Here is a 243,793-nt window from a genome sequence, read left to right as displayed (position 1 = left end):
TTTTCTTGGTGATAGATCCAAAACGCGTGCCGCGGACAAAACAAACATGCACCACGCCACATCGGTCTCCCTGCGCAAGCCACCAATGGTAACCGCTGAAGCACGCAGAAAAAATGCCTTCCGCAAACCGGGCGCTTCCGGTATGTTTCCCCTCCTCCTTTACAGGTTGTATTCACTGGCGAGGCGCGCATGCAGGCAACCATGTGAGTGCGCCGTCACTGGTGACATCGGGCTCCGCGGGATGGCGGTACTTGTCCGTGCTGAGCACATGATGTGTGTTGGACGTTTCAAACTCTACACCACCGAACGCAAAGTAATGCCAAGACTCCAATGTGAGTGCGATTAATAACATCTCTGTTGACGCCACCGTTGAGAATCGGGCTGAAACGGAGCAGACGACGCACGCCGGTGTTTTTTTTTTTTCTGCGGTTGCGGCCGCAGTGGCCCAAGTCGCGCCATGCCCGTGGCGCTTCGGCCATGTCTGTGGCCGTTTCCAGTGTTGACAAGTGAAGAAATTGAGAGCTAAACTTTTCAGTGAATACCGTCTATTTCCTTTCCCTCGTGCATGCGGCTGCACCCCACGCTAGCGTGCGAGCAGCAGGTGTTGAAGGCATTCTTCCTGCGTGGTTGAAGGCCATCGAAGCGACGCAACAACATCTCCTCCTTACCGAGCACGGCAGCGCCAGCAAGAAGGCATCATCATCATCGCATTGACCCCGTCAGGAGAAGCGCACTTGCAGGGCCACTTGCTGCGCAGCGTGTGGTATATCGGATGTGCCCGTTATCGACAGTTACTAGTACAACAGCGCAATACTTTTGCATGGGATTTCCAAGAAGACATTTATACTGTTCGATATTGGCGTCGAGGAGATACCGTGGCGCCACCTACGATTGACGTCACTTGTAGGGCGCCTTGTTACCCTGTCATCTGCTAAAACACATTTCCTGTGCTTATGCGACCACGTGTATTTTTGTTTTGTTGTTGTTGTGGCCACCGCGTGCCCCCTCCCCGTGGTTTTGATGAAAATTACACAAAAAAGTGGTCTACAGACCGAACAATCCGGCCAAGCAACCAGCGACTCGCTGGTTGCGGGCGACACCGCCGCGTCTAGGTAGTTGCTACGATCGCGATTCACGGCTCGTAGGCAGCCAGCTAACGCCAAGGACGATGCAAGTGATGCCAAGAAAAGTACGCTGTTAATTCATTATGAAATACTTACGACGTGACATGTACGAGACTGTGTGTGCAACGAAAATAGACCTTGCAACAACGACAGAAAAGTGCCGCTCAGTTGTGGTCTCACTGCGCGTACTGCGCGCATTGCATGGTAAATTAAAGGGACACTGAAGTGAATTTGTCAAGCTCCCGTTTTTGCTTGTACTGTGTAGACTGGCTCAAATTAGCACACTTTTCATCGTTTTTACGATTGACAAATCGGTAATTATTTTACAAAGCGCGAAAGAAGAAAAACTACCATGCGCGGTTTGCGGCGGCCGCACCAACTAAAGCTGTGACGTTAGGAGGAGCGGGCACCGTGATTGGACGATGCCCAAGGTGAGCAACCAAACAAGTTTCGGTTTCAGTTTCGGTTCTGTAAAACACAACCGGTGGCGTTGTTGGATGGGCATTCTCAATATCTCAGTAATCATCGTACCGCGCTTCTGCCATGTTGTCGGCTGTAAAATGCACAAGATAAGCCTCCCGGGACGGCTTGTAGTCGTAGCATTCACTAGCTGAGACCTACGCAGTGCATGAACGCCCTCCGCGTACCCGCAGACGCCCAAATGTCATGCGCTTTTCCCCCATATTTGGAGCTTGCCTCCTTCATGCCTGTATCGTAAAAAGCGTGTTCGCACCAGGCCAAGGGTCTGTTCATGCTGGCCTGTGCCCACTGCCTGCAAGCAGTCGGTGCTTATGGCAACAGCACGCCAACGAGAACTCGCTAGCGCGCCAGTGCCAGCCTGCGCGCGTTTTGTGAACTAGTTCGTGTAGCCATGAACGTTGCGGCCCAAAAAAAGGTGAACTTAATATAGAACATCGGCAGAGAACACAAAAGTTAAATTACAAAAAAAAAAGCACGTACCCGCGGGGATTCGAACTCGTGACTTGCAAAACATTTGCCGTGACCTACCCAGCGCCCCAGACAACTGAGCCACGGAGCGCGACGCGGAGGTCTTGCTAATATAGGGTATATATTGTACAACCGGTTTACACTTTTATTTAGTTTTGGCATTTCAAGCAGCTTAGGTGACTATTTGTTGTACTGCGATCGTGCAGTAAGCGTCGCCCGAGTTTCCACAGTAGCTCACGTCTTGCAAATGCATTTCGTAGACGGAAAAGCGTTCGCAGATGCGTAGTCGTGCTGCTGACCGCTGTGCTTGTTCGCCCAGCGCAAAAAAGTGCTTCCCGCGCCCTAGTTTTACGCTGTACGGTAAAAATATCAGTTGATTTTATTTGCTTAGTACCTATATTAACTTCGCTGACTCTTCTCCCGCCTTCAAGAGGCCTTATATTTTCCTACTGGCGTACCAGTCAGCGAAGCGTCGCATGTGCAGCGCTTGTGTGAAGCGACCTTGACTTGGAGCTAGATACAGTGTACAAACAAACCAAGTAGAGAAAGGCGCATTCTTCCATTCACAAACGTGTCCTGGCTTCGTTTCAACTAAGCGAACGAATTGCGACCAAGCAATTTTTTTTTAACCTCCTTGATTGCGACGACCCGCCGGCGGCCGGCGGACGAAACGCTGGGCCGACTGACTGACTCTGTCGGCCGGGGAGCCGTGCAGTAGCGCAGCCGTGGCGCAGCCAATTGCCAGCTCATCCCCTCCTGACGTCACACGAAAACGCCACAGAAAATGGGCGAGCGTAAAGAGAGGAGGACAGCGTTTTCGAATTAGTTTTTCTACTAAATAAAATCGCGTAAACGCGCCTAGAGTGGTCGAAACATGGCCTGGGGACTCCGGACTACAATTTGCGCTAGTAATCCCGCAATGTTTACATATCACTTCAGTGTCCCTTTAAAAAGTGGCGACAAGATGTTGCTGCCGCGACCTGCGTCGGTTCGAGCCGCTTTGTGTTCGAGGCGTGCGTGCGGAGTGTTTCTGCGAGCAGTAAACGCTTCATGATTTCCTGCTTTATTCATTTCTTGCGAACCACAAGCGAAATCAAAATTTAGCTCCGCGGTCGTCGTAGCCTAGTGTTGATCGGGGAAACGATCCGCCGTTTACGCTTACATCGGGTTCGGTCGCGTACACCACCATGTTCAAGTTGTTTGCGGGCAGCCTACCCCAGTTGATCCGGTTTTAAAGTCCCCATGAGGTCCAACTACGCTTCACGCACTGAGAATGAACTTCAAACGCCGAAAACCAACACGAAACTACACTTAGAAAGCGCGTCCTAAACGAAGTCTCACGCGCTGCAAGTCAACTACGCAGCAAGATAGGAACGGGGCTTATATATAAGTGACGTCAAAGCGATCGCAGTGCCGGCCTCTCCAGTGGTGGCCGTCGCGGACAATTGACAATAATTCGACGTATCTGTGTTCGACTGTATACACACACGAATAAATTGCATCTTTAAAAAAGAGAATGACGTAGCCTACTTATTAACCATCATTTTCTAATATTAGGGTATAGCCTATGCTCAGATAATTATGTTGCTGTCTGTGTTCACGTCGCTTTAAATGGCTTTGCGCTCTTTTTTGAGCCTAAAAAGGCTGCAGTCTTCAGTGACCCATTTCACGGAGTTTTAAAGCGAAGCTTTAGTGCCCTTTCTGATGCCGTTGAACGGCAATACGCCCCGCAGGAAAGCCAACTTTCTCTGACGATGATGATACATGATCGCGGATGAAGTGAAACAAAAAATTAAAGCAGTTCCACTCAGCATGAAAGCGGTCGGATGTGCCGGGTGGAGGGGGGGGTGCCGTTATCCGTTAATTGCTACCGCCCCCCGCGCTCTACCCCTCTGTCTCACTCCTCTCTTGAATTGAACTGAGGTTTTGTCCAAAGCAATTCAAATTTACCGCCTTCGCATGCTATGCGCTACAACGCACCCTACAACACCTAGACCTCAACAACAGTTAGCCCGAACAGTCTCCGCCCAAACCTCCAACGGCATCGCACAATCAGGCTTTCCAGCTAACTTCAGGGATGTCCTTGCCATCATTGTTTCTAATCAGCATGCAAACACTTTCAAGCTACCTACTCAGCCAAATGACTCCCACTTGGCCAAGGTGAACCCACCATGCTCCATATGCACACAGAAGTCTCAATGCAGCCACACCCACACGTCGACCTCGACTGCCCCCAAAATTAGCTGTGGACACCACAGGCAGGCCTTTGGCTGGATCACCACTTGGACTGCACACAATTTGACATTTAGATGTCCTTGCATTCTTTTTTTTAACACTTAAGCAAGCTACAGCAATTTAGCTCCAGTTCACAATTTGTTGATGTCGCACATTGCACCAGATAAAAATGCGTGGAATAGCAATACACCCTCACGCCCCTTGGCACTTGCTGTGTGAATAAACTGCTCTGAGCGGTAATCTGTATCCACAGTTAATCAAAACTGGCCAACACTTAATTAGACCACTTCTAGCTGGACTGCTGAAATACAAGAGTGAAGTGCTTGCACCAGCTATATGCCGACGCACTCCAATAGAGAACAGAGCCACCACAGCGGTAAATAAAGACTGGCACCCTCTTTATTGTCCCATTATCTGCCTACTTGGCGTGGCTGGACGACTGGCTCTGTCCCTGGGAGGCCGAGCGGCGGCGGCGGATCTTGTCCTGCCGCTTCTCCTTGGCCTCCTTGGCCCTCTGGGCCAGGAGGCGGGCATACTCGGCGGCATCTTCCTTGCGCTTCTGGGTGCGCCTCTTCTTCAGGGCCACCCGGCGCCGCTTGTGCTGCAGCATGGCCGGCGTGATCAGGCGCTGGATCTTGGGTGCCTTAGAGCGCGGCTTCTTGCCCTCCTTGGCGGCCAGTGGCCGGCGCACCACATACTGCCGCACATCGTCCTCCTTGGACAAGTTGTACAGCTTGCGGATCTTGCTGGCCCGCTTTGGCCCCAGGCGACGCGGCAGCGTGGTGTCGGTCAGGCCCGGGATCTCCTGCTCGCCCTTCTTCTTCACCACCAAGCTGATGACGCTCAGGTTGGAGTCAACAATGCAGCCACGAACAGACTTGCGCTTGCGCTCGCCTGTGCGGCGCGGCCGGTAGCAGGAGTGGCCTTTGGAGAGGAGCAGGCGCACTCGGCCGGCCGTCAGCACACCCTGCTTCATCGGGAAGCCCTGCTTGTCATTGCCGCCAGAGATGCGCACAACATAGCCCTGCAGAGACGGACACCAAAACAGAACTCGTGAGGCAGCAAACCAAGAAGTCCACGCACAACTTGCTGCTAATAGGCCTAGTTAGGGAAGCTGTTTAGTTGTAAATCTATGGTGGAACATGCCAGCTAAAACCAAACACACTACGAAAGGCCCAGTTAGGGAAGCTATTCACAGTTGTAAATCGATGATGGAACATGCCAACTAAAACCAAACACATTGGTATGGCACTGTAAGTCAATAAATGTGTATCCGAGACGTTTAACACGAGATTTTGGAGGTGCAATAAACTGCTGCCCTTCAAAAAACAGGCATTTCGGGATTCCTAAACTCGTTCCCTTAAGTGTGGTGGGAGTTTTTGCATCACTCCATAAGCAACACTATGCACTATGCTCCTTGTTTAGTGCTCATTCTAAGCTCAGACATAAGCCACAGAAAAGATCGTTTCTAGGCATCATGTAAGCTTATTAATTCACTTGCATGCAAGAAACTGCATAGTCGTGCTAGATGCTGTCCAAAGGCTATTTACTTGCTTTTCTCGACCGACTGATTTTCTAGTGCAACGCACACAAAAACCACACCGTGGCCTCAAAATAAACTGCCTGCTACAGGGCTTCATATTGAAAAGCCATGTGTTATTCAAGCGGTTACAAATCAGTGGTTTGGAAAGATAACCTAACCACAATTTGAAGTTAATCAGTCTGCATGAAACAGTTTTGCAGAATACATACACAGGTACTGGCCGTGTCATGACATTGACATGTAAATGTACTATGCAATCAAACACCTATCAAAGAAGCAAAAACCTAGGCAAAGAGCCAAAGAATGCTAATGTATAGCAGTAAAAAAGTTGCACCTTTCTAAACTTAAATTCAACTGCTTCATAGAGTTCAAAACACCGTACCACAGCAACACTTAAGAACACACTGAAGAGCAACATGTTGGCTTCTATCTGTGGAGTACTGTGCCACCAATGCCAATATATCACTCATGACAACAGCAACTGCTTATTAACCCTTTCGTGACCACGGGAAAACTGATTTTTAGGGGTCCAAGAAAACTTTTTTTCAGCTAAAAAAAAAAATGGTTAGGCACTTCTTACAGGAACACAAAATGCAGAACATTTAACAGCGTTTCTAATACCACCAAATCAAAATTGCTGTCAGGTTGTCGAAGAAAATGATAAAAAAGGAGTTGTGCATAACAAACCACCGGTAGTAGAAAAAATCAGAATACCAGTATGTAACGAATTCCTGGATTTAACTAAGTTTTTCAATTCCCCATTTCCACCTTCATTGAAGCCCATGCATTTGTGACCTCTATGTAACGAAGGAGTTGCAATGGTCAACCTGGAAGAAACTCGCTATGCTGATGAGTCATGGTTATTGCCCCCTTTTTCTGAAAAATCGCCTGGCGAAATGCACTAATTTAGCGAATTTCACCCGCACCACAATCTCTCGTGCGTTTCCACGCATGAGTGCAGTGTCAGTTAGGTGCTAGGCCTGCCTGTTCACGTGTAGTCGCGTATGTCCCCCGATATCTGTGGTATGGGTTTGTGGATGATTTATGATGCCTGAATACGAAAAGGACAAGCTCGCAATTTTAAATGCCGTCTCCGCCGGCAAGAAAGAAGGTCACTGCCCGGTGCAGTGTCCCAGCTCACATCCCTTCAACTATTTTGACTGCAGAAAAGAGAATGAAGTTTGCGAAAAAGCGCCCTTTCAGCATAAGGTTGGTTCTTGAAACGCGTTAAGGTACCAAAAAGTATAAAAAGCAAAAGCGATATTGAGTTGCATTTGTGAATCTGGGGGCCGCAGCAAGCGCAAATCACGCAGTTTTTCAGTGTGAAATATACCCTTGAACAAGGGTGAGTTCTGCATCACTGATACCTAGCATATTGGTTTGGTTTTTGCTTCATTCCCGCGAGCTTTAACTTGAAACCTGCATGCAACGAAAACCTGGATGTAAATTTTTGCCAACTTCGTTATATCCAGGTTTAACTGTAAACATTTTGTAGGGAAACATTTCAAAAGCACGCCCGAGAAAAAAAAGTCGACTTGTGCGGAACAGTTTGTCAGATATACTAAAAAAAGGTTAGCACGCGTCGTGCTCGTGCCACGCACTGAAACCCAACCTCCACTTCAAAATGCGCAACTTCAGGTGGTTCCCTGGAAAACACCTGAAGGTTTGACTTTATCAGAAGCACCAATTTGCCCCCACATAACGTAAAAACACCTTGTCAATAACTGACTGCATTTACGGCCAGCACGGTATTTGGGACAAGCACGAGACGCGGAAAACCATGCACGAAGTTGAAAATGAACTCCATGGGTCTGTCCGTGATGTTCACTGTCAGTTACCCCTCAAAAAAGTTGCGCTTTATTATCATCTTTTGACTCACTATTGTAGTCTTGCTTGCAGGAATGAGGTGCAATTTGCTAGAATTGTGTCCTGCAAACTTTGGCCGAGCAGCTGTTGCGCGATAAGAACAGCACTACAAGCCTCCTGCATTGCAGCGCCACCTAACATTTTTGAAATGAAACAGTACAAAACTACTCCATCCGAATAGTGACTTCAACTAAGAAGCAACACTAGACCCCCGGAGATGCCCTCGTATGGAAACGAAACTGGCAGGCAAACACAGCTGGCGGTGTGCAAGGCCAGTTTGAAGCACTCTCCTCATCGGAACAGATATCTGGCAACTAGATGTTATCTTTCGACTTGCATCAAAAGTTCTGATCGCAGAAATTGGGTTAGGGTTGGGTGAAATCAGCAGTGGCATGCTTTTTTAGAATATCAGCGCGGACGCTCAAGGCGTCGTGACAGGCAGGCTTGAAGTGCGTAGTGGCGCCAAATATGAATTTTGTGATGCAGAAACGAAACTGAAACTGTTCTAACTGTTTGCGAATGGTCCTGTGGTTAGTAGAACTCCAACACAACTTAAAACAACGTGTGCAAAGGCACTAAACTACCCAAAATCATGCCAGGCACTGCTTGACATTTTCAGTCAATTTCAGGGGTTATTACTGTCAGAGTGAAAACCTGACAATTGAAAATCATTTTCTGATGCACCATTCGTGCCCTGATAACAAAAACCAAACGCTGATGCAGAGTAATTACGAGCACATGCATTCTTCGTTGGTAGCAGTGTCACACGATGACAATGGCCCTTTTTTACACCCAGGGGATGCAAACGGACACCAAAAATTAAAACAAAATGGATTTTTAAAGGGCACTTTCTGAGCTAACTCGCAATGCCTGGAACGCTATGAAAAGAAGCTTCAAAGGTATCGTTCAAATTAAACGATTTTGAATAGGCACGGTCACAAAAGAGTTAAACTGCCATAAGCATAAAAACGGGCATTGCCACCCCATACATTTTCCCACACTACGATTTACGACAGCACCAATCCTGAATAGAATGTATGCACTGGGCTTCAACCACATGGTGGCACTACCAGCTCGCTTTCCTACGCGAGACATGGTTTAATCGACCAGATTTAGGGGAAATCCCCAAGGTGGAGTAAGTTTCGGTGAAGGAAAGTTTGACATCCACCTTCGTCCTGGAAATTCGTCCTGGACCAGGACGAATTTTTCTTTAACTGCGAAGTTTCTGAGAAAGCTGTATAGCTTTCCTTTGTAGCCGTATGGCTGCATTTAGGTGGATGTCAAACTTTCCTTCACAGAAACATGGTTTACGCTGTGGATTCGGCAAGAAACGTTCGTGTGGACGGTGTTTTTTCTGCGTGATTCGTGGGTTTGCGAATGCCTTGTCGTAAGGAATAGCCAGCATTGTTTTTGCTTCGAAATTCTGGACTGCGCTGTATACACCTCCTACCAGCACACACCCGAAGCAGGCCGCACAACAAAAGCAAGCGCGCCATTTTTTTTTTGCTGTTTCAAAGCGAAGGCTAGGGCAATGCTTGAAGACGGTCTGACTTCGTGCGGCGAATGCAATTGGACGGGATGCAGACAGCAGCGCAGGTAATGTGCTCAATTTCGCGCTATCTCCATGTCATCCTGGTGTACTGATTTCCTTATTGATGGCGTTGCCTCAAACGACCGCAGCTCGAGTTAGGAAAATTTCTCCACCCAAGGCTGGGACAATATTTGACGTGATCGTGGCATGTCAGACAAGGCGCTCTGGTGACAGTGTTCATGACCATCCTCCATCTGGGCTCCCAATAGAACTGAGCAAGCACAGTGCCTGGGTGGAAATGACTGCGAGGCAAGTACGTGATAAAATTAGGTGCAGGGGCGATGACAAATATTTCACTGATGATTTTCAAGTGTTTTCCTTTTAGTGTAGATGAAGCGGAAACTATAAGTAGAACAAGATCGTGAAACATGCTTCGAGTACTTCAAAAACAGCGCAGAAACAAGTGGCTAACAAGAGCGCTCTAGTTTGTCACTTCATACATCTTTGTTTCCACTCTGTTATCACAGAACGCACAGTTGTTAGAGTCGAACGCAACGAAAAAGTTGGATGCCCACAATTACCTGACAAGCGGCATTGCATGTACACGCGTTTATCTCAAAACACTAAGTAGCATAAGTTGAGGCTGGGTGCCTAGTCTGGTTCGTCTCATCCATAAATAATTGATTTGATTGATTGTGGGGTTTAACGCGCCGACGCAACGCAGGCGATGAGGCGCGCCGTAGTGGAGGGCTCCGGATTAATTTTGACCACCTGGGGATCTTTAACGTGCGCCGAAATCTCGAACACACGGGCGTTTTTGCTTTTCGCCTCCATCAGAAAAGCGGTCGTCGCGGCCGGGAATCGAACCCGTGACCTCGTGCTCAGCAGCGCAACGCCTTAGCCACTGAGCCACCGCGGCGGGTTCATCCATAAATAAAGTATACCGGCTAACTTAATTTGTGAATAGTTTTATGAATTCCTAATGTTTCAAGCGTGTGATGAGGTGCGAGGTAAAAGCTTTGATGTGCATCATCCCATGGCCCACCTAAAATGAAACGGGTGCAACAAATTTGGTCCTGATTAGCCCCACCATCGATAACTTGTGTGAATTCACTGAATGAAGTCAGCCCGTCAAGCCCTGCCCCAGCCTTCGCAGTGGGGTGCATGCTGGCGCACTATTTCCAGATGAAGTTTGCGTCGCCTATGCGAGTTTTGCCGGGCAGTGGCTGTCACAAGTCCCCACCGAAGCTGATAGCAGGCGTGCACAGAAATAAGATCCCAGAGTATAAACCACATTCACACAAAACAGCAACACCAACATTATGGCCAGAAGTCAATCTGCGTTATTTAGATTGCCCGTCACACTGCGCGGATTCATCACTGTCGCCTTTCTGCTTCATTTCAAGAGAACCGAGATAAACATTCTTATTTGGCAGCCAGCAGTGCTCACGACCTTTTTGAAAATGTTGCGAGAGCCATAGACCTAGCAATACACAAATACAAATTACTAGCTCGACTTTTTCGCACATGACAACTGCAGAATCTCTGCCCTGTACAGCCGCTCCTTCGGGCTGACCAAACTCCATTTTTGACGTAGCCTCTGTTCGCCAGCACAGCGGTTGCGCTCGTAACACCAGAGCACGGAGTCTAAAGAGCTGCTAGAGTGTGTTGAATAGATACAATGAGCACACGGAAAGATTTGATTTCCATTGATTTGACGTGCTCAACCACTTGGGAACAGTTTGTTTCTGGAAAACATCTATAGATGCTTCTCCAATAAGCTCTCGCCGATCCATTTTAAGACTTTACAAACCATGGAACCCAAAAGCGTACAGGGGCGTCGCCGCCTGTTTTGAATTTCTGGCATGTTCCATCTTACTACGGAACTGCTAGTCGCAAGAATTGTGTACTTAGATTCTCGGCTCCGTAATCCATCAATACATTGATTGTTGATTGAAGGGTTTAACGCGCCGACGCAACGCAGGCGATGAGGCACGCCTTAGTGGACGGCTCCGGATTAATTTTGACCACCTGGGGATCTTTAAAGTGCGCCGAAATCCCGTACACACGGGCGTTTTTTACTTTTCGCCTCCACCAGAAAAGCGGCCGCCGCGGCCGGGAATGGAACACGCGTCCTCGTGCTCAGCAGCACAACGCCTTAGCCACTGAGCCACCGCGGCGGGAAATTCATCGATACAGGCTAACTTGTTTAACCGCCGTCAGTGCATGGCTTTTGCTAACATCTTTTGACGCACGGCTACGCGTCACAACGTAGTAGAACCGAAATAAGAGAGCGGCTGTATTGATAGTCTTCTGACAATCCTTGACTATGACACTGTGCAGTCTGTTATGTCAGAACCTCGCCCCAACTCCCCATTTCAAGCGGCGACTGTATTAGCCTTTTGACAAGCCTTGACTTGCATAGTGCAGCCCGGAATGTCAAAACCTCGCCCCAACTACCCCACTTCAAACGTCAGTTTTCCTCAAGCTTTTTTTTTTTTTTTTTTGAAAACGACTTGCCAGTCACCGGTTCAGAAATGTCGCTGAGAAATAGAGGTATGTAAACTATGGGCATAGTGTTACAATTGCTCACTTGCTCACCTTCCACTCGTCGCCCAAGGAGTCGGCCTCGACTTCTTGGCCCATACGCTTCTCATAGAAGATGCGTACTTTCTTCTCATCATCAACTTCGATGAGCTTCTGGCAGCCGGTGGCTGGGTAGGAGATGTTCAGCTGCGCAGGAAAAAATAACGAGAGAATAAGGACACAGCCATCGCGAACTAATGAAAACGGCAAACAGACACTTTACCAAAACGTGGCGTTGTACAGTTTCAAGGCGTTATTTTTTCACAAGACATTTCAGTCAACACCAACAAAATGTACTTTCTTCCCATATTAACAGGCTGCCCTTACTAACAAATTTAACCGAATAAAACAACAGTTTACACCACTGGCATGCACACCGTCCAACTTTCCCCTGTCCGGCAATCCACACAATCGTCAACCTAAAAGCCTTAAATCGTAAACACCCAGCTACATCTTAGGCTACTAGGTTTCTGTCTCTGTACCGAGACCAATATTTTGAATCAAAACCATTTATTTCATAGAATAAAAACCGAAAATTTACCTTCATCTCGCTGAAATTCACGCCAACCGTGAACCCCACACGTAAAAAGGACTGTTACCTACCACTCATCTGCCAAACTCAGCTGAGAAAACACAGAGGACGCTACCAAACAGAATTTTTTTAACTCGAGGTTTTCTGAACTAAAAATTATTGAAATTATTAGATAGACCTAAAAACTCAAATATGGTATTTTGATTTAAAATTTTGTTCGTACTTATTAACAGTAACTAGTAAGAAATGCAAATTTAAAGAAGATTTTATGCTACTTCATGAGATGGGCGCAGTAAATTAATGGGCAATATGAAACGGTTATTTGCTTTTGAAGATTATGACACGCCGATTTAATGGCTCGAAACTTTGCAAGCGCAGTAGCAGATGTTTTTAGCAGGATGTTTTGGATGCCCTGGCGGACGCTGCAGTAACCGTAACTTGCAGACTTGTCTCCGATCGCTGTGTCCGTACTGTGCCAGCGCTATGTAGATTATTTATTTAAGGCCCTCTTGGTCCTGCGCGCTGTGAAGTGTGAATCAGTAATTTGTGACACAAGTTTATGAAATTAGCCGCAAAGTATCCTCCGCGGGCTTCATATCGTTGTCGCTGCTTGTTGATCGGTGATCCGACATCAGAGCCGTCGAAAGCGTCAGGAGTGCCTTGTGTTGCGCTGCTCTTGTTTGCTCTTCCTCTTTTGATGAGGGGCCTGGACGCGACTCGATATGTGTGCTCCAGTTGATAGCTGATGATCGACAAAGGGGCGACCGTGCTTTCCGGTGTGAGACGCGCGGACGCCCGAAGGTGTGGTCTGTGTCGGTGCCTAGCCGAGCGATGGGTTCGCGCTGAGGCTTATCGCCATATTGGCGGACAGCTCCTTTGAGATGCGGATTTAGCCGCCCGCGGTATGGAAGAGACCAAGATCATCTATCACATCGACGACGAGGACACTCCGTACCTCGTCAAGGTGCCTGTGCCTCCGGAACGCGTGACACTCGCGGACTTCAAAAATGTTCTCAACAGGCCCAACTACAAGTTCTTCTTCAAGTCTATGGACGATGATTTCGGGTAAGAGCGCGAATACACTGCGTTCGGACTTAAAGTGCGCGACTAAGTACGTGCCCCGCTCGTAGACGGTTTGAGTAAACCCCTCCCGGGCGAAGGCACGTGCCAGCGGCTCGCGTTTAGCCATTGTCATTCATCCATTGTGCCGGCGCATTGTGGTGACAGCAGAAAGGCGGGCGATTTCCTTTCGTTGAATACAGCGTTCATAATAACACTAAGTTGCTCGTAGTATTATTAATTACTGCGCGGACAGTGCAGTGCCGAACTGTATGGCGATCAATCCCGTAGCATTTAAATTTAAGTGGCGAGAATGTTACGCGATGAGTCGTGGTCACATAGGTTCCTAGTTCGCAAGCGTAATGTTGTGTTTAAACAACTGTAGAATCATGCGTATCGTAAGCTGCAGACGTAAGAAACTGCGCTTTGCGTAGTTTGGTTTGCCGAGACATCGAATGACGTCATTGCGTAGCAATGCCACGGCTTTTACGGCAACATCCGGAACCTAAAGTAAGGTCTGGGGTTGGAGAACCAGAGAACTGCGAAAATGGGATCCTTTCGTTTTGGCGCGCGCATAATGGTCGCGTGCATGTGAATCAATCCCAGCTGTGAACCAGCAAAAAAATTTTACGAAATTTTTTAGTCGCCTTCCGCAGTTATAACTGTCGCAAAGATTTGTAGTTGAATTGTTGTTCGCTATGCTGCCTAGTGGTATCTCTTCACCTGTCTTTAAAGTGGCCATAAAGACGAAATACAAGTTTGTTTTATTCGAAAGATTTGGTGTTTTAAAGTGCCCCAGCACTTGACCGGTAGTAAACGATGCTTTGTTCACTCAGAAAGTTAACATTATAAGCCAAACTTTTAATTATCCTGCTAAATCATGTGTTTTGTTACGTCAGTGATGATGTGTTGAGAGAATGTACCTAAAACAAAAGTTCGTATGTTGACTACAGCTGCTGCAAATGGCGAAACAGTCTTTTGTTGCCTTGTTTACCATTTGCCTTTATGGATGGCATGACGATACCGCTCTCTGCATTTGCTTTGTTTTTTGGCCCTGTTTTTTGCCTGGATTACTTTTGTTACGGTTGATAGTAATCGCTTGTGTAAGATTGGGTATGCTAGACAAACTGCACGTGAGTGGCGATGTAACTTATGCCAGTTGGCCAGTGGCATGTCAGGCAACCCCAACGTGCCCAACGGCTCTGCAGCTTTGGCCGGCATAGTGCGTGCTGCACGTGTTCATTCATAACCTCTGTTGTTTACCCCACCATTCTTGCTGCCATAAAAAGAATAGGCAATAAATTTAAGTGCAAATAGCTTGTTCTTCAAGCTTATAATCCCTGTTTAATTTGTGTTGGAATCACAACAAGCTGCCCATAATGCATTCAGTGCGGAAAAGTAGCTAAGGTGTCGCATTCCTATTCTCTGTTTTTGCTCAATTTGTAGCTTATTTTAGTGAAGTTTGCATTAAAGTGGTGTCAGTGTTATTCTAATGGGGGAATCATTCAAATGAACCAAACTTGCATTTTGTCTTCATGGCCTATTTAACTGTCTTCAATTTATGGCACTAAAATTAAAGAAATGTAGCTTGCTGGGCCAGTTGGTTCATGCTGAAGTTTTGGGAGAACCCCTGAAAAATACGACAGACACGAAATTAAAAAAAGGACAACACACATGCTGTCTTTGTCGTGTTTTTCACTGGTTTTCTCAAAACTTCACCAAAATTAAAGACAGAGAAATTTCCAACTAGGTCTTCAAATAACAATGACAGATATATTCTGGTTGCAGATGTAGTGACTTTGCATTTGCTCTGTTTTATGACCTTCATGTTATTTTTAGATCACCCTTGTTTGAAAAAGCTGCAAACATGGGCAGAGTTTTGTGTCGGCATGTCCTAGTGGTAGCGTATGCGGATAGGCAGCACAAAGCACAGTGATTGAACTTGCGAGATGAGATTGCTTTAGAACACACATAACATGACGATGAGCTTGCAGCATGCACTTTATTGCTGTGAAGCATAAGTTCTTTCGAGCATGCGGCAGTACGGTCCTGTAGTTTTGCCTTTTTGGTCGAATGAGCTTCGCTGCCAGAACAGCATTTCTAAAGAAGAAATGGTTACTTTTGCGGTTAGAAACAGTCTTTTCTTTCTTTTCTTTTTCTTGTTCCCACACTCTACATATGTTTTCTGCGTTTGCTTTCGGGGCAAACAGCAATAATTGCTGCCCTTGCAGAACTATTGCGATGTCATTGCATTTTTCCTCACACCTGTTAGATTGTCATGTAAATCTCAACTGTACCACTTTAAGCTGCTAGCTACAATCTTCCATTATAGCACATTGGTACAGGTATTATAAAACTGTACACGAGGTTCTAGGTTCAATTTCCAGCCTCTATAGAAATATTCCAGAAGAAGGTGAAGTACCGGAGCACCGTACCTTGTTTTATTAAGTTTGTACAGCGCTATTTAACCTGCAAGGTGTAAAGGGGCGTCGACAACATTTGGAGAATGCCTAAAGTTTGCCACGTTGTTTCCCCTCATTAGAGGAGATGACGCAGGCACGGATCAAACAGAGGAACATGGTATTTCTGCAGCCCTGATTGGTTCGTTTTGCTACGTGCCTTCTTACCATTGGCTGATGCCAACCGTAGCTTTATCAGCGCTGTACGAAGCTAATGAAACGATGTATAGTGCTTGTAGCGTCTGATGCGCCCGAAATACTGAACCTCAGCTACCTTACGTTGGTCCAAGGCATCACCTTAGAGGCATTACCTTTGACATCACCAGGAGCTTAGCAATTATTCAACCTGAGGTCCCACTCTTCTCTAGGCTATCTTTGAGAACCTTCCTCTTTACCACACTCGATTGGCTGGTGCATGGCACTGTCATTACTGGGGAGCATGTCAGCAAAATCTTGTGGCATCCAGCTTTTCAAACCAAACATTTTTCTCGGGACACTCATTTTCCCCACCATTGTCTTCTCCTAGCTGCATCAGAGACAAAAAGCTGAGAGGAATAGGGCCCCTGCTGTGAAGTCCACAGTCAATCAGCTGCATTTTATGGATTTGACGAGTTGCCAAGTTCCAGTACTGTGAAGTGTGCATAGTACAGGTGTTGCTACACGCTGCATTTAAAAGCACTGAATGCCAAGCTTTGAAATAGTACCACACTTAATTTAATTACAGGCTTTTTTTTTTTTTAAATTTGGCCAGTGCTCCAAACTTTTGTATCTTGATTTCTCCCTAGTATTTTGTTGCTGGTGTCAACAGATTCATTAAAGCCACACACAGTAGGCCGTAACTTGGCGCAAAGTTCTTAAAAATAGCACCGGTATCCATTTAAACAGCGCAGAGTTTATGCACGCCTAAGTGCAGAAATTTGCAACCGTATATTTGGCAGCATTGTAAAGCTGTTAATTTGAAGTGTGGCATGTTTTTGATAATTTAGTTTTTATTTCTTTGCCTCTTGCAGCGTGGTCAAAGAAGAAATTGTCGAGGATGACTGTCGATTGCCTTGTTTTAATGGCCGTGTGGTGTCGTGGGTAAGTTCAGTGTTCTGCTTCCCTAAAAAAATACTTTGTTAAGAGTTCCATGGGGGCTTGCTTCACATGTTGTTTTTCTGGTGGTGAAATTTGTACACGCCACCTAGATCTTCCTGGAACCACAGCAACACGTGTGGTGTAATCAATCACTCGCAAAATTAAATGCTCGTGTTACATCGATTGTTTTTTTTGTGTGTGTGTGTGTGTGTGTGTGTAAATTGTATGCACTTGCCAGAAAAGAAAAATGATAAAATGGTTTATTCTTTCCTGCGAAAGATGCAAAGTGCATGAAACACCAAACCGAATCATGCAGCTGAGCAAGCAAGCAACAGAAATCGTGGTGCACGGAGCTTTTGTACGTTGTTGACCAATCCCACACCAAAGTGTGCGGGATGTTTCGAAGGATTTGCGCACAAAAGAAGACTGGTGTTCAAGCTATGTAGTTGCAAAACATGCTGGGCTGAAAATTGCTTCTTATAATGGCTAGGCAGGTCCATAAATTGCGTATTGGGTTTATTTGCCAGCAGGATGGCCGAAAAGCCAAGGTAGCTGTTAGTTGCTTTGACCAATTCCAAGCATGGCAGTGAGACACAGAATAAAAGCAAACGTCAGACAGCCTTGTGGGCATTGTTTGTTCAAGTCAGTTTTTTCGCTGAATGTTGAAAAAATGCTGCCCTTTTAAACTTGGACACCTTCAGCCACGTTCTGGTCTTCATTCAAGTTATGGAGGCACAGAGTAAAGCCTGCCTGTGTTATTGCTGGCTCAATGTGCCATGACCTCATTTTGGCACCATATTACCCATTCACAACTGCACTCTGGCCTTGCAGCTTGTGGCAGCCGATGGAAGCAGCGTTGTATCCGAGGGAACGGAAACTCACCGACCACGACCGTTCCCGTAAGTGGCTTTGGTTATTGTGTCTTAGTGCTCAACAAGCACTTGAAGCTGGTATATATACTTGGAACATCTACTAGGCGAAGTGGTGGGCATATGGCGTCAGGTTTTCAAAGGAAACGGCGCTTGACTATGTTTTTAGTCACCATGCTTTGAAATGGGATTTTCATAGGTATCGTCTCATCAGTCATCTATCCCGGGCTTGCTGGCTGAAATATTTATCACCCTAAATGGCTGTTAGTGGATATGTTGTTGTTGACATGGGTTAGGAGCATTGTAATTATGCTTCAAAGCATTATAAATGCTAAGTTACCGAGGTTTTAATGTTTCTACTTGCTTCTTAGGGATGTTGCGGAGACCAGCTTTACAGAATCTGAGTCTGCCATCAGCTCTCACAAAGGTGAGGACATCATCCTAGAGTTTTTTTGTTGTTGTTTCTATTGACGGAGTTGCTTGGTGCTGTTCTCGAGTCACATAAATAAATGCAGGACCTGTCTATGGTTTTGTTTCTGGTTTAAATGTTTATCTTGAGCATTGCATGAATAAATGAATGTCAGGTTTGTGCTATTCAGTGAGCGTGTTCTAGATTCAAAAGTACATATAAAATCTTCGCTTTCAAATTTTTAATTAGTTTTGTCATTGGGTTGAATGCAGCCTAATAAGAGCCACGGTCTGCGCTCATCTAACCGTGGCTTCACTTTCTCTTGTACAGAGCACCACCACCACCACCAACGCGGGCCTGGCCGCCATAGAGACAAGGGTACGTAACAAAAGGCCTGACCCAGGACAGCATAATGCCTTGTGAATGCTTTTATGCGAACCCTGGTGATCAAGCGTCACTTGGTTACAAGTTAAAGCGTTCCCGCAGGACTCGGGCTTGCTTGATAACCCTGAACTGCTCGATTGAAATGTGAAGGGGGATAAGCTAAAAAAAAAATAAAGAAAACAGGCCGGGATTGGACTTGCCACAGCTAACAACTGTTTATTGTGGACAACTTAATGCACCCGTTCTTGTGCTGTCAGAAAAAGTGGCTTGGGGGAGTGGGGGCAAACATGACAAAGAAGAACATCGTCTGTCTTGATGTTTTAGAGAGAGCCAAAAATGTATTGGAACCGAGTGCTGTCTTTCATTTGGGTTCATTGTGAGAGTAATTATAGGTTCTTTGCTAGTCGCGGTGACACTGAGCGCTTTCTGATCTGGAAAGAAGACAAAAAGCACATGGAAACGCATCATTCACAAATGGGGGAGCAAACACTACAAAAATAAGCAGGAAAAAGATGCTTCTTTGTGTACAAACGGCGCGAAAAGGATATTTTGTATCAGCACAACTGCGTATCTGTACAGCGTCCTGGCTGTGCAGGTTGTTCTTCACAGCTTTTTTTTTTTTTTCGAAAGATTTCGTGTTTTATAGTGCTCCCAGCGCTTGGCCGTATTCACTGAGCAATTAATCAATTAGGTCAAAATTTTAATTCTCCCACCAGATTGTTTTTTTACGGGACGTCTGCCATGAACTCAAAAGGGCCGGTATTCAAACGAACTTCCAGTGTGGCATTAGGCTCTGCAGCCTTGTCTACCATTAGTCCTCCCAGATGGTGCTGCCATACTCAGCTGAGAACCATTGGCCGCTGTTGCTTTGTTTTTGACCATATTTGCGTCTGGCTCGTTTTTGTTACGCTAGAAAGTAATCGTTTCGTGAAACATGAGGTATGCTCGAAAAACGGTGCCACGTAAGACAACGTCACTTACACCAATCGGCCAGTGTCGTGTAAAGAAACTTCAAAGCGGCAAACTGCTGTGCAGCTAAAACAAGCATAGCGGGCCCAGTACCAACAGCAGTGCACATCGGCATTTCTATGCTTACGTTTATTTTCGTAACTTTCAATGCTTACCTCAACATTCTTACTGCTGCAAAATGAATATGCATTACATTTAGGTGCAAATAGCTCATTCGGCAAGCTTATAAGCCCTGGCTAATTTGCGCTTGCTTTTGGCGGTCTCAGCCAATCGCACAACTGTACATATGACATCATAGGTTCTGTTGCGGGAAATGAGCTAGTGGGTCGCAGGGCCATTCCCTTTTTTCATAATTATATAGCTTATTTGAGTGAAGTGTGCATTACAAGTGGTGTCAGTTTCGAATGAACCAAACTTGTGTTTTGTCTGCATGGCCTCTTTAAGCATGAGCTCTGTCCATGCAAATTGTTAACAGAAAACCCCGCTCGGAAGAAAAAACGCTTCCTGTGGTCAGAATTGAACTTTGGTCCCTTGCATTATCAAACCAGCGTCTATCCAATTGCGCTATCACTCCATTTGGGGCACACAGCATTTCCTTTGCGTTCGTAGTGCAAGCGTTCGCTTTGGACTTTGGCTGAGTTGAAGTGGACTTTGGCAGTTTAGATTTTGAACTTTAGGAGGGTGGATTGTGGATTTTGATTTACCTTAGTTTGCATGGAGAAAGCTTCGCTTTTTGACTGTCTTTCTCCTTAGAAAGGGGCGTACCTTAGAAAAGCCAAGTTAAAGCTATTGAAGACCACCAGCATTGCTGTTTCCTCAGTCTTTGCATCTCAGTTGCGAAGGTGGTCAATTTTTTTCTCCTTTTTTTTTGCATCCCCTTTGAGTTACATGCGCTGGGATATTAATCAAAGACAGCCCAACAACACTTTCCCGAGAGCAGTCTCTCCCCCCACGCTGCATCACCCTTATGCCGTCTCTTTTTTTCTGCAGGGGGTCGTTCCAACGGCCATGCAGCCGCCAAGCAGGGCAACGCTTCGGTGCTAACTGCGAGCGACATAGAGACCACCAGTTTCCTCGACTCTGAGGACGAAACCACCAGCCGGTGAGCTGGGGAAGTCAAGCGGGGAGGCATTATGTAAAACCGGGGTGCATCAGTTGGGGCACCAGGAAGTCGTCGCTGTCCTTTTTTTTGCCGTGTAGCACTGAGCTACGGCTACCAACTTTTTTTTTCACTGTCTGTTTTTCACTCGTGTTTGCTGGCCATAGTATAGGACACATTTCGCACGGCTCGTTGACAGCTTTGAAGTTTCATTTGCGAAGCAAGAAAGTGTCTAAATTTGCGTCATAAAAGACACCTGCTATGCATTGTGGACTTCGTTAAACTTCAGTAATGTAGCTTTATCTCAGTGAACATAGTTCGGAATGGGGAAATAGCACATTGGGAATTCGGCATTGCTACATATTCTCTTAGTAGTGGTAAAATTTGGCCAGCTGTGTTCAGGGAGTTCTGCTGTTCCACTGCACTTCATAACCAGAAGCAATGAGTTTGGTTGGCGGAAACAGTGGGGGAACCATTTGTTGTGACATTGTTACTTTATAGTGCACCCTTTGTACGTAGAAGCCGCTGTGTTTGTTCTGTTCTTGCCAGAATTTCGACCACAACTGAGGAGAGCAGCGTGTCACGCATCTACGCCAGGCATCGGCGCAGGCGGCGCAAGAAGATGCCTCCCATGAGCCGGGTGAGGACGCTGCAGCATGCTGTGAAAGACTACCGCTTAAAGGGACTCTGGAGGCAACTAGCAAGTTGGTTTTGAAAAAAAAAGCCTGACCCTCCCATTGCTGCTTTAGCATTGATTCGGTGTTGAAAGATGCCTTAATTGCTTAGAAATCGCTAATCAAACGCTGATCAAATGTGACGTAAACAGCAACTGCAGCTACTGTTTGCGTCACGATAAACTGGAAGCAAGCGTGGCAGCGGTGATGTATAGCAGTATGGAAGCGACCGAATACATGTGCCATGCGATTTGGTCAGTTTCAGTCAAATCAGTCGTGCTTTCTAGAACTCCCACTTCCTTTGCAGCTCCGGACCACCTAAGCAAAATGTTCCTTCATGGGACCTGTGATCAGCGTTGATGCTTTGTTGAAGAAAAAACATATTGCCCTTTTGAGGCCCCGCGAATGTTGGCGTCAAGCCAACCTCTCATGCGTAACTCGCACGCTTCCTCATAAGGCGGTACTGCCACCGCAAGCATGGTTGAGTGGCACCATCCAGCGGCAGCCAGAAAAAACGTTGCGCATGCCAGACATTTTAACCACTTCCGGTGCAAGTGTCGAAGTATAGCCAGTGGCAATGGCACCAGGCTTCACGTTTTCGCTATTTTCTACCTTATTTTAAAGAGCCCATGTGTACGAGATTTCGGCGCACGTTAAAGATCCCCAGGTGGTCAAAATTAATCCGGAGCCCTCCACTATGGCGCGCCTCATCGCCTGCGTTGTGTCGGCGCGTTAAACCCTACAATATATCAACATTATTTTAAAGAAAGCTATGTGTAAAAGTGGTATATTCATGTTCTCGGTGAGCTAATCTATCTGTACAGAGAAAGTTGTATTTTGATTTCAGTGTCCCTTTAAAGGGGCACTGACACAAAATTTTGAAGGCGAGATAACGTCGGAGATAGATAGGTGGGAACACATATACATCATCTGCAAAATATCAGCGGCGAATACAGCCTAGAACATATTTAAAATCAATTTTGAAGTGTGCGAAACGCAACCGAGCAGCCAGCAGAGGACCACGCGCAATTGTAAATAAACAACATCCAAACACGTCACGGGTTTGTGTTTGCCGCTTCCGCACTACCGGCGTTTTACGCGGGCTCGCCCGGCTCGCCGCTCCAATCGGAGGGCCGGAGGGCGGAGCTTCTGCTCTCGAGAACGAACGACCCGATCGTTGGCGGCGGAGGCGCCGTGATTTCGTCAGCTAATCGGGCAGCTGGCTGCGACCAAAGTTCTACAGCGATTCCAGGCACTCTGTTTCTATTACTGTTTATTACCATTGGATGCGAAAACGCACCGGAGGCACGAAAAGCCCACTGAGCTAGCCGCACGGTCGCTGTGCAGGCGGCGGCCACGGCCGCGAAGTGGCCCAGGCCGGCGCAGGTAGCTCGAGTGATAGCTTGTTACCGCTGCACGAAATTGTCCCCAAGTCCCGACCATAGTGGCTTACATGAGAAAGGAGTTAATGATGCGATGGCGGGTTGCATTAAAAATTGTCATCTGCACCGTTTACGAGAGCGGCACTCGAATATCCGCCGCAGTGCTGAGCCGAACACATCTGTAGGCGGACCTGTAGGCAGACCGGCCGGCTGCTCCCAGCGCGCGTCTTGCCACCCACCGTCTCGAGCGTCGCGCGTCGTTCTTTAGCCGCGGTAGCATTTGCACTCACAGCGCCTGCGTCACATCCACGGTCGCTTTTTAATTAAGCGCCTCACGAGATCAGTACGTGGGGGCATTCGCAGAAACTGCCGTCGATGCGGATTCGACAGTGCTACGGCGGCTCTGCTCTGTGATATCCCTCCGACGGTCACGTGGTCAGCTTTGTTCACACAAAATCCACAAAATCCATCGTTTCGCGGCACTCTCTGAAACCGGAACTGCGACTGGCCGCATTTAAAATCCATCTAATTAAACAACCGTCGCACGCTGAAGCAAATGAGGTTTCTACAGGTTATAAGTAGGTCACTAGCTACTTATCGCAACGAAAAAAACAAGATGCTAAATTTTTGTGTCAGTGCCCCTTTAATAGAGCCGAGTTGTGTCGCAGATGGCCTGAAATCATCTAATTGTCCATTGTGTTTGTCTTTTAGCATAGTGCCATGTTCGGTAGCCTCATTTTTAAAAACGACAATCACCGTTTGCTTCCTCTGGGGCGGAATTTTAAGTTTTTTGTCCATTTCGTGTCCATTTCGAGCGAGCCCTGATTGGCTGAGCGCAGGTGACTCGGATGTGATGCAGCACAAGCAAGGTGGGGCTTTGGTTTCTGTGCACATCGTTGTCAAAGGCCTCGTGACTGCAAATACGTCACAATTGAAATGGACGTGAGAGGGACATTTTTGGAACGGACACAATTCCAAATTGCACCTAGTTCTTTTGATAACAATTTTTGCCTGTGCTTGTGTATAACTTCCACTGATTGAAAGCTCTTATGTTCTTTTTGTGTACAGTCGAACCTCGATATAGCGAACACTGATATAGCGAAGTAAATACGCTTCATTTCAATGGCACCTATTCTTGTTATAACACCTGGAGAACCACACGATATCGGCTATAACGAAGAAATATTTGGCTGTTGCGAGACTCAAAACTCGACAGCTAGCATATTAAAAGCAAAATTAAAAAAAAAAGTGGGACAAAAACAACCATTTTTTTAGCAGCTTGAAAAACTGCAGAAGCAGTAAAGGCCCTTATTGCGTGTACACTGGGAAAAACTTCGTTCCGCTCAGACTGTGAAAAGCCATCAGGCGAAGGCCACATCCTCCTTCAAGTAAATAAGAAGGCCGGCCTGTTTTGCCGAACGAACTTTGTTCCGTTGTAATTTCACGATCTCACGTTCCAGTCTGTTTAGTTTGAAATGTTCTGTTGTAATTTCACGATCTCACATTCCAGTCTGTTTAGTTTGAAATTTTCCGTTGTAATTTCACGATCTCACATTCCAGTCTGTTTAGTTTGAAATGCCACAAGAAGACAGATGAGGATTAACTCGTTTATAGTGGGTTCGGAGCTTAGAACAATGCGTTTTTTTATCTAGGATTGTTGCGCAAGCCAGATTTCTGATTTATTAGAGCCAATTTTTACCTCTGCGGTTACAACGAATATCGGATATAACGAACTAATTAACTGCCCCGATAGTACTTCATTATAATGAGTTTCGAATGTATAGGCATCAAAATTCACATTCATGTAAGAATTATAGTTATGCAATTCCAGACGTGTTACATGGATGTATACATATCCTTATGTTGCAACAGGGTGGCTAGGAAATGCGTGCAGGAGCTGAGTGCCGTGCTTCAAGTGCCTGCTGAACACACAGAAAGAATGACAGCACTTGGTCATTGACCTGATGTTTGAGTTGCCAAAATAAAAATGAAATGCATCGCGTCGAGTGTGGAAACAAGTGAGGTGACCAGTGATTTATGACGGTCGGTCAGAATTGAGCACTTGTGCCCTTTTTTTCTTTACATGCATTGTCAAAGCATGTGAGGAGACATTCACCAGTGTTTACAGCCGCACAGGGATGCCCAAGCTGCAGTGTGGTCAGGTTCTTGGGAGATATATCGTGTTCCTTTATTAATGTTTCATTGGCTTTGTATTTTCACAGCCATTGGTTACAAACTAGACATAGTTCTGTCTGTAAAGTGGCTTGGTTAGAGACCTGTGCCTCTTAATGTGAGTGACGTCATTTCGGTGTTGTGTTCTTCTGCAGACCTCTTCCATCAGCAGCATCACGGACAGTACACTCTCCCTAAACATCATCACAGTCACACTCAACCTAGGTAAGCATGGGCTCTCTGGCACCTTGACGTTCATCTCCAGTGAGAATGTAATGGCTGAAGACCTGGCAGTGACACAGATTTTGTGGTGCTTAGGATGGTCTGAGAATTCTGTGGAAATTAAATCTCTGTGCTAAGCGTGGCGTTAACCCCCACTTTTTGCTGCTTGCCATGTAGGTTAACCCTTTCAGCGCTGAATTTTTTCTTTCTATTGAAAGAGATTTTTCTCTGTGTTTTCTTTGATATTTGTACCCTTTAAGCTTACAAGTAAAAAATTGAGCTTGTGGTGCGACTAATTAGCGAATCACAAGTGTGACATCTAACTAGGTCATCAGGCAATGAAATATAAAATTTACAGCAGAAAATTGCTTGTTTTCCTAAAATTTAGAAAGCAGTGAGCTCACATACAAAAAAATAGGGCTAGTAGAGCAAGTATTTTTGGATTTAAAGCCGTGTCATAAAACTAGGACTTTGGTCCCTGGGGCCACCCTGACGTCAGTTTGGCCTTCACTGCAATGCCTTCCTCTTTCTAGCGTTCAGTTTTACAAAAAAAAAACGAACAATAGCGATATTTATCGAAAGAGGCATCATTGAAGAGCTGTTTCCTAGAAAACTAGCTCTTTTGATTTTGTTCTCAAATTGCCAGAAGTCTTCTGGTTCATGTCGTAAATATACGACGCCAGGGCTGAAAGGGTGAAAAGTGTTAACTATGCATGCCATCTATTGACTTCCACTTTTTCTTAGGTCTGTACCATCACGTAAAGGTCTTTCTTTTTCCCGGTTTATATAATTCATTTACCCATTTATTTTTACCCGTTAAAGTGTCCGCTGCTCACAGTTGCACGCTGTTATGTAGTTGCATAATTTATTGCCTAACACTTGGGCTCTGTGCTTCCAGACACCGTCAACTTCCTCGGCATCAGCATAGTGGGCCAGTCGAACAAAGGTGGAGATGGAGGCATTTATGTGGGATCTATCATGAAAGGGTGAGTGCGGAAACATTGGCGTTGTTGGTTGGAAGCGATTTAGGGTGACCAAGTACAAAGAAACGTTTCAAAGACTACTTTTCTACATAACCAGGAACCAATGGCTAAAATTTGTCAACGCTTTTCTTTATTCGATCATGCAGATGTCTCGCGAACACCAAGTGATAACAGTTTATTGTAATTTTTAGAGCTTTTGGTTTTTTTGCTCTAAAAAGAAGGCAATGCAGACACATAGCATGATTAATAACAGTAATCCCAAAATAGCCATTCTTGGATGGCACATGAAGTGGGGCATTATGATCTCAGGATTTAAATTTCGTATTGACACGGTTTTATTGCTTGCACTTAACTTCATTTTTTACATTTTTTTAGTTATGGCATTTGATACATTATTTAGAGGATATCAAGTAAAGTTTGAATAATTACTGTCCATTATGTTCTCATTTGGGTCAGCTGACCCTGCAGTTTTCATTTTTGTGTTCCGTAGTCTGGTATTTACAATTTTTTTAAAACAAGGGAAGGATAGTTAACAGCTCGCTAACGTAAAATCTGCATACCCCATCAGGCCGCATGTATAACTTTTTTTTCCAGAGGTGCGGTTGCTCTGGACGGGCGCATTGAGCCAGGAGACATGATTCTCCAGGTGAACGACATCAACTTTGAGAACATGAGTAACGACGACGCTGTCCGGGTTCTCCGGGAGACTGTCCAGAAACCAGGGTACGTTGTTTTTCACAGAACTGAGCCTGGTGTGTGCATCTACACTCTTATGAGGGGGTAAATGCATGTGCTGAACAAATGTCAACTCGTATCTGTTCGGCAGGCTTATTCTTGGGCTTTCCTGCGTCATGTTAAGGGAAATGCGTCACGATGTCCAGCCCTGGTGAGAAGTTCCTGAGCTGCAGTTCTTGCTGCTGGTCTCGAATATGTAAAGGGCAACGGAAAAGTCGTCGTGAAATGCCTGGAAAACATCTTTTTCTTGGTTGCTGGGCAGGCGTGTAATAGTCGGGGGAGAAAATATACAGTCCTGTATTGTTTTTGGGACTTGGGTTGACAATTTCATTATTAGGGGAATGTTGTCTAGGTACGGTATGTGTGGTCCCTGAATCTGAATGCAGAAATCTCAATGCAGAAACTGTTGTAAAAAAAAAAAAACCTGCTTCAACGTCTTAAAATTATTTTTTTTCGCACACCATAAAGCAATGCCTACTGTGTTGCGGGCACTGCATCAGTGGATGTTGGGGAAAGAGAGATTGTGCCTAACAGTGCTGGAGGGGGGAATGGAGAGAGCCCCCTCATATTGGAGAGAGAATTCATAAAATGAGAACTCAGCTAAAAGGAGTCAGAGAGGGTAATCTTTGCTCACTCTTCTGTCCTCCACCTAAACAACTCCTTCCACGTTGTGCACGTCAGACATTGGGTTCAGTTGTAGAAGTTTTGTTTCAGCAATATGACGAAGTGGTTGTTAAGGCACATTCCCACCGGCGATTTGTCTCGTCGCGCGATGAGGCCTTGAGGTGGTGTTCGCACTTGCGATGAGCGATGATGCAACTGCGTTCAGCGCAGCTGCTTCCCGACTTGTACGACCTCGTTAATGCGTCAACCATTCGAAGTCAAAGAAAATGATGTTACGCGACAAAAGCAGGTAGAAATCAAACTAATACACATGCCACTAACCTGGAGCAATGCCGAAAGCATTTGCGGGTTGCGGGAGGAGCAGAAAATAACAAACTCACGAAGGCTCTTTTCAACATATTATTGCACGAAGAAATGCACACGCTTGCTTTTACGCCACAACACCCGCATCACGGCCCACAAATGTCGCTTCTTTTCACAGGCACGAAGTTCTGACGCCTCCGAACTCTACGCGTGTTTACCAGTCGCCGATAGACGAAGAGGCTGCAAGTCAACCTACCGTCTCGCTGTCCACCTAGCTCTATACGATGATTACTTGCTTTTACAATCCATACACGCTTCTCCACACTGATGAGTTCCACGCTATTCGTTGATTATAGTGCACGCGTACGCTGAAGCCACTGACCAAAGAACCGAGGCACAAGGGAAGTTGCTTGCCGGCCCGACTCGGCGGGTACAGCGATAGCGGGCCAAGCGGCCGAGCAAGCCAGCGGCGGTGGCGGCGGCAGCTCGTCCTCGCCCGCCCGCCCGCAGCGTTTGCATACCGGATGTAAAGAAACGTTTCGTTTCCGGCTACGTCAGCCTACTCCGCGGCCGTGATTGGCTTACCGGTTTTGCGGGGCCGTCGCGCGACGAGGAGAATTCGGTCCGAGAGTGATCTGCTCTGCCGTCGCAAAGCGATGAAAAGCGACGGCCAGCTCGTCGCTTTGCGACATCGCTTTTCGTCGCGCGACGAGGCGAATCGCCAGTGGGAATGTGCCTTTAAGCAAACCAGCCACGGCGGACGCTTTTGTGGTGAAGGCGACAAGCGAAAACAGCTGTGTGTTCGAGATTTGGGTGCACGTTAAAGATCCCCAGGTGGTCAAAATTAATCCAGAGCCATCCACTATGGCACGCCTCATCGCCTGTGTAGCGTCAGCGTGTTAAACCCCACAATCAATCAATCAATCAATCCATCAGTCAAATCAATTAAGTAAACCTGGGACTGACCGGTGGCTTTCCCGTCCTTTCCCTCGTTCACAGCCCGATCAAGCTGGTGGTGGCCAAGTGCTGGGACCCGAACCCCAAGGGCTACTTCACGATCCCGCGCACGGAGCCCGTGCGCCCCATCGACCCGGGGGCCTGGGTGGCCCACACAGAGGCGGCCCGGGGCTCGGCTGTGGGCCACTCGCGCCTCTCCCTGGCCCCGGGCCCCTCCCTGCGCCAGCCGCTGCTCTACGACGGGGGCGGGCCCTTGCGGCCACCCTCGGTCTCCACCCTTACCTCCACGTCTTCCTCGGTCACCTCGTCCGTGCCAGAGTCCGAGAGTGAGTGGGCAATGAGAACCCAGCTTTCTCCCTGTGTCTTGGGTCAGAATTCAGCTTATCAACTGGGGCTATGGATTAATTAATTTATTTATTTATTTTGTAAGGGTATGATGGTAAGTGGTGATATTTTGCAGTAATTTTGTACTATAGTTATTTTCCTTCTCAAAAATTTCAGGAAGCGTTCCTGGTCTCAGTTTTTGTCCTCCCTGCTCGCCTGGGCATGCCGGGGGGGCCCAGTAGCAGGGAATAGCTTTAGATGACTGTCAGTGACAGTGGTGGCGGAATTCGATTTCTAGGCCCTCAATGTACACATCCCTGCCATCTTACATGATAGTTAAGGCGATGCGTGTGCTGTTCTCCATTGTGCAATGATGGCCTTTGTTAGGGTCGTTAGAAAACCAGTTTATTGAGACATCTCCTTAGGAATATTTGAACTGCCGAGTCCCCGTGGTGACAATCACCCCTGCCTGGATGCCGTGGTGTTCGCAGGGCAGCTACAGGAGCCACCGCTGACAGTGGAGACAGACATGGAGACAATCGTGAAGGCCATGGCAGCACCCGATTCGGGCCTCGATGTGCGGGACCGCATGTGGCTCAAGATCACCATCCCACGGGCCTTCATTGGTGAGCGGTTGACAGGGGGAGAGCGTTGATTGACACTGGGCCACTGTGTACCCAGTGCCTATGAAGCTTTTGTGATGCTCGTGTAGAAGTGTTTGTTTATGCAGTGGGAACTGAGTACCCAGAGCTGAGCCTTCCTTGTCCCTCTATTTTTCCTATTTTCACAGACAACCGAAGCGCTCAAAAAATGTGTTTGGGCACACAAGCACTGTAAAACCTGGTTAAAACATGTTTCACCACTAAATTAATGGTCCACTTAGTTCCTTGAGCTGGCATTTCTGATGTAGTCGTACTCAGTGGCTGAGTCATGTTATTGCTTCCTGTTTTTTTTTTCCCCGGCAGGTACAGTTAATGAGCTTTTACTTGAATGGAAAGCGCTTAAACTTAGACTGTCATCACCTGATGACGTGGCCTCAGACTGAACATATCTCTGTACACCTGTATGCAACAGCAAAAAATGGTTGTTTAAATCGGAGTCATGGCGAAAAAACTTTCTTCTGCGTCTTCGGAGTTCTGGAAGCCAGGAGCCTTTATGTGCGCGCAATTTTATGTGAACCCACCAACTTTATGCAATCTTGCCCTGCCTGGTCCCTTGCAGGCGTCGACGTGGTGGACTGGCTGGCGACCCACGTGCAGGGTTTCCAGGACCGCAAGGAGGCCAAGAAGTTTGCCAACCAGCTGCTCAAGGCGGGCCTCATACGGCACACCGTCAACAAGCTCTCCTTCTCCGAGCAGTGCTACTACATCTTCGGGGACCTCTCCCTCGGTGGGTTCTTCTTCTTCCCCACATCGCCGTACGACTACCACCACCGTGTGACTTGTACCTACTGCCACTAGGGCCACTGAACACTGTTGTTGCTAGAGGGACGTGATCGTGTTGATATCCTGGGCTGGTGCTGTTAGAAGAATGCAACCGTACCAACTAGCTCGACTTTCGTTACTGTCTAGTCCTGCCAAGTATGCCAAACTTCACGTACAACCTTTCAGCACTGATGGCATCTGAAAGGTTGTCAGGCGATGACCGATCGCAGCAACCTTGCTCGTTTTATCAGTGAGCTATAGGTGGCAGGCGTGCAGTCTGGAGTGCATCGCCCCTTCCTTCCTTCCCCCACGCTGCGTGCAGACATGTGTTCCCTGCGGCTGCAAGAGGAGGAAGAGGAAGGGGGCGGGGTGGGAGGCCTGGTGCCCCCCTGGGGCTGCCTGGGGCCCCTCCTGCCGGCCGGCTACGTCTGCGGGGGGAGCACCGCTGCCCCCAGCGCTGTGGAGACACAGCTGGCCTCGTACGTCAACTACGCCCGCGAGGGGAGCACCCACTCCGGATCCGGTGAGCGGTACAGCTTTGTTGGGAGCTGGGCACACATCAGATCGCCACATAGCCAAGAACGATGCAGGGCTCTTTAGGAAGTAAAGTTTATTGGCACAAACTTGTTCTCCACAAAGGACTTAAAAGACACATAGGTGTTGAAGAAGCAGGCAACAGAGAGGCATTCACAGACAATTGTCGGCGAATTTAAGGCAGCAGTGTTTGCCCTGCGACCACTTATTTTTCAGCCCTATTCTTTCTGGAGTTATTGAATTAGATTGAGAATATTGTCAGTGAAAGAATGGTCTAGGCTAGTGACAACAGGGCAGAACCCTTTCCTTATCAAACAAGATTGCTTGGCGCGACATGGGGCAAAAAGAGCAAATGCGCACTCAGCTAGATAAAATTCAAATAGCCTGTTGCAGCCATACACTGGTAATGAAACGTAAACAAGACATGCTCACACCATTATTCTAAAGTAAAACTTGTTACACAAGCAGCAGTGCTTTACTGATGATTGAATAAACAGCCTCTGAATTGAGGGTTTTGAAGCCTGAAGAAAAGCACCACTCACGTTCATCTCGGCACATACATTGTCTGTGTTTGCTGTTGCTCTCAAACTCTTTGGAACCTCTCTGTCATAGTCAGACTACCCCGCCCTTTTGTAATTGAGGGCTGCACTTTTGTTAGCTGCGCGACATTGGGGCTCTTCGATATTCAGTCTCGTACTCACCACAGATAGTCTGCAGGTAGGCCCAGGGATTCCCCGTGCTATGCAAATGCATGTGAAAAACGAATGCCGGATTACTTGTCGGGGAGTTTGAGACAGATAATTGAAGAGCCCCGCTGTACATTTGGCAGTCTCGGGTGGCCGTGTTCTCAGAGTCGGTGTACGCGCGATGTGCGCAGGGGGCAGTGGTGGACCGCCTGCGGAGCCCGCCGCCCGCAGCGTGGACGGTGCCGAGGGGGCCCAGGAGCTGACCGGTAGTAGGCAGTCCTTCCGCATGGCCATGGGCAACCCCTGCGAGCTCTTTGTGGATGTCATGTGACCATGAACCGTGCATGAGCATGCCCTGCCGCCTAGACCCGGTTATGCCAGAGGCGCCCCGTTTGTGCCCACTGCGCGAGTGCCGTCTGACCAACCAGCGTGCCCCTTCCTTGGGCCGCCCGCATGAGATGTGTGTTGAGTGTGTGTTGCGAATGTCTTTCTCATCCTGCTTTGGAGTTCTTCCTGGTGCCTTTGAGCAGTCAAACTGCCACTGGTAGCAGGTGCGATGATGTCCGACTCATCGTTAACTTGTGGACAACAAATGACATCGAATACCTGTACTGAGAGAATCTAGAACCAAGTTAGCCGACAACAGGGCACAGCCCCTATCTAAGGAAGAAGCATTGGAAGAAGTTTGAGCAAACTGATGGCAAAATTTGTTGCTTTTACTGTTGGCCAGAGGAGGCTGAAGAAAAGCGTCGGTGATTGATACCGTTGCCTATTTAAGCGTGCAAAAGTTAAAAAAATGCTTCAGATGATGCTGGATGTTGCATAAAAGGTGAGGAGGAAGTAATCAGCAAGAGCTGCTGCATTTGTGTGCTCCTGCAGTACATCACTTTCTAAAGAAGTACTGACATGAATAACTCATTAGCATAGGAATGCTGGCTTTCTTTTCAAATGGTTGTCTCTTACCCCCTGGCATAAGACCCTCAAAAGACAACGAAACTGACCACAAGTTAAGGCTGAAAGTTGGGCTAGTTGGTTTTGACTTGACGCCGTATTAGCGGCAAAGAAGACGGGTACCAAGAAAGAAGCAGTTGAGGACTAGCGATCGTCCTGTCTGCTTATTTCTTGGTCCGTGTCTTTTTCGCTGCTAATATGTTGACCACAAGTGTCACTGCTGCTACCATAAATGCTGCCTGTTTTGGAGCAAGAGTTTGTCTGTGGATGTGTGGTTGTAGTTTCTGAAACAAGATTGGTGTTCTGATTCTGTTTGTTCATTTGTTTTGGCCGAGCCTGCGAGCGAGCTGAAATGAGCTCTTCAGATATCTTCAAATATTCCCGGTTAGGCACAACCGTGATGTTGTCCGTTTGCTGGCGTGCAGCAGAAATGCAGAGCTGTGCATGCCTGGAGCCACACAACGTATCAGAACCCTCGGCACTCGGCCATCGACTAACCTGCACCATTTGCACACGCCTTGCACACCACAGCAATTAAACTAAGTGCAAAATCAATGCCCCCAACCTTCGGCAACTGTTAGTTGTTGCTCGTCCCAGTGCCAAGCTGCCGCTGTGTACCAGACGCCTCGGCACCTAAGTGTGTGCTAACCCCCACCGTTTTCACTTTCCGTGCACACCACAACTATCAGATGACAGAGCACTACAAAAACAATACCCTGGCCTTTCGCCAATTGTCCGTGGGTACTTACAGTAGTGCCAGCCGTACAGATGTCCTACACATAGAGAGGTGCACACGAACAAAGAAAGCTGCACACTACGCAAGCTTTGTTTTGTGTGTGCGTTATACTAACGATAACCGCAGTTTTCCAGCTAGGCACTGAGCACCCTTGTACATACTGTAGCATCAGTTCAAAGCTTTATTGTTCACCGAACCTAACCTGTTCGTGTGCGCACGAGCGTGGGTAGTCGGTTGCATGCCCTGTGTTGGGTGATGAGGTCCCCGCATGACTGCCTGCCTGCCTGCCTGCATGTGGGAATGTTGCACGGTGTCCCGGTCCGCCCTAACAAGGTCCCTTGCCTGCTTTGCAGTGGAAGAGGACGGCTTGGAGTATCAATACTCAGACAAGGGCTTGGTCTAACAACGCCTTAGCCATCAGGATGGAGCCAGGGGCCGCACTAGACCATCACAGGACATCAGTCACGCCCAGTGACCGGCAGCCTTGCGGGGCTTTTGCCGCTCGTAACGCCCCAGTTGAAGAAGGGGCCATGGAGACAAAATACAACTTTGTTCAGTTTGAAAAGGCTGTAACTCACTCAGTGCTGTTACAGCCACGAAATACTTTTTTTTTTTTGTCCACTGAAAAATTGCAAGAAACATTGAAAAAATTTCTCAAGTTTCTGGCTGCAGTGACTTAATATGGGCAGGAGTGCCGTATTATGGGGCAGCACTGAAAACATAGTTTATCAGTGTGGTAATTTCACGTTAGCACTCAGATGATACAATCAAAAGGAAGTAAAGCCGCACTGCAATCGCCCGGTTATGCAATCAAAAGGAACTGAAGCCACACTGCAATCGCCCGGTTATGTTTTTAGCGGTGGCTTAGGCTAATGGCCGCCAGTTCCACGTACAAGTTTGTGTCGTCGTAGAGAAGTCGTCAGGACATGACTTGGGAGTTGCCACTGCTAGTTATGTTTCCTTTAATATCTCGGTTATTGATGTTTGCGATAAAATTAAAGTTGCTATTAGGACGAACCAAACTTGTATTTTGTCTTCATTGGTCTCTTTATCGCATGAGCACCTCTTCGTTTTTTTTATACATATATATACATATAATCCTGCTGACCACCGCCATTGGTCGAACAGATCACAAGTGGACGACAGTACTGCGCTCTGGCGAAACTATTCGCTCGTTGCGATGGTGCGTGTGTTCTGCTGGTGCTTAGCAGCAGCGAGCTATTGCCAGCGTCTTGCATTCGTCTGTGGCCGAATATGTGTGTATGTTTGTGGCAGCGACGCGGGGACATTCTGGCCGACGTAATACTACTGTCGCTGCGTTTCGTTTTGTTGAGCGATGTCTGGAGTGTTTTTGTGAGTGACTGCAGGCAGACATTTCTTAGCGTGGCTGTTCTCAATGAGTGATCTTGACGCTGTGCTTGTCACAAAACGTGAATAAAAGGTTGCTATACTGTACGTGTTGGTGTCATGAATTCAGAGGTTGGGCAGTTAGTCACTCGCTATGATATTGTTCATTGGGAAGCTATGCTGCTGTCAATCGGAATCGGTGTTGCTTGAAAGGAGGAATTGCAGATTACCCACTTACTGCACCACTATAGGACGTGGCAAGGGCCCTTTGAAATACTAGGGGTAGCAGCCAAGAAAGCATACTTGAGGTAGCCGTCAGTACACCACACCAATGCGGTGTTGTTGCAAAGAAATTATAAGTTCGGAGATGCCGATTGAACCTAGTTAAACGTAGGAGTTCCAGTGTGTGACCCTATGCTGCATAACAGTGCAGTTGTCGCGAGTTTTTTCTCTCAAGTGATGGAATATAGACTCTCCTAACAGCTTGATGCAGTGCGGCCGCCCTAAAGCACACGTACATACAGGACAGGCACAAACACGGAACAACTATGGTATTCGGTGATCACTCTGCCGAAGCTATGAATGAAGGATTTGTATGTTCCCGCAAGCGTAAAGCACTTGAAATTTCAGAATTATGTGCAGCATAGGCTTCGTGCCAATTAGAACCCCATCAGAAGCCCAGTATTCAAAGTGGTGCACTTGTCATCGAATAGCATGATTTTTTGCAGATGCTCACGGAAGGCAGGAAGTGAATTGTTTTGGGCAGCAAAGAAAATCCTTCATTTGTTTAAGCAGCAGTTTCAGAAACAAAGAGGAATCACTACCTGCGCACTAATTGCCTCACAGCAGTTGCAATACAGCATCTTGGAAATTTTCATGCTGGGTAGTATCTCTAATTATTGCACACAACCTTCAAAAGAGTGCCTTGTGCAGTTGCGATTGAGGTGTGGCTCCACAAATGTTGCCTTCCGCGAAGCTGGTAGATTAGCGTGTGCTCTTGAGCAAGCCAGCCGGCCTGACTTGGGCTGCCGTCGCACAGGGCCAATGAGACGTCTCCATGCAACTGAAGTTCATCACGGCATGCCGTTCTGCTACACGCTTTCATTCTTCTTTACATTGCTAGTCGTGTAGCTTCCATCTACTGAGCACCAATGGGTAACGTGAGACAGCCATCAGGTGTTCGAACTGTGGAAAGGTGAATGTTTTCACCAGTGTTGGCTTCAAGACCAGGGCTGCACCAGGCACCAACTTGCAGGTCCCCAGTGCTGCACCTGTTAAGGTAAGACTGTGATCTAGTGAGTACAGGTGGCAACTCCCACCACTTGTTTTTGTGGTAGAGAATAGCAAGGTATTGTTCCCATGAGGTGTATGTCTACTTAAATTGCCATCTATCATGCTGAATAAATCCTTCCAGTTGTCATGCATAGGCACCCAGTCTTTGTACGTATCAGCATATTTGGGTAGCAAAGGCTACTAACAGCATAAGGTGGGTGACCAAAAAAAAAAAAATGTGGTGCCTGTAGGTGCATTGTTGAACAGGGGTGGATACAGGTTTTTTCTGAGGTGAAGGGGTCAGCTTCTGTCAGTGATGATTATGATGATAAGGAGGAGGACAGTAGCCTTTTTTATTCAGCGAAATTTTTGATAACCAAAAATACAAGAAATAGAAAAAAATCGTCGACTACTTCTACCATCTCAGGGGTCATCTTGTTGGGAGTATCAAATACAAAATTTATGGGGGGGGGTCAGGACATTGGGACCCCCCCTCTGGATCCACCAATACTATTGAAAGCCCCCTACTGGTACTTTTAGACAATAGTTGCAGGTCACTTTAGCTCCCTTCCTACTGCCATGTACCATTGCCGCTGCCACGACCCATGGTTTCCAAAGCTCAGGGCTCTGATTTTGTCTGCATGTGTTGGAAACAAATTTTCTTTTTGGCGACGGTGGTGTTTAAAATGTGTGAGCTCTTTACAAGCATAAAACTTTATCCAATTCCACTGCGGTGTAAAACCATCCTGTCCGCTCAAGCACCAGATATGTACCGCAACACAGCGTAGCAAAATTGGCGTGTGAAATGGAGCTGATTTTCATTCCTTCTCTAACAACTTAACCTTTTTTTGGGCGGTAATCACAGTGGAGCGGAGCACTGTGATGTGTATGGTGGTGGTGATAGTTTTTGTGCGGGATCAGGCAGGGTTAGCGTGGCTGGATATGCCAGCGATTGCTCCGCCCGAACTTAACCTAACTAGTCAATAGTAGTGTTTTTTCACCACGAGTCTGCCACTTCTATGTCCTGAAGGGAGCTTAGTATCCAAGAAGGTAGTTTATCATCGAATGCCCCCTTGGGGAAGATGATGTGGTCCAGAGTGTCGTGTGGGGCTGCCAACTTTAGAATCGCTGAAAGCATTGCAGTGCGTCAACATCATCCTCTGGGCAACACATTACATAGTGGTGTACATCCTTTATCATTGCACATGACAAACACAGATGCGATCACACGAGGCCCACTTTATAAACATGCATGCTGTGGTCTTCGCTGAACTCGTTCGGATGCGGTACAGCAACGTTGCCTCCGATCTTGTAAGTCTCTCTGTGACGAAAGGCTGATGATAAGGATCTCCTAAGAATGTTCAACTACTGTCTGCCTGAAGTCGTTTCAGTGATCGACGGAAACGTTAACAGTCGGTGTAAATGACAGCACATTTTGTGCCATCTGATCAGTGGTCGATCATTGCCCTTGATGCCAACATGGGATGGAATCCATTAAAAGTGCACATTGAAACCCTTTCCATGGGGATGCCAGCTGCAAAAGTTTTAGTCCTGCTTTCGAATCTATCAGAATTACAACTTCCTGCAGCTTGTAGTTTTCTCAAAGCAGCCGTGATGGCAATGCCCTCAGTTTCGGCGGAGGACACTACATGATCCAGTCGTGCAGCCCAGGAAACCTGGGCATTAGGAAAGACATATGCCACTGCACTAACCCCTCTGTGCAGATTGACTGAGCCATCCGTAAAGATTTGAAGGTGATTGGGGTAAGAGTTCTCCAGGTGTTCAAGCACTAAAAATCTGGCTACTTCCACTGATGTGCTTCTCTTGACTCATGTGAGGAACATGTAGATGACACTGGAGGCTCTCGTAAGAGCATGGCGGCATTGAGGTGTGAATTTTCCCTAGCCACTGATGGCACAAAATTCTGAGTGTTAAGAGCAGTATGCGCATGAGAGGCCGTCCTTGTGCAAAGCCACCTTATTATTGCCCTTCCAGCCCTAATTTCCCCTAGATGCATTATCTGCATCAGTAACCTCTGCAAAACCATCAAGCGGGTTAGCAGACTGGTTCTCCAATATGCATGACCTTCTCGTTCGCCGCCCCCTGAGTCAGCCCTTTCCTGTGCAACGCTTCGAGGCACTCATACTGGAATTCTGAAAGGGTGATCCTCCTCAAATAGTTCACACGGGGAAGCAGAGCCAAAATAGTCATGTCCACTGCCCGTTGCCAATACAGTCTGCTGTCCATGGTAACACCAAGGAACCACACCTGAGTGTCTTGGCGGATAGACAGGCTGCTCAATGTTAAATTAATATGGGTGTACTGTCGCCGGTTCCCAGGGAAAAGAATAAAACAGGACTTCTCGGCTGAGAGCGTCAGTCCGGCGGAGGATAGATATTTCTGCATGGTGTGAACACTCCGTTGAGCCACCACAGCCAACCACTTATGTTGATATCTGGACAACCAGATGCAAACATTGCTAGCATAGACAGATACACGAGCTCGTTGTCGAACTTCTTGTTGTGCTCGAGATAGCCCAGCCATGGCCACTTTGAAAATAGGGGACAACACTACCTGGGGGTACCCCCCTACCGTAATGTATAGTTTGATCCCCATACATAATTTAGTGCAGCAATCGTGCCTTACCCACTCCACTGCGTGGCTAAGAGACAACGCCATTCAGCATGGTTCGGCACTAGTGCATGAAGGCTGAAACAGCTTCCTTTAAAAAAGCATGGTTCGGCACTAGTGCATGAAGGCTGAAACAGCTTCCTTTAAAAAAACATTGATAGTTTCCCATTGTTGACTGCAGTGTGGGGAACGCCTTGGGAAAGAAGGAAATAAATATAGCAAAATAGTAATACGTGACGTGTAAGTAAACTTTTTTCGCAAAGCCAAAACTTTGCTCGTGGGCTGGCGGTTGGCATCGCCGCACAGCTTTTGTCCCATCACAGAAGCCAACGGAAACATTCCGAAATGAAGTTTGTATGATGTTCGAGCTTCGCGCTCCCAACACTGCTCTACTAGCGCAGTCGTCTTTTTATTGCAAACATATGCTCCCAAACGCGCTCGAGCCGAGCACTATTTTACTGATGCTACAAACACCAGCAGGCGGCAGAGACGATTACACTCCATCCCCTTCATCTATCCATCTGCCTACCTATTTATTCATCCATACAACCAGTGATACCACGTGATACAACTTCGTTTTGTTTGTTGACGCCATGGGTTGACGCTTTCACTGCACATAGCCATAGCGAAACAAAGTATCTATGGCTCCAGCTTGTTGACCTTGATCTTAGACGCTCAGCAACCACATCACACGAGCGTAGGTTGCGCAACTCGACGGAGTTGCGCAAATCCTTCCTGTTCTGTGGCGCGGCATGTTCTAACGTGCCTGGCAGCACCGCCAGCCGCCGAAAGCTACGTGCCGCGCACTGACACCACGTGGGACCTGACCGTGCTTGACCGTCGCTGCAGTGGCGTGACAGTTAGTTTCGCTTTGCTAAAAGATCCTCCAGCAGCGTTTACCTCAACAAGCTACACTCTGCGAGTGACAGATATGGATGAGGCTGGACCAAGTCGGCGCCCGAGACGGCGCGCAGCGAGGGACAATGGAGAAAGCGACGCCGGAGAAGCGCCTCCGCGCCGCCAGCGCGTCGCAGCTCCCGCGGGCCCGCAGAAAAGCGAGAGTAGAAAGCGTGCCTCGGATGGAAACAGAGCCACAGCTTCGAAGAAATCGGCAGGTAAAGCGAAGCCGAATGCAAGCACGGCATCTAATGTAAGGCAGCGGAAAAGTAACCTGGTACAGTGCCTGAACAACAGCTTGCTCCGAGACAAGTTCGGTGACCAGCGCCTTGGCAAGGTATACCTACGCAATCGAGTTATTTTGCGCATCCTTACGCAATTATTTCGAGGAATAAAATCACCTGTGTAGCACTAGGAATGCTTGTATAAAAAGGCATGACACTGACCAATGTTAAAACAAAATTGATGTTCGGGATCCGTACGGATCCATCCTGCCTTTTTATACAGATGCCTTTACCTGACCAGGTGGTATTCCTTCGAACTCCCGACTAGTAGACATTTGTGTGCGTAGGCAATCCTTGTTTGTTTACGGGCCTTAGTAAATTTCATGCATGCTTTGTTTCCATGCAAAATCACATTAAGTGAAGTTAAAAAAAAACGAATAATGGGGCCCATGGAAAACGGTACAAATATTAACGAGCTTGCATGCTTTCGGAGTGCATACCTTCATTTAGTGTGCACATTTCTCAACGAGGTTAGGTCGATGCAAACTATTGCAGGATGGTACTGATCAGTCTGGAAAGTGGAGGGATATGAACGTAAAAGCCCTTGCAAATATTACCTAGTTCAATATGTTTTGTGCAGGCCGCTTTCAGTGTTTGTGTTAAGGCCACACTGCAAATCTAGCCTTGTGCGGCTTGTTGCGTTCATATATTCAGCTGAAAAGAAACCTGCTGGCCCGTGGAGTGTTGGGCTTTGAGCTTGACACTGGGCCCCGGCCGGAGTTCGAGCACTCGGCCCGGGTGACATGCCTCGAATGGCACCCTACCCGACCACAACTGCTTGCAGTCGGATCCAAGAACGGCGAGATTGTCCTCTGGAATGCCTGGGACTCGAAGAAGCAGGCTGCGACACCACCGGTAGGACACGTTTAAATTCTTGATACGGAGAAAAGTGATCCAACAGTTTAAAAACTGACTCTGACCGTGAATGTTTATAAAAACCAAAAAAGACATTTCCCGGCTCCCATACGGGAGCCGAAATGTTTTTTTCGGTTTTGATAAACATTCGTGGTCGGTGTCGGTTCTTAAACTGTTGTCATGCGTTTTCCCAACCAGATGGGCTTTTGTCCAACCCTTGATTTCATTTCAGAGAAGCGATTCACTCAAGTGTAGCTTTATGCCTACAATGGAAGGCAGTTCGAAAAATACGCTGCATGGGAAATAAGCATTGCGATGTTCCTAATAAAACAGCGAAGCAAGAGAACAACAAATTCAGTCAACATTTGTTTGAAAAATGCCCAAGCATGAACTCTGCACACCATGACAAAGTGGCAAAACGAGCTATTTTGTTCCACCTTATCTAAGCAACACTATTCGACACTCCTCTGCAGTTTTGTTTATAAATAGGGCGTCTAATGTGTAGCATTCGCCGTTCAACTGCAGTGCACAGGGGGAATACAAAGAATTGAGGAAATTGGCTTGGTGGTCAAATTGAAGGAAAGATGGTTGAAGCAATCACAATATTGGCCCAGGTGAAATAGAAACCATCTTCTGCAGAAGCGAAGCTGAACTGGATTGAATTTTCAAATTTGCTGATAATGGCAACAGCACATGTAGTGTATCACTCCACCAAAGCAGCGAACCCTTGACATCAACAAGTGCAACCTCTGAAACAAGATGGCGCTTATTGCGCAAGACCATCTGCTTTTCTCACCGAGTTTGAGTTTAGACATTTCCACTTGCAAGAACATAGTGTCTTCTTATTTTATTTTTTCTCAAAATATTCTTTGCGCCGTGCTGAGGAACTGTTGTTATGGTGATGAGGCTCAGGGCCAGCTTCTGTTGCTGTTTTTAACTTGTAGCCCAGTAAGTAAATTTTTTTCATCCTGCAGCCAACAATCAGCGCCTGAAACTGGTAGAAATAAAATTTATTCACTCACTCACTCTTGTTGAATTTGCTGACAAGTCAGATGTTAGACCCTTTTTCATGCATTTTACATTCCGTCTGCAGGCAGGTCTCATGCAGTCTCTTTTCGGCGAAATTCCCGCACTTTTGTAAACAGGTCTGGCGTGAGTGCATCCTCACAGCGAAGCATTTAACGTCGCCTTAACCTGCACCTTTCTTGTGTTCTTTGTGTTCCCTCTGCAGACGGGCAGTGGATCGGCTGTGGCTGCCATGAAGTTCCACCCCGAGAATGCGGGCCAAATGTACACAGCCACGCTGCTCAGCAAGGTCATGCTGCAGGATTTTGGAGGGGCTGAGCCAAAGGTGTTCTGGGACACAGATTCCCAGAAGTAAGTGTTGTGCTGTTCCGTTCAGAGCTGTGTTCAGTCAAACGGTCCTGTCTTGCTTTAGTGCCGTGCACTTCAGTGTGGAATAAAATTTCACTAGCAGGCAGTGCCATTATTATTACTCACCATCTCGTATAAGTGTGGCATCTTTAACTCTCTCCTTCTTAGTTCATACAGCTTTCATGCATGGAGGGTGCTGGTAGCCGATGCTCCATGAAATGCCACCTTAGAGACAATCAGTGCTTTAAACTGGATGCTGTTCGAAGACGTATGCACGGTGGTGAGGTTTGTCACCATCCCAAGCCAATGCAGTGCTACCTTTCGTAGTGCTACAGCTGCTAAGGAGAGAAGGGTGAAAGAGTGCATAGATATGTGCTCTTTTGGTAGGCGATAATGCGATAGGTAGTACATAATCGCATTCACAAAATTTTGCTGGTGTAGATTACCCAAACTGTGGTGTATAGAAGCTTATCTGCTCAATGGTGTCGGCAGAGGATGCTTCAGGACCACGTTTAAAAGAAGAGAGTAGGCAGGCCCAGGGTACCGATGTCTGCCACTTGCTTTACTACGCAATCGATATTGAGCCACCATGATCGTCTATTTCAGGGTGTGGTTCACATCTATGGACCTGCTGCCTGAGAAGAAATTGGTGCTGGCTGGAGACAACATGGGATGCGTGTACGCCTTCAGTAGCACCGGCCAAGTGGTAGGTACTGTGAGATGAAGTGGGAAGTGATTAAGGACTTAAAAGGCTCGAGGTTTTTCAAGGAGACCACGAAGTGGACATCCTCTTTTTGTCGTCTCAGCTGTTCATCCTCTCAGTTGCTTCAACAAGACAAGAACAGCTTTACACCTTCTTGCTTCCTTTTCAAGGCATGTTTAAAAAACAGTGCTCAATAGGAAAGGCTAATAAGAGAAACACATGTGGGTGGAAACAGACAAGGGGGGAGTGTGGGGTACTGTACGCTGGCTGGCTGCATTCGACTATGATAATAGTTAGCTCCATTCTTTCTCTCTGGAGTGAGATCTGTGAAACTGCACAAAATGAATGGTAGCAGCACTGAACGCACAGACATTTTTCTTACTGTGTAGTGGCTATCGCCAATAATTTCCGAACTCGTCAAATGAATGTTGTGTAAGCTTTCATTTTCATTCGCAAATAAAAGCTTCAGTATGACAGAACCATTATAGATGCATGAAATGCTGAGAAGCTGCATACTTGCAAGTGTTTTGTTGCCTGTATTTAAGTTTTGTTGTAACCTGCATATCTTTTATTCATTTTTTCTCTTTAAATTTTTGAGTACTTTCAGTGGTATGCACAAGCGTGTCTAGGAAAAGCAGATTGTTGCTTTGGAATGAAATTGTACATTGCCCCAGCTATGTACTACCTTTTCATTTATTTATACATTTCTGGCTGCACCGTGCTTCTAGCAAGCACATCTCATTCCTGGGAGGGGATCATGCTGTGAAAATCCTGGTAGCATGCCCGTGCCCTTGTGCGCGTTCTTTCAGCTGTGGCCGGAGCCACGTCGCCTTCACAAGGGCAAGGTAAAGTACCTGGAGTTTGTGGGCCGGGGTTCGGACCTCCTGGTGTCGGCATCGGTGGACCACACCGTTCGCATCTGGGACGTGCGCAAGTTGGATGGCCCCAAGAGCTTCCTCCTCGAGCTGCCCCATGACCAGGCGGTCAATTCCGGTGCGTACTCGGGTGGTTGTGTTCCATTTGCTCGTTCGGTCTGAATGGTGTGACTCTGGTGTGTTCACGTGGGCATTGGTGCTTGCATTCTTTGTACTCGTTTGGTTGGAAATAGTGCGACTCTGGTGTGCTCATGTATGCACTGGTAGTTGCGTTCTATATACTCGTTTGGTTGAAAACGATGCAACTCCGGTGCATTCACGTGTGCAGTGGTGGTTGCATTCAGTTTGCTCGTTCGGTCAAAATGGTGTGACTCCAGTGTATTCACATTTGCACTGGTGGTTGCATTCAGTTTGCTCATTCGGTCAAAATGGTGCGACTCCAGTGTATTCACATTTGCACTGGTGGTTGCATTCAGTTTGCTCATTCGGTCTAGACTGTGCAACTCTAGTGCATTCGCATGTGCACTGGTGGTTGCGTTCGGTTTGCTCGTTCGGTTGAAACGGTGTGGCTTGGCACATTCTACAGCGAATACACCCTCTGACTGTGCCATGGTGGCTTTTCAAATGTTCCAGTCTCTAGCCCTTTTGCTGAGTGGGTTACCGGAAATCTGATTTTGAAACAGTAATTAGGATTCCAGACTCGGGGCTTGTATTCCGAGTCCCTTCTCCACTCCATTTGCTCCCTCCACTCAGTTGAGGGGAGGAATCCGCAATGCTTATGCATGGGGCATTGATTTCAAGGACCGCCTCGACCGGAGGCTCGAGTGGAGGAAGGGCTCACAATACCAGGGTCAGTCTGTGGCCTGCCTTCCTCCATTTCGAGAATAGAGTTCGTACTTGGCTGGTTTCCAGCAACGTCCTTCAGTGTCACTCAGTTGGCAGAAACAGTGTGCGTCCTGCTGCTGTGTATAGCAAATGCACCCTCTGACTACCACAGTGGCTCTTTGAATGAGGTAGCATTTCTAGGATCAAGCCTTCTGGTGAATTCATTATCATAAACCTGCACCATACACAACGTAAACGTGGCTCGATACTTTATCTGAAATTCGGCTGCTCTGCATGGACTCCCTCTTCTAGTTCAGTAAATGGGATCATAATTAACATTTTTTCGCAGTTCCTGTCTGTGGATGAAATTGCTCTGGGAGAATGTAGCCCGAAAGCCTGTCTTTGATCCCGATCCTTTCTAGCCTGCGAGGGAGGGAAGGGCAAATTGAGGATGCTTTTAATCAGAAAGAGAGTTTCTTGAGCATTAGCAATCGCCCACATGCTTTTTGGGGAAGCCATTGGGAAATATGCCCCAGAAGGTCAAGGGCAAATAAAAAATCTGACTAATTTTGAACATATGTAGAATGAATGTGTAGCTGCTTGTGTAGCTGCTGATGTGTAGCTGGTGAATGTGTAGCTGGTGAATCAATGTGTAGCTGGTGTAGCTACTGACTGAGGGGTAAAAGCAAAGGACGGCAGGGAACGGGGTAGAGTGATGAGATTGAAAATTCGAGAACAAAGAACAGATTCTAGCAGTGGTGCACCTGCCCAAAAGGTTGTTACTCTTACCTACTCCCCTAAAGTGCTAAATGTGGACGTGTCAGTGGTGCCAACATGCTGAATGGCCCTTCAAATTTCATACTGACCTTGGCTTGTGTGTCGAGATCAGGGCTTGAATTTGTACCGTGGCATTGTTACTTGTGGAGAACCAAAATGGACGGGAAATGCAAATTCAGCATTCACCTTGGGTTGTTCCATGTTTTTAATCACCTGCTATTGCCTGTGGCTACATGCTGTGCCAACATTAGGTATTTCAGGTTACAAGGTGCTAAAACGTGCCATTAGCTCTGTTCTTCCACGTGTCGTGTCAAGGGGGCATCAAAGCAGCTACCTCCCATGTACCTCTGCAGCCTACGTGAGCCCGTCAGACCGAACTTCACTGCTAACCACGGACCAAAAGAACGAGCTGCGGGTGTACACGGGCCCCGTGTGGCAGAAGCCACTCGTGATCCCCCATCCTCACAGGCAATTCCAGCACGTCACACCCATCCAGGTACAGTACCCTGTCTGTCAGTAATTAGTACCTGTCTACTCTCTGGTTTAATGGTGGATAGTGCCAGCTGCAGTGTCAGGAACCGTGAAAATGCAGGAAACAAATCATCAGCTATGGCGGGAAATCCCAGTAGATTTGATAAGAACGAACCGAGGGATTCAAAACTCTGCTATCTGTGGTTCTGTATGTATAGAAAGTAGAAGTTGCGTAACCTTCAACTTTCTCCAATTTGCCCTTGTGTGGTGTAGCACACAGGGGCAAATGTCTAGTGCCTTACAAACCTAAGCTTTCTCCGCTCCTCCTAGTGGAGTTGATCATGCTCGATGGTATTTGATTGATTGATTGATTGATTTATTGATTGTGTGGTTTAACGCGTTGACGCTACTCAGGCGATGAGCCTTGCCGTAGTGGAGCGCTCCGGATTAATTTTGACCACCTGGGGATCTTTTATGTGCGCTGAGATGTTGAACACATTGGGCATTTTTGCGGCTCACCTCCATCAGAAAAGCGGCCTCTGTGGAACCACGTCCTCGTGCACAGCAACACAACGGCTTAGCCACTAAGCCACCGCAGCGGGTGGGTACATGTTTGAAGCCTCTTAATTGTTTTACGGATGCAGGCTAGCTGGCACCCTGTGGAGAACCTGGTGGTGGTGGGACGCTACCCGGACAAGAACTTCTGTGCCACCGACCAGACCAGGGGTATCGACGTCTTTGACGGTGGCACAGGGGAGCCCCTGGGGAAGGTACAGGGATCCATGGCTGTCCCAAACATTTGCTCGGTGAGTTCTAGCGCGAATGCTGGTGGCTGCTTCTCGACGTTTTACATCACACTGAGAACGTCGCTTAATTAAAGTTTGTTTGTTGCGTTCTGTGTAGCCGTCTTGTGTGCCATGGTAAAGGGGCCACGGGCCATGCAGACAAAATACAACTTTGTTTAGTTTGAAGTAAATAGAGTTTCGCTTAGCTCCATTCTAGTTACGAGAAACGCTTTTTCTGTTAAGAAAAAAAAAATGCGAGAAATATTGAAAAACTGCAAATTTCACACCACAGTGATGCAATATGTGCAGGAGTGACGTGATATGGGCCAGCAATAAAAACAAGAGTTATCAGTCTGTTACTTGCACATGCCAGTTTAAGGGATACGTCAAATGGAAAATATGTATAGGCCCCACCACAATCTTCCAGCGGTGTTCCTTGGCACTGGCTGAGGTCAGTGGCCACTAGTCGAAGAAGAAAAAAAAAAATTGGCCGCGTATCTGCTCTTTTCGTTGCAAATAGCGACGGAATGCAATAATTGACTGGCGCCCCTGCCAAGTAAATGCCTCTCTTCTCTTTCCCACTCATCTTCCATGCTGTTCCTCCCAAGATAGTATGCTAGAGGTTTGCTCGAGTCAATTTAAATTTATCGCGTTCCACTGCTCCAAGTCGGGTGTCTCTATGCCAGCGCTGCCGTATGGCGGAGACGCGCCTGAATTGAGGCACCCTACTACGTTTATAGAACCACGTCGCCCTACTTCGCGAGCGTTCCAAGCGGAACGTGGATCCAGTCTATTGGAACCTTTCATTGCTATTGCTGTTTGATTTCTTAAATGCCGCCAGGAGGTGGTGAGGGCAACATCAGGCGAGGGCTTTCTGTCATTGATGTAGTGTTTGATTCGCTATCGCAAAAACCAAACGTCCATGAATTTTTTAATAAAGGAACACTGCAAATGTCACTTATGTATTGATTTGCTGCCTTACATTTGCGTAATGTCTTGTTCTTGTTCAACAATGTTGACAAGTATGAACATTGACCCCGGACTTAGACGTTAAGATTTGGCTGTGAGTATATAAGACTCTTGCGCAGCATTTGTTTCGCTTTGGCCGAGTGGCTGAATTGAGTCACAGACAGACAGACAGACCAAAATTTCTGCATTTTAGTAGCCCAAGAAAGACTTTAAAAAAAAAAAAGGATTCTGTGACATCATAGAGAAATTGCCGAAGGTGGCTGGGGTGTCACGACCACATCACCTATTTTGTTTTATAGTTAGTATCCGCAAAAGTTCGCGATAAAATTACTATTGAGTGATTGTAGGGTTTAATGCGCCGACGCAACGCACGTGATGAGGCGTGCCGTACTGGAGGGCTTCGGATTAATTTTAACCTCCTGGGGATCTTCAACGTGCGGCGACATTTCGTACACACGGGCGTTTTTTGCTTTTCGCGTCCATCAGGAAAGCGGCCGCCGTGGCTGAGAATCGAACCCGCGTCCTCGTGCTCAGCAGCCTTAGCCACGATAAAATTACTACCATTGTTGTTGGGACAAAGCTGTCTTGAACCAAACATGTATTTTATCTTCATGTCCCCTTTAATTAGGCATGAAAGGACATCTTGGGCAGTACCAAACCAATCTTGCATGTGCATTTTTAAGTGCAGGCTTAGAAAAATAAAACGCACTTATCAGTAGTTTGGATTGAGCTCAGGCCCTACTGCGTCCGAAGCATCAATCGTAACTAGGTAATCGTGACTTAGTTGTGCTGGTAAAGAAAAAGAAAAGAAGAAAAAAAGTTACAACCGTGTCGAGAAAGAAAACAGCTCTTGGTGCACAAGTTTCTGTGATACATTTCCATTAACTAGCTAATCTCTCCATTGTATTCATAGAAAATACAGCTGTGGTGTTTATATAGCAATTTTATGGGTCATTATGGAAAAGAATGATTTGTCATAGCAGATTTTTCCACAATTGGATAGCATCGTAGGGTTGTCTGGTGCCCAAAAAATGAAAAACAAGCCTGGGGCAGATGCTATTGTATCAGCCCCAGGCGTGTCTACTTAATAGCTCGTCTATTCAACTCTTTTCTTTGTGGGGCAATGGTGCTGCTTCTCTTCATTAACGCATCAAAAACCGAGGCATTGTGGTGTGTGCTTATCGTATATAGCATGCACTCATTCCGCTGCTTCCTTTGCAGCTGACTCCTTTCAACTGCACTGGGGAAATACTGGCTGCAGGCACAGGTGAGTGATGCGAGGGAACATGTCACATTGTGCAGTAGGGACTCGTCAGGGCTTGCTTTTGTGAAAAGCAACGGTGTGTTTGCTGCATCTTCTAATTTGTGCCTGTCTATAATTATAGTTCATAGAAGCAATTTTGTTTTGATTTTTTGCCTTTACTTTACATGAACACTTTGCAGTGGTGCCTATTTTGTATTCAGCTTTAATGGGGCCATGCGGACAAAATGCAAGTTTTTTTATTCGAAAGATTTCGTGTTTTATAGTGCCCCAAGCGCTTGTCCGACAGCAAATGATGCCGTATTCAGTGAGGAATTAATCAATTTAGGTTAAAATTTTGATTCTCCCGCCAAACCGTGTGTTTTCGGGACGTCAGTAATGACGTCATAAGTGCGCATACTCAAATGAACTTCCACTACGTTATTCGGCTCTGCAGCCTTGCTTGCAGTCAGTCCTCCCAGATGGCGCTACCATACCCATACATGGACCGTCGTCTACCGTCGCTTTGTTTTTGACCATATTTGCACCTGGCTTGTTTTTGTTACTGCAGAAAGTAATCGTTTCGTGAAACCCGGGGTGTTCTCTACAAACAGGGTCACGTAAGACACCATCGCTTATGCCAATCGGCCCGTGTCGTGCAAGACAACTCCAAAGTGGCAGACTGCTGTGCAGCTAAAACAAGCATGGTGCGCCCAGTACTAACAGCAGCGTGCATCGGCCCTTAATTGCTTATGTGTATTTTCGTAACTTTCATTGTTTGCTGCACCATTCTTACTGCTCTAAAATGAATATGCATTACATTTAAACGCAGATAGCTCACTCGGAAAGCTTATAGACTGTGCCCAATTTGCGTTTGCTTTTTCCGGCCTCAGCCAATCGCACAGCTGGGCGCATATGACATCATAGGTTCTGTTGTGGGAAATGAGCTAGTGGTTTGCAAGGCCATTCCCTTTTTTCCTAATTATATAGCTTATTTGAGCAAAGTGTGTGTTAAAAATGGCGTCAGTATGATTCTAACGAGGCAATCTTTCGAACGAACCAAACGTGTTTTGTCTGCATGGCCCTTTTATTAAAGGGACAGGCAACTGATTTTTGTCGAGTATATTTTCTTCATTCCAAATTAAAGTGCACCACTTAAAACACTTCAGCCCAAAATATTTTTGCTGATAGCGCCGTAGAACTTTTGAAGTCGCAATTTTTAGGCCTACCAGCCATACATGTTCCGACAAAAGGAATGCTGGCAACCATGGAAGTGAGCCAACTGCGTGCGAGATTAAAGGAAGTAATTAAACTTGTCCCCGGCTAGAACAAGAATAATGTGCAGCCTTTCCTATCCCTTCATGCGGTCTTTGAATCACGCATTGAAATTGATGGAGTTGTTTGGACACGTAAGGTAGTGTCTCGTTTAGACACTACACGGCGCCACGTTTCAAACTTTCGAAATTTTCACGCAGAATTAAAATTATTTCCGCCTGTTTTAGAAATTCCTTGCGCTTATCCTAGTATATATAAAACGCTGGCTTTCATACGAGCTAGAGGACATGCACTCCACAAAAATCGGTTGTCTGTCCCTTCAAACACTGCACATGCCTGTTTGCTGACAAAAATGTGCGATTAAGGAGCATCGTGCGATAGCTGGTCTGCAGATTGGCAGTTGTGCTGTCGGTGACAGAGTGCACAGTTCATGACCGGTATTGTTCCACCACATGAGAACCGCGATTGTTTCCCTCGTCAATGTGGGCACCTGATTGTGGAGTGTGCGTAAAAACTCTTATCCTCACATTCGGTGTTCCTGCCAATTAATTCTGCCCACAGAGGAATCGCGCTTTCCTGTTTGTGTTGTGCGTTTCTTTGATTGTGGGGTTTAACGCGCCGACGCAACGCAGATGATGAGGTGCGCCGCAGTGGAGGGCTCCGGATTAATTTTGACCACCTGGGGATGTTTAACGTGCACCGAAATCTCATGCACACAGGCGTTTTTGCTTTTCGCCTCCATCAGAAGAGCGGCCGCCGTGGCTGGGAATCAAACCCGCGACCTCGTGCTCAGCAGTGCAACGCTTTAGCCACCGAGCCACGGCGGCGGGTTTGTGCGTTTCTTCGTCTCCATCCGTGTATCATAAGCCTAAGCAGCGCATTAATCTAACCTGAGAGGAATTATTTCTAAATTTTCTTTCCCTTTGTTCGCCTGACGTTGCCACTAGACTGTATGCAGATTTGCTTGTGGCAGCAGTCTCTTGTGGATACATTCCCTGGCAGATAGAGAATTGTGCCATTGCATCTTTTCAGGTTTCCACACGGTGCTTTTGCGGGGAACACCCGAAGAGTGAGCTTCATCTCATCCCCAAGAAAACCAACTCAGGGACGTTGCAGTGATTATCGTGCGTGCGGTGTAACGCTTCAAATGTAAACCCAAAACACACTGTATATATGTCATGTTTTTACCAACACTGAATTTGTGTCATTCCTTCTTGCAGAGAAAGCTTTGAGGTGGCACCATGGCAAACCTACAAACCGCATTATCTTTTATTGTCCGCCGTAGAAAAAAAAAAGGTGGGGGGCTGCCCAATGGTGCGGCAGCAATGCCTACAAAAGTCACTTTCAAAAGTCCTAAAGCCTAGTCCATCAAAAAGGCAGAAAATGACTGCACCATATACTGCCGAGTGTGTGTGGGGAGGGGAGGCTGCAGTACACTTTGATATGTTTCCCGTGCGCACAATCCTGGCCCATTGCTGTCCGACGGCACGCAGACCTGATCGTGGGGGCTCCGAGGCCCATCGCTGCTCCCGGCAAGAGTATTCTCGTGGCGCGCACTAGTGCAGCCCGGGCAGAAAGTCTGCCAGGACGACCGCCAGGATGTAGAAGAGGCCAAAGTAAATGTTAAGCCGTGCCGTTTGCCGCGGCAGGTTGGCTAGGCGTCCGTCGCGGAACTGTCGCTCGAGGTTGAATGCACTGGGCAGCGTGATGAGCGGCAGCAGCAGCCACCGCGCGCGGGCCGCCAGTAACGCAAACAGCAGGTACGGCACAAACAGGAGCAGCGCGTACAGCACGTGCGATCCCGTCGGTCCCAGCAGGAGGGCCAGGGTGACTGCGCCGACCTGGGCGTCCTGTTGCCGGTCGCGGGCGTTGTTGGCGTGCAGGATGGCCTCCGTGTTCATGGCCAGCGGCATTGCGTACCAGAGGGGCGCTGGGTCCATGCGGCCCGCTTGGGCGACAAACGAGTAGAGCACACAGACAGGGCCGAAGGTCACCAGCACCAGGAGGTCGCCGAGCGCGATGTACTTGAGCCCGAGTCCGCCCGTGTACAGGAAGGAGCTGGAGAGGCCGCCGAAGTAGACGAGCGCCAGGTGCTCCATGCGCGCCTCGGAGCACCCCGCGAGCAGGATGAAGCCGACGCAGCCGAAGGTGTACAGCAGAGCGCCCAGGTGGACCACCTCGTTGGGCGTGAGGCGCCGGTCCACCAGGGTGCGGTCGTCGCTGCTCGTGCGGCTGTCCACGCCGCGCATGTAGTCGAAGTACGTGTTCACCACGTTGCCCGCCGCGTGCACCGACAGGGCGGTCACGCAGCTGGCCACAAACACTAGTGGGCTGAAGTGGTGCACGACGCGGTAGGCGAGGGCGGCGCCTAGAGCGACGGGGGCCAGGGACGCGCTGAAGGACCACGGCCGCAGCGCCAGCAGGTAGGCCGACAGCCGGGACTTGCGGCCCTCTGCCGCCATGGCCCCCCCCACCCCTCCGCCGCTGGCAGCACCTGCGTTGCCACACGAGCCTTGACGTAAGTTGCCAAAACTCCACCCAGTGCAACAGCGCCTTAGCCACTAGGCAACCAGCGACGGGGAAGAATCTGTGCACAGCTTTACTGAGCAGCTAGTCTAGCAGACCCCTAGCTCTTATAGATTTTTCGGAAAATTCTTTGCGTTGCTAAGTGCATTAGTTCTCACTGGCATTAAAATGTCGTTTCTACATCGTGCCAAATATTATATGCTTCCCTGAAGCACATAATTAAAATACAAGCTGTAAAGTGATTCATAGTGGCTCTGATTGAGTCCTTGTGGAGCGCAACTATGGTGAAGGTACAACTTGGCCCAGACATGAAGCAGTGCCATAAAGCACTCCAGGGTAAACTGAGCACTGGGCCTGTTCAATTTTCTACTTCTGGCTGCCCGCAGGCAGCAAGAGTTAACAGCCGGTCATTTGGTTTTCTGAAGTAGCTCTATACATCATTTCTGGTGGCACCAGATTGCCTTCGTTTTTCCCCGTTTGAGCGATCTCTGGCTCCCCGCAGGCTGCCAGAACCGCCAAGAGGCTTGTGGTCTGACAGCCACCTGGCGCCAGTCTGGAAGCTAGCAGACGACCCTCTTAGCAAATGACAAAGGGAGATTGATTCGATTGACTCGTGCCGTGCGACCGTTGTCCGCATAACATTGAAAAGTTGTTTCTTTTGGGGATTTAAAAGTTTAACGGTGCTTTAACTGATGCGGAACCTAATGTTACAAGCACAACATTTCACTTACTAAAACGTTGTCTTTTCATACAGTACGTTTTTGTTGCAACATGGGGCCTTTTTTTTTTTTTTTTTTTTTTTTTTTTTTTTTTTTTTTTTGCGTCCGGAAAGTTTGATTAAAGAGGACAGCCTCCCGCTTCAGCTGATGCTCATTTTCGAATGAGTTTATGCGCTGGATTGTGTTAAACATGGCAAGTGTTTTTCAGCTCATCGACGAGGGCAGCGTTCCGGCGCTAAACAGAAACATACATGTTAATCATGCCGGCTGCCCGAGAAACAGCGTTGGAAAACGCATCAGAGAGACTTCAAATTTGGTTTGAGACGCACATTCTTTTTTTTTTTCAATTGACGCCAATAAGTACTGAGAAACAACCCAAGAAAAGACTCAAATGAAGCGGAAAGGGCGGGGTGTTCCAGAGAGAGAAAATAATGACGTCTTCTCAAGGACCGTGACTAGTTGTCACGGTCACAAGTTGTCACAAGTCGAAAAGGAAGGTATGTCCAGAGACGGCAAAGGGATGTAGAAGTAAGCCGGTGTCGCTGCGTCAAGCCCGCTTTCAGCTTCGGGAAGAGGCCCGCCCAGACAGAGCGCGCCGACGAAAAATAGACTACGAAAGGGGCGGTGCAACATTTTGTGAAGTGGATGGATTGTAGCAGACAACAGTTCAATGCCCATTGTGGCTGAGCTTGCCTGATTCTTAATTTTTCGGTTTCGAGTACACAACTTCCTGCCTGAGAGCAAACTTTTGGCAACCCGCAGGCTGCAAGAACGTCAGTAAATCGAGCAGGCCCACTGCTGGTAGACAGAAAATGGAGCATGCACACAGGCTCCGCCGCACTGCTTTTTTAAAAATAAAAGTGTTCGCCTCTTTCCTCACTTGTGGGTTCCTTGTCGGCGTCACTCATTTGAGCTTGATGGCTATGGTTGCATACTTCTTTCCTGTGTGCAGTTTGTGAAGAACGATATGAACCTGCAAATAATGAGAAAACATATTTCGCTCCAGTTTTTCACTGATGCAGAAGTCAAGTAAAAGGAGCACACTTGAAGAACTATTTAGCGATGTCTTCAGTAAGCCATCATACAAGGTGCACAATTTTCACTGTTTGTACACTTGTCCAGTGCATAATTTGCCTGGTCCACTGATTGAAACTGCTGTTGCAATTCAAGTTTCTGTGAAGAGTTTACACAGCGGCGCTCATCGCAATGAAAAGGAAATCGCGCCAAATTTCGTAATATTCTATTAAATCTGCGAAGCAGTGCAGTCCAGATTAATTCGGCCTCTTCAGCTGTAGCGACAACTACGGAGGCCTGAATTTCGCCTTGCTGCCCGACGTAGAAAATAACAAAGCATGCTGGCTGCTTACCGATACCCGCGAATGCAAGAATCCGCTCCTGCTTTATTTGTTAGAGGCAGCAAAACTGATAATTCGGTGTTATCTGTGCTACTTAAGCGGTCATTATCCCGCGTCTAGACTGGATCGGCACAGATAAATCGTTCGTTCAGGTTCAAGTTCGTCAGAAAAGTTACGGTGCGCCTGTGCCAAGCGATTCAGCACACGAGCGGACACACACAAACACTAGCGATTATGTTTGTGAGTAGGAAACCACGGCTTAGACACACGGTGCTGCCTTCGAAATCGCGCGGTGCTCTAAACCTGCGTGGATACGGGAGGCGTATCGTAGTTTCCCGCATCATCTCAACCCGGAACAAATCACGGGAAGGGCAGGTTAAAGGTTGAAGACCGCGAGAATCGGCCGCGTCATTCCCGTGATGCACGCGTCCAGCAGCCAGCAGAGGCCAAGGGCTTGCCTCTCGCGGAGCGCACGCGCTGTCCAGAGGAGCCCGCTGTCCGCGCCCACGCCAGCTTCACGATCAGCGACCTTTCGCGTGCGATGCGGTGTGTCCGTGCAGGTGTGTGCGCGCGCGGACTTGCATTCGTGACGTGACTAGCAGCCAGCAGCGCCGGTGCCGTGCACGTTGTTCAGGTGATCGATTATGCAGATGGGGCAGCGGCACATTTCGGTACGCCGACGTTGCGGCCGCGCGGACCTCAGCGGGTCTCCGCCGACGGGAGAGGCGCGGTTACCGGGGGACAAGTCCGAAAGGCTTACCTTGCAGCGCATAGCCGCTACCGGCAGTCAGTGCCTGTGTCGGCAGGACCCCTGTCGCGCTCGGGAGGTCCACCATTGGACGACCCTCAAAGTGCGTGCGCCGCTGCACATGAGTGGGCGCACTGCCGTACGCGTGGTCGCGCGCCGTCTGTGCGTTTCCTCAGGACGGCATTAGAAGTAAAAGCGGTCTTCGGGGTGGTGCTCGGGGTCGGCCTGCAACCGCGACGAGCTCTCCGCGGCTTCGACTTCCCGGCACAGGGCTATTTCGACGGAGGACGTCAGTTTCAAATTTTTACATTGTGACGTCACGAATCGACAGTGCATTTTAGTTCGCACAGAAAAGGAAGTAAGCGGATAGAGCCCTAAACTCAGTGTAATAAGCAATGTTGAAAACTAAATTCTTATTCCAACAAAGTGAACAGCCCCTTCTGCATATCAGCCGGCACTGAGGAGGCCAACGTGTCACTACGTGACTACGTCAGCTATGTGCTTGAACTTGAACTACTTGAACCACTTGAACCCTTGAACAAGTTGTGCGAGCAGCATGACATGCCAAGCGTGGTTTGGCAGAATATGTGCTAAGCATTTCACGTGCATTCAACCCGCTGTAACGCAGAATACTGCACACAGCCGTGCCATTCTTCTACCAGGCATCATCTTCCCTCGCGAAGTGCGATCTGCATCATAGAGATGGTCATAATATTCACTTTAGAAACGAAACAAAAAACAGTACCATGTTCAATTTTTATTGCATGAATGCTGTTTAAAGATGTTGATGTAAAAAAAGTTCTTGACGATTGTCACAAAAGGCCCGGGCAACCGTGCTGTAAACACAGCCATATCGGCCATATCCATCCAAAGCCAAGTCAATGTGGCTTCGCTTGCGCGCAGCGGGCACGTTGGATTAACGCAGAAAGTTCTCAAACGAGTGTATCTTTGGTTTCATTGTAGTCATTAATAATGGCGAATTGGAATCAGCTCCAGCAGCAGCTCAAACATCCAAACAATCCTGTGGTGTTCTTTGACATCACAATCGGTTCTACGGTACGTGTTTACTTCCGCACAGCTTGGGTTGGTACTGGTTGGTTAAATACAAGTTAACTTGACAATTTGTATTCACGAGTGCTACCCATAAATATCTGCAGTGCTCGTCCCTTCAAGGATGATGCTCTAGTTGTGCGCTTTTATTTCCACACCGTCCGAATTAAAACTGCTCCCATATACATGGTTTCAATGGCTTACACCACATCGTCAACGTTTCGCCCACATAGTTGCATGAAGTAAGCGTTGCATAACAGACCCCATGCCGGCGATGCTTGCAATCGCCGCAGATTCTTTCCAGTTTGAGGCCTACCACTTCAAACTGCGGAACTGATTTCTTACATTTGCAATTTTGTAGGAGGTTGGGCGGATGAAGATGGAACTGTTTGCCGATGTGGTGCCCAGGACAACTGAAAACTTCAGGTAATCTCGCGTCACAAAACCCTCGCCAAAGGCTCATGCACGTTGCTCTTGCAGGCAGTTCTGCACGGGAGAATTCAAGCGAGATGGCGTGCCCATTGGCTACAAAGGATCCACATTTCATCGGTAAGCTATAAGGGGGTCGTAAATTACAGCCGTTAGTTGAACACATTCGCATAACTTGCGCAGGGTTATCAAGGACTTCATGATTCAGGGTGGCGACTTTGTCAACGTAAGTGCCGACAACTATCGGTGTCGTGGGGCCGTAACCATTTGTTGCTTTCATTCAGGGTGATGGCATGGGGCTGACCAGCATCTATGGCGGAGCCTTCGCTGACGAGAACTTCAAAATGAAGCACGATGCAGCTGGCTTATTGTCCATGGTAAAACTCTTCACGCTGCATTCTCAGAGTAGTCACGTGATGTTGCCCTGGGCTTATTATGCTTGTCATCATCTCATGCAGGCAAACAGCGGCAAAGACACCAATGGATGCCAGTTCTTTATTACCTGTGCTCGGTGCGAGTTCCTTGACGGAAAGCATGTAGTATTCGGTAAGACCTAGTAGTGCTACTCTTCCCCCGGGCTTAAAGAGGCTGACGATTGGAAAATTTAACGCAGGTCGCATCCTGGATGGTTTACTGGTGATGCGGAAGATCGAGAATGTTCCCATCGGGCCTAACAACAAGCCGAAAATCCCAGTCATCATCTCTCAGTGCGGTGAAATGTAGACTCACTGGTGCAGAGGAAGATTTGTAAATACGAGTTCATTTCACAAAAATCGCCCACCCACACCACTGGAACACCCAAGCAACACGAATGGGGCAGCAGTAAATGATCTTTTTAAGTGTTTCAGTTATTTGTGGCTCTCTTAATCACTAATCATGTGACTGACTGACTTCTACGGTGCTTCATGTGCTTCAGCAGCATTTCAGACACTGCTGCCAGAACAACCATCAACTGCTGTAAGGCCCGTCTTCGACGGAAAATTAAAAAAAAAACGTAACAGGAGTGCTGAAGCAGGGCTAAATTTTATGACCACATATTAACAAAAAATCAACATGCAACAATGGCAGAATAGACATTCGGTGCTAGGCACAAAAACCATATTTCCCTTGTGGGGACATGCCGCGCTTGTCACTGGCCTGTGCAGCTTATTAAACTGTGTTTGCTTTTTCTATTACTAGCCATTAAAGCCCAGACTGCATTGGCTAGCCCAAAAGCGCCAGATTTTGCCGGGGTGCGTATATTCGCATAAGCATGTCAGCACCAAGTTGAAAGTGAAGAAATCTTGCATCTCCAGCGATTTCTTCATGGCAATGTTTTAGCCCAGTTACGTCAGAAGCACACTAACATTTTGGACTTCACACAAAATTACTGCATAATGAAGCAATTTTCGCAAGTCTCAACAGGCCAGAGTTTCGGTTCAATTGTTTCTAAAAAAAAAAATATTGCTGGTGCTCTGGTGCATTACAGTCCAACTGCCCTCAAAATTTCAACCTCTTCAAACCTTATTTTCGTACAGTCTGCCTGAAAATACTGCAAGATACAAAATATGACAGCCGAAATACGCGTATCTGTGGCACAAATGACCATCAAAAATCTGAGATTTTGAAACTGAAATCGAGACGAGCGCGGCCGTTACGGCCAGGCTGAAGTGATGCTCCTGCTAGCCCAGCAGGTGAGTGATTGGCTGCATGAGACTGGCCAGCTGTAGCGAACCTGTGGGGAACGCTTTTCTCTTGCCGCAGTCCTGGGAGAAGTGTGCCCAGCGGAGCTCGGCCGGTTCTCCTGGCTGGCCGCAAGGAAAAGTGCAGGCAAGGTGGCTAGCCGGCCACAGTGTCACTACAGTGGCTAGAATAGGAGTGTCACTTCCGCTTTATGGCAGTTTGCAGGATCCGCCAGCTGTTTACCTACCATAGCTTGGCTGGAGTGGGTCTCGTTCCCCCCATTTTTTTTGTTTTTTTATTACGGAGAACACGGAATTAATAAAGGAATAAAGGATCCGCCGGCAGGTGCACCGTCGCCTGAGACAGGGCTATTTGAAATGCTTGTAATTTATTAACCACGCATTTCACGGGCCTACCAGTCGTGTACTAGTTGGTTTGGTGGTACGTACTGTAAGTTCAAAGTGGATTTAGCCGAGGTGAAATTCGAGTGCAGTTGGTTGCCTCTCACTCCTGCTCACGTGTCTGATGTCTGTTTTGTGGGATGTCACCCACGCGTTTACTTTGTTCATTCCAAAATCCACAAAAATTGGGACACATGGAAAAAAATGGTACAAAATGAAAAAGATTCAGGCGTGCTTCCACGTTGCTGCATGAAATGGTGATGGATAGCTTCACTTGCAGGAGTGCCATTGCCTCTTAATCCGGGATTTATATTCTTGTTGTTCGTAGACTCCCTGCATGCCTTTGCTATCAGAACTGACCAGACAGTTGAAAAATGCACTTATATTGCATTGCAAGGATTGCAGTAACCAAAACATTTTGAAATTCTGCGGATTTGGAATGGTGTTACCGTGTCGTGCGACATGGCCCGCCACTGTCAGTGCTGCAGAGTTGTCTAGCGACATCATGAGTGCCACAGCAGTTTCAGACACTGTGGACTGCTGAAAAAAAAGGCAGCTGTTTCACCACTTGTCACTGCAGGCCATCCAGACTGTTGCAAATGGGGCAGTTAAATTTCTTGCGGTGGAGGGGCATCGACATTCCAGCTCTGCCAGTTGAAGCACAGTAGTGGCACGATAATGGCCTTGCAACTTCCATTCATAGCAATACAGTAAAACCTCATTACAAGAGACACTCAAGGGACCCAGGAAATGTCTCTTGTAAGAAATGTTGCTAACATGGGGAAACCGACCAAACTGTCTCCTTTAAAATGTCTCTTATAACCAAGTGTCTCTTGTAACGAAGTTTAACTGTAGCGTAGCATCACGTGCTGACTCGCCAAGGTAATGCTTTTCATTTTGAGTGGGGGGTTGGCAGCCTTTGCACACAAGTTTTTGTTTGAGCACAAAAGTTCCTACCTCTACCCTGCCTCCCTAGATTTAGCGGGTGTGAGATAAAGCTTCAGCAATGTCTCAATTGAGTTCTAACGTCTATAAACGGTGTTCGCAACCTGGTGTACAAAGAGTTTGACGTTACTTGGCAGCCTGTTGAGCCTACTGTAAAGTTCTGTAAGAAAGCCCCCCCCTGAAGTATCTCGCCCTCCCATCGTCCGTGGTGCTGTATGTATTTTAGCACTAACACAAAACATCGCCCATCCCTTGAAAATAGCGTTTCGGTGCCTTCGAAACCCTGTAGACCTCCCATTGAGACAAAGCATGATGGCCCATACTTGCTAATGTGGCCAATGTGTATTTGTGCCTATAACCCAAGTAAATAAATGACAAACCTTGGGTAGAGGTGGGGAAAGGATGATACAAGAGTTTTGTCCAAAAATGCCGCTTTTCTGCGCTGCACTGCAATGCAAGTCTCCACCAGCAATTATTTCAATCCTACTAATGGAGCCAGCTTGTGGTAAAAAGCAAAAATAAAGTAACTTTTACAATTTAGGCTTGGACCTACACCATCCTATCTTCATCGCGAGTCCACTCACCGTTCGAAGATCAGATGTTGTAATGTAGTAGCAAAAAGGGCGACACGGATGGCTTTTGGTGCAAGCGAGAGGGACGCTTATTACCTGGCAGCTATATGAAAGTAATCAGCATGGTACATGTGCCTTGCCCAACAGTATGATCTTATGGCTGCCCTTTTTCCCAGGTAGTGTTAGAGTAAAGAAGTTTGGTAACTGCTGGTGTGTTAATCGTTATTGGAATTAATGGTGCATAGGTACATGGTCACTGGTGTGAGTGAAAGGCAATTTTTCTTTTCTGTGCACAACGTGGGGGTGGAGTCACGCGACACAACTTGAAAATATGGTAGCCAGACTTTGAACAAATGAGAAGATACTTGCCTGGTTCAAGGGATAAAGGACGGAGAAGAAGTAGAACTTTCGACAAGCCCCTGGTAAAAAAAAATTCACTGATAGTGAGAAATTAAACATGGGTGTGCTGCTGAAGTGCTAAAGTGCAGCCACTTTGTCGCAGCTCTCCGGTACTCGACCATAAAGTTTGCCATTTCCACGTTTTTTTGCCTGCAATCGTAGTGTACTCGGGAACAAGTTAAGAATGGCAATAGCTCGTGTATGGCATCACTCCGCCGAAGCGACAGACCTGGATATCAATGGGCGTGTGCATTTTGAAAGATTGCTATGAATGTGTGATGTCGTCTGCCTTTTCTCACGTAGCTTGTTTGTCGTCGCTGCAGTAGTTTATAAGCATATCAAGTCCACAAAATCAGAATCAGAAAGCAGCTCGTGCCATGTTCAAGATATTCCCAGTAACCCACTACTTGCACCACACAAAGTAACATCCGGCTGCGGTGATGAGGCACAGCAGCAACTTCCGTTGCCGTTCTTAAATTGTACCCGAGTATAGTTTGGGGAGGTGTTCCCTCAAAACTTGACGGTTTACATAAGCCTTCACAAAGGGATCGCACACATAGGGATTATTATCCAGCCCTTGGGTGCTGGGTTTTTTCTCCTCCTTATAGGTAACGGCGCTTTGGTATAAGGATTCTTCATTTTGACCGTTAAAGGTAATGGAAAGCTCCAAAATTGGTACAAAGGCGCCGACTGTCCCCAGAAAACAAAAAGATGCTACTTACCCTCTAGAGATGGAACATCCAAATAACTTGAGTGTAAACAGCCCCTGACTAGAGCACGAAAGCTGTCCAATGCTTTTTTTTTCTAACCCAGGTGAATAGAGGGAGTTCCAAGGGGAAGTGCGATATGCACAACGACAAGGGGTGCGCAGGGGGAGGAGGCTCACTTAAATATTGCACTAAAGTTTCATGTACCCATCTCCATTAGAAAAGATGCATTTGTCCCTTCAGCACAGAAAGCTGCTCTGAAAAGTAATCTTGGCTGGTGTTCAGATCATTCTGAGCAATGTGCCCATACAAGAATTAGAAGCTGTTAAATGCAAATGGTGTGTGCTGAGAGGACGTACTGCAGAAAACAAGGAGCGAAGTAGTGTAGACAAGGATAAAACAGGTCCTTAATAAAAAAATTGCGTGCAGATGGCAAGAAATGGCACAAAAAACAGATGTTCCCTTCCACTTTTCTGTCTTATTGCAGAGTGACTGGCTTCACCAAAAATGTGCCTATAATTATTATGTCCCTCATTTGCCAGTCTGTAATAGTTGCAAATATTTCACAGGCAGTCCAGGACTGCTCTCGAAACAGAAATTCTAAGGGTGGGTGGGGGTGGAGGGGGGAAGAAGACGGAGCTGCTCTTGGACAGTTCTGGGCAGTCCGAAATGACAAATCAAGAAGACTTTACAAGTCTACTGCACTAGTCTGCAAGACAAACCAAAGCGAAAGGCAAATTGATGAAGATCTTGTATGCACAGGCCTTTCGTATTCTTCAGCAAGATTTGTTGACGGGCTAGTTGGACTGATACTCGAAAATTGATGGTAATTGCGCAAAAAGGACGACTCATACAAAAAAGACAACAAGATGAGCGCGTACTTTTTGTGCAATTATGATGGCTTTTCAACTTTCGTATTCTATCTCCTTGAGAAATACAGCCCCAACAACTGTAGGAAGGAACTATGACCACACGCATTGCAGCTCAATGTCCTAGCCAGTGTGTCAACTACAGCAGAAACTAAGTGCGGGAATGAGTTGTGGTGGAGTCGTTTCACGGGACGTGGTGCACAACATTGTGGTATGGCACAGCAACTAGGTAGCTTTTGCAGAAACGCGAGTGCTACGACGTCAGTGGTCTTCGGAAGGTGCCAAGCTCTGCTCTCGTGAGTAAAAAGTTGTCTGTGGTCTCTTTATTCAACACACCCGGCGCTTGTTGGCAAATCCTAATGTGGGGCGAGAAATCCTCCGATGGTCTGGGGTCTCCGAGAATCTTCCTCCGTTGTGGTCTGAGCCATGTTAACACTTGACCTGCGTGCATACACACACACGAGAAGGAGAGAGAGAGAGAGAGAAAAAGAGCTTTAGAAAAGAAAAAACTCCTATGGGTGCACAAATGTTTGATATTTCAAGTACAAATTGAATAATTTTTGTTATTTGATTCATATCTGCTACAAGAATTTAAATATTTCTGCGCCCAGTCTCAACTGACAGATTAGATCCTCAGCAGCCAGCAACACTGAGCAAGAGGCACCACCTTAAACTGAGTGAGAACAAAACAGTGCTTGACAGAGCTCTTAATTTACCCCTTTTTGCTGCGTTTGTTGACTACTGTTTACATCATGGGTGACTATCGGCAAGCACTGAGGTCACATGATAGTGCCACGTTGGCAGTGCTCTCGAATGGTTTGTAGCTTCTAGTGTCAAGGTTATGGTAATAGTAAAAGGAAAGGTTTAAGACAACACCTGGTGTTTATAGCTGCAAAAAAAGATTTATGCATCTTATGAAGCAAACTAAATTTCCACGTTTTGACTAAGGCGTCTGCTCCTGAACATGAACTCCCCAACACGCCTAGGCCCTAAACAAGGAGTTCCTGCTTTGAATGGGCGGATTCCATGTGAGAGTCAAGTAAGCGAGCTGAAATGAATCGAACAGCAACTAGCATGACAGAAAGAAAGCACACTGTCAACGACTCCACACAACAGCAAGCATAGGCTGACCGAGCCACTGCAGCTTTTCATGATGAGGAAAAGTGGCATCACAATCCAAAACCACGCATGCTATTCAGCGGCACAACGCACTGTGATAAACGAGGCTAGCGCAGCGCTCTCGTCAATGCCCACCTGTTGTGCCTCATGTGAGACTTGACTAGATGACCTGCTGCCAGGGCCGACAGCAGGGAGAGTTCTCCGGCCAGCACGGTGGCGCACACCACTCGTGCCAGGGTGCAGGCGTGGGCACCGGGCTCTTCGGCCGACGAGCCCCGCACCCCCAGGAGCTGTAATATACGCAAATTACAGTAGGCAAAGATGTGAAAACTACAATTACAATAATGCATGTAAGTTACACCAGCCAGTACTGAACTGAACGTGTTAATGGCGCAGTCTTGGCCTGATGTCATGCCTCTAGCACCAGAATTTTCAGGTTCAAAAGCAACAGCTTGAACCTTTCTGGCCTATGGCCAGCGATGTCGCCACAGGGTAGTTTGGGGGTTCCCTCCAAATTTTTTTTCTAGGTAGCGTATAGTGAGTGCTAGTGTTCCTCTTGGCGAAACTTTTCTCTTCCCCTTTATTGGTTGATTTGTAATGGCATCCTTTGAAGCAGGGTAATGACGTGTCATCTTAACAAGAAAAAACTAATATATCTATGTTTTATGCTCTTTCTTTAATACTAGTGCTGCTCTGAAGGCAGGCACAAAATACGTTTTTTTTTTTTTTTGCATGTGGTAGCTGCCTAGGCATTATTCCCCTCCCTGCTTTTCCTCCACCAGCATTCTAATCTTCTTTTAGTCCCCTCGACAGCCTTGAAGTCAACTCCCTCTGTTCTACCCTAAATCCTAGGGCTTCTGGAAGCTGAATAATAATACGTTCCCATAACACGTCCGCACCCCTCCCCTCAAAAAAAGAAAAAAGAAATCTGGCTACGACCTTGCTTGCTGTAACCCATGCACTTGCTTTGACCTTTGACCCCAGCCTGGTAGACAACACAGGCACGCACCTCGAGCATGGTGCCCTGTGGCTGCAGCACAGTGCCGCCACCCACAGTGCCGATCTCGATGGATGGCATGGTGCAGCTGATGTACAGATCCTGGCCCGTTGGACCGCACGTTTCCACCAGGGTCAGGCAGTTGGAACTGGTCACGTTCTGTGCTGGATCCTGGAATGCACGAGCATGTACACCATTTGCTTGGCCTTAGTGCCTGGGCTTTTAAATCAGGATCACACTCTCACACTAGAATGAACGGCAGCCCCATACTTGGCACACAATCAGTCGCTCTGGCAATGGAGGAGAAAGAGAGGACTCCACCCTCCACAGGTCACTCCTGTGCGAGCCCTTGCTTAAGGGCTTCCAAAGCCTCTATTACTCAGTGAAGTCCAATTCATGTTTTTCTTTGTAAAAGCTGGTGGCAATGAAACAAGTTCCCTGTGCTGATGGCGTTTTTAAATTTTTTTACTGCAACTTCTCTCCCCATTATGCTGACATCAGAGTTGCACAGAAACGCAAAGTGCACAGAGAAGCTAGTTAGTAAATTGCTGCAGCAGAATGGTGAGTTGGGCTAGTAGGTAACCCTTGAAAAAACGCGACACAAACAAAGGGAACACAGAATGAGCGCTTTTTTTTTGCTTTGTTCCCTTCATTTGTGTTACGTCTTTTCAAGTGTTGCGCCTTTTGAAGGTTTTGACATGCAGTAAACTGCTGCTTAGATGCAGTGAAAAGAAGACCAGCCGGCACATGCTGTGGCCCCTTTCTCGCAGAGTCCCCAATCCAATCTGCCTGTCCAGAAAGAGTCCCAACATATTTACAATTGGGAATTATTTATTGCAGAAGGTGTTTGATATGCTAGATCACCACCAAATGCAAAAATAATGAATCTATCTGCACCCAATCATTCACAGAATGTCACGGATGCTTCTCTCAGCTGCTCTTTGCCAAAATGAATAAGAACACCCATTACAACGTTAGGCGACTCTTCAGGAGCTTTAGTGCGCGGCAAGAGCTTGAAAGAATCAAGCTCTTTCAATCTTTAGTTATCGCCACAGAGTGGTAAAAACACAATCAGTCCTTTGCTTTCTTCCCACACTACTACAGCACCTCCCGTTTGAGGGGCATCTTCATCCTGGAGACTAGGAAAACTGGAGCAGTCCACTACTGCTTCACTTAATTTAGTGAAGTGTGAAATGACTAAATGACTAAATGTGAAACCCAGCATAGGGCACATATGAACGATGAATGTTGCTATGAAAGCAACAGGGACACAAGGTTCGGAAATTAAAGTCCGATACAATGAGATTTTGCTCCAATACACCATATTTTCCGGTGTATAAGTCGCGGTTTTATTCGGAAATTTTCGTTGGTGCGTCTTATTCATCAGTGCGACTTACGTATAGAACAAATCTGGTTAGTGGCGGCTCTGCGTGGTCCACGCTCAAAAAAGTGCGTGTGTGCTGCGTGATGTCAGCGCACGTTAAGAGACACAGCTCTGTGGTCTAAATGAATCCGAAGCCCACTGCTACGGCGTTAATCAATAGCCCATATGTCGCTTCGGGACGTTAAACCAAACAATTCGCAGCTTTTTCTAGACAAAAACATAATGATAATGGCCTGCGACAACCGCGCGCCCCCTTCTGCCACGCGGAGTAGCGAAAGTTCAGAATAAATTCAAAGTAACATCAAATTGGGTTGCAAAAACAAAACGCACCTTATAAATATTAGGTACACAGAGTTGTTTCTCTGAAGGAAGTAAATGTGCTGCTAATTTTTAAAATTACAGCTTGCTGATAAGTTTCAATTTCCGGGCCACTTCCGTTTGCGTCACTTCCGTCCGCCATTACACCTTTATTGCGCTGATTTACAAACACAGGACGCATGACGCACGCGACGTTTGGAGAGGTGGCCAAATGGGTCTCCGACTCTTGGGACTCCATTTCTACAAAAACAGTTGTAGCTGGGTTCATAAAGGCCGGACTGATTTCGTCCGCGAATGGTGATGATGTTGGCAAAGAAGACACCAGTGAGTCGTATGACGACAGCGATGTGCCGGCGGAACTCCCACTTTAAGTTGCTGAATTACTGTTAGCGAGTCAGAGGAAGAGGCTTCGCTGGTTTTGCCTAAACGGCGTCTGTAAGTACATGCCATCTGTGTGTATCAATAAACCATTTTTGAAAAGTCTGTCTACACTTTGGACGGTAGATGCACATGTCTAGCGTGTCTAGCTCGTTTCTAGCACTGCTTATGTGTTCAGAGGCGGCAAAGGTGCGACTTATAGACCAGAAAATACGGTAAATACAAGGAAAGAACAATGCACGGCTTCATTCGCCAGTACTTATGCTACAGCATAGTACACCGTGCTAGGACCACGATCAGCAAGCTCGTCAGGATGACTTAGTGGGCAGGCTGTAAATGCAATAAAATGGGTGTGTGCTTTGCTTTTTCATGCAAAATAGGGTAGCAGTGTTTCACCGATGTAAGCAACAAAACGAACGAAACACCCCTCGCCCCATTGCGCGCTCGCACCTGGCCTGTGGCGATGAAGATTGCAGTGACGATGTTGGCAGCCTGAGCGTTGAAGCCGCCCACGCTGCCTGCCATGGCCGAGCCCACCAGGTTCTTGCTGATGTTCACCTCGAGCAAGGCGTGCGCATTGGTCTTGAGGACCTGCACACCACGTTTGAGCCACAGGCAGAGTTCAAGGAGGTTCTCAATTGACAACGGTGCAGCAGATTCAGGTGCAGACTGCAGTTGTTTTGAACTTGTGGCAGATCAAAAGAATGCAGACCGCAACGTAACAAATGGTTTTCAAGTGCTTACAGATTGGCTAGGAAGCTAGTATGTATTTTGCAGCGAACCCATTTCCCCGTCTACATTCAGCGATTCAAAACTGATAGCAGTTTTACCCGCTGTTTTGAGGAAGAAGTGAAGCACATGCTGCAAGCCCCCCTCCAGCTTTCAATGGACAAAAGTAATGAGTTGAAGAATATACAAAGTTTGTTGAAGTCATTTGCAGTCTACACGTGACCCACAACGAAATGTGACCACAAGTCATGCACGTCTTTTTTGATTATCATGATTGTTGCAATGCGTCGTGAGTGAAACGTTGCGCATTTAGCCAATAATTGCATCATAGAGCGAAGTGAACCAATTTTTACAAATTTCTCATTTGTTTTGTTACAGATAATTGGTCCCGCAACTGTCTATAGCAGAAACAAGCCTCAGACACACCTCCCGCCCAAACATCGATAAAGATCATTCAAATCACAACGCTTCTATACAAGGCATTTCCGTAATGCCGACAACATATTGCAGCAGCAATAGAGATGACACTGAAATATCACCTTCACATAGCAAATCAGCAGTGAGGCCAACTTCACTGATCGCAGAAACAAGTGTGTGTATCGGGAAGCTAACCTAAACTAGTGCGGCAAAGAATCCAGTCATGCAGCGTCACTCACATCTCTCACGACCCGGGCTGGTATCGTGGTTTCGCAGACGACTGATTTTCCCCGGCCTTCGATCCTGCGCAGCAATGGTACACGGCATGTTAGTCCAAGTGCAGGTATAAAAATGAGGGCAATATGACGGAGAAATTGTTTGCTTTCTTCTATCACTCAGTTCGAAATGTTTGCTAGAGCCAAGAGGCAAGAAAAGAATCTCTCCAGAACCTTGCTCCCAGTTACACCAGTGGTCATTCTACCAACCAAACACATTTAAAGTGAATGTTTTTTGTGGCGACCTAGTAGAGTACACTGCTATCGTTCCACTTCCAATTTTTCAGCGTAACCTGCTTTACACACCGCTCCCACACACTTCCACTTCCGCAAATAAAAGTAGTACGCTCAACAACCATGCAAGGGTTTCGCATGTGAACAAATACTTCAACTCACTCCAGAGAGAATAGGTCCGGTGATGCAACTCTGCCTTGCACATGGACTTTATCACGCCACTCAACTCCCTTTCTTGCTGGTCCCACCCCACATATTCTTCCCTGCCACCTGCTGTCACAGGGCAGGTGCTATACAGGAATCAACTAATTGTTCCGTAAAGCCACCACTTTTAAAACTTTCTTTAAAAGTGCAGCAGCACATGACCGACTCTAAACATCAACTTAGTGCCAGCAGAAGCAAGTTAAGTGCAAGTAGTGCAAGCGAACTCACCAGTTGAGAGCAGTCGGCTTCTTGTCGGTGCAGTAGTTGCCGCTGACGCTGATCACCTCTAGTGCCGGAAACACTTCCTGTAGCCTCTGAAGGGCCACTTCCGCACCCTGCAGCAATGCACAGAGTTGCACGTTTTTGCACATTAGCAGACCTGCCAACCCAGCAACATGAAAATTTGGAAAACTGGGGGGGTTGGGTAGGAAGGGAGGGGGGGAGGTGTTTTTTAAAGGAGCCATGAAGACAAAACACAAGTTTGGTTCATTCAAAAGATTGCCTCATTAGAATCATACTGACACCACTTTTAACAAAAAATTTGCTAAAATAAGCTGTATAATTAGGAAAAAAGGGAAAGGCCATGCGACCCACTTGCTCATTTCCCGCAACAGAACCTATGATGTCATACGAGCCAGCTCTGCAATTGCCGGAGACCAGCAAAAGCAAACGGAAATAAGGCAGAACTTATAAGCTTGCCGAACGAGCTATTTGTGCTTAAATTTAGGCCACATTCTATCTAAAGCAGTAAGATTGGTGGGACCGACAGTGGAAGTTACGGAAGCACACGTAAACATAGAAGTACCGATGCGTACTGCTGTTGGTACTACGCGAACTATGCTTGGTTTAGCTGCACAGAACTGTGGGGCTTTGGGGTAGTTTTAGATGACACTGGGCGATTGACGCAAGCAACGGTGTCTTACGTGACCATATTTGTCGAACGAGCGCTCTGTTTCACGATACGATTATTTTCTCCGTGAACAAAAACAAGCCAGGGTCAAATATGGTCAAAAACAAACCAGAGGCAGAAAACAGCTTGCCACAGTTTGGTGGCACCATCTCGGTTCACTAACGGTAAACAAAGACTTTCCAATCGGCTCCAGAGTGGTCGGTTCCCGTGATGTCATTGCAGACCACAAAAACACACAATTTAGCGGGAAAATCAAAATTTTATTGTAAATTGATTAATTTCTCAGTGAATAAAGCATTATTTGCATCTGGACAAGCGCTGGGGGCACTATAAAAGATGAAATCTTTCGAATAAAACAAACTTTTACATATTTTGTTTTCATGACTCCTTTAAGTGTGTATCAGTTCTTGCATTATTAGAAACTCTACTCCTGGTTCTTGAAGTGGAGGGCGTCAAACGTTTTACTAGTGAAGAGACCTGGCAGTCGCAGACTTGGCAAGCTTCGAAAACTTTGTCAGGATAAATCTGCTGAAAAGAATGTCCGGTTTGGTGACACTTTACCGTTGGGAAGTCTTCTTAGAAAGCAAGGACCGAAATTCAGTTCTCGTTTTCTTAACCTTGCCAGAGTTCTTCAATGATTTGAAGCACTCTCATGGCGCTAAACATACTTCCACATTCAGCACTCCTGCGGGGAATGGCAAGTAGCTGCAGCATCACCTCTGCATTCTACCAAACTTCACTTGTTTGACTTTGTCCTGCACATCTTACTGTGGCACCTAGAATATGCTTAACCATTTGAGGGTCAAATTTTTTCGCCAAATGCGTCCCCCCAGGAAAGATTTCTTTTATTGCTGATTTAAATTCTACGGACAAATTTATATCGAGAAAAAATTATCAAAAATTTTTTTGGGTGACTGTAAAGTGACAAAAAAATCATTTGTGTTGTTACATACATGTGGTTTATTATGGCGTTACACAAGAAAAATTCTAAATAAAAACAAGAGAGTAGCAAGCCGGCACCTTTTGAGTGAATTAAAATCAGATAGACATCAGTTTCGCGGGCGCAAAAGCGGGAAGCGCCCGGAAAACTATAACGAAACCAGCCGCTGCGCGCCCGCCGGATGCGGGAGCGATAGACGGCGCACCGCTCATAAAATACAGAAAAAAAAAAAAAAAAAAAAAAAAAAAAAAAAAAAACGAGAAAAGAGTCTTATTAGTTTCGCAGGCGACCTTGGTCTGTGTCAGGCTGTCGCAGCAGAAATCACGAATGTACGCGCCTGATTAAAAAAACGAACTCTCTGCTGGGGCAGCCACTTTTTCGGGAGATTTGAGATAGAATTCGTACAATCGGGAGATGTAATCAAAATTCAAGAGTCTCCCGGATAGTTTAGGAGAGTTGGCAGGTATGCATTAGCTCCTGCACCCTGTGAGGTGGAGAGGGAGACACTGACCTTGGAGAGCATGTTCATGCCCATGGCGTCGCCCGTGACTGAGACAAAGCGGATGAAGAGATAGCGGGCCGCTATGCTCATGTGCAGCTTCTGGAGCCTGGCGAACCGGCTGGTCGCGTCAAAGGCCACCTTCAGCTGGGCAAAGTGATCCGGATTCTGCAGCCACCGCATCACCTCTCTGCGGATAGACACCACGCACTAATGAGAGATTATATCTCTGTTGAGAGACTGTTAATGTTAGCATGCCTAGCTTAGAGATATGACAGACTTTGCAGTAGCAGTTTCCTCGATTAACTGGGAAGTCGCAAAACGTAAAAGGTGCAGTATTAAGGCAGCTTCTGGATAAGTCTGAGTCTGAGCTCATTTCGCCAGAGTCTCAGCTCACTAAAAAAACTTCAAAGAGTAAAAGACTGCTAATTCGAACTCAGTTAATTTGAACTTGCAGTTAATTCGAACTGACGCCCTGGTCCCGGCACAGCCCTGTGTATATTTCAATGGGGGAAAACTACAAATAATTCGAATGCGTCAGTATCCAGAACGGTTCATTCAAACAGGGATCCCCTGGTTTCCATCACTCCTCGCAGGAGAAGTCGGCCCTGAGTGCTTACAATGTGTTGCAAATCCACATCAAACCAAATTTACTAGAGATGAAAAACAACCAAAAGAGAAAAACAACAGCGTAATGCGCGCTACGCTGCTATGAAAGCTGATTTTGCTTCCGCAAGGCACCACCGCGCCACCAGCGCTAGTGCTCCAGCACATGCCACTGCAGGTTTTTGTTGTGCCGCGGTCGCTGGTCTGGGCCTAAGGGCCGTATTCTGAGCCCCTCCTCCACTCCATTTGCTCCCTGCACTCGGCTAAGGGGAGGATTCCGCAATGCTTATGCATGGGGAAATTGCTTTCAAGGATCTCCCCCACCAGAGGCTCGAGTAGAAGAAGCATTCAGAATACCAGGGCAAGATTAGTAGTGCCTCGTTCGTGATAACAAGTCCAGAAGTGGCTGCTTTGTGTTCTGCCCATGCAGTGTGATGCGATGTCCATTCACCCTAGTGCCCATCCGCTAATTCGAACTTTGCTTATTTTAACAATTTTATGGTCCCCTTCGAGTTTGAATTAACAAGCTTTTACTGTAGGTACTAGGAGAGTACTGTGAGCAGTGCGTTTTATGCAATGGCTGTGTGTACGAGCATGTGGAGAAAGAAAAGCACTGACGCTGCCTGCTGTGCTGTTGGCAGTTTGACGACAGGTCCACGGGTCATGCCGTCCTGGACAACACTGCTAAAGGCACCGCCAGAGATCTGCAAGAACGGCAGTTCACCTACGTTAGCACCACTCTAGCTGAACAAGGGATGTATAACTCAGTGAATACGATTGAGGTATTTCATTTCATTTGCCATAGCAGCGGATAAAACAAATGCAGAGCACATCAAAGTACGTAACACCAATGCTTTGTGAACTTTGCTTTGGGTGGGGGGGAGTGCCGAATGCCTTAATTCCGCTTTTGGCAACACCTGTTAAAGGCATTTGTTTTAGTTTTTAAATGTTCTAAAAAGCTTTGCATTGATCAAAATTTGGCACTCGGGGCACTCAAAAAAAGAAAAAAGGTGTGCAACTCTGGACATGGGAAAAGCCTCCCTACAGCAAATGAAGTTCCCCAGTCTGAACTTGAGTGTGCAAATTCCAAATACATTAAAACTCTTGACTGAATAAACTTCATGTCCAGCAGCAACGTTTTTACTGCCGTGAAGTCTCCCACACGAAGTTGCTTCCAGCACACTACTAGTCGTTGAATCTGCACAGCTTCATGTTCTTCACTAGCAACAGTCTCGTAACATTTCTGTAGAAAGACATAAGTTGCGCCATACTGATAGCGTGTCGACAGATTTTTTCCACATTTTGAACGTACTTCAAAGAGAGATTGCAGACCTGCACCCACTTCCACTCCCAACTGAGATGGAAGTATTGGATGCCGTACTACTATGCTATGAGAAGCAGAATCTCTGTCCTGCCTCTTATTCTCGTTCTCACTATAAAGTGGGGACGAAAGTAATAAAAATGCATCACGGCGTAAGCATGCACGAATTGCTTCTTGTCTCCTCAGGAATATACATCATATTGCACGACAAAAAAGTGAGTTAACCTCAGGAGTAAGTACAAATTACGGTCTGGCATGAGAGACAGAGAGCAAACATTACTGGCCAGCTTTTGACCCAGTTCTACATCAATTAAAAGGCATCAGAATATGCTGTCCAATACCCCTAAATCAGAAACGACATCAGACGTGTAATTTGCAAGTTAGCTGCCAGAGCTAAGAAAATAAGAGATAAATGCTCCCTAAAAATAAGGAAAAAATAAATAAATATGGGAACAAACCTGCACAAGCTAAGCTATAGCAGGGTAATGCTAATGATAAAATAAATGAACAGGAATCTGAGGTTCCAAAGTCTTTTAAAAGTAAAGCCAATGAGTTACAAAAAAAAGGCTCCTGCTTCGGTCGGCGGAGAACAGCACAACCCAGAACCAGCACACACCCCACTCACCAGCAAAAGGAAGTCTGGTGCCTCATACCACATCCATCAAAAGCATCTCCCCATCGCCCCAATAAGTCCCTACCCCTTCACAGAAATATCCTGTCCCTGTCCATGAAACACATTTCTAGAGCACACAATGTCTAAACAAGGTCCCCTCTAACCACAGATCGAAGTTCCAATCACTGCTAGACTCACGGCAATAGCCCGGCACCCGCGGTTGGTGCTCGCCACGAGGCACCCCTCGGTGGTGGCCATGGGCACGTGGAAGAGGCGGCCGTCGAGCAGCAGGGGGCCGGCGATGCCCACGGGAACGGGCAGGAAGCCCACCACGTTCTCGCAGCAGGCCCCGAGCACCGTGGTGTAGTCGTAGCCGCGAAAGGGCAGCCCTTCCAGGGGCCCCGCCCCCTGCCGCTCCAGCAGCCGCCGCCGCAGGGAGACCCCCCGCAGGGCACTGCCCACGGCCTGCTCCAGGCGGTAGGGTGCCAGCCGCTGGGCTTCACACAGCCGCAGCACCTCTTCGTCCGTCAGGTACCGGGCGCCCTCCTGGAACAAGCAATGACCGTGAACTTCAATGACGCAAGGCCAACGAGGAGAAAGAGAGCCATAACATGGTTACCGTATAGTTCCGAGCAAATGCCCACCCCCGAAACATCGCCCAACCACCTTTAGAGGTGAAATATTTGATTTACTAAAAGACTCCAAGATCGCCCACCCCCTAAAATTGATGGCTTTAGCCACAATGAGTGAACAAAATCAACACGAATCATCTTGTCGTGTTAATGCGGTCACTTATTTGTCCTTCCCACACTTGAGTCGAAAGTTCGCCCATCTGGTATTTTTTCTTGATATCTCCGCAGTTTTGGTTGGCGGTGGGGCCACTTTGTTCTAGTTTTTCGCACTTGACTGGAAAGATCGCCCATCGCGTATTTTTCATTTGATATCTCTGTTCTTTGGGTGGGCGCTCTTTCGGAACTTCACGGTAAATAAAATTGCTGTAGGTACGTACTATTGAAATTGGCCAGTAAGAATCGAAGAAAAAAAAAAAGTGGAGGTGGCCGGTGCATAGGGCCAGGTTGTGATTATGCATGATATGAGACAAGCTGTAAAAAATTTAATCCCTGATTGGTACTTAAAAATGTGCTTCAAAGGAGTCATGAGATCATCGGATAAAAAGAACAATGGGTGAAGTGGGACATGTTGTATGAAGAGTTCGTGGAAGTGTCAAGCCGCTGGACTGTGCTAATGTATGAAAAATTAAAAATGCATCGTAGACGAAGCTGGTAAAGCTGCAGAGGCAAACTGAAATATTGGACACTAAATTTGTTTATTTGAGTACTGCCCATTCACCCTAATTCTCCACCAACTGTCGTAAAAATTCTCATTCACTGCCACATTCATGGCGATTGATAAATTAAAGAAACGAAATTATTGAATTTAAGTTGTCTCCTCCCCCATGCCCTATGTATCTATTGAAGAATGAAGCTTTATGATTCTAGTGCAATATGTACTAGCATATTTAACCCAATCTCTAGGCTGGCCTAAATTCATTGCTGATACCTGATACTGGAAAGCTCAAGAAAAGTGAAGGAAGGAAGAAAAATTACTTCTCCCAAGCTAAGTCGAAAAAAAAAAAAAAAGACAGCAGCAGCAAAACTCGAATGGAGTTTATTATTAAACGCGACGCTAGTCACGAACTAGTCCTGCTTGATTTGTAATGAATAGTCATCGTTAAACTCCTTGTCACTGTCCACAGACTGCAAACAAACATTTAAACTATGCCAAAGTGCTGCATGGCTTGAAGGTTGGTGATCACTGCACTGCCAGCACAACTTTTCACTTAAGGGCAATCGATGTCAGTGCTTGGTCAGTGATTACCCTTGTAGGCAGCTAATGAGCTTGCACTGCTGACACTATCGACACAGCACACGCACGCACGCACACACACAAACAAGATGCAGTCAAAATAGTATCCTGTTTTCTGTAATTCTGTTGGCTTCTACAGTGGATAGTCATGGCTAAGGGCTGTCCTTAGGCAAAGGGCTTTGAGCAGCATTATTAGCAAAGCATAATTTTCCCAGTTACAATTAATGGTCATCACATTTTGATATAAATAATTATTACTATTTACATATTTGCGTAGTGTATATACTTTTTGCTGCAATAGATGAGCTAAGCTCTCAAATCTCGAAGATTGAAAATGCCCATGTCTCGAAACCTCAGTGCATGTTAAAGATCCCGAGGTGGTTGAAATTAATCCGGAGCCCAGCATGTAAAGCACCTCCATGTTTCTTTTCTTTTTGAAGTTCTCAAATCTAAGCTGACCTATGAGTTTGTATAATGCTGATCTCGCATAATAAATAAAAAAAAGGAGCTATCCACTCAGATTCGAATAAAGACGGCAACTTCAATCCGCACCGGTCCCTGCAGCAGGGCAGCACACTCGTCAAGGCTGCGAGGTTCAGGCTCAGGGTCGTCCTCAGGGTTGTCCTCAGTCTGGCAGGCTTTGTCCACCATGTCCCAGCAGCAGTCGTCCGCACCCAGCACAAAGTCCACACGGGGCTCCGTCGGGCAGGCGGGCTGTGTGGAGGGAGTGCTGGGCCTGCTACCAGTGGACCCGTCAGCACCTGCAGTGCGCATTGGTTGCTCCACATCAAGCACATTCGCCGCTATTTTTCTGTTCTCACAAGAAATGGAATCAGAGGGACAATCGCACAAAAGTGCCGCAAACCTCAGCACCAGTTGGAGTTACTATTATTGGCGACAGTTTCTAGTCAAGGCACCTGTCCTTCGCTGCATACCTGCTGAGTCTCCCAGGCAGGGCTTCTCATCCCAGGAGTGGCCCTGCTGTGCGAGGTGCAGCTCCAGCTCTTCCCGGTTCTCGAAGAAGATGTACTTGACGGCCAGCGCTGAGGCCAGCACAAGCAGCACCAGCTGCTCGGGGCTCACCGCCAGCCACCTTGGGGAGGAGGAGATAATGAGAAAATGCAGCCATCTGATTCTCCGCCACCACTGCGATGCACATCCCCCAAAGTCCGCCCTCCAATTCCTTCGCTGTCTAACAGCCCAATCTTTACTCCCCGCACGACTATAAGCTATAGTGCAAGTCCAACATTGCTTCCTCCACTCCTTGGCTCAGGCTGTCAACTGCTTACAAGAAGCCTTAGTACGCTGCCATATACGGTGTAAAGTGGAATATAGGTCAAGATCTTTTACTGGAAGATTTGCCGAAAAGTCGCCCCTCAACCTGTATAGCGGTGACTGGCATGTTTCTAGTTATTTGGCAACCGGGCAGCCCATCGAGCCCATCCAAACCACAAAAGCACCATCACCACCACCATCAATCGGACGCACCGCCATTTTTGTTTAGTTGCTTTTCTCGCTGTCAGTGAATGTGTGCGTACTATTTTCTTCTTGCTCAAAACGAGTTTAGGCGCTTGGTGCCAGTTCACAGCAGCATTTAAACGAAAATTTGGAAGCTTTCCACGATGTGTCCGCCTTGCGCCAGTCCGGTGCCACCAAAAGAAGCGTACACTACTGGCGTTAGCTGAAGGGGAAGCTGTCCGTATGCAATGCTCAGAAGACCTCATTTCATGAGCGCTGCTCTGTGCACCTGTGCTGCTGTACAAAGTTGAAACTTCTGTGCGTGAGCGTCGTGCGAAGTCTCTACGGATGGATACCCCAAGGTGCTTGCTGGCTGTCCGCACAGATTGGATCTCCATGGGGTCTGCACCCATGTGTCCCTTGCTTTGCGCTCACTTCACAATGACATGGTCTTGTAAGTGTTTAAGTGCTGCATAAGCAATTCCCTGGACTGCACTGAGGATGACTTGCGGTGTGGGCAGCAGCCAACGAGAAGCAGTCGTTCCACAGCATTTGAGACAACCCTAACGAGTAATCTGAGACGAAACAAGTTATAGCCTCAATAAAACAATGTTGCGTACCTTTTTTTTTTTTTTTTTTGCATTTTTCGGCTACAAGGTAACGGGGCCGACCTATATTCTGGATCGACCCTGATCCCGCATTATACGGTACTGCAACAGCCCTGTCCTTTATGAACTCTCTGTGACACTGACATCCCCATGCTCATGAATCTGTCACTTGTGCCGAAAGGTGACACAGCTGCTGCTCTGTGCTAGGATGCACGTGTCCTAGCAGTGTCGTTCTCAACAAAATCGAAGGTGTTCTTGAATGCGTGTCAAAAGTTGCACAATCTCCACTGCCACTTGGACAGCTCCCTGTTGGCATGCAGTGACAACTCAGCACACTCGCGTGGTTTGTGATGGGGTAAGGTGGTTGGCCCACGCAGTGTGACATAATGCATCAATCTTAACATCTGTTATTAAGCATCTGCTAAGATGCTTAAAATGAACGGGAAGATCCCCACCAATTGGGTATCTTGATATTATCATCATTGTTTAAATTGTTTGAATTGTTGATATTATTATCATTGTTTAAATTGTTCAACCACGGCTGCATGTGTCTGCTGTCTTTTTCCATAACAACAGATACACCGTAAAAAAGAACACCTCTACAGCATAGCTCAAGCAGCAGCGTAACCATTCTCAAACGACAATGGAGCAAACAAAAATAGCACAAATTACAAGGCACAGGAAAACGAAGACACAAACAGAGACTGAATTCTTATTTTCATTTTATCTGCACTATGAGCTAGCTAGCACAGCATGGATAAGATATCTTTGCCTCAAGAGGATGCTGAATTCCTTGAGAGATAAGCAAGCAAGGAGGTGAGATATCTGGCACGCACCTTTGAAAGTATGTCCCCCAAGCGAGGGTGTCAGCCGCAACGGGGTCTGAGCTGTGTGTTCTTGGACTGCCTGCCATCCATCGGCTGTGTGTGTGCACCAGCATAAGTCCCGCCGACTGCAAGCAGAAACAGGAGCCCGATGGATTGAGGCCACGCGATATTGAATGTTAAATAAAAGAATAAAGACATTAGGAGGGAGGGAGAATATAAGCAGCACTCAGGTTCCCCGTGTTCTCACCATGATCATCTTGACCCTCTGGAGGACCGGGTTTGGCTTCTGCTCTTCCTCCTGTTGCAAGACCCGGGCTAGTGTGCTCAGCTGCCACACGGGGCGGCCTTCCTCACGGTCGCGTGACAGCTGCGAGCATGAAAAAGGGACACATGGGACAGCGATAAAGGGGTCTTGGCATTCAACGTCGATTATACCAAGCCACACATTACCAACCCCTGTTGCCAATTCATTGTTTGATTTCCTATTTTACCAGCAAAAAAAAGAAAGATAACACATCCCTTTATTGTTTTCACTTCATGCCATGATGGTAGAAAGAAGAATTTGATTTATGGATTGACTGGTGTATTGAGCAACCTCCCAATGAGGGGATGACCATAACAGTGGCTGGAATTGTTTGGAAACTTGCAAAAACTGCACCGTGTTCTCTTACCTCTAGGACTAAGGAGAGGCAAGCTGGGAAGAAAGTCATGAAAACAACATAGTTGACCAGCGCCGACATGCACGCAAAGCAGCAGAGTTCTTCTAACCGCTTCACACCTGCAGGGAAGCAAAAGAGGCCATTTTGGAACTCATTTGTAGTGCCATTGTGTGAGATGTGAACCACTTTGCAACAACAGGATTATGACAGTGTTAAGCATTAGAGAGGAATTTACGTTGCTGTTATTTGTTTACATACACCTCGACACACTGAGTAAATTGTTGCAAGTGTCGTTTATGTGCGATATAGCATGTGCACATTCAACGATCTGCGAGTTTGAGTAGAAAGGTGAGAACCCACATTTATGCCTGCTGCTGGGTAGTGACTAATCAGTAACATCAGAAAGAAAAGTTCCCTTCGACATTAATAACAATAGAATGCACTGAACTCAAGCATTATGGGGGGGGGGGAGGACTTTCCTCCCAAGGACTCATCAGGGGAACGTGAGCAGAGTTTATCTAGGGGTTGATGGCCCTTCGCTTCGACCTGCTGAAAAAGGCTGACTTTCACACCTCTAAACTGTATTCTTGGCTTTCCCACCATTTTCGCTCCGAACATGTGAAGTCACCAATTGGTTGATGGCAACATTCCTCCAGTACGTATCCCTCTCGTTACTGCGATCAGCACTCTCACTGAATGCCAGTGGTTGTGATGGCACAAGACCTGCAACCGACCACTATGGGGAGCACCCACCCACCTGACAGGGTGCCGACGCCAATGACGAGCGTCTCGACGATGGTGTCCAGGGTGATTGTGGGGCCCAGAACCGCCATGCCACGGGCTATGTTCTCCCGAACCTCCTCCTGCAAGAACCACCACACCGTTACGGGTTTTACACGAGACAACGGTGAATAGCTGATGGCTACAAATCACCATGTCGTACATGATTGGCAAATCTAGGAAACATGGGACACCTTCAGGTTGAAAGACCATTCAGGTAACCTATAATTGGTGTTCTTAGGCCAGTGTGACCAATTAAAACTAGGTCACCACATTCAAAGCACTGCTACAAGGGGTGAGTTTTAAACGAGTAGTAACACGAAATTTCAAAGCTGAGATAACTATGCAAAATGCTTCCTTTTTATCAGGAGATATCTCCCAGGATCAACAGTAATCGTTCAGTATAAGATATTTTAAATCAATTTTAATCTTTGCCTAAACAAGAAAGCCCAGAGCGGGCCGACATGACAGCTCTGCTCCTTGCCCCTAACGTCCGACGACGGAGGTCCCGTGACGCAGCCGACGCGCTGGCTGCGGTTAGCGTGCGCTGCTACGCTGTGTGTACACGTCATAGTTTTGGGACTGACGTCATGCTGCCCGGGCACGTGGGGATGGTGAAGACTATGGCCGGTGTGGGCACGCGCGGCCAGACCGGCAGCGGTGGCAGCGGTGCGACAAGAATGGTGACGTCACAGGCGCCTTCCTGTCATGGCGGCCTCTCAGCGTTTATTTTGTTGAAACCGAAACAGTTATGAATAAACGACGCCGTAAATGATTGTTTACGCTGCAATCGACCGTCTAATGTGCCATTCTATGATTGGTGGGCTCGTAGGTACCCATAGCAGCGAAAAAAACGTAACACGAAAATGTCGTGTCAGTAGGTACTCCATTAAACAAGCTCCTACACCAAAAAAGAGCAGGGATGAAGTTGGTTGCACGTTTTACTCACCTGTGAACTGGAGCTGAGGGCAAACTGTGCAAGAAGGCCAGCCTTGGACAAGTCAATGAGAAGCAGGAAGAAAGGCAGCGCCTCTCTGGAAATAAAACATCGGCAGTGGTCATGTCTGTATGTGGCAGGCCATTCTGACAAGCCAATTAAACAGGAACAGCTACACTCGCCAGTTTTCTTTTTCTTTTAAACTAGACACACACTTGGACAACTGCCTAAACAGCAAAGCATTTAGAAAACAAATCACCTGGAACGGTTTTGAAGTAGTGCAAGAAACTAGTCAGGTTTAAAATTTCGTAATTTGAGAAGAGATGGCAAAATGTTTCCTTATCGTAAAATAGCTGCCTGCGATGTTGCTTTTGTACAGTCATGTAGTATGTGTTATGTGACCAGGCATGCTAATTGCACATATTTTATTGAGCAGTTTTAACACAACAAAAATAAGCTGAGAAATTCCTTTAAACTGCTCAACACTAGTGCAGCAAAACCAACAGCAACCGTAAATGCAGCAAATTAGTTAAGGCAATAAATTTAAATAACGCGATGTAAATCTGCCATGTTGTAACAGGTTTCAACAATTCAGAATCACCCATCATAATTTAGATTGCCCCTAGCAGTTGGGCTTTCCCTCCCGAGCGTAGCTGCCCTCTCTCTTTCTCTCGTCCTCGCGTGCTTTCTTGTTCTTTTTTTCCCTGGAGACGCTCCTTCTTATGTGCATCATTTCACCGAACGGACGACGCGGAAAAGGTTTCAACAGGCGCACGCAATATCCATGCTTTCAGGAAAGGCAAGTTTCTGCCACAGTCACGCGCGCACGCAGTGCGCAATGCCTCCCTTTTTAGAGCACCGAGAGCGGCATTTACATCATCCTTTCCCCCACTTCTGTTTCCCCTTTCTGAGCTTCGCCATGGCGCCGGCCCCGCTTCCACATCGAGCCCCCACGAAGCGGTGGTCCACGCGACGTGTCCGCCCGAGAACGAGGACAAAAAACGACGCGCTCTCCGACGAAAAAGAGGAGGAATAAAGAACGAAAGAAGCGCGAGGAAGGAAAGCGTCCCTCGAGGAAACGATTTTGGAAGAAGAGCTGCCGCACCCTCGGGGTCACGCGGTACGCGGCGGCAGGCGAGTCCGCGCGACCTGCGTCCGCTCCGCTGCCAACTTGGTCGCCGCAGCCGACAGGCAGCGCACTGGCCGGGACGCAACCCGATGCTCTCGTGTAATTGCTCTAACTACCCATTTGTTCCGAAGACTATCCTAAGGCCTCGTGTCGGGTTCCACGAAGCGTCACGCGGATGATGTTGAACGCACCCTCCGCCCTCCTCTGGGCTGCAGTCAGCAGCTGCAGCACACATACCTAGCCCGACCACGGATGCGCGGATACGGACTTCTCTATCCGCCACAGTATAGTGCACTATAGTCAGAGTGTACCCAGACAGGCTGACAAGGAAATGAAATCACCCGTTTACCAGCTCCGCCACGGAAAATGCAGCACTACGTTCGCCTCTTGTATCGTATCCATCCAATGGGTCAAGGCCGACAGGCACTTGGGAGTTATGTCACAGAGGTTGTCACGAACACAAAGAGAGACGTAAACCACGTGCTGGCACGGTTCTCTTGTAGGTAATGTATATGCCTCGAAGCAATTGACTGCGGAAGATGACCGCGCACGCGCCACAACTAACCTTTTCCGGTAGGCGCCTCTCTTACACTTTCACAATCTAGCGCACACTGTCACTGCAGTATCGTCTTCCAAAAGGCTTTGTAAAAGGAGGGCCTTGGGAACGGGAGAATGTAACGCGCCATTTACTCACTTGAGTTCAGATAGGTCGCCTTCCAGAAGGTTCACCACGCTGCTGCTGAAGACGAAACTGGAGAAAATTGTGAAAATGGTCGCTATTCCTGGAACGAGACAAGTTTCATTATTGTTACTACAGTTGCTAAAATCATAATCGGAACTTTTATCCAACATATGTAGGCATTTGAGAGACTCGATCTTAATTGCTACTCACATAAATTGTCTATGTCTATACAGGGTCCGTTGACGGTTGGCCCACTCTTTTTTGAGCCAAGCATCGAAACATTGGCGCAATACTTGCTTTACAAGCAAGTTGTTCATGCAGTTATATGAGCGCAGGCTTGCGGACCGTGTTCCTTTGCTTCGTCCGTCGCCATAAACGTGAAAGCGAACCGCGCGCCATAGGTAGAGTGAACTAGAATATGAGGGAACTAGAACCTTATTTTAGTTCACTATACCATAGGGATACCTTAACCGGCGCAGTTCCAACGTCCTTGTAAACCACATGGCGCCCAGATCACAGCAGGAAGTATGTAATCATTCCACCAACGTTGCACGCGGCCCCAAATGGATGACGTCACAGAGCGCAGCGGAGGAAGCCGCGAAAAAACGGCAAGCACACCGCACCTATGAGGTACTTGGAGCCCAGCTTGTAGAGCACCCGAAACTGGTGGTAGACGTAGAGAAGGGCCATGCAACGCGTCACGGTCATCACGACGACGTCCATGCCCTTGTCCTCCTGCGGGAAAGCGAACGGGCCGGTTTGTTTACCTGGTACATTCAGATCGAGAGGCGATAGCTGTGACAACTGTCTTGAAAGGCCTTACAGACACCGTATAGAACCATTGATATCGTAGTCATTCCCCTTGATGTCAAAGTAAAAAGGTCCAGTAAAAGTAGTGAAATGGTGTCCCAAATGTAATTACTCCCAAGCTCCCTTGTTGGGACAACGGAGGTTAGGTTTTCCTTTTCTATTCCTATATATCACTCTCCATTGGAAGTGCACAATGTCCAATGGTTATCTCAAAGTGCCCAGGTGAGTTGCGGTTCGGACCTATCAGGGCAAAAGCTGCGAACAGAAGTCAAGTAGATGTAGTGGAAAGCTGGTTTACACCTGGTTCATTCGACCTGCGGCATAATTCTGAGTTTTGTACATTTCATGTCCATTTCAGAGTGTCCACTTCAAGCGAGCACTGATTGGTTGAGAGCAGACAACATGCATGTGACGCAGGCAAGACAGGCATGGCGGGGACATCGGTTCCTGTGCGCTGGTACAGGCCTCGCAAGGGCAACTACGTCACGTGTGGCAAAGGGCGCAAAAAGGACATTCTTGAAATAGACACAACTCGGAATTCTGAGTTAGCCCGTTTAAAAAATGTCCATTTCGCGTCCGTTTGAATGGAGCCGTAGTTTCCCTTGCGAGGCCTCTGACCAATGACGTGCATAGAAACCGGCCTTGCTTGTTCTGCGTCAAACCTGATCGTCTGCTTTTAGCCAACCAGGAATCACTACAAATAGACACTTTGAAACGGATGTGACATGGACAAAACTGAGATTTCCGCCCATGTTTACTGGCACCTTGCCTTTCCCCACTGCGTTTACACCTCTGCTCAAGGAAATGGGCGTTACACCGGTTAATCCGCATACGCACCGTATATGGGCTCCACAAGCAGACGTATTACGTACCTCTTTCATCTGGCACTGCGGCGACCACCCGCAGAGGCGACTGCTGGCCAGGAAGGCCGAGCCCATGGACAGCAGGCAGATGGTGAGCGTGAGGAAGCCCACGATCACCTCCCACGGGTGCGACGCGCACACGCGCCCGTGCGCGTAGAACAGCCGCGACAGCATCGCCCCGGGGCTGCACCGCTGGGCCCTGCATGCGCCAGGGGGCAGGAGCAGGGCATTGACGTGCTGCTGGGCGCCAAAGCTTCCGCCTGCTTCGTAGCATTATGCACCCGTTGGCCTCCCGGGACGTCACCGTTCTCGAAGGGCGACTCACGTGACGGAAGGGGTTAGGACGACAACGCTCTGAAGCAGCGCGGGGGGGAAATGCGGCCCGGGAAGCTGTTTAGTACGGCGGTCATTAACGCCTTTGTTGCTACGGCGTCGACGAAGGGTGGCTGTTACCTTGCGTTGCTATTTTGTGTCAGGTGGCTCCTCGCTGGACTTCGCGAAGGCAAACGCTTACTGTCATTTAGGAAAAGGGTAATACGCGAAGCAACACTCGTTGCACTGATACTACAAAGCGAAAGTCTGTTCTGGAGGAGCGACAGAGCCTCGTCTACACACTCAACTTGCAAAAGTGGATGTAGTTCGAGCAAATATGACCCATTGCCACGCCCGCTGTTGTGGGTTTTGTAAACCTCCCTCTGGGCGTCAGCCCAGCGACATGCGCTTCCACCGAACTAATAACGCCCCCCCCCCCCCCCCCCCCCAAAAAAAAAAAAGAGAACAAAACATCGTCATCACCAACAATAGCCTATTCATGTTCACTGCAGGACGAAGGCGCCTCTCCCAGTGGTTTCCAACCGCTCCTGTCATGCGCTGTTCGAGTCCATTATTTGCCCCCGAATTTCCTTATTCGTTCCTCCATCAGATTATTGACCTTCCCCTGCTAGACCCGTCCCTCGGTATCCACTGCTACCCTGGTGGTGCACCGGTTGCCGATTCGTCTAACTATGTGGGCAACCCAAGTCCATTTCTTTTGCTTTACTCGAACTATATGATATCCTCGACTCCAGTTTGCTCCCTGATCCAGGAAGCTCGTTTCCCTTCCCTTATCATTACCGCTATCATTCTTCCCTCCATGGCCCGCTGAGACGACCTAAGTTTGCTTTCTAGCTGTTTAGTGAGGCGCCAAGTTTCTGCTCAATATGTCATCACCGACAGGATGCATTGGTTGTTCATTCTTCTTTCGAGTGATGGAGGTATAGCTTACTTTTCATTACATAGAGCGTTTGCCGTACAGCCCATACCTATTCTGCCCCGAATTTCTCTCTCGTGATTGGGGTCAGCTCGGACAACCTGGGTCAACTCTGACAACCTGTTTAGATTTAGTCGTATTTATCTTTAGTCCCACGGCCTTGATTTCTGATTGCAGTTCCTCAAGCGTTTTTGCAGACGTCCCGCAGACTCATTTAGCAAGACTATGTCGTCTGCAAACATCAGATGGTTCAAGTATTCCCCATCTACACTTTCTTCAACCTTTCCTGCCCTTCAACCTTTCCTGTGTTCCCATCCCCCACACCCCCACACCAGCAGGCGTTTCGGTGTCCACCCTTAGGTGAGTCAAACTACGCCTGCTGGTGTACTTTCCTTCAAATTATTAGTAACAATAAATGCATTTATTTTCATGATATGACTGACCAACACGGTGTAAGAATATTCTTACACCGTGCTGACCAACAAGACATGGCGCCAAATAAAAATAAAAAAGAATGGCGGAACCAAATAATAAGAGCCAGCGCTACGGCACATCGCTTTTGTCATCGCTGTTCCCTAGCTTCAAACTATCTCCCAAATGCGCGAGCACGGTTCGACTAGAGTGAACTCTAGTTCGACACACAGGCGCATTGAAGTCCGCCTCAGCACTCCCGAACGACTGCTACGATCACACGAAACGTCAAAGGGAAGAACACGAGATGACTGCCAAAATCACATTTCTTTCCCGCCTTTCAGTAGGAACATTCTATCCGACGCCTTACCTCCGAACTCTTGATGCTGGCATGGTGAGAGACGAAAAGGCACGCGCTACAGTCTGCCAAGTGCGAAAAGCGACGCCGGCTGCAACCAATGCTCGACGGGCGACCTGATCGCGCGGAGCGACACGGCCCCCTTCGACGGCTACGAAGAAGGCGGTGGCTCAGAGGGGTCGCGAGATGTAGCCGAGAGAGTGCGAGCCGGTACAATTCTGGTGAAAGGTCGGGGAGTACATGGTGTATCTGGCGCCAGGCGACGCCGGTGGGAAACGTGCGAGACAGGAGGAGGAGAGAAGAAAGCCCTTTATTAGAAGAGAAAGCCGAGAGGTTTGCCGGACTCTCAACAGGCATGCTACTCGGCGGGGGAAAGGGGAAAGGTGGATCGCAGAAAAAAAGACGACGAAAAAAGCGAAACAAAATGAGAAAAAAAAAAAAAGCAGAGCGTTCAGTTTGTATGAGCAGTTTGATGAACATTACAGTATTATAAACAACTTCAGTGACGCCGATCTCAAGGTAATCAAACAACGCCACTAATGCATAGGAGGAATGCCAACAGGCGAGTACGGAAGGAGCAGGTCTCTTCGATTTGGCCTGCACTTTCTGCATGAGTTCAGAATGAGTTCAGCCAGTTCAGCGCAGGCGCCGCCACTGCAGAACCGGTCCTGCACTTTTGTCGTCTGCTTCTGCACCTCCTCCCTGGTGCAGGCGCCGCGCTCTGCACTCGAAAATCGAAGAGGCGAGTGCTGCACTACCAAGAATTTCCCTTGCATTTTCAGCATATTCTGCCTGTACAACAATTGCGAAGTTTTGCTTGTTATTTTTCTTTATTTGTCTTCTTCCGTTTCTTTGAATTACTCCCTCATTTTTTCCAAGAAAAAGTAAACAAAAAGTAAATTGAACTGCGCAGAACACACTTCAGCATGACATTTGTACCACACAATGCATTTCCACACAATGCCAAGAAAATCACACACCGCGTGCGACTACAGAAAACAAGTCAACGTAAATTGTCTGTGCCTTAGGGGAGGGGGATCTTCCTATTGTAACTTATACAATGCTTGAAACTTCCGTGACAAATTTTAATCCCGACCGCCGGAGTTTTAAGTTGTGTCCATTTCAGAAGCATCCGCTACGGGCGGGCGCTGATTGGCTGAAGGCGGGCGGACAAACGGATGTGACGCAAAACAAACAAGGCGGGGGGTTTTCACGCATACGTCGAGGCACGCGTAAAAGGAAATACATCATGGCTAGAAACGGACACTAAACGCACATTTTCGAAGCGCACACAACTCAGAATTCAGCCACTGCTGACCAGCATTACTGCTAACAGCGGCTCTTGAAACAGCCCCTAATTTAAAAGTACAGAGAAGCCATTTTCATGGAGTGCATGTCCTGTAGTTCATATGAAAGCCAGCGTTTTATATAGTGGAGTAACCACAAGGAATTCCTAAATAAGTAGGCGGAAATAATTTCAATTTGGCACTAAACTTTCTGAAATATATAGGTGGCGCAGGTACAGGAACAGCTCCGTCAGTTTCAATGTTTGATTCAAAAACCGCACAAATGAATAGGAAAGGCTGCATTTTATTATAGTGTTAGCTGGGAACAGGTTTTTAAAGGGGCCCTGCAGCACTTTTGTCAACTTTTTTTGAAATCTTAAATGCCAGCAGAACATAGTCACCCAACACACCCAGTACTTGTTAGGGTGTCGCAAAGTACCTCAACCAAAAATTACTGCTCTATGCCCATCAGATAACTTGGAAACTAGCCCAAATGATTTTGCTCTCTTTCCCGGTCTTGACGTTCTTCGACGGCTCGAATCACATCACTAAGTTCATGTAGCGGCTGTTGGACGGTTCTCCTTCTGTTGCAGCAATGAACGCTTCTCGATAGCAACTTTAAAAATAAGGCCACAAAAACAAAGCATAAACGGAGGCGAATCAGTTGCGACGAGCAAATCCCGCAGTGCCGCTCCCACTGTAGTTTTCGCAGTGCTTCCAGACGCGAAGGAAAGAGTGAAAGCGTTTATCGAAAATGTTGCAGGGTCCCTTTAAATATCTCTTTTCATGCCACGTACAGTTAAAAGTATGCTACTTCGCGCCTCATTTTCACTTTCAAACTCCGCTTTCGAACATTTTGGGGCCGTATGGGGGAAACTGTTTCGGTTCAAGGTGTTTTAAGTGATGACATTTCATTGGAATAGAATGCATATGCCCCACAAAAATCGGTTGTCTTGTCCCTTTAACAAAGGAAAGCAGTTTATTTGAAGGCACGGTAGCACAACACTCCATTGGAAAGAAGTAAAGGGGAGCATTCTCACTACTAGCAGCCGGTTTAGAGAGCAGAATAGTGAGATCTAGGGCTGCCTAAATGGCATCATTAAACGCCACACCGCATGTTTTTTTCTGGAAACCACTATGGATAACAATAATGTCAGCAATATTGCAGTAAACCCACGTTTTAACAAAGTCCCTGTGACAGGAAATCGACTTCGCTTTAAGCGGAACTTCTTCAGAATCGAGAATGACATGCTCCCATCGCAATGCGGTGGGGGACGCACAATACTTCGCGTAAAGCGAGAATTCGTATAAAGCGATTTCGTTATAACGAGGGTTTGCTGCACTTTCACTCCTTGCGTGGCTAACAAGACTGGCATCCACGACATGGAGCTCCCGACATGTAAAGACGCGAAGAAAGCGTAGCGGAAACTGGAGGGGCCTGTAATGTATCGAGCACTCGCAGAGCTTCACACACGCAGCATATTCGCTCGCTGCTGTAATTTCTCACTATCGCGCGAAACCGGGCGTCAGATTCACAGCACAGCGAAGGACCGGTTAAGCGCAGAAGCGATACCTGATACAGGCTCTAACGTATCCGCCTCCGATCTCTATCTCTCTCTCTCTCTCTCTTGTTACAGAGAGGCGACACCGCCAACAACGCATACTAGATGGCTACGCAGTAAACTACTCGAGATTCTTAAAGGGTCCATGAAGACAAAACACAACTTTGTTAAACTTGAAAGGAGTACCAAATTCAGTTCCATACCAACCACGAAAGACGTTTTTTTTTTAATTAAGAGAAATGGAAGAAATATTGAAAACTCAAATTTCGCGCTACAGTGACGTGTATGGGCTGTGTCGATGTAATATCGCTCAGGACTGAAAACATCGTGTGTTAACTGCCCGTTACAAATCGAGCGACACGACCAAACGGAACTAAAGCCCCATTAAAAACACCCATTGATGCTTCTTGGCGGTGGGTCGGCGACCGCCAATCGCGCAGACAAGACTTTGTGACGCCACAAAGAAATTGCCGGACTGTGGCTGGGGAGTCGCCACTGCATCATGTTTTCTTTAGCACCCCGATGATTTGTCTAAAGCTGGCGGTAAAATTGGTGTTACCGAAACAGAACCGTCTTTTTAACGAAACGAACTTGCATGTTGTCTTCATGGCCCCTTTAAAACGCTGTTAGCCCTGCTTTAGTATATTCCCCTATTCCGTCACTGCTGACGTCGTCATACAGTAGACTCCCTCCCGTTAAGACGAACTCAAAGGGACCGTAAAAAATTGTTCCTATTATCAGAAATTCGCCTTAAGCGGAGGTTTCTTTTTGCATTGTGGACATTAAAAGAGAGCAAAAATGTTGTTCGTCTTAACCACAGTGTTCGTCTTAACCGCGTTCGTCTTAACGGGAGTCCACTGCATTTGTTTTCGCAATACGGGTAGCATTCTGGTCCCGTTCGTAATACATTACTCAAGTTCTACTGCGCAGGAAATGGAATGCGGGCGAAAGAGAGTACGGACACGCACAGTACGGTCACCGTGTGTCTCCGTCCTCTCTTTTGACCATTTCCCCTTTTTGCGCGATCGTATTCGAGAAACTGTTCTTCGTTTCAGAACGCCTTTCGGAGCCGGAATGTGGTTCAGTGAGTTATCCTAAGAATAGTTCACTATATTGAACGAGGTTGCATATTGTCTCTGTGGCTACTCTATAAAATTAAAATTGCACCGTACACCTGAGCCGTAGAGCAGGCGTTAGCCTTAATTTAGGCCGTATACACTCGAGTGTTCATTTTACACATACGTCTGAAAACTAGCTGCCAGGGTGCCACAGACGTCACGGCGCACTGCAGCACAACGCACGCGCGCACATCAAGAAATCAATGTCGTGTGTGCTGTCATGAGGGCAGTAACATTGAAAGTATGTCGGTGATCAACGAACTTCCCGCAGCACTCAGCTCTATACACATCTTTTTTATTATTACAATTGCTGAGAACTCTTGCTGAGCACTTAATACTCCTGTGGACTATTTTCTACAGCGCTGCGCACTCCTCCCAGCTTTAGGCTTAGGCTTTATTTAGACTTGGCGCTGCGTCTCCTAATTGAAGCTGCCAAGCGGGTAAGGACAAAGTAAACACGCTATATGATGAACTACACGCTATATGATGAACTATTTCCAGGAATCAAAACCGCTCTTTAAAGATAAAGATTCAAATGAATTGAAGTGAGTTTATTTCTCAACCATGTTCCAGGAAGACCACGAAAAAAAAAAAGCCGTTGAAACAGCTTGAAGGGCCCTGGCCACTTTGAAACACGAAACTTTCTCCCAAGCAACATGAGTCAGAGTCCGAAAAACGAACTGCTTCGATTGTGTCTGAATGGCGCAGTCGGATAGACGTCAGCTGCATAACGCCAGGGACCGAAGTTCGATTCCTCGGGAAGCGTTTTTTTTTTTTTTTTTTCCCTTGGGGCGCCCGGTGAGCTTATCATCATCGTTTTGTGAAACCAATTGCGTTGGCTTTCCTGCAGTGCATTATGTAGCGACATCGAACGCCATCAATGACGCATAGAAAGCTTCGCTTTAATAAATAGCTCGTGCTGTCGGAAGCTTTGCTTTCACATTTCATTCTTCCAAGCACTTTCTCGGGGAAAAAGGTCAGCTGCTATTTTTTTTCTCTCCTATTCAGTCAGCTTCGATCAATAATTCGCGAAACATTTCGTTCGCGGTCATTTACAGCAATCACTGGCCCGGAATGTTCCCTGTAAGTTCGGAAGTCGAATCGGACAAATGTTGGGTCAACCGGTGTTCGATACGAAACTCGGATGAATATTCGCGTACTTTCACACAGAATAGACGAGTATACATCCTCAAAAAAGCTGCCCATTCTAAACTGAGGATTAAATTCCTCGCTTCGCAGACGCGATTAGAAAAAAAAACAGTGTAGATAGGTTTCACACTACCGGGTCAGTAGCCCGGAATATCCACTATAAGTTCGAAAGACGAATCAGACGAATTTTTGGTCAATCGGTGCGCGGATATGAAACTCGAATTAATGTACTTCGCGCGCGCTTTCAGTATCAGGAGATTGTTGCAAGCAAAGAATTCGGTGTGATAACTGTTGATGGGACGCTTCCGTGATAACCCATTTATAGATAGGTGGTTAGATTTGAAGGGAATAACTCGTTAAATGGAAGCACGCCCAGGTTTACGTAGGGGAGAGTAGAATGAGATTGTAGAGGACGTAATGGCTCGAAGGATATGAAGGGGTAGCGTATGAGTTGCCCCACAATGAAATGCACTTATACACGAACTGGATGTAGACGAGTATATACAAATTTTTGCGTTACAAGGAGCTGCACATTCTAAAATGATTGAATCGAATTCCTAGTTTCGCAGATATGATTAGAACAAAAGTGCTCACATATTTCACACTTAACAAAAAGGCGACGTTTCGCGCCCATGGGCACATGCGAGATAACGTGCACTGTTCAAACGAAACTTGCGCATGCAAACCCCTTTCAACTCCCGCAACACAATGACAATGTGAGCAACGATTTACGCATCGCGCAAGAATGCAGATGATTATTTCAGTTTGAGGAGAACGCAACACCACCACGCTTATCACAGCAAGAAAAAAAATCACAGCAGGCAGACGGAAAAGACGAACTAACTAGCATGCTCCGCGAGAATAATAAGATACAACCGGCCGGCCACGCGGCCAACTTACGAGCAAAGAAAGACAAAAGATGACACAAACGTTCACAGCACCAAAAAAGCGCCTCACTGCATGAACACGCGTTAGCGAATCGTCACAGGATTGCTGCAGTACTCCACGAGCGGTGCGGGTCTCGTTGCACGCAAGGTTGGGCAAGTTGTTCACTTCTTGGGATTTCGTCCATTTATTTGTTCGCCAGAGTCATGCTATCTTCTAAATGTCAGACTTGTCGGCGACGGATGGGAGCGGTTCGGCCCAGAAGATGTGTTTCCAGCAGTTGACAGAAGGTGCACCAGACTCGCGTTAGCGGCGTGCCCCGTTGCGTCTTTCCACATACGACGTGCCTTCACCCAATTCCATATATCTCGTTCACAGACCACTGATGGCGTTGTACGCGTGGACTAAGGGACACACACATACTGAAGCTCAAGTGCGCTCCCCGTTTGTGGTTTACGACGACCACCCGGCTGCCAATCTGAAGTAAGGCAGAACGGCAAAGTCGCCTCGGAATCCTTCTCGTAACCTGCCTTAATCGTAGGTATCAAATGAACAAGTTGTTCCGGCGTGCCGTAGTCGTTCCACGCTGTAGGATCTTCCTAACCAATGTAGCGTCCTTTCCAGAAAGATAGCTGGGGCGAGGAAAGCTTCGAAATTACAGTTTGCACGCCGGTTGTCGCGCGGGCGGGAGACTGAAGTGTCCGTGGCTTCCTGTCCACACTTACCAGCGCTGAATGCTTCAAGTTCAACCCATTCTTTAAACAGCCGTCTTAACGGTCATCCGCTGAGAGCCTGCGCTCATCACCGGTTCGAAGTTTTGGATGCGGCTCATATTGATCACCCCTCCGTCGATGCGGACAAGCTTCAGGTGAAGACTTTCGTGCGACGGAAGCGCAGCTGCCAATTTCTTTTCCATGCACTTCACCGTGAGCTGCCCCCATTCCCTAACGGCGCGCACGTCCACATCGACCGGTCTTCCCGCCCTGGCGTTCTCCACTTGGCGACTTAGGCTAGGGTACGCGGCAACCATGGCTGTGCTTAGTTTCTGCAGTTTTCGCGGTCGCGCCGACGTGAACTTCTCGCGCAGCGCACGCGACAGATCTTCCAGCGCAGCGCTCCCGGGGTACGGCGAAAAGTTCGGGTCGATGGTCCTCTCCAAGTTTTCGTGCGTGCCGAGCATCAGGCGGTCGCACTCCTCGTCTCCGCTGGAAAGGATTCCCAGGGTTACGTGGGTTCTGTAGTCCCGATTGGCCGTGTACCCAATCATCAAGTCCCAGCCGGTGCCGCTCAGGGTGGTGCCCACCAGGCTTTCGCTGATGTCGCCCTCGAACCCGCGCAGCTTCAGCATCTCGCTCATGTTCCACATCCACGCGCGGCCGGCGGCGTGCGCCTTCTGCTTGAAGTCCCAGAGCAGTTCGTTCGCCTTCTTGCACTCCACTTCGGCGGCAAGGTGGGACGGGTAGACGTTGCCCAGAAGGAACCAGTTCTGCGTGACTGTCACGTGTGTGCCGGCGATCCTCTCGTTGACCCGGTCCAGGTCGTCCTTGAGCACTTCCTTCAGGTGGCGGTAGAAGGAACTGAGCAGGTCGTTCGGCAGCGACGCCGGGTCGTACTCCTCGTCGTGGAACCTCATGAACACTTGGAACACCGTCACGTGCATCGCCTCGTCTCGCGTCTTCAGGAGAAACACGTCCTCGCAGTTGTCTCTCATTCGGTGCACGATTTGGTCCGGCTCTATCAACGCAATGAAGCCGAACCCGGGCCGAGTCAATCGCACGTCCATGCCGTCGAAAGAGACCGAGTTCCACGGCTCCTTTTCCATTTCGTTCTCCAGCAGCCAACAACAACCGGTCTTTTCAGGGCGAGGTCAGCCCGTATACTGCCACGATGATAACTCGCCGTCAGGACTTTCGGCAGTGTCCATTCATCGTACACGTCAGAGTGGCGTGACGCGTACAGGCGGGCGAGCTGCCTTTGTTCGGATATCGGCTCGGAAAGCCCGCGGCGCAGAAACGGTTTCAGCCGGTGACGTCAGAAGGGATTTCCCCTTGCGAGATGAACGGCTGATTCAGTTGTCGGGCGCGTTCATTCGGTCAGTGGCAGCAGCGTCTGCAGCGTCTCGGACGTGTTCGAGCGCGTTGCGGAGACGGTCACGATGACGTCGACCTCTGAGGATTGGCTGGAGTGCGTTGTCCCAGGCGAGGGTCCTTATTCCAATTTCTGACGTCGTTTGCTGTGCCTCGCGTGAAACATACACCACCGACGAGCAGGGTTCTGTTAGGAAAAGAAGCGGGAAAATGGCAAGTTGTCGCCACTCGGCACGCAATTTTAATGCGTAGCATTCTTTGCCGAGTACCCCCCACAGCCAGGACAGTGTAACACCCTGCATTTCCACAAAAATGCAGATATCGCGAAAGTTCCACCTGTAATCGCCATAATGGCGTAAACGGAGATAACTACTACAAAATTTTGAAACTACAAAATGACAAAAATAAAAAAATACGAAAAATGGAGGCACGTATAACGCCCTGCATTTCCGCAATAACGCAGATTTCGCGAAAGTTTCACCTCTAATCGTTATAATAGCATAAATGTAAATAATTGGTCGAACGAAATTTTGAAAAACTACAAGAATAAGAAAAATATAAAATAATTACGGGAAATGGTCAACCGTGTAACGCCCTGCATTTCCACAATAATGCAGATTTCGCGAAAGTTCCAAATGTAATCGTTATAATAACGTAAATGGGTTAATTTTTTTAATTGCGATAGTATGCCGGGGATAATTGGTCAGACGACATTTTGAAAAACTAAAAAATAACAAAAATATAAAATAATTACGGAAACTGGCGAACCGTGTAACGCTCTGCATTTTCACAATAATGCAGATTTCGCGAACGTTCCACTTATAATGGTTATAATAACGTGAATGGAGATAATAATTGGTGGGGCAGGATTCAGAAAAACCAAATATTTGGCTGCAAAAAACTTCTGCAGAATTTTTTTTTTCGAACGGTGGCGTCACCCAGAGCATGACGCCTGGATTACCTGAAAGACGATCGCGCGTATCATTTTCGGAGCTGCCATTGTTTCTGAGTGCTCGTAAAATTTCAATAGGTGCTGCAAGACGCGATGAAACGAGTGCTCGTAAAATTTCCCTAGGCGCTGCAACACGCGATGAAACATATCATAAAGTTGGCTTTCTCTGGCACAGAAAATGACGCCCGAACACGCGGGACGGTCGCGTTTTACAGTGCACAGCTGATCGGTGGGTGGAAAAATATACTTTTATCGTAGTAGCATTGAGCGCGGAAACGGCCAGAAATAAATCACGCGCTGCATTTGCAGCAAACAACCATCGCACAGCATTAAATAATCTTTATTTAGGATTTGTCTGTAAAACGTTTTTATTGAGTCGTCATGGGGTTCAGTTTGACTACCATACCTGCCGATCGACGATTGTTGCTCCACTCATGCATTCAATCCTACTGCATTCGTGTTCATACGCATTAAAAGTGGTGGGCACTGGGGTTGGACGCAGGATCAATTATTACAGCTCAATGCAGTGCATATCAACGTACGAATATTCAACTGGCGGGGGCAAAATAATTAGCAAAAGCTGCACCCAGTAGAGAATACCACTTCACTGAAGGTCGGCGATTAGATTACGCGATGGAAATCCAAAGCCGCGCGACGCTAGCGCGATTACGTGGCAGAGAGATATACGAGACGCACCTTATTATCGTTTCTCTTTCTATTTTTGTTGGACTGATAGAAAAGGGGCCGTATGCAATACTATTCCAGTTTGCACATTCTGCGGAAATGTACGCGTATAAAACGCTACTGCAAATAAATCGAGGATAAATCGATTGTAACGTGGTTCGGAATGGCAGCATGAGGATGGGACGTGACCACGGTGTAAGAATATTCGTACACCGTAAACGTGACTATGCAAAAAAAAAAAAAAAAAAAGAGAAGCCGGAGAGGAGCAACGCATACCAAGGTGCAGTTTTGCCGCACAAGCAAATAATAATAAGAGCCGAGAAGTACTGTACGTCGCCTTGCTTGGCCAGCAAAGATAATCTCTCTCTCTCTCTCTCTCTCTCTCTCTCTCTCTCTCAATCTCAATCTCAATCTCAATCTTTCAACTGGCAGCCAGTCGACCAAGGGCTCCATAACAGTATTCCCGCAGCGTGGAGAAGATGCAAGTGCTGAACGCGGTTTTGAACGTTTCGTCTGCATTAGCGGTTCCATGTATACACACTCTAGGGGGCGTCCATTGAAATGCCTTTTCACACGTCAAAACAATGAGCAGCCGGGACGACCCCGTATTCTTGCTTCAGTGATTTTCAAACTTTCAGAAATACACGTAAGCGTCGCAAGGCACGGTCAAACGTCAGTTCACAACTAAAAAGCAGACAAGGCTGGTTACGGTGGTGGTTATACTGCGCGTTTGCTCATCGACCGCCGCGTACTTCAGCATCTTACCCTGGTGCGTATTTAAAACTTCGTTAATGCCGCATCCTATTTCGCCTTCGCAAAAACTTTTCGTACTTGGGCACAAAGACTTGCATAAAATATAGTACACGCAGGGAAAAAAAAAAAAAAAGGAAGATGCTTACGCTTCGCCTTCCTTCAAGCGTGGTCCCGTTCGCATCGCACGAAAACGTCCCGCCCCTGACCGCACCCCATCTGTTGGGGCAGCGCCTTGCGAGCTCGGGGGTCCGAATTCACGAGCTCGGTACTCACCACCGAATTGTTCCCCTTCTGGAACAACGCCGCAACTTCTTTCTGGAGGCTGCCATTTTATCAATTATAGGGCTGCGCTAGCGGCCCTATAATTGGCGCAGTGACGGGAAGATGTAACTGCGCATGCGCAGCACAGCTCAGAACATGTCCTGGTCTTAGAAATGATTAACGGATGAAAAGGTTTACAGGCTAGCGCAAAGGTAACACACTCGGCTCCTGCTCTGAAGACCCAGGTTCGAATCCCACACGGATTCAAACGGGTTTGTGTTTGTTTTCTACGACGACGTCGGCGGTTATGCTACGGGCGCGCGCGCGTGTGTGTGTGTGGACAGAAATAAGGGCATGCAGTCAAGAAAGCCAAGGAAAGCAAAGGGGAGAATAGCCTTGAAACAGATACAGTTTTTTGAAAGAAAAAAAGTGGAGGAAAATACGCCCGCCGGGTGGAATCCGGACTCACGACCTCCAGAATACGCGTCTGGCGCGATGACCACTGCGCTACCCGGCGGGCGGGGCTGTGTCCTCTCCACTTTCTCGGGTATTTAATTGCTTCCTACGCTAGGGAGTGGTAGCCGGTGCCACTATATATATATATATATATATATATATATATATATATATATATATATATATATATATATATATATATATATATATATATATATATATATATATATGCGCGCGTGCGTGCGTGTGTGTGTGTGTGTGCGCGCGCATTCCAACCAACTGCAAGCTCACCTTATCGCTGAACGGGGAGGCGCATGCATAGTTGGTGGAAGTAGCGAACACCACTTCCGTCGGTGACTCTTCCGCCGATTGCGAGTTACTTTATGGAGACCTCCACACAGATCACGGAACGGCACACGGACACTGCGAGAAACGTGGTTTCGTCGCCGAACGCACCGCAGACCCGGAATGAGCGCATGGTCAGGGAACGCTAAGCGCACGGGTTGTTTACATACAACTTTGCAGCTCACTTGGAGAGCGCGCTGTAGTCGCGGCAAAACCGGCTATCGCCGCGGACAGCCAGACGTCTGGCGATAACAGAAGCGGCCGACTAGAAGAATCGGTCTACCTGTCACCAGCTGTTTTTTTTTTTTTTTTTTTCCCTCATTGTTATGATTCCTGTCAGTTGGGATAAGCAGTAGCTTTGACGTACGCCTGCAAAAAGTCGCTCTCAATATTTTGTTAGCTGCAAGCTTTTGCAGTACCAGCTTCGAAGGATTCAGGCCGCCCTCCTAGCTGCACACGCGCGCGCCTTCTAATCTACCTCAACTCCGGCGCCGAACGCATCCCGTCAGCACCATGGACGGTCGCTCGCGAAGAGGTGCGGACCTCCCATCCAGACACATTGAGAGCTACGGTGGCGCCTGCCCGGCCCGACGATTCACGCTGAAAAAAAAATCGCTTTCCTTGTCTAGGGAATTCGCCCGAGCGAGTAAAAAGCCTATCAGCAGTCAATAGCTACCACAGACCTGCTAATCTAAAAAACAAAAAGCCGCTACAATGGGGGGGGGCGCTGCGAGCTGCCGAGCGGTGCGAACGTGTGTCACATCGGCTCCGCAGTTTTTCGATGATTGCAACGGTTTTTCACCTTCTGCCCCGATAATTCCTTCACCAAGGGTTTCGCGAAGTGACAAGGATTACGAGGATACCTGCTTTTAAGGTAGGAATTCGTTGTTCTGGACTTTAGAAACGCTTTTCTTCACCAACCGAGGCGAGCGGGAGCTAAGCCTAACTGTTAGGCCTAGCAGCCGAAGCCGCGCTCCAGCAGCGGCGGCGGCGGAGTGGCCCGACATATGGCAGCCTCGACGAGCCACGTCACTGCTACGTCAAGCATGATGCAAGTGGAGGTAGAAGGGGAGGATATATCCCCCGACCAAGTCAGCGAGGCACTTGGCTGGAGCGTCTCTGGAAAGCAAAAGGTACGCATGCAAGCCCCAAGCCTGCCCGACGGCCCGCAACAGTCGAGACCCAACGGAGCCACGCGCCCGGGACGATCTCGCGAAAAGGTAATCAAAAACGCCAGAATGCCTGCGCTGCCGCGCGAAGACTTCAAGATTGTGCTGAGACCCCGCGGGGGCATTGACATAAGCAAGACGGGACAAGTGGAGGTCGGCCGAGCGGTGTGCGAGGCCGCGAGAATCACCCGGGAAGAAAGCGCAAGGGACGTAATTTGTCCCAATTACCAACAGAACATCATTGTCGTGAGCACGGCAACGAGGCAAAACGTCGACAGGTACGTGCGTATTAACAAGATCGTAATAGGCGGAAACGCCTACGAAGTCAGTGCCTACGAGACGGTTCCACACGGAATGGTGAAGGGGGTGATAAGAGGCATACCCCTAGAAGACACGGTCAAGGTGATCAACGAAAACGTGGTCAACGAGTTCAACCCAACGGCGGTCGAGGCTAACCGGATCAGCAACACCAGATCGGTGGTGATCGCTTTCTACAGTAACAAGGTACCCAACTACGTCAGGTACGGCCAAAATTTGATGAGGTGTTCGTTATACAGGAAGCAGATAGATGTGTGTTATCGGTGCGGCAGAGTGGGACACCGCATGGACGTGTGCCCCAACCCCAACGATCGCATCTGCAGAGGATGTGGATCTCACAACCCACCCGAGGGACATCCGTGTACACCCAAGTGTAGTTTGTGCGGTGGTGAGCACTTGACCGGTGACAAAGTGTGTCGTGGGCGTTACAAGATTCCGTACGTGGTGCGCAGACGCCAGTGGGAACGACGACAAGCGGAGATCGAGCAACGCCCGTCCAAACCATCGGGAAGATCGTCGAGCCGCGAAAGGGCACCGAGTCTGCGGCACCGCTCTCTGTCCCGCGACAGGGGGCGGAGACGCAGTTGCACTCCGAGCCAGTCGAGGACCCCGGACGCAGCTGGTGCGAGAAGACGCTCTCGCTCCAAGACGAGGAGAGACGCAAGCTCAAGCGGCCGCTCCTCGAGCGAAGGAGTCACCTGGGCCAGCACGGTCAAGGGAGGAGGACAGACGAAGCCCCAAGGCAAGCCGGTCGGCAACCAAACCAACGATGATACAAACACGCTAAAGCAGGAGAACGCCCTCCTAAGGCAAAACATGCAGAAACTCGTGGCCGAGAACGCTAGCATGATGTCGGCTATCCAGAAACTTATGGCGGAAATCGAATCATTGAAACAGCGGGTCACTGCAAACGCAGCGAATACAGTCGAAATGACGGAGCAGCCGGTACCGGTGGTTGAAGACGAAGAGGACATTTCGGACAATGCTCCAGTCAACGATAGACCGGCGCCCAAAAAGAGAGCGGTCACCGAATCCTCCTTCAAGCAGCAGACCCGGGCCGCCATCCGGGAACTGCGGGCCGCAGTCCAAGAGAACAAGACGGAGATCCAAAACCTCAAGGCGGAAGTTAGAGCGGAGTTTCAGAACGTTAGTGTCGAGATCCAGAGCGTCAGAGCCGAGATCCAGAGCGTCAGAGCGGAAGTCAAGGAATCGCTCAAGGTGATGCACGATACCATCATGGCGACACTGACCGAATTCTTCCAACAGATCAGAGCGCCGGGCACCCAAGGAAACCAACCCAACGGACAACTGACATGGCCACCGACCCACCAAAATTAACGGTCTGGCAGTGGAACTGTCGAGGGTTTAGAAACAAGAAAGCGTCGGTGCAACAGTTCATCAAGTCTAGACGAAAGACTCCGGACGTCATAATCCTGCAAGAGTTGATGGACGACGCCCCGACCCTCCCCGGCTACAAGTCCCACGTGAACCCGTTTGTAGGGGCTCGAGGCGTCTGCACGCTAGTCAAGAAGGGCATCTCTTTCGTCCAACACGATCTGAATAGTACCAAGATAGAACACACCTTCGTCGAAATTATTCCTGCCAAGAACAGGAAGGGCAGCATTTTCATCCTCAACGTGTATAGCAGACCCGCGAACAGACTTCAACGATTCAAAACACTCCTACACAAGGCCTGCAAGATTGCGGATCGACAGAGGCTCCTGATCGGCGGTGACTTCAACGCACCGGACCCGGCGTGGGGGTACACCCATAGCGGAATCAAGGGGCGACACCTGGCTCAGGACGCACAAGACCTCGACCTCACGTTGATCACGGACCCTGCATACCCGACGAGGACGGGAAACTCGGTATCGAAGGACACCACACCCGATCTCACTTTGGTAAAGAACCTCGGCTCGCAGTCGGCGAACTGGCGCAACACCGGCACGGATCTGGGGAGCGACCACATGATCATTGAAATCGAGGTCCCACTGCCAGGCAAGCATCAGGAAGAAAAACGCAAGGTACGGTGGACGGATTGGAACGATTTCAGAAAGATAAGGGACTCGCGGGGCGACGAGGAGATCACGGACATTGAATCGTGGTGCCGAGGTCTGAATGACAGCGTCGCAGCGGCTACCAAGGAGATTGAGACGGACTTGGAGGTGAGCAGGATGGACAGCAGGCTGGCACACATGATCGAGGCCAAGAACGCGTTGCTGGCGAGGTGGAAGAGGCAACGCCTCAACCGCAGGCTCCGCAAAAAGATCGCGGAACTAAATCGCGCCATCGAAGAACACTGCAAGGAGCTATGCCACCAGCAGTGGCATGAGCTCTGCAACACCGTCGACGGGCAGATGCAGAACGGCAAGGCGTGGAACATCCTGAGGCACCTTCTGGACGAGTCAAAGACCAAGAGTCACCAGAGAGATCGGCTCGCCATGCTTCTACACAAGGCGACGACGGATCAAGGGGAAGACGCCATCAAGAAACGACTTATAGACAAATATCTACCGCAGGCGAACACCACGCTACACGGCCCGTACACCGGCGCGGTTAACGAAGACCTCGACCGAGACATTAGCATCGAGGAAGTCCGGACGGCTTTACACGACCTCAACAGCAAGTCGGCGCCAGGTCCCGATCGAATTACGAACAGAGCCCTCAGAAATCTGGACGATCGATCCATACAGGCCCTCGCGGGATACTACAACCAGTGCTGGAAGACGGGGAAGCTCCCTCCTCAATGGAAGAAAGCTAGGATGATTCTAATACCGAAGCCCGGCAAGCCCCCGGACCCGGACAACCTAAGACCGATCTCGCTGACATCTTGCGTCGGCAAGGTCCTCGAACATGTAGTCCACAACCGGTGGCAGAAGTACCTAGAGAAGACGGACGCCTTCCCTCACACGATCATAGGCTTCAGACAGAGCCTGAGCACCCAAGACGCTATGCTACAGATCAAGCACCAGGTGATTGACGGCAAGACGAGCGGAAACAAAGCCATCCTGGGGCTTGATCTACAAAGCGCATTTGATCAAGTCGAGCACGCCGCAATCCTCAGGCAAGTGTCCGGGCTCAACCTAGGCGAACGGAGCTACAACTACATCAGGGACTTCCTGACAGACAGAAGAGCCGAGTTGGTGGCGGGGGACCTCAAGGTCGGAGAAAGGAGCATGGGGCACAGGGGCACCCCACAGGGGTCGGTCATCTCCCCAATGCTCTTCAACTTAGTCATGATTGGCGTGGCCAAAAGACTCGAGAAACTTAAAGACGTCGAGCACACGATCTATGCCGACGACATCACCCTCTGGGTGTGTCGCGGCAGCGACGGACACATCGAGTCGACGCTCCAGAACGCAGTCGAGGAAATCGAGGACTACCTCAAGGACACGGGCCTCAGATGCTCGCCGAAAAAGTCAGAGCTACTAGTGTACCATCCGGTGAGAACACGCAAGAGCAAGTCGAGCAGAGAGTGCGACAAGATCACGATCCGGACCAAGGACGGCACCATCATACCCTCGGTGCCCAAGATAAGGATACTCGGTATGGTCATAGAAGCGAACGGAAGAAACGGAGACACGGTGAACCGACTCGTGAACAAGGCAGCCAACGCCACCAGGCTGCTCAAGCGCGTGACCTCGAGACACGGCGGCATGAGGGAAGACAACCTCATCCGACTAATACAAGCTTTCGTGGTGTGCCACGTAGCGTACGTGGCAGCTTTTCATCACTGGCACGCGTGCGAGAAGAAAAAGATTGACATCCTGATATGCAGGGCTCACAAGATTGCGCTCGGCCTGCCGGAAACGGCGAGCACCGACAGACTGTTGCAGTTGGGCGTACACAACACGCTCGAGGAAATCATCGAGGCGCAGAGAGTGTCTCAGCTGGAGAGACTGTCGAAGACCAAGGCCGGACGCACCATCCTCGAGAAGCTGAACATTGGGTACCACCAACAACAAGGACGCAAGACCTCGCTTAAGGAAGAGATTCGCCGCGACCTGCGAGTGGATCCAATACCCAGAAACGTACATCCAGAGCACAACAAGGGCCGACGTCAAGCAAGAGCCAAGGCCCTCGTCGACAAGTGCGGCGAGGACCCAAAAGCCCGCTTCGTCGACGCCGCGGAATGCGCGGGCGGACGCCGTTACGTGGCGGTCGCGGTCGACGGCACGGGCAACACGAGATCGGCGGCGAGCGTGAAATGCGACCAGGCTGAAGAAGCCGAGGAGGTGGCCATTGCCTTGGCGATAATCGACGAGGGATGCACCGCGGTCCTCAGCGACTCGCGTCAAGCAGTGCGAAATTTCGCCAAGGGCGAAGTTTCACCGACGGCTGCTCGCATCCTGGAGCGAGCCCATATTCGAGCCAAAAAACGCATCATCTGGTTCCCGGCGCACGAGGGCAAAGTGTCGGAGAGCAAGATCAATCGGAACGAGTCGGCCCATGCCGCGGCGCGCGCGCTATCCCTCCGCGCCGACGGCGACGACGAGGCCTCGCGACTCTGGTATAGCGCCAAAGACAGACTAGTCGGATACAACGAGATCACGAAGGCGTACCGCCTGGCTCGAAGGAATCTCCCTCCACCCAGCGAAAAGCTGGACAGAGCCCAGGCGGTTACATTCCGACAACTGCAAACGAGGACCGTTCCGACGCCGCACATGATGCACAGGATGTATCCCGATGCCTACCCAGACAGCAAGTGCAAGGTCTGCCGAAGGGAGACGGCCACGCTAACGCACATGCTGTGGGACTGCAAGACACACCCGGACGAAGCTAACTCAGGACTCCTACCGCCGCGGCTAGAAGCGGCGCTGGCATCATACAACCAAGAAGACCAACTCTGGGCCGTCCAGCAGGTCCGAGAGGCAATGGCGAGGCAAGCCCCGGAGGACCCCGATGGGGGACCGTAAAGGGACGGCCCAGCCGTCCCCTCGAGGATGATGTAGGCCCGATCGACGAGCGCTAGCGTCTTGACGTCAGCGTTAGTTCTGCAGGCTTAATAAAAGTTTATTCAATCCAATCCAATCCGCTACAATGGCTCACGTCAAAAAGATAAACCATTGTAGCTGTCAAGGGTATTGTGGCCAAGGAAAATGCGAGCGAAGATTTTGCGAAGCCCCAAAATTGAGATAGCCAGAATTCCAGCTAACAAAGACGTAATGCGCCATAGAAGTGGGGTATTGGCGTTGCCGTTTATGGCCAATCCCCGACGTGGATACGGATCATGCGTGCGTGAGTGTGCAGTGGGTGCCCAGACACTCGCTCACGTTTCCCTCTGCGGTAACGTCTAACCAACGTAACACTCTTAAAAAAAAAGTCGTGGCACTTACTAACAGAACACTAACCAGTTACTTGTCGCAGTATAAACGAGGTACTTAGCGCCTTTACTAACTGGTCATGCATAACCCTGCAAAAAGCTACGCGTGACAATGTGAATCTACTGAGCGCGCAGACTACATACACACATTCAACACACACATATCACACGTAGACAACCAACAAATAAATTGACGAAGAATACCAAATGAATGCACGAGCAGAGCGAGTATAACTCAGTTAAAGGCGCAACCACATGCGACGTTTTGGTCGCGTTTGGAGACCGTCCGCGGCGACGTGCGTTCAGCGCGCGCCACCAAATACACAGCAGCGCGCTCGGAGCGCCGGTGTCTGCGCATCCCAGATTTTCGGTCCGTTTTCGGCGTCTGCGCTGGATGTTGCTACCCTCAATTTCCGGTCCCCCTCCGCAATCAACATGGCGGCTCTTTATTTGGCGGCTCTTTAGCACTTTATTTAATAGAGCATCAATTTAACGTGTTTTGTTTGTTGAAGTTTTGATTATTCTTTAGTTTATTAGGAATGACTCAAACAGAACGATGCTGCCTTTACCAAAGTAGGTCTGGCAACTTGGATCGGAGAAGCGCTCTTTGCGCGCCTCTTGTGGTTGCTTGCCCTCTCCAACGCCCGTTTCGCGTCGGCGCCAGGCGCCGCAGACGGCCGCAAGACGCGACCAAAACGTTGCATGTGGTTTCGCCTTAACGTAGACATACACCTGCTCTTTTTTGCTTTTATAGCCAGCAGAGGAAAGTCATCTGATAGAGTCGGTGGCCCTGTCGAAAAAATCAAATATTTTAGCGATAACTTTAGAATTATGCATTTTAATAAGAGCATATACAAGTGAGCACGTGGATTTGCAAAAACTTCTTAATCGTAATTTGGAGTCGGGAAAGTGCTGTACTTATTATGTTCAATTATTCATAGAATTTTGCATTATCAGTGAATGTTACTATCTAACTAACGGTTCCACACTTAGTGGCAGGACCTACGTGCACATGGGCAGATGCGCGGAAATAACCTGTATAGTGTACACCATTGCTGATCTCCAGGAACAGCACTGTTTCGGCTGCTCCAGCGATTTCGCCCTGCGCGAATAGTGCTCGCCGTGCTTTTGTTATACGCTTTCTGCTAAAAACTTCAGCCGATATCGATTCCGTATTACCTAATAAACCTTCCGTAACTCCTCTTTAACTTTTTAAGTAACTCCGGGCACGAATTGCAAAGCATGCTTTCCGCACTGGGCGAACAGAGTAGAACCGTGGGCCCGAAAATTAATATGCAGAAAACTAAAGTAATGATCAATAACCTCGGGACAGCACAGCAGTTTGAGATAGATGGCGAGGCAGTGGAAGTGGTAAGCGAATATATATACTTAGGCCAAGTTGTGACCCCAGATCCCAACCATGAGGCAGAGATAATTAGAAGGATCAGAATGGGGTGGGGTGCATATGGCAGACATTCTCAGATAATGAATAGCAGCCTACCATTGTCGCTGAAGAAGAAAGTGTATGACAGCTGCATCTTACCGGTACTCACCTACGGGGCAGAAACTTGGAGGCTCACTAAGAGGGTTCAACTTAAATTGAGAACGACTCAGCGGGCAATGGAGCGGAAAATGATAGGTGTAACATTAAGGGCCAAGAAGAGAGCGGAGTGGGTCAGGGAGCAAACTGGTGTTAAAGACATATTAGTAGAAATTAAGAAGAAGAAATGGACGTGGGCAGGGCATGTAATGCGAAGGCAAGATAACCGCTGGTCATTAAGGGTAACAGAGTGGATCCCTAGAGAAGGCAAGCGTTGCAGGGGGCGGCAGAAAGTTAGATGGGCAGATGAGATCAAGAAGTTTGCGGGGATAAATTAGTCACAGTTGGCACAGGACCGAGGTAATTGGAGAATAATGGGAGAGGCCTTTGCCCTGCAGTGGGCGTAGATAGGCTGGTGATGATGATGATGATGATTATGATGAACTCCTCTTTTACTCTTAAATGAGCTCATATTTTCTACAAACGCTGCTGGTCGCACACAAATGTGCAGTTTGCAACTCCGGGAAACGAACTGTCACGAAAGCGAACGGCCGAAGTGTCTTAAGTTGTATGAACTTCATGTTCCTTACTATGTTAATAACACTCTAGGAACTAACAGAACAGAGCCGCATTCATTAAAGCACGAATGTTGTCGGGGGGCGCACGCAGTTTCCGCTTCACGTTCGATTCCCGACGACCGTTCGGGCGATTGGTATTGTCGGAGTCTTCGGATAGCGAGCCAGTCACACCACGCGGACTTTCGATCGGTCGACGTGCACGTGCCGCCGTCGGCGTCGTGTGACAAAGCGCTCTGCGAACACGGAAGTCGGCGTCGCCTACGTGCTGTCGTCGTGTGGGCCTGGCCAACGCGGCTTAACGAGAAGCGTGGTAATAGAGTAAAAAAGATAAATATTGACGAACACGATAGCGTTAAGCGTGCTACAGGAAACGCTAATTAACCAAAGGCGCCACCGCGACCCGTCGACGCTGAGCACACGACACTTCACTGAAAGCGCGCGAAAAAAGCCGTCCAACTGCAAGATTTCTGCTTCATGACGTACGTGGGAGAATCGATGACGTACGTGCGGAAAGATGGTAGAGCCCAAAACAACGCATGAAAGGGTGGGAACCAGGCAACAAACTTCGAGACAAATGTCTGAGCTTTCCACTGCACGTAAAAAAAAAAAAAAATGTTATGCTTGGCACTGCTGACGTTGACCACCTAACCTAACGACTGCACTAGTTCATTTAGTGTGCCCTGAACGCCTTTCATGGCCTCTTTAAGGCCCAACCACATGCAGCGTATTTTCGGCGTCGCGCGAGCGTCAGCGTCGTTCGGCGTCGACGAGCGTCAGCGCGCGCGCCAAAATGCATGGCGACGCGGGCTGACGCTCGGGCTACGCCGATATCTACGCTCGCCAGATATCGGCGCGAGCGGCGGAAGCGGCGCTGGTGCCAGTTTCCGGTTGTGCCAGTCCGACTCGCTGTTTTAATGGTGGCCGGCATGCCGAACATCGACGCTGGGGCATTAATAACTGCAGTCGCAGCCCGCCCCGCTCTATGGCGGGCTAAACACAAAGATAACAAGAACAAACCCCGCAAACAGACGTTGTGGGATGAAGCGGCAGCAGCCGTGGCGCCTGGTGTTGCGGACGGAGGTAAGGCATTTGTCACCTGCGCTGCAGCCTGTGCGCATAGTTATTGTAACAAGTCGTCATTGTTTTCGTGCGTTTGTGCCGCAGAAACCGTGCAGAAAAAATGGAAGTCCCTGCGCGACAAATACCGGCGACTGTTCAATCTCGAGCTGGACGCCGAAAGAAGCGTCGAGCGCGCACGCCGGCGCGTGATTTCGCCGGTCCCATGCGGTTACTAGCCCTCTCCTGCGGGCCCGCGCGTTGACGCCGAACGACGCTGACGCTCGCGCGACGCCGAAAATACGCTGCATGTGGTTGGCCCTTAAAGCCCCGCGGCAGAGCATGAATGACGCCAGCCGTGCTTCGGTACACGTACGCACATCCTTCAGAGAACGCGTCGCTGCATTCGTAGCTTCACCATATATACATACGAACACCACAATGTTTTCGCCCTTGTGGCCCCATGGAGTGTAAAGTTCAATCGAGACGGAGCAACGAGTCGCCCTTGGCCCACCAGCCGGCGAAGCACTACGGAGAGCGTCCTCTTAAAGATCGCTGACGGCCGGGCCGCAGTGCCGGCGTTCACGGTCCCCTTTTCCGACCGAGAAGACGGGTGGAGGGGGGGCGGTGCACGCCGCGCGCAGCCGAGCAGACACACTGCCCTGGTTTTCACCCACGTGAAATCGACAGCCACCAGGATGTGACGAGAAGCGCGCGAGAAGCTGCGCGGGCCAATTGCGCAAGGGCTCCTCCAGAATTCGGCGCCACGGCTGCCCGATCGCGGCGCCTAAGGCCACAACGTCGCTGCTATTTTCGGGAGCCGGGAAAAAGGCTGGCCCGCAGTGCCTCGAGAGCAGCAGCAGCAGCAGCAGCAGGGCTGTCGATTTCCATGTTTACGCGTGTACCTTTCTCCGAGTACCGTGTCACCGCCAACGAGGCGGAACAATCGCGAGGGCAGCGGGCGCTCCTCTTGACGCCTCTGTCGGTGCAGTGCGTATACGCACGACGGGCGGCCGCCAACCAAGACGCCAATGTTTGCGTATACGCTTGCTTCTGTGTCGCCGTGCGGAGCGCTGACCCTGCATGTACGCAGCTTCGGAAGTACAGGAACGGCTGATGGCCTGTCCGAGCCTCTCGAAGGCTTTGGGTGCGGCTGCCACCGCCGGAAAGGAAGCTTGCACTGCGACCACTGTCCTTTTCCACTACGATTACCGCGGCGAATGATCCCGGCACACAGGCATCTTACAAGGCGTCTTGTATCGGATTGTTATACACCCTGATGCGATTCATGGTCAAAGGAAACAACACCCTACACCCTCACGGTTGCTGACACCCGTTGGCAACCGTGTCATCCTCACCATAACCTTGTAAACGAATTCGCCAAGCTGTTGAAGTTTTTATCACGTCAACTTAGTGCCACATTCGGCCAAACTTGTGACCTCGGTTCTAGGAAAACACCTTTAAGGGAACCGGGAGAACAATACCGGGTTTGGCTTTATTCCAGAAATTGGGCAGTTTAAGACTTCCCTACAATTTTCTTCGACGAGAAACGATCCTTCGGACTTAAAAAGGCGGATTTCAAATTTCTCGCCTCCGAACGTTTATTGCGTGCCAAAATTTTTTTGTAGCCGACAAAACAGGACAGTCAGCACGCTGACAGCACGTCGAGGGACGAAGCCAAACCTATATAGTGAAGCTCTCACCTATGCAATGGCGTGACTGCGGGAACCGTGCTTGGTTCAGACATTAATTCTGAAGCGCATGTTTCCATCTGAGTAGAACTGAACTAGATTCAAACTGAACGTTAAATGTTCAAGCCCACCTCCAACACATTGAAGCAGTTCTTGGGGGCGACTGGTAACAGCAGCCCCTTCACCCAGCAACGCAGAAGCCTTTATAGAAGGGCAAATAAAGACGTTTCTCTCTCAGAAAACGCCTCGCTCTCAGAAAAAACTTCTCTCTCAGAAAAACCCACAAAACGCCTCGCTCCTCGTACCGTCCGTCTGACCTTCAAGCTCAGCCAAGGTCAGGCCAGCGCCTCGTGCGGTTGCGCAGTGAAAGCGTCCAATCGCTCGCTCGTTCAAAGGGAAGGATGAGAGGGGGCGATTAGGAAAAGTAAGGGCACGCCGTCAGAAAATGATACAAGGAGGCGCTGGCTGCATCGAAGTTCTCTGCGCGCTCGGGCATACAGCGCCGACTTTTCCGAGCAGCCTGTGTGTTTTTGTGTTGCCGTGCAATTGTAATTGCACGGCAAGCTGTGAACGGCAAGTTTCGCAGGCTGTGTCCATCTCGCATTGTTTCCAAGAAGTTATAAGTCACGGACGCGGAATGTTAACTGCCAAGGCGCATGCCGAGAACGAATATTATGAAACAGTCAAGGCGGTAGTTTAAAATCAACGCCCCCATGCAAAGGGAACGCCTCTAATCATTATCGTCACACGCAGCGCTCACGTCCTGTCGGTAACCACCTTAGCGAAGACTAGAGCGCCCCTCCCTAATGGCGGTACCGTTAAGGATTCGGTGGGAATCTTTCGGCACGTGCATCACCATCATCATCAGCCTATCTACGACCACTGCAGGGAGAAGGCCTCTCCCATGGACCTCCATTTATACCGGTCCTGTGCTAAGTGCGACAAATTTATCCCCGATGCATGCACGGCGCGTGCAACGCGATCCCAAAGTGTCGAACACGCGTTATGTAACCGGCATCGACCCAGCCGCCTTTCAAGGGCATGCATGGAAGTCACGGTGAGGCCGCTAGACGTAGTCATCGGCGATCTCAAGCCGCTACGGTTTCGACAAGAGTCTAGCCTTGGTTGCCGCAGATGGGAGTGTCTCCGCACGGTTTACGCATGAAATGGAAAAAGGCAACGCACAACAGCATTTTCCACTCCCATAAACATTTACCGCCTTTCCTTCTCTTATACCCCTTTCCAGAGGGCCCTGCAGGCGGCGCCCTCACCACTCTGCGTCATATCCTGTGGGGATGTCCTAAATGCCCGTGACCTCCAATTACTTGTTAAGAGCAGTGGGACGAGGGGCTAAGGCGCTGAGACCTAGAGGTCCTAATGACCGGCGTAGCCAGAACACCGGGACACTCGTTTACGCGTCTCTCTACAGAGTTTTGTGCTTCAAATTGTTATCTAGGAGGCGTTTGTAGATCGCAGCCGGAGAGGAAACTCCTCAATTGGACGAGACCTGTTCCAAATCGGCACCAGAGTCCCAAGACGCTCGCCGCCGAGTCTGTACACAAAGCAGCCGCGTCGGCGGATTGCCTCGAAAGCGTGTCATCCTTATTTCATATTTGCCGCGCTTTCGATGCGCTTTTTCAAAGAAAGTGCTACGAGTTGTGCCGCGCCTCCGTCAGATGGCGCCACGGGTCCCGCGACCGAGAGAAGACCCAGTGAAACGTCCCCCTCGCGAGGGGCACGTGCCAAATGCAGAGCATTTCCGGGGGCGCACGACGTTAAGTAGTTTGCGTTACGTTAATGTTGTTGCACTTGTGGCAACTGCTGACGAGAGAGCGCTCGTCAGCAGTAATTTGAATGAGTCAACGATATAAGGCGCGTCCGTAGCGTCCCATTCTGTGTCGGCTTTGTGGCGCAGTGGGTAGAGCACCATGTACATTGCGTTCCGCCCGCAGGGTCGAGGGATCGAAACCGGGCGCCGGATAGTATTTTTTTTATATAGTAGGGAGGGGTGCGGTGCGAACTACGGACGTCAACGCGGGTGACATCGTGAGTTACTGAAATGCGCTGCATTTAAAATCCCGAACTACAAAGTGCGAATTGCGGCACAGCGATCTATTGGCAACTGCTGACGAGAGAGCGCTCGTCAGCAGTAATTTGAACGAGTCAACGATATAAGGCGCGTCCGTAGCGTCCCATTCTGTGTCGGCTTTGTGGCGCAGTGGGTAGAGCACCATGTACATTGCGTTCCGGCCGCAGGGTCGAGGGATCGAAACCGGGCGCCGGATAGTATTTTTTTTATATATAGTAGGGAGGGGTGTGGTGCGGACTACGGACGTCAACGCGGGTGACATCGTGAGTTACTGAAATGCTCTGCATTTAAAATCCCGAAAGTGCGAATTGCGGCACAGCGATCTATTTTCGCAGCTGCGATAAACTACCGAATGTTTGGGACGACCAAACATTTCGGGCGCTGCTGCATGCGTCGCGGACCGGCCGGACCAATAGGAACAGAACTATAGATGGGTGTTATGTTTTTTTTTTTCCCGTGACGTTCAGGCATGCAACTTCAGGCATCAGACTTGTACGAAATGTAAGGTTTCTCTCCCTCCCCCCCCCCCTTTTTTTTTTACAAGCACAAAAACTCCACCCGTGACAGACGTGATTAGGTGAGCAAACACAGTGCTCTAGAAAAACGAAAATCGCACCGTTGGCAGGAATGCATTGCGAATTTCGCAAGTGCGGATAACCACTCCTCCGAATCCGCAAAAGAAAAAGGCACCACGTAGTGCGGGTTCGACGCGTTAGTAGATTTGCTACTTCCGCTGTTTCTGGTTCCCACCTAGCTCACGCGGCAGCACAAACGTTTTTCTATTTCTTTAATTTCACTTTAATTGATCTAACGCCTCTACATTCCACTGGGAGTTTCGCTCTGATTTTAGCAATGGAGCGAACGCAAAGATGCAGAAAGAAGGAATGAAGTAACGGCGCTGATTACCGAGTAAAATGATCGAGAGAACGATAAGAGAGGCCGAATATTCTAAATGACCCATCCTCCAGACTGTCCACCCCCCTCAAGAAAAGAAAAGTAATGAAAAATGTCGTTTGTAGAAACCTACGCCACAGCACAAAGTCCTGTGAGGAAGCCTGGAACTTTTCAAAGACGGTATAGACAGCAGATGTATGGCCCACGAGGGGCGCAACGAGTACTAATGCATTCGCGAACACCGGGCGTAACGTGAAAAGGCACTCTCGCTCTAAGTGAAATGGACGCGTACTTTCAACCAACAGGCAAATATCGTGATGCCGGCAACGAATGGGGCAGAGAGATTATTATACAAAGAACGGGCGTAGAAAACGACTGTTCGAACAGCAAAGTGACAAGTCCCGAAGACAGTATACGCCACACAAGCAACTGCAACACAACAGATGTACGGAAGGACAAACGAACTCCTCTTCTAGCTGCTTTACATATAGAATTACGCATACAATGAACTGACTACAGCAGCTCAATAAAGCGCAACGGTTTCGTCGCGGTTTGTATGTCAGAACCTTCATTCCCGGGACCAGACGCTGGTGCCTTTTATTGCGAAAAGTGACTGTTTGCAGCGGAACGACTGAAAGCAGAGACAAAAGTGGAATGATAGGGGTTTCCTGGCAGCCGGAGTGATCAGTTTTCTCTGCAGCATTTGTATTACTAAGTGTATAAACGCCTTGGTTGGCGTATTTGCATTTCCCTCCAGTTTCACCCTACCAGACAGACTCTTGTCAAAGACGTTCATATTCAAGTGTCATTCCTGTATCCGCGACGAATTGTACCGCGAGGAGATGACACACTATTGAAAGGTACGGCCGCGTGCGGACCAAAGCGATTAAAGTTACCAGAGTCCAATCTCTAATACACCAGAGATAAAAAGATACCGGATCTAGTCCAATCTCCAATGATTCAACGAGTAGCCTTCGCTACACGTTTGCTTCCGAGTCCTACAACTGGGCCGCTGCTCCCACACAGATGTCTCACCATATAAGCGCGCGGCTGTGGTCGCTATGATCTCAAAGCACCCATTCGGGCAATCTTGTTGAAAGCTACAGCCGGATACGGCGCCGCCCGCGTACCAGAGCGATAAAAGTGGTACAATCGCTAATCGTTCAATGTGTCGCCTGCGCTACGTTTGTGTCTTAGTCCTACGACCGTGTTTAACTGCGACAGCAGGCGCTAACCCAGATGACTCATCATATAAGCGCGAGACTGTGATCACTATTACCCCAGAACACTTGTTCGGGACATGTTCAATGCTGTTGCACATAACGTTCGGCGAACTGAAGAAGATGCCTAAACAACTGCAAGAAGTTGCGTTGCAAAGTGCGAAGGAACGCGGTAGCGAGGGAAGAGGCAGAACATTTGTGCCCGAGAGAAACGAACACTGAGAACAAAATATAACTGTACGAATTTTAAGTGCGTGGGCTTGGTCAAAAGGTCTGTGTCACGAAAGCGAAAGGCATGAGGCAGCGCACCGCAACAGGTTTCAGGAGCGAATTCTAAACTTGCACCGAGTGCGAGAGGGCAGCGCGGTGAGTGAGGAGGTCCGCAGCGCCCAATTTGGCCGAGTAAGGTTAGATCAAATTAAAGCGGCCTTGCGTAACGGCCAGTTTCCTACATACGTCACAAGAAACAACTCTGCAACGTAACTTCCACGTCTTGCCCGTCTTCGAACGTCCCGAGGGCTCGTGAACGTTGTGAAGCGCACGCACAGGCCTGCGAAGTGGCAGCCGTGATTGCCAGGTCGACAAGTTCAACACCATGTTCCATCCGCTATCTTCTTCTCTCATGCCCGTTTTGCAGCCGCAGCTTCTCTTTATATTGCGGAGACACAGCGCCATGTCTATAGAAACTAATAAAAAATAAAATATACAGAACATACCCGCCCACCCAAGCAAGCGAACGCGGTGAACGCCAGCGGTGGAGAACACGGTATGCTCCAGGCGCTCTTCAGCCTAACGGTCCTCCAGGACACCATGGTACTCTCACGGTCAAGGATTGCTATGGCCCCCACACGGCCGCAACGAAATCCAAACGTGTCGCCAAACGGCAGCTGGGAGTTATCCGTCGGCCACGCGTCCTAGCGACACACGGGTCCCCATGGCCGATGACAGCGCCGAAGCCTTAGGGGCCGAAGAAGGACTCGTCGCACGCACGTGGACCTAGTACAGGGGGGCGGTGAAAGCGAGAGGGGTCCCACCTGGCACAGTGGCGTAGAGCGCGGCGCACGGCGGCCAGGGCGGCCTCTTGGAGTTTGTGCACCACGGCGTCGCGTCGCTGCGGCGTCGGCGTCGATGGCAGCGGCGCGTCGCCCATGGCGCCTGGCTCCTCGGGAGGGACACGGGTCAGCCGAGGCTCATGGCGCCCGGACGGCGGCGAGGGAACTGGTCGGCGCGGAAGGAAGACCAGCGCTTTCGCCTCCAAAGAAAATGGGGGCCCCCTTCCGCGTCACGGACCACCGAGGGAAGAGGGGGGCCGCGGCGACCACCGCGCGGACTGCGACGCCTGTCGCGGAAGCGGCACAAACAGTGGCGCGCGCGCGCTCCGTGTGAACGACCCCGTTTCCCGGTCGGCCGCCGATCTAGGCCACGGCGCGGCGGCCCTGACATTGGCCCGAGGGTCTCTGGGTCAGCCCGGGACCGCCTTCCTGCAGACGAACATGGCCGACGACGAAACGGGCCCCTTCCCCCCGATCACGCCACTCGCCGAACCGGCAGCGGAGAGCATTCCCCCCTCCGCCCGCAGGCCAACGCGCTCGTCGGCGGCGGCAAGCTAGCGGATCGCCATCAGCGAGCCTCTGCCAGCCCCAACAAGACCGTGAGAGATCGCCGAGCGACTCCCTCCCAGCGGGCGTGATGCACCTGATCAGCAGGACACGCGCTCCCACGAGACAGACTTCGGTAGAAAACGCCTCTGCAAGACACGCTCACGGGGACCGACCACGATCTCCTGTTCTCGCGGCTGGACGGCAAGGACCGCGCAGGTCGTGTCGCGTAAACGCGTAGTGGTAAGACGCGGTCGTGTCTGTTCTCGCGTGTTGTGCCTGCCTTCAAGGCGCGCAGCAGGTGTGCGGAAAAAATTGGCGCCTTCCCTCTCGCGTAGATGAACAGCCTACTGTAACTTCACAGAACTTGCAAAGGATCTGCGTCGAGAATGGCAACTCATTCTCACCGGGCGGAAATCCGTCGCTCAGTTTGGGCCAGTCAACGCCATGATTCGCAAGCGTCAACTGCCCTCCTGTACGCGGAAAGCAATCAGGCTACCACAACACTACGATTTGACACCGCTTATAAGCGGGTCCAAGATTGCAACTTATCCCTCTCGCAGTGGCGTGCGGCGCCATTCACGATGAAGCCCTTGATTTCTTCATTTTCATCGCATGGTTTCCATTCGAGAGCCTTGGCGGGTCACCGCGGCCGTGCAGCCCTTGACAGCCAGCTTTGCGAGGTGCGACATTTTAGACGTGCATCTCTTGTTGGACATCTTGTTGGACAGCACAAGGAAAACAAAGCAGCTGACAGCACAAGCGTGAAAAAGAAAAACGACGGACGGCAGATGGAAGCTTCAAATAAACAGCTAACCTTGCAGTGAGGATGAGCGACCCGAAGTGCCGGTGAACGGCCGTTTACCGTACCGACCGTACAAATGCGGGGTAAACAACCAGACACGCGCAAGGAATAACGCAGAAGGAAGAGATAACGCGTCACGTTGCACATAATTATTACCGTTCGCCTGCACCGCCCTGCGTCGGGTGCATCCCGTGACATTCCGCCTAGCTTCACTCAATTCCGGGGCTTGGAGTCACGAAACGTGAGATATACTGGATTCCAATCGCTTCGCAGTAATGGATTCCAACTCCTAACTTCAGTACTGGTATTTACTTCTTCCAGGAGAAGTACTTCACGTGCATTAAAACAAACAAAAAGTCGAGTACAGCTTCAAGGGACAATCACGAATCACTACCGTTTAGTTTCGCACAAACACGAACGATAGTCCTGGTTTCACTGCGCCGCGGAGCCGTCGGCAAAAGCACCCTTACCAGATGGGAAAGGGGGCACGATACAAGCGTGCGCGCACCGGAGCAACGAAAATCAACAACCCGTCGTCATCCAACAACACTGCTCTCCGCAAGGGCACCCGGGCAAAGAGATTTTTCGTTCGCGCATGGTATTACCGGCCGCCGCCGAAAACCGCTGGCCCGGCGACGGTTTCCCTTCCAGGCGTCGAGGAAGTGGGCCCGCTAAGGCACCTCGGTTACAGTGAGTCGGCGCGCACACACAAAGGCAAATGTATACGGCACAATAGTCGGCATATTCCGAGCGCTCTTAGAGCGCCCACCCGCTATCTTGCCAACCCGTCGCTTCCTCCTTGCGCAAATCCATCTGCCTCCACGGACTGCCGACTCAGCGCTGCGCACTGCACAGGCGGGCTCACAGGAGTGCTCAGTCAGAGGGGGAAGGAATCCAGGATATACCGCGTGCCTTTCCTTTCCTTTACAGCAGAGCTCACCGCGCATGCGCTTTAAAGCGGCCGAGAAAGGCCGTCGTGAGACGGATGCGCGCCTTCCTCGACCGGGAGCGAACGTCCGCTCTACAGGTCATGACGTCATCACTCCAGAGAAACCGCCCCAAAATGGCGACCGCACGACTAACCTAATTCCTGCCGGGCGAGGAAAATAACGCGACGTTGGCTGGAAAGGCGAGTCTTGGAGGTAATTTTCGGCTGTCGTAATAACACCGACCCAGCAGACCAGCAGAAATAAACGTTCTGTGCACGTTCAGCGTGTTAAAAAAAAAAAAAAAAAAAAAAGAGAGAACGACCAATATCTTGGTTTCACCGTGTTTTATATACCTCCGCCTTTCCCTGTTTAGTTTCGACGCGTAACAGTTTGGGTTTTTCCCGTTTGTCGTTAATTGACTATACGCCTCGAGCGCGGCCTGTAGGGGCGCCACTGAAATCCCCCTAGCGGCCCGTTTCGAAAGCAGGCGCGGGAGTCCGCGCCCCGCTCCCCAGTGCCGCCGCTACTTTTGCGGTTTTTGCGGCACGTTCACGACTGAGATTTACCGTTTGTGGGCGTTTGAAATTCATGTTTGTGTGGAGCAGTCACTCTGTTCGCAAATGGGGTGTGTTTACGAGAGTGCAAATGTTTCCGACGCGATCTTAGTGTGGTATTTTCGGTCTGTATAAGCGCCAGGTGTGTGTCAGAGGCCAGCGTCGCGGAATCGGCGTATGATGGAGCCGATTGTAGTTACACTCACCTGAATTTACTAGCCGTGTCTCCGTAACCACCGGTTCCTGAGATGTTCATGCTACAGCTATACACTACGATTTAAATCGGTTTTGTGCGCTTACATAATCAGCGGAGCACTCATACGTGACAGCACACCAGTTACGTTTGCCAATATTATACCTCAGATATTGATCACCACCATTTACAAGCCAGTGTGTGTTAAATTCGGGAATATTCAGCAAACGTACGATGGACAATGCATAATTATACTCGGGGATCAGCACACGACAGAGTCGTCTTGTCGTGAGGTGGGCGCCCGCAGACCTTCATCTGCTACATATATCCCCTGCGAGCAGCGCGGAGACGGGCTTACAATATAATCCGCGTGCGCGACTAATTGCTTCTTCGAAATATCGTCATATGGCACAGGGAGCCTGCAGAACAAACCAGAAACTGAAATCAGAGGGCCTTATCACATACCATACTCTTCCAACCACACATTTCATCGCTTGTTGAACAGCCTACCCTGTATACTTCCAAAAATGCGTCCGCCGTACGATCAGCTCTTCGTTGAAGTATAAAAACAAAAGGAAAGTGAACGCGAGATTTATGTGTGGGATTACTAAAACGTTCATTGCTTGATTCCGCTCCGCATTTGTACACGGCGTCCCCCTCCCCGCCCCCCCCCCCCCCAACCGATTTCTCGCGAAATAGCAGTGCATTTCGCGTATAGTTGGTCTAGTGAAACCTAGACGAACGTCTTTAGCATGCCAGAAGCTGCACTGTTTTTTTTTTAATTTCCGTTACAGCTATTATGTTTCTAAATTCCGCATTGGCACAGCATTTATTTTTCTGTGGTTTCATTTCCTTGGTTCTTGCTATATGGCGTGTGTGGACACATATTTAACGACGCACAGGCTTGGAATATACTTTACATTTTCGCATGGTTTATATTCTTATAAAAGGCATCAGTTATTGTCCGGGATTGGGTAATCACATCCCCGAAACATATTTTTCTGCGGCGTATATATGCGAAACGAAGCCGCATTCGTTGTCCACGCTGCAAAATGAAGCCAACCTCTCATTGTGCCAGTATCAGGTCTAAACAAGGCGTCAGTAGAATTCATTTGTGCCTAATGTTTTGGAGGTGACATGGGTGATATGTTGCTGCCGTCGCCGACGCCCAGAGAGCGGCGACGAAGCGCGCAGAACCGCGTCCCCGGGTAGCTCTTGCAGGCGATCGCGTACTCTACGAAGACGCAGCTGCTTTTTAAACGTACTCTTTGCCTATAGTCGTCACCATAAAAAGTTTTTTTTAGGGCGCGGTAAGGCGAAAAGAAGCGAAATAGAACCAAAACACTGCACGAGCCCCTATCAGTCACACAGCGCAAACCCCGTCAACGCCGCGGAGAAGCGGCGGCAGGCGGCGCAGCGATCGCGAAGCTCGAGGCGTATACCGCAAGCGTAACGGTTCACAAGCACACGCAATGAAAACGCTCGAATTTTATTGCTGCCGCTAGCTCTATCCTCTCGCTTGTGCATCGGAGCGGATCCGGTGGCAGATGTTTACACTATAACCGTTACGGCGATTTGTTCCTCAGCGCCCAGCAACAAACGGCCCGAAGTGAAGAGCTGACCACCGCAAAGAACACGCACAGATCACCAGGCAGTCGCACGGCAAACAAGACCAGACGCAAATACCTCGACAAACAAATAAAAAAAGGAAAAGTTGGCACGCGCTGCGCAACGCATATATGCTTACGTAGATAGCGATAACAGCTCGCGGTTTTCTACAAGTGGCGCCGATGCCTAGACACCAATGCCACTGGTAATCATCTTCGCGGCCATTGACCTTACCCTTTTCTTCTTGGGCTGAGGCGCGTTACGAGTTGTCGGACCGATACCGACACTTCGACGCAACAGCGCCACAACGAGACTTGTTGGGTTAGCAGGTTACCGTTTTAAACCATGGCGAAAAGCGCGAAAGATGGCAACCACAAGAATTCGAAAGAAAGCAAGTACGAGCGCTACTCCCAATTTTTAACGAAACAAAACAAAATGGAGATACACACATTGTTTTTTAGCGTCTGCGCATACAGCCCAACGGGTGCGCAACTTGGAGGAGGTCGCCAAGGTATTTGATCTCGTCATTATATATCGACCGACAGACGTGTCACCGATGCATTGAGTTCCCTAGCTCCCCCCCCCCCCCCCCCCCCCCCCAAGTTCTCGGAGCTATACAGTTAAAACCAGATCTAACGAAGTCACCGGGAACCGCAAATTATTTCGTTAAATAGAGAACTTCGTAAAATCGGTACTACTATCATTTTCCAAGCTGTTGATTCCCCAAATTTGACATCTAAAGGGAGGCGCGTACCAGCAGCTACCATGACACCGTATAATTAATTGCGGCGGTCGTTAATTCCGTTAATTTAGCAATGCGCTAAAAGTCCGCGGTGAAAATAATAAGCCAGCCGGGGCTTGCCCTGAAGCCCTCGCACCTCAGCAGATGCGCGGAACACGGCGCTTTTAAATGCGGAGCATTTCAGTAACTCGCGATGTCACCCGCGTTGACGTCCGTAGTCGTAGTCCGCACCCCTCCCCCTACACTATATAGAAAAAAATACTATCCGGCGCCTGGTTTCGATCCCTCGACCCTGCGGGCGGAACGCAATGTACATGGTGCTCTACCCACTGCGCCACAAAGCCGACACAGAATGGGAGGCTACGAACGCGCCTTATATCCTTGACTCATTCAAACTACGTCAAGAAGCTGCTGATACAACGCATTCACTACCACCAACTCCCCAAACACTAAACGTTAACGCAATACACCCACCCCCTATGCGACGCAATTACTCGAGTCCCCCTCGCGGGGAGATGGGCCCAATTTTTGTTGCACCACTTCCCCGCTAAGCGGAATATCTTTAAACCGCGTGAACAGGGCTTCTTGGAACTTCTCGTGCGGGGTGTTCTTGCGGTTCTTTTTTCTTTGACGCAATTCCAGACGAAGTGGCATGAACGGTGGCTGTTACGCTAGTATCGTGCAGAACTGGGTGAGAGGAATGCCGGACGCACACCCAGGACGAAGTGTATTTACAACATATCGGAGGCGTTGGATGACCACTCAAAGGAAATAACGGTAAATCACACAAAAATGTTCACAAGGAGAGTTCTGTTACCTCCCCGCGGCACTGGCTAGCGCTAGGCCCGCGAAACAGTTGCGTTAAGCACGGCTCACGTGCCTTGCTGGGGCACAGTGGTCGTCGAGGTTGAGGTCGCAGAGCTTGGCCGGTTGTTTCACGGACAGGACACCAGCGAACTGGTGCGAGACGCTCCGAACACTCCCGAGACCAAGCAGACCAGACCCGGAAGTCGTGGCCAGGACTCAGCAAACCGGCGGTCCGAGCAGGAGCATGGGGCCGCTGACGCACCACAAACGTCTGTCTCACAGCAGCAGGAACCCTGGCTCGAGCCGGAACGGGACGACGCGGAAGTTCCCTGTGATCACTCGTGCCCGAGCGGGTAGCCACACCCAGGCGGCAGCTCGCCTTGGTGACCGATGGCGACGGTATCGTAACGGAAGGCACGTCGGCCGGACGTCTGACGTGGGAATGCCCGATCCAACCGTGCCCTGCCTCGGTCGCCCTGCGCTTCCCTGGTTCGAAGCTCTTGCTCGCACCACGCCTTCGTCTTCTTCTTCTCGGTGGTGTCTTTTCCCAGCGGCCGCTTGGTGTCTCGTGCGATGTGAAATCTTCTTTCACTGTTTTCACCGCGCCCCCTCCTAGCCACTCATCACAGTGGCGTCCTTTCCGCTGAGCTCATCAAGCAGAGCTCTGTAAAAATGTCCCCCTAGATGCCCCCCGCCCCCCCCCCCCCTTTTTTTTTGTGGCGCAGCGCAATAACATTCGTGGCGTTCTGATGATGATGATTGTGCTTAATTGCGCAAGGGCTTCCAGGCCAAAGAGCGCCAAAACAAGGGTGTGTTAATGTCGCAGGTGAGTTATATGCTGCATGCTTTTGTTAAAAGTTGGTTGTGTAAAATTGGTGTATAGGGCCAATGATTGTCAGTTGGTAAAAAGTGAATAAAACTAGTTGTGAGAGTTTAAAAAGATGCCGGGCTAGAAATCAGGGTGCCTCGGGAAGAGTATATGCCTAGGACAAAAAGGACGAGGCCCCTGAGTGTCACGGAAAAGTACCTCAGCAGTGTCCTCATTACTGACGGACAAGCTGGGGTCATGTGCGATAAGAACTTTTCATGAAAAAATCAACTTCGGCCAAGTAGTCTAAGACTTTTTTGCGATTGATTATTCCTTCATCAGAGAGAAAGTGTATGTGTTGTGTGTATATACTAGCGAAGTGTCTTTGAGTGTCTCGAGTGACTTGTATACGTTCAATTAGGATACGGAGTACAGAAAGTTCTCCTCCACATTTGCCACATGTCGGTCGTGGTGTTCCATTTAAGAGGTATCCATGTGTGCCATGTGTGTGCCCTATCCTTAAACGACACAGAGCAACTTCTAGAGACCTGTGTAGTCTTTCGGTTATGTGTCTACCTATTTGTGGTTTAACTGCATGGAGTTTGTTCTCTGTTTGCGTGTCCCAGTGTTTCTTCCAGCGTTCCCGGAGTTTTCTTTTAATGAGCGATTTCAGGTCACAGTAAGGCACTGACATTATGTCCACATTTCTACGAAGAGCAGCGACAGCTGCCTCCTTATCAGCAGCCTCCTTTCCTGCTATTCTACAATGACCAGGGACCCAGCAGACAGTAATTTTGAGCGCCATCGAATATGCTGCCATGATAGCGTTTACGAGCGAATTGAAGACTGCGTTATTATGCGGCTTCGCTAACGACAGGGCTGTCACCACACTGAGAGAATCAGTGTATATGACCGAGCAAACTATTCTGTTTTGTATAATGTGTTCTATTGCCAGTGCAATGGCTTGGGATTCACCAGAGAAAATGCTGCTGTGAGGATTTAGAATTTTTGAAGCGCAGATGTACGGTCCAAGTACGGCACATGACACTGCAGAATTTGTTTTGGGCGCGTCTGTATAGAACTCTGCACATTGATATTTATGCTGACGACTTAATAAGTGCTGTTGAATCAAGGCACTAGGTGCTTTGTTTTTGTTCATACTTGCAAAATACATGTCGCATGCTACAACAGGCGATAGCTTTATAACATCAGCTAAAGAGGTTTTGTACGTGTCTTTGAAGGAAATGTCCAAGTTGGAGGCTACAGTATTTACTGTTATTGCATAGGGCTGCGGAAGTGACGGCCGCTTAACGAACAAAGATACAGTGGATGTGTCATGAATTAAGATGTTGGATGGGTGCTTTATGACTGAGGTTGTTTTTACAGCATATAACAAGGAGGTGTAAGCACGCTGGTTTTCCAATGACCACACGTCAGATTCTACATACAAACTTTCTGTCAGCTCGTACGAAAAACACCCGTCACCAACCGCAGGCCTAAATGATAGACAGGGTCCAGTAGTTTCAGAGCAGCTTTTGGGGCTGACTGCGATACACTAGTCTACCATAGTCAAGCCTCGATCTTACGAGGCCGTTGAAAATTTTCAATAAGCATGCTCTGTCCGTGCCATACGACTGACGGGACAGAATCTTTAGAATATTTAGTGCTTTCGTGCATTTTATTCGTTATTGTTTTATGTGAGGAATAAAGGATAATTTTTCATTCAGCAGCACCCCCAAAAATTTGTGGTCTTTTGCTATCGGGATGGACTTCCCTTCAAGAGTCACACATGGGTCTGCCCGCATGCCTCGTAGCTTAGTAAAAAGTACGCAGCTGCTTTTGTCACAGTTAAATTTAAAACCGTTCGCATTTGTCCACCTTGAGGGGCTGTTCACTCCAAGTTGTAGTTCCCTCTCACAAATTGCCATATTGCAAGATTTAAAACTAATCCGAACATCATCCACATATATAGAGTAAAAGAGAGTTAGGGTTGATGGCGTATTGCGCGCGGAGTTTGGGGTGATGGCATAGTGGCTATTATTGTAATACAAAAACGTGAAATATACGCTCGAGAGCTATCAATTAAGAAACAAAAAATAAAACAAGTGTCCGAAAACAATTAAAATGCGGGAAAGACACGTCAACATGTGCATGCATGCTCTTGCAAGTAACACACAGCTGCGACAACGCTGCACGAAACTAGCTGCAAATCATTTGAACGGCTGAACGACTGAAACTGTCCCCCTTCCTCCGTGATGCGACGTTCAGCCACAGCGCACTTTTCGCCGTAGTGAGACTCTGCGCCGTGTTGCGACGCTCAGCCGTAATGCACTCTTCGCCGTAACGCGACTGTCCACCGTAGTGGGACGATGCCTGGCTTCACCGGGGTAAGGTGTGTTCGTCTTCCTCACAAAAGTATCTCGGGACGTGGGCTCGAGAGCGGCACACAAAGGAGTCGAGAAAGCATTTCTTTCATTGATGCTACTTAACTTACAGGCTGAAGAGGTCCAAGAACGGGACGGACATAGGCTACGGTTGCGCGCATTTTTGTTCTGCCCGTCCAAAGAACGCTTTGCGGCAAAGCCAACTTTATCGCGAATGCTCAGCAGGAAACAGCTGCAAGTGCATGCGCCTTCCTTAGGGATGATCGCCGTCAACGCTCACGCTCAAAAGAAATAAAATTTGGTCGCGTATATCTCGCACCTGAATGGCATCTCACCTCTATGTCGGGCGCTGAAAATCTTCGCTGATCATCCGCATTCACAGAGTGGAATTGATTTTTCTACCTGTATCACCCGCGCATGAAGCTATCCGGGGACTTAGAGGAGAGCGACAGCCGAACTAGAGTGAACTAGAATTTATTATCGTTCACTCTAGCCGAACAGCGCCCTTTCGCTCAGTTGGCGAGTCCTGCCGGCCGGCGCCGCTCCCGCACACTCCGCTCCAAGTGGCTCTGCGAATGCCCAGGCGTTGCCTAGCAACGGAGGCGCGCTCGCCTCTTTTTCTATGTGTTTTATTTACGAGGCGCGGCGCGTGCTTGGTGCCGCATTTTTATTACATACATTCCGGCCACAGAAACGTGGATACTGCTTTCCCCTTCAACGGGGGGACACATAAGGCAAGCAAAACGCTAATTATCGCCGCTCCACGCCCATAAAATGCAGTTATTCGCTCCCAATGCCTATTGCCCGACACGAAACCTCGGCTTCTGGTTGGGCCCGTGCACGCGCGACTTAAAATACAGTAAACCATCGTTATCACAAAGTCCTTAGGCTTCGCTATAAGCGATATTTTATTAAAAGCGGAGATCATTTTCTTGCGATGAAACACTGCGAACAAAGACAGCTTTACAGTGAGCCGAACAGTGAGCCTAAATGCGCCGACAGCGTAACGAATGAACGTACACACAGAAATGAGCGAACATACAGAACCTAGCGCCAGTTTCTTAGTTACAAAAAAAAGAGGCGGGGGGGAGGGGTTACCGATGGACATTAAGGCCACTAGGCCATGGTCACTGAAATGACCTGCAAGTACACGGAACGTACTTATTGTGGGGTACAGAATCAAATTTCCCGCGTCGACTGCAAATACAAAACAGCGCGGTTATAAGACTTTCGTGCCCCGCGACGAAATCGATCACATCCGTAGAGTCCCGCTTTATGTCTTCTGGTCACGCTAGTAATCGTGTCGGCACACGTGACGTTGGGCTGTACTGAACTCCTTATCTGCTCTACAAGAAAAGCACACCAGTAAAGTCTCTGGGGAAGGGGACGGGTGGAGGGGGGGGGGGGGGGGAGCTTAGGCGGGAAAAGTTCCGGGAGAGGTAGGGCATGATGGAAAAATTATACGGCGGGCTGAGGAGACGGAGTCGGGCGCGCCCACGCACTCGTCGGTGTCACTAAATTACTGTACATGTAAGAAAAATATGCTCGTTTTGCAGAGTGATTGATGCAACATACGCATGACCTAGAGAAGTCGGCGATACCGACACGCCTAGCACCTTCTTGTTCCTCAATAACGATCGAGAGGGAAAGCAATAACGAACATAATTTGAGCTCAGTCTTGTCAGTCCGTTTTCATTCCTCTTCGTGTTTGATTATTCAATCCACGCAGATTTGCACGTCGATAATGATTGTCTCAAAATTAGTCGAACCTCTCGACCGCTGGAGAGATAGCGCGTGCATTTTTGCAGGAATCAAAGCCTGCAAATTATTAACGCACCGTGCTGTGCATTAAGGTTGAAAGATAAAAACACTTCCACGCCCCGAGACGACCCCGTGAAATATATAATGCCAGCTCCAAAGCAAAAGGGAAGCGAAGCTGCTACAATACCAAATAAAACAGTATTACAGCATTAATTACAAATCTTCTTTGAGTTAAAACTTAAAATATCCCTTATCTTTGGACGTATGTGGACGGGGGGAAGGGGGGGGGGGGTCGGTCACAAACACGATTGTTTCTGACTCGGGATTTAGCCTTTTTCCGTACCAATTACCTCAATGAAGCTTCGAAGGACTGCATTTGTATCCCTGCAGGCAAACACTGAGCTGCGCGTTCCACGGCGGCTTTGTATATGCGGCCGATAGGCTCACTAGCGGTGGTGGCGTCATGGTATGTGTACATGTGTTAAAACTGCGACTGATTTTTATATTCCGCCTGCAGAGGTAAAACTTCCCACTGTCACGTAGTCGTTCGAGCAGTCCAACGTCACAATCTGTTTCGAGACAGCTGCGATAAAGCACGCGCTAGAGCCGTCGTACCATCCCGTCGACGCTCAAGTACGCTGACAGCGGACGGGAATTCTTAGTTGTTCGCGATTAATCATGACAACAAAATGAAACTTGTCCTAATGGAAAAAAAAAAAATAAAAATCGTGAGCAATTCCACTCTGTCAAGGTGAATGACCGGCGCACCTTTTTAGCGCATGACATGAGCTAATTTTTATTCTCTTGAGCGTTGGCGGCGGTCATCCCTAACAAACACCCATACATACACGCACATACTTTCACATTCCCTCTACCGAACTTCAAAATGGTGCCCACTAATAACTAATCCACTTAAAATGCATATCTACATGACGAGACGTATAAGATTGAGGCCTAAGTAATGTTTCGGTCTTGCAAATGGTGCCCATCATTCACTAAGCTACGCAATACGCATATTCAAGTGATGAGACGTGTAAGCTTGAGGTCCAAAATATGTTTTGAATGGCGTGCGACCTCAGTGGTGACCGCGTGCAAGCAGCATACTGAGGGACGTCCGGTTGCCAACGGCTCGCGCTTCAAAGACACGTGCAGACTCAAATTGTCCTGCTCTCGGACACCAAATAACAAGGAACCCTAGCCATATAACGTTCGCTTAATGTAGCCCTCTTAGCGGCTAACCGTGCCATGGTTCCTTTTTTATTTATTTTCCCAAGATATTAACATTAGATTGAGAGCTACAAAGCAAAGCGCTTCGGCGCGCGAACGTTGTGCCGCGATTTAGCTAGCCATTCGGGGGTAGGGATATACATAGGGTTATTCGTTTTCGGGTTTTATATATATATATATATCTATATATATATTCAAAATCGGGGGGGGGGGGGTAAAAATTGGGTGCTATTGTTCAAACTGATATTCGGGGAGAAATCGGGTGTTTCGGTGAACCCATTCCGAAATTCGGGTTTTTTTCCGGTGAAATCGATAGATGTACAAATTTAATTTTGTTTTAATACACTCTGTCGATTTTAAAGGGTATCCCGAGCTTGTAAACGCTAACGCGTTAGAATTGGCGTTTATAAGCCGGAAATCGGGGGGGGACTTGAGGCTTCTCTTTAAAATGCTCTCCGAAATTTGGCATTTGTTTGAAAATGAATAAATAACGACAGTAAAAATAGCATTGATAACTTCTAGCAAATGAAACATCTTATTTACGAAAATCTGGTCATCGATTGTTCCCTCATCCTCGTTTACATGCATTATTGCGATCTGCTTGCGGAACTTGTCGGTCTTCATTCGAGGCCCGTCTGATCGCTGAACGTGTCTCAACTGGGAGAAGGTTCTCTCCACAACACAGCTTCCATTAGCTAGGCACAACAATGTCAGAATATAGTATTTGCCAGCCTGAAGTTGCGGTTGGCAGAGTCATTACAATACTCAGTGATTTCGGAAGGTGTGTTTGTGCCCTTGCTTCCAGCGAGCTTGAGAACGGAGGAAAGTCAGATCGCTCCTTTGAAAAGGTCCATTCGGGGACAGATCGGGTGTAACCGGAATCTTTTGAAACATGTCCGCGGTGTAAGAATCGAGTTTTACCCGAAACGAACAACCGTAGATACACAGCGTCTCTGTAAACTGAACCCGGGAAAATATTTCGGGGAGGTTGCGTTACGTCCCTGGTTGGCAGAATCCTCACACAGCGCGGTGGCCAAGCCGCACCGCTCGGTAATAAACGGGGTCTGTGCTCCGTTCGCGTTTGAACGCCTCATCGGAAACCCCGGGGAACAACGGCAATCGAGAGCCGGAAGACGAGCGAAGTGGTTCATGCAAACGAGCCCCGATTACTTGCCGACCAGCTGGAAGACCGGAAGCGCGGCGAACGAGGTGGGGAGCGAGAGGGGCCGGCGACGTCCACACTGCGCAGTCCAGCGCGCACGGCAGGTTCCGTTGGTCGAGGAAGCACTTCCGCCCTCGGGAAACGGGTCCGCGGGCGAAAGTGGGCCGCCGACACCGTCGCGACAGGCCGTTTAGCGCTGACCTCCGACGCACTCAGAATGTATCGGCGCCGCCAAACTCGTGCGCAGTGTGTACACAAACACGCGCGCTCGCTCCTCTATAGGGACACGGAGGCCACAAGAAAAGGCGCACTTAAGTCCTAACCACGATGCAAGAAAATACAGTGGACTCCCGTTAAGACGGACTCGGTTAAGAACAACACTATGGTTAAGACGAACAACATTTTAGATGCGAAGCATCTCTCGCTCGCGGGGATGTCCCGCGTCCGTGCCCCGTCCGCAGCGCCTCTGATGATGATTGTGGCAGGATGCCCCTAGGGATTGCCAACCAAAGAATCCATCACGAGATAGCTTCGCGTTCAACCACCGTCGTCATCTTCCCGTACGGGAACCGCTGAAGAAGAAGAAGGAGAAGAAGACAAAGCTGCGAACAGGAGGGCGTGTACGTTCCTCTAAGCCGGTGCACCAACGTCAACAACCTTTACCTCACCAACGCTGACGGAGACTGCCTATTCGGCACAGAGACGACAACATCGACAAGAACATGGGACGGTTTCGGCGTCTCGAGAACCACCGCCTACTCACCGTAACACAACAGTACTTGCGTGCCTTTGCCACCGGTCTGGACCCGGACGCGGAATTCCCTCTGGCGCAACTCAACACCGGATCACTCAACATAACGGCAACACAATGGAACCACACGGAGCCCCAATGATGCTTCTCATCCTCATCAGGGTTCCCCACGGGAAGATGGTGTAATTCTTTTTGCCCTCTTGTAACATCCCCAATGCAAAAAACCTCCGCACAAGACGAATTTCTGATAATACGAACAATTTTTGCGATCCCTTCGAGTTCGTTTTAAGGGGAGTCTACTGTACTGTCCTAACGGGAATCGCTGGTCCCGTGAGCGTCTTAATTGGAGGCACCCTGCATACCGAGTGACTGCTGGCCCTTCGTCCATCGCTGCGGGCTACGCTGAATCTGCTCTGGCGGCCACGGACCATTGCAACTTTTACCCATAGCAAGCCGTGTATATATAAAGTTTCATCGCTTTAGATTGCAGCACGCACTGCAATGCCGACAACTTCAACCCGAATAACATCCGTTATTAAACCACACTAGCAGTTGAAGACATGACAACGGGCCGCTCTCCCGCATCGGTGCCTTTCGCACATGGATCAGACCGGCTAGGAGCACGACCTCAGGCTACGACAATGTTCTCGAACAGATTTCAATGGGTCAACGCGTACACATGCTGAGTGTTTGTACCAGGAAGTTAACAGCCCAAATCGCGATGTCATTCCGGTATAGCTCGAAAGGTCTGCTAATATACTTGAGATGTGAAGGTTAACAACGCAACCGCAGCCTTGGGACACAGAAGTAACTGAGGGGTCTGCATAACAGCCGCAGCTTCCTAAATTAGACGCCAGCCCCACAAGGCGACAGCGATCCTGGAGGCGATCTTGGACTTTCTCGAGCGACCTAGACCAGTGAAGGGCTTTACCTGAGCCGGCTGAGAAAAAGTCCACAACGGCAAGATTGGTGCCAGGGACGAAGGCCATGAGGTCATGAGTGTCACCATCAAATAGGGCGTGAAAATCTTAAACTTCTGGGCATAACGGCTCCTTCGAGCAAGTTCATCCACGGTAAAAACGAGGGCCCATGTTTGCAAGATGGTAAGCAGAATATAAATCTCATCGCCTTCTTTCGTTCTGCCAGCAAGCAAGGTATAACCGCACGCTGCTGAGAAAGCTATCGCCCGTTGAGGCGTGTCGCCCTATTGTACTTCGTAAGCAGCAGATAAACTAAGCATTCCGCGGAAAAAGTGAGAGAGGAGGAGTACGGGTACATCAAAACAAGGGGAAAGACACCAATACACTATCAATGTACGACTGTATGCGCTAACACGCACATGTTCGTCAACCACCGAACCTGGGACCCCGGCGATTACGGTCAGTTGTCTATTCGAACTGCATGATCATCAGACGACCGCCCCACGTCGACGTCATGGACACTGACAGTTACCGACGCAAAGAGCTACCATAATGCACGAATTAACGCGTGATGCTCCGCAAAGGATCAGGCGGCGGTGACTGACCTGCATCGGAGGGCGCGGTAGAAAGCCAGGAGTCGGAGGAACATCCGAAGCCTTCGTGCGACCATTACCGAACCTTCGGGGACGCACCCGCAAAGTGGAACCTATTGGCCGCCTCACCGCTGCTTACGTCACCTCCCTGGTTTCTGACCACGTCGTACACCAGGCGGTCACAGCCGCACTGTCAATCGTAAGCAGGAACGAGGAAAGGCCGCCAGCAATGGACCCACGGGATGCTCACCATCTCAGGCAAACGAGCCCCCCCCCCCTCCCACTATACAAAACAAACAGAAAACATCGCCTGGTTTAAAAAAACACCCGGGCGTGCCTTTTCCGCCTTCCTGGTGCGTTTGCCCCGTTCAAACAAAGGAGTCGGAAAAGGTCCCCGCGAGTAACGGTACAACCTTGATGCTTTTCTCGGAAGTCTGTACCCTACAGCCGCGAAGGCGTCTTCCATGGTCGCCAACAAGAATCGCGAGCGCTTCGCTGTTCCTCAGCGATGTTGGATATGTTGGGTGGATAGGTTTGGCGGCAATGGCCACTGTCTCCGACCATGGCCTCAGGTGAGAGCTGCAATAACTGATGTCCACGAGCCGAGTTCCAGAGTTGGGAAAATGCTGTCCGGGTGAGACCCGCGGCGGAAGTTACAGCACAGGGGCTTCCCGCTGTCGTCAAAGAGAAAAGAGCATGGTCGCAAGCGTAGATTACTAACGTACGCCCACGAAGATTATTCGGACAAACTACTTGATTAGAATCCTATCCACTGGAACTGAGATCTATCAGATGGGAACGGATGCAATGGCGCACGACTCCAGGGGAAAGGATTTTTCATGTCAAGGGCACTTCGCCTTGTGAAGTTGATCTTGCTAATCGGCAAGCATGCATTACTCACAAAGATGCATAACAACCGCGTCCTTTACGTCTTCCTCAAGCATACTTGGAACCGTTTCAGGCTGGGTCATCGCTCGTCGGAGGACTATGTCACCGTAATGAAAAATAGCGCGTGGGGCCACGCCCGCTTAGTGGCCTGGTGCTCGCCGAGCTACGTTCATTATCTCAACCTCAGATGTCTATTATGAATGCTCGAGACTTTCTGCTGCGTGTTGCGATGCCCTTTGGTAGTCGGACAGTCCATGCGCGTCTTAGCTTGCTCACTATACTTGAGCGCGGAGAGGATGATGGCCCTATCCCCCTCGTCCGGCCTTCACCGCCGTTCCTCGAGGAGAGAAGGGACACGCCGATGCAGCGTTGACGCTGCTTGGCAGTATATTTCCACGCATGATGTGATCCACGTGCTTTCCTGTGCAACGTCGCAGCGTATTTATAAATAGATGCTTGTTTTCCTGTGACTGGTCCTTGTAGTACAGTATGTACGTCCAGGACGTGCTCGGAGACAATTAAGGCATCCACTTTGTGCCAATAGTGCTATTATTCTTTATTCAGCAAGGTCCGCCGTGAGGTACGTATACAATGTCGTGCGATGTTGAAGAACCATCTCCCCCCGTCTCTCTCTCTCTCACCCTTAGAGAAACGGAAGCCTTTGTTACGCCAAAAGAGACAATCAGAGATGCCGACAAAGCGAGCAGCAGTGCCCAAACTTGCAATTTTCGCGAGCCATTGAAAATATTGCGTAAATTCAAACGTTAATAAATGGAGAACATGGTTGATAAGACTCACTTTGCCTGACCGAAGTCTCCAAAAAAGAGGCAAGCGCCAGGAAAAGCGTAAACGGCATCACAAGCTATATCTTCAAACTGTGTCAAGTGCTTAACGAAACCGTAGTACTGGCGCCGCCACCGTGCATTACAAGCCCGGGACATTTCGCTCAATTTGGAATTTGTTAGACAAGCTAAAAAAGCGAACGAATTCCCCGTGCGGCGCAGTAAATTCCACGAAGGGCGAAAAATCACGCGCAGCGGAATGCACTTACGAAACAAATGGAGCTCTGCGAGAACAATAGCAATACTTTATTTCAACCCAGGGGGGAGGGGGGGGGGGGGGGGCTGGTGTGCAGGAAAGGCCAATGGGCCACACCGAGGGGCCCAGAACACGATTACCAAAAACAAAAGTAAGATCGACCTAAAGATTTCCACACCCAACTTCGTTCCCACACACAGCAGAAAAAAGCCGCCCGCCCGCATCTTCCCACGGGGGGAACTCGAGTAAATGCGTCGCATAGGGGTGGTTGTATTGCGTGAAAGTTGCGTAACTGGGTAGTTTGTGGTTACCGTTTGGATGTGGGGAGGGTTTGGAAAGACGCGCATGCGCGCACTTCCGTACACAAGCGCGCGACCTTTCCACGCCCCCCACAATTTCCACGCTGTTGTCACGCAGCTGTCACGCCGCTAGCACGCCGCTAGCACGCCGCTATCACGTGTACACCTGCCGCTGTTGCTGCTGAGCGCGACGGAGCGCACGGGGTAACTACTGCGCATGCGCGCGCAGACGCGTTCCCCCCCCCCCCCCCCCCCCCCGCACCGCCGCAGCTGTTGTTGAGAGCGACGAGGGTACGGGGGAGAGGCGCGCACCTGCGCCTCGACGTGACGTCATGAGCTGCGGACGCCTATGGACGGAGGAGTTGGCGAGCCTAAGAAATGCTCCGCATTTAAAAGTAGCAGAGGATCCCTAAGCGTATTCTCGTTGTAAGATGAGAAAGCAAAAGCGTACGGGCGACAGAACTTCGGAAGATGATTCCATAGCGCCAACAGTCCTGACACCCGGGCGTTTTCCAGTTCCGCCTCCATCTGAAAAGCAGCAACCACGGCCGGTATCGAACCCGCGTCCTTGGACTTTAGCAGGACAACGTCTCAGCCATTGGGCCACGCGGTGGGTCCGGGTGGGCGTTTTCGGCAGCCTAGCCAAGTAACGCTTTCGGCGACCGTCGCAGCACGTTCGGGGGCCACCTTGTACGATGTGGAGCTTCAAGCATAACGCATGCCTCAATCGTTCCACCACTTTTTATCCGCATCTTATATGCGCACTGCGCGAACGGACTTCCGTGCTAAGACCTCTTCAGAACTGCGTATTTTTCGGAATGAATTGCAGCTGTCCAACGAACACGCGGTAACTGCGGATTCTTACAGGTATGCGCCATACGAAAGGTACCCAAATGGTGGCCTCTGGTCAAAGCTTGCGGCAAAACGAGAGGAGACATACCTACAAGCGTGTGGTCGTCGCTGTGGAACTTCACGGAAATGCCAAGTAAGAAGTTCCCGGCATAGCACTGAGGCAGTGCGGTTGAATAGGAGGGGCGAGGGATTCAAAATCGGAATAATGTTTCTAAAGTAACGTCATCTGCTTACACTGGATAGCGCATTCCCGGAGTCCACACACCTTCCGAAGCGGAATTCGCAGGGTTGTTTAACAGCAGTTATCACGGATGTGTGGGTGTGAGCGTGGTTCAAACACGCAGATCATGCTTCCAGGAAAAAAAATATTTAAGCTATGTCGCAAGCATATGTAGTCAAATACAAGTTAGTGTGCACGGCCCGGCCTTACTGCAAGCCTTCAGTTCCCTCTCTTTGTTTCCAGTTGCTCTTAGCGCTGTTAACACGGAAGTTCCGAATTTATGCTTAAAACACGCGCTATGACATTCTCAAATGACGCTTCTCTCTCTCTTTTTTTTCCCCTTTTGCTGAATGCCACTAAACGTTGCGTGTGATGGCCATTCTTTTACGTTTCGTTTCTCTCTTTTTTTTTCCATTTGTACACGTTCGAAACGAAGCTACGTTGGCAGGAAATAGAACTCGCGTGCGTAGCAGAGGAATGCTTTAGTCATGACTGCGCCACTAAATGTGCCAACTCACCCAAAGTTTCATTCTTGTGAGGTTAAGTGGCCGTGCGGGTTCCAGAGAAAGACAGTTCGAATTTCGCGCTTAGTCTGCGTTTTCGCTGCCCGCGAAGGATAAAAGCGTGGCGGGGGACCGGAATCGATGGCGTGACTGCACGCACGCACACGAAAAGCGAAGCACACTTTTCTGACAGTGCGCAAAGATTCGACGCTGATAAAGGGAAACATGCCTAACGACGGCGATGCTTGAACGCGAAACTTTCTTGTTGAGGGATTCCTCCGTTGTCGTTTGAGTTTCGACTTTAAATCGCCGGCGGTTTGGACTTCAGTTTCCTCTATAGAGACGCTATCAGTGAGACATAGGCAGCTTCGCTTTAAAAACGAAAACCTAAAGCAGGCTTCACCTGTGAAAGAGTATATTTGAGGCAGAGTACGCTTTACAGGTGGTAATTGGCTTTCCCGCAGCGGGTTTTTAGGAGGATTACAGACGCCATCAGTGAGACATATATAGAGAGCTTCACTTTAATATTAGCCCGAAAAAAAGCTCGCTGATTACGCGAACTAAGAAAAACCGCTAGCTATAAACACTAAAAAAAAATTACCAAGTACACGGTCACTCAAACGCATACAAACGGTATTTTTTTACTGTAACCTAACCCACTCCCCCCCCCCCCCCCCCCCTGAAAAAAGATGTGCATTAAACACGATGGCCTATACGAAGGCTCGAAAATATATACACTTCTGTTGTCACTTTTTTTCCGAATGTTGTAAAAGGTCGCACATAAAAGGGTAAGTTCCGAAGTGAATAAACGTGTGGCCGAGATGGTCTTTATCTGATGTGTGTTATATGTGTAGTCTTCGTTTAGCATGCATTCATGCTGCGACAATGTGTCGAGCCCCGGCCCCGTGGACAGTCTTCTTTTGCTCCAATAAAACGGTTCAAACAAAGGTCCAGTGATATTTTTATAGGTAGTGTGGCATAATTAGTGAACTCTTCACTTGCGTTCCAGTGGAAAACCTAAAAGTGTAGACCGCTCGTTCGTCATATCGAGACGACGCCCAGGGCAAAAGTAGACCCGAAATAGACGGACAAGGAAGAGCACGCGGCAACAAACGTCCTTGACCTCAAACACCGTTTGCTAAAGAAAGCAGCGTCCCCAAAGTTCAAGGCGGTGGATCAAGTTTGGAGGTGCCTCGGCTGCAGTACGAACGAGTCGGCGAAATTTATTTGCAAAAGAAAATGGCTCCTTTATTAACAACAGAAAAAAGTGTGCGTGCGTATGTGTGTGTGTGTGTGTGTGTGTGTGTGTGTGTGTGTGTGTGTGTGTGTGTGTGTGTGCGTGTGTGTGTGTGTGTGTGTGCGTGTGTGTGTGTGTGTGCGTGTGTGTGTGTGTGTGTGTGTGCGTGTGTGTGTGTGTGTGTGTGTGTGTGTGTGTGTGTGCGCGCGCGCGTGCGTGCGTGCGTGCGTGCGTGAGTGCGTGCGTGCGCGTGCGGGGGGGGGTACTGCCTGTGTAAGTGACTTTTCTGCTTCATATAGCAGGCGGAAGAGGACGACTGCTCTGCTGCTCTAGTGCGATGATGTTTCACAGAGTGATTTACGAAGCATTGTGTCCGTGTTTTAGGGGCGAAGCCCCTTAGGGGCTCGGGCTTTTGGCGTCTCATGTCGTCGTCGTAACCATCGTCTCATGTAGTCACGGTACTAAAACACCGGAAAACTCGTTTAATTGATTGTAGGGTTTAACGCGCCTACGCAACGAAGGCGATGAGGCGCGCCGTTGTGGAGGGCTCCGGATTAATTTTGACCGCCTCGGGATCTTTAACGTGCGTCGAATCCTCGTGCACACGGGCGTTTTTTTTTTGCTTTTCGCCCTGGGTTTACGCCTAGTTTACTAGTTTACGCCTCGCACTAGAACGTAACGCGTACTGAAAAACACCGGGAGACTCGTTTACGCCTCGCGCTAGAGAGCTTCGTGCTTCAAAGACAAGAGACTTTTACAGCAAAGTTGTATACCTCTACCCTCAATGGTTTCATCTTCGTGGGCACTAACGCCGAGGCCCCAACGAATACACTTATAGACTGCATGCTTCGCCCCTCCCCAGGTTTCACGTTAGTGGAGATGGCCCGGGATTTATTTATTTATTTATTTATTTTTACATTCAAGCTGAAATTTTCAGTCAACACGAACAAACTCACCCTGTCACAAGCACTATGCTACGCCTGCGCGGCTATGTATTCGTATTCAGGGCGCCTAACCCCACCACCGGTAACCCTCGCGGCGGTGGAATAACGAATTGCAAGGTCTCTGAGGAGCTCACCGAATATTCGCCGTTACATTTCTTACGAGGCCTTTCAACGAAACGACGTTTTTTTCAGGTCCATTTCAGACTGCAGACACGCACCAGCATCGGACGCCCACATCAGGAGCTAGGAACTCGCGACCTGGGATCATCAGTGCATTGATATAGCTACTGAGCAAAGGCGGCGGGCGCAGGCGACGTGCATGATGCGCGAGGCGGATGCCGCAGTTACATACGTGCGCTCGGCGATAAACAGGAAAAACATGCTTTTACTGCTTCAGTAGTTCGATTTCCTTTTCGCGTGCGCCTTCGTTTACGCCGCATCGTTTCCTTTTTCTCCTCCCTCCAAAATCACAACGATTGCCTCGTACAAATGGATCTAAATAATCGAAATAGGACGTGGGATAACAGAGACTACGATGTTGCGAATCCTGCAGCAGCCCTTTCGTCCGAGCTGTGGTCGGTTCCACGGCGGTTAAGGGACGCGACGTGACGCAAGGCGCAAAAAAAAGGGGGGCCCCAGCATTATTTTTCCTCTCGTGCGACAAGGAAAAGCGGCTCCCCCAGAGCGGAGGAGGAGCAGCAGCGCGCTTGTTTACTCGCCGCCGCGTTTGCCCTGGAAACAAAACTCGCGCCAAAGTTAAACAAGGCCAACCGAGAGCGCCTCGCAGCGGCTAGCGCGGAGGGAAGTTTTTTTTTTTTTTTTTCGCCGAAAAGACGCCACGGCGCCCCTGGCATTGCGAAGTTTTGAGGGCGCACGCTGGTTTGCCAGAAGCGATGCATTTGTCCGTGCAGAGACGTGCGCCTTCGCACGATTCGTCCGGTCACATCATGTCCCAGCGCACGCGCGAAAAATAATTAGCCATGGTTGAACGCGGTCAACCAAAGTTTGCCGAGCGATACCTCGGTTTTCGCGGTGAAACAGAGACGCTGTAGGCGCGAACGCGCGTGAACTTGTATACAGCCAGCGCCTCCTTGTATCACTTTATGACGACACGCCCTCTTACTCTTTCCCCCTATATTCCCTTCTTCGCACCCCTCCCCATTGGAACGAACGAGCGACTATAGGAAGCTTTCACTGTGCTACCGCACGAGGCACTGGCTTGACCTTGGCTGAGCTTGAAGGTCAGACGGACGCTACGAAGAACGAGGCGTTTTCTGGGTTTGTAACTGGAGTAAGACAGCTTTCACTTTAAAAATTCAGATAGACAATTAAGACTGCTTACGCGTGAGAAAGCGAAAGCCTTTCTCTGGTGCCACTATAAGCAGACGCTGTAGGATACACTCACGCGTGCTCTGCAGGCATATTGAGGACGCGGGAAACAGTTCACCCTCTTAATGCGAGCACTACTCACACAAAAACTGCTTTCCCCGTGAGATGCGACGCCAGCGCTGCAAGCACTGAGCGAGCTTTTTTTTTTTTTGGCGTGCTAATTTAGCGTCGTGGTGACGCTCTCGGCTCCTACAAGCCCGTGTTCGATTCCCGATGAAATCTAATGTGCCAAATTTTCATTGCAATGCAATTGATATATACGTCATCAAGATTAATCCCCACAGGCACCTTTGCACAAATTACGACGTTTATGTGTTTTTTTCTCTTTACAGTTGCGACCATTTTCTGTACAGGACAACAACAACAACGGTTTTCCGCACAATTCGCGTTAAAAAAAGCCACCAAACTTCATCCATTCTACTGAGACCTCTGGCGCTGAGGTCCAGCTCGACGGTGCCCTTTCACACTTCCTTCGATAGGTCCCTTCTTTCCCCAAACATGTATGCAACTTCAACGCCTTCACGTCGCGGTCATCACGTGGCCAAACCATGATGGACTTCTTTCTTCTCCAACGTCAGTGACCAGTCCCTCAAATGCTGCCGTTCTGAACACGACTACCGCTTGACATTTCGCGTATCAACCTTAGACTCATCACCGTTCGGCCATTGTACCACTTTAAAACCTGGACTTATTACCTTACTAGATAAAGTCTAAAATGAGTATGCCATGTTCTGAGCTTTTCCTAACGATTTATGTGCACCCTTTAACCAGAACAGCGCGTTCGAAAGTGCCGCTCTTCTCTCATATTCCCCGATGAGCTGACGTCTGCCATGAGCACACGATGGTAAGCTCGCAGCACTAAATTTGGCGGATTGCTAACCTGTACAACCAGTGCGCGAACAAACAAAATGTGAAGTTAGTGATAAGCAATATTTTCAAGGCTGAAGCATGAAAACTCCGAGCGAACTGCCCCAACTACTGCCGCCGATTACAGAACTGAACACTCCTATCATGGACTGCATGAATCGTACTCCGCAACACAGCCACAACTAGGATTTCCAAAAACTGCCTTGAGTGTCCCTTTAAGGGCCGGCGTGTTTCGATTGTATACAGTCCCGCTGTATGCCCTCAGAGTCTTGTGTACTTGACCTTCCAGCTCTTTGTTACAAAGTGCTTGTGAAGCCTCTTCCACGCACTTTCACAGAGCCTGCGCCTTAAACGTACTGCTAAATGCACAAGGTCTTTTTTTTTTTTTTTTAGGAATACGGGCAGAATATGGTATCAATGACGCTGCGGTCCTGCTCTGACAGACGTGCAGCCATTTAGCACGGCAGCTAACCGGTTATCATTTATTAAAAAAAAATAGAAACTAATTTCCGCTATCCCATTCATTTAAGAACTACCCCAACGTGCTTTCTTCCTATTTGTAAAGCCAATGTAACGGTTCCACCCTCGCTGACTCAACGGTACAAAGGCCACCGAGTCAGCATTTAAACTAAACACGTCGGCCATCAAAGCCTCTCAATAGGAGGGCGAAGTGTAAAAGCTGCCCAGCGGGACTAAACAACATTAACACTCACAGCAGCGCGGATGACTCAAGACTGTACCCTCCAACAGCCAGACGACTACGAGCGACTGGGCCACGCATATATCAGTAGTGCACAGCTGAGTTATAAACTTGTTTACATTCGTCGGGCGATTGTTACGCAGGGGGAAGCCTCCCTCCTCCAGCCCCGTCCTTAGCTGCAAGATTGCGACCATCCTATCATGCGAGGCCAAGACTTCGCAAGGCTATTGTTGACTCAATGGGTCCGCAGCCTAAAACAAACAAACGATATGAAAGCCTCCGCTCGGCGTACCATTTGTACACCGACGCTGCTGACCCTGTTTTCGCAATTAATTCCGATAATTAATCACGCAAGTCCTTGGGATTTTTTTTTGTCTTCGCTCGCTCACGACGGGAAAAAAAGTGGCGCCGGCGGCGGCCCCGTATGACGTCACCGCACGTGTCGGCGCAATGCCAGTCTGCGGGGACGCTTCGCACAACAAAAAGCCGACCTCGAGGAACAGTGGACGCCGACCAGTGGCCGAGAAAACGGCGGAGTAAGCGCAGCACGCATATCCAAACCGCCTGCTCCATATGCAACTGCGCGATGACTTGTGGAGGACTAGTGGAGGTCGCGACTCATTGCGGCTAAATGCTTTGCCCACGACAAAAGCGGCGCTTGCACGCATCGGAGCCCCGGAGGGGGGCTTTCATAAAGTTAAATTAGATCCTTCTGGCAAGTCAATGAGGAGCGGCGCCCGTTTCGTCGGACGACGTCACCGCTCATGTAAGCGTCGTCCTCGGCACTACGGTCGCGAAGACACTGGGGACACGAGGAAAGTGTATTCCTCCTACGCACGTTCAGACGATCTCCCCCTCCGGTCGAATGACCTCGCACACGCTGCAGGTTTCGATAATGCTACTTGTATACGCTAGAACAGTGGCCGGGTGGATCGTCATATCTGCGCACAAGTTTCCCCAGACGTGGCTCCTAATGAGCGACCTAATGAGGCGGCCTAACGAGCGTAGAACGAGTTTCCACAATCCTGCCTTCAAATCAAAGCACTGAGGCTGCATACATTCCAACTCTGCGAGCTTAGCTTAAGGACCGGAAGATGCATACGTGTTCCCAAACAACTTTTCACCGGGGTATCTACCGAACCATCATATTGTACACTCCCTGAATGCTTCTAAGGTTTTCCCTGGAATCTCGTTAGACAATTGTCTGACTAACTCGCAATCGAAGCGTTTCTTTTTTTAAACAACTCGATGCCTATTACGATTTAAATAGCTCGATGCCTATTACGATTCAGCCATCATTGACCCGCGCCTGCAATGGTTGTCAAGGAATTTGTCCTAATAGCACTTTTCAAGCGAACTATGCCGGGTCGCAGAACCGAGCAAATACGATTTTACTCAAACATGGGAGGACATTGTGCAAAGTACGACATTAATTATGCTCAAATATACTCATCACTTCTTGGCCTAAGTAGATATATTCGCTTACCACTTCCACTGCCTCGTCACCTATTTCAAATCGCTGGGCTGCCCCGACGTTATTGACGATTACTTTAGTTTTCTGCATATTAATTGTCAGGCCCACGGTTCTACTCTGCTTGTCCAGTGCGGTAACCATGCTTTGCAATTCGTCCCCCGAGTTACTTAGCAAGGCAACGAGCAAATCTGGATTACTGAGGTATTCTACATTAACTCTTACGCCCACCTGTTCCCAAATCAATGTTCTGAATACTTCTTGTAAACGTGCTGTGAATAACATTGCAGAGATTGTGTCTTCTTGTCTGACGCCCTTTCTTATAGGTACTTTACTGCTCTCCTTTGTAGGACGACGGTATAGCTGTGGACCCATTGTAGATATCCTCTAGTACTATTACGTAATGCTCGAGTACACCCTGATTCCGCAATACCTGAATGACTGCTGAGGTTTCGACAGAGTCAAATGCTTTCTCATAATCTATGAAGACTATATATATATATATATATATATATATATATATATATATATATATATATATATATATATATATATATATATATATATATATATATATATATATATATATATATATATATATATATATATATATATATATATATGGGTCGATTATACTCCACGCATTTCTGTATCACCTGATTGATCATATGAATATGGTCCATTGCTGAATAGCCTTCACGAAACCGTGCTTGTTCATTAGGTTGACTGAAATATAAGGTGGCAGAAATTCTGTTAGCGATTATCTTGGAAAGTACCTTGTAAACGACTGACAGTAAGCTGATCGGCCGGTAATTTTTCACGTCCTTCCAAGATTCCGGTACACTCGCGGTCATGTATACTATACAGGATCACCAGTTTTTCTAGTACAATTTGCTCGCCATCCTTCAAGACGTCTGCTGTAATCTGATCCTCACCAGGTGCTTTGCCCCTTGAATTTCTTTCAAAGCCTTCTTTACTGGCGGGATGTGTATCTCCTCTGAACTACTTCCTCGTAAGGTATTATCCTGGATGGCGCGGCTACTGTACAGATCTCTATAGAACTCCTCGGCTACTATAACTATTTTATCCCTATTTGTGATGACACTGCCTTGCTTGTCTTTAGGCGCATACATCTGATTTTTCCCCATGCCTAGTCGCCTCTTCACTACTTTCAGGCTGCCTCCGTTCTTTACAGCATGCTCAACCTTCTCCATATTATAATTCCGCGTGCCAGCTGCCTTACGATTATTAATTAATTTCCAAAGCTCCGCTAGTTCTATTATGTCAGCTGGAGGGGATATTGTCAGCTCACCTGCGGGGCAAAAACTTGGAGGCCCACTAAGAGGGTTGAACCTAAATTGAGGACGACTCAACGAGCAATGGAACGGAAGATGATAGGTGTAACATTAAGGGACGAGAACAGAGCGGAGTTGGTCAGGGAACAAACGCGTGTTAAGTACATATAAGTAGAAATTAAGAAGAAATGGGGGTGGGCAGGGCATTTAATGCGAAGGCAAGATACAGTTGGTCATTGAGGGTAACAGAGTGGATTCGTGGTGGATCCCTATAGAGAAGGCAGGCGTGGCAGGGGGCGCCAGAAAGTTAGACGGGCAGATGAGATCAAGAAGTTTACGGGGATAAATTGGTCGCAGTTGGCACAGGACCGGGATAATTGGAGATCCATGGGAGAGGCCTTCGTCCTGCAGTGGGCGTATATATGATGATGATGATGATGATGACACATATGCAGAGATGTTATTTCCCAAATTTGCTCTACTGGTCGCAGTATTTGGTGTCACAAGTGGGTATATGGTGGTAAGGCAGAGAGGCACGGGAAATTTATTCTACCATTAAGCAAACTGGAGATGGTCTGCAAAACCCGCCTTATGAGAAATTTCTCTTCAAGCAACGCAGAAGACTGAGTTGATCAAGAGTGATAGATTCTCTCGCTGAGAAAACGAATATACCACTGTTCCGTGCAGCCCTAAAATAAAAGGCTGCATCCACTCGACGAGAGAGAGAGAGAGAGAGAGGGGGGGGGGGGGGGTTATGAGCTACAGGATGGTCCGATCACCCCATGGAAATCGTCACTTTTCGTTACCTCGCATGCGTGAATTTTGTTGACTTTATTCAATTGGCTGTTCAGCATGACATTGCCTCGTGTGGGATGAAAATCCGAAAAAAAAAAAAAAAAAACAGCGACCGTACGGCTCCACACCTTGGCGCGATGCGCACTTGTTCGTACACCAGGGTTAATGCACAACCAAAAACTGGATCCTTGCGGTCATGCGACCACCGTACACGCACACGGTGCGCTAAAGATAACGCGTCCATTTAGGCTAGTACGTGTTCAGTGTAAATGTCTGCGCACTTGAGGGCATGCCATTGAGAAGAAAATGCGTGGTGGAGTTCACAGAGTCTTCCCCTAGCAACAAAACGCACGACGCGGTTCGCTTGTGTACACAATGCACGTTTCTATGACTGCACCGGACGCCGCTGCAGAAAGCCGGGCATTGTATACACAGCTCCAAAAAAAGTGGCGGCGCTTTAACGTCCAGGGGAAAAAAAGTGATGACCGAATATAGAGCTCAGCCATTACACTGACGACTTCTGGCCGGCCCATTCTCGCAGAGATAGACGCGTGATAGGGTGCTTGACGTCCACAAAGGGCTACTTCCGCAGACGAGCTGGTGGAGGAAGACGTCGCTATAAGAGAGCACCGAGAGCGAGATAAAGAAAACTGTGCCGAGATAATGATCCAGACCATGCACGGCACGCGTGGCAGAAACGGCCGGCCCTCTTGTCACGGAAACGGGGGCATCGTCACGAAATCTGGAAGATATCTGGCGGCGGCACTATAATCTATTTGCGGCTGACCGTTTGCTATTACCGCTTCAGCCGAAGAGAGAAAGAAAAGCACGCGTAATGAAGAGGCAGTCCAGGATGGAAAGCGCCTGAATCTGCCGGCAGCTTGCGTAAGACGCCCCATACAAAAAGATCAGTTTTCCCGCTGCAGCAGACGGTAGTGCCGTGTTCGGGCTAAATTTAGGCCCACTGCAAGATAGTAACAGCCTCATGCCCAAAGTGCAGTGCTATGTTTAATGCGCGCCCGGTATAATAGCCTCAACGGGTTACGCGGAAGAAATGCCGGGTAGCGGCAGTTCTATCTTCCGGCGAACGTGTGTAGCTATTACGTACGGGCTCTTGCTAAACTGCATACCCGGACGTATCAGCACAGTCACTCTTCTTATCGGTGGTTTCGTTTACCATGAATGTTATCCGGCCGACATATCAAGTCCCCATTATGGAACAAAACGACTCGTGCTGATCAGTTTCATTTCATATCCCCTTCCCCTATCTAGGCGTACAGATAAGACTTCACTGCGAAAGGAAAACGTTGATAAAACACCCCACGCAGGGTAAAAAAAAAATAAAAATAATCGGCAAGCTAATTTACAGCTGAAAGACAGTCTGACATAGTGCCGTAACAAACCACATTTCATACGGAGTGGAGTTTTCTCTTATTTTCTGCGTTCCCAGTTTCGTTGGCAGATCCCGGCAAAGGTTGGGTTAAGTACCGTCTAAATAACAAATTCATAACTGAATATATCGCCATAATGAACCACAATTCATGCATACATAACAGGATTTTCTTTCTTTTCTTACTTTCTGTATTTTTTTTACTGCGCTATATTTCTGGCTTCATTGAAAGTCTAGACGGATCACTGGAGTGGTTGAATTAGGTGCCGTCTAAGCGCAAATTTTAAGTGAAAGAAAGTCTGACATATTACTGTGGTGAATTCATACGTAACGGAGATTTTCATTTTTTACTCGTGTCTTCTCTGGTCTCATTGAAAGTTTTTTTTTTTTTTTTTGGGGGGGGGTGACTGTAGACGTTCGAATAGGCGCCATCTAAATAACAAACTCATATCAGAGAAGCGCCCGTTTTTAACGCGTGCCGAAATATGACGAGCATGCAATTTTCTTTCGCATTCACCTAAAAAGATCGTTTGTCGTTGGAAGACACCAAAATCAAAAAAAAAAAAAGGGAGGGGGGAGGGGGGGGGAGAGAGAGAGAGAGAGACCCGGTCATGGCACGTGGTATGGGAGAGACCCGGTCATGGCATGGCAACGAACCAATGAATGAAAAAGATAACTGAAATTTTTCGGTTCAAACCACAAGCACAATAAAGGACTAGGAGAAAAATATTGGGAAAAAATGTAAAGCCCTCGCTGCTAGCTGCAAACTAAATTCCAATTCCAGCGACAACTGGGGCGTAAACTCTTGAAAACGTGCTGTTATGTGCTTCCAATAACGTCGGAATGTACCTGCCCTGAGGCGATGTTCTGATTGCAAAAGACAACGCCGACAACTCTCTTTGTAGAAACTGTTTTTACCAAAGAAATGAAACGGTTTCATCGGGAAAATCTTTTCCTGTCATTGTGCTTGCCTTCGTTACAGCCTTCGTTACATGCACTAGCAGGATTTCTTTTCCTAATTGATTGATTGATTGATTGATTGATTGATTGATTGATTGATTGATTGATTGATTGATTGATTGATTGATTGATTGATTGATTGATTGTGGGGTTTAACGCTCCGACGCTTCACGGGCGATGAGGCGCGCCGTAGTGGAGAACTCCGGATTAATTTGGACCTACTGGGGATCTTTAACGTGCGCCGAAATGTCGAACACACGGGCTTTTTTGCTTTTCGCCTCCATCAGAAGATTTCTTTTACCGCGGACTCAGGGAAATGCGTAGAGCGCGGGTAGTCTCCCACCGACGGAGTCACTGTGATCAAACTGTCGTGTTATCTCAGAAAACTCTGGCGAAAGCACAGCGTATCTGACGCATCTGCTTCAAGCGTCACCTCCAGTGACGTCACAAGGTGGCCCAGCCATTTGGGCCACAAGTGTTCTCTTCCGTCGTTCTATACCGCATTGAAAAATTCCCCGTGCACTCGTCTGGTCACGTGGTTTCAAGGCTATAGACGCCAGCGATTATCAAACACTTCTACACGTACTGCTACGCGTGTTTGCGTCTCTTTCTTCGCTTTCGTATCCTCATCATTTGACGCTTCAACAGGCAGATTGGCCGCATTTCACGCTACAGCTTCCCCACAGCCAGCGTGCACCCGTTTTACTCACGTGTCGCCACGTGACCTGTCACGGCGCACGCATCAGGCCAATTTTTATATCCTGGAAGAGTGCCGGGATAGCGTTGTGGTTAGCGCACCTGATGACAGCTGCTCTGGCTACCCGAGTTCAAATCCCACAGAAGCCCTATTCACTTTCTTTAAACAGCGGCGGTCAATTCGGTACCATTCGTGTAGTGCCTACAACGACGACGAGACCTTCGGGAGGGGGTTAAATGTACCACTCGTGTGTGTTCGAAGAAAAGGGGGTTGTACATTCATCAACGTCTACGCCTGACAGCTGAGCTCCGCTGGAACGTTCTTGGTGCTGGGTGGTTGGCTTTGACAGCGCGCGCTGCGGCCTTGGTGCGTGCGTGCGTGCACGGCCAAACGTCTCGTGGCACACGGCCATCCACTTTCGCCGGCACGCGCCATTTCAAGGGCAAGGGCGCGAACTGTAAGCGGCCGTTGCAGCTGCTCTAATGGGGCATAGCATTGCCGCGTTACAGAGACCTTTTCATTCTTCAACCACTGATAACAACCTGGCGTATTCTTGAGTGGGCCGCGCATGCCCAGTTAGATGGTTCTGTCGACTGCGCCACTGAGATCGGCACTGGCACAGCCCAATGGTAAAACGGTTGCTCCCGGAACAAGTAAGTCGGAAAGGTCTATGTTTCGCGAACTAGGATGTCCCCGAAACGTACAAGTAAACATAAAATACGCGCGAAAAGCGACTATTTCGTTACAAGAGCTCTAAAATGAACCCGGTAACTTGGCGTATTATTCGAGGGTTATTTTTTTTAATACTTTTTGTCCACACGAGTGACCACCAGAATATGAATTTTTCTGTTGAAATGTAGCATGATCGCCTCTGCTTCACGGTGTGCGTGATTTGTGCTGTTTGTGGTGTGCTTCCCTGAGGAACATCACCCGTCCAATTTCCGCATAAGCGAAGTTAAGCAGTTTACGGAAAACGCACGTTACGAGTCACTTCCTTCTCTTCCTATCATTTGCACACACAAAAATATTTCTGCATCTCTGCTTGCCTCCACATTTAATTTTGCCGTGAATATTGTATGTAGTTTTAATGCAGCCGGTAAAAACAATGCGCCTGCAAATGAACGATACCTAAATACGGATCGTTCATGTTGCTTAAGTAGTACTTATATGCATGCAGTAAGAGAAAGTATTTCAAAGGTATTCGCAACCAATTACTAAGCTGGACGCAAGTATGCGAGAATAACTGAATGCAAATCGAATAATTTGTTACTCGATTCGGACTCGATTCTGTTTTGATACTCGATATCCTCGAACTTTTGGTCTTGGCCGAATATTCGGGCGTTCTAAAAATATTCCTGGAAATATAGACGTGGGCTCGGCTGCTACGATAGCAAATTAAACGAAAAACGTATCAAAAACGGTGTCGAAACGAGCCAAGGTAGAACACCAGAAAGTAAACAACAACAACAAAAAAACCCTAAGCCATCTCCACTAACGCGAAACCTGGGGAGGGGCGAAGCACGCGGGTATTCTTGGCGCCTTGACATTTTTGCCAACGGAGATGAAACCGTTGGGGGGAGGGGAGGGGAGGGGTATACAACTTAGCTGTAAAAGCCTCTTGTCTTTGAAGTACGAAGCTCTCAGCGCGAGGTGTGAACGAGTGTCCCGGTGTTTTTTTATGTGCGCGTTACGAAGAGCTCCAGCGCGAGGCGTAAACGAATGTCTTGCTGTTTCTTTTAGTACACGTTACGTTCTAGCGCGAGGCATAAACGAGTTTCCCGGTGTTTTAGTACCATGACTACATGAGACGACGATTACGACGACGACAGGAGACGCCAAAAGCCCCCCACAGGGGCCTCGCCCCTAAAAGGAGCTCGAGTACAATGCCCTCCACTCTCAACAGTAACGAAGGGTTTTCACAGGTGGCGCGCAAGCTGATTGCGAACTAAGGCTCCTAAAATGGGCCTTAAAAAACGAAGGGAGGGCGAAGAGCGTGAGGAGCAGGAGGGAATGGCGGAGACGGCAAAGACCAATGCACTATAGGCATTGGGCGCTACAAGGGTTGTCGTCTCTCGACAGCATTTGCAGCCATTTTTAAAGACGGTAGTCTTTTTTTGGGCTTATACTTGAGCGCGAAATTTTTGGTCTGTCTGTCTGCCCCTCGATTCGGCCACCCTGCCAAAGTGAAATAGATCGTGCACAGTAGGTTTATATACCCAAAGCCAAATCTAAACGGCTTAGTCCGTTGGTGTTCAAACTTGTCAACGTTAAGTGATATTCGGATGGTTGATTTAACGAAAAGTGGCTCCAGAAAAATACAAAAGCGATCGCCCGCGGTTTCCCTAGCGGTATTCTGGAAGATAAAACGGCAACGGCAACGAAAGGTTCCACTAGATAGTTTTCACGTTACGCTTGGAACGCACGTGGAATAAATAGGGTGCCTCGGTTCATGCGCGTCTCCGCCGTTCGGCAGCGCTGGCATCGAGACATTCAACGTGGAGCAGTATAACGCGGTAAATTTAAACTGACTCAAGCAAACCGCTAGCGTGTTTATCTTGGGGGGAGCGAGACGGAAGAGGAACAGCTTGAGGAGTGAGCGGGAAAGAGAAGGGAGAAATTTACTTACCAAAGCGCCAGGCGACTATCGTCTTTCGTCGACATTTGCAACGAAGTGAGCAGATACGCGGCCATTTTTTTTTTTTTCACGCAGTTTGCTACTACTATTACGCAGTCCGGAAATGCCTATATTTGTAAATAGCTTTTGAGAATATAACAAACCGGTGGAAGTACGCTGCACACGAAAGAAAAATCGGAACACAAGGACAGCCACTGACCTTTCAACATTCCGCGTTAGAGAAAATTCCCTTAACTCCTTTTTCATTCGAAATGGCGCAACCGCAGGTGGAACACCCCTCGCCTCCTTTCTCGTTCAACACCCTACATCACCCCAAAAACATTGACGATTTAGGGAAGCTTTTTTCCCCTTTTCTTTTTCTTTATCAAAAATGACATTTTGTGTTCGTTTGTTCGTTGTAAATGCATTTCATCTATTCAGAAATATAATATAGCAAGAAATTCGGTATTCTGCTCAAAGTTCGAAGGCTTTTATTTTTTTCCTGAGTGCCCGCACCTGATACAACCTGAAAATATCACTATTCGAACACTCCTCGTTAACAGCCATCGACCGGGGCACAGCAGTTTTACATAACGTTACATGTGCGCTGTAATTGATACCAATTCAGCGACCTATTCCTTGCGTACAGTTACGAAACACTATATCTCTGTCACGAAGACAACGGCGATTGCATCAGCTAGGACCTTTCTGCCGCCCGGATGAACGTCTTATGTTACGTTTAGAACGACTTACGCAACAGGCATATTGTAGGCGACAGACGCAAGAAAGGGCGTTTCACGTAATTCGGTTGGATGAAGCGTCAGACGACGTCAATGTTGCAACACATTACGACAGTTGCGACAACAGCGTGAACAGGGCTTTCCGTGCAGTTAAAACCGGTAGCGTTGTTGAGGAAAAGGTGAGGGGGGGGGGGGGGATTAAACTGCGGCCGTTCTAACTTGTATTGAATAAGGAAGTCCCAAAGTCTCAAAGAAACAGATCAAACGCAAAGCGCTTTTTTAAAATTATTATTATTGCTGCTGTTGGTGGTGGTCAACGCACAGGCGTGGACAGGGATTTACGGGCAGTTAAAGCCGGCAATGCATTGAAGGGGGGGGGGGGGAGGAATAACTGCGGCCGTTCTGATTCTTGTGGTGAATATGCAAGTATCAAAGAAACAGATCAAACACAAAGCGTTTATTATTATTATTATTATTACTGGCCAACGCACAGACTCGCCGGCTGGAATGCAACACGGCGATCAACACGAAGGAGTGACGATGCAGCAAGCTAGACCGGTGCTGACTATCAAAATGTCCTCGCTGTAAACGTGCTTGCCGAAATGTCCTTTCCTTGCAACCGGGTTAGCAGCGCTCCCGTTCCTTCTGGAACACTGTCTCTCACCATGACTGGAAGAACGCTGCGACAAGCCCATCGTGATTTCATATTTGCGGGCGGGAATGGCCCCGCGGCACTATTTCGTGATTGCTAAAATGACTGCGACAGCGGAGAAAAAACACTTCGCGGTCAAAGCGACGGCAAACAATGGCGCGATCCAAAGGGCGCCAAAATATTCAGCTATAACGAATCACTACGAATGAATAGCGCCGAATTTTGCTCGGAATCGCTTTTTTGCATAAAATCGACCCGTCGCGCCAGTTTGAAAACATCATATCGACAACGATATAGTTTCCCTTCTAACCATCCTCAGTGGCTAAGGCGTTGTGCTGCTGAGCACGAAGACGCGGGTTCGATTTCCGGCTGCGGCGGCCGCTTTTCTGATGGAGGAGAAAAACAAAAACGCCCATGTCACTTCTTTCTCCGTGGCCCATGTGTACGAGAGTTCGGCGCACGTTCAAGATCCCCACGTGGTCAGAATTAATCCGGAGCCCTCCACTACGGCGCGCCTCATCACCTGCGTTGCGTCGGCGCTTTAAACCATACAATCAATCAATCAATCGATCAATCAAATCCGTTCTACCTAGCCTAAAAGGACATCGTTTCTTTACGGCGGTTCGGAGATAATTTACAATGTAGCGAGATTTCTTCAAGGGCGATGTCAGTCAGCAATGGGTCTCCTCGATGTACCAGCCCTGGACGGTACGCGGGCAGTCCGAGGACTGCCCTCGGACCGGAAGACTCATAGGAACACATTGGAAAAACGAGCGCCGGATCGCGTCTCGGGCAGTCCGCGGACGATCCGGGACTGATACTCGAGGAGGCCCAATGTTATGTCTGACTTATTCGCTGCGCTGGATAAGATAACACGAGCTGAGTGCGCGAAAAGCGAGAGAAAATAAGGTGCAACACAGTGAATAGTTTCGCGGTTGCTGCCACCACCAGTAGGAAAGGAAAAGTTTCCGCTCAGAAATCTCCAGGAAAAAAAGGGGGGAAAAAAGGAAAGAAGGAACGCATGTCTTTCCGGGGTAACCCTTCCGCTTAGGTACAATGTTTACACCTACCAATTGTTCACGTCACACACACGCTCGCGTTACTGTTCGGGCAGTACCGCGCAACCTAAGCGAAATCAGGCTTCAACAGCGACGACCTGACACACAACAGTGCTATCAAAACATTTCATTTTCCCGCACCTGGACTAAAAAGCACAGCTTCTAAAACGCACAGGTTAGCAGAGACAGCTGGCAGCTCTCTCTCTTCAAACGAAACCATACTACCCGGTGGCGTAAATCCAGAAGAATCACAAGGGGGGGTCACATCTTGCCATGGCGGTCATTCACGCCTCACGTAATTGCACTGTGCTGCATGCAGGCGTCAAAAACGATGAAATATTTCGTGCAATATGAGTAACTTGCAGGGTGTCTCCCCCCCCACCCCCCCCTTCTTGACTTACGTCACTGATCAGCGCCTCTTTGCTCCCCCCCCCCCCCCCCCCCCTATTTTTTTACGACAGCTGGGCGTCAGAACCTGAAAGGCTCACAAAAATCTGAAAAATAACATGCTTTTTCAGGCACGCGTGACACTCGTGAAGCCAATATTTCGGCAGTTACGCGAAACTAGAGAAATTTAGCTGTGGCTTCAGCGCGCAGCTTTTCCTAATCAGTGCACCCTGTTTTAGAACGGCGCGTTTGCTCTAGTTTTAGTAAAACATCAACGAGCACATTACTGCTATTTTTGAAGCAGCCACGAAACGTCCAAAACAGAAGGCCTACAAGTCGTAATCAGTTTTCTTTTTTTCTTTTTTTTCCTTGCGTGGGTGTTATCTAATAATTCTACACGCTGTGCTAATAATCCGCACAGCTGCTCAGCGCTGCGATTAATCGTTTTCAGCCAACAAACCGACTAAAGCAAAATTACTCATCCTGCGAAGCAGTTCACCGGAACTTAATGCGCTTCGTACGCAGCTAAGGATGACACACTCATCACTCCACTTAATTATAGCTGAGAAACCACGACTTACCAAGGTTTGTCCGGAAGTCTTTTGAACTGTGCCCTTCAAGTGTAGCGAAGAGCTGCCCTCCCACGTCGATTGTTTTTTGCACAAACAGTCGGAAGTGAAATGCTTATGTTCGTTCCGGTCCACAAGGCACATCACGAACAGCAGTGGGGCGCTTCGCTGCTACGACGATTGGTCCGAAGCAACATGCTGTCTAGAAATGAGCCACCGAAGCCAATTCACAGGGTTCGTTAGCCAATTAAAGAAGAGTTGCCCAATTAAAGATGAACTTGATCGTCTCAATCTCGACGCTACAGACACCAGTCAAATAACGGAGCGGCGATTACAGCCGCTCCAACCGGACAATCCAGCCAACGAAGGTAGCACGGGGAGGTAGCAGAAACTGTAGAGGAGGAGGCCCGCGATGCGGCGGCAGGTAGGTCAAAGCTTAGCAAGCACCGCTACCACAATTTTCTTTGAATGTAAATAGATGGCGCTATGTGTCTTTAAACAATTCTAACAAGTACAACATCACATAATAAAACTGCCTATAAATCATTAAAAACCCTTTTAATTTATTTTTTTGTTTGCTTTAAATATTATTCACAATACATTATTTGCTTGTTTTTGAGCAGAATTTGTGACGTAGTCACTTACGCGTTGCCGTCGAAATAGCCCACTTCTTATTCTGTAAGCAGTATAGCAAAATATGCAGAACGGCGGATCGTGACAGCATGGACGTTGTTTGCTTGTACTGCGATTTGTTAAGTCGGAGGGCTTGCTCGCTAGCGGCGTGACATCTGACGAGTAGACCAGCTTGAAAAGCTCTAAACCATGTTGACGACAGTGTTTGCGGCTGCTTGCTGGCTAAGTGTCTCCGCTGCCACCGAGACCGAGACATCGCCTTCGATGACGCCCCGAGTGAAAGAGCCCGTGGCAGCCCCGGCTCTGAACACCACCAGGCGGAACAGCACAACCACCTTGTTTGGGATTGCAAACATGGAGCAAACAAACGGTGTCGTTCTGCGGGCTTTCTACGTGATCGTGGGCGTGATGATGATCATCCTCGTCTATTTCGTCGTCCGGATAGTGAGGTAGGTGTATGGCTTCGGTGTTTACAGCCGATGCCGGACGTGGTATCTCTGAGCTGATAGCAGTTACTTGGAGCCTGATGTTACGCGGTTGCGATGGCAGCTTACATGAGCCACGAAAACGACACCGACGCTCTTTAGATCCGTTCTTAGAAGCGTGGCATCGCGTTGCCCACAGCGGGCTAGCAGGCGCACGAGCGTAAGGGTGGCCACCTTTCCCTCTAGCCGTGCCCACTGCGTGGGCAAGCTCTTTTTACAAATAAAACTATAAATATAGCAACGACACAGTGGGCCAGAGATCTCGCCGGCAGTGTACATCGTTTCAAGTCTACATATAGCATGTTTTAAGCTCGGACCTTGTACATCGTTTCAAGTCTACATATAGCATATTTTAGGCTCTGACCTATGTAAGGTACTTCCTCTCTGCAGCTTAGCATGCTGGCTGTGCTCTCTCCTGAAAAAAAAAGGGGGGAGGGGGGTTTCAGGGGCACCTTATGTTCTCAAAGTGTTGCCAAAACCGCCATATGTGATAGGAACTTTGTTGACACATTCCCCAGTGTTGTGGGCACCACCCAAGACAATAGCGTCCCGTATCTAAGGGTAGTCAGTGTAGTATCAAGAACAGTACATTATGACTGAAAGTTGGATCAGCGCATAAAACCATTTCAGACGGGTTCCCAGCACTGTGGTATGGGGACACGTGAGCAGACTACAACACTTACCTCAAATGCAAGCACATTGTCCTATTAGAGAGGGGTTTGTGCTATTAGGAAAGGGCACTGAATGATGGATAACATTTTGTTTAAACTGAATGATTGCACCTTTGACAGTTCTTTCAACTTTTTCGATGACAAGCAGTGCTTTGTACGCTTGGGGATGCATAATGAAAGCTGGCATTTCTCTTTGTTGTTTGCCTACCCTGACATAAACGACCGTGTCACAGTCACCAAAGCTGGGTGACTTGCAACGGACGGCCGTACGGCACTGACCCAGCTGACCGCGCCCTGTGCAGCGTTGTTATAACTTAGAAGGGCTAGGGAGTACAATTAACATTAAAAAGGGCAGGTACGGATACGGTGTGGATTTACAGAAGTCCTGGCACCTCCCCACCTCTACCAAACTTCGACGGGATGTACACTGAGTGGAAAAGTTCACCATCTTAAAATGAAAAAAAAAAGGGGGGGGGTTTATGCTCCGAAGGTTCACCCGCACACACGATCTTCTGACCGATGCTCTCAAGAAAGTTGTTCCCTCTCTTCTCATGTGTTGCAAACTCGTGTGGGATACAGCTTGAAATGATTCAGAGGTGTCAGAAGCTGGGAAAATTAACTGAATTACTAGAAATACGCTTTTTGAGGCACTAAAGCACCAAAGCGGGCGACTTCTAGCACAGGCACTGCTGCCCCTCACAAGCGGAGTGCAGCAGACGACAGCGGCGCGAGTCCCTAAGCCGACGTCAGAGCCAGGGGGCGCCACTCAAACATGCTTGCAATAGGCAGGTGAGATAGTGACAACATGCAGCTGCATGCTGTGTAACACACGTTCGCTTCCCATTTTGGTACTCTAGCTGCATTTTATCGTTTATTGGATATGCAGCAAATAAAAAAGAGGTGAGCTTTATTGAAACCAGCAGTCTTCATAAGCTTTGTGCAGTAAGAGCTCGTTAATTCGAACTCGGTTAATTCGAACTTCCGGTTAATTTAAACTCGCCCCCTGGTCCCGGCAGAGCCCTGTATATTTCAGTGGGGGGAAACTCCCGATAATTCGAACGCGTTGGTATCCAAAACTGTTAATTCTAACTGAGATCCCCTGGTTTCCATCACTCCTCGCAGAAGAAGTCGGCCCAGAGTGATTACAATGTGTTGCAAATCCAAACCAAACCAAATTTACTAGAGACGCAAAGCAACGAAACCGAAAAACAACAGTGTGGCATGCGCTAGGCTCCTTCAGCAGCTAATCTCGGCTCTACAGTGGGAAGCATTTACAAAAATACCTGCCACAAACATGTAGTAGCACCTAATTCGCGATAACAAGTCCAGAGGTGGATTCGTTGTGTTCTGCTCACGCAGTGTGATGCGATTTCCATTCATTCTAGCGCCCGCCCACCCACCCGCTAATGCGAACTCCGCTTAATTCGAACAATCTTATGGTCCCCTTCGAGTTCGAATTAACGAGCTTTTACGGTACTTCCTTTTCTTGCTTGGCCCGGTGAGGCACCAACACCGTTCATACTCTTTTTTCGCCGTTATAAAAAACAGACTTGCCTTCTTATCTCTTTCTTTCACTTTCGACAGTAACCCTCCTTTTCTTTCGCTGTCACACACACGTGCACGCACACCATGACAACAACACTATATAAAATAATTATTTAATGCTAATACTTATCACATTAACATAATCCTTACAGGAAGAGGTAACAGCATTGGCAAAGGGTGCTTCAAAACCCTGAAAGGATCTTTGAAAATTTTTTGTTTTGCGGTATTCAAAACTGTGTACCCTTGATATGCAAGCTACAGCCTAGCTGTCTTGTTGCAAAAGATTGGCAAATAGGTAAAAAATGCAGTCACAATTTCTCCTGTTGTTTCTTTTAAAGACGATAGTCTTCCTTGGGCTACTTAAACACAGAAATTTTGGTCTGTCTGTATGTCTGTCTGTCCGGCCGTCAGTCTGTAACTCCATTCAGCGACCCGGCCAAAGTAAAATGTTTACTGCGCATTAGTCTTATATACTCACAGCCAAATGTAAACGTCTAAGCCCGGTTTATATGTTCATACTTGTCAACTTTGTTGAACAAGAACAAGACATTACGCAAATATAAGACAGGAAATTAGTACACAAGGGATATTTACAGTGTTCCTTTATTAAGAAATTCTTGGATGCTTGGTTTTTCGATAGCAAATGATATTCTACATCTACTGCAGAACAACGCGTACCGCCTGCTGTTGCCCGCGCCACCTCCGGGCGGCATATGAGAAATCATGCGGCAACAGCAAAGAAAGGTTCCACTAGCTAGGTTTCACGTTCTGCTTCGAACGCACGTGGAGCACGGCAACACGGTTCTATAAACCTTGAAGTCGGCCGCCTCAATTCACACGCGTCTCCGCCGTACTGCAGCGCTGGCATCGAAGAACTGCGCCTGTAGCAGTGGAACGCGGTAAATTCAAATCTCCTTGGGCAAACCTTTAGTGTGTTTACCTTGGGATGAGCACGACGGAACAGGAACAGCATTATAGGTGAGCAGGAAAGCGAATGGGGGCATTTCCTTTTGCAAATGTCTACAAAGACTATCGTCTTTTGACAACATTTGCAACAAAAGGAGCAGATACGCGGCCAATTTTTTTAAGTAGCGACTCACGCCGTGAAAGTCGTCAATCAAAGCTTTGTCCTGTCTGCACAACATGACAGCGCGGGACGGACTTGCAAAGTGGCAGCTACAATGTCGGCCATGGTGAAACCCTCATGCAACTAAACAGGCGATGTCTGACCTCTGATGCGACCAATTCAAATCCTACCCGACGTTTTTTTTTTTTTTTTTTTCCCTTTCTGTTTAGTCGGATATGATGAAAAATAGATACCAAAACAAATTGCCAGAAAACACAAGTGCCAGCATTAAAACTGCATGCAAGCAGTCGAAGTGCAACTACAATGGTTGCCACACAACTAAAGTTGTGCCACCAGCCACAGGCAATCAGAACAGTTAATAAAAAGTGCGTTATTACTATGCAATAAATGAGGAGCACGTTCGACTCGTGCATGTTCTTAACTTGATGCAGTGCTGTTGTGCTGCTGCCCATTGGCTTCGCTAGATTGCTTAAAGGAGCCATGAAGAGAAAATACAACTTTGTTTAATTTGAAAGAACTAGGATTCAGTATCTCACTCAGCTCCATTACAGCCCCAAAAGATGTTTTTTTAACGAAAAAAAAGCAAGAAGTATTTAAAAACTTTCAAATTTTGCGCCACAGTGACGTGTTATGAGCCAGCATGACGTCACACGGGCCAACAATAAAACATAATTTTCAGTGCGTTAACTGCACGTTAGCATTCAAGTGATGCGGTCAAATGAAACTAGAGGCCCCATTACAGACGTCGAGTCATGTGTCATCGCGACAGGTCACTTAGGCGGCCGCCAATCGCGCAAACAAGGTTCCGTGACGTCATAGAAAAGTTGCGGGAAATTGGCTAGGGGGTCGCGACTGCTTCACACGTTTTCTTTAATATCTCCGTTATTTGTTCGAAGATTGCGATGATAATCGTATCATTGTTATTGGGACTAAGCAGTCTTTCTAATAAGCCCAACTTGTATTTTGTCTTCATGGCTCCTTTAAGATGTCCGGAAAACACTAGCATTTCAACGACGTCTCGTAAAGGTTGGAAGTAAAGTTGCCAGTTCCACTTATTATAAGTGGATTTGGGCCTATTTTTTCGCTGAGTCGCTTGTAAATTCTTAGTCACTTGCCACGTTTTTTGGGCTTGCTAGCGTTTTTTTTTTCAGAAAATTTTATTGCAGCGCCCAGAACGTGCATTTGTCATCAAAAACATGGCTTGAATTGCCACAATTCGCCATTGTCGTCGCCAATGTCGTCGTCATCATCATCATCATCATCAGGTTTCTTGTGGGTTGTGGCTACATCCGTGCCTCGTTGTCGTGGCCTTCCTTGTCCTTCTCCATGTCTTGCACACAGTCGTCGTCGCCGTAGTGCGTTGCCATGGCTTCAAAGTGGCCAAAATATGGGAAAAAGTATTGTAAAGAGTGGGAAAAGGAAATGCACCTCAAAGCCTGGTCACGTCGAGTCACTGGAGATGATAAAAAGCTGCATGCAAGTATTGCAAGTGTGAGATCCGCACTCATCATGCCGGCCTCCTTCAGCACATGGCTGCCAAAAAACATGTAAAAAACTCTCGGCTACTTTCTAGTGCACGTTTGACTACCACGGGCTTCACCACATCACCGCCTTGAAAGATGACACCAGAGTTGGAGCTCAAGCTTGCTTGTTATTCAGCGTGTCATGCTGCTCTAAACTCCGTTTTATCATCTCGGCGAACTGGTACAGTCGTACACAGTCGTAAATCTTTACCAAATGAAATGAGGAGCACTAATAACAAACGTTTTTGCCCCCTGTCTGCTCGAGGACCTTGTGAAGGATATAGGGTCACCTCAGCATTCATTATTGATTGATGAGAGCACGAACGTAGCAACGAAAAAGCAGTTGGCTGTCGTGGTTCACGATTTCAGCACATTATTAAACAAATTGTTGACTACGTTCCTTGGACTGTTCACGATCGAGGGTTGAAAAGCGCCCAGCAGACTGCACAAGGCCTTCTCGATTTCTTGACCGAGGTCGGTCTGGATTTCACAAGGTGTCTTGGAATTGGAACCGACGGTTGCAACGTTATGGTTGGTAAGAAAATTCTGTGTGCACACACTTGTGCCAAAAGAACAAGGACCTCATTCAGGTCAAGTGCATGTGTCACTCCATTCATCTATGGGCACGCAAGGCAGCGAAAGTGCTTCCACGGAGTCTAGAATTCCTGGTTGGGCGCTCGTACAGTCGGTTTTCACACAGTTCACTCCGACTTCATGAGTACAGCAAGATGTATGAACTGGTAAACAACGGCAAAGACCCATTAAAGTTTATCCAGCTGTCAGGAAGGCGGTGGCTCTCAATCTCGAGCTGCTATAAATGTATCTTAGAACAATGGGATGAACACAAGCTTCACTTCACCATGGGCCAGGACAAGTACCATTGCTATGACGCTGAGATCCTGTCAACAAGTTGTACTTGGTGTTTCTGAACCCAGTGGTGCAGGAGTTCTCAAAGGGTCAACAAGCTGTTCCAACTTGGAAGTGGAAATCAAATGCAACTGCTTCATTGCCCTCAGAACTTTTTTTGATCACTGATTTCCAGAGTGCTCATCCCTTCACACATGCCAGCTGCCGGAGAGAGGCTTCTGGAAGTCAACCTGGACGATAATGCCATCCACCTTCCACTTTCTGTTGTGGATTTTGGGGTCTTTTCAACATGGAAGTTGAAGAATCTAAATTAAGCGCTGAGTAGGAAAGGGACTTTAAGCTCAGATGCCGGGATTTCATTTTTGAGGCTGCAAGGCAAGCGCAGCTTAGGCTTCCTCATAAGACCCAGCTTCGGAATTCCATGAAATCATTTTTGCCTGAATGCACACTGAGTCAAGCAAAACTGCCGCTTCAAGATTTACTGCTCCTCAAACTGTTCAAGGGAGATATAGGTCTTCTGGACTCCCAGTATTGGCAGCTGTGCTTCCTTCCCTGGAAAACTGTGACCAAAAATGACATCACTTCTTTTTGGGTAGAAGTCCTGCATTTCACTGATGCGAGCAGCTTCAGGAAATTATCAGAGTTTGCTCTGTCGTTGTTGGCTATGCCCCTGAGCAACGCCGATATCGAGCATGTATTCTCACACATGAACTTGGTGAAATTGCGTCTCCGAAATAGGATGAGCAATGAAAAGCTGAGTGCCATCCTGCACGTTTGCTACGGCCTTAGGCTTCGAGGAGTCTGCTGCTGGGACTTCCAACCGACAGTTCCGCGGAACTGGACACTGCCATGAATTTTCCTGATCTGTCAGATGCCAGTAATGATGACTGTGTAGTGCGAGAAAAAATACCATTCAATCGTTACAGGTCAATTTTCATTATGCAAAATGAATAAAATGAATGTTGTTTGTTCACCTTCCATTCACATTCATAATATTTTTTCATACTACGAAGCAATTTTGAAGAATTAGAATATTTCTTGAACTTACGCTTATTTTGGGTTTATTCGCAAGAGCGCCGCTGCTTTTGTTGGGCTTCTTTTGGGGTGACTATTTGCTTGTTTGCACGGCGGCATCTGGCAACTGTGGTGGTAAGCCATGACTTGGTAGAATATTTGTATTCAGGTTATCAAAATGTTCTTAAAGTAGAGAAAATTAAGGAAAGGCAGGCATGTGTTCTCTTTACGACCTGCTGCTGCCACGAGTGCATTGATTGCACTGTAATGTGCCTACATAGGCCTACCTGTTTTCACAGTGGGCCCCTGAAAGGGTACTGACACTAATTTTTTGCGTGCTTTTTTTTCTTTTGCTGCCATTGGTACCCTTCATTGTAATATTTGTAAAATGGCAGATTATAAGGCAAATCACAGTATTAACAATTTTTCACAGCCCCATTTATTCCTTTCAGTTTCGGTTTTCATTAAACCAGCTCCATTCAACAGCACATATAAGAATAGACCCTAATGGGATAGCTCAAGGTCCTATCATCGTCTTAATTGCTGCAATGAGAAAATGGCTCACATAAATGGCGGAGACATGGGATTTATCGATTGTTTACCTCTGACAAAGTGCCTACTGCACATCCGTGACGACTTTACAGCAGAAGTCTAGTGCTCTGGTATATTTAAAAGGCTCAAAAGAAGAGAAAGCACCAGGCTTTATTTGCGTCCACATTTTCAACCATCACAGTGGTGTCACACTGGTTTACCATGCAGTTTGAGGGTGTTTCAGTCATCAGCACCTCGATTCCCACCAGCTCCACAATGAATGTTGACTGTGTGTTCACTCACGTGAAGTTTATACAGGTCAAGCCTACTCTCACTGTTGAGAATGGCGCCATGCGGACTTAACAGTATTTCATCTCCTTCACTGACACCAAATCCAGGAGAGAGAGTGGCCCGATAGTTTCCCACACGTTTGGCAACTGTGTCCAGAAGGGACCCAATGGCGGCGTCTGTCGTCAAGCCATTCGTGAAGGTGATTGCTGTGGCGGAGGATGCTATGACAAACACAGCACTTCTCGACACAATATGCAAAAAAAAAAAAACATGACCACTTCTTAGCGGGGAAATAGTATTCAGAGCATGGCTTAGACTTGCTGGACTTTAACCTGTTCAAGTGTTAAGTACGTTTTTTATTCAGCCTGATGTTGAGTTAGCTGTGAAGCTTCCCAGCCTTCTGCTGCTTGCATAACAAGCTTTCCTCTCGCGCAGGTCGAGATACCGGCGAAGCAAAACCCGGCGGTACGGCATCATCGCCACTCACAGCGCTGAGCTGGAGATGCAGCCACTGGACCGCGCGGATGACGAGGAAGAGGAGACGACTCTGTTCGAGGCCGGCAAGCGCTGAACTCTGGCCATCCCGTGTGCCTCTTCTGTTGGACATATTTATTTCCGTTTTCTAACCAAGGCCCAAAGAAGGGTTCAAGAAGCACCTCGCTAGCAACTCACCGGGTTCTGCGTCTAGTCTTCGTGGACTCACGGTTTTTCTGTATTACAAGTGGTCCACACATCTGATTTTGTTGCACTCTTTATCCTGCGGATAGTGAGAAAACTCCAGTCTTCTTCTGGCCTACTCTGCTTTTCATTACCTTCATTTTTGTTTCCTTTTCCTAACGTTGCTGTGACTTACCCATTGTAACATGACTTGTCAACTGTCACAAGTGTTGCGGGTTTTACTGAGATGCACTGGTGACAGGTGCGATTTGCAGCTGTCATAGGGAACCTTTTCCTCTTTTTTTTTTATCCCGCCATTGTGTCTGGCTACAACACGTTGCTGTTGGGAAGTTTTGCCGCTGAACAAAGGCTGTGTGTGTTTTATGTTTCAGGGGTGTTCAAGAGAAACTGCAGTGGGAGTTTGGTAGCATATCAGTGGCACAAGTTGATGTTGCCAGCACAGACATGCAATCCATTGCAAACTACAAGCCTTGTGCATTTGCAAGACATATTATATTCTGCAGAGGCTTAACACGGATGCTGTCACTTTTTCAGTGTGGGAGAGGACAGTTTGACACTTGTGCACAATCATTATAGTTTACTTCCAGGTTGTAGGTTCTCTTTGTTTTCTGATTAAGGCAGTTGACACGAGAAGAACTTTCAATCACTGTTATTTCTGAGTGCATGTCATGTTACCCAAGTCGCGTCAGCCAATGCTTAGCATGTTGCTAGGCCGCACTGAGACTTCTTGGCAGCTGATTAGAAACATTTCTTAATAAAAAAATAATTTCAAAATATTTTCCGCATTGCTCAGCCAGGAGCATCAGTTTCATGCTTATTACTTTTTGTGTTCCTGGAGCTGCAATTGGCAGCAGCACTTTATACCCCTTGTGTGTTGCCTCTGTGAAGGTGAAAAGCAGATCACAGGCATCGTGTCAGTGTTTTTTTTTTGTCTATACACGTGCAGGCTTACCTTTACATGAATGTGCTAGCCCTTTTCAGTCTTCAGCGACTGAAGCTACAGACTTGTGCAAATCCTGTGCCACATAAATTGTGCAGGTAAATTTTCCTTTTGCAAAATGTTTTGCTCATAAAAAATTATCACAATGAAGTGCTTTAAATTATGTCACAGTCTTGAAGTGTACATCAAATTTAACAATGCCGTAAATGACCTTTTTGCGCACAACGCATAGATTATGCGACTAGGAACAATATTCAGTTTAGGGTGTGTTTGTGTACGTCGATTTAGCTTCTTCGTATGAAAACTGACCTTGGGTGGCAACCCGAACCATCATTTTTGAAGTTTATGAGCTTACACTAGAAAGGTCTTCAAGATGCACGAATAGGATGTGACTATCATGTTGAAGATCTTAAAGTGTGGACAACATATCTAGAGCCAAAACCGCAAGAACATAGTGGGTGGCAACTGGTCGCATTGAAAGCGGGGTCATTTGTGCCTTTCAGGGACAGGTGGTGGCATTAAAAGGCAGGACTCTTTGTTCCGGCCTTTACCAGCAATTGCTGGCTTTTGGGCATGTGATCAAGTGGCATTCTAAAAGTGTATAGACAGTCCCTAACCCTATTGTTTGTTGTGTCCCATGCGGTGGCATCTTTTTATTTCCTTCATTCATATTTGACCTTTGTAATCATCAATGCCTTTGTTGGCAAATCAAAAAATTTTAATAGAAGCCCACATCATAGAGGTTCTTAACCTGAAGGATCACAGAACACCAGAACTGTTTCCACTGAAAAAATTTTGGCTGTTGACATTATGTGTTTCTAGTAAGCAAGAACTTTGAACAAGCAATAGCGTCATCCGCTGACAGTGTTTTGACCCTGCTTGTCCCTGGGGCTCTGTTTTACTTGAACTATCTTTAATTTTACCATCATTTAAAAAGTTGTGTGCTGACACACAGCGAGAGCCAAGCGGAAATGAATGTTTTAAGTCTGCGTTAAATTCTGAAGAAGTTTGATAGTTCTCATAGTAAAAAAAGACGTCCCCAGCTAAAACTTTCGTCGAACACAAACTTTGTTGACACCAAGTCCAGTAATGTTATACATAGCGTGAAGAAAACTTGAAACATGAATGAGTGCATCTTATGGTAAGTGTGAGTGATGAACTGCAGAAATGTATAGTTATTGGCAGCCAGGTTTGTATAAAAATGCCGTTCACCTCATTTCAGTGCGCTTAGTGCCTTTGCTGTACTGCGCGATGGGGAAACTTCCCAGCATGTCAGCAGATGCATCTTGGCATTTAGGATAATTAGCACAGGGCCACAGCCAAGGACACTACAAACCAGTGCTTCCATTAAGGAAACAGTGTAGTGGATGTAGCACGGCTGATCTTTGTGTCCCAAAGAGTGCTTCTTGATTAGTTGTCGCCAAGTTGCGCGTCTGTGGGCGGTAATATCTGTGGGTAGTTTGTGAATGGGGAATTCAAGAATACGTGTAAGTTGATTCACGTCATAATCTCTGCTGGCAGAGTGGACTTGTATAATACCTGAAAAGCTGCTTGGCTGGTCCTGGCCACGTTTGAGGTTTTCTCCTCAAAAGTAGTAGTTTTTCCCCTTACAGTACTGGCACCTAAATCTCGCACAATTTTTGTACACACATGCAGTGTACCTTGCGTTACAGCCAGAGCTGCAGGTTTGCATGTCAAGCCGCTGGAATGTTTGAATTGTTGAAAAACTTTCTGCGTTAAGATTTCTGTTTGAGTGACAGGGATGTTTTCCGTTTTCGCACAAATAAAAGAATTGTTTTGACAAGTCTTTTTCTTTGAGTGTTGGCAAGTTTTAACAAAGTGATACGTGGTTGGCATCGGCTAGAGCTGTGGCTCATGTGAAAAGATGGGGTAATTTTGTTATTGTGGAAAAGTCAGACTGATGGCATTGTTATGCCACTGATTCATGATCACTGTTGTGAAAATCTGCTATGCCCCTATGTAAAATGTATTCCCAGCAATAGAGGTTGGAGGAGGTAAGGCTAAATCAGTTTTAATGATGTTAATTGTTGTTCCCCACATAAGGACAACCTTGCCCTAAACAAGCCCTGAAATTTGAACGACGACACGCCTACACTGAGTGCAACGTCATGTCTGAGGCTGTTTTTGGTTAAAGGGTCCATGAAGAAAAAATACGTTTGTTTTATTCGAAATATTTCGGGTTTTATAGGCCCCCCAGCACTTGTCCGGATGCAGATGATGCTTTATTCACTGAGAAATACATTAATTTAAGTTAAAATTTTTATTTTCCCACTAAATTGTGCGTTTTCGTGGTCTGCAATGACATCACAGGAACTGACCTCTCTGCAGCTGATTGGGAAGCCTTGTTTACCGTTAGTTAACCTAGATGGCACCACCATACTGCAGCAAGCCATTTTCTGTCTTTGATTTGTTTTTGACCGTATTTAAACCTGGCTTGTTTTTGTTCATGGAGAAACTAATCGTTTCGTGAAACAAAGTGCTCGTTCGACAAATATGGTCACGTAAGACACCGTTGCTTGCGTCAATCGGCCAGTGTCGTCTGTTACAACCCCAAAAGCCCCGCAGTCCTATGCCCTATGCAGCTAAACCAAGCATAGTGCGCAGTACCAACAGCAGTACGCATCGGCACTTCTATGTTTACGTGTGCTTTCGTAACTTCTGCTGTTTGTCCCACCATTCTTACTGCTTTAAAAAGAATGTGCCCTAAATTTAAGTGCAGATAGCTCGTTCGGCAAGGTTATAAGCTCTGCCTAATTTGCAATTGCTTCTGCCGGCCTCTGCCAATCGCAGAGCTGGCTGGTATGACATCATAGGTTCTGTTGCGGGAAATGAGCTAGTGGGTCGCATGGCCGTTCCCTTTTTCCCTAATTATATAGCTTATTTGAGCGAAGTGTGTGTTAATAGTGGTGTCAGTATGATTCTAACGAGGCAATCTTTTGAATGAACCAAACTTGTGTTTTGTATTCATGGCCCCTTTAAGGGTCTTTTGCCCCTCGAATTCCATCAATCAAATGTCTCTTGGACCGAATGCATTATAGAGGCTAGGGTCATACCCTGTGTTACATGATATAACACAGGCTATGACCCTACAGTCTGCATGCCACACCACTTGAAATATTTTGGCCATGCAAATAAAAAAAAACAGCACTAATATTTTATATAGTTTGGGGTGGGGTGCCTAATATTTTGCACTGGTACCTATAACCACGAAGAAAATTACCCAGTACTAACCAGTGTTGCACATTTTCATTTGGTGCACCTACTTTGTGTTACTGGCACCTTCAATTTAATACCACATTGCCTATCTGTACTAACACTATATATTATAACTACTCATGACTATCTATGACCTCATTAGTTAGGCAATATACTCCCCCTCTGAAACCTTAGTGTGACCCTTCATTGTAAGCTGAGCCTTTTCTTTGTTCAAGGGGCCATGATTCCGTAGTGTTAACTTTGACTCAAACTTCAAATAAATAAAGATTCAGGCCTGTTTTGCAAAGTGAACCTTGTTTTGTTGTAATTGCACGTACTCGTGTTCCGGCTCATTCAGCTTGAAATGCACCAAGGAGGAAGGTAAGGGTTACCTTGTTTACAGTGGCTGGGAAACGCGAAAAAGGCATTTTTTATTGAGTATTTTTGCGCGAACTAGGTTGTCGATTTTTACAGATGCTTTTTACCTCTACTTTTATAACGAATATCGGATATAACGAACTAATTTGCTGTCTCGATACTGCTTCGTTATAACGAGGTTCGACTGTATTCTGAAAAATCATAATGAGGTACCGCACGTTGTCATGGCAGCCATCTATCATCTATCAGCCATCTATATAACCCCCATGTATTATTTTCACCCGCCGCGATGGCTCAGTGGCTAAGGCGTTGCCCTGCTGAGCACGAGGTCGCGGGTTTAATTCCCGGCCGCGGCGGCCGCTTTTCTGATGGAGGCGAAAAGCAAAAACGCCCGTGTGTACGGATTTCGGCGCACGATAAAGATCCCCAGGTGGTCAAAATTAGTCCGGAGCCCTCCACTACGGCTCGCCTCATCGCCTGCGTTGCGTCGGCGCGTTAAACCCCACAATCAATCAACCAACCCATGCATTATTTTCAGATATTAATAAATTGATTGATTGATTGATTGATTGATTGATTGATTGATTGATTGATTGATTGATTGATTGATTGATTGATTGATTGAAAGTAGTGGGACCGATGGCGTCCTGTCAAAACACAATTCGTTTCCCCACAGACTGGTTGGCCGACGGAGAAGCTCATAAAAAAATAAAACTAGGTCCTAGGGCCTTAAAAAATTTGCTCCTGAAAAGGTGTCTTCCCAGCAACGCGCTTTTGTTCAGAGGTGAAGACGACTTTCGAGATATCGGTGTAAGCTTGGGCTTTATAAGCTAGCTTTCCCACATTGCCTATTCTGCAATTAAGCATGGTCATCTACGGAAGGAGTATGATTACAGAAAACGGCTCTAACTCTTGGGTTATTCAAAGTATCCCGAAACAAACATGCGTGGAACCGGGCTTCTATTGTTTTTAAACGGTCAGTCGAAAATCACGAGAAAGAACGGTTCTGGTTAAGACTATACATGCATACATCACGAAGAAGGAGTAAAACGGTATACCTTTATCTCATAAATCACGTATCGGTGTACATCTAGATCGTTCGTAGATGCGTTTAGTTAGTGCACGAAAAATCGTCGCTTTCGCGCTTCTGTCAACTTTCGTTAGGAAGGACTCGCCGATTTTTGACGAGGGCGCATGCGCGATATATAGCTTGGCAAGTTTGCGGTGGTGAGTAGATGTGAGGAAAAAGTGTTGTTTTATATGTTATATTTCAATATTTCACGTACGCGAAGTAAAAGTTCTATTGAAGTCTAGCGAGCGTCCTGCTTCTTCTTCGTCGTCCTAGTTTTTTTTTTTCGCTAATTAGATGCAGTGAGTAACTAACAAACTAGCTCAACTTGCTGCCTTAAACATATCTGGATACACAGCGCCTACGTGAAAGCGTTTACTTGTAATTAGCGGAAACGGAACGGTTCTAGGTAAGACAAAACGCGCGTTGAGTAAAATAGTGTACCTTTATGTCATAAACCACGTATCGGTATACATTTAGATAATTCATTGCCTTTTGAGTGGAAGGTGGCCAAGGTGATTCCAGTCTTTAAACCCGGTTGTATTGTATCACCTAGCAACTATCGCCCGATATCGCTCACCAGCATCCCCTGTAAAGTTTTTGAACACATCATTTACTCTAACCTTGTCCGATTTCTTGAATATAATTCTTTCTTTCATCCCGCTCAATATCGATTTCGTAAACACCATTCCTGCGAAACGCAACTCTTATCATTCACCCAGAAAATTCATGTTATTCTTAACGAGACTGCATATTTTTGAAACTTCGTAACCTAAACCTCGACAGTAGTTTACTCAAATGGATATATATAGAATGTTTTGTTATTAACCGGCACCGATTTGTTTCAGCTAACAATTTTAACTCTTCCCCTGCAATAGTAACGTCCGGAGTCCCACAGGGTATAGTTTTAGGCCCATTTATTTTTGATATATGATAACGACTTGCCTAATTGTGTCTCATCCCCTATTCATCTGTTTGCTGATGATTGGGTTGTGTTTCGTGGAATTAAAAATGGCGCCAATGTGACTACCTTGCAGGCAGATCTAGATAGTATAGCTACCTGGTGTGATAACTGGCGAATGGAGCTAAATTCAAGGCAATGAGGATAACTCGTTCTTCAACGCTAACTCCCATGTGCTCTCTAAAAGGGCTACCGTTCGAACCAGTCGCGTCATATAAATATCTAGGAGTTCATATCACTGCTAATTTGAAGTGGGATATGCTCATCTATCACATTACCTCTAATGCTAACTGTACCTTGGGCTTTATAAGACGCAACTTCTCCCAAGTCCCATCATGGCATCATGTACAAAACGCTTATTAAGTCAAAGCGTGAATATGCCACTTCAATCTGGGATCCTGACCCGGCTTTTTTTATTCATAAACTCGAAATAATTCACAACAATTGTACCAGTTTCATTCTTTGCAGCTGCACTATAGAGCTGCCTGCGTAAGTTCTACGAAATCAACACTTGACTTACAAACCTCTCCGTACAAAACTTTCTCGCCTCTGTCTCTTCCACAAAATTTACCATCACCCACTCTTGAAAAAGAGTTCATTCATCCATTAATTCTTTCATGCCCCGTTTACGTGTCTGAACGACTGTACCATGCGCACTGAGTTGCTGTCCCTTCATGTCACCTCGTTCTTACGCTGCTTCATTTCTTCCACGGACTTTGACTGGAACCCCTTTCCCGCCACCACAGCTGCTACAGATAACGCGAATAAATTCCGGTCTGTTATCACCAGTGAAATTGAAACCCCTGGCCTTGTATATAATGTTTTGTTGCCAATTACCCCTGTTGTATTTTTTGGACTAGCACTGTATAAATCATGTTCGATGTTGAATGTTATTGTTTTTGAGCCTCCTCGAAATTTATATGTATTTTTCACTGCTCACCGTTTTTTATTATGTTTGTAGTTACCACTCCCCTCTATAATGCTTCGGCCCTGTATAGTGCTTGTAAATAAATAAATAAATTCGTAGATGCGCGTTTACTTAGTGCGCGAAAAATCGTCGCATGGGTTTGTTCTTAGTTTGCGATTTGGGTCTTTGGAGGTTTGACGATCGATTTGACGCACTTTCAGCAATGGTGACGCACTTTTAGCGAAGCTTTTGAGTCTTCACGCACTTTGACGCAGTTTTGATGTGGGAAAGAGATGCTAGAGTTTTATAAGTATGTTTATGTTATACCTGAATAAAAGGTGTGCGCACAGAAAACGAGCATGAGTTTACCCAACGCAGTTGTATTCTGTGATTGGTTTTCTGCAGCCATTATTGAAAATTAGCTACCGTTAAATTTAAAGCTGTTTGTGTCGGTACTTCTTTCTTGTGACACGGAAAGGTTCAGCTCTGTTTCTGCGCTCGCACACCTGTTCAAAATATACCGCGATCCCTCCATTATTGCACCTAGTAAACTTTCTGGTACAACACGTTTGTGTTCAATAGCGATTTACTTAAAAATAATTGCTTCACCGGCGAACAATCAGAACCGTATTACGTTGTCTATAACAATAACGAGATCGGTCATAGATAAACAGCAATGGGCGATCGAGGGCGGTTTTTAACGTTACGTTTATAGTAAGCCGAGCATAACGAATTCCTGCAGTGAAGGAGCCCATAGCCTGTCAACAATTCATTCATCATGTCACGAAGCAGACCTCTGTTGACAAGATCAATTTACGGAATGCTGCTGATGCGACCTGTACTACAGTTCCGATTTGTACAACTTCGCTTATGACCAGCTCTGACCACGCTGAACAGATATATCTGGCCACCCGTGGCAGGGCTGCAGGCTAGCCTAGACTGATGAAGCTTATCCCTCCGTATGACGGCTCCACAAACGCCACGTGTTCTATTATAGTTGCTACATTATATGGGGCGAAAACCCCGCGTCGTTCACATCAGATTGATGGACAAGTCCAGGCGCCGCGCGTCATTTTACTGTCTCTCAGTACTGCTACTGGAAAGTGTATACCAATACTGAGACACAGAACACTCACACGCATTTGTCAATCCGCTGATAAAAGCTCTGACGAAGTGGTAACTGAAGACTCCAGCTTTTTTTCAGGCTCAAAAAAGCACGACAAGTAATATAAAGCGAGGTGAACATACAAGGCAATCCCTAACTTTAAAAATGATAGTTCGTAGGCTACCGTCCTTCTCTTTAAAAAAAATACCATTTATTCCTGTGTGTATATTTAAATGTATTTTGTGTGTACATGGCGTTCACAGCCAAAAGTTAGAAGAATGAAATAAAAAAATAGAGATGACGCAACCGCCGCTGGTGCTTCTATACCGCTTGTCCTCATATATAGTCAGGACTTCAAGAAATAAATGGAAAGTATTAAAGTAAGCCGTGCACGTCTGCGCCAACAATGATGCAGTAAGCTTTTAGCCACAGTAAAATTTTGAGTGAACAGTAGGGGAAACTCAAAAGAAACCTCAAAACTGGTAATGGCCCTATTGATGACATTTTGGGGAGCAGTGGGGGGGTGGGGGGTGGCAGAGGCAGCATCGCCAAAGGAGGGGGGGGGGGGTGGGGGTGCTCCCCCCGTCCCTTGGGAAATTCTCCCTGTAGTCGTAAGCAATGGTGCCACGGTTTTTTCGATCTCTGTCACCCTGATCTCTGCGTCAGGCGCTGCTCTGCTGCTTAGGGCCGTTGAATTTTCGCGGGCACCCTCTTTCGACGCAGTTATTCGCAGAATGGTGTCGCCCTCTCTGGGGCGTTAAAAGAGTTCGGCGCACGGCGCAACGTAACGTTGGCACGGCGCGCCCGCCCGATTCATCCGGTCTAGACTGGACCAAGTGGACCAAACTGCACGTTTCTTTCCTTTATTTATCACCAACATCAGCCTGCATACGCCCGCTATAGTGAACTATTATTCTAGTTCACTGTACGCCCACTTCAAAGCAAAGGCCTCTCCCATAGATCTCCAACTATCCCGGTCCTGTGCTAACTGCGATCAATTTATCCCCGCAAACTTCTTGGTCTCAACTGCTCACCTAACTTTCTGCCGCCCCCCTGCCGCGCTTGCCTTCTCTAGGGATCCACTCTAATGACCAACGGTTATCTTGCCTCCGCATTACATGCCCTGCCCACACCCATTTCTTCTTAATTTCTACTAGTACGTCCTTAACACGCGTTTGTTCCCTGATCCACTCCGCTCTCTTCTTGTCCCTCAACGTTACACCTATCACCTTCCGTTCCATTGCTCGCTGATTCGTCCTCAATTTAAGTTGAACCCTTTTAGTGAGCCTCCAAGTTTCTGCCCATAGATTAATTACCGGTAAGATGCAGCTGTTATACACTTTCCTTTTCAGGGACAATGGTAGGCTGCCATTCATTATCTGAGAATGCCTGCCGAATGCACTCCACACCAACCCCATTTCTTTATTCACGGTGCCTTTTGATTGGAAGGCGGCTGGCATGAGGCAATCTTGCGTGAGCGGTACGCGGTATTCCACTTGCTACGACCACTCAACTAAGCTGTAAACAGCATGCCTTAACCACCCATTCAAGACGGTACAGACGGTCTGTTGTGTACATACCCTTTAAAGCTTTTTGTATTGCACCAGAACACGGCACATGATTCAATTGTGTCGGCCAGTCAACTCCCAGTGATCAGTGCGGTCACATACCCACGCAGTGGCGGTCTGGGTGGGCAACCAGTGCGGTCGCACAGGGCACCAGTGAGCAGGGATTTATACCCCCCCCCCCCCCCAACACTCTCCAGATAGGGTTACCAACCGTCCCCGATTTTTTGGGACTGTCCCGACTTTTCATACAATGTCCCGAGTCCCGCGCCGCCCCTGTCGGGACAGCTATGTGTCCCAGATTTGTTCCGGACCATCCAGTTAGAAATGTTTTGGGGACTGATGCCCGCTCAACAATGCGCGTCATCTCCAGAACGCAAAGTTAGCACGAACTTGTCCAGGCAGAGCTTCAGGTAATGCTGAACTTCCGTGTGAAGTGCGGCAACATTTACGAGTACATTCTCCAGCAAGAGCAAGTTGCGAGCAGTATTTAGCCAGCTGAAGTACCACTTCAAGAGGCCGCAACAATAAAGAAACAATAAATTTGTCTGGAAGATACCGCCATACAGAAAACTGATTTCGTTGCCTCCCTATGTTAGGGTACGCTTCAACCCCCCGTCCGCCACGTCCCGACTTCCTTCATTGAAGAGTTGGTAACCCTACCCCCAGAAGTATTTCGACACCCCACCAAAAAAATTCCACAACCACGAGCGCCCCCCCCCCCCCCCCACCCAGGAATGTATGCACTTCCCCCCAACAGACCCCCCCCCCCCCCCTTCCCTAAGAGGATTTAGACACCCCCCAAAAACCTAAATTGTGGATAAACCCCTGCCTGTGAGAAGGGGGCACCTTCCTGATTGAACGCCGCCTCCGTGTCCTCTCCACTCGGCCCCATACCTGCCTTCCGTGCATCATCCATGCTCGCCGATTCAAGCATCATCCATGCTGTTTATTCAAGCAGCCATCACTACCGCGGCGAAACCAGTAACGCCTTCCTCTTTTAACGCGCACGCAGCGACATCCCATTTCAGCAGTCACCAAAAAAGGTGCGCGCAAACACATTGTCGGGAAATACTGGGCATGTATAACAATCGGCGCCATCGCCGCTGACGATAACCAAGGAGAAAGCGCACACGTGATTACAACTACACAAAATCACCGCAAATCGTAAAGGGTGGTTTACTAGCCACGGGAGTGATGACTGCTTGAAGGAACAACGACCGAAGGAGGTGAGAGTGCATAAACTAGCTAGGTCCTAGGCGCGCCGAAAAATGCCGCGCGGGGGCGTTATCGTCTTTATCGGCCAAAGCTTGCGCGAGTATACCTTCAAATTGCACGCGACTGTGCGGTGTTAGCTGGTGTTAGTGGCTCAAAAAGATATCCCGAAGGTAACTGGTTCTCACGGCAGGCATTCACCTAAGGCGGCTGCCATACTCAACTTTGCTGTTTGTTGAGTAAGCGTCCATAAGCGTCCATAAATGAACGAATGGCGATGCGGTCCACTGTTGCAGAGTTAGCGTTTGAGGAGTTTGTGGCTGTGGACGACGACGTCCCAACGTGCGAAACGCTAACCTTGGAAGAAATCGCGGCGGAATCACGCCACGAAGCAGCGCCGGCGCTGAGCGAAGGCTCCGGCAAAGATGGCGGCGACAACGGGAAGGAACAAGGGGCGTCTCCGGAGGCCACGCATGCTCAGGCCATAGTCGGCTTGGAAACGGTGCGGGGTTACTTTCACGCGGAAAACAATACGAGCACGGACAAAAGTTTGCAATGGCTAGAAAAGGAACTCTTGCTCTCAAAGGGCCGCAGCATGCGCCAGCAGACGTTGGCAGACATGTACAAGTAAAAAAAAAAAAAAAAGGCTCCAATCCACGCTGTGAAGGTGGTTGGACTGCGAAGCTGTAAACGATACCCACTACGATTACCCATGCGGCGTTACTTGAAATAACACACGGGGCTCTACAAAGAGTGAAACCAGAGATTCTGCCAGCCATTGCCCGGGATTCGCGGGGCTGGCGTCCCGAACGCAGCAGTGTCGGTAGAAAGGAAACGGAGGGGAGCGCATTTCGAAGGAGGAGGAGGAGGAGGGTGGCACGCGCGGCTATGGCGTCATCTCTCTCACTGCCTCCCCCTCACTCTTATTTTATCTGTGGCCTCCAAAAAGCGTCCTCCACATCCCCAGGCGCTGAATCCAAACCACCGTCTGTCTACCCGTCTCCACGTGTGGGCGTAGCTTAGTCGGCAATACGATGTGCTCTCGCTCTGCTTCTCTTCGTGCCCAGGTTCGTCCCTGGCGGTGCCAGTAGTTTGCTTGTGTAGCCTTGGTGTAGCCAATGGTAACCTGGCAGTTTTCTGCTGACGCGGACACGAAACTTTTCTTAGCTTTTTAGAGGTATACTGGCAGTTAAAAGACCATTAAATGCTCTTGTTTATCTCTCGGTTATTTTTTTTTTACTGCGCTCATACGTTTTCCCGAATAGTACGTCTCTCCCCCGCGTTGTTTTTTAAAGGGACAGACAACCGATTTTTGTCGCGTATATGTTCTCTAGCTCATATGAAAGCCAGTGTTTTATTAGCCCGGTAACCACAAGCAATTTTTAAACAAACTGGCGGAAATAATTTTAATTTGGCACCAAACTTCCTGAAATCGGAAGGGTGGCGGTTCGTAGTGTCGAAACTTGACACTACCATATGCGTCCCTGTCACGTGACCTCCAAACCTAGCAGCTGCTGTAACCGCTGAAACGTTTATTTACGTATTGAAAACATTTTAATACAAGTATTTGTACAAGCTTAAATAGTATATGTATTTCTAAACATTACTTTGTGAAAATTCTAAAGACACGCCGCCCGCCGCCGCTAGGTTGCTCTCAGTGTGTCTAACTGAGCCACCATGCCCAGAATCAACGGCAGCGTTCAGTAAACAGACCCAGCGAAGGAGCTGTGACGATTCTGTCTGAGTCAGGGGCGTTTGTTATGCCAAAATATTTGATTTCAGTCTCCAAATATGCCAACGGTAGCCTAAAAAAAAAAAAGAAAAACGTCCGTCGCGCCCAGGGAGAATCGAACTTCCCGCCTCCACAACGTGAAGCCAGATTCTACCTATCGTCTATCCCAACAGATGGCGCATTCGTGCAAAATAGATCCTTGCATTTAAAAAATACATAAAGAAACAGGAAAGCCTTAGATTCAAACTTTTTTAGCTGGGAACAAGTTTTTAAATATCGTTTTTTATTTCGCATACAGACAAAAGTATGTTGCCGAGCTACTCTATGTCATGGTTGCCAGCATTAGTTTTGGGAGGGACACATACGGTTCGTAGATCAAACAATTCGATTTAAAAAGTTCTAGAGCGTTATCAGCAAAACCGTTTCTCGTCAAGGTGCTTTAAGTGATGCCCTTTCATTTGGGATAGAGAATATATACTCGACAAAAATCGGTTGTCTGTCCCTTTAAACGTATCAACGAGGGTTTATTGTATTAATGTCCTCCACAAAAACTGTTTAGCGCTGCTTGCTATCGGTAACCATCGCGCACGACGGCTTTCATCGGCACACAACGACGCCGTTTTTTTTTTTTTGTTCCGTCATCCTCCATCACAACATTCAGTGTTTTCCCAAACGCAGGTAATGAGCCGTCCATTTGTTCTTATTCCCAACGAGAGGATGGTTGCCGTGGACGGTAATTGTATTGACTTGAAATGCTTGCAGTGCTTTTAAGATGCAAGCGCTCGCGAGCTGCTTGTGACAACGCCAGCGATACCATGACGCGGTGAACTTGCGTTTTCGTCCAGGCGAGCGCCGCCCGCCGCACAAAGACGCTTCGTCATCTCTATCTAGACAGCCAGTCGCCTTCGCTCGCAGACGATACTTCAGCTGCAGCGCCTCTGAGACGCTTGGAGTACTCTCGTTCCCGTGATTGGATTTCGGGTTGTCTGCGTAGAAAACGTCTCTTAGATCGCTAGGAATACTATCTTTTGGGGCGTGCGAGTTGTGCGGAAATGTGCATTAGCGACAGACACGTGATTCAGGCTGTTTTTTGTGGACTAAACGACGACTGATACCGGCCGGCGGTGCTGCGCAATTTCCGTCTGTATTCACTGCCCCTGAACTTCGATGATAAGGAATTACCTGCTGTTTGGAGCCTTTAAAAAGTGACAACTGGTCAGGTTTGCTATTTCCACATTAGACGTCGGTTGTCAAGTTCGCCACAACGAAACTTTTCCGCTTCGTAGGCTGCAGTGCGCGTATGGTCTGACTGACAGTGCGTGTCAGTCAGAGTGACGATGGAGGAGGCCGCAGGCGAGGAGCGACTGAGAGGACACCTTCTGGGACTTGTGCGTTGACTACCGATGATGATGGTACAAGGAGTTTACTGCGGAAGTTATGCGCCGCCGCCTGGCTCGAATGATGCATCAGCATGGAACCAAGATTGCCGGTAAGCTTACTATTTAAACCGTCATTTTCCCCTGAATGGAAACAGTGAATAATCCACTAGCAACACAGCGCGAAAGAAGACCAGCAACGAGACTAAGACTACACTGTTTGTTTGTAGTCTTCGTCTCGTCCCTGGTCTTTTTTCGCGCGGTGTTGCTCATGGATTACCAACTAGCCGGTACCCTCACACTTTTAAATAATCCACTTATGGGAAATTAATAACAACCACAATACTCGCGGCAAACGGGCTAGGGAAATAGCGAGGTTTTTCTGCCTGCCCTTTGTGCAACTTGTGGCGCTGTGTGTTCCGTGACTGCGTTTGTGAGTTACCCTACATATATCAGCGAATAGCACTGTCAGCACTTCGTATGTTTTTGTTACGGCAGCAGAGCCCTCGGAATTTTCGGCGATTCGAAAACCGGTTCACAAACTCTTGACGAAACTCCTACATATACAGATATATGCAACATATATACATCGTGAACTGCTAGCTCTAACACCGGTGACACCAAGACATGGTGAAGTTTGGCTTTGAGTAGCACGTCATTGCGCTAGACACGCGGTCGCTTTGCGTGCAGCTCCATTCTTAACAGCAGCTCTTCGTGAACGCTCCTGCACGAAGGCTTTTAAGGACGGTTATCTTCCTTGTGCTGTCTGTCTGTCTGTCTGTCTGTCTGTGCGAGCGAGGGAAAGTGGTAAGCTTGGGCGTGAGTGAGTGCCTGAGAAAAATATATTTCTTTAATAAATGTGAGTGAGTGGCGTCCACTTTCGCTGAGGCATGGGAAGTAGAGGAATTTCTGTTGAGAAGCTAATTTCATAAAAATTAAAACAAAAGGGACCTTATGCTTCTAAGGCTTCTTCAATCTTTTCAAAGTGACATAATTAACCTCTACATCGACGTTAAATTCTTAACTAGAGCGGTTTTACGGCACCGAGCGCTATACCGGACGTACGCGGCGGCGGTGCATGGAAGCAATATGGGAAGGACAAAAAAGATTTTTTGTTTATTATTTTTCTTTTTATTTTCTGTAACGTTCACAATCATAATTATCTGCGTTGCTTGAGCTAATCATCGTTTTTTTCAGGCCTCGTCATTTCATTTTGTGCACGTAGAGATAGCTACATGAAACTTGAATTTTGCGCGGTCACGGCCGGACTAGACTCTCCTCCCGCGCTCGGGAGGAGGAGAGTCGAGTCCGGCCGTGGCGCGGTTCAGTCATCTCAGTCAAGCACCGAGCGATGGCGCTTGCAGTCTGCGACTGGGCCCAAGCGCCCAAGTTCAGTGTGTATGGAGCACGACGTGGTTTGGAGGGCAAGATTGTGACCATTAATCATGTTGTGCTGCTGATTTAGAAATAGTTTGTTTATTCTCCTCTTGGTTTTTTCATTTCTAAAGCCGTTCACCGTACAACTGCGGGACTCCTTTTAAATGGATGAAAAAATCCGCAGGGACCAAAGCGCTTCTTACAAGCTTTTCTTTCCCCCATGGCTTCTTACGAGTTCTGAATGCGAAAACATCAGTGGGAGTGTTCTTTCGTGTTCTTCGCTGCGAGGATCAGTTTTTTTTTTAGATGCGACGATGAGAGCATCTCTTGTCGGCGGCCCTGTCCTTCCTGCGTGCGTCCGTCGTCGTCGTCGGCGTCCGCACTCTCCTCCGCTCACCCGCTCTCCTCTCCGATAGCGAACACTCTCTCGCGAGGGTAGAGTGTACTAAAACTTCTAGTACACTCTAGCTAGAGTGAACTAGAATATTGGAAGAGTGGCAAAAGCAAGGGCATTTTCAATGGGAGGCAGTGAGGCCGAAAAACTGGAAATCCGCAAGGGGCGCTGCCATCGATTACTAGAGGGTAAATAGTGTAGTGGGTACAGTCACCGCCTGCCACTCGTTGTCCCTGGGTTCGAATCCTGGCGTGTGGCCATTTTTTTTTTCTTTTTTCGAAACCCAGGAACAGGAATAAAAGCATATGCTCTGTGCTAAACACCGACTGATTTAATGCTTGTGTTGATTATTGGCGGCGAAAAATCTGCTGAAATTCACAGAATTGTCTATTAATGCCTAGCGTTCTTGTGCTAGTTGTGTTGAGTGTGAGTTCTTTGTAGCCAAATACGAGTATGAGTAGCGAAAGTCGTTGGTTTATTTTATTATTTTTAAGTTTTTTTTTTCTCGATTAATGCAAATTTTAGTATTATAGTGATGAAGCGCCTTATAGGTGTCTGATAATACCTTTTTCCGAAGGTGCAAGGCGTACTGCAGAGTTGGAGCGATTACGCTATTTTTATTAGCATTTCTGATGTTCTTTTGCGGGCTTTTTAGTTTATTATTCGGTTGTGGGAGGAAAGGTATAAGGTGCATATTTTTGATTTTGTGAGATAATGTTTGTGAAAATTTTATTTTTATTTTTTTATATTTTATTTTTTGAAATGCTGCCCGACAAATTATCCCCATTTACGCTATTGTAACCATTAAAGCTGTTTTTTTTCGACAAATTTGTATTTTTGTGGAAATGCCGGGGGTTACTTGGTCCTGGCTGCGGAGGTACTCAGCAAAGAATGCTATTACATTTTGGGCATTGAGAGTCGCATAGTCTTGCTCTCGGCCAAGTGGTTTAGTGGGGCGTAAGCAGATACGACGGTTGTGCGCTTTCCCCAATTGCCAATGCCTCTATTCCCCTACCAAAGGCGTCTACTTGTAAGAGATATGGAGTATTTGACTGAACTGTTTTCGCTTTCGCTTTCGCAGCTTTCGCTTCTCAAAGTTGCGCTCGGAAGAAAATTCATCCTCGAGACCTCATATGACAAGCTCTCATTCGAGATAGCCTACATTTTCTGTGGCATTCCCAATCTGCCCTCCTTCTCGCGTTGAAACAAAAATGAAGTGGAGGGAAAGGAACACTGGGCCGCGCAGCCTTTTTCGCGGCAATGGTGGCTCAGGGCACACGCACGTTCAGGCTTTTGAGCTCTTGTGACATCCCATAGCAGGCAAGAGCATTTTTTTCTTCAAGGACAAATACACACAAAGCATGATGAGCTCTACCTAATGGAGGAATAGTTTTGCAGGGGTGACGGGTCACTCTGTTTCCCGAAATTTTTGGTTTTCTCGGGGGTGGATGTAAGAATAGCACGCCCATCCATATGACGACCGAGACTTCTTTTTTTAAAATCGATGCAACAAAAGAGAGCTTAGACTCCTACTTCCACCAAAATTTGATCCGCCATCCTACAAAACGTTTTTGTTAGCGGCGCCAAGATATCTGCGCGAAGGAGCGCCAATGAACGAATCCGTGTTAAGAAATATGACTTGAAAAGCACATCCACTGCATAGCGAAGTTTTTAATCTAAGGTTTAAATTGATTTCATTGATAGTTTCATGTTTTAATATATATGTCTAAAATTATTTCTTATTTTCTGAATCATCTTTAACCGCCCCAAGTTCTCTAAGGTTGCTTCGCGATCTGCTTCCACCTTCCGGTTACAAATGCATTCGATCAGTCTCCTACACGTTACACCGCTGCTTGTTTCCTTAGGCCATTGCCGGGTTCAAGCACGTGTTTCAGGAAGCTTCGCGCTTCAATTCATTTGGAGCCTCTGAAATAGGCGCACAGCCATGAACTTCTCGCTTTTTTTGACGCCTCGCGCATTAGAAACATGCGCATAAAGTTGGCTTTGCCGCATGGCGTCTTGATGTGAGGGCATCGAGAGAGAGAGAGGGGAAATATGAAGAGGAGGGGGGGGGGGCGGAAATTCATAGGGCCGCCGCGACATGCAGTGCCCGCGACGAAGGGCACCGAGAAATGTATGAAAGCGTAACGTAATACAGCTACGCTATGAAAAAGGACATATTTAGGCATCTTGTCCGTGCGCCCCATGCGTATGCAAAAAAAAAACAGTTTTCCCACACCGAGATTCGAACCCATGAATGCTGATTGGAAGGCGGACACTCTATCCACTACACTAAGTCCCGTCCAGTATTCCGCAGCAGCGCCCCTAGCGGATTTCCGTATTTCTGGCTTCAATTTCCCTGTGCCGCTTCTAGTTCACTGTACTCTAGCGAGGGGCATTGGATTGGATTCGATTGGCTTGGCTTGGATTGGATCGGATTTGGATTGGATTGGATTAAAGTAGATTGTGTTGCGTCATAGCCGCGGCAGACGCACTGGCGCCGGCGCGTGCCCAGGTGAGAGCGAACACTCTCTCTCAACATCTGCGGGTGTGCGGCCCGGCGCGCTCTCACTCCGCCGGTGGGCGGCGCTGCGCGCGGTGCTGCGCATGTGCAGTACTCTCTCTCTCCGCGGTCTCCTCTCCTTCGGGCGCGCTGCGCATATAACCGGCGTGCCGCTCTCCGGCGGCCTTTCGGTCGACGGTTGCTCTCCGTTGCGCTTGAACCCCCCTCAGCGTCGCATCACACCAGGGTTTCCGCGAGGGGAGGTGGGCGTAATTTTTTGTGCGGGCTGTGTTTTCGAGTTTTAGCATTAATTTGGTATAGTTTATGTTTGAGTTTCTACGTTCGCATGTTGGCTGCAGGCAGCAATCATTGGACGATATAGCCGATAATCCTACAGCCGCGTGAAGCGCTCTGGCTAGCTGGTGACTGCTGCATCGCTGGATGAGGCCACTGCGATGCTTGGTTGATGATGTGTCGTTGCTGTTGGACGTCCAGCGGCGCTTCAGTGCCACCGCACTCTCCGCGTTTCACGTGGCTCTGCGCACGCCCAGGCGTCACCTAGCAGCGCTGTTTTATAAATGGAAACCACGCGCTATGGAACGCTTCGCAGTCACGTAGGTTTCGAAGCCGTGCTTCCGTAGCCGCCGACACCGGAATTTCAGCTCAAAGGGCGGTTTGAGGGTACACGTTAATATAATTTAGGCGCCGGCATGATGCCACGCAGTTAGCCTTCGCAAGCCAACAAACTTTATTGGAGCCCTGTTCTCTCTTACACACTCCTCGGTGCCTTCATATCTCCATTAGCTATCATTGATCGACAGAGACTGAAGCATATCTTCCAAACAACACCAGGCCCTTGGATCCTCACCAGAGACTTTAATGCCCGCCACCCGCTTTGGGGAAGCTCCAAAATGAACCTTAGGCGTTACTGAGGAGGACGCCGAAGTCCCTGGTTAGGGATTCCGTAAGGGAAAAATCAACAAAGTAAAGTTTATGGTTCTTAAATCACTGTCCCACGTTCCAGTCATAGTTTCAGCTCACCTCTTAGATCTGTGTCCGGGCACACGTAGTACGGGCCTCTTCTACTTTCGTAGAAGAGGCCCGGCCCGTGTAACGGCTTCATGTTAAAATACACGGATCGTTACGAACGCTGCGAGGGAGTCCAATGTACGCATGCGGGTCTTTGGTCGAAACAGTGCGTCATTGCCGCAAGGGGAGACAAAACTGACCCAGAATTTGCCGGCATTAAGCAAACAAAAGGATTCAATATTAGCTTTCCGCCTGCGGCGAGAAAGTGACGCCGGTGTCTCGCCCAGGCAATATCTGCATAACAACTCAATCACGTGGGCTTCAGCCGTTCAACTCCCCGCACGCTTTCGTCATTGTGCACGACAATCAAAGCGATCGAGTGCATAAAAACAAGACTTGCCAAGGAACCCGATTTTTTTAACTCTTCGGCACACATTGCGCGATGGTAGTTTAGAAAAAGGAAGCAACTTTAGTAAAAAAAACGTAAACTTGGCCCACTGGGAACAAATTCCGGAATGCGAGCATATGTGCATAAGCTTTCACGCCTGCCTGTGCCGATCTTTTATTCACGCCGCCGGTCAGATATGGCACATCGCGTTGACTCAAGTTTAAGAAACGGTGCCATGAACTGAGCCTACACGATGGGGAAGCCCCATTGCCAGTGGGGCGCTATAACCTCACGTGGCTGATTTACAGTGCCCCTATAGATTACGTTGGCTGCATCGACAACAGTGTGCATGCGCAGGTGCTACGTTTCCGTACTGCGCATGCGCTGTCTTGCTGGTGAAGTCCGGTGACGTTTGATCACGCAGTTGTGTAAGGCAGTGGTTCTCAGCCATGACTGCCCCGGGGACCCCTTTTGGGCTTGCAAAAGCGATGGGGGACCGTGCACGACAGAGCATATGTTAATCGGTGTCCATGATGCCAAACAATTTGCACTTGCAGCTTACGTCACCCACACACTTATCCAATGCCCGGCTTTTCTGCTTGACGTTAATGAAGATGCGTGTCATAATGTTAAACAATTTGCTCTTGAATTCAAAAGTCTTCCACGCACCTATATGTTGCCTGTTTTCCCTTCTCACAGCTGGCGTGACGTGAAAAAAGCAGATGTTAAAATATGTGCTACGTGGAGAAGCTAAATGTACATGTGATGCGGCGAAGCCACCTTTTGCAGTGCAAGCAAGTGCTGGCAAAATCGAGAAAAGAAGGGTTGGGGAAAAAGGTTTTGAGGGATGCCTCGCGGACCCCTGAAATGCTCTTGCGGACCTCCTGGGGTCCACGGACCCCCATTTGAGAACCACTGCTGTAAGGCATTAACACCGTAGTGCAAAAGGTGACAACATCCATAATTTCTAGTTCCTCAAACCATGCGCCACACGTGGAATCTACCTTAAAGGTACGCCCGCCCTATCAGTTGCTTCCGCGTTCTATCTCTGATGACTATCCCTAAACATACAAGGATAGAATAATTTTCGTTTGTTCTACATCAATTTTTAGAAGAACCTCTCACATCGCATAGGCCCGTAGCGCTGATGTTTGCTTCACAAGCAGCAGCACCATTTTCTATATATATGGGCGATTCCACGAGAGAACGAACATGCGTGTACACGACCATTTTTTGTTCATTCTTGTTTTTTTATTATATATGCGCGCAATATGGAAACCCCCGAAAATCAAGTTTGTTTTCTCCTGAGGTGCGTAGTTCGGGAGAAAAAAATGTTTGAATGTGCCCGGAGCGCCGCGCTGATTTCGGCAACTGCAGATTTTTCCAAGTTTGCGTCTCTGTGTGCGTCAAGGAGTACAAGGGGTGTGTATAAAATGTTTTGGGCCATAAACTAGACCAGAATGCTAATCCGTGTAGCGCAAAATCAGCGTCCTGCACCGAACAAAAAATTCAAAAAAAAATCGTGAGATCGGCCCAGACGATAATTTGTTAGTGTTTTTGACGCCCCCTATCTACATTTCTTCTTTTCTTAAAAACTTGTAAGTCGGCCATTTTATTGACCATACATATCTGAACGCATAAACAAAAGATGGTGTTTGTAGAAAATTTAGAAGTACTAAAAAAAATTGAATAACTTCGGCTCTTTTTCAGAAATTGCGCAAATTCAAAACTCAATATAAAAAAAACCCCATACTCGATTTTCTTCAAAATTGCGAAAATAAGACTCCTTTACTTGGACAACAAAACTGTGGAAAAACATGTTGCATCATTTTGTTGAGAACAAAGTTATAAGGGGCCAAACTTGGGGCTCGCGCGACGCGTCTTGGCGCGCCGCGGTAAGTTCTGGCCGCTGTTGCCGGACGTTGCGCGGGTGTACACGGGCGGTAATTCATATTCCACTGCCACATGCCGGCACGGTCAATCTCTTTCCAGTATTCCCAAACGAAAAAAACTATTCTGGAGATTCTTCTGTTTTTTTTTTTTTTTTTCCCGCCTGTTTCCCTCATGTGTTCTTTAACGAGCTAACTTTCTGGCCGATATCAGCTCGAAAGCGCTCCTTTGCGGCGCCAGTGTTTTGCGGGATGCAAAACAAAAAAAAGAACAAAGGTTCCTCCGATGCGCAGGCAACCGAAACAGATGGCGCTCGGGCAGTTACAAGGGAGGGAATGGATTGACCTTCAGACCCTAATCAGTTCCCCACCACGACGGGTGCATTTCCGCTGGTGGTGCATGGTGCGCTGGCGTCAGTACAGGGTATCACACCGGTTTCTTTGAGGCAAACATGAGAGAACGACCTTAAAAATAACTAACCAGGAAACAAACACCTGCACCACGGCTTACGAGGCCGTAGGAGGCTTTTCGGAGACGCCACGTGCACGCGAACCTATTTTACTGGAATGAGAATCAGGTGCGGTCGGGTACCTGGCTTCTTGACGTATTATTAAATTCCGGTCTGTTGTCATATTATTGCCGTATATCTATTGTTTAGTCACATATCACAAAGGCGAAGCGTACATTACAGTATTAATAGCGATTTTGATACGCTTGCGTACGAAAATTGCAGTAAGGGGAGGCTACTGCCCCGTCCTTTTCTGTCCTACAACTCACTGGTTGAGGGGTCTCAACGGATGCTTCCCTTTGCTTTACTCTTGCCATATTTTTGTTTGCTTTTGACTCCTCCCCTTAAAAGGTTTTTTTTTTCTTTTTTTTTCATGGGTGGATGCTTTCGTTTGTGCCTAAGTGTTTGCACGTGCATTTGTGCGCGTGTTTGCTTGCTCGACTACCCGCACACTCTTATCCTGATAGATGTGGCAGGGGAAGCCTAGCGGATGTTGTTCTGAAAAAAAAAGTGTGACCCGTTCACCCACCCACAGTTCATTCCCGCCCAAGTCTTGCACTCACCCCAGCATGAAGTGTGCGTCTGCGTTTATTGTGCGAATGCCGACCTGTCTGCTTTGGCCCTGCAAAATGTTACAGGGGTTGACCGAAGAATGAGCAACTTAAAGGAGCTTTTTGTCTTTGCACCTCACCATCGACGCAGTGTTTCTTGGGCGCGTGCCGGCAATTCCCAATGGCCGACAACCTTACCATGTCCGCTTTGGGCGTTTCGGACGAAGAAGACGTCACATACGCTGTATGGGAAATTGGTTTTCTGATAAAAAAGAGTCTACCGCCAGCTGCATTCGTGAAGGAGCTAGGCAAATGGGTCACCAAGTGGATTTCCCATGACTTTATTAGGCGGACCCAGGCCATTGCCATAAACGAAGCGAAAAGATGCGAACGGCGATCAAGCATTGTACTGCACTTCGACTTCTCTGAAAATTGGACAGTTATTCTGCCAAATGAAGTGCAGTCGTACCACTGGCACAAAACACAGGTTTCACTGTTTACGTGCGTTGTAACTACAAGAAAATCAGTTCAGAGCTTCGCAGTAGTTAGCGAACACATGCAACACGATACCGCACGTGCATGCTATGCGCTCGCTCCACAAGGTGCACGAATGCCTGGAAGAAAGTGCCCCTGTGTACAGCTACGTTGTTTACGTTAGTGACGGTGCAGCCAGCCATTTCAAGAAGAAATATCAGCTGTACGAACGTTCCAGAGCAAACTACACGTCTGCGAAGTGGCTGTGCTTGACTGTATGAGCGCCCGAGGAAGCTGTGGTGCAGATATTATAAATATTTTACTTGAGTTGTATTCCCACCCGTATGCCTTTTGCTGTGTTCCTGACTGTAAATAATTAATCACGATAGTCTGACAGCCAATTTCCAAACTTGTGTCTTTTTGCTTGAATAAATATTCTTGTGAAAAAACTGAAATCCCTTCAGTAATTTACTCGTGCTGTGACCGAAGCGCCATAATAATAGAAAATTTCGACCACTCCTACCACTTCTACCCGATATAACTACCGGAAAAACTTTTCCTGTTGTTTCGAATCCTTCTTTCCTTTCCCTATAAGAAGAGTGGCGTTCGCAAAGGAGCGCTTTCGAGCTGGTATCGGCCAGAAAGTTAGCTCGTTAAAGAACACATTAGGGAAACAGGCGGGAAAAAAAAAAACAGAAGAATCTCCAGAATAGTTTTTTTCGTTTGGGAATACTGGAAAGAGATTGACCGTGCCGGCATGTGGCAGTGTAATATGAATTACCGCCCGTGTACACCCGCGGAACGTCCGGCAACTGCGGCCAGAACTTACCGCGGCGCGCAAAGACGCGTCGCGCGAGCCCCAAATTTGGCCCCTTATAACTTTGTTCTCAACAAAATGATGCAACATGTTTTTCCACAGTTTTGTTGTCCAAGTAAACAAGTCTTATTTTCGCAATTTTGAAGAAAATCGAGTATGGGGTTTTTTTTATATTGAGTTTTGAATTTGCGCAATTTCTGAAAAAGAGCCGAAGTTATTCAATTTTTTTTAGTACTTATAAATTTTCTACAAACACCATCTTTTGTTTATGCGTTCAGATATGTATGGCCAATAAAATGGCCGACTTACAAGTTTTTCAGAAAAGAAGAAATGTAGATAGGGGGCGTCAAAAACACTAACAAATTATCGTCTGGGCCGATTTCACGATTTTTTTTATAATTTTTTGTTCGCTGCAGGACGCTGATTTTGCGTTACACAGATTAGCATTCTGGTCTAGTTTATGGGCCAAAACATTTTATACACACCCCTTGTACTCCTTGACGTACACAGAGACGCAAACTTGGAAAAATCTGCAGTTGCCGAAATCAGCGCGGCGCTCCGGGCACATTCAAACATTTTTTTCTCCCGAACTACGCACCTCAGGAGAAAACAAACTTGATTTTCGGGGGTTTCCATATTGCGCGCATATATAATAAAAAAAACAAGAATGAACAAAAAATGGTCGTGTACACGCATGTTCGTTCTCTCGTGGAATCGCCCATATCCTGGTGGTTCGGGGCGTCATTCCTATTGTGAAAGATATTATGCTCCTCCCGGCCTCTGTTAGTAACATTCAATTCACGTAAGGCACCTCCCGGCGCCCTGCTCCAGATATCAACAGCCATGACTATCTCGAGTCAAGCGCCGGGCGCACACGCAAAGAGGACACCTAAAGGGTAACGTCACGATAACAAAAACCGAGACGAACGAACAGCTTTAACTGGTTCAGATGACAAGATGTTAGTAGCCGATATTGTAGCCGACAAATCAGGTTGTAGATAAAAAATTGCCGCTGTATCTGATTTAAACATATGTCAGTGATTGCACTTCACGGAGCCAGTAAATGGCCACGGCTCCTGACATCCCTCGAGGTGGTAACATGCATTTACTATTTGGTCCCATATACACATATATTTTTCTACTTAAGTTGGAGTTAATCACGGCTGTTCTAGTATTATTTCGCGATAGTTCAATAATTGAAGAAAGCGCTCTGAAGAGCATGTAGTTCTAACCACCAGTTCAGGCCGAGCGATCCGAAGCATCAAAATCCCGTGCCATCTTTCACTAACGTGAAACCAGGAAAGGCGCTAATCATTCCACCGGCGCTTCAACGGCGCGCGCTAATTGAGCACCGCTGAAGCGCCGGTGGGAGGAACAATACGCGCCCGCTGAGTCGGTGGCGCCCTCTCTTGCGTTGAACCGGATTTAAGGAATTTGCATGCCTCATCTGCCCCAGTTTTAGTAGTGGCAGGGGTCATCGCGAGCGCAGTGATTACCCGCGTCTCACGCTGGGGGCTCGTCCTCAGTGATCAACGATCGAGGCCCCGGCACCAGGTAAAGATGCCTTTTCCTGCTTCGACCGACCACTCGACCCGATCCCGCCTAGCGTCGAGAGCCGGTGGGTATTTGAGTGTAACGCAATTACAACCCGTCTAGCTTCTGCTTGTGCTTGACGATTGCTGAAGCGGACAGGGAGCGTTCCACAAATCTTTAAATCATATTAATTTATTTTGAACCGGTTTGATCCATTATACACTTTTCTTTTAGTATGCCTAGCGATCTAGCGCGAGGCGTTGGAAAACGAGTTGCCCGGTGTTTCAGTACAATGACTACACGAGACGACGACGACAGGAGACGCCGACAGCCCGAGCCCCTAAAAGACAAGGAGGAACGGAGGCATTCATAACGGCTGTCTTTCCTTACGCATTGTCTCAGTGTAAACCCTGTAAACCGCCGGCACGGTACGCCGCAGGGAGTTGCGGATACAGTTAAACCTGGTTGTAACGAACCTCTATGTAACGAATTCCTGGATATAGCGAAGTCTTTCAAATCCCCATTTCCAGCCCATTTAAGCCCGTGTGTTTTCGACCTCTATGTAACGAAATGTAACCTTGATGTAACCAAGTCGGCGAGCTGCTTGGTCATTGTTTTTTGCACTTTTACTCAAAAATCGACCGGAGCCATAAACTAATTTAGCGAATACTAACACTGGCGTCAGGAGCCAGCAGCAATGAAAACATCTGGAATCGCCTAAACATGAAATTCGTCATGATGATTCTTATGATGGACGGAGACGGAGGGGCTAGCACCAACCCGCGCAGCGACTTCTTGTTTTGCTTGTGCAGTGTGACACCACACCAACTAGCAAGAGTAACTACCCTTCACGTTTGTTTTTTCGCCCGGACCGCAAGCTTCCGTGCGTTTCCACGTAGAAGTACGGTTTCGGTTCCAAACTGAAGTTTTGTGGTGCTAAGCCGTCTTGTCGGAGTGTAATCGCGCTTCTCTACTTCTGTCTGTGGTGTAGCATCGTCGGTGATGAGTGCTGTGGCTAGAAAACGAAAAGCTGTGTCTTTTCAAGAAAAGCGCGCAATTTTAAATACCGTCACCGTTGGCGAGAACAAAGAATGTTGCCGCCGCCTGGTTGCATGCACCCTCTCGACAATCTTGAGTGTGGTAGAGAGCATCAAGTTTGCAAAAATGCGCCCTTTCAGCAAACGTTGGGTTCTTGCAACGCGTTAAGGCGCTGAAAAGCGTCAAAAGGCAAAAGTGATACTTAAGTTACGTTTGTTCATACGCGGTAAGTGACTTTGTTTCTTTGGAGCACCGCGTAGGGCCTAAGTTTGTGCGACAGCAAAAAGCGCAGCTCCCGCAGTTTTTCGATGTGAAATAAATCCGTGTAGGGTGGGTTCAGCTTGACTGATGAATGAATGACGAATTACTTTATTTTCTCGTAAAGCTTACAAAAACAGTACGACGGACGATTTGGGAAAAAGTTGCTCGCAGGCAACTTGACCTGCCCAAAAGCCCGGTAGACACACAGGGCAGCAAGACAGCGGGACGAGAAAAAAAAAAAAAGAAAGATAAACAGGAAAAAAAAAGAGAAGAGGAGTAAAAATAAAAATTCAAACAAGAAATCACCAGTACAATGTAATCAAAACAAATCGACATCTTTGTCGCCACAGAAATAAAATACAAACAAGAATAACCAGTATATTGTAGTTAAAAAAATTACACCTTTGTCACCACATAGCAACAGGAAAAACGTGGGAGAAATAAGATTTCAAAAAAATACCTAGGAAGAAATACAATCACAGACGAAGTATACATTACTGCTGAAGGTAAAATGCCAGTAGGTTTGATTGGGATCCAGGATTTACGTTTTGATCAATAAGAAAATTTAAGAAGGTTGGTAATGTGTGGCGCAGCATTTGTACTCCATAGTTAGTTCTTGATTGGGGTATTTGCCAGAAATCAGGAGGTCGTGTGTTGTAGCAAACATTATGACGCCCCAGAGAAGCTATATTACAAATATAGTTTAGATTATTCTTTTGTTCCCCATTGTACAGTAATACCAAACGATAAAAAAATAAGTGTACAAGTTTTAATAACCTGAGCTCACTGAAAAGCTGTTCTGTAGGAAAATCGTACGGCTTATTGCTAATTATTCGAATTGCTTTTGTCTGAAGTAGGAAGATGCCTAGCATTTTGTCTTCGTTTCTGCTTCATTCCCGCGAGCCTTAACTCGAAACCTGCATGTAACGAAAACCTGGATGTAACGAAAAATTGCCAACTTTTGTCAACTTCGTTACATCCAGGTTGAACTGTATCTGGTTAAGAAATCGCGTTCTGCTTTATCGATGCCCTAGCGTGCGCTGCAGGTAGCTACATAGGAAAAGTGCTGCGCTCCCACTGCCCTGTGTCCGGTGCAGGGGTCCTATATAGCATGCGCGATACACACCAGGACCCCTTTGTTAGCGTATTAAACGTTCTGTTGACCCCGATCAAAACAGCAATTACAGAAAACCACCCGCATATCGTACCATCCACAGTATTTGTTTTTTAACGAAGCCACCGATGGTCCTCTGCTACGTTAACGTTTCAGCACAGAAAATACATCGCTGAAGAGGAGATGTTGTGGCACTGTTGCTAGAGGGAAAGCAGGAAAATTTTTTAACGCGCCAAAGCTTCACAGGCGATGAGGAATGCCGTAGCGGGGGCTCCGGATTAATTTTGACCACCTGGGTATATTTAATGTCCGATAGCTAGACAAGCCACTTTATCTCCCCAATCCAATTCACTTCATCACTGCTGTTTTAATTTAGGTGTGTGACATTCAGCAGCTCTGTGTTCAGAGGTCCAATTTAAAATAAGCAACTTGTGAAAAACTAACAGCACAATTTAAACCATTCATACAAACAACGATGTAATTTATAGCATACAGACAAATGTATGAAGAGTAGCTGCGGCAAAACAAGGTAGTGTGCATGATGTCCTTACCACGTAAAGAGCACCACATGTTGGGCATCAGTCCTCAGCTTGCATAACTTGCATCAGCCCAGCTTTGGCAGATGACACTAATTCTGTCACTACCTGTTTACATGACTGTTCACACAACTAGATACAATTCATTATATATGAAATCACTAAAATTACTGGTATACAAATACCTGTATACAACAAGGTATACAAATTGCTGAAAGTAACACGTGAGGTACTAACAAAACAAATACAATTTCAAGCTTATTAGAAACTGCATACAATACTTGATGCAAAACTGAATACAATTTTACAAATAACTGAACATCATTTGGAATGTACATTCATTCATTTCGCCTCGTAGAGCTACGCTGACGAGTGAAACCTACGCTGCCTTTTGTCCGCTGTGCAGACTAGCTGTTTATACGCTGCGTATACCTTATTTACTGTAACGCCCTGCTTCTTATCTCAAGAGACGCGATGCGACGACGCGCTTATCTCCACCTCTCCGGCATAGCTCACATTCAAGCTGCCTGCGCGAGGGTTAGCTCGCGTCCTACTTGAGTCAATGGTTCGGCGACATTGCAACATCGCGACAGCGACAATGTACACCAGCCAGAAAATTCGTAATCATCCACATTAACTAGAGACTTCTCACCTTGAAGCAGTCCGGTTGTTCCAGCGTGGCAGCGGTCGAACGAATTCCGAAACTATGCCGTTGACGTAGTTCGCAGCTATGGCGTCCGCAAGCTTCCCGAAAGGCGCGGGAGGCGCGGAACAATTTTCGTTGGGCCCTCTGCGCATGCGTGGGTTCTGCGCTCGGCACAGCGGCACCCGCTTGGTGCTGCGGTCACGTTGCACCGATAAAAAAAGTAGCGTCAAGAGATTGATAAAAATGTTGCCGAAATAAAGTGAAAATGCTGGTTACGTTCTTTTTGCCTTTGGTAATGAGTGCTAATAATTGTATGAGGCAGAAATAAGGTGCCGCACGGACCGAACGTCTGTCTTCTGTGTATATAGCAAGGGTACCGTAAGCGGGAAGGAGTGGTTTCGCAATCGCAGTACGTATTACCTAGGCACGTTCACGGCACCAGTGGCGTACAGTTTGCTGTAATTTTACGGTTTTTTCTAGTTCGACGACGAATTAGCGGATAATTTCTTGAGCCGTTATGACGTGCGCTGGCGACCAACCTTTTGCGTTAGACTGCAAAGCCAGCGTCGATATCCTGGATGGGCTTCGTGCAGGGATGCGTACGCATGGCTGACGTATTAGGGCGAGGCAACCAGTACGTCGTGCATCGTCGACTGGGAGGTCCCCAACCCAACAAGGTACGGCCTATGAGTACGCTCTTCGGAAGTATTTTTTTTTTGCTACGCATTTATTACAGTAGCCGTGGCTTAAAATCTGGTTACAACTGATCACACTCGCTTCTGGCAGGCTAGACAACGCCACGGGCCAATCGTCATTGCCGACGTCTTTCACGCTCAATTTCGAAGGGAAGAACAGCTGAATTTTGTCATTGTATGTTCTCTTGGCCGAAGCGATGAACATAGCTTCCTTACATTGATTTGCGCTCTGATTTTTTGACCACGATTTGAAGCGCCCGTGGAAAAACATTTTTTAGCTCGACTGGCCGACTGCGGTATAACACTAAACGACCATGCCATCCGCATTTCCCTCCACGTTCAAATTAGTGTATTTTTCCGTAAGTAAGATTAAACAAATGTCAGACTAATGTGAGATGTAATTCTAATTCACAAAAAAATAACGCTTCAAAGTATAGCCCAAGCTAAAAGAGTGAAACATGCGTGTCATGCTTTTAACATGTTCACAGATGAATGTTGATTTTAAGCGACAGCGTGTAGGACAGGATGGCAAAAGAAGCATAAACATTTGTGCTTGTGAGAAACTAAACAATTTTATTGGATCGAAGCTGCAGCTCAATGCTAGCGGGTATAACCCAATACAACATGGAGGAGAATGGAAGGGGGAGAATAACTTAAAAAAAGTGATTTTTTTAAAACGCACAGCGAACGATAACAGGCATTGAGGTAAGGTACCAATTCCACAGATTAAGAACACTAATAAAATCTTTACTGCACTGTACCATGCAAAACCCTTCCAAAATATCACGCGCCTCTTCCTCCCAACAGCTGCCTCAGTGCGGCATTTTTAAAACGGAGTGAAGCTACATCTATAACAATACGAAGAAGGTAGCTGCCGATAGTCACTCTAAGCATATTAGTGGGCTGGCGCAGACGGTCATTTATGCAATGGCCAGTCTGGCCTCTGAACCATTTCTTCAAATCAGTGGAATGCTATACACAAACTCGGGACTTGCACTGAAAAAAGTGCCGGCCGCGGATCTTTTCGCAAGTTATCCTGTCGGAAGAAGCTTGTGAGTTTGTTTTGGGGCCTCGAAGACAACTCCAGAGCCTGATCTTCCCACTATTTTTTTAATGTACTGCGCAACCTTTTACCTTATGTACAGAAGGAATGGCTGTCGTGCAGTGCTTGCGCACAGCAGGGGACTGCCGAGTAGCTTTGTTGAGAGTTTTCATATTTCTTTTCTATCTGAAACGTATGGCTCCCATTTCAATTTCTTTGTGGCACCAGTCAAGAGGCTTTTTCCTGCTTGGGCCCCTGTATTGCGAACCATCGGTATCGCAAAACTGCTTTGGTACCAGTTTACCGCATAAGTTGCTACCATTCTGCAGCATCAACAGCAGACTTTACGAAACAATAGAGATAGACAAAGAGACAGAGAACTTTATTGCACACGATTTGCTTCCAGATCGAGGAAGTTCGGTACATTAGTCATTGGAAGGTGCTTTGTAGCTGAGCCATGAAGCTGCGGCACTGGCGTGCGGCGATGAAGTCGGCTTCCTGTCCAAGGCAAATTTATGTGCTGCATAAGTGTGGAGGTCGCTTACGGGTCACCATTGACCTGTTGGAGGTACTACATAGGAAAAACGCCAAGGTGCGCCATCAATGGCAGCGAGAGCCCAAAACCACACGTAGCAGCTCCGAGCCCGGGGAACTCTTGACTGAGCATTGCAAGAAATCAAAATTCCAACCACAGCTTGAAAGGACAGCCATTTTGGCGTAGTTTTACATTGGGACAGTAAGCTAAGTAACTGAAGCTCCCATTGCGGTGCCTGGCTGTGATGGCACATCCGTCCAACGAAGACCGGCAGTACAACGAATACGGCACAACGAATACCCGCATTGAGGAATTCGCACTGCCGTTTAGACTGCCTGCGAACGCTGCAGCATTCATACTCAGAAAGGACGTTGGGGAAGCCTGTTTTGTACCTAAAAACACTTCTTAGCTTTTGGACAAGGTCCTTTTGCTTGGCCTGCACACATCGAGGTTTCGTGATCGCAATTGCGTGTCCGATCGACAAGCGAAAGCAAGCTATTCAGCGTCTACCTCTTTCATATAGGTACTTCAAGAGTAGTCTACGCAGCTGTTCATAATTGGGACCTTTATTATACGTCGTTTATTATACCCCCCATTAAAAACTCCACACCGCATCGCGCGACTCGTTTCTCTGGAGACCAGGGCTGACTGACTGAATAAGCTTTTATATACCCGAGGGAAGGATTATAGGATCACATGGGGGCATTGGGTACGGGGCCCCAATGGCTGCTGCGGTCAAATTTTAGCCAGGATAATTAGGTAATTTTGCAGCCTGTAAATCAAATTGTGGCCTTCCATGATCATATAGGATGAATCGTGAGCCCTCTTGATGTCTGACCCTGCACGCGCCCATTTATGCCGGGATCCACCAAGATCTGACTGACGTCATATCCGTTACGGAAATGACATCGCCAGAACACGCGGTAAACGCCAGGATTCGAGCCGGGTGCTCCGTCGCTGCAACGGGAGGTGCCAAGCGCCTTACCGACTCCGCTAAGAGCTCAAGCGCAGACACCAGTATGAACATGCCATATGTCTTCCCTATAACCTCCTCTATTTCGATGGTGCAGCCGTCTAAGAAAGGTGAAGCGAAGTAGTGCATCACGATGCTAATGAGCACCGACAGTAGGCGCCAGCGGAACTCCTCGCAACGCAACCGTCTGCCGCACACTTCACGGAGCAGGGACGCAGTGGTCGCACATTTGCGAAAGCCACCCGCCAGCAGGTTGTCGCTCGCGAAGCACACTCACAAGACACCCCCCGGAAATCGTGATCTTTCGCTGCAGCGGACCGTGAGTTCACCAAACGATTCGCTGGCAACAGTTCGATTTCGTTCGCATGGTTTGCGAGCGCGCGTCGTTTCATTCGGGTTTACGCAGTGCTCCGGTGCGTGCAATCCAGTGTCTAATGTTGATGCGTCTTACGGTGCCACACCGACGAAATATAAATAGCGATGTGCAAGTTCATATCGATGCAGAATCTTGTGAACCGATATTGTGAAGGAACTTGTCACTTTCGTGCTTCTCCGATGCCTATGAAAGAGGGATCAACCACGTTTTTTTATTGTACTGCATTGTGCTTTGAGCAACGCCGCCCGGTTGTACAGCCAGCATACCGTGAAATCGTGACCTTCTCTTACCTGTGTTTGTACTGGCTGCTGACCTGAGACTCTGCGCCACAGGGGAGGCGTTAGTACGGAAGTTTGAGACCAAAACGTTTGACGAGAAGAGAAGCTTGATCGAAATTACCAGTCACTGAACGGAAACTATTTACAATAATTTGTTTTTATAGCGTAGGTATACTAGGCGAGGTTTCTAGCTTTCCTCGATGCGGTCGTATCAAAGGCTTTTACAGCACCATCCGTGTGTCTGAACCGCTAAGCATTCCAGGGAGCGAAGTTTGCGGATGTGTGCGTTTCTGAGCCTTTTTTTTTTTGTCTAATTCGGTGCTTTCTTACTTATAGGCGGCTGAATGTTCAGAGGCTCCTCGTGCCTTTGAAGCCCGATGCGTTCTATTGGGAGGCGTGATTTTGCGAATCCCTCCAGTGCGAATTTACCTCAACCAGCATCAGATGTGGAATACCTCAGCTTACGTTTTATTTGCATTGCGCCGGTCTTACCCCCTCGGGGCTTTGTGAGGCTGGTGGCGAAAGAGAAACAATCGATCACTTTTTTTTCCATTGCCGCGGTTTTTTTTTTCGTTCATTAGGAAATGTTATCTAGCCGCACCAATTCAACGCCTTGGCCTTCCTCTGTCAATGCCTGTGCTCCATTCGCTCGGGGCCACATCCCTGGGGGGTTTTGTCACAGAGCGGTGGTTGCAGCTGTTCGCGGGTATATTTTAGAGACCAGGCGCCTGTCCTGTTAACACGTTCAAAAATTTGTTTCTCGCCTATATCTGCTAAAAATTACATCAATCTCCGATTCTTCTCCAGTTCTATTATATAATTCTGTAACCGTTTTCTTAATTGAATTCCACAAGCTGTCTTTATAGTGCTATGAGGTGGGCGTGTTAGATCCAAAAAGTTACCCCGTTTCTTGGCCAATCCCCCACGTGGGTATGTGTAATGAGTAAAGGAACAACAACAACAACAACAAAATGGGCGAGCGTTGCACATCACGCGCACTTGCATGGCTGTAGCAAAAGGAAACAAGCGGCGCGGTGCAACAAGCAGAAAATAGATCCAAGGATTTCGAAAGCTAAGGCGGAAGCGGATAGCAAAGCAAATCGTGTTAATCCACAAATGGACTATTTCTGGAATTGTTTCGTTAGCAAATGCCTAACTTGGGCAACCCTAACGAACAATAAAGCGATGTCTAAAATTTGTCGAATTACCCGGATAGATCACAGTCCATGCATAATAGCAGTATAGTAGTAGTAGAAACTTTATTTTGAGCTCGAAACTACGGTGCCTTCAGACACCGAACGGGGCGGTTCCCTTGTCTCGGAACCCGTATGCAGCCAGCAACTCCTGGCCCCTGGCCGCCAGTGCAAGCTGGGTCGGCCCATACCTCCCCCCTCCAACCCCACTTCACGAGCGACGTTCCACAGTCCATAACAAGTAGGCTGCGTTCTTGTATCTGATGTTCTTGTTACTAGTACTAACAGTTGCAAAATTCCCGCCAAAGGGTTTCCACAGACGTGTTCCTCTGGCTCGTTGCTGACGTTTTCTTTTTGATATCACGATGCTCACTTCGCACATGAACAAACGAAATTGATATTTAAGGTAAATTTTACCCATTCCCTAATTTGTAAGGATGAGTGAGGATGCTAAAGCATGAATCTCCGCTGTGTAGCCATGACTGTAGCCAGCGAACGATACATGATTTGTGCTCACACGATCACTGGAGAAATAAAATTAATTGGCTGATTGAAGGGATTAACGCCCCGTCTCAAGGCAGGGGACGAGGTGCGCCGTAGTGGAGGCCTCCGGATTAATTTTGACAACCTGGGGATCTTTAATGTGCGCCGAAGTCTCGCACACACGGGCGTTTTTGCTTTTCGCCTCCATCAGAAAAGCGGCCGCCGCGGCCTTGAATCGAACCCGCGTCCTCGTCTTCAGCAGCACAACGCCCTAGCCAGTGTGCCACCACGGCGGGTTGAGAAATGAAATCTCCAGACTATTATTCGTACGCGAGGAATAGATTACACTCAAATAAGTGCAGGACACAAATAGGTATACTACATATGAATTTACTTCACGGGTGGTTCAAGCCAACTCTTCTCAAAAGCAAAATTACTAACGCAATTTTTAGTAGTACAGAGTGGAGATGTGCACAGTCGAATACTTGTTTTTACGTTGTGTTCATTTTTTCCCTCAGCCCCTGCTGTATTTGCTGGAAATCTAGACGCCGTAAACGTTGGAACTTTGCACGCAGTACACGTTTCCCTCTTTTGTGATCCTTGTTCATTCGAGAAGCAGCACTGAGCGCTCACACTTGGAAAAAGAAAGCGACTTATGCTAAAGCACACGAAAAGTCAGTCCAATAATATTGAAAGCCATGATGTACTTCCATTAACTTTTTTATTCGCGATAGACTAATTAAAAAGATGGGATAAATGTGTCAAAGCAAATGGAAATACGCAAATGATTCAGCTTGAATTTTCTAATGACACTTTTGCGGACATCGGAAAAGTTGAACGAGCCATTATTCAGAATAGAACAAACCTAGTTTTACTAAGGCACAAACAAAGCGCAAAAATACCTCCGAAAATACTCGATGCATTATAGATACACACGCGAGCACCAAGTCTAAAATGGGCATTCAAGATATATAGATATACAGACATTTCGTCCATTTCTGTGTGGTTCAGTTCAGTCCCGCATGGCCGTTGTGTACGCTTACACAACAGCACCGTTCAAAATATAAGCACAGCCCGTAAACAGGTCATTGGGCATTCGGTTGGTGGACTCAGTCATGAAATACTACAAGCAAGCGCGTTAGCGTCGGTGGTGCTTGCCACGGTCTTGTGATAGGCGGCGACCGCCTTTATCCTCTGCGTGCCCGACAGTTGAGCGCTCGGTGGGGGGCATTTGTTCTCCCAGTCCTCGCACTCTACGTCGAATAGAGCCAGGCCAATCTTGAAATCGGCGAAGTATTGTTTCACGACTTTGCAGTACTGAAAGAAATGATTGCAAAGGTGAAAAACTTCGTACCGCTGACAACTGCGCAGTCTAACATTTCTGGCTATTTTGGCGCCTGCGCGTTAAGCTTGCGAGCCGAATGCAACATTTTAAAGCAACGCTTTCCAGCTCTACCAGCCAACCGTTCTTTCGTGGCGTGCGGAGCAACAAACTACCAACGCGGCGGAGGCGGCGGCGGCGGGGAGGGCGCGGGAGGGTTGCACTCACGCAGCACACTGTACACAGCGCGCCGAATTTACCCTGCTTCCATCTCGCGGAAGTGGCTGCTCGCCGGCGGCGGCGTCGGCGGTTCGGCTTTGTCGTCTGCTTTGGGCCTGTTTTGGCTCAGCTTCGTGTCCATTGCGCGCGGCATTTTCACGGCTTGATTAACTTGTTCGACAGCACCTCCAGGGTAACCCGCCCCAGACGGAATTAAGTGATCGTACGACAAACAAACGTTAAGGATTAATTTTCAGGGTAGGAAAACGCAATGTAGAAACAACCTACAGACATCTGGCCGCTAGAGAACCGTTACCTATTGCGCACCGCTTGCCACCAAATACCGATTCCGTTGTGTTTAAAGAGGTATTAAAAAGACGAAAGTAGCAACTGGTTCTGATAAAAAGCGATTATAAAAGTTCCCTCAGCTTTCTGTATATTCTCAAACTTGCTAAACTAACTAGTTTAAATCGGTATAAATGTTAATCACTAAGCTGACATGCCGAATTGTTTCGGTGTCCGCGCTTGCGCCGCGGGGTGGTGTGGCCCCAAGCTAGCACATCCGCTGTCTCACCCTTCGGAAGACTCCTCTCCGTTTCCTTTCTCCCTGCTCAAAGCCTGGCTACAGCGCCGACGGTTGCCGCTCTATCCCGGACGCGGCCGACGCTGCGTTCGGGACGCCACCCCCGCAAATCCCAGGTAACCGCTGGCAGAATCTCTGGTTTCACTCTTTGTAGAGTCACGTGTGTGAATTCAAGTCACGTCGCATTAGAATTGTTGTGGGCGTCGTATAAAGCTTTGCTTTCCAACCACCTTCACCGCCTGGATTGGAGCCATTTTTTTTGTCATGCGGACATGCGCCATCCTCATGATTGACCAAGTCCACAAGCCTTTTTAATGTGTTGTTAACTCCTTCGAGTGTATAACTCAACGCCGAACGGCGGTCTCCGTCGCGTCGCGTGCTGAAGTCAAACCGGTTTTGCCCAGAAACTCTCCCCTTTCCACGTGGCTCCCTACATGCGCACGTGGTTAATATCTTCATGTTTTGTTTCTTTATGTGCTATCTTATCGCGTCGCAGCCAATGATCAATCTCCAGTATGCACGTGTGGGTGGCCAACGACGGGGAAAGACGGACTGCGGCCGCTCCAGCTAACGGATGCAGAGATTTAGGATGATCAGGCGGTTGATGAGTTGTAGTCTTCGCTAGTAGTACAATTGGGGTTATGTCGACGATTTGGGGTAACAAACTAAATTCCGTTGACCCTCGCACCCCGTTTCCATTTTTGTTCCACTTGTCGCCGCCCCTCCGCTAGTTGCACCCCCCTCATTACCCCTTCCATCCCTCTTCTCTTCTTGCACTACTTTCCCTCTCGTCGCCGTTTCATTCCCCCGTCCACTGTCTTCCAGCACCCTTTAACTTTCTCAAACCTTATGTAGCCACTCGACTCTGTCCTTTTTGCCATTTAATGAAAGTGTAAACAGGAGGATGTTTTAGCTTAGAAGTCTGAACAAAGACAGACATTTTATAAAGTAGGGGGAAGCAGGCGACTAACGCCCAAAAAATTGGCTCCAATACACGCTGTGAAGGTGGTTGGAAAGCATACCTTTAAACGACACCCACAAGAATTGCCCATGCGACGTCACTTGAATTGGCACTAGAAAGAGTGAACCCAGAGATACTGCCAGCCGTTATCTGGAATTCGCGGGGGCGGAACGCAGCAGCAGCGTCGGCCACGGCCGGACTAGAGCGGCGGACGCCGCCGCTGTAGCCCAGCCGTGAGTCGGGAGAAGGAAGACGGAGAGGAGCGTCTTTCGAAGGGTGAGACTGCGGAACCTGCCATCCTGATGTACTAGCTTGGGGCTACACCACCGCGCGACACAAGCGCACACACCGAAACAATTCGGTATGCGAGCTTAGGGATTCTCATTGATAACGATTTAAAATAGTTAGTTTAGTAAGTTTGAGAATTGCAAGAAAGCTCGGAGAAATTTTTTAATCGCTATTTATATGACCCAGTTGCTACTTTCGCCTTTTGTGATACCACTTAAACTACAATAGAATTGGTATTCACCAATTCACAAAACGGAGTCGCATTCGTGGCAAGCGGTGCGCGAAATGTAGTGTTTCCCTTGTGGCCAGATGTCTGTATGCGGTTTGTACACTTTTTTTCCCGTCCTGAAAACCAATCTTTAACGTATGTTTGCCGTACGAATACTTAATACGTCGGGTGCGGGTTACGCTGGAGATGCTGTCGAACAAGTTGATCAAGGCGTGAAAATGCAGCGCGCAATGGACACGAAGATGCGCCAAAACAGGCCCAAAACAACCGTCGCTAAAGCAGACCAGACAGCCGTACCGCCGACGCCGCCGCCGGAGAGCAGGCACTTCCGCGCGAGGAACGCTGACTAAATTCGCCGCGTCATCTACAGTGTGCTCCGGGAGTGAAGACCTCCGCCTTACGTCCTCTCGCCGCCGACTCCGCCGCGTTGGGAGTTTGTTGTACCACATCCCACGAAAGAACCACTGTTGGCTGGTGGAGCTAGAAAGCTGTTTTTTCCAAAAGCATAAATTAGGATCTGGCAGTTACGCAAGCGTCTAGGCGCGATTACCTTTAACAAAGCCAATTTCTTATTCCCCCCAACATGTGTATTCTTCAGTGGGTGAGTCGGTGGGGATCACGTTTTTAACAGATAAAACGTCGCCTCAGCTTTGACCTGTACCGCTGCCGAAAATTGATCATTCTCGTTACTTTCTTGGCTGCCCGGAGAAAACGGTTACTAATACTGTGAAGTCGCGCTGAAATAAACAATGCTTCTTTTTGAAGAAATAGCCCATCCTACTGCGCTGTAGTTAGTCTGCATAACGCTACGGAAAATCTTTAGGCGACGCGTTAAGACAGCATATCATAAAACAACAGGAACGTAGGCTTACTTTTTCGGATATGGTGTCGTTGGTGTCGAATGTCGCTATTTCCTTGTCTTTGATTGAGTATCCTGTCAGCTGTTTGGGATGTTTGGCTGGGTTTTCGTAGATGGAAGAGGGGCCACTGCAGAACTGAAAGAGCAAGCAAACAAATTTGCGCGTGTCGGAGAGACATCCTGGAGGCAGAAACAGCAACTGGTTCAGTTTCAACACCAACTACGTTCCTTTGACGAGTAGTTCAAAAAAGCGCACCGTTCGAACTTCGGGGTTTTGTGGCATACAGTAACTTCCTGGGTTCAAGCCGGGCAATGCTACCGGTTTGGTTCTTCAGGTCGAGTGATCTTAACACGAAAGTGTTTTATGCCGGGGTACACCAAGATCTCACTGACATCGCGGAAATGACGTTGCCAGGAAAAGTGCAATTGACGCCGTGGCACCCGGATTCAGCCCCACGAGCTCTCTCGCCTCTCGCCGCAACGGGAGGCACGAGGCGCTTTGCCAACTACGCAATGACCTCTGACGTCAACAGCTCTACGAACGCGCCTTATATCCTTACCTATGACTGATTTAGATGGTGCTGGCGCATACGAGAGGCGAAGCGAAGTAGTGCATCACGGCGCTAATGAGCGCCGACAGTTGGCGCCACAATGCAAGCACCTTCGTGTACGGGAGACGCACGTGAGTTCTGTGCACCCTCCGCAGTGGCGCTGTTCCATGACCATTATGTGTTTCAAGCTGCTCTTTCTGTGCATGTCATTCTTGGTTTTGTTGTCCCCGAAGAAACCGGTTATTTTTCAGTCTCTTGCGTGTCGGCGTCACATCGTCTGGGAATCAGGCTCGCTAACCCTTCTCACAGGAAGGAGGTTCCTTCAAAATTCAACTGGTCCGATGAAATGCCTTTTACTTTCGTGTTTTACCGATCCCTATGCAACAGGCATCAACCACAATTTTTTTTACAACAGTAAGCGGAAAAAGTGGCCGCGGAAGACGCGCGTTCAAAGCTCCACAGTCGAGCTCCGGCTAGTGCAAGATGAAAGCAAGGACAAAAGTTATAGCCGTTCCACTCAATGTGGAAGCTGTCGGAGGTGCAGAGCAGTGATTCGCCATAATGGGCTGCAGCGCCGTTATCCGCTGACTGCTGCCACCCAATGCATTTCAAATTTCCCACCTTCGCAGTGCTCGCGCGCCCCCTTGCCTTAAACTGCGCCAGTGGGAGTTCTGTTCTTTTTGAGCTTGTTATATGTTGGTGTGCTGGAGCTGTTTTACGTCATTTCAAGCACGTAATTTTTTTCTTGCGGGGCTGAAGCCTTTTGCGTAATTTCGAACGCGCCTTTTTTTACTTGCGCAGCTGCAGCCTTTCTGCGGTATTTCGAACGCGTTTTTTTTTCTTGCACGGCTGGAGCCTTTCTGCGTCATTTCGAACGCGCCATTTCTTTCTCGCACGGCGGGTGTTATCGTTTAGTATCGTAAAGCCAACCCAACGAGCGTTCCTAATTAAATGAACACGGGGGCTGTCGGGGAGCAATCGGCAAACAGTAACACAGATTTTGCCTCATATGTACCTGCAGTTTTCTTTGCGCTAAACGACACAGAGATGTATGACAAGCGCCAGCGGTTCACGAGGTTTGAACGGTTATGTCTATTTAAACCACGTAGTTTTCGAAGCCTCAGCGTGATTTCCTGACCCCGGTACACAAGGCTGTACTTGGGTCCGTTATCTCGCTGCGCCGCCTGCTTCCGGCAGTCGCATCTACCGTTAGCGAGCTAAGACGACAAGTCGAGCCCATAAAGGGCCCTGCACCCAAAACAACAGAACTCCCGCTCATGCTGTTCCAGGCAAAGGGCGCCCTTGTACTTCGAAGGCGGGAAATTTGAAATGTGTTGGAGAATCCTCTGTTCAATTCATTAACAGAAAGAGTGAGACAGGGAGAGTGGTGGTAGCAATGAGCGGATAACGGGGCCACAGCCCATTGTGGCGAATCGCTCATCTGCACTTCCGACAGCTTTCACGTTGAATGGAACAGCTCTAATTTTTTCCCACTTCAGGGGGTGCAAAGGCTTCCCAACTCCACACTTGTACTGAGATTTTTTCTGCCTTAAAGCTGTGGGGATCCTGACGCCCAGGCCATTGCGCGATCACTGGGTTTGTGCCATCACGCGGCGCTTTTCCCCTCTCTCCTCCGAAATTCCGGCTCGTCTTGGCGCCTCTGTGTAGAGCCGAGCCGTCTCTCAAACTCTTGCGTGAGGTGAAGCCTGCAGAGACCGTTGCGGCGATAAAACACTGTCACGCAGCGGGCGCTCCGCCCTGGTAGCGGAGCTAACCTCACCTCATTGGTCCGTTTGAACGAGGCCCGAACCCGACTCTCGCTTGGACGCGAACGCGCGCCCTGCGCGGGGGTCCGTTCGGGGAGACGCTTCCAGGACGCCGAAGGCGTTGGCCGAAGGTATGTGACGCTTTCTTTACCAGCCGGCGGCAACTCTGTTGCGCCGGCGAAAGCCCACCAGCCCTTCCGGCTGCGGCCCGTGCCTAAGGCTGCTCCTGTCGCCCCTACGCTTGCATATAGTAAGGCCGTACCTACCACTCGACGAACACGCCGTGCGGTACGCGCCTGTGAGCGAATGGGCCCCGTCTCCCTCGCTGCTGCGAGCCGATCCGGCCAGCACGGCGATGCGCGCGCGCACAACGTGCGCGCATCCCGGAATTTGCCCTGACAGAAGAGCCCACTGGCTCTGCGCCGACGAAACGTGCGCACTTGCGCGTGGCGCCCCATCGCCCCTTTCACCTAACGGGAAGTACGTACCTGTACTGTAAATTGTGTAATTGGTACTGTAAAATATGTGATTAGAACGTCAGTGTAAAATAAACGTCTTCCCTCCGTACCCTGGGCATATTCCTTTGTCGCCCCCTTCTCCACCTGCCCAACAGAGGCGGTGTTAAGTTGGCGCGACGGCGTTTCAGTATCGTGAGCGTGCTCAACTGGCTCGAACCCACGGTGGTTCCTCGCAGTGTGCATGAATGCCTGCCTTGTGCAAAGCTAGGGTTATGCATATTGCGAGGTAGAGAGACCACAAAGCATAGGCGCTTTTGTATTGTTACTCTTAAATTTGGTTACTTCACGACACGTTCACAGTGTTTTTAGCGTAAGGCGGCTATGGAAATAACGACTTCTAAATGATATCGGTGTAATTCGTGGTTTAAAACGCATCCTGGTGTCACGAGATGAAATCAAAATTAGGAAGGATTCCACTCTGTGCAGGCCGAAGACCAGCGACGCTTCCTAATACGCACATCACTCACATGGCTTGAAAGTGTACGAGTATTTGTTTTTTTTTCTTCATCATTTGTTAATGTTGGTTTCTATTGGAGTAACAACTCCAATGACCACTACAAGCATCGAACGTGGTTCAACGCGAAAAGCAGAGTCAGGCACAAACGAAAAAAAAAAAACAATAAAAAAAAACAACTCCCTGAGTTAGAAGGACGATTGGTCACACTGCGCACAATAGTATATTTAGCGAATACGCATGCGCAGGAGGTTCCTTCGCCCTCGCTGTTGAAAGCTGGCTCGGACTTGTCGAGATCGCTGGAGAGATCCCACCCTTTCCTAAGGGAGCATGTTGCGTTGTTCACCGCCGCCGCGTTCGAACGCGGAAATGGTAGCATAAAATCTACTCATCGCAACTGACTCCTCACAATATGTACTGGCAGAGAGCGGACGGGAGTTCTGTGAAGTTTCAAAATTCACAGTGGAAAATCCAATTATGACAAGTATGTTAAACTCAGAGTAATGTTAGAGTCGTCCTTGCGGCTGTCATATAATTGTTTTGGGGAAGGTTTTTATAAAACAAGAATTATAGCCTTTTGCTGCTAAGCACTCGTGATAAAGATCTTTTGCAAACGCGCAAGAACTATGCCAGAAACCGTGCTCCTATAAAGCTTTGCTTTTATAACTTCGGCAGAATTACTACTTGAAAATCAATCGTCGTAGTGTGCGTTGGAAAGGCTGAGCTATTTGCGAAACATTAGTTTGACGCGTTAATACGTATGGTTAAGTGTTTGAGTGAAACGCCATCGTACCGTGAGGCTATAAAGTCCCTGCATACGGTGCTGAATGTGTAATAGCCCTTAAAATATGCACAAGCAGTTGCGACCCGGTCGGGTAATGTGTGTATGTATACATCTTTACAGACGCGATTAGCATTGCTTCACCACGTCTACACGTTTATCCCACGACAATGATCGTGAACAATGTTCTAGAACACCTCCGCGCCACTGCAAGAAAAACTCCTACAGAAACGGAAATATCGACAGCCAAGGACGCTCCGGCAGCCCTAAAATACCCTGGGGGTATACCATTTCTGAAACCAGGAAAGAGACTCTGCGAGGCTGGAAACCGGAACGCTTTCTCACTTTTACCATGCGTCACCAAACAGAGCGGATGAAGAGGTGACTAGACGTAATTACCACTCAAAGAAAGAAGTCGACTGTTTCTACCCTTAACCATCGGCGTGCATGCAGAGTTAGGGACCATACTACTGCTTTCTGGTTATGGGGACGCTCCAGTAGAAAATGAATCAAAAGCAAAACACATTATGGGTTCTGTGGACCTCAGCGGAGCATTGGACACCACTCCTTAGTCGGCTGTGCTCGTGCGCTCGTCTTGTGGAAGCCTACCCCGAAAAACACTCAATTTTTGTATTATTTCGGAATAAATACTTCTTCACATTGTTCGTAAGTAACAATAGGTCGCAATGCTTTATATTGCCTTAGGCGCGATGAGCAGTCTTTCAACGTGTCTGTGTCACCATCCAGCGACATATTTAGCGGAAGAATTAAACTTTTGGCTTAAATTGTGTAATGTCTCAATGAATGAGCACATTCGCTGTCAGACAAGCGCGGTGGGAACTATAAAACACTTAATATTTTGAATAAACCATACTTGTATTTTGTCTTCAGCTTAATACAGGCGTGACCGCGTGCCCACGAAGGTTGGTTGATAGGGATTTTTTACCGCCTGCGACCGATCATTGCGTGCACATGGCCTTGCACTTACAACTGCTTGGCTGTTAGACTATAACAGCGCCAAGACCTTGACACAATAAAGAAGCTACGTACACAAGCGCTTATTCACAACGGTTTACTTCATAAGAAGGGGTGGATGTGTAGATCAAAAAGGCTAGCCCGGCTTATGAGTGGAGAAACAAATGAAAACACAAAAAACTATAGAATAAAACCAATGCTGAAAGGTGCGGCTTTAAAGATAAACGAAGCATCCTTTTTGTTCAAGTAGGTGATTTCTTTCTCCAAAAGCGAACCGACGGAGTAGTGACAAACGAGGTCCCTCAACTGTGAATGACGAACACACCTCTCATATTTTACGCGTATGCTGGTCCTTGACAGTTCGGATTTCGAACAAGCCAGAGAGCAGGCTGGGATCAGGAAGCGTTACTCAACCATGGATCGCATTGATGTTGTCAATCGAGTGGTAGAAAAATCCGCTGGATACACTACACCACTTTACATGGCATTTATGGACTATAAGAAAGTCTTTCACTCAGTGAGAACCACAGCCATGCCAAAAGCATTAAATTAACAGGGAATAGAAGAGACCTAAGATTTGTAGAGGACATATACAGGGTGATCAACGTTAAGTCGACAGGTTTTTTTTTAATGGGCTCTTAGATTTACGCGAAGACGACCTCTACAGTAGGGTTATGCGCCCAGGGGGACGCTTATGCGCCCAGGGGGACACATAAATAGAAGGTAAATATTGATTTCAGAGGATTGATTAACAAAAATTGATTAATTTAGTGGCTACAGTAACGAGACATGTTTGTATTGGAAAGTTAGGCACAATCATGTTTCTACGCAGTTTCAATTGGAAGAATTCTTCTAGCGCATCCGCAGTCCGAGATATCAAACCGCGAAGTTTAATTGCCGTTCGCATGATTACGCATGCAAGACAGCCTGCACCAGCGCAAAGCTCCCCTTTTCAGTGACGTGCCTGCTGTGTACGGTGTTTAGTTCGACAAAGGGGTGGAGGCACAGGAAAAAGTGATAACTGGCACCCATTCATTCTCGGCTGGCGTTATCGCAATCTGCAGCACTCGGAACCGCTATCGAAACACAGAACAAAAGGGAGGAGCTATGCGTCGGTCTTGACTTCTAGCATGCGTAATCATGCGAACGGAAATTGAACTTCGACGTTTGATATCTGGGACTACGGATGCGCTAAAAGAATTCTGCCAATTGAAACTGCGTAGATAGACTGTTGCGTCCAACGTTCTAATACAAACATGCCTTGTCACTACAGCCACTAAAAAGTTAATTAATCAGTTTTAGTTAATTAAGCCACCTACATTAACAATTACCTCCTAATTATAGGTCCCCCTGGGCGCATAACCTCACTGTAGAGGTGGTCTTCACGTAAATCTTAGGGCCTATTTTTAAATAAACCTGTCGACTTAACTTTGATCACCCTGTATAAGGGATGTACAGGCAGGATAGCACTTCACAAGAAAAGCGGTAATTTCCCCATCCAAAAGGGAGTAAGGCAGGGAGACACTATCTCGCCAAAACTGTACACAGCATGTCTGGAGGGGGTATTCAGAAAAATTGACTGAGAAAAAAACAGGTGTAGGAGTAAACGGAGAGTACTTGAGTCATTTGAGATTTGCAGACGACATAGTACTGCTGAGTGAGAATGCAGAACACCTACAAAAACGCTTGAAGATGTACTAACTGATTGATTGTAGGGTTTAATGCGCCGACGCAACGCAGGCGATGAGGCGCGCCGTAGTGGAGGGCTCCGGATTAATTTTGACCACCTGGGGATCTTTAACGTGCACCGAAATCTCGTACACACGGGCGTTTTTGCTTTTCGCCTCCATCAGAAAAGCGGCCGCCGCGGCCGGGAATCGAACCCGCGACCTCGTGCTCAGCAGCGCAACGCCTTAGCCACTGAGCCACCGCGGCGGGTAAGATGTACTAACAAAAAGCTTGGCTGTGGGACCGAAAATATATATGAATAAATCTAAAGTAATGAATAAGCATGCCGCGAGCGCCCTCTTCAGCTTAGGAGGCGAAGCGCTAGAAGAAGTACGAGAATATAACTATATCGAACAGATGGTTAGTGCTGACCCCAACCACGAGAGATAAATGCGGTGCGGAATAGGTATGGGTTGGGGAGCAATCGGCAAGCACTCTCAAATAATGAAAAGTAAGCTACCTCTATCACTCAAACGACAACTTACATACAACCAGTCCACACTACCTGTGATGACATACACAGCAGAAATCGGCATCTTACTAAATCGAAAGCAAATTTAGTTCGGCTCAACAGGGCCTATAACGAATAATGATGGGAGTAACACTTTACCCTTTCGGCCCTGAATTTTTTATTTTACGGAAAAGAATATTTCCTGTGTTTTCCTAAATTTTAGGGTCCCATAAGCCCCAGAACCAAAAATAGAGGTGGAAGTGCGTGTAATTACAGATTTATTAATGAGACGAATAATTAGCACATCTGGCAATTAAAACTTCTATATCGAGCAGAGACATCATATTTTTCTATACTTTATGACTACATGAACCTACAACCAAGAAATCAGCTTCGTAATGCACGTACTTTAGATTTACAAGCATGGGACTAAAACTCGCGCCGCTATTTTTTTTTTCACTTTCAATGTCGTAATTTCGTCTTCACCTGAGGTTCTTCTTCTTCGTAGCGTGCAGCTCCACCAAAATAAAACAACGGTGATATCTTTTGCAATAGCATCAATGAAGAACAACCCCCCCCCCCCCAAAAAAAAAAAAAAGAAAAAAAAAAGAAAAAAGAACTAGAAGTTTTGGTTTCGTTCTCTGTGCGCTGGAAGTTTTATGTGTTACCTTCAATTGACACCACCAGGTCAGAAAGGGTTAGGGACAGGAAACGAGCTTCCTGGATCAGGAAATAAACTCTAGTAAATGAGATTGTTACGTGGCGGCAGCACAGACGACACGAACCATGGCGATGAATGATGAATGATGTATTTAAAGCTTATGTACATGGCGGCCAAGCCCGAGCACGTGCAGGTAGCCCGGCCTCCCCATATCTTCGTCGTTGTAGGCTGGGATAACAGAGTCAGGCTGCGTTGCCCTCTTCATCTTCTCGTGACATGGCCCCCTGGTTTAAAGGAACCGTCTCGGTAAACGCCGCCGCGGTAGGCAATGTGGGGAGGACGAAAGATGAGATGACAATGTACAATGAATTCCCTGCCACCACATATTACGATGATGGTGTGGGCGATGCCTAGTCCCGCGGCACGACCTGTCAAGGCACCGACTAACGTCTAAGGTATCCGTAACCACGTCGGACTATTGGGCTGGGGACGTCGTCATCGTCTGGTCACTTCATCGGGTCATGGCGGTTCTGGATCGGTTCGTCACGGGTTGGGGATACGGGGCGGGGTAGAGACTCTGAACCCCGCATGCACCAAGAATGAGGCGCTGAGGAAGACAGCCCCCGATAGGGAGATGACGCCTGTCCACCAACGTACCAGTCGTCGGATTCTGGGCGCGGCGCGTGACTTGGGGCCACTGCTTATGACAAGCAGGGTAGCGGCAACGCGCACCGTGCCCACGACCACTATGGCAAACGACAACGTCACACCAGGTCAGTTCATGTTTCATCAGCCTCGAAAGCCTCCCACTTTTCATGGAGACATCTTCGAAGACCCGGAGGTCTGGTTGGAGCTTCATGAACGGGTTGCGAGATTCAGCGGATGGGACCAAGGGTGGAACCTCTTCGATGTGTACTTCTCTCTCAATAAATACGCAACGACGTGGTTAGAAAACAATGAAACTGAATGGTCAACCTGGGATGAATTTCAGGGCGGGTTTGTAGCTGCCCATGAGCGGAATGATCGCAAGGAAAAGGCAGAAGCTGCACTACACTCTAAGAACCAGTTTCCAAACGAGAGTGTGACCATGGATTACGAAGACATGTCCCGCTTTTTCAGGAGTGATGACCCAAACATGGCTGAGGACAAGAAGCTCCGTGACCTTATGGGAGGCGTTAAACAGGAGCTGTTCGCCGAGCTAGTGCGCAATCAGCCGCGTACCGTTCTTCAGTTTAATGAAGTGTGGACCATGAAAAGGACGCTGGAGCAGCGCTCCAGACAGTACGACCGCAGTCAGAGCTGCGCGCCGGTGGACGTACTCTCTGCTGCCTTGGCCACCAGCCTAGACGCCTTGCGTGAGCTGATTCGTTCAGTAGGTCGGGAAGAACTTCGTCGACCGCAACTACCACCGGCTTCGCCGACGTATTCCTCGCTGTCCCAAGTCGTTCGGGAGGAAGTGCGGCATTGGTTCGGGAACCAGTTGAACTCGATATACTGGCATCTCGCAGCTCTGCTACATACGCCGCCGCTCGCCAGCAAACCGGTCCGTGCGCCACTCCAAACGTCGCCACCGCAGCGCCTGCCGCCACCTATGCCGTCTGGTGACGGCACCGTGACTCCTCGCCAGCCGGGATATCGACGCGCCCCGGTGACATTCGAAAGACGGACTTGTGGCGTGCACCGGATAGCCGGTCACTGTGTTTTCATTGTGGTGAAGCCGGCCATCTCTACAGGTCATGTCCGTACCGCCGCGCTGGTCTCGGCGGATGCCATCCCAACGCATCCTGCCCGCGAAAAGGTGAACGGCCACCTGAAATTCAGGAATACCTGCTTGCACAGCACAATTTGTCGACGTCTAGCCGTGAGGAAACAAGGCCGTCGTCGTCACTTTATCGTTACCGGTCGCCAAGCCCTCGTCGCCCCTCCAGCTCATTCCGGTGCCGCTCGCAGAGCCCGTGCCGGGAAAACTGAGACCACCGGCCTCTGGAGGTGGGGCCGCTGAAGAGGAAGCCGGTGAATATCCTCCACGGTGCTCTCGATGACGTACCGTAGAACCGACGAAAAAAGAAAGTAACAGTAAACGAGACACATCCGATCTTGCCGTTACTATCGACGGTTATGACGTTACTGCGCTAGTGGACACAGGTGCCGACTACTCGGTTATCAGCAGCAACCTCACACACAGCAACGTCACACCAGGTCAGCTTATGTTTCATAAGCACCGAAAGCCTCTCACTTTTCGTGGAGACATTTTTGAAGATCCGGAGGACTGGTTGGAGCTTTATGAATGGGTTGCGAGATTCAACGGATGGTACCACGCACTGGAACGGACCCCACATTCGCACTGCGGGTGATCATCTGATCGCGCCTACAGGTCAATGCACACCTAGGGTCGGCATCCGTGACTACTCCTACGTCGCTGACTTCATAGTACTCCCAGAGTGTTGCAGATATGTAATACTAGGTATCGACTTCGTACAAGCAAATGGCGCCGTCACTGACCTGGAAGCATCTACGGTGACATTCTCGACAGCAGGAGCCATCGCTACAAATGACGCAGAAGGAGGGGGGGGGGGGGGGGTGGAGTACGCGTCCTGAGCGTAGTCGACGACAACGTCGGCGTGCCACCCCGAAGTAGTGTCGTCGCCTTCGTGAATAGGGGCCATGCCCGAAAGTTGCGAACAATTAGTGGAAGGCAATACGAACTTGCTTTTAGAAAAGGAAATCTGTGTTGCAAGGAGCGTTGTTCACCTGTGTGTTGGCTACACAAATGGCGTACTCACAAACTTTGGAAACGGGCTCCAACACGTCGCAAAAGGAACCGACATCGCCTCGCTCCACGAGTTTGTTCAGTTGACAGAACTGCATGCAGCGGCGATAGACCTGACTGATGTATCGGTTCTGAAAGACGTCGTGGGATTAATAAACATCAACCCAGACCTCGTGCCTGAACAGAAAAAGCAGCCGACAGACCTCCTCGGGAAATTTCGCGAGTGCTTTTCCACTACTTCAAAGGTCGGACAAACCCCTGTTGCCTAACACCGCATAATTGTAGACGAAGCAACAAAGCCAGTATATGCCAACACCCATACCACGTATCCTACAAGGAGCGTGAAACCATCCAGAATCAAGTAAAAGAAATGCTACAAGACGATGACGGTTACAGTGTCTTTGTGGTCGGTATAATATGTACTGATCGCCATGTCCGAAATTTTAGAAATTTTTGTCTGTCTGTATGTCAGTCTGTATGCCTGTGGCTCTATTCAGCCACCCGGCTAAAGTGAAACAGGACGTGCGCAATAGCCTTTATACCCACAGCGAAATCTAAACATATACTGAGTCCGTTGTTAATGTTCATTTGTCAACATTGTTGAACAGAAACAAGACATTAGCAAATATAAGGCTGAAAATCAATACATGAGCAATATTTGCAGTGTTCTTGTGTTAAAAAATTGAGGGATGCTTGGTTTTTGCTACAGCAAATGAAATACTACATCAACTGCAGAAAACTGCCGCCTGCTGTTGCCCGCGCTGCCTGGCGGCATTTAAAAAAATCAAACGGCAACACAAGCGAAAGGTTCCACTAGATAGGTTCCACGTTCCACTTTTAACGCTCGGGGAGTAGGGCAACGTAGTTCTATAACGCTGTAGTAGGGTGCCTTGATTCACGCGTGTATCCGCAGTATGACAGCGCTGGCATCGAGACACCCGACTTGGAGCAGTGGAACGCGGTAAAGTTAAATTGACTTGAGCAAACGTGTAGCGTGTTATCTCGGGAAGAGCGAGACGGGAGAGGAACAGCATGAGAGGAGAGCGGGAAAGAGAAGGGAGGCATTCACTTGCCAGGGGCGCGAGTCGACTATCGTCTTTCGTTGACATTTGCAACAAAAGGAGCAGATACGCGGCCATTTTTTTCCTGTGAGATAAGCGGGAACTCACCTCTGAGGTAGGACTCGGGGGCCGATTGATGTCCTCGCACGAGCTACCAATAGATGCCTTAGCACGGCGATCAATGCCCCCAGCTTCGTAGAATCGTGTGCACAGGGACACAGACATGGCCAAGGATGGAAAGTCCAAGTACTGGAGGAGCTGTTTGTGCATCATCTCCATGAGTTTTTTCTAAGTAAGAAGAGCGAATACGAGGCATTATTAAGCCTAATTTTGCTTAAAATGATGTTTGTAAGCCGGTCGAAAAGCGGCCGTGCCTTATGCGAATAAGCACTGCCTTATGCGATTGAACACTTGTATGCCCTTAGCGACACGGCTGTCGTTCGCAAAAGAAAAAAAAACAAACAAACAAATGACGGGAACAATAAATACTTCCGAAGAACGTAGGGAAGTTTAGCGCTTTCGTGGATAGTACAGTGAAACCTCGATATATCGAACAGCGCGGTGCCCGCGAAATAGTTCGATATAACCAGAATTCGATATATAAAATCACGTAAAAAACGCGTCAAAAACTGGTACAAATCAATAAATGAACGAATTGTGCAGTAAATACTCACTTGGTGCTTCAAAGTATTTATTCTTTCGGCTTAAAGTACTGCAGCAGGGTAGCCTGGCGTGTTATACACGACTTCCTCAACGTAGTCCAAACGATCCACAAGCTACAGGTCGGTGCCTTCTAAAGCGCTTCAGTAGCGCTGCGGTAGGGCCAAAACCGCTGAAGCCTCGGTCGAAGTCGGTAGCGGGGCACTATCCCCGCTTGGGGGTACAACCTCGGCAGCACCTTCGTTTGTGCGCTCAGTAGTAACCTCCGCTAGGATCTCCATATCCGTCAACTCCGCCGTCGTTCCGGTGCTGCCGTCACCGCCAACAAAGTCATCAATGCACATGCTTCGTGGCTCAGCACCAAAAAAGCGCTCCAGCTGGCCCCAGGTTTCTTCAAGCTCGCATTCTTCTTTTGCACCGTATAATTCTGCTTCGGCGCAACCGATGCGCAGCAGTGGGGAACGCCCATCGTGCCACCGCTATCCTCGAGGGTACTGCGGGATAGCTCGCCGCCTGTCAACAGAGCGCGAGCGGTCTGGGCAGTCTGGGGTGGCGGAGTTCGATATACCCATTTCATGTCCGTCCCCGTTCGAAATAAAAATTTAAAAATGCATGTGATTATCCGCGTGATGTCGAAAGTGTTCGATATAGGCATTAATTCGATATACCCGTGTTCGATATATCGAATTTTGACTGTACGACCATTCTGTCGCGGAGGCAAAGTGGAAGTTCTTGTATATAGGCAGTAACACGCAACATAGTTTTACAGGTAAAGGGAGAGGCGCAATTTAATTAGTTAATTATCAGTCTTAATCTGCAGGTGACTTGCTCTCTAAATTTTATTATCTCTTTAGTTGCACAAAATACGGTGCCCAATGGCCTAGTTATTCTGAAATAAATACCAAAAATATTAAGCCATTTAACGCTGTGAAGGTGAATGACAACACACGGCCTTCCTATCTGCACGACTGAGGACGAGTGAAATTCAAAATAAAGGACGGCAGCTCGTCGCGACCGAACCGCCGCCCAGATCAGCGGGTTGAAATTGGACACGCCATCGTTTTCAATGGCCACAAAAACAGGGTTGGGGCGAATGTAGACTGCCCCACCGAAGAGCCGGAGGAAACTGGACACGGAAGCGCTTGGAGCGACAACAGAGAGGGCGGGGCAAACGCCAACATAAACGACTCTTGTCACAAGGCGGCAAACCTTTGAGAAAAATGACTAAGGCGCAAGCCTTATGCGCCCCTTGCGGCGAAAATGCCGGCGTTGTGAACAAAAGAATATAGTGTGCGAAACTCCCCGTCCGTAATTCAACGTGCATGCGTAGGACGCCGCATTTGAACCGAAGGATGCCAAAAGAAATAAAACAGAAACCAGCGTGAGCTCTTGGCGGCTTCACGAAATGGCGTGGCTAATGGCTCTATAACACCCACCCGTGAAGCCGTCAATTTGCCCAGTGTTCGTCACAGCAGTGGGGATAGTGCCGCGGTACTCGTGGCTGAATAGCGTGTTTCCCTGGTGCGAAGAGAAACCCATTAAAACAAGTAGGTGTTCCAAAGCTGCGAATTTGCCTTTTTGTGTGGCATCCGCAATTAAAAGGTTGGCTCCAATGTCAGGATAACAACGATGACAATTTTGGAACGTACTTCAAACAAATAATCGAGTTGTTGAAGTAAACATACGAAACAGTGGCGACTATCTGTCTATGACGTAACAGAATTATGTTGTGAAAATACGGCCTCCGACCTATATATCCGCCAAGAAACATGACTGGGAAAAGCTAGTTGTTTTAAAGTGAAGAAGGTACTATTTTCCTTGCGTAGCAAATTTTGTTAAAATGACAGCAGATCGCTGAAAGGAGGATAACTTAAAGAATGTAGCTCACCATGCCCGCCAGGTTTTCGCTGAGGACTTCGTAAGGCGCTCCTCCGGTGATCGTGCACTCGATAAGGTTCGCTAGATCCCGGTCAAACTCGTACTCCGGCATGTGCGTGACCATCACGAATCCGTCCAAATACAAGGTGGAGTCCCTGGAAAGGTAGGGGCGCACAAGCATCGCATCACTCTGCACCGACCGACAGTCCGAGAAGAGGCACCCACCTAATAATCTATGGCTTACAGCCGGAGTAAGACGCGGAAAACAAAACAAAACAAAACAAAAGACAAATCGGATTTGCATGCCAGTAGAAACCACTAGACCAATCGTTCACACTGCAACGACGGGTAATAGTACTGACTACGACATAGAACGTGTGAATCTATCTTGGCACTTTACTCAACCAGGAAAAAAATAACAATAATTTTCAGCAAGTTACCACGCTCGTAATTGTTCAATCATACAACTGTAGAGCAACCATCTAAGTACACAATTCTCAATTTTTTGGCCAAATTTGCTGAAGAAAAAAAGAAAAGGTAATGACGCACGAAATGAATGGCAAACAGCGACGGAGTGCAAGGCTTCTCAAATGCGAACAGCTGCCATGCGCGCTATACGTAACTGCAATGTATGTCCACAACAAGAGAGACTAAATATAAAATTAGGGACATAAATAGGGATAGAAAAAAAAAAGGGACAGACGATGGATAGAAACTAAACACGGGCGAAGAGACGGATGAATTGACGGACATGATTTTGTGGGCGGAACTAGGGTAACTACACATACGAATTAAAACGCAACTTTGAATCCTGTTCGTGTTTCAGTGCGCTCATTGGTTGCATACCACGAACAAGAACACCGCCGCCAGATAAAATAAACTTAAGAAACCAACAAACGTAATTTACAAAACAGAATGACGATCATTACGTATGGGGGAGGGTGAAAGGCCAAATACAAAATAAATTACATTGATACACGCGAGTTTTTTAGGCACGTCGCCGTTGATGAGTTTGATATCTCCTACGCATAAATGAACATAAAGTGCACTGATGCATTCGTTCCCTTCAGCATGTGTATAATAAGCTTCCCTAGCTTATCTTGTATACAAAGCCATTCTACAAGCTTGCCAAACCAGGTTGCCAAAAAATGCTAGCACATGATCCTGGACAGCTCGAGAAAGACATTGAAAAACACGAGGATACGCCCTAAAACACTTTTTTTTTTCTCGGTAAAAGCACCAGACAGGGATACCTGTTGAGGGTAGTCGTGGAAGATCGAGCAACATGGCAGGAGTAGTTGGCAGCATTTTGTCTCGACCCACTCGAGACAAAACGTGGGGGGCAAGGTTACGTATTTTCTCAATAATTCCGCACCAGCAGTGTGTGTATCAAATGAAGTGAATTGCTCTTCTACTGGTGAATACTTCAAAGAGAAGCCATTTTAGGAGTTGGAAAGACAGGTCCGAAACCGTAACATTTTAACTGGAATGTCGCATCGGCGCTAGCAATTTCGTACGGTTGTTATAAATGTATCTAGGCTCGCTTTTCACTAGGTTTATGCTAGGTCTTTATTGTAAAAAAAAAGGTAACTTTTTTTGCCTCGTGCATGGCTTCTATTATCGCAGACATTTTTTAGCAGTAAGACAGAAAAAAAAAGTCTAATGTCTCCAGAAAGTCAACGTTCATTCTCGCTGGGTTTTTCTAGATACCATGTTGTTTGGGTAAACGTAGCCGAAATATTTCTGGCACTCCTCGTAGCTAATATGACATTGCAATTTAAGGTGGGAACCATTAAAAAGGCTGCATAGAATATGTTTACTTAATAAATGGGTGTGTTGTCAATCCCAGACTGGAAGCGTAAAAAATCTGCTGCAATACGACAGTTTTGTAGCTTGCGCACGTCTGGGAGAGTTTCCCTCTACTCTTCTTCGTTGCATTTAACCAAACTGCACACTCAAATACCAATAAGTCGCGACTAGCCCGTATGGGAGCGTTTTAGAGCGAAGCCGTTGATGCTTCCGTTTCCTCATATACCCCCGTGTACTCGACAAAGAATCGCACGTGCTCCCTCCGGAGCCACGCGCCTGTTCAGAGCTACAGTTCTCAGTCTAATGCGGGTATCTTGGGAAAAAGTATGCCGGAAATGGTCGCTAAGACGACTCTTCCAGTACACCAAGTTTCTTTTACATGTCGCAATTAGTCGCCTCACAGGGAAGCTGAAAACTTTACAAAACTGCCGTCTGCTGTCAGTACGTGCCCTGCAACCCAAGGAGTATGGTTAAAGATATCCCAGAAATAATTTATATTACAACTGGGTGCTAACAGGACCCTAGTACTAGGTCAAGTTTTATCTGCTTGTCGTAACGATAATTATTTCGCAGTGAAGTCGTACAGGTTACAGAACTCCCGTCTGCTGTCGGCGTCTACGGAAGGAGTATGGTAACAAAAAGCGGCGGTAACTTCTGCTTTATCAGAACTAACCAGAAAAAAATTATATCAAAATTAGTCTAAATATAAGTCCAAGAAACTACTAAGTGTCTTTATTTGATAAATATCGTACGTCACCATAGCTCAATGTAGTTACCCACGAATACAGCTTCGCTGTTCTTGCATCTTCACAGTAACGGAAGTTGTCTAAATTTTTAGGAGCAGGGGCCGCCGATCGTCGATGGCCTCATGAAGTCAGGGTACTAAAAGAGCGGGACACTCGTTTTCAAACGCCTCGCGCAAGAACGCTTCGTTCTTCAAAGACACGACACTTACAGCAAAAGCTGTAAACCTCTACCCCCCAACTGTTTCATATCCGTGGGCAAAAACACCGATTCACCAAGTGTACACTTATCCTGCATGCTTCGCCCCTCCCGAGGTTTCGCGTTAGTGGAGATAGCCCGCGATTTTTAATCCTAGGTCCCCGAGACAGTCTTCTCGGCAAGGTATGTGGACGTTTCATGCCGGTGTGGTTCGGATATTAGTTCGGATATTAGACATTACCGGTGTGGTTGGTTCGGAACGGTGCCCTTCACGCCACCTGCTCGGCGGGACCTATGCCATGAAGAGATGACTCGCCGCGGGGATTCAGTGGCTAAGGGCGTTGTGCTTCTGAGGCCACGGATGCGGGTTTGGTTTCGGCCGCAGTGTTTGCTTTTTAGATGCACTCAATAAGTGAAAACGCCCACGCGTCGAGATTTCGTTGCAGGTTAAATATCACCAGATGGTCAAGATTAAACCTGAGCTCCCCACTACGGTGCGCCTCATAGCCCTGGTGTAGCCTCGGCGCGTTATACTCCCAATCAATCCGCTCTGCTGGGATGATCTGAAGGTTGCTGGAGCATTTGTGCGCGTTCATCGATTGATCGTAGGGCTTAACGCGCCGACGCAACGCAGGCGATGAGGCGCGCCGTAGTGGAGGGCTCCGGATTAATTTTGACCACCTGGGGATCTTTAACGTGCGCCGAAATCTCGTACACACGGGCGTTTTTGCTTTTCGCCTCCGTCAGAAAAGCGGCCGCCGCGGCCGGGAATCGAACCCGCGACCTCGTGCTCAGCAGCGCAACGCCTTAGCCACTGAGCCACCGCGGCGGGTCTTGTGCACGTTCAGAGTGAGTGGCTTCTTTTGGGGGATTGGCCGGAGGAGTAACGGCGCTAGAATGTTTTCAGTCTGTAGAACGTTTTTTCTACGCTAACGAATTTTCAGCGAAGCTGGTGCCTGCATTTATTTTTTATTTGGGGCCCTGAAATCTGTATCTGAAAAATCCAAAGCAAACTGGAACCTTAAGAATTATTTTCGAAATAAGGTATAATCAAATTAAATAATTATTCACAGCAAAAGCCCTGATGAAATAATGATAATGCATTTCTTTGAGAAGCATTCGATCGACCTAATGTAAATGCTTGACTGAAGCCAAACGAAACACTGTTGTATGTGCTGATGTTCTGCACACACCGACACACGTACTCTTTCAGGTGAATGTTTTGTCTGGTAGTTGGCCTGCTCTTATCTGCTCTTGTGCTGCCCTTCTTCAATCGTTGCGGGCGCGAATGTGACTGCAAGTTCCGCGTTACGAGCAATGACAATCGGGTGCGGAAAACACAATTATTCAATTCTCGGTCTCATAAAGATTGCTTTAGAAAAGTACACATAGATGAAGTACTCATTCGAAATCGCTAACCGTCCTTTATAGAAGCAATACTCCAGACGAGGCGGCGCTCCTCGTATTAAAAAAAAAACAAAAAAAAAAACCCTTTACCTAGGGTGCGTGAATTTCACATTAAGGCTGTTGGCGTTACATCCTCAAACTAATGTAAACAACAATAAAAATTACCATGCAGCCGTGAAGCTGACAAAGCTGGTTCGTGTTTGTTGCTGTTCTACATGAAGCAAATACGCGCGAAAACAGCGCTTACAACAGGACTTAGACTAGGTAGTACAAGCGGGGCACTGGTACACCAGTAAATTTATTTCATCGTATTTAAACCACCGAATGCATAAAAAGCGAGAAAAGGCGGCCGAAAGTAATAACTGCAGAAACTTCAAAACACTGCTAAATGGAGCACACTTGCACATGACGCACATAATACCTACTTTCCATTCTGGACGATGACGCATGCTGTGGTGACGGGCTCTGGGTTCATTTTAACTCTCTGGGGATCTTTAGCGTGCGCCCAAATATCAGCACACAGGAGCTTTCGCTTTTCCCCTTCAACTGAAAAGCGGCGACATGGTCTCCCACGAGCCTCAATCCCATAGCCATTGAACCTCCGCAGCAGCTGTTATTCCAACCGGAGGCGCCTCTTTACGCAGCCTCATGAAGTAGTGAAAAAAAAAGCAACAACCTCCGTGTCATCGTCGTCATCATCATCATCATCATCATCATAATCATCATAATCATCATGGTCATCCCCATTTATTACCAGCCTCCTGCACAATCTAACGAGAAGTGTCCACCAGTTCGGGAACAGAAAGGATGTCTATGCCAAATTACGCCATGTCGCGAAGCAATGTCGTTCTCTGCACTCACTGCATCGCCTTGCTGTACCCTTCGAAAGATGCATCTAGGTGCGGCGGCCAAATCCTCATGCCCACGATGATGAGCCCGCGCTCAGGTGACGGAGCACCAGGATTGGCGCTCTTCAGCTTCGTCTGCTCTTCCCGAAACGCCTGCGAGGGGAAAAGCGGCGAGCAAGACAAGTTTGTTGTGGTACGGTGACGGGCTGGAGAAAACGACAGTAACTGCAGTGCGCAAGTTTCCGCCAAGAGGCTGGAAACACTAGACTGCTCTGGTTTCGCTAAAGAAATTTTTGAGAGCCACTGAGGGGTTTTGGGGAAACCAAACTGCGACGCGAGTAACGTTGACAACACTAGAAATAATTCACAGGGAGCGCACAAACGCATAGCTTCCTAATTCTTTCTGGGAAAACAAAACCTTTTGCGACCCCGTAAATTGATATAAAGAACCGCAATAACTTCACATTGCCGTCGAAACTGGGAGGTCAGAAGGTTTTGAGTTTTGCACGAAACGTTTTTACGCACTTCAGGCTATATTATCTTCTTCACACGCTTTGAGTGGATCGTTGTATTAATATTAGGGGTCAGGCATGGTAGTCATATTCTGGCTTTTCAACCAAACAATAAAAAGATCCGGTGACGTCACAGTCTCTGCTAATAGTAGGTAAACACTCAAGCTATTTTAGAGAGATCCTGCAACACTTTCGGTAATCGCATTCGCTCTTTTATTCGCGTCTGGAACCACTGCGAAAGCTATAGTTATCGCCAGGATGGAGTGACCCTGCGTGATTCCAGGCAGGCCTTCCATTTCTGCTTTGTTTTTGTGACTTTTTTCTAGTTGCTATCAAAAAGCGTTCATTGCCGCAATAGAAGGGAAACCGGCCTACAGCCGCTACATTGCCTTAGTGGCGTAATTCGAGTCGTCGAAGAACGTCAAGACCGGGAACGAAAGAAAAATCTTTTGAGCAAGTGTACAAGCTATCGGATGTGCATAGAATCCCTTGTAACCACAGCCTTGGCTTGTCCCTCTCACCCAAACTTAAACCAGTGCTGCGCCTACGAGACCCTCCGCCCTCTACCAAGCCTGTTGGCAGAACTTACTGCTATTCGGGATGGTCTCCAAGCGCTTGCATCGACAGTAACTACCGGCGTGAAACTGGAAATTTACACGGACTCAACGACAGCGATACGCAATCTACGTCGCGTTGCGCGTAGCACCAGCATGTCGGCACGCATTCACGCGATCCTGGACACATACTCATGCCCTGTGTGTGTTTTGTGGGTTCGCCGGGACATGCTTCCTGCCCACATAGCGGCGGATCGCGCCTGTCGCCGTATGGACCTTCCACGGCCGCTACCAATTCTTCTGGTGTCCACCCTAGAACAACTGCTAGTGGAAAAGAAGAACCCCCGCCGCGCCACGCGTGGTTTACTTCCACCGCGTGGAACTGACCTCCCCAGTGGGCTCGATCGCTGGGAGGAGGTCGTGCTGCGGAGGCTTCGATTTGGGGTGGCCTTATCCCCAGCAGTGACCCATGCTTGGCCGGCCCGCTAGCACGCACCGTTTGCGGACACCTGTCCCTTTTGTACGGTCCCTGCCTCCGAAGCCGACACGAGCCACCTTCTATGGATTTGCCCTGCCCTTCAAACCTCTCGTCTGCAACACCTCCGGAGCACAGGGCTCCATCCTGGGAGACCCCCTTATCTACAGCGGTGGATATGGGGCCTTCGGTACCAGTCTCTCCTGACGTTTCTGCGGGAAACAAATGTGATGTTGTACATATAACTGTTATGCCATAGGGCAAACTCTCGCAAAAAAAAAAGAGTGTACAAGTTATCTGATGGGCATAGAACAGTAATGTATGGCTGAGGCACTATGCGACCGGCTATTCTAAGTACTGGGTGCGTTGGGTGACTACGTTCTGCAAGCATTTAAGATTAAAAAAAAGTTGAATGAAGCGTTGCAGGGTCCCTTTGAATCCCGTACAATTAAGCGCTACACCAATCATCCGCATTTCTATCACTCGTCAGATTGGTCTAAGTTATCGTTAGGAAGTATTTATGTCTAACTTGTGTCCCATTAGATATTTTCGGGTGCATTGAATTTACGACTCACTTGTATACTGATATTAACAATAACCAGCAAACTGACTGTATATTTTTAGATTTATCGAAAGCATTTGACCGTGTACCCCATCCGCTTAGTTTCTAAACTGTCTGCTCTTCGAATAGATTCAGTAACCTTTTCATAGATTGGCTACTTTTTTTCACTAAGACGACAGTTTACACCTGCTAATAATTTTATTTCTCCCACATGTTACGCTACCTCCGGTGTACCACAGGGAAGCGTTCTTGGCCCCTTGCTTTTTCTAATTTACATAAATGACTTGCCCGTTAATATATCATCTCGCATGCGTATTTATGCCGATGACTGCATTATCTACCAATGAATCTGCAGTACTTATTATCACCTCTCTCTTCAAAATGACCTGAATATAATTTCTAATTGGTGTAACACTAGGTTAATGTCCCCAAACATCCAGAAGGGCAGTTTTGTCTCATTTACCCGTAAGAATGCAAAATCAGTTTTCAACTATCACATTAATAGCAGCCACCTGGCCATCCTGCCAATACTGGGGCGTTACATTCACAGAAAGCCTTTCCTGGAGTAACTATATCTACAACATCTGCGCCACGGCTTAAAGATCGTTAGGTTTTTTGCCTCGAAATTTGCGTGATGCTCCATCTGACATTCGTAAACTAGCTTACAGAACATACGTTCGATCGCAGCTCGAGTTTGCGTCACCCATCTGGTCGCCATACCATGAATATCTGATCAACAAGAGTGAAGCAACACAGAATAGAGCTGCAAGGTTTATTTCATGCAACTACAAGTATCTCCTCCAGTGAATCACAGATTAAACGAAATCTTTCACGTCTCCCGCTTGATCTTGGACGTAACATTTCTCTTTTATTCCTTTTTCACAAATACGTATACAATGCAGCACACTCAACGCCACATCTTAAATTTCTGACTAACATTTCACGTAGGGTAAATAATCAACATAGTTTTTCCCCCCAGTACGATAAAAGAAATGCATTTAACTTGTCCGCACTTCCCCTGGCCATCAGGCTTTGGAACGGTCTCCCTGATAGTATTGCCGCCAAATCTAAGCGCGACCCATTCCGTGACCTTCTTCATGCTCACTTTTTTGCGTAATACTGTACCAATATATTATCACTGTTTTATGCGAACTTTGTGTTTTCGCATTTTTGCGTATCAGGTGTGTGTTTACTCCTGCCTGCTTTTTATCTTGAGTGTGCGATACGTTAGCCTTTGTTCGCGCAAGATATAGCACACATTGTCTTTGTATTTTGCGTTTCTCTAGACATGTATTTACGGCCAATTTCTTATATAACGTTTTCTTGGACTGTGGTTCTTCCTAGTGACTTTTAGAAAATCTTGTTAATTTCGCGCTTTTCTTATGTACCACCCTTGCTCAATGCCCTGTCAGGGCCTGTAAGGTACTTTAAATAATAAAAAGAAATGACAAGCTAACAACGGCAATCACAGAATCTGCACCAGATGTAGGAGAAGCAGCATGTGGGGAAGAAACGGGGAAACTGACTAAGAAAACGAAGGAACTTATTGCGAAACGCAAGAACATGGAGGTGTCAAGTGCGGTGGAACAAACTGGGTTAGCAGATCTGTCTAAACTGATTACCATAAGTAAGACAGGCAGCAATACCTGCACATAACATGACAGTGATCGAGGAAACGCTTCAAATAGGAGGAAGTTTGGAAGCAACTACGAGGCAGCTTGCCATCGGCAAATACATAGTGTACGCTCTCAGTGACGAGCAGGGTAAACGTACGCACAGCATGGACGAAATCATACAGTTAGTAGAACGATTCTACAGCAGACTGTATGCCAGCGGCATGAGACCGGGGGAAACCACTGAGAGCACTAGCTTAACTTGCGATGTCCCACTAGCAATTAAGTAGGATGTTGGCAAGGGTCTCAAATGCATGAAAATAGCAAAGACTGGAAATGAAGATGGCATATTTATTTATTTATTTATTACAATACCGTCCAGGCCTCGGAGGGCGTTACGGAGAGGAGTGGGTAAGGTTTATACAAAATTTACAATGGCCGTCTTGAACGATGCAGGGTCAGGGTTGCTGGCGATGGAGGCGGGAAGGTGGTTCCAGTCGGTGGCTGTCCTTGGCAAGGATGAATTGAAGTGCACGTTTGTTCTAGAGCTCGGCACGCTAACTTTAAATCTGTGATCAATACGTTCGGAAATATAAGCAGGTGGTGAGAGAAGGTCGTGTTTAATATCAGGATTGGTGAAGTAGATTTTGTGGAAGAGGCAGATGCGAGATACTTTTCTTCTGATAGATAGGTCAGGAAGCCCAAGGTTAGATTTAATAATGGATACGCTAGCGGTGCGGGAGTAGTTAGAAACAATAAAACGAGCTGAGCGGTTTTGGATCGATTCAATTAGGGAAGAAAGAGATAGCCGGTGAGGGTCCCAAATCGCTGAAGCATACTCGAGCTTACTTCTAACAAGAGTCTTATAAAGAAGCAGTTTTAAAGAGACTGGAGCTAGCGAAAAATTACGACGGATGAAGCCAAGCATGCGGTTAGCGTTGTTAGTGATGTAATCAGTATGTTTGTGCCATGATAGATCGTTACTTATGTGAACACCAAGGTATTTGTAGGAGAGAACGGTGTCTAATTGTGTTGATTTAAAAAAGTATTCGGGCAGGTTATGGCGATTAGTAATGTTAGAGACCCTCATATATTTGCACTTGTTTGGGTTGTGGATCTTTTGAAGGAGGGGGGAGATATAGTACTGGAAAAACTTGCTGCACTATTTTGGCAATACTTGAGGAATAAAAAAGTGGCCATAGTCTGGAAAAACGCCAAAGTTATTATCATTCATAAAAAGGGAGATGCCCAGGACCCTAAGGGTCCAATTATGCGTCCCTCCTCCACTCGATTTGTTCTCTCCAGTCGGCTGAGGGGAGGATATCGCAACGCTTATGCTTGGGGAAATCGATTTCAAGGATCTCCTCCACTGGAGGCTCAGGTTGAGGAGGAACTCAGAATACCAGGGTAAGAATAGCACACCTATCGGCCCACTCTCAGTTGTTTACAAGCTATAGCTACAAGTTATAGCTAACCGCATTGAAGAGAGTCTAGATTCCCAAACACACAGAGAGCAGACTGGCTTTAGGAAGGGGTACTCAACCACGGATCACATCCATGTTATCCATGATAACATCCATGTTATCAATCAAGCTCCAGGGCACGGGCCGGTTCGAGGTCCCGGGCCAGTTCGAGAGCCGCATCCACTGGACGACGAGGGATTCTCCCCGAGAAAAAGGTGGGCTGGACGAACGGGTCTCCCGTCGCTCGAGTAACGAACGACAAGGACTCCCCGCCCCTCAATCCCAACCTCTCACCTTCCCACTCTAACCAGAACTTCGCGAAGCATAGCGACGAAAGGGCAGAACTCAAGAAAATAATTGAGAGTCAGAACACACAAAACGCGCAGATCAGAGCGCTAATGAACAAAATAGATGCGCTAGCTAGCGGTAGCTCGGCAAACGGAGTAACCAAGGCGAGTGCAGCGTCGGAGGACGCCACAGAAAAGCAACGAAAGGTGCCGCGGAGGGACCCCCCCTCGACCATTCTAGCGCGGGGTGGGGCGGCGAAGCCCACGCAAGAGGCACCGGGAACGCAAGAAGCGATGGACGCCGCAAACACCGTCGACCGCGAGACGGCAGCACCGGAACAGCACATATCAAGACAACCAACACCGCTGCAAGAGGGAGACAAGCTGGCAGCGATGCTCGAGGCCATCAATCATATAAATTTCAGGCTCGAGGGCATCGAAGCAAGACCAGGGAACGTAGAGGCAAAGGTCGAGACGCTATCAGTTAAGCATGACAGACTCGCGGCGAAGGTCGCCAACCTAACAGTACGAAACCGTTTCGTGGCCATGACGAAAAAGCGAATGGATAAAGTCAAGGGTGTTGGGTCATGTGACCGCAGGTGGGGACATGTTTAGGATTGGTTGGTTGTTGTGGCCAATCTGTGCTCCATATGAATCATGTTGAAAAGTGTTTTCGCTCTTTCTTGAACGCCCCATTTGGAGGCGTGGTTTTTGGTATCAAAACCACGGTGTTGGGTTTTGTACGGGGTCGGTCGAGAGGGATCGATTTCAGTATAAGGAACCTGCGCTGGGTAGGAGGCGCTCCGAACATCGTACACTCAGCTCCGCCTAGGGGAGCGGCGCAGAAACGTTTAGCAGTACGGAAGCAGACAATCCGCCCGTGTTCGTGCGTGTATCGCAATTCGCGGGGTTGCGCTTGTGCTGTTTAACACATTTTGTGCCGTGTTTGCCAGGGGAGAATGCCGCCGGTCGTTTCGCGGTATGGATCTGTGATGGTGCCACTACCAGAAGACTTTCTACGAGAGCATTTGATGGATGAAGGGCGGAAGTTGGGTACAGCAAGCTACGTGTACGACGTAGAGGAACCGCAAGGTCCCGGCGGTTCAAGTGTGACTGCCAAGAGAAGGACATTTCCTACAACGTCACTATACAGCTGAGCACCCAAATAGTGTTTTATTTTTTTGTTGTCCCAGGTTTTGTTGTGCTGTTTGACTGCCTTTTTCTGGCTTGTCGCTCCTCGCGGTTCCATTATGCATGTGCCTTCTGCACCACGCTCCGCTGAGATTGCGCGTGTTGCCCACCCGTGCAAGTAGATAGAAAGGAGTTCCTTCAATCGTAAGAATGCTAATCTTCCAAAAAACAAATATGGTACCAAGCGCATTAAACTAGAATGTTTTTGAGGGCGCAGTCCTTCCACCTTACCGGGCGAAATGAGCGACTAAAAGCATTAAAATGATGTTTTCGAATAGGTAAACCCGGTGTTGGGGGCCCCCAAGAAATTACGGAACCCAAAAGCAACGCGCTTGCGCGAGCGGAGGGTTTAGAGGGGCGTCCCCAACAACCCGCAACCAGCTTGCGTTGCTCGGGTCGGCTCGGATGTTGGGAACTTTAGGCTTAGCATCGTGTCGAATATTTGATCGCTGCTATCTGTACAACTGCTGAGGACATTCCCTATCACAACTTTTCAACACACTATCACCCCCTTTCCCGCATGTGGAGCTTTATTTTCGCAATAACTGCCATTCGGACGATCATTAACCAAGGCATCTGCCGTGGCCTGTTTTGATTTTTCCGCACACGTACCGCCATCTTTCGGCCGCTCGCCGCACTTTGTAGTTGCGACGGGGCGACCCGAAAAAAAAAAAAAAGAGAAGCGGCGGGTTAGCACAAGGGTGACACCAAAAAGGGCGTGCAGATTACTAACAGAGTGACTTCGTTTACCGCACTAAGGGCTTACCTTTCGAATCGCTCCACCGATGATCACGGGGGGAAACGATGCACTGTACGCCGGATGGGGCATGTTTTTGAACATGACAGGCGACGTTTAAAACGTACGCAATTCAATGTGTACAACAAATAGTGTCGGCGAAAGCGACACGCAAAAAAAAAAAAATAAATACACTGCCGCCAATGCTCTCCGCCGTCATCGCTCGTCACTGCCAATCGCTAGTGGGCCGCTGCTGGCCGGCAAAAAGCGAGCGACAGCGACGGCCCGTAGCCTGCCCCTGTAGTCGACCCCGGCGGCCTGAGTATAAATATTTTCGCCTGTCGCTGTCGCGGACACTACCTGCTGTGTACCCCATGAGGTTGTATAAGCTCCTTGGCTGTATCCAATAAGTTACGGTTTTTGCGTCGCTCGCCGCCGCATATGGTCACCCCTTTGCCCTCCACGTTGTCCTCCAAAAGTGCACTGCATATCCTGGTGTTCAATGTGGGCCACCCTGGTGTGCACTCTGGCCTGTGGATTTATTAAATATTCGTAAACTCGTTGTTTCTCGCGCTTAGCCACGCAAAAGTTCGCAACGTCAAGATTAGCTGCAACGAGAAGTACGATTGCTTACCTTGCCCGTCGAACCGCCTGAATCCAGCACTATCGCCGCTCGACCTCATACGGTTTCAATGGAGAGGAGTAGAACATAATATTGGCATCAAATCCTTCCCGATTTTGGTACTGGTAGACAGAGCAATATCTTACTTTACGAGGCTTTCTGCGGGGAACGTCGTGACTCCCACCGCCACCGCTCGCGTTAGCAGCCATTTGTTATGAGCGTCTGCTGGTGGTACTACCGAAAATAAAATGGTGCTCCCACTAGGGCGGCGCTACCTGTCAGTCAAAGCTCCAGCGCAGGTTCCCTATAGTTCTTGGCCGAACAATATGGTGCGAGCAGAGTGACAATGTAACCGTCATTCTGTCCTGCTGTAAATAATTGGAGTAATGCATATAGTGTAAATGAACCTAATATCCAGCAAGAAAGACAGTCCTCATCCCTCACCTGCTTCAAACATCGGACGTCGGTCATCGTAGCGAGTCGAGATGGTCCTCTCGTCTCGAGCTTCTTCAACAACCTGATTATTTCGTCATAATCGTTCACCAAGAAGATGGATAGGCGAAATCTTACTAGGGAGCATTATCTTGCCAAAACTTCTCGCAGCAGGTCTGAAGGGCTTATTCAGAAAGCTTGACTGGGTAAGCGCAGTATTAAGAATAAACGCAAAATACTTGAGTCATTTGAGGTTTGCAGATGACATAACATTGCTGAGTGAGACGTCAGAACACCTGCAAACAATGCTTGAGAAACTACAACCAAAGGGCGGCCGTGAGGTTAAAAATAAATATGAATAAATCTAAAGCAATGAGAAATAAGCATACCAGAAACGCCCTCTTCATCTTAGGAGACGAAGCGCTAGGCGAAGTACAAGAATAAAACTACCTGTGACAGATGGTTAGTGCTGACCCCAAGCACGAGAGAGCAGTCAGGTGCAGAATAGGTATGGGCTGGGGAGCACTGGGCAAGCACTCCGAAATAATGAAAAGTAAGCTACCTCTCTAACTCAAAACAAAAATATACAACCAGTGCATACTGCCGGTCATGACATAGATTAAACTTGGTGTCTTACTAAACAACTGGAAAGCAAACTTGCTTCGGCTCAACGGGCCAAAGAACCCATAATGGTAGGAGTATCACTTAAGGACAGGAAACGAGCTTTATGGATCAGGGAACTAACCCGACTAGGTGATATAGTTTAAGTAAAAGAAAGAAATGAACTTGGGCTGGCCATGTAGTGAGACGAACCGTCAACCGGTGGACAATTTGGCTGACAGAGTGGATACCAAGAGAAGGGTCGAGCAACATGGGAAGGCCAATAACAAGATGGAGGGATGGCATACGGAAATTCGGTGGCCAAGAGTTAACTCGAGCGGCGCAGGGCAGGAACTTTTGGAAGTCTATGGGAAAGGCCTTTGCCCTGCAGTGGGCCTGAGCCGGCTGGTAATGCTGAGCCAAATACGCGGGTAATTTAATTGTTAAAGGTTTCTTTCGTTTGTTCTCGCCAATGATTTGTATTTGTACAATTACGTAGATTTACGTGCCTTCAGCTCGCTAATTATGCATTTTTCTGCAGATGCGAGGCGCAGCTGACGGTTGGCCCGACCTTACGATTTTGTTTATTCGTTCTTTTCTAGGCAACTTTTTTGAGGCTTGAGTTATTTTGAAGAGACATGTGACGCATATTATTTAGTTTATGTGTTGATTTATGTAAAATTTATGTTTTTCCGTAATTTGTGGTTTATCAAAATTTCATGAGACCAATTATTTCCGTTGGGGCTATTATAACGAATAATGTGTTACTGCCGCCAATCATGCATTTTCATGGAAATGCAAGGGGTTACGCGATTTTAATAGGAAAGTTGTTTAAGCTTCAGATCCATCCGGGCCTGGCGTCGCACAAAACTCGGCGCAGCGAAGTGGAGCGGATGAAAATGGCAGGCCAAGAAGTGTGAGGGGAAGTGGCGAGGAGGCATGGAGCCGACGAGCACGTGTAGAGAGTGCACGTCGTGGCACAGATGTTCAGATGGGGTGTTGCGAAAACAGACGAAGACAGCAGCCAAGGGGGGACAGAATTCTCTTCCCGGAGAGTGTACCTCCGCCCTTTGAGTTGTCCCACGACCTCACTGTCCTCGGTACGGTGCTGCTGCTCGACATCTCTGGGTTACAGGTGGTCGGTGCGATGCGTCGAGCAGCCAGCCATGGTGGGCGCAGTTCGAGGGCAAGGCCTCCGACATCAGAAGATCAAGGAGTTTCTCAGGCCTCGAGTGAACTCGGGAAGAGAATTCTGAACTCACTAAGACCACAGAATGCATTGTGAAAACAGGAACTCCATGAATAAGTACCCTTAAAACCCTGCTTGAATCTCTTACCAAAATACTGAACGACATAAATAAGCTTGAGGGCCAGATACTAGATCTCCTGGACTTTGGAGATTTTGAAACTGATTATGAAGAGTCTGATTGATTGATTGTAGGGTTTAACGCGCCGACGCAACGCAGGCGATGAGGCGCGCCGTAGTGGAGGGCTCCGGATTAATTTTGACCACCTGGGGATCTTTATCGTGCGCCGAAATCTCGTACACACGGGCGTTTTTGCTTTTCGCCTCCATCAGAAAAGCGGCCGCCGCGGCCGGGAATCGAACCCGCGACCTCGTGCTCAGCAGCGCAACGCCTTAGCCACTGAGCCACCGCGGCGGGTTGATTATGAAGAGTCAAACAAATAGTTATGCATGGTGCTTTGCGCGAAGTCGCGGCCCAATGATAAGATACCGAAGGTGAGCTTGATCCGTTCAGACATTATCACCCAGCAAGTCACTAACCACAATCTTCCTTGGAGACCTTCTGAAACTGCTCCTCAAGTCACACGCGTCCACGCGTCATGGAACCCGTTGGTTACCTTTCCCGCTTCCTGTAACAAGGTATCCGAATGCTCTGACGCATCACGAATAGCGAAGAGAATGGCAGAAACCGCCCCACGGTTAGCACGCGACTTGACCGCTGCCACAAGTACCACGCTTTTGCCATGGTTGGATTGTGTACAGGTGTAAAGGGAGTGTGTGAGAAACCCTCAAGATAACGTCCTACGCATGGACCCGATCATCAGAAGTCAGTTGCTGCAATGACTCTGGTCATGAACAGTGACGCCATGAAAACCGGCTTGAACCGGCCTTATTCTTTCTGGCAAAAGGGGACCAGTTCCCTCCCTTTTAGAAGGTGAGTTCACATCAGAAAGTTTCAGTCGCACGCACAATTCCGACCAAGACGACATGAAAGACTACCTAGTCGCACGACAGTACGCTATTTCTTCCGTGCAGCGTTACCGAGTGTTGTTGTACCTTCACTGCCGATGCTAAAGAAGACCGCCGTTGGGAAGCAGCATCGAACATAAAAGCACTGTTGGAGAAGACAACGGCTGTTGGACTCCGACTGACCGGCATAACAGAATTAAATGATACTGCAGACAGAATAGTCATTTTATTCCTATAACTGTTTCCTCCGCAAGCATTTTCTGCGTATGCGGGTTAGCCTAACTGTCGCAGACGGATGGTAGTTGAGAAAAAGGACGAAGACGACGTTCCAAGGGGGTATCATCTTCATCATGAACTAGCAGAAAAAGAAGAGGTAATAAAGAGCGCCCTTAGCAGAGCGATGGCCTCGGGTCCTGTTGCTCAACTTGGGGAGCCAGCCAGCCTTCACTTAAACTCGGCGGACCAAAGCGGATAGGAGGAAAATTCTAGAGAAATGAGTGAGAGGGGATGTAGGAGGCAAGGTGTCAACCAGCACGTGTGGGTAGTGTGCGTCGCGACACAGATGTTGTAGTGGGGAAGCGCTCGTTGGGCGTTGGCTGTGCCTCGTGATGACGTAAGTTCTGACATGCAGGTGTTCACGCGTGTTTCCGTCTCCAAAACGCTGTAACGCCAAAACTTCCGGTGGCGTCACACAAAAATAAAAAACAAAAAACAAATACGCAGAAGCCGTCTATGCATTAAGTAGTAATGAGGATAATCATAAAAAGTAAAAATATTGCTGCGCGTGTAAGCATTTGCATCGAAACGTTTCACGCATTAACGAAAGTGGGGCGGATGCGCTACGAGCGCCTACTAGTGGTAGAAAGCACCCGTAAAAAAAAAAAAAAAAAAACAATGGCGTCTTCTGATGTGTGCGATTTGTCCACGAAGTTTGTGTAGGAACTGTTACGAATGTAGTGCATCATAAGGCTCTAAAGTCGTCTGCGCCGTGTTTGTCTTGCCAAGTCGTCATTTGTACGTGATGAAGTCGTGGTGGGCTGTTTTTACTCGTAGCGTCGTCACCTATCTCCTGCCGAGAACGTCCTGGCTTCATTTGTTGCTGGTGTGTTGTGTGTCTGTGTAAAATCTCCCTGATGGAATTTGAGTGGCTTTGTTCTACGACAGCAGTGGTGACAAGCTACAAGGGTTCTTTTTCTGGCTGTGAACATGGGCTCACCCGACGTTAAACGTGAGGCCTACGTAGCTGGTGTTACAACTCACATTCTAGTTCACTCTACTGACAACGGAAGGTATCCTTTACGGAGTGGTTTCGCAGGTTGCTCTGGGTGGTAGTACAATCGGAGCAACGATGCGTTTTTATGCTGTACACAATCGTCTGAGACTGCGTATCTTACAAACAAAGCAGTATGAATGAGCGCGAATATTGTTCAGGTAATCAAATGCGCTGGCGTTATATAGAGTGTTTCATGACTGCTATGGACTATGGTTGTTCGTAAGCATAAGTAGTTATGTCGGCTGTACAGATACACTGCACTGCACATCGTGTGTGTGTGTGTGTGTGTGTGTGTGTGTGTGTGTGTGTGTGTGTGTGTGTGTGTGTGTGTGTGTGTGTGTGTGTGTGTGTGTGTGTGTGTGTGTGTGTGTGTGTGTGTGTGTGTGTGTGTGTGTGTGTGTGTGTGTGTGTGTGTGTGCGCGCGCGTGTGCGTGCGTGCGTGCGTGCGTGCGCGCGCGCGTACGCATATTACAGAGGTGGTGCCACATGTTGGCATTGACGGATATGGCGGCACCTGGTGCTTCTGCGGGCCACTACATCTTTCCCTCCAGGGGAACAAACAATCATTAGACTAGACAGTCCTGTCTGCACAAATCACCAATACGGTCACCGTTTGTGTGCAGAAATCACCAATACAGTCACTGTCTGTATGAGCCCTGGCAGCTGTCGAATCACTGCACGTAATCTTGGAAGTGCACTGGAGGTCTGCGATTTCTCCTGGGCCGGTCAGGTGGTGGCCCTGGCATTGAGTCCGTTTCCCTCTACCGGTACACTGCACTCCTCGGTGCCAGAGCCTGGAGCCAGACTTTGTGGCTGCGAACCTTGCGGCTGTGGTGGGCTCGGTGGCACATGTGGTGGTACAGCGTGTGAAGACTCAAGTTGATCTGCGGATGAACTCGCAGATTGTGTTCGTGGCGGACCCCCAGGTGCAGTGATCCAAGTCTTCGATGGTGCAGCTCTACTTTGGTAGTCCGTCAACGGGGGCATGTTGTACGTGCAAGAGTTGTCCTTAGTTTCTTGCCCTGGTGATGCCTCTTTTGGTACCGCTGATAGCTGTGAAGCGTTCCAAGTTCGTTCGACCGTCTTCCAGATAGAAGGACCAGTGGCCAATTTTTTTGAGGATCTTTAATAGTGGTCCATAACTTGGAGCCTAGAACTGGTCCAGGAACTGGTTTCTTCACTCGTATGTAGGTGCCAACTTGGAACTTGGGGACTCTTGCAGCTCGCTGTTGTTCAGCGTATGCCTTACTTTTTCGTTCACACTCTGCGACTCTTTTTCTGAGCGGACTCATCTCCCGTGAAGGATTTGTGCTGAAGTCAGCTCAGCTGACCAATGACGTCCAAAGAAGTCCTCATGTGTCGGCCATGTAGAAGAACGGCCGGGGAGAGACCGGTTCTGCTGCGAGGGGTGGCTCTGTATACTCCCAAGTACTCAGTCACAGTTTCCTTCACTGGACGCTGCTCCAGCAGAGCCAGTTGAATATATGACTTCAGTACACGATCAAATCTCAACGAGACCACTTGCCTGTGGGTTGTACACGGCAGAAAAGATGTGGTTGATTCCACGGTCTTCAAGGAAGGACTCAAATTCCCTTGATGTGAAGTCGACCGTGAACAGACACTATTTCAGTAGGGTAACCCTCACGTACGAAGAGTGCTAGAAGCAACTTCGTCACCGTGTGAGTGGTAACGTCAGTGCAAAAAGCCACTTCTGGCCATTTTGAAAAATAATCAACTACTGAAATGGCAAATCGGTAGTCTCCAGGTGCACGCTGAAAAGGAGCAACAACGTCAATAGCTATCTTGTCTCAAGGTTTGTCAGGAAGAGGAATTGGCTGAAGTGGTGTGGGGGATATCTTGGTACTTTTTTCCGCGTGCTGACAAATGGAACTGCGGATAGCTGTTTCATCATGTTTGCCTAACCCTGGCCATCATACTTCTCTCGTAGGCATTGTTTGGTTTTCACGATACGAGGGGGGGATTTGTGAGCCAGCTGGACAAAAGTCGCTGTGAGTTTGACAGGAACTACGATGCGCTTAGTACGGAAGAGCATGCCATCAACTGCTGTCAACTCCTTTCAGACTTCATAGTATGGAGTCAGCTTAGGTGCCCGATTCTTGCGGGGCGGCCACGATGTCTGCACGTAACGGGAAACTTCTCGGAGAGTGTTATCCTCCACTGTCGCTTGTCTCAGTTCATCTTGATGTACAGACGTCACGAGAGACTATTTCTTCAGACTCGCGTGGTTTCGTGGTGGGCGGTGACAACTTGTTTGAGTGCTGTGGATGCATTTTGGGGCCTTGTGTCAACGTTTTACTTGGTTTGTGTCAATGTTTGGCCATAGTAAGGCAGTGTAAATTCTGTGCCCACAATCTGGAGACCAAAAGCTTGTACGGCATCAATACCCAGAAGTGATGTTCCACCTTGGGTAATGTGGAAGGTCACTACAGCTGTTTCCGATTTGTGCACAGTGAGGGCAGGGAACTGTCCACGCACAGAAATTTTTCGACGTGAAAAATCCAGTAATGTTGGTTGCGATTTCTTCAGCTCAACGTGGTCTCTGAATAGGTTTTGAAAGCTTTGTTCTCCCATTATCGATACAGCTGAGCCAGTGTCCACTAAAAATTTTATGATGCGCCGGGGTGATGCCAGAGAAACAGGTTGAACCCCGACATAAAAGTAGACACCCGTACGCTTAATTATCAGTGTGAACAGTAAGAATGTTCATGACACTCTCAGCGTCTTCCTCTGGAACAATTTCGGCGATTCAGGCCGGGCGTCTTCCACGCCCGCGACGCAAACTTCGGCAGTACTGTTGAAAGTGACCTCGAGGTGGCCACACGTGAAGCAGGTTCAACCGCGGGCTACGGAGGTAGACAGTTGTCAGTTTTGTGCGCCGCAATTTCCACACGCGACTGTGTTTCCGGAGTACGGGATGACAGCCACTACATAGGACACTACAGAAGTATTCTTTACAAGTCATGAAAAAGGAATAAAGACATTGCTGGATTTAGACCCCGTCATTGCAGAAATCTGAAAGTATGTGGCCCCGCGGCATTACTTCACGTGTTTTTGATAAATTGATTTTAAAAATCCACATACACGCAGTGTTTTATTATGCCTGCTACGCTGCTGGTTCATTGTTCCCGTTGCTAATGAAGGTGGCATCAAAGGGGCCGACTAAGGGTGTACTGATCTCAAATTGCCGTTATTTTGTTGGCAGTGTTGGATTCTGTCTGAAGTGTCGTCAGCTATTAAAGTTATTTTGGAATTGTGCAGTGCATTTCTGAGGAATGAACCCAGCAATTTATCTTTCCTTTATTTTTCTTCAGAGTTTGTAGAATGACCTTCGTGAGCATTGAATAAAAATGTGCTTTTGAAATTGTGCTTCATAGTGATGGCTGGAGTTTCATGATTACATTTTGGTGCTTGTGCAGTTTAACAGTAGGGTATAAATTTTTCCAAGGGAGTTTACAAAGTGTATTGGCAAACAGTCAGGTGTCCAGTGTCCCCTTACGATAGAGCCATTATTCTACCAAGTGGGACAATTTTTTCAGAGACTTCCCATAAATCTTTAGTTTGTTTAGATTCAACATCTCTTCCATACACTTGGAAGTTATTATTGTTCTAGCAACTATGACGAGTTGGAGGGGCTTCAGAGTGCTGTGTCACTGATTTTCAAGCATGCACGGTTGCATCTGATTATGCAGCTGCGGTAAGAATAGAAAATGATGCGGCATATCAGAATAGTTCAGGACCTTAGCGCTTCATGTTGCTGCATTTCAAGAATATTCTGTCTGTACAGCTGCAGTAAGAATAGGAACCAGTTGCCCAGCAGGTTGCAATGGTTTGATGTCAGTCCTTCGAGGTGCTAATGTTGCTCCTTTGCAGAGGTGGGATGTTGCTTCTGACTAGAAGGCTACGGCAAGAATTGCAGACTTATGTAGTACGCTGGAATGGATTCATGTGAGGCCCTCGGGCTGTAAAGCCGCTGCTTCTCAAGCACACCTCTTGTTTACAGCCATGAAGCCGCGGTGAGAGAACATGCCAGAGACTGTGAAGTTGGTGCTTCTCATGAACACAAGTGTAATTTTTGTATAGGACCCACACCTCCACCATGACCTTTCCCAGATCTCCCAGTATTGGCATTTTCAATGTGCGTGCACAGCCTGGACAGCTTTCATGGTGCGGAAAACACTACTCGAACACTGCGCCATGAAATAATTTTCTTTATGTTGTGCGATGGCTTATGAAGATACGGCATCACTTTCACCTTGTTTTCATCGGGCCTCTGCACTTTCGTTTGGCCTTTTAAACTTGAGACGGAGGCAGTCTGCAACCGCATTAAGCACTGGTGTCAGAAAACCCTCTGCAGAAAACCCTATGAGTCTGGCGGTCAATGTGTTCCTGGATTACGTGGACACAACTTTTCTGCAGTGCACTGCAGAAACGTAATGTGGCTATGCCTCATCAGCGATGGCTCAGAGGCACAGCACTCGCCTCATATGGGGGAAGTACTGGGTTCGAATCTGCGCACCGCCGGGCACACACTGGTTTCTTTAATGGGTACAGGTGTCCCTGGTCGAGTGCGGACCTTTGAAAGGATAACTCACGCCTGGAAAGCTGCCTTTACCCTTGCGAGGGGCTTCCGACCTTTGTCAATCTGGTGGGGCCCCGGCCTTCTACAACACCGCATTGCCGAAGGGAGGAAGAGTCTGGCGGCATGTCCTACCACAGGCGGTTACTGAGTAGAGTGTGCAGCGTAGCTGTGGAAGTCACCATGTGCATTCGTGTGCCTTGGTGGTGCCGGGCACCTATTGAGAAAATAGGTACAAGCCTGGTGCTTGGCCCTTGTTACCACTAGAAGATGCTCCTGGTGTGCGACTACACTTGAAAAGTTGACCCAGCTTGTACAGGAAATCACCTCTATGCAGTGAGGTGGCTGGAAAGTGCAATTTTTCTTTTTGTGTCCCCACACGATTGATCAAATCAATATAAGAAAAAGGGACTGCTAGCACACATCTTCACCTCAAAAATTGCAATTAATGGGGACAAAAAGTCTACGCAAATTGTAGCGAAAACTGGAAAGCGGCAGTAAAGTACATAAGTAGTTTACTGAAACACTGGCACTGTCGCCAGGTACTGAAATTTTAGAAATTGGAGCTGAGCTGGTGGTAGATAGTGGCATTGGAGCTGTAGAGAATAAGTGAAAAAAGTTTTGTCAATGGCACCTGCATGATTTCGGTGACACAGGTTTTGGGAATTACATTCTCAGATGTAGGCTATAATTTATATTTTAAGCACCTGCAATGCAGCCTACTAGGGAATGGTGCTCTGAGATGCCCCATACCCTACACTGTACCAACAAAGTGACGTGACTCTGGTCTCTGAACCACTGTTAGATGGTACAGACAATAAACAAAACCGTTCGCAAATGACAGTCAACAGGTGCAGTTTAATTTTAACGCTCTCTTTATCTACTTTTGCTGCTAACCTTCCAATTTTGACACATACGCGTTCTGGGGAAATAGAAATTTCGAGAAATGTGAGCACGGCCCCTGCAAAAATGGTCCCAACTCAGATGCTGCAGTATTATTCCAATATTATTCCTGCGATTATATCACCGTTTGTTAGCTGGCTGAGAAAGAAATCGTGCAATGTACTTTCCGCCCTTGCATTTCAGAAATACAATACCCAGAACTACAACTTTTTCGGCGGCTGTGTTTTTGTTCGTGAACTTGACTAAAAATAGTTACTACAGGTGCAGGATGCGCTCTTTATCAAGCGTAGATAAGGTGACGGGGAGTTCGAGAAAGCCCTTGCTTATATCGTTCCGTCCAGGCGGAACGCCAAACAGCGTTCCCGGCTCACAACTCGCAGTGAAGGCAGTCTGTGTGCATTTTTACCATACCACTACCGCTCACTGTTAATTAGTAAATACCCTTAATAATTACATCGCTAATTACAGCTTCGGCGACGGGCCTCGGGGCAACCAACCGCACTGAAATGGTCCATGTGAAAAGCTTGGCAGACTGCTGAAAAACAATGCGATCACAACCATCACAACCATTGTCACTCGAGAATGTAAACACAAGCAGCGCGCCATCGCCTCCTGTACGATGATCGCGCTCGCCCGCTGTTTATTATTATTATTTTTTTGATACCTGCTACAGACACACAACACACCAGCAACAAATGAAGCCAGGACGTTCTCGTCAGGAGATAGGTGACGACGCTCCGAGTAAAAACAGCCCACCACGACTTCCTCACGTACAAATGACGACTTGGCAAGACACACACGGCGCAGACGACTTTAGAGCCTTATAATTCACTACATTCGTAACAGTTCCTACACAAACTTCGTGGACAAATCGCACACATCAGAAGACACCATGGTTTTTTTTTTTTTTTTTTTTTTTTTACGGGTGCTTTCTACCACTAATAGGCGCTCGTGGCGCATCCGCCCTAAGGTCTCTGAATTTCAGGGACCTTAATCCGCCCCACTTTCGTTAATGCGTGAAACATTTCGATGCAAATGCTTACACGCGCAGCAATATTTTTACTTTTTATGATTATCTTTATTACTGCTTAATGCATAGGCGGCTCCTGCGTATTTGTTTTTTGTTTTTTATTTTTGTGTGACGTCACCGGAAGTTTTGGCGTTACAGAGTTTTGGAGACGGAAACACGCGGTGTTCACCTAGTTGAGAGAAACGGGGTGCGCTCGGCAGCATCAGTGTCCAGTCTACCGATAAGACGTGCAAGCCATGTTGAAGCTTGTAAACACCACCAGCTCCACTGTTTCCTCAGTCTTCTCATATTAATTGTGAAGGTGACGGAATTTGTTTATTCCTACTTCCAATATTCATTCCTTGTCTTTCTTAGTTAATTCCCCGTTTCTGAGAGGAGATGTCCAAGTGGCAAACCTTTGACATCGTCCATTTGTTGCATTAAAATAGTTATTTCTTCTATTTTTCCTGTTTATCGGAATTTGGTTCGACTAGTTATCTCGGTGTACTGCAATAAGGATGGAATGTGTTGCTCCCGTCATATATGGATATTTGTGCAAATGCAGGGCGTTACACAATGGGCTCATTTTCGCTATTTTTTATTCGTATTTCGAACGCTCTCTTCCGGGCTTTCTTACCTTAGGCTTCGTTTTTTTGAAGCAGATATGTAACATTTTTTTCATTTGTGGTAATTGGAGAACAGTGGCGGTGATCAATCCCATGGGATGGACAAGTGCTACGTGAAGACGTAGAGGTGGCATGCGACACAAGAGAGATCAGAACAATCCAAGTGGGTATACGCCACAAAAAAAAAAGGAACAGCAGCAACATGGCGAACAGCGCGGGACTGGCTGTGCGCAGCGGGAGCTGCAGAGAATTGGACCTTGGGGAACGGGACTTCCAGTAAAGGTGTGCTTTTCCGGGCACTCGGTGCCTTTCTTAGAAACCACGGCCGGGTGTTAGGACGCCGGTGCCACATCTGGCGCTCTGAACGTGGGTCCGGCCGCTGGTTCTCGGGACGGACATTGCAATCTTTCTCCTTGTTCCGAAGTGGGGGCGCTGTTTCGCGTCTGTGATGTCGTAGGTATTCCCTTGTACTTTTTTGGAGATTTCCGTGTCACTTTTCTCGTACGTGGTGACATTTTCTTTGTGCTAACGCGATGGCGGTAATACTTGTCTCTGATTTTTCTCGCTACGTCGTGCGCGGGACCCCATCATAGAGCTCAGGTCTCGCCGGGGCGCAGCCAACTCCCCTGCTCGATGGAGCTTCTCGGCCGGTCCTCACGATTCCGCCATTCCATCGCACGCTTCGAGGCTCGTCGGTATACCTTGGGCCCGATCGCGCATCTCTTAAAGAATCTCGTGAATCTCTTGCAGAATTTGCAGGTGGGGCCCGCTGGTGCCGAGCATGTGCCGTCTCCCTCTACGAGCCTCGGCTAGTCGCCAACGTACCATAGTCATCAAGTTGGTGGCATGCAGCCCGAATTTCTAATGGTGACCAACCCATCGCCTAGGGCTCCAGAATTGACCGGGGGCGAGGACATGTGTTTTTCACCCACTGCTTGCCGTGTTGAAGCGCGGGCACAGCCCATAGCATCACGTTTTTGTTCACATGCACGGAACGGATGTTTACACATTGGTTGATGCGGGCGGCAGTTTGTCACTAATTTGGGATGCAGTCTTTCAACTCTGCTGAGCACGCAGCGAAAAGTTGCGCAAATGCAGCATATGTTTGCAAGTGGCCAATGGTGCTGTTGTTCAAGATCGCGGTGCTGTGCGCTTTCACATTTTATACGCAAGCAGGTGTCGGCAGCGGTGTACGTACCGCACTGGCTTGGCTCTGCCCTTGATTTTGGGTAGATACTATTATTAGCGACGTCCTGCTGCTTGACTTGGTGGGATGTGGTTACAGATTCGGTAAGCACGCAGAATTGGTACCTTTTGTGGCGTAAACGCCTCTGTATCATTCATGCCAAAGTCAGCCACAGTCGCAACGAAATCGTGGTTCCCTAACGAATCGTGCGGTTGCTTGAGTAGTTTCCTTGCAATGACTACGAGTGAGGGAAGCTCGCCTTTGTGCTGAGCCGTTTGTCGAACTGTTCGCGGAGGCTCCTGGACGCACAACTGCCCTAGAACATCGCATTGATACGGGGGACTTGCGTCCTTATAGCTGCAATCCACGCCCGCTCAGCATCCAGAAGGGGAAATTGGGTCTCGCTCGATGAGATGCTGAACACAGGGGTCGTGCGGCCGTCACAGACCGCCCACGCGTCTCCGGATCCGGGTACCACAGATTTTATCTGTTCATTGAAGTACAAGTACTCTTTTTGTACCTTTCTGGTCTATCAATATTTCGTTCGATCAATTACAGTCTGCTCGCGATAATTCAAACTCGGGTAATTCAAACTTTGGGTCAATTCAACCAAAGTTCACAATATTGGTTGGCGCGCTATGTTTTCAGTGTATTTTAAAGCCGCGTAATTCAAATTGTTTCACAACGTAAATTCGCTTGATTCGTACTTTTTTCTTGTCCTTGCCGGGAAATAAGTGCTGCATTTGCCGGATACAGCTGCACATTGATATCACTAGCAGTCAAAAACAAGGCCGAGTACCTGCATACACGTGCTAAAGCAACGAACTGGCTTTCCTTGATATCTGATGCACAGAAAGAGCAGTCATCCATTCTCTATTTTTTCTTCAAAGTGTGGATTGCACTTCAGTATTGTGCGTGAATGTTGTAATAATAAATATATGTGCATGTTTCATAACACAAGTTAGTGTGTTGCACCGAGTCATTTCTGAGAACTTCCGATAATTCAAACAAAATCGAGGGGCAGTATTCCCTAAAAGCGGGCGTCATTTTGAAGCGACAAGGTAGTAGCGTGCAAATGCAAGTATTCATGGTGCGAGAAGGCGCTGTTGAGCCAGCAGTCGGCGTCGCAATAGAAGCGAAAAAGACGACGAGGCGTTAATGCCGGTTTCGCAAGGAGCGCGTGGCGAAGAAAACGGGAAGAGGAAGAGAAGCGGAAGCGAAGTGGCTAGTCGGTGGCAGGAGGAACGAAGTGATCGGCGAGTTAAATGCTGGGCGCGAACGTCCAGGAGACCTCAAGGCCGAGCCACAGCCTCAATTTCGCCTGAATTTTGAGGAGGCCTTTGGCACGGTGACGGCGGTCGGCACGTACAAGCGACGAGGAAGAGGTGTACAGGAGGTTGCGAAAAAGGAGAACGCGTGGGTAAGAGAAGGGAGGAGGAAGACGGTGGTGGCACGGGAAGCAGGGGGAACACGGTTAAGGGAGCGACCTGCCGGACGCGAACGTTCGGGGATCCTGCGCTCCGAGCCGTATCTTCCCCGTTGACGTCGAGGCAACTTTCAGCCGAGATTGGCCACGGAGCACACAGGCCGCATCCGACGTGTCGTCTATCTGCCGCAACACCGGCCTCGACAAGAACACCGTAGCAGCGCACCGAGCCCTGAGCACTGAGCCAGCTCATCTACAGGGACCCCAACGGGAGCGCTAACTCATTTGAGCAAAGGACTTCTTCGGAGGACAGTCACTCTTGACTTGATTAGGTGAATGTTCATTTATCTATTTCGTTATTTATTTGTCCCGCAAATACACGTTGTCTGACGCCAACCGCCGTGCTTCTGCTCCGCCAGTTACATTTAACCCCCTCATCTACAAAACAATCTACAAAAGGGTGAAAATCCCTGGGGCAAGCAATGCAACAGAGCCGCAAAACTACGCGCACAGACCCCTGTCGTTTTGCTTGCCGCGTCCGCCTTTGTTGCGCTGCTTCCTCCGGGATTTTCATCCTTTTCCCACCCCTCAAGGCCACACGCCAGCCCAATAAATGCATTTGCACGCCACCACCGTGTCGATCAAAATGGCGGCCGCTTTTGAGAAAATACTGCCTCTGGATTCCCTTCGAGTTCGAATTATCGGGAGTCTACTGTATCTCCACTAACGTTTTATAATGATTAAAAACGTTACACTGCCAAAAAAGGAATTGTGTGCAAATGCAGGGCGTTAAACGGTGCAGGGTGTTGGAATACCCAGCAAAGTATATGGTACGCATTAGAAGGCCGCCCTCTGTGATATCGCTTCTGCTAGCTGCTCACAAAAAACAAACATCCCGGGGCATCTCCACAACCTGGGGAAGGGCGAAGCATGCACTGTGTATGTGTATTTTTGGCGCCTTGGCGTTTTTTGCCACGAAGATGGCAGCACTGGTAGGTAGAGGTACACAGCTTTGCTGTAAAAGTCTCGTGTCTTTGAAGCCCGAAGCGTTCTAGCGCGAGCCGTTAAAAAACGAGTGTCCCGGTGTGTTTTTAGTACGTGTTTTTGCCACCGAGACGAAACATTCCAGCTCGAGGCGATGAAGAACGAGTGTCCCGGCGTTTCAGTACCATCACTACATGAGACGACGACGACAAAAGACGCCAACAGCCTGAGCCCTAAGGGGCTTCTCCCCTAAAAGTCCGCAACTTGTCCCAATAATACCACAAGACTACCGAAATGGAGCCCCCATGCTCTCAAAACAGGGCCATTAGATGTCGTTTGCATAACCATCGAAGAGGAGCACTCGCAGCAGAAGCCCGGATAGGCGGCACGGCTTGTGCCAACACAGAAACGCAAAAACAAACGCGTGCTTCAGCTGAAACCATTTACTTCAAAATCGATAAAAATCAAAGCAACGAAGGTATGTTTTTTGTACTTTCGTTGGTATTTTTGTTCAAGCTTTTGTGCCGCCTCAGCTGTATTGGCCATCCCCTTCCGTAGAGTCGAATGGCTAGTTATTTTGATAAAATTTAGTTCTATGAAAACCCCCGCAAATTCCAAAAC

At 48.0% G+C, this 243,793-nt stretch overlaps 7 protein-coding genes across 15 annotated transcripts; 4 read left to right on the top strand and 3 right to left on the bottom strand.

The window, feature by feature from the left end:
* Nucleotides 1-4,684: 4,684 nt before the first annotated feature.
* Nucleotides 4,685-12,527, bottom strand: Rps6 (ribosomal protein S6). Its single transcript, XM_077676828.1, has 3 exons — nucleotides 12,375-12,527; nucleotides 11,849-11,980; nucleotides 4,685-5,331 (listed from the first exon to the last, which is right to left on the bottom strand). The coding sequence occupies exons 1-3, from the start codon at nucleotides 12,378-12,380 to the stop codon at nucleotides 4,726-4,728; spliced, it is 744 nt and encodes a 247-aa protein (XP_077532954.1). The 5' UTR covers nucleotides 12,381-12,527; the 3' UTR covers nucleotides 4,685-4,725.
* Nucleotides 12,528-12,682: 155 nt separating this feature from the next.
* Nucleotides 12,683-34,852, top strand: LOC144145274 (segment polarity protein dishevelled homolog DVL-3-like). Of its 2 annotated transcripts, XM_077676827.1 has the most exons (16): nucleotides 12,755-13,430; nucleotides 16,894-16,963; nucleotides 17,792-17,859; nucleotides 18,201-18,256; nucleotides 18,569-18,616; nucleotides 20,582-20,693; nucleotides 21,240-21,330; nucleotides 25,074-25,143; nucleotides 26,039-26,126; nucleotides 26,718-26,846; nucleotides 28,785-29,068; nucleotides 29,558-29,692; nucleotides 30,288-30,455; nucleotides 30,813-31,013; nucleotides 31,902-31,976; nucleotides 33,751-34,852. In XM_077676827.1, exons 1-16 carry the CDS (start codon nucleotides 13,270-13,272, stop codon nucleotides 33,798-33,800), a joined length of 1,806 nt encoding a protein of 601 aa, XP_077532953.1. In that variant the 5' UTR covers nucleotides 12,755-13,269; the 3' UTR covers nucleotides 33,801-34,852. The 2 variants fall into 2 exon arrangements, with proteins under 2 accessions (XP_077532952.1, XP_077532953.1); XM_077676826.1 differs by having other exon boundaries at nucleotides 12,683-13,430; nucleotides 31,902-34,852.
* A 4,379-nt stretch (nucleotides 34,853-39,231) lies between these two features.
* Nucleotides 39,232-51,168, top strand: LOC144145271 (DNA damage-binding protein 2-like). 2 transcript variants are annotated; one of them, XM_077676818.1, is made up of 9 exons: nucleotides 39,232-39,881; nucleotides 40,483-40,683; nucleotides 41,915-42,060; nucleotides 42,664-42,763; nucleotides 43,570-43,753; nucleotides 45,591-45,733; nucleotides 46,353-46,514; nucleotides 48,684-48,729; nucleotides 51,010-51,168. In XM_077676818.1, exons 1-9 carry the CDS (start codon nucleotides 39,579-39,581, stop codon nucleotides 51,048-51,050), a joined length of 1,326 nt encoding a protein of 441 aa, XP_077532944.1. In that variant the 5' UTR covers nucleotides 39,232-39,578; the 3' UTR covers nucleotides 51,051-51,168. The 2 variants fall into 2 exon arrangements, with proteins under 2 accessions (XP_077532944.1, XP_077532945.1); XM_077676819.1 differs by having other exon boundaries at nucleotides 39,630-39,762.
* Nucleotides 51,169-51,223: 55 nt separating this feature from the next.
* Heix (UbiA prenyltransferase domain-containing heix) lies at nucleotides 51,224-55,782 on the bottom strand. Of its 3 annotated transcripts, none has more exons than XM_077676820.1 (3): nucleotides 55,338-55,782; nucleotides 54,103-54,195; nucleotides 51,224-52,471 (listed from the first exon to the last, which is right to left on the bottom strand). In XM_077676820.1, the coding sequence occupies exons 1-3, from the start codon at nucleotides 55,411-55,413 to the stop codon at nucleotides 51,534-51,536; spliced, it is 1,107 nt and encodes a 368-aa protein (XP_077532946.1). In that variant the 5' UTR covers nucleotides 55,414-55,782; the 3' UTR covers nucleotides 51,224-51,533. The 3 variants fall into 3 exon arrangements, with proteins under 3 accessions (XP_077532946.1, XP_077532948.1, XP_077532947.1); XM_077676822.1 differs by lacking the exon at nucleotides 55,338-55,782 and adding an exon at nucleotides 55,036-55,165; XM_077676821.1 differs by lacking the exon at nucleotides 55,338-55,782 and adding an exon at nucleotides 54,590-54,727.
* On the top strand, nucleotides 54,847-57,651 carry LOC144145273 (peptidyl-prolyl cis-trans isomerase H). 2 transcript variants are annotated; one of them, XM_077676823.1, is made up of 7 exons: nucleotides 54,847-55,137; nucleotides 56,737-56,801; nucleotides 56,856-56,924; nucleotides 56,988-57,030; nucleotides 57,089-57,181; nucleotides 57,263-57,350; nucleotides 57,418-57,651. In XM_077676823.1, exons 1-7 carry the CDS (start codon nucleotides 54,997-54,999, stop codon nucleotides 57,525-57,527), a joined length of 609 nt encoding a protein of 202 aa, XP_077532949.1. In that variant the 5' UTR covers nucleotides 54,847-54,996; the 3' UTR covers nucleotides 57,528-57,651. The 2 variants fall into 2 exon arrangements, with proteins under 2 accessions (XP_077532949.1, XP_077532950.1); XM_077676824.1 differs by lacking the exon at nucleotides 54,847-55,137 and adding an exon at nucleotides 56,179-56,381.
* Nucleotides 57,652-62,660: 5,009 nt separating this feature from the next.
* Nucleotides 62,661-152,187, bottom strand: Hmgcr (HMG coenzyme A reductase). 4 transcript variants are annotated; one of them, XM_077676815.1, is made up of 20 exons: nucleotides 151,776-152,187; nucleotides 83,932-84,121; nucleotides 82,873-82,984; nucleotides 82,262-82,349; nucleotides 80,451-80,535; nucleotides 79,479-79,584; nucleotides 78,734-78,840; nucleotides 78,310-78,429; nucleotides 78,072-78,187; nucleotides 76,105-76,262; nucleotides 75,722-75,930; nucleotides 73,502-73,849; nucleotides 71,988-72,073; nucleotides 70,776-70,953; nucleotides 68,643-68,749; nucleotides 67,941-68,004; nucleotides 67,006-67,146; nucleotides 64,488-64,646; nucleotides 63,614-63,768; nucleotides 62,661-62,800 (listed from the first exon to the last, which is right to left on the bottom strand). In XM_077676815.1, exons 2-20 carry the CDS (start codon nucleotides 84,094-84,096, stop codon nucleotides 62,716-62,718), a joined length of 2,589 nt encoding a protein of 862 aa, XP_077532941.1. In that variant the 5' UTR covers nucleotides 84,097-84,121; nucleotides 151,776-152,187; the 3' UTR covers nucleotides 62,661-62,715. The 4 variants fall into 4 exon arrangements, with proteins under 4 accessions (XP_077532941.1, XP_077532940.1, XP_077532939.1 ...); XM_077676814.1 differs by lacking the exon at nucleotides 151,776-152,187 and adding an exon at nucleotides 130,211-130,290; XM_077676813.1 differs by lacking the exon at nucleotides 151,776-152,187 and adding an exon at nucleotides 114,391-114,521.
* A 248-nt stretch (nucleotides 152,188-152,435) lies between these two features.
* Nucleotides 152,436-163,832, top strand: LOC144145269 (uncharacterized). The gene is made up of 2 exons (XM_077676812.1): nucleotides 152,436-152,845; nucleotides 160,846-163,832. The coding sequence occupies exons 1-2, from the start codon at nucleotides 152,586-152,588 to the stop codon at nucleotides 160,979-160,981; spliced, it is 396 nt and encodes a 131-aa protein (XP_077532938.1). The 5' UTR covers nucleotides 152,436-152,585; the 3' UTR covers nucleotides 160,982-163,832.
* Nucleotides 163,833-243,793: the final 79,961 nt, after the last annotated feature.

This window comes from Haemaphysalis longicornis, unplaced genomic scaffold, assembly GCF_048455015.1.
Source record: "Haemaphysalis longicornis isolate Haplotype H1 unplaced genomic scaffold, Haemaphysalis longicornis Haplotype H1 scaffold_7, whole genome shotgun sequence".
Taxonomy (NCBI): Eukaryota; Metazoa; Arthropoda; class Arachnida; order Ixodida; family Ixodidae; genus Haemaphysalis; species Haemaphysalis longicornis.
The sequence above is the reverse complement of the archived record's forward strand: the minus strand, read 5'-3'. Positions and strand labels throughout refer to the sequence as shown.

What these genes read in the sequence shown, in the direction of transcription:
- LOC144145269 (XM_077676812.1), top strand. Translation starts at nt 152,586, where the DNA reads ATGTTGACGACAGTGTTTGCGGCTGCTTGCTGGCTAAGTGTCTCCGCT. An exon ending in TTCGTCGTCCGGATAGTGAG is followed by an intron (nt 152,846 to 160,845) that starts GTAGGTGTATGG and finishes CCTCTCGCGCAG; the next exon opens with GTCGAGATACCGGCGAAGCA.
- LOC144145273 (XM_077676823.1), top strand. Translation starts at nt 54,997, where the DNA reads ATGCACGCGTCCAGCAGCCAGCAGAGGCCAAGGGCTTGCCTCTCGCGG. An exon ending in AAAGGATCCACATTTCATCG is followed by an intron (nt 56,925 to 56,987) that starts GTAAGCTATAAG and finishes TAACTTGCGCAG; the next exon opens with GGTTATCAAGGACTTCATGA. An exon ending in CGGAAAGCATGTAGTATTCG is followed by an intron (nt 57,351 to 57,417) that starts GTAAGACCTAGT and finishes AATTTAACGCAG; the next exon opens with GTCGCATCCTGGATGGTTTA.
- LOC144145274 (XM_077676826.1), top strand. Translation starts at nt 13,270, where the DNA reads ATGGAAGAGACCAAGATCATCTATCACATCGACGACGAGGACACTCCG. An exon ending in GTCCGTGCCAGAGTCCGAGA is followed by an intron (nt 29,069 to 29,557) that starts GTGAGTGGGCAA and finishes TGGTGTTCGCAG; the next exon opens with GGCAGCTACAGGAGCCACCG. An exon ending in CTTCGGGGACCTCTCCCTCG is followed by an intron (nt 30,456 to 30,812) that starts GTGGGTTCTTCT and finishes CGCTGCGTGCAG; the next exon opens with ACATGTGTTCCCTGCGGCTG.
- LOC144145271 (XM_077676818.1), top strand. Translation starts at nt 39,579, where the DNA reads ATGGATGAGGCTGGACCAAGTCGGCGCCCGAGACGGCGCGCAGCGAGG. An exon ending in TCAGTAGCACCGGCCAAGTG is followed by an intron (nt 42,764 to 43,569) that starts GTAGGTACTGTG and finishes GCGTTCTTTCAG; the next exon opens with CTGTGGCCGGAGCCACGTCG. An exon ending in TGACCAGGCGGTCAATTCCG is followed by an intron (nt 43,754 to 45,590) that starts GTGCGTACTCGG and finishes GTACCTCTGCAG; the next exon opens with CCTACGTGAGCCCGTCAGAC.
- Hmgcr (XM_077676813.1), bottom strand. Translation starts at nt 114,506, where the DNA reads ATGGGCGACGCGCCGCTGCCATCGACGCCGACGCCGCAGCGACGCGAC. An exon ending in CAGCCCGGGTCGTGAGAGAT is followed by an intron (nt 67,147 to 67,940) that starts GTGAGTGACGCT and finishes CGTGGTGTGCAG; the next exon opens with GTCCTCAAGACCAATGCGCA. An exon ending in CACAGGGCACCATGCTCGAG is followed by an intron (nt 63,769 to 64,487) that starts GTGCGTGCCTGT and finishes CGTATATTACAG; the next exon opens with CTCCTGGGGGTGCGGGGCTC.
- Rps6 (XM_077676828.1), bottom strand. An exon ending in CCTTGGGCGACGAGTGGAAG is followed by an intron (nt 5,332 to 11,848) that starts GTGAGCAAGTGA and finishes CCGTCTCTGCAG; the next exon opens with GGCTATGTTGTGCGCATCTC.
- Heix (XM_077676820.1), bottom strand. Translation starts at nt 55,413, where the DNA reads ATGGTGGACCTCCCGAGCGCGACAGGGGTCCTGCCGACACAGGCACTG. An exon ending in TAGCGGCTATGCGCTGCAAG is followed by an intron (nt 54,196 to 55,337) that starts GTAAGCCTTTCG and finishes CATTATTTGCAG; the next exon opens with GTTCATATCGTTCTTCACAA. An exon ending in CGCCGACAAGGAACCCACAA is followed by an intron (nt 52,472 to 54,102) that starts GTGAGGAAAGAG and finishes GTGGCAACGCAG; the next exon opens with GTGCTGCCAGCGGCGGAGGG.